This window comes from Camelus ferus, chromosome 33, assembly GCF_009834535.1.
Source record: "Camelus ferus isolate YT-003-E chromosome 33, BCGSAC_Cfer_1.0, whole genome shotgun sequence".
NCBI lineage: Eukaryota > Metazoa > Chordata > Mammalia > Artiodactyla > Camelidae > Camelus > Camelus ferus.
In genome coordinates this window covers 4,315,552-4,601,348 of record NC_045728.1, presented here as the reverse complement: position 1 = coordinate 4,601,348, position 285,797 = coordinate 4,315,552, and the positions used below count along the sequence as shown (strand labels likewise).

The window sequence follows — 285,797 nt, the reverse complement described above, 5'->3', positions numbered from 1 at the left end:
GCTGGGGCCCCAAATAATGGACCGCATGACCCCCAGACAGACTCTCCTTATCAGTTAGGTAAACACACTGGGCTTCTGTCCTTCTCTTTAACCAACGCCCTCAAAGTCACCAGCCAATAAGAAACCACTGTAAAGAGGGGGGGAAAGGAGCTGCCCAGAAAATCCCCAGTTCACCCTTCAGCAACCTGACTGGCCAAAGGCAAGCCAGCCTCCGATCGCAGCATCTCGATCCTGCTGCCCCGGGCCGAAGGCGCCAACTCAAAGGTAGATGCCTCTGCTCAGGGGGAAGCCGTGCCCCCAGACAAAAGAGATGACGCTCTGAGAGGCAAAGCAGGCTCCAAACAGCACCGGGAAGCCGGCCCCGGGCCCTGCAGCCGGGCCTGGGAAAGAACTCTATGGAGAGGACCGAGCACCCTGAACATCCGTAGGAAGTGACTTCAGTCCCCTCCCTTCTCCCCTTCCTCCAGCCCCCGCCCCATCCCCCAAGAGGAGTTTTAACACATTATTACCACTGGAGTCCTGAGGATCTGGTGACTCACCAGGCTCACACATGGTTCCAATGAGCCCTTGACCATGACATGGTAGGGGAGCAGGGGAAACAAATGAAAGCAGTTGTAATTCGGCAGTGCGGAGCTCAGACCTGCCAGACAAAAAGGGCTGCGGGCGTGCTCCCAAATTCGTTCAGGCACCTGACATCCAAAAGCTATTTTTAATCACTGGATTTATTTCTTTCCTCCCCCCTCCACCATCCTCCCCCTCAGCAAATGTTTCGAAGTCAGAGCAAAACCCAAATCAACTCCAGGTGTTCAGGGAAGCCCAGAGAGGCTCTTCCGTTCCAGGATCTGAGCCAGAAAGCAGAACTGCCCCCTGGGTCCTGCTGCTACACTTTCTGGCTCTTTCCTTAGAACAGTTCAAATCTCCCACCCTCTACATCAGGCACATGGCCTGAAAGCAGAGATACCTGAATGAACAGGCCCTGCTGGAGTGACTCCTAATTCTGTGTTTCCTCCAGCAGCCCTGGCAAGTGAGGGTGCTTGGGACCGGCCACAGGGACCCCTGAGAGCTCAGGAGTATCTTTTAAAGCATCTTTTACTCGCTAGGATTCTCGACCTGCCCGGCAGCGAGGATGACATTAAACATGTGTGAAAATACCAAAGCCTCATGCTAATAGGTGCTCAATAAATTCCCAGCGACTTGAACTGAACTGAGAAGTGTCTCGTAAACTATAAAGATTAAAATATATATATATATATATATGATTGTATTTCCCAAAGCTTAGAGAGACAGCAAGGAGAAGGAACCTGGCAATTTCCCCAGGTACGGCTGAGCAACTGAGAAGGTGAGAAAATGAATGCAAAAATCGGATTCAGAGATATAAATGGAAATCCCCTGAATCAGGCTCATTTTTTTTAACAGAACATACTAATTTCTTACCTATTCTGTATCCCCAGTCCGCTCAGGAGGAAATCTTTTTTGTAGCAATGATCAGCTAAAAGCTGTGTTTTCATGACAACACTTCACAGCTCTAGGACCTAGTGGACCTAACACGCCTTTTGGTTTTAAAAGCGTCCTAAGAGTGCCAACTTAGAGTCAATATGGCACAAAACAAAACTGTGATTTTGTGCCCAAAACTCTTTTCCCACATGTTTGGAATGTGCTAGAATCCAAGCTGCATTCTTACCCTAGTCATTTCTGTGCCCTTAAATGAATGACATGCCCACAGTTTAAAAGAATGTTTTAATTACTGAAATTAGGATTCCTGCACATAAGGCTGCCTCAGTAGAGTACTTCAAAGAATAAAGTTCTTAAAAGATCATCCCAAGTCGTTTGCAGAGTGGATCACACGTTTCAAATCATTTCCTTCATAGATAACAACACTTGACTCCCTCAGCACCACGCATTTCGCAAGTCCTGGATGTCCCAGATCAGTAGCACTTGTTTTGTGATGGAAAACACGGGGCCAAGGTCTCCCTGCTACTCAGGAGGAAAGCATGAATTGGGCCATTTCAACCCCAAGGTCTGCAGATAAGCCAGAGTGCATTCTCCCGGCTCCTCCCCTATCTGAGCCTTCTGAGTGAGGGCCAGCCCCTGCCCTGACTTCATCCAAAGTACTGGTGACAGGGTACTTTTTGGCAACAACGTGGCAAAGGCTCACCCCTCTCGAGGAGAACATGGAAAACATCTGACCCCCTAGACCTCGTCATCACCCCAGCTTGCACTGCTTCCCTTTATGTATTACCCTTTGTTAAACTTTTTCTGGAGGGGTGGGGGAGGTAACTAGGTTATCTGCTTGTTTATTTATTTATTTATTTGATGGAGGTACCGGGGATCGAACCCAAGATCCCCCCGCGTGCTAAGCATGTGCTTTAACGCCGAGCTGCACCCACCCCCGACGTGTCACTCTTCGGCGCCTCACCCTCTGGGATCCGGGAGACGCTGGCTGATAGGGCTAATCAATTTATTTTCATTTCTCTTGACTCCCACCTACAATTTTCAGGGCTGCTCTCCGAGTAGCATTTTACATTTTCAAAAATGTTTTCTCCCACAGCCAACTATGCTCCTGAAAACGCCAAGGTTCGGTCTGGGATTACCTCCATCACACCGGTGAGAATATCGAGGCTCACAAAGGGGGCTGCAGTGACCTCACCAAGGCCATCAGGCCAGGCGAGTGTCCCGGCCAGCGCCCAGGCCCAGATCGCCAGACACTAATGCTGGGTGTCGTCCACCCGTTCCTGCTAAGAGTTACAAGCAGGGGAGGCAGAAGTGATGGACCCAGGAACGTTTCCTTTCATTTTCCCCATCATCTTCATCACAGAGAAAGTCCTGTCTGGACAAAGGAAGCGCCTCGGTCCCTGGGCCCTTCTGCCGGCAGCAGCTGCGCCACCAGAGCTCGGGGCTCCAGGGCCCGTCCCGCCCAGCACCGCCGGGTCAGGGGCTCACCGCGGGGGCCCCCTGCACCAGGCCTGGGGACAAGACATGCATGGAGGGGACGCCTGAGGATCACCGGGGAGACCGGGCTGGCCAAGGTGGAGGGTGAGAAGTTTTCTCCGCGGGCAAAGGAAAAATCTGGGCAAACAAACGGAGTGGAGCCCATTTATTTAGGCTGGAAGAGGTAAAGTTTTTCTGCACTTTTGAACTGTTTTCTCAAGGCCTGCCTCTCCCTCCCACGCAGGAAACAAACACAGAGACAGGCCTCTTCCAGCGAGGGCTCCAGTGGCTGAGGGCTGCCCGGCGAAGGCAGAGGAAGAGGGGCTGGGGAGCAAGGAAGGAGTCGTGGGTGAGAGGGGAGGGTCCGGGGCAGTGGGCAGACAAGGCCGGGAGGAGCTGGGAGAGGAGGGGGGAGGCAGAGCTGGCCGTGGGGACAGGGGAGGAAGGATGGCACAGAAGGGGACAGAGGGAAATAAAGGAGGAAGTGAATACTGGAAAATTTTAAACCAGAATAAAGGGGCAGATGGCAGACTGGAAGTGGGCTGGGAAGAGAGTCCCAATTAACAACGTTCAGAAAGCAGCATTTTTCCATCAATTCTGAAAGGAAATGCTCTCTTGTCTTTCTTATTTATTTATACGTTATATAAATACATTTTTAAACCAAAAAAAAAAGGGGGGGCTGTTTTTTCCAATGGGAAAAAGCCTTGTTGGAGATGAAAGCCAGTCTTCAAAAACCCCTCGGAGGAAGCTGAAACCCCACGTGTCTCGGTGCTGCAGAAAGAAAAACAAAGTGGACATTCTTCCTGTGTTCTAAGGCTTTTTTATGCAGATGTGTTTTTCTTTTAATAAATAAATCTGGACAGAGAAGGAAAAAGCAGACTCATGGACACTCACACAGTGCGACTGTCTGTTTTCAACCCAGGGAGGCCACAATGAAACAGAAGAATGTGTAAGTCTATGTTCCCAGTACGGGCACACGCATTCTCCACGTGCCAGCCGCTGGCACTGAAAACAGCTCTGCCTGCGTGACCCGCCCAAGCTTCCCAGACCCACAAAGGTCCACCTGCTAATGAGTAACGACCACCAGAGGCCGGGCGGGGCCTGGGACGGGATGGCCACACTCCCCAGAAAGGCCCGCAGGGGTCCTTTAGTGTCACTCCTCACTTGAGACATCCGGTCACTCTACTTTTTGAGCCACTCGATTTCACTTAAGGACTGCAAACAGTATTTGAAAACAACTGCACACATTGGTCTTAAAATCTGCCTTCGTATGAGCTCTGTCCACCGACTCTGGTTCTGTTGGGTGAAGCCACTGCAGTACTAAAGTCATCTTTGCTTCATCGACCAGTTTTTCAATTGCTTTACTCATCTCTTCAACATCACTTCAGCCCAGGTTTTAAAATTCCTTGGTTCCTTCAACCACGCAGGATGGCATGGTTTGGCCGGACCGCCACCCAGAAGCATGCCCGCAGGCCCGTGTTCCAAAAGAGCATCACCAACACTCACAGGGGAGCCGACTTCTCGGGAGTAAAACGAGCGCACAGAGATGGCCAGCCTGCTCCCTGCAGGTCCGCGGGGGGCCGACCGACGCCCGTCCTTCCAGCGCCACACTCACAGCGCTCACAGCGCCCTGCCAGACCCTCTGCACAGGATCTGACGGAGAGTCCGTTCTGCACCTGCTGACTAAGAGTCATGAACTTCATCCAGAGGTTACATGCACGCATATTAAACTTCCCCTTGCCTGGACCCAGGCTTCCAGGTGCAGAGACCTTTTCTCTATCATGGATCTGTCCTCACTGCTTCGTGCCGTTCGAGATGTACTAAGGGTACTTCCCGCATCCTTCTCTAACCCGAGCCCCTGATAAAGTCAGCGACCAAGTACCACCAGAGACGATGCGCCATTCTGACACTGACGCATCAGTCAAGACCCTTTGGGTCCAGTTGCTCAACCAGTTACAAATCCTCCTGACGTGCTGTCACTGGACCCTCAGAGCCTCATCTTGGCCACAAATAGATCACGGAAAAGATTCAGAGGAAAGCTTCAGCGGAGTCCACTGATCTACCCGCCGGGGGGCTCCAGACAAGTGCAAAGGCGGCAGAGGGAAATGGGGGAGCTGGGATTCAGATCCCTGCACAAGGAGAAAAAGACTGAAAAAGAGAGCCCGCCAGGGGGGAGAGGGGAGGGGGCGGGGGGGGAGGGGGACAGAGAGCCTACTGCTCCACAGCCACTCAGCTTCCAGAAACAATGGGCAGTTAGAGAACAATGGCTGCAGACAAAGTCTTGGGCTATTTTTATCTGCCACAGTGAGTCCCAGACAGGAGGAACTGGAATTCTGCCCTGGACGTACAGCTCCAACTGGATCTGGCCTGGGAGGAAGATGAGGTCACCCGGAACGCCTCCGGCTTAAGAACAGGCTCCTTTTTGGCTCGCGGAGTTTCTCCTTAGCCTAAAGGACCTCTCTCCCCAAGGGAAGGGTTTGCGTGCTTACTGCTCAAGCACAGCCACCACTGACGAGGGGCAGGTCAGCTCGGGACCTGCTGCTCGGCCCGCCCAGGGCACCCCCCGGACTCCCTCTAAAGGGGTCCCAGGAAGGCAGGGAAGCCTGACCAGGAGACAGACGTCACCTCTACGGTTCCTGAAACCACAGTCTTGTCAGGTCTGTTAATTACTCAGGGTTAGAGATCCTCTAAAAGAGCTTTTCCAAAGGAAGGTCCCCTCCTGCCTTCCTTGGAGCTAGCACAAAGGGGCCGAGGGCCAGGCTTCACAGAGACATGAAGGCCTCTGACTCTTCCTTATTTCAGCCTCTTTGGACGGTTCCTCTTTTTTTCTGGAAAGGCCGTCTTCTGCTCTGACAACTTGAGCCCTTCCCAACTGGGTTACTTACACCCTTACTCCTCCTGGAGGCTCACACACAAGGTCGCGGGGGCCAGGGATGGTCCCGTAAGCCTGTGATGGACACCAAACGGACAACGAACAGGGCCTGGGCCAGGGAAGGAGGTGTGGGCACCCAGGGGTGGGCCCTGCAGGCCGCCATCCGGCTGCACGCCTGCAAGTAAGTCTCCACCCACAGCCTCAGCATTAACGAACACCCAGGAGTCGGTACCTTGGACCCAGTCCAACCTTCCAGCCTTCAGAATCCTAAGTGCAAAGCTGGATTCTCCCCAAGGCAAGAAATCCAGGGCTTCATTCAGACACCCAGCTCCCCAGTCCTGCCTATGACTCTCCGCCTCTACAACACTAAGTAGGTAGAAAGAAACCCAAATAATCTCACCTTCCACTTTTCCATTGAAATAGCTTAGGGTGTCTCATGGAGCACATCCCAGGTAATGTCACCGCACTGGGTGGGAGGGAATGAGAGGCAAGAACTTAAGTGTCTTATCATTTAAAAGCTTAAGCACAGAGCAGGCATCTACTGGATGCAGCTGAGGTCAATGTAACCAATGAATGGTTCAAAGAGATGCCCTGCATTCCTTCCCCACTCCGCCCTCCCTCCACTGCCTTCAGAAGTGCGTGGGCCAAGACATTCAGGGCTCAGACCACCTGTAGGCTGATCCAGTGAACTTGAGTTACCCAGGTTAGCTGAGATACCACGTACAAGGCCACGACAAGCAAACACCTTACACACCTTTTGTTCTAAGCAGGTGGTAGACACTGAGACCCAGGTGAGTCATTTGGCCACCTAACTAACTATGAAAATCTAAGTGGGTGCATGGGCCACCGAACCTGGTCCAGGACCTCATTCAAACACTGCTCCCTTGACTTCCCCCCAACCCCTGCTCCCGTAACAGGCATCCCCTTCTCCTCCAAGGGCCCTGCTGAATCATCCTGGCATAATTCAAGAGAGCCACACGGGAGCCACATGGCAGGAGTAGGGAGAAGGCGGAGAGACACAGGTTCCCACCCTGAAGCGAGGCTGACATCAGAGAAGATGTGAAACTTCCCACCCGGGCTGTATTTGGCAAACACATGAGACGGCCTGCCTCTGGCCCTATCAGAGTCTTCAACAGTGCCTGCTAAATGCACCCAAATGCACACGAGCTAAATGCACCCAGAAAACCAACGGCATTGCCCTAACGTGGAACATCTGGAGTTTACAGTACCAGGCTTTACATGTTCAACAACTCATGAAATAAAGGCCCCACTCAGCTCAGTAAATCCAAATGTACGTCCCTAATGAGGAGTCAGAAATCCTGTTGCTTTAAGGGATTTAGGGAATAATTTCAGAGCCCCAGCTCAGGTTTCCTGAGCTGCTAGGGAGGTACTTCGGGCCCCGAGAGACAGCTTCAAGGGACTAGGGTCCTGTCCCTGAACCACCAGGCTCCCTGCTAACTCTGTCATCCGAGGCTGCTTCCGGCTCTGTCTAGACCTACCTGAGCTCTAATTTTGGTCCCCATATCTCTTCAGCTTTGGCATTCCTCATGGCCGTGGCGGGAACCATCACCCCGTGGGCATCCTACTTGCGTGTTCACGCGTTTCCTGGCTTCTGCTCCTCTGTGCTGCCCTCACTGCGGTTATCTGGTGCATACGGCTTATCCAGGGCCAAAACAGGGAAAAAGGAATTCGCAGAATTTGCTATAAAGCTTTAACAACTCCTCGGAGGGATGTTCTCCTTCCTGGCAACTCAACATAATTATAAGATGAATGAAAGTAAGCTGCCGTGGAGGGGAGGGGTGGCCGAGCGCTTATTTCTAGACCTCTTGGCTCCCTGTCCAGAATTTTTTGTCCTCTGCACCACTGCTGTTTACTTACAGCAGCAGACTGGGAGGGAGACAGTCTCCCTTCTATCTTTGCTGCTATCAAGCCCTGCTCATCACTCTGGACAAACTCTACTTCTCCCCAAGTTTGGAAGAACCACAGAGAACAACCCATCCGAAGATCTAATAAACATGACTTGGGCTGTGACGGGTCCGTGATGGCGTCTGCTCCCACTCCAGACTATATACGTTTTCCATCACCATGGTCAGGCTCTCGCGTAGCGGAGTTCCCTTCCATCCAGCAGAGATCCCAGTTGACCACCAGGGATTATAAAGCAAGAATCTCCAATACCCAACTTCAATGGCACAAACCATGACATGTAACAGTTCTCGGATCTGAGGGTGCTAGTCACACGGAGTGAGGGCAGCAGTTAATTTCAGATCTGGTGACCTTTATCTCAAAGGCACAGAAAGGAGAACAGATCACCCTGGTGTCACTCACAGGGTCTATGACACGACCATTCCAGTCCTGCTGGGAGTTGGTAAGAGAGACATGGAGACATGGTGACCACCTTGAGGGGATACAACCAAGCCCACTGACAAAGGCAGAGCACAAAATCAGGCGCCTGGGCCTGCAAGCTGAACCTGATGCCTCGAACTAATGAAGCCAGGGGTCTGACTCAGAAAGGCCACGTCCTGTTCTGTCCACGCAGCGCCAGTGCTAACTGCAGATGCACTGAGTGCAGAGCCCAGGGATGTGCTGGGACCTCTGGCAGCCTCCACAGGGTTTTGCTCTCCTTTCAGCCTATCAGCCAGCCTGGGGCCCTCTGACAGCCCCAGCGTCTCACCCACACTGGCCCAGAGCAGACAGCATCGGATGCCTCCCCCAGGGGCAAACCCAAGCAGCTGAGAATGCCAAGCTGACCGGATCGCCAGATCAATGGGCAAGACAGGCCAATGGGTGGAGAGCAGAGAAAGGGATCAATGCAGAAGCCACTCTCCATCCACCTGGCCGGGTGGGAAAGGGAGCGCCAGGCTGTACAGCCCTCATCCGCTGCTGGTAAGTGGCTCTCCCTCCTCAGGAAGCCACCAGGAAATTGCAGCCACCACAGCCCCAAGCTCCCGGACGAACATCCCTGCAGCTAGTGAAAGCGCTCATTATCTTCGCCCAGACGGACACGGAGCTGACCGGGCACGCGGGTGTGTGCTAGGAGCATCGGGGAGCACGGCGGGGCTCTCCTCGGGGTCCACGTCTGCACATCCCCTGCTGGACAACCTGAGCGGCATGCCTTGATCCGAAAAGGGCCGCTGGCTGCTGATGGGTTTGGGGCTGCTTTTGTGGGCAATGAGAAGGTACTGCAGTGAGGTATCAGTGAGAGCTGCACAACTCTGTGAAAGTACTAAGACCTACCGAACCGCACACTTTAAAATGGGCCATATTAGGTGAATGGTATCTCAATTTAAAAAGCAATTTAAAAAAAAAAAAAGAGCTAAGGAGCCACCTGCTAGGGGCCGAGCAGTGGGAATAACTAGAGGACTGGGAGACGTGGCTCCCTCGCTTGGAGTTTCCCTTCTAATGGGGCAAACACACCCCGTATAAGCGCACAGACGGCGGCTCCATGCTCACAACTCATGCTGAGCGCTATGATGATGATGACTCAGATGACAGGTTTTGCAACGGAGGCTGAGTGAGGTGGCTGGGTTCCAGAAGCATTGGGGCAGGAGGTGGGAAAGAGCCTGCGGGTGTCCGAGTGCAGGGGGCGAGGGAGCAGAGGGGGCCCAGGCATCAAGAACAGCTCCAATGACAGTTGGAAGGCGTTTGCGAGAGGGATGAGACATCGATGTGACCTTAGCCACAGGGAAGCCTCAGGAGATGCAGATAGGCCCCGCTCCCCGGGAGACCGTGGGAGAGGCTGGCCAAGGTCATTTCCAGAGGTGGACACCTGGTGTCTGCAACTTCTGGGGCCATTTACATGAGGATTGAGAGGGAGGGCCACAGACTCCAGGAGACAAGCAGAGGACCTCAAGTTCCCCTAAACCAAACCGGTCCCCAGAAGAGGCCGCCCCTAAACTCCCTTCAAGTGGCATTAGCATCTATATATTTCTATGTTTAAGGCTTGCAGGAGAAAGACGTCTCCATCAGACCGGGCTCTTTCTGGAGGCTTCTCCCCCAGCCCCTGGAGGGAGAAAAGGAAGGGCAGACAGAAAAGGGCTTTGGGCAAAAAACACCAGACCAGGCTCCCTGGCCATGAACCCAGAAAGGTGCAGTCACCACACCATGACCAAAGGGGATCTTTTGGAAAATTCTTTTCCAAGAGGGATCATGAGTTTGGGCCCCTGGAATGCCCCAGAGCAGTGCTGATTGGTTCCCCAGCCCTGACTCAGACTGAGCACCGGCTCCACCCTCAGATGAGTAAATAAACTGACCCCAGGACCAGAGGGGGGGCAGGGGCAGGCGGGAGCAGGACCGGAACCCAGAGAAGTTGACTCCATGCAGGGAACAGACAGATGAGATGCTGAGTCCATTCCAGAGACGAGTGGTGCGGCAGAATTCTAGAAATAATTCTCTGAGCCTTACACACTTCTCCAGTTGGGACACAGCCCTGCCCTGGCAGCCTGCTCGTTGCTGCCTTATGATAGACTGAATTAGTCACTGGATTAGCAAGCGCATTTACACACAGCTGTTTAAAGACACAGGATCTCCTTTTCCAGGTGCCAGACTCTGGCTGTAAATCAACCACTGCAGTTGGCAAGGGGCAGACTGCAGAGCTCACGGTGCCCGAAGGCATCTTCAGTTGCAAAGTGCTTTAGCGGAAGTCAGCTAGAACTAGGAGGGTCTCCTGGGCATTTGCTTGGGGACCGAAGGGACAGGGGGTGTGGAGGAGAAAGCAAGGCCAGTGGGGTTTTTCAGCCCTCAGGCTTGTCCTCAGGAAGCTGCCGAGTGGATCCACGGGGAGGGGACCGTCGGGAGGAGGCGGCCCCGCCCCGGGCTGGCTGCACAGACAGGTGGCAGTGGCTTCCTCCTACATCTCAGGTGCCTAGGTCACTCCCCGAGAAGAAAGGACTCAGGCAAAGAGCAGAGTATTCAGCAATTAAAGTCATTCTACCTCCTGATAAGGATCATGCCAAGAGCCAGCCCTGCTGACCTGAAGATGATGCTGTAGTCAGAACTGGGTCCCGAGGCCTAACTCCAGTTTGCTAAGCACGTGTGAGAGGAAGAAAACACTGCCGCTGGCCACAGGGACAGCTCTGGCCCACTTGGTTACGGGGGTGTTGAGTGGAAAATTTTCTGTAACCAGGTTAACAGTAACCACAGTCCTAAGAAGCACCGAGGTAGCAACAGCACCGTCAGCAAAGAGCGCTGGTACAGAAACAGCGGCCCACAAGACGCAAGGCTGACACCCCATCGGTGAGAGCCTGCGTCACTGAGAAAGCACTTCAGGGGACTCATCACGAAGCCTTCCCATAGCCCTGAAGGCTCTTTCTGATGACCCCTATTATAAGGATGAGACAGGGAAGGCTTAGGGAAGTTGAATTCTTTGCCTAAAGACAAACCAGCAAGCAGAAAATTCAGAGGCGGGGTGGGTGGCTCACCTCTAAACCCTGTCTTTGCAAGACATCACGGCTGGCATCACAGCCAACATAAGGAACGAGGGGCTGCGGGATTTGGGGACAAACAGGACTTTCTTGGAGTGACTCAAATGTAGATCCCATCCCTGTGACCATGAAGTCTCAGCCACCAAATGGGAAGAGAATTTACCTGTATCTTAAGGCCATGCTAAGAAACCTGCGGCAGAAACAGACCACCTGACGAATATAAGGACCAAACACCAATTACAATAAAGGTGTCCAGCACCTAGGCTCCATGCCGACAGGAATTTGGAGCAGATTCTCAAATAGATTCGTGGCTGGTATGCGTGGGAGCAGCTTCCTGCGTGTCTCGCACCGGCTTTGGGAAATTCAAATACTAATTCCTTGGCACTGATTTGCCCACGAAAACCCAGAGAAGGTTCTCTTCCTACAAAGAAGGCAGCTGGGACCTCTGAGACCAGACTCGCCCTTGGTCCCCGTGCGCTGTCTGCAGCAGGCCTGTGGCAGTTCAAGCTGAACAGAACCCGTGAATCCAGCAAGTCCCCAGGGCCCTAAAAAAACAAAGTCACTGTTTTGTCATCAGCACCCAAAACGCTTTGGAGACACTGCAGCCAGGCTGGGAGTTCATGTTGCTCCCATCAGCCCATCCATCACAGGTGAGGGCATTAAAGCCACAAGGCTCCCCAAAGAGAGGCCTTCAGAAAGCCAGAAATAAAGAGATACTTTATTTAAAAAAAAAAAAAACTCCAGCTGAATCAGAGGTTAACTCCAGGTCCATCATGTAGACATTGATTCATTCCATGTGTGTGTTTATTTTTCTACAAACATTCCTGTTGCATCAAGAGGCCTCCAGGCCTAGCCGTGTGCCTCGGAACAGCCCCTCCCTGGAAGATCTCCAAGCACAAGTGGAACCTTTACTTCATTCCTCAATTTCCCAATCTGGAAAATGGGGGCGAAAGCACCAATTCTCTGTGCAAGATTAATAAACTTAGGTACCCTTTTTCATTTGTCCACTCTGAATTTGAAAATGCACAGTGGAAATTATGTGAGTGGCTTTTTCGGCTTTCTCTCTGTGTGCCCATCCCAGTGGTCTACACTTAGAGACACACTGGACATTTTCTTCCTCAGCCTGGTAATGATGGGGGCCTAAAAGAGCACGCTGCACAGGAGGGTGCGCCCAGAACCAAAGCCTCTGACGGGGACATAAGCAAACTTTCTCTCCAAACTGACTCTAAGTTGGTGGGCTTTGTGATTAGAAAGATCTAAGCTTAAATCGGTGACTTGAAAGTTCTAGGGGCTTGGGAAAATTATTTGAAACTCTCTGAGACTCAGTTTCTTCTCGTCATAATGGGGATTAAAACACCAATCTTGGTACAAACCATTCTGTATAAAATAAGCTACAAGGAGATGCTGTACCACACAGGGGTTACAGTCAATGTTCTATATTCACTATAAATGGAGAATAACCTTTAAAACTTGTGAGTCACCATGGTGTACACCTGTCAGACTTACATAATATGGAATATCAACTATACTTTGATGAAAAAAAAATTTTTAATAAAAATTAAAAAAAAAAACCACCCGCATCATAGGGTTGTTTAAAGAAGGTGGTCACTTGTGTGAAGCACTGTGCAAAGTGCCCCGCACCCAGTGGGCACTCTAGAGTGACTAGTTTCACTTCTCTCATGCCTCCAAACTGAAGCACAGAGATGTCCAGGGACGAAAAACCAGCCCCCAGCAATTACAAGAACATTTGGTGTCCATGAGGAGGCAAGGAGGGTGTGAGATTGAACTCTTGATCTCCTGTGAAATCAAGGATGCACTTCCTGCGCACACGCACGTGACTCACCCGCGGAGCACAGCCGCTCTGTACCACATCTCCCACTAACTGAATAGCACCACCTTGCAGCACAGGCGCCTCCAGAGTATTCGGTAAACGTGAGCTCCTTAACGCTTCCACCGTCTTCCAGAGAAGGCAGCTCACTCACGAGGAACAGCCTGCCTCCAGAAGAATCCAGAGATGTGGCTAAAAGCTGGCAGCTCACACTCAAAACAGCCGCAGGCAGGGTGATTCTCACACCAGGCAATAAAAGGTAAAAGGATGGCCACCTCTCTAGGTGGACCCTTCCAGCCGTCTGCATAGAAAGTGCTCAGAGCAGGCAAAGGGGGAACCAAAAACTCCACAGGCCTGACAGAAAGGACTCACCAAGCCACAGCCTGAACCCTAGTTTGAGGAGGAGACACACTTTGCAGCCACACTAAGATTTCCTTTACAAGCCTACGTTTTCCTAACAAAATTTAAATTAGTGCCCAGATCCAAAAAGTCTAAACTTAAAACTACCGTCTCCAATTTTTGCTGCCATCAGGGGTACTTCTCTCTATGCCCATTCCCATCGCCTCTTCCCCCAAAATCCAGAGGCCCCAGAGGGCACGGCTGGCTCTTTAGGCCTGAAGTCACCCCCAAGGAAGCAGCGACATGCCAAGGGAATACGTCTGCCTGTAACAAGCTGTCCTTTGGCCCTGGAACGCTCTGGCTTCCAGAAGGACCGAAACAAGGAGGGGGAGGAGATTATTTTATTTGGGAAGGAACAACACATCGAGCTGGGGAACAATCTAGTTCATCTTTGCTAAACCCAGAGTGTGTAAACCCAGGGCCCCAGAGAAAGCCCCGCCCCTAACGGAAACCAACAGGGGCAACAAATCACTCATCTGAAATGTAATCCTTGTTCACCTTTTGGGCACCACTCTTTCCCATAACACGCAGTACAAGGTGCAGAGCTTTCTGGGGGTTATTTTAGTTTTTATCCTGAAGTGCTCCGCCAGCTCCCTGAAGTTCCTGCTCATCATTAAAATGGGCCTCATTTGCTAAAAAGGGTAAACTGAGGCTCAGCAGACCACAGCAATGTGCATATATCTCAACTAAGGAAAACAGAGGTTGGACAGGAATTCTGTTCAAAACTCTTTAGATGAAAAAAAAAATTATTTCTCAAAAGTCCAAGATGAACCTACCCTCAAGAGAAATTGCATATTTATCTAGTAGCCTGTGGGGTCAACTTAGCTTTTTTTTTTTTTTAAACTTCTTGAGAAGGGACTAGCCTGACATCCTACTTAAGGTTTGGCCAGTGGTTTGGCATCATGGAAAGCTGTGCAAACTTTCCAGATACTATATCACAGTGATCTGCACAACACACTCAAAGCTGAATAATTAACCAACTGTGTACAAAGGCCCCACTAACTACATAAAACACGCAGGGAAATCTAACGTCGGCAAAGGAGCCGAAGGTGCCTCGTTAACACCTCCACCTCGAGCGAAGGTTTAGTAGTGGCAGTAATAGTAGTAACGTGAGGGCCCCACGTACTCATCACATCAAAGAAATAAATGTTTTATATGTGTGTCACTGAACAGAAATGTCAGGCGATTTGGAGAATTCCAGCTCTGTGCTCTAACTCTGCCACTCACTTATCTACCAGGTAACCTTGGGAAAGAAACTCGGAGTCACACCTGGGCCTCGACTTCCCCGCGTGCAGCACATCCATAGTGCAGAGGACGACCAGGAGCTTCGGATGTGGCCACGTCACCTGTCAGACTGCAAATGCTACCAGATGATAACCAAGCAATAAATGAACTGGTAAATAATCTGCACAAACAGGCCTTAATATTTCCCCAACTTCAACAAACAGCCAAATATTTCTGAGAAGGGTGAAGGCAGCAGACAGGGCACTCTAGAGTCAGCCACGGCTGGCTTTGAATCTAAACTCCACTCACCTGCTACGTGGCCTCGGGCACACTGTTTAACCTCTGTTTCTTCATCTGAGAGATGGGAATAGTACTTAGGGATTAGGGTAAAATAATGAGGTTCTCAGTGAGTTAATAAGGCACCGCGTTCGTAAGCTGGCGCCCAGTAACTTACAGGAAAGAAAAAACAAAACAAAAAGTAAAGATGAGATGAGAGATGTCGACACAGTTTCAAGCGGATCAACTCTACCCTGTTCTCCGGGGCAGCTTTCCTTGTCTTTCCCCTAAACTGGCATGCCGATCGCAGGTCCCTGCTGTGCCGGACCTGTCTCAAAACGCAGATAGCACGCCAAGAACCCGATCTTCAGATAAGGTGTGCAGGCCGCGCACCCCTACAGCTCTGAGCGTGGCCTCTGAAAGGCAAGCGGCCTGCGCCCACCACACCCGGCGCACACTCGCAGCTTTCTGGACTCCGGGGAATCCAGAGCAGGTGGGGTCTTGTCTGCCCCCGGGGCCGCCAGCGCCTGTGGACCCGAGGGCCCAGCAAGCCAGCGGCCAGGCCCTGCCCTCCCTGCAAACAGGAGGCGGCGGGGGAGGGGGGGGCTCCACTCACGGGCTGGGGCAGGAAGAGGCTCCGGGGGGCTTTGAGCAAAAGGCATTTGCGCTGCAGGAGGCAAAGTGGGTGCCCGGGGCAGCGCGCGGGGAAGGGCTGGCGGAGGGAAGCAGCTGGGGCTCAGACCACACGGCCGGCCCTGAAGATGCGATGCGGCTGGGACCCATCGCCTGACCTCCCGGACCCCCGGCCCACACGGCCTGCCCCGCCGCCCACCCCGCGCTGGAGCTGCTTCCCGCTGCAAGTTAGCGGAGGCGGCTGGAAGAACGAAGCTGGCTCACGGAGGGAGACCCAGAGGGAGGTATGACTCCTGGTCCAGCGTCACCCCCGGGGGCGACGTGGCTCTCCCACTGTCAGCAGGGCCTGTAACAGTGCCTAACGCCCTTCTCAATTAATTGTGAAAATTAACCTTCACAAACCGACACAAAATCCTCCCAGCGACAGAACTGTGCGGAACAGCAGGTGGAGGGCAGGGGAAGCACACCTCCACTCTGTCTGCCTCAGTGCCATACGGCGCTCTCCCCAGGCCTTCAGTTACACAAGATCAGTGATGAGGGAAGACTTACAAGTCATCTTCTCCAGTTAATTTATTTGACTCATGAGGACCATGAGGTCCAGAAAAATGACTTGTTCAAGGCCTCACAGATGAACTGAATCCAGGCCTCCTGAGCCTCCGGGTGGTGACGGGTCCCCCAGACGGGACGCTCAACTTCTTTTGTGCACAAAACGGTTTCCTAGTGTGCTACCAAGTGTCCCCTTACCATCCGCGAGCCCCCACTGGCTCCCTAGCACTGAATCGCTACTTCAGTGACAAGAGACAACCCACGCATGGCACACAGAATGAGCTCGAGCCCTCGGCAGGGAATAGCCATCAGACAGGAAAAAGAATAAATAACCACTGCACGGGGAGGCTCTTCCCCTGAAAACTCCCTGTGGTGCGTCTTCTGAGGGGGGTTTTAAAACCAGACTCAAGAACACACTCCCATGAGCGATAAGTCATGACAGTAACTATCCTGGCACAAAACTAACTGCACAAAAAAATGTCACTAATTGAGAGCAGCTATAGGACCCAGCACATAGGAGAGGTCCCTGAAGACACACTCCAAAAACCAGGTATCTACAAGCACGCACCAGCGTTAGGAGATCCCCAGCCTGACCTAGATTCTTTATTTTCCATTTGTACCTTGAAAATATGTACCTGATTGATTTTGTCATCTTCTCTGAGGTTTAACGCTTATTCTGATGAACTGATATAGAGGTTTTAACAACTAACAGTATGAGTGGGAGGTAAAGTGATGCAACCAAAAAAAAAAAAATCGCCTCTCTCAGAAGCCTTTTCAATAACACGGCTCTGTCCTTAAAATCTCCCTACTTTCAAAGGCAAAATTCATCCTGAGATTCAAAATGCTCTCACACAGACCCTGGCTTCACACTCCCTCTCTCTCTCTTCCTTTTCCACAATCAAGGTAGTTTTCTTCATATTTATGTAAGCCTTTCTTTCACGCCACACTTTCAGCATCCTTCTCAGGCTGTCCTCTCTATCTCAAATAATCCTCCCTTGTTTTTATGCCTCCTTCAAATGCTTCTGAAATGCCCACAGTCTCCCTGAAGCCGCCCCATGAAATTATTCTAGCCTGGGACCGTTGGAAGAAAGGGACCAACAGGCACAGAAAATATAAATAATCACTGACCCACACATACTTGTATGAGTTCAGACGGCGGGCCTCCTGCACTCTCAGCCACAAAAGCACCTGGAGCACAGGGAATACTTCATCCAGGTTGCGCGGGCCCACTGTACAGCCCCGCAGGGTATAAAGGGCTCAGAGGTGGTTACAGAGACGCAGACCCAAGACCACCCGCCTGGCCACCACGGACCAAAACGCCTACCCGAGGGCAGCGCTTGGTCCGTATGAGGATTTTGCTAAAAGTCTAATGAATGGCACTTAAACTCTTTGATTGCTTTTTTCACCATTTCCTTTCATTCTTTCATTAGTTCTTTCATAGTTTCGTCCTCTTTTCCTGTCATTTCTCTTCTCTTTTAGCCCAAACAGGTGTTGCAATGGAAGCCACCATTCCCCTCCTCCTCACCTGGAGAACTGAGGGCTTGCTTTTTGATTTAATGATACCAAAAAAAATTATTTCTGCCCCTGTTGATTCTCACAGAAACCCTCTCATCTTGGATAAACATCGAAACACAGCAAAAAAAAAAAAAAAAAAATTTAAATTGTCTTCACTTGTGTAATGATGCCATTTCCCCTGACTCAAAAGTTCCTTTTCTCACACACACACACACAGACACACGCACACTCACACACACACCCTACATGCATAGTTTACAGTTTCTCCGCAGAACCTTGCAAAGCAAAAATCAACAGCTTAGCAGAGCTACCCAGAGCTACCAAGAGGTTTCAAATGCTTGCAGTGAACTCACTTGAGGTTGATTTTTAGTTGTTTCTCAGGCGTTGAGAAATATTACATTATGTGTCAAAAACACATTTAAAAATATAACTTATGGTTGGGGGAAACCACACTGAACTTGAATTTCTTCTAACTCTTTATCTGGTCCTTTGAGCTTACTTTGGATGGCCAGAACCCTAAGGTTAGCAATTGAGTAGACAACATAAAGATTATTTAATTCATTAGCTACATACTGGGCACTTCATCTCTGGGGAGAGTCCTAGTTTAGGCCTATTCGTCATTCTGGTGTAATTATTAAAGCACCCATCACACCCTCAAAAGGGTCCCAGTTTGGATGGTAAATTCTATGCTCTCCCTATGTACACACCACCAAGATCTGAAATCCAAGAGCCTAAAACCTTCCAATGCTACGTGGGGTCTTAAAGCACCATCTGGGTCAATACCTTACAATTCTGAGACAGAATCAAATACTACAGAAAAGAGCCATGGGACCAAAGCTGATGGGGCAGTAAGAAGCCCCCTTTCCAGTGTCCAGTGACAGGCTTGGCCCCAAGCAGCAGAAACTGGAAAGCACCTGGGAAATATGACAAAGTTGACCAAAGAATCAATAAACACTTACAGCTTGAACAGCAGTATTTGCATTATGTCTGTAAGCACGGCGCCCTGACAGTGAAACTGGATCATCTACTGAACCTACACTGCCGATCAGTTTCTTTCTGTGTCTGCATGGAGACGGTCAACTACACAAGGGAAAGAAAAGGTGGCACAGACAGGCACAGAGCTTCAGGAAAGTAGCCAAGGAGAAACAGCCCGTGTAGGCAATTTGAAAAACATCTTCCGACCATCTGAAAAATAAAGACCTCTTCAAACTAACCGAGAAAAGGCAAAATGTAGCCACAGACACATGACGTGTAAAAACGATCGATGGGGGAATTGTCTTGACATTCCTCACCCTAGTGAAGAAGAACTCAACAGCTGGAGGCAAAGGGTGGCCCTGCAGTGCTGTGAACAGGGAGGCCAGTTCCGTCTGGGCAGGGAAAATGGGCCAGCACGTCACTGTGGAGCAGCCAGATAAAAAACGTGGGGCCTGTGTTGGGAACGGACAAATTCCTCTCTCTGATGCCTGTGTGGGCCCACGGGGATTCATTGTTTGGAGAAAATGCTCCCCATGAGGCAGTGAAAGAGGAACTGAGACCCATGGACAAGTCGCCAGGGAGTCTGCTGGCTTCTCTCTCAGCGGTGAGCGTGGAGGGCGGGCAGGTCTGCAGGTAGGGTCCCGGGCTCAACTCTCCTCCTCGTGCCAGAACAGCTACAAACAAGGTGCCCCGGCCCATGAGATGGACGTAAAAACTCTACACTTCAAGGCAGGAAAAATAAGACTTGTTTGCTGTGCAGACCACAAGTGTAGGTACCTATGGCCTCCTTGCAAGAAGGAAAATTAAATTACATCTGTGCTAAGAAAATGAGCCAGCTGCTGATCAGGGTCTCTGGTCACCCAGATCATGGGTGACATTAAGTGCAGAGCTGTGCTGGTGATGAAAGAAGTAAAACGGGGAAACATCAGGAGGCTCTGGGAAGGATGTGAACTTGGAAGTGAACATAATCGCATCCTCACCTGTAAGAGAACTGACTCCATCTGGAAGACATCAGAAAACCAAGGAGCCTGGTTCTCTGCTTGGGGATCTCAGGCAAGCATTGCTCAAACCTTCAAGCATCTTCTTAAATCAACATTACCTGGACTGCCAGGCCCGGAGAGAGAGCGTGTGGGAAAGGCCCTTTCCCCAGGCTCAGAGGAGTCGTGCAGGATAGCAGGGGCCCCCTGAACCCCCAAAGCACTGACCACTAGTGCCATCTCCTTCCCCCTCCTTAAATTCCCCAAGTTTCTGTGAGTAACACGATGCTTTATTTTAGGCAGAAAATGCTTGCAAGAGCTCCTCAGTTTTCAAGTTTCTAACAGTGTGGCCTTGAACAAATCAGACGTTTCTCTGGATCTCACCATCCTCATCTGAAAACGGACAGACTAGTAGGTCCCCACCCCCCAGAGCTGTTGTGAAGTGTGAAAGAGCCTGGCACACAACGCAGGCTCTATATGTGTTTCAGAAATATCCTGGAGGATGGGTACAGTTCAGCGGCAGAGCGTGTGCTTAGCGTGCACGAGGTCCTGGGTTCAAGCCCCAGCGCCTCCGTTAAAGTAAATAAATAAAGAAAGAAACATGCCTGCCACTTGTGAATGGCAAGACTCTACCGTCATTGCAAGCTCAGGGGGTGCCAACACAGCCTTGGGTCCCTCACCCCGCAAAGCAGAGATAGCTGTCACTACACTGTCGCTGTGGCCAGTGTTGACTTATCTGTGCTCTTTGCAACAGGGAGCCTCCTTTTCTCAAAACTCCCTGACCTATGCTAACCAGCTCTTGGTTTTACAGGGATTTTGATGGAGCCCAGAGCAAACGGGGCTCTGGGAGGCTGACCGCGGGCTGGTTTGTCTCCTAGAGGGAGGTGATCCCACTACAGGGTGGTCTGGTCTCTTTAAGAAAGAAAAAAGTTACATAGACAACAAAAAAAAAAAAAAAAACAGCAACACAAACCAACCAAAAATGCCAGGAATGCAAGTTTTGCCAACCAAATAAATAAGATGTGAGGTACTTTATAATAACTGGACACGATGCATTTCTCAAGCCTGCGTAACTGAAAAACTCTACTTTTCCATCAACCGTACAAAGTCCCCGACCCCCACCCCTAGTCTTGGTGGCCTTCTTGCCCAGAGGTGGCCCTGACAACCTCCACCACCCAGAGTAGCTGACTGATCCCTGCATCGGTAAGCGACAGCCAGGCCCTGGAGATGCTCCGACACTGAGAGTTACCTGGCTCGCTGTGTTTGCTGCTGGAGCACAGAATGGAGCTTCAGGGCCGTGAGATCTCAGCAAGGCAGGTGAAAAATTTCTCTTTAACTTTAATCTTACTTCGCTCTCAAATAAGAGATTAGGGGAGGTGCACAAGGCAGCTGTAGCCCCTACAACACATATCAAGGGCCCCTGGAAATTCTGCAGCCATCAGGGTCATTTTTTGGTTGTTATGACGGGTCAGCACTGTGATGGGCACACGGCAATAGACCTAATTCTCACCTCAACCCTGCGACGTACGACAATTATTGCACTCATTTTACAGATGCAGGAGCTGGAGCACAGAGAGATTAATTTGTCCAAAGGCACACAGCGAGAAGTGGCAGAACTGAGATTCAAAGCCACTAGGGTCCCTGCTCTGCAGCCCTGGGCTCATGGTCACTACTGGCAGATGGTCTGGGTGGGGGAATCCTGGCAGCTCTGCCCCCTCTTCCTTGTCTGCGCTGATGAAGATACAAAGACTGGCCCAAAGGCGCTGGGAGAGGGACAGAGCTCCTTCCTGTCTCGGAGGACAGAACAGGTCCCCGAGGGGCAGACGGGGGTGGGGGCGGGGGTGCTGATCCTCTCAGTCTTGTAAAAGAGCCAGAACGAGCACCTCTTCTCCGAGCATTATGCTCACCTCACCAAGAAGGCAGAGTGAGGACGGAGAGGGAAAATTAAGCGGCTGTGGAATGTGTTTGCTTTGGCACCCAGCCTCCACCCCTCCTCAGCAACTCCACACCAGGAGGGAACTCCATGGACATTCAGTGGCTTTGTTTGTTTTAACCCATTTAAGATCTGAGAACCTGGCTATCCTGTACTACAGTCAGCGTGATATATCCAACTTTGCACTTGCAAGGAAAATTCAATTCCCACATTATTTCCAAGCCTATGTTAATTTGGTACTTAAAGCTGTCAAACTCCGGTGAGGTCTCAATCTAGAATAAAAGTGAATAAAGGTTCTTGATCAGGTCCTAGCCACTTGGGGCAGGGGGTGCAGAATCCCGGTTTAATTATTTAAGCCAGATCAGTTCCCAAACTAGTTGTCTCCACACATAAGCAACTAAACAACCCGAAGAATCATTCTGACAAATATTTAAGTCACAGCTGTGGACACAAAGCCACACTGTGAGGAGTTAAACTTTAAACACATCCTATATGGTCTGACGGGCAGAGCAAATCCCCACTCAGCCAGTATCTTTTCCCACCAAGAAAAGCAGGCAGCCCGGGGCCAAGGCTTCCTCCATCCCTGCACCTGCAAGTAGAAGTCTCAACTGAAGTTTCTCTGCTAAGCTTTGCAGAGGTGCCTTGCAGTATTACTCAAGGCAGTGTGCACTGAGAAGGCAGAAACGGGGCTATATTTCACTTGAGCTGCTGGCTCACTCGATATTCTTAGGGAAGTAACTGACCTTCTCTGTGCCTCTGTTTCCCTTTCTGGGGTATGGGTATAATATTCAAGTATATCCTACTAAACAGCCAGAAAATAATCAACTCACACTTGGCTATTATATTCTATATATATTTTCAAGTTTCTCTCTTTATTTTCCCCAAGATAGCACCAGAAATCAAATCTCATTACAATGAATGGCAGAAGACTGCCCAATTCAATCGGTTGAAATTTTCTTGTATTGAAGGTTGCTGACAAAAATTTAATCAGTGGCTTGGAAACCTTGTTTGCAAAAGAGAGGCACTGTAAAAGCACTTATTATAATGGGTGATGACTGCAGCATTAGGCCTCACTGTCCCCATTTTACAGATGGGAAAGCCAAGAAAAGTTACTTGCTTGGGGTTTATTTTTATCAATAACCAACAGAACAGCACCATATACGTAAAGTCTCTAATATTTACTATTACATTACTACCCCCAAAAAAACCCTTCTGCTGCTTACTGTGATCTAAAACGTGTACTGTTAGGGGCCCTTTTCCCTCCCAGCACACCAAATCCATCGCAGGTTCTTGGACTGACAAATCTGCACGATACTTCCCAGACGACCAAATCTGTCTCTTCCCCGTAAACACACATATAAACAAGCCCTACTTAAGGGAAGGATCTATTCGTTGAGACGATCCTTTCACTTCTTTAAATGGTTTGACTCAGTCGTGACTGACAGAATTTATGCCGGCTGCTCTGAACCCCTAAACCCAACATCACTGCATCATCATTTCAGAAGTGTAGCTCTAAGCGCCTGAAATGTCTCCACGGTTCATCTCAGCATCCCTGTGAGTCTTCCTGCACCTCCCAGTGAGCAGCCCTAAGCGTGAACACTGGGAGGGCTAAGAGGGGAGGATGGGGTCTCTCTTAACATTTCTGAAGGATCTCCAAATGACAAAATGTCAGCCTGGCTTGTGTTGAAAGTTGAAGCAGATTAAGAAAGGGTTAAAATAAGCAACTAATTATGGCGGAGGCAGAGAAGTGTTAACCACGGGAGCAACAGCTAAACTTATGGATAATCGGATACAACAGAGCCTGCATGTTACTGCAATTCATTATTTTCCGGAAAGCATCGCCTTCTCCCTGCATCTTTCTATATACCTTTACCTCCAAAAATCACTAACCTCTAAGCATACCTCGAAGTTCCCTATCCTAAAGGAAAGCATCTTTTCTTCTCCAATCGCACTGATTCCAGGAATTTGGGAGAGCCTAAGTCCATCAAACTGCTTAGCACCAAAAGCCATGTCCGAGACAAAATGAAATTTCTTTCTTATCCCCTTCTTCCTCAAATCCTTCAAACCCAAGAGTTGGATAACACAATGACCAAAGACCTAAAGTCACGTTTGGTGCTGGAATCTCTTCCCTCTTCTAACAGATCTTTGGTACCAGGGGACAAATTTACAGCAGATTAGAAAGATGGATAAAGTGAGGAATCTGCCTGTACAGACTCGGGATGTTTCCAGGAGTTAAGATGGTCATTTCAGCTTGCCTCCCAGCTCCTCGTCCTGAACCCAGAAAACAGGAGCTAGACAGCAGAGACATGTGACAGGGGAGCACGGGAAGGCAAGATACTGAAAATGCGCTTGAAGGCCAGCCAGTTAGACACGTTTGGGCTCTCACTACCCAGGGCCCTCCAACCAGTTCCAGTACTGGGGGACGCGAGGTCAGTGGGTGATGTCCTCGGTGGCAGTGTCCACCGACCTAACGTTAAGGAATCAGGCCAGAGGGTTCTGGCTCATTTGGAAAAATAAAAAAGCAGGAATGGGGGTACTAGACATTCTGTAAGCTTTTTCTCACTACTCACAAAAACACAGCTGTGAAAATAAATACCACCCCCCAAACGCGGGTCTCAGGCCACCAACAGCCCTCCTCCTCAGCCTCTGTATCTCTCCAGCTGCCACCGGCATCGCCCCGCTCGCTGGGGCAGAAGCTCAGGCAGACGCGCACCTCCTGGAAAGGAAGGGCGAAGGAGGAGAAGTGGAGGCGACCACGGCCTCTGGCCAAGAGCTGGGGTGGGGGCTCGGCGGTCACCACTCACCCGGGGAGGGGAAAAGCTCCAGATCCACTTTTTCCGTCTTGATGATTGTGAGAGTCGGTTTGAGATCGACGGCCGCCTTCATGGTGCGAGGAGTGGGAGACAGACAGGACTAGAGCAAGTTTGCTGTTATTCTTGTTGCTTTTCTTTTTAATGGGGATCAGTAACAGGGGAAAGGGGACGGGGGGAATCGGACCTTCTTCCCTAAAATCTCAAATTCCCGCTGACTTTCCCCCGCGCCCAGAAGGTGAGCGCCCGGAACTCTCTCCCGGGTAGTTGGCACTTTGCGGGAAAGTGCGCGCGCCCCGGTCCCCGCCTCGCCTGCGCCTGGCCGGCTCCCTCCTGGTCCTCGCCCGGCTCCCTCCTCTCCGCGGGCAGCCGCCTGCGCTCGCCCTCGCCCTCGCTCTCCCGAGCGCTCTCCCTCCCTCGCCCGCCCGCTCTCCCCTCCTCTTTGGGGCGTTCCTCGCGGCGCCGAGCCGGGTCCCTGGGTCTGCGCGCCGGGCCCCCCCTCCCCCCAGGATCTCCGCGGGGGGGCGGGGGCGGGGGCGGGGGGGGAGCGCTGGGCGGGCGCGGCCGGGGGCGGAGCCCGGGGCCCGCGGCCAATCGCCGGCGGCGGCCCAAACCGAAAGGAAGACCGGGCGGAGCTCCGCGCCCGCCGCGCCCCGCGCCCCCGGGGCCCGGCCGCCCGGGCGCTGCGCTCAGAGCCGGCGGGCCGGGGAGCCCACCGCCCCGGCGGGAAGGGCCCGGAGCGGGCGGGCGGGCGGGCGGGCGGGCGGGCTGGGGTGCCCCGACTGCCTCGACCCTTCGGGGAAGTCCTTCCGATTCTCCACGCATTCTTGACGACTTGGTCACCCGCTCCCGCCCCCTCCCAGGAGCGGCATAGTTTTCCCAGTGCGTGTCCATCATTCATTCACAAAGACTGACACACAGGACGTGAGGCATGCGGCGGAGGGGCGTGCGTGCGAGCCGGCACAGGGGGCTCCGAGCCAGTGTCCTCAAAGGCTCTGGGAATATTGGAGTCGGGCCGGTTAGTGAGTCAGGAATCGGGACCGTATCGCCGGAGGAGCCTTCAGTTTTTCAGAGCCCACCCCCCTCCCCACCCGTGGAGTCGTTAAGAAATCAGTTAAGAGATGACGGGGGCGGCACTCAAGAGCAGCCCTTGATAAGGATCAAGCCCAAGGCAGCCTCCTGGAGACCCCGAAACAAAGACCCGGCGTCTTACTGGAAGAGTCAAGAACAGGGCCCCCGAACTAGAATCCAGTCACGGGCATCCTTGGGCTTCCTATGGCAGTGGACGGGCGCGAGGCAGAACTATTTTTCTCCTCTTCTATGTCACCGTTGACCAAATTTTTGTCTTTCGTTTCAGGTTCTCCTCTGCTAGATAAAACTGACAAGCTACCTAACACCAGCATCAAAAATGTGCCGTCAAGGCTATGTGGTTTTGAATTTCTGGAGCTCACCATCTGCAGACGCCATTGTGCATGACAAACGCACAATACACAGCCCCTTTTCCCATTTGGGAAGTCCAGACAGTTTGGATACTGCTGCACGATCCTGCATAATTAGTGATTTGCCACTGGTTCGGTGCTTATCGTAAATGGAGGTCGTTGGCCTAATTAACAAAACAACATGTAGACACAGAGGTGCAAATGTAGACACATCCATGTACAGCTGGAGCCAGGCTCTGATATCTATCTTCGATTAACTAGATTAAGCAACAATCTTTCTGAACAACCTCAGAGAAAGCTATTTTCAGTACTGATTTCTAAGCATAGGTTGAACTCCCACCACTTGCCCATAACTGTAATCTCTGCCTCTAATAAGTATTAACACACCCATTTACCTTCATCTAATCCCAGTTTTGCCCCCTTGAAGTATCAGTAACTTGCAGGTTTCCCACAACAAAGAAGGGAAGGAGCCAGGAATAGGAGAGAAATCCCAGGCTGCTGGTTCAAACCCCAGATTATGCCCCTCCTCCAGCGACCAGAGGAAAGTAACTTGAATAGGATCATCCTAACTTTTGAAGGATTGTGGTAATTCAGCTGTGTTTCCGAAAGAAAACACTGCTGGCCCTCAGACAACAAGAACAGACCCGTCTGATCCTGAGGAAAGCTGAGGGGAGTGAATTGTGCATTTACGCATCCAAGTGAGCAGCAAAGAAAAGACCCTTGAGCCAATCCTGCCTTATCCGCTGTGAATACATCAGAACTGTGCAAATGGAGTTGCTCTGGGGAATTTTATTATATTGATTTTGTGTCAGTTTCAGTGCTGGTGTTTTTTCAGTCCAGGTGTGAGGACTCTGTTTCAAACATAGCTTCCTCAGAGCAAGTCCTGTCTCTCTCCTGCCAGTCTGTTCTTTAGCTTTCTTCCCCAGGCTAGCCTAAACACAGTTGCTAAAACCCACAAAAGTTAGACACTAAAAGAGTCCACCACGATTAATCCGTAAACACTGTCCATTCCAGCAATGAGGAATGTATTCCTTCAATTCTTCAAAGATGACAGTTCAACTTGTCAATCATCCTTTCTAACCCAGACCTGAAGCACAGAAGCTGTAAATGTTTGAATGTGCAAATCAAGAAATGGGGTTTGGGAGATGGCCAGGGGCCACCACAGACCTCCAGGGAATTTAGTGCTACAGGAGGCCAATTGCAAATACTGATGTTATCAGAAGTTATGCATCTGACCTCGGATCTGGTGAAAATTTCACTTTGGACAAGGAGCACTACTGTGGACGAGTTAAAATATTTCGACATATTTGAGATATTAATAATCCAATCAGGCCCTCAATGATCACACTTGATTAATCTGATCAATTATGATAAATGAAATTTTTTATTCTCTTTGGGACCCAAGTAGGTTTTTCTAAACGTTCTTATGGACTTCAGATGCTATCTTTCTTACCTGCATCCTAAAAAACAGGGCCTAGCCCAGTGCCTGGCACATTGCAGATACTCAATAAACACGCGTTGAATAATGAACTACCAACTTCCTGGTCACTAGGGACCTTTACTTTGTGACCAAGTCTTTCTAATTCAAAGGTTAAGTGAGTTTGATACCCAATGGCTTCTGAAAATGAGCTTAAAAATATCAGCAACTCTGCCTCCAGGTCTGCCCTTTGCCAACAATAAGCTTTACCTTCCCAGCAGCCCACGTCCACCAAATTTCACTTGTGTGTCCGTTTCCCCACCAGCAAAAGAAGATCAGCTGAACTTTGCCTTCCATCCACTTGGGCAAGTTGTTTCAAGACTATATATGATTTTTGAGGCACTCAAGAAAAATCAACCAGGGAACTACTTTGCTTTTGCCTGTAACACAGCAGTCTGCTCCTCCTGCACTTGGGAGAAAACAGAACTGTATTTTCAAACGTTCCCAAGACTGAGGGCATTACATCCAGCAAGTGCTGAAATGCCTTAAACTAGAAACATCACGTCAAAGGGGTTTTAAAAAAAAGACTACAGGAGTGGAGGGCAGGGGTGTGGAGTTAGATGTTCATGACATCAAGAAAACAGTCACAGTTTTACAAGAATTCTCCTCAAAAACATGGAGTATGTTTTTAAAAAACATAAACTCTCTCTGTTACACTCCTCCCTCAACTCCACCCCAACCTCAATAAAAAAGAAATAGAAAAATACACCAATTTCAAATAATTCTGGAAAACAGGCGTTCCCTCTCCAGAGCCTGCTGGAATAAGTTATTTGTCTACTTCCTGAATCTTGAACGTCAACAAAATGCAGAATCTCTGTGTTTTGCGCTAAAATGCGCTTTATTAGAGGTAGGTGCAAAAACATTCAGACCACTAACGGCTCCTCCAGAGCAAGTTTATGACTCACAGATGTTGATTTACTGGTTAAAATGTAAGATTGGAAAAAAAAAAAAAAAGTCCTCCATTAGCAACCTGCCTGCGTTGCGTCTGTGGTTGTCTTTCTCTGAGAAAAAGGCAGCAGCCCCCGTCACACGCAGAAGCAGGCTTCTGAAGCTCAGCGCTGAAGCCAGTGGTTGCTGAGCGATAGGTTGAGTCACTGAAACGCCCAGTGAGGGAAGAGAGATGCCCGGGGCTCCGATAGCTACCATTACGGAGCTGCAGTAAAATGGAAAATTGGAGAAAATGAAAAGAACTCTCTTAATTAAACTCTGATGCCAAAAGGCCTTAGGGTCAGTTCAGGAACCCAAGTCGGGTGGTGGGGAGGGGGCCTCGGAGCGGTGCTGTCGCTGGCTGCACGCTGGCTCTGTGACCTCACCAAAGCCACTTAACCTTTTTGTGTCACAACCTCATCTCTGTTTCAGGGAATAAAATCACCCCTGGCTCTCCCAACCGTGCAATACAGACTCATTAACTATTGTTCCGAAGGTACAATAAACAATGAGCGGTAAGTTAGCAGGGAAGCCGGGAGGGGGTGGGGGGCCTGGGGGCCGGTTGGCCCTGAGAAATCTCTCCGTGATAAAACCGAGATGAGAGGGAGTGGTGTGGACTCTGGAATAAGACTCAGATTCAAATTCCAGCTCTCCCAACCGAGCAGCTGAGCGACTACATGTAAGTCACTTAAACAATCCTAGGGCCTCGGTGCCTCCCTGTTTAAAGCAGGGTGGTTTGGAGGATGAAATGAGATAAGGCATGCATATCATTAGCACCGTGTCTAGGTCAGAAAAAAGAGCTCAATTAAAGTTAAGTCATTGTTACTGTTCCTGAGATCCAGCGGAAGGTAGGAAATAGGAGAAATCACATAAAAATCTTCTCCGCAGAGTAGCCTGGACCCTCTATTTACCGGAACTGTCTCCATGGCGAGATAAGGAGACTGATCATGCCTAATTTAAAAATCTCCTGATTGGGTGACCTGCCCAGTTTCAGCCCCACTTGAGAAATTCCAGTACTGCCTGATCAGGAGAGAAAACCGCAGACCTGTATTCGTTTTAAGAGTCACGGAAAAGCTGTAGTTCAAATTCAGGAGGAAGATCAAGTTGGTGGTACCTCTTTGGAGACAAACACCTTAGGTCTTGGCTTCGTCACATGTTAGAGTTGGGTGGGGTCTCTTAGAGATAGTCAAGTCCAGCCCTCCTTTTTTCAGAGGGAAAAAATGACTCTGAATGAGTAAGTCATTCTGCCCAAAGCCACACAGCCCTAAAAAGGCAGTGTCAGTCCTAGACCCGCGGCAGTCCCGGAGAGCTGACCACAGCTCTCTCTGGCGTCTCCTTTGGGTGTACAGATACCACACTGCAAGGGAAGTCATTGCCATCCAGCTCCATCTGTTCCCAGACACTCTTGAAAAATGCAGCAGGAGACAGGGTGCAGTGGGAACAGATAGATGATCAGACACCATTTCTAGAGATTAACAATCTCCCCTGCACTGAATGTGTTGTCTTTGAGCGAGTACAGGATAACCAGGCGAGCATTCCCTGTGGGAGACAGCTTGGCGTGGGCTGTCAGGAGAGAAAGGGTCTGGGTTGGCTCTATTGCCGTCTGCAGTTTCTTTAGACTGTAATTATGAACCATTCAGCTGCATCTGCAGACCCAACAATGCAGGATGGATGGGCCTAATCCACGGGCCAAGCGACATTTTAAATCCACCAGCTTAGACATCACGTACTCCTCCAGCAGCAGGGCAGGCTCTGCTCACACAGAAAGAGGCGAGGAGCTGCTGGTCACAGCTGCAGGGTCCCAAGGCTTCCTCCACACCAAGGTGACCTCACTTCCTGCAGGTGAACCAAACACCTTCCCGGGATTTCTGCTCCCTCCTGGTCTTGGATTGTGCAGAATGCAGGCTACCCTGTGAACCTCTGGGGGTCACGTAATGTGGATTCCAATTTAAGTTGTCCTAAATTGGCCTCTTGAGGAGGCAGAGGGATGATGGCATTAGCACAAATGGTGGAAGAACCAATGTTCTTTACTGACATGGCAGAAGCAGAGAACCCAGCTCCTAGCAGGGAACTCCAGACCCTGGGAGACCAGGATCCTGGCCCCCTCCGCAGCGCTGCAGGTGGTTTCAGCTGGTGGAAGGCTAAGGCCTTCCTCTGATCTTACCCTGCTTTTTCTCTTCGGTTACAAAGACAACACCAGACTTCAAAACAGATGTTCTCTGCAGTTGTGGTCTGAATCCTAAATGAAGATAATTTGATTGTGGAATCTTCCTCTTTCTTTTCCCCCTTTCATTTTGAAATGCCAAATTGATTGCCCCAAAGGACTAGCATTTCCCACCCTAGAGATGAAGGCGCGGAGATGGAGTGGAGAACATCTCCATCTTGGTCTCAATGCTGGAAGTTAGGCAGAGAAGTCAGATCGCACTAGAAGGAGACACAGCTCTAAGAGGGACGGGGAAAGCGGTACAGGAGGGGGCAGTAGCGGGGACCTTTCCTGAGAACAGTGGAAGGATGGAGGAGCGGGACTCTTCCAGGAGGTAGAGTCACAGCGATTCTGTGTCCTTGTCCTTCTGGGACTTAAATCTCCAAGATTCCAAAATGAAATGGCCATGTATGCAGTAACTCCCCAGAGGCGATGTCATTGACCTGCATGGCCAGCAATCAACGAACAACAGTAAAACAATAGGAGATCCTCAAGTTAGAAGAATTGCAAAGCATTCAGAGCTGAATGGAGGTGAAAGGACCCAAGAGGTGGTCACAGGAGACGTAAGGGAAGGTCCAGGTGAACATCTATACCACACACAGAGGGGATTTCTCAGTCTATCCCTGACAGGGACATTTCCTGCAGGCAAAGAATTCTCCTCCCCAACCCCATAAGGCGCCCCTCTTTGCCCAGGAGCACCAGCGCACCCCAAGTGAATGTCTGAATGTCACATCTACTCCTACGCTCCCTAAAGGCAGCCACTAGTTTTTGTCATCTCCAGTGCTCAGCTCAAGACAGTAAGAGATCAATAAACTATGCTGATTATTTAATCAATGAACAGATAACTCCCTAACATTCCAAATACGGATCTTGAACCCAAATATCAGTCTTTTTTTTTTTAATTTTTAGATCTAATGTGAGACTCAGAGTTGCCCAAAGTTTAAGACAAAAGAGCTAACCATGTGACTTTCCCAACTGAAAAGGTCTTTTTATCAAGTGTTACTCTGCCCTTCTCACCACCTGCCTCCCATGCCCTTAAGGAAAATGTTGTTCAAGGTCACCACATTCATTTTATTTTTCATCTGAGTACACATGGGTTGTAGAGTTGGTGAAAAATGGCATTTGGCTTACCACAAAGCATGGAGGTTTATTGTCTGTCATCAGTGCGGACTTTTAGACAGCTTACTGCTCATGTTGTTGGCAGCAGTGTGCAAGAATTTCTGAACTTTAAGTTGAATCTCTTATTTCACTGATTATCACGAAGGTAAGGTATACAATCGTTAGATCCGTTATTCGAAAGATAAGAGAATACATGAAATGATCCCAATTTTCTCCATCTTTGTAAGGAAGAATAGTTAGACACTTTACAGGGAATCCAGTGCCTGTTACAAATCCCGTCCACCTTCTCAGATTTACAGTAACTTGTCAGGTCCCCAGAAACAATGCATTTTTTAATATTGTTTGGCCATGCTGTGGACACCCCTCCTAGTGAGGAAGGGGCTGGGAGTGGGGAGGGAAGGGAAGGTCAGCTGAGCCACTGGCACCTCGCAGGTGACACCAAGACACATAAAGAAGGCCTACAGCTCTTGCTGGCTGGACGGCGGCAGATGGCTACTCTCTGCACTTAATTACTTATATCCGCTGATGGGTAATAGAAATGTTGCAACGGAAAAGTAGGCTTTTTTTAAACCATAGATTTTAAGCCATAGAAACCAGGGAAATAATGGGTTTGGTTAGGATCCACCATTGCAGCTAAACTGCGATGAGGGTCAGAAACACACACTGTTGGACATCACTTCCTCCAGAACTAGTTCGGCATAATCGGCCCAAGAGAAGATGGAATGTGTCACACTGAGAACGTCGTACTAGCCAGGAAATACAACATTCTCTGAAGCCGTCATCCACAAATGTCTCACTCAGGCATCTATTCCTACCTTAACTTCAGCATCCTTCACCACACAACATTTTACAGCATCATAATGAATTAATACAATTCCTCCCTTTGCCAGTCACTTTGGACTAGAGGGAGTGGAATGCAGAGCACTTTCTAAGTCCCCTGCTGTTTCAAATCTCTTTTTGTCTGTGTGCTGTCCCCCTAAAATGTGCACAGAATCTGACTTTCACAAATGTGCAGGAAAATAAATCTGTAACAACACTAGAGCATTTAGGGTAATGATTCCAATTTAGCAGGTACTGAGCACCAGACATGCCACTGCTCGAAGGTTGACAGTTTGAGAAACAGCCTCAAGAAGGGATATGTCAACTTCTCCGGGACTGCAGCTCACATTTAACTCTCTGTTCTTCAGGGCCAAAGACACGAAGTCCTCTTTCATTTACGAGAAGCCAGCTGGGCTGACTCCAAGGGGTGCATCACCCCTGGCGAAGGAGTAGGAATGTAGGGGATGGTCCCGGCGATGACGCGTGAGGTGGAACAGACCCCAGCTCACATCTCATCTATCTGGATTGGCTCCCGTACAATGAAAACCTTTCTTCCTGCGCGTTGGTGAAGCGGAGAGAAGCAAATCCAACACGTGTGACGTGCGAGAAGGCGCCATTTAATCAGTCAGGCCGGGAAGCATTTTCAAGTGTCCAGGGCTCGAAATGACAGGTAATGATAGGTAACGTGGGGAAGGAGGAAAGTGGAAGACATAGAAGTTCTTTCTTAATGGAAATGCGTTTCATCAGATTGATCAGAAACATGTGTTTTCCCCAGACGGGGAGACCATCTTGAAAGACTTCATCACACAAAGGCCTTGGGTGGAAGCCCCACCAGGGACCCGCTGGGGCGGGGGGGGGGGGGAGCCCAGCTGGACGGGGAGCTGGCAACAGACTGTGGGAGGAAAGTGCAGACGGCAGTCGGTTCTCTCGTGGTGGGTCCCCAGGAGAAATCCCTTTCCAGGAATTAAAAATTCTAAATAATAGTCAGAATTTTAAAGAAATCGGAAAGATTATAGACTTTTCTTTCAGGGGATTCCACAGCATCGAAAGAGACCAGATGGCTGGCCACAGCCATTCCAGCTCAGGGAAGGGCCCAGCGTCCACATATGTATATACCCCTCATTTCTCGTGAGCTAATATTTTCTCTCTCGGAGAGTATTTCTTTTTAATTGAATGGAACTGAACTGAGGCGTGGAGGTAAGGAGACAATTCCAAATAAATGCTCCTGCTTCCCAGTAACCCACACAAAGAGCTACAGGTTTTTGCCAAATCAACTCTCAGGCTTTGGTTTCCCACTACAAGGAATGCACTGAAACTCTGACATACTGGAGAGGAGGCCGTGTGGTAGGCTGGGTGAGGGGACAAGCCCTGGCAGCAGGTAGACAAGACTCTGAGTCAGCTTGGCCACTTTCCAGCTGTCAGTCCCTTGGCCTCAGAAAGCCTCAGTTTCCCCATCTGTAGAATGGGGCAGAATGGGGCTAACCACAGTGCCTAGTCCACAGAATCGATCCGACGGTGGAATGACCGTGGGCCAAGCCCTCTGCGCTGAGTCTGACACAGAGCGAGCACTCAGCAACACGCCGCTGCTATTACTAATTTAAAACATCAGACTCTTGACTTTGGGTTTGGTGAGCATAAAGTGTTCACGGAAGTTAATCCAAGCTGTGGTATAGAGTGTTCTCACAAAGAGATTAGGACATGGTGGGCCCATTAACATCATGACATAATCATAAAGATCATTTTAAGTCTGAGTGCCAATTACACCGATCTGGACAGCAGCCTCCTTGGATGAAAGGAGGTTGATTTCCATTACACAGACGTGAAACATTGTCGTGGACGTTCTAAATACGGTCACAGCCACGTCACACACTAGTTACACAGAGAGGAATGTTCATCCTCTGGGACTCCTTCCCATCCTGGGTTCTCCCCACTCTGGGTTGTAGGTTTGATACTCAATCAGTGATTTCCTACCAACTAAGCAAAAGAAGATCTCAAGCAAATGGTCTCACTGTGTGGCTTTTGAGTTGGCCACTAACGTAGCAGAATCTTACACCGTCTCCAGCACATACCCTGGGTCTTGCTGCTTAAGGCGTTCCCCAGACACCCCACCTTTAGACAGGACCCCACTGCATTCACTTCACACAAGTCTTTTCCTGTGTTATCCCCCCTACATTTTCCCTGGCCGTCTCTTTTTCTGACAACCAGAAGTTTTCCAACAACTTAACTTGTGCCAGTCAACCTGAACCTCTAACCATCTCTGAAGGTGCTGTCCACATGTGTTTGAGTTACAGGACCCACGGGGCACCCCCTCCGAGCTTGGATTTGCCTCCTGGAATTCAGACCAAGTGTTTCACTTGCTTGCGTCAACTCGGCGTGCTGACCAGTTGAACCCTGAGGAAGGTATCCCACGGTGCCCCTCCCACCGCCAGTCAGCAACACAGATTTTGCTATTTCGGGGTATCCGCTACCTAATTTGTATTCTGGCACTACCAATTGCCTGGCATCTGGCCACGAAGGCTGGCAGCGGGGAACACACAGAGCCTCCTCACTAGCTGCCTGCTCCATTTGGCAAGATTAATGCCAGATCATCGGGAAAGTGGACTTAATTGGATTTCGGATAGTGTTTAGTTAAGTCACCCCACCTCAGCTCCAAGTTGATTAAAGTGTAGCTTTGCCCTTTCCGACAACCATAGCAAATAAATGATGGGGAAATGCACTGAAATGCACATGGCTGGGTCCTCTCGCACTCGCTCTCTCTCTTTTTTTTTCCTGGTGACTCTGAGGAGGTTTGGGCACGGATCCTGCATTCACAATACAGTTCTTGTTCTTCTTTTCTCTGCAGAGCAGCCTTGAATAGCTCTGTCTAAAATTATAAGCAGGGGCAGCCCTAGGCTCCAAGAGATCAGAGCCCTCATGCTGGGCCTGAACAAAGACACTGCTTTTTCCCAACAATTAGCCCTGCAGAAAAGGACATCTATCTCCCTCTATTAAAACCACCACGTGCCTTCAAGTCAGCCCATTGTAAGGCTAATTAAATAACACGCCTCTCTCCCATGCAGGTCTCCTGATTAGTGTTGCCCCTGTCCGGGGCCCCTGCAAAGCGCCTGAGAGATAGACAAGCTAATGTTCCACTCCTGCGTTCCCCTGTCACCAACGGGCGGCCTTTGAAAAGCCACCTTGTCGGTACCGTCGGGCTGGTTCTTACTCTGTATTCATTCATGGCCCAGACTTGAGTCATCTCCAGCTTAAAGGAATCGACAAAGGTTATATCATTTTAAAAATTAAATGATTTGGGAAGGCTAACTTTCTGTCACCACAGGAAATTTCGATGGGAATCCACCCACATCACAGTCTGAAAATGATGCTGCGACCCCAGGAGTGGAGCGTTTCTGAGGGACTCTCCAGGAAAGTCAAGGAGCCTGGGGGAGACGCAGCCAAGACGGTGCGGGCTGCCCTCCCTCAAGACCTGCGTGAAGCGGAAGCACAAACTTCTCGGACAGGTACTACACGGGAAAGCAGAGATACCAGAGAACATTTCAACCCATTTTTTTCCCAACATGATGCAGAGATAAGAAATGCCTTGAAAGAGTCTTGATGGCAGATGGAATCCAAGCATAGCCAAATAACCCATCTATCTGCCCTGTTTTACCCTCTTCCCCCAGAGGGTGCCCGCTTTCCAACAGTCCTGGACTTGCTGGAATCCTTTGAATAAGCCTTGGTGCCTCATCACTTTGTGCACTTTTACAGGACTTGCCCTTTCTGGAAACCCTGGTTCACCTGTCCCACTCATCCGTCAGGAAACAGCAACAAACATCACACCCACCCCCGTGAGGGCTTCCTGGATCTTCTGGATAAAACTGAGCACTTCCTCCTTTGCACCCTCACAACAAGCTGCCTTCATGTCAGCACATGCAGGCTTCTGACTGGACACTTACTGCCTTGCTTCAGATCATCTCAGCCCTTCCAGGGCAGGAAGCATATTCTATTCAAATTTTAATTTCCAGCTTACAACGTGGTCACAGAGTAAATGCTTAATAAATGTTGAAAGAACAGCTAAGAGAATCAGTGAATGAAATAATGAATAAATGGAGAATGAATAAAAAAAAAACATTTGATATTAAAAGTGACCTGAGATGGTAACATCAGGCCTGCTTCCAGCTTCACTGCACACGGCCCTGTGTGCTTGGAAAAGGGCATTATTATTTTAAGACATGCTTCTCTCCATCTGAAATCGTCCAATCCTGTATACATGCATGCACCTATGCACGCCTTTCAGATACAAAAATCTTGCACTAATCAAATGGAAGGAGACCAGGCCAGCCATTTTTGAAGGCTCTTCGATAGTTCTAGAGCTTAATTCTTCACACCAGCTTCAGTTTTTGAGGCCTGTAGCTCATTTAATCATTGGCCCATACAATCCTTTCCTTCCAAGTGTTTTTAAGAACTCACCAATCTCCCTAGGTGTCCTGCACAGACGAGTGGATGACTACATTATAAAGTCATCTGACATACAATTTAAGTTTCCCATGAAATACTCATGGGCCTCAAAATTAGCAGTTAAAAAAAAAAATAAAGCACTTGGCAAAACAGATTCTGAACTCTGCCAAACCCCCAAACATTAAAAAAAAAACAAAACAGCCAAAGTCATTGAATGATTCCCATCCCTAAGCCATAAAGCCTGGTAACAAAAGTCGCTCCCTGATGGTTCTTGTATAAGTTCACTTCCACACAGGATGACATTCGGGTCAGTTCTTCCTTTGTTTTTTTACCATCACAATCTCAACTTCTAGAAGGACGTGTCTTGCTAACGTTTGAGGGTGCCTTTTATGTAGAGAGAGAGCAAGGTTTGAGAAAGACACAGAGGAGGATTCCATGATCTTGCAGCCGTAAGTAATCATATCAGAAAAAGAATGCATAACCTCCAGCCTAAGACGAAGGGAGGAAATACTGCCAGTCATTTGGCAGTCACTTTGTTCTGGCAAACCTCCCACTTGCAAAAGTGGAATGCCCACTTTATAATGATCATAATGGATTGAAAGCTGTAAAATTAGATTCTGGCTAGCAATAACCTCTTTATTACTTGCCTTTACCACAGAATGCCTCCATTCTCAGACCTGGCCTTAAGGAAGACTCATCCAAGACCTCTAAGATCTGTAGAAAGTGAGATCATAAATGAAGATGAACAGATCTATTTTTATGTAGCCCTTTCTCCTGAAGGTACCACCTGGCGTGAAGCCGTTGAGCCTTGAGCATGTAAAAATCACACCGGTTAATTTATCAGGGACAGGTCAAATGAACGATGTGGCAGAAAATAAACTGTTCACAACAGAGATAAATAGAAAACATGGTGGAAAGAGAAGAATGGAAATGAATGTAGATGTGAATGCATAGCATTAACCACATAGAAATAGCAGATATACGCAATCAGTGCTCTTTAACCAAAGAGTAGGAACGTAAGAGGAGCAACATGCACGGTAACGATGAGCACTGTCCTGAGGACAGTGGGTGCAAGAATGAAGTGCCATGGGCAAACGCAATATTATTAACTTCTTAGAAAATAGCATACATCGTATGTGATAGAAATAGCTGCCTTCTAAATCCAATTGCGGTTTTGAGCAATATTAAAAAGCATAATATAGACAACTCAAGACCCACAAGTAGCCTCTCACTAGGAGCGGGAAGGGCTTGGACCTGACTGTAAGGAGCAGTGGTGCTGACAGTTCACATCAGTACCTTCCAGTTAGCAGATCGTTTGAGCAGCGGCTTCAGGGTAAGCTGGCCATGTAATTCTACAAATGGGATCCCTTCGAAGAGCAATTAGGAGAGCTGGGGTCACTTTGAATCCTTTTTGTGCCAAACCTCGGAATAGAACGTGAGCAAGCATGCTTCCTTTCCTCTGATTGACAGAACAGAAATGTTTTACCTCGTAGAGCCTGGAAGGTCACCTCCATCAGTATTATCTGACATCATCTCTGAGAAAGGGAGGAGGACAAGCCCCTCCAGCCCTCAGCACGCCGCATCTGGCCAGGGCACAGAGACCCTCCAAGCAGGCGTGACTCCGGTCCAAGTCAGCTGGACCAAACACTGAAGACACACATTTGCACAACGCTTGCAGATTATTCCTATGTCCCAAAGCATGCTCACCTACCACTCAGAGATGTGCAAATGTGGTTTTCTCCTGCCAAGCCTCTTGTCATCATTGGTCGGGTTTCTTATTAGACCTTTTATCACTTATGTATCACAAACCATCTGTGTCATTATTTTCCTACCAAGAAAGTGTGTCTAGAGGGAAAGGAGGGGAGGCGTGGTGTGGCGGGGAGAAGAGAATTAATGCATTCGTTCCTACACAGCTCCACCCAAAAGAAGAATAAGTGAAGCTGTCACTGGGAGGTGAGCACAGGAGGACCCCAAGGGATGCATCTGCCTGAGCTCAAGGATGAACCCGAGGAGGAATGAAATCAGGATTAAGGGAGAGGGGAGGAAGGCGGCAGCTCCCGTCCCAGGGGAGCCAAGGGGCGAGGGAAACTGACATGAAGTAGACTCCTGCGCTCAGAGCCTCAACCTCTGCTTCCCACATCCCTGCAGCTGCAGCAGGAAAATGTGGGGAAACAGAAATAAGAGCAGCTGGTCACTAAACACATATTTCTAATAGCGTTTTCCCCCCATTTATATATGCATGTTGGGATGTTATAATAACAGGTTCCAGTGGAGACTCCAAGACAAGTAGAACTTGGCATTTTAGATACACAAACAGTGCATTCTGGGAAATGTGCCATTGCTGTAAAGTCACGGACCCCAGATTCTTCACCAAAGTTCAAGTGAGCATCTGAAAGAAGAGAGAGAGAGAGAGAGCAGGGATGGGGGAGAGGACGTGGAGGACTGATTTCAGGTACTGCTGTGTATTGACATCTCCAGCGTGAGAGGCATTTCCACTTCTCTTGGAGTCAAAGTGGTTATTCCTTCAAGATACCCAAATTGAACACGTTGTTTTTAGAAGTCTTGTGTGTGGTTAAACTCTGTCAATTCGGGATGTTTTCCCAGACAACTGTTTGTGACCTTTTCTGAAACTGATCAAAGATAAGACAAAAAGGGTGAAAAGGAAATAGTATTAATGCCTTGGCAAACACACTTGTGTTAAGTCGAGATTTACAGAATTAATTCATAAAATGATGATGCATTATTCCTTAAAAAGTCTGTTGAATTTTTTTCTTCTTGAAATTAAAATACACTGATGTAACTTTAAAATAAAATGTTTGTCTTGGTTTAATTGTAATACAGGCAGTAAGGGGAAGGTGTTTGGAGACGAGGAAATTGATAAGCTGTTTAGCACAACTAGGTTTTCAGATTTTGCATTCTTCACAAACTGCACACATAATGGCTGCTTTCTGTTGCCTATTTCTGTTTACTGTCATTTCACACAATTGCTCGAGGCCCAGCACGGTGTTTAATACTAGGCTACAGAGTCAGGCTGATCTGAGCTGAAATTCGGGGTCTATAACTTACTACTGGTGTAACTTCTGGCAAGTTTCTTGAGCTATGTAAAGCTCAGCTTCCTCATCTATGACATGGGGCTAATAATAGCTCGCAGGATGCTTTGGTAAGATTCAAATAAGATAATAAATGTAAAATATTTGACAGTAACTGGCTCAAAAGAAATAACAAATGGCAATTTGGGGGTATTTTTCAGGCTAAAAAAAAAAATCACATTCCAAAGTAGACTTAGAACTCAGATATTCTCAACCCACTAAGATCACTGTAAATAAAAAAAATACTCATTTATCATAGTGAGCAATGTTAAAGAACCACTTAGTACAAATTATTATTTATGCCGTAGATTAGGAAGACAGTTCATAAATGTAGGTGGTTTGTATTTTTAAAATATCTGTTTATGAGATGCCAAGACAGTGAGAAAAAAAAAGTCTTCCAGCAAACGGTGCTGGGACAATTAGGTATACATATGCAAAAGGGAAAAATGGACCCCTTTTCATACTATGCACATAAATTAACTCAAAGTGATCCTAGATCTGAATCTAAAAGCTAACAGAATAAAACTCTTACAAGAAAGCTTAAGAGTAAATCTTCATAACCTTGGCTTAAGCAATGATTTCTTAGATATGACGCCAAGATCACAGACACCACCACCACAAAACAAAAAAATAGATAAATTAGGCTAATCATAACTAAAAAGTTTGGCGCTGAAAATATAACATCAAGAAAGTAAAAAGACAGCTCATATTAGTGGAGAAAATATTTGCAAATCATATATACACATGCAAATCATATATATATATATATCTGATAAAGAACTTATGTCCAGACTATATAAAGAACTCTTAGAATTTAATAGGAAAAAGACAATCCAATTTAAAAATGGGCAAAGATTTGGATAGACATTTCTCCAAAGATATACCAATGGCTAATAAGCATATGTAAAAATGCTCAAGATCATTTATCATTAAGGAAACAAACGCAAATCAAAACTACAATGAGATACTCCTTCACATCCGCAATGAGAGCTTTCAAAAAGACAGACAATAATAAGCAGAGGTGAGGCTATGTAGTTATTGGAGCACGTGTACATCGCTGGTGGGAATGTAAAATGGTGCAACCAGTTTGCAAAACAGTTGGTCAGCTCCACAAACAGTGAAACACATAGTTTCCATATGACCGAGCAATTCCACCTCTAGGTATAAACCCAAGAGAAATGGAACCATGTTCACACAAAAACTTACACATGCAAGTTCGTAGCAGGATTATTTATAGCAGCTACAAAATGAAAACAACCCAAAGGTCCATCAAATGGTGGATAAATAAGTCATGGCATGTCCATAGAATAGTATTCAGCGACTAAAAAAAAAAAAATGAAGCACTGATACATGCTACGTGCATGGACCTTGAAAATAGTCGAAGATGTCAGTCGCAAAAGCTTGCACGTTATATGGCTCCTTTTATAGGAGGAGTCCAGAATGGGCATGTTTACAAAGACAAAATTAGACCAGTGGCTACTGGGGTGTGGGAGCGGGAGGGATGAGGTAGAGTGGGACCAACTACTGATGACTATGAGATTTCTTTCAGGAGGGACAAAAATGTTCTAGAATTAAATTGTGGTGATGATTGTGCAATACTGTAAATATATTTAAAAACCTTACATTGTACATTTTAAATGAGTTAAATGGTATAGTATATGGATCATATCTCAATAGATCTTATTTCAATAAAGTTTTTTTTAAAAAAAAAAAGCAATTCTACTTTTCCAGAGGTGAAACAAGACAAATAAAAGAGAGAAAGAATTTCCAATCATCCAGCAAAGTCTGCCCAGTGGAGTCTGTGAACATCATCCCAAGACCATGTGCTTATCCGAAGTTCAGTGGGAAAACATCTCACATTTCCGTGACCTTCTTTTCTAAACTTCCTAAGTGGCTTAAAGAGCGGCTGCCCGGGAAACTCCAAATGGAACCTAAAAATATTATCTCCAGGCTTTATAAACAGCAGCAACACTAATGAAGTGAGCAGCGACGGACCAGGGAATGGAACGTTTCACTCAGGTTGTGGGGCATGAGCTGGGGGTAAACTCATCTCTGGAGGCAGAAACTCAGGGCTGGGGGAGGTGAAAACCAGCACGGGGGAAAGCAAGAAAGACAAACAAGAACCAGGATACATAAAGCAGAACAAGAGGGGCCACTATTCTAAACATCAGTAAAACAGCCCCTTTGCAAATCAAACGCTCGGTCCTCGTTCTGCTGACCAAGTTTGGACAAAGGGATGATCTTCAAGGCGAACTCCCCCCACCTTCACTTTCACGCAACTTGGAAAGAGGCCTTAGGGAACCCCGGCTGTGTCGGTCTCCCCTTAAGGGGAATCTGCAGCAGAAATATTGTCCTTGTCATCCCCGCTCCCCTGGGGCTCACCCGGCTGCCCCGAGTCGCTACGTCTGCCTCAGCTCCCCATCACCGTCATGCTGGTGCTCCTTCAGGACAAGTGTGCCACCCTACATCTCACGCTCCATAAATCTGCTGATTGATGAGGGACAGAACAAAAGGGCTCTAACCAAGGTCACCAAGACCCTAAGCCAAAAACCTTGAATTATCTCTGATCCAGCTGAGGACCAAGCCACCAGCCACCCCATCACTAGCTGTGATGGCTTTGGGCGACCAGGACACAGATGCTGATCACATCCTCTGTTCCACGGCAAGTACTGGGCTAGGTGAAGGGGACACAGAGCAAATGGGGAAACGTCCCTTGGTCTTAGCAGGAGAGGAGCCAGAACACAAAGAGCCTTCTGGAACAATCTTTGGATCTTGTTTTGAAGGAAAGGTTTTGGGGGTTTTGCTGTTTTTTTAATTTAGAGACTTAATTGATTTTAAAATCCTGGGTAGTTTTCACAATCAGACTGAGAGATGAATTTCACAGCCCTGGGCTATTGAACAGGGTGCCTTTGAGAGTTCCGGCACCCTGCCAGGTGCTGAGACATGGTCCTACCCTCAAGGTGCGCATTGACTAACAGGGAAGACACAAATCAGTGACTGCAACGCAGTGCGATAACCTCTACAATACAGGTGCGCACCCACACCGACACCGACACCGGGGCCTGGACCAAGGAACTGGCAATAGTGATAGAGAAGACGGGATGAATTCAGGAGCTACTTAGAAGATAAAGTTGCAGACTTGTGAGCACCTAAATATGAGGACATAGAGGACTTCTGCTACTTTTATCTCCCTAGAGTTTCTCCCCTTCTTCCAGTACAGGACCCCTCCCACCTTCCTTCTGCTAAAGCAAAGAGCTGAGCTACAGAGAGGAGAAGGAAGGGGAGGGGGAGGGGGAGGGGCAGTGAGGGAGGGGGAGGGGACAAGAAAAGAAGGAATTGATAAGATTATTTGATTTCCTAAAGATCCCCAGGCTGGCTCTTCTACTGGACTTCTCAGTTCTGTAAGTCAATAAATCCCCTCTTAAAATGAAGTTAGTTGTTTAATTAGCAGGTTTCTGCCACTTGCAAACAAAAAAAGACTTGACCAGTGCAAGAATTCCAGCACAAAGGAGAGACAATACTGCCGATTTTCCAGCCTGGTGGCTGGTGGAGGCTGGGACATTAGGGCAGAGGGTAAAGACAGCTTTCCTGCAGAGGCCGGACAGTGAGAGATGGGTGCGGGGGTAACTCTGAGACATCTGTGTGACATATGGGTGAAACAGTCATAGAAAAGTACCCAGAGGAGAGACGTCCACGTGCCAACTATGAGTGAAGAAACCAAACTGCCTTTCTCCCCTAACTATTCCTTAACTGACAAATTTTCTTTAAAGAGATATATTATCTTGATAGTCATTATTACCCCAAAAATAAACAAAACATGGCATACACACATGTGGAGAAGGACTAGTACTCAGCCAGGAAGAGGGAAAAGATTATGTGTTTTAAAGCCACCAAAATAACATACTCTCTTGTCTTTCCAGCAGATCTTTCTCTTCTGTTAGAGGGCAGGAAAAATGACAAATTTCCACCTCGCCACCCTGCCATAGACACTGGGAAATAAAGGAAGTAAAAAGACTAAATGATTGCAAAGGGAGAAATTCAGAATTACATTTCAAACTTTCTGTCCTTTGCCCCAAATCTTGCTGGCTGAGTTCTGGTACCCGCGTGCCTAGCCTGAGTCCCCTCTGTGCCTCAGTCACTGAAGCAGAAATGAAGATTAATCTTGAAGTCAACAGCTTTCTTTCCTACCCGACCTGCCCTTTCCCACTTGGCAGCATCCTGAAACATCCCCTTGAAGTTCTCTTAAAAGGGTTGGACATTTTTGTCTTATGTGATAGAAGCAGAAAGATAATTTTTAAAATGACTAAAGACTACTTCTGAAATATCCCGAAAGATATTTGAGGGGAGAGCCAGTTCGCAAACTCCTTTAATAACGGATTTCAGAGTTAAATTTCACCATGGCTAATCTAAATCCCTCATTGCCCCATATTTTTCCTGTTTTTTTTCCCCCTTGGTAGTCAATGGATCTAAAGAATAGCCGGTAACTCCCCAATGATACTTTAAAAAGAGTTAAGGCTACACTATTTAATCGTAATTGATTTTATACTTAGTTCCAGCTCACTGCTTACCTGAAGCTCAATTTCTATGGAAGGCAATGAAACACTTGAAGAGGAGAGGAACCTCAGGCGAGGGAAGATGCGGTGGACGCCCAGCAGGGCACTTACTGCTCTAGCACCAGCAAGGTCAGATGTGCCCTGATTGTGGAAACCGACCTCAGTGTTATCAGAAAGCTGTTTGCCTTGTGTCTTCTACAATTTACGTTTCTTAAATGCTCTTTGATATAAAAATAGGTTGTGAGCAAAACAAGCGTCCCTTCAGTGCCATTAAAAACTTGTGAGACCAGGAAGGAATTTTGAAAGGGCAGATGGAAAAGTGATTAATTGTTACTAAAAAAAATCGACGGAATTTCCCTCCTCCAGAGCCCAGTCCGTAGGGCTGGGAGATGCAGGAGGCCCTGGGGAGATGCAGATGAATGTCCCTGCCTTTCCCAGTTCGGCTCAGAGACCTTGCAGTCCCTTCGTTCTCCGAGGCTCGCCCTCGCCAGTGACCTGAGCAGCAGCCCTGCATCGCACTGAGTTTCAAATAAAGAAATGCGTTTCCTAAAGAATTCGAACACAAATAATCTCACTCCCCCAGTGCTTAGGTCTATACAGCAGATGTCTTCTGCCAGGAAAAAAAAAAGAAAGAAAGAAAAGCACTCTCCACTCCCTCACATGGAACAGCTGTGAGGAGAGAAATGGTATTTAATTCATTGTGAAATATTCAACAATGGCTACACTGCACTTTTAAAAGCCTTTTGATAGTAGAACCCACAGAGAGCAGCCCGTCCTGCGTGCTGAAAAGCCGCTTCCCCACAATTAGTCCCTCTATTCAGAGGTCTGAGGAGTCTGTGTAAACTTCAGCACGTGCTGTCTACACTGCGGAGCGTTTCAAGGGTATAACCTTTCAGAAACTTCCTAGGGTTTAGTCTTGCTCAGCGACTCTGGCTGCTCACAGAGCAGGCTGGTGGAGGAGGATTAAGGGGGCTAGGGAGGGCGACTGATGCTTAGGACGGTGAGGATACGAGAGACCCTGAGTGGACGGCAGCCAGCGAAGGAGACTGTTCTCCACCGCAGCTTCACAAATGGCCCGGCTCCTTCATGCCCCTAAGTCAGCAGTGTTGGACCGAAAGAAACCAGGGAGAAGGTCCCAAAGGTAGACCTCAGAGGCTCGTTTTCCCTATTTCACCTCCGCAAAGTGTGTAAGGGTCTCTAGTCTGTGGGAAGACTAGGAAAGCTTGTATTTTATCCTACAGGGTGGACATCAACCACCAGGGTTGAGGCGACTTAAAAAAAGGGAGACTCAAAAAAATGTTTGGGCAGTGAAGTCTGTTTAAGGGTTAAGAGCATGCACTTGGAGGAAGATCCCAGGGTAACAACTCCCCACCTCCCAGAATTGTAGGCTCATTGGGGGAAGTAACTTCACCTCTCTGAGCCTCATTCATCTCATCTGTAAAATGGGATTAAGATCACCCTCCTAGGAACATTGTAAAAGTCAAGAGACCACACGTGTACTGAATGGATAGCAATCTCTCTACCCCTCAAGTTGTTCTAGAAAGAAGGCGGGGCTTCTCCTGGGCTTTCCCTAATAAGATTACTCAGAATTGAAGAAGAATGGGATATGAACTATTTGTACTCTATATTCTAATTTTTTAATTGATCTGTAGAGAAGCAACGAGAAAGAGAGATCCGCACAGATACCTAAGTGAAAATCCGGAGGGATCTGAACCATGTTGAAAACAAAAAAAGCGGTGCCACTAGACAGCAGCCAAACTCTGCGCAGGTGGTGGGCTGCTTTTGTTGTCCAGGAAATCTAAACTAAAATTTTTCAAAGCACAAAGTGCTGGTGAAATGCCTGAAACCTTCGGGTCTGGTTGAAGGGAGCACAACCCCCTTCTGCTGCTTGCAGTCTTTACAGTCCAGGAACAGGCCACAGGCATTTCAGCCCCCTTCATTATACAGTTCAATATTCAGCCTATGAACGGATGCAGGCCATCAGCCCTGCGCAGTTAAGAATGTCCATCTGTACCGACCCAAGGAGGAAACGCTGAGATGTCACAGGGCAGCTCCGAGTAGCTGACCCAGGGTGGGGTCATCCCACATGCCCGTTTGAGACTTCTGAAAATGGTCTCCACTTGTCTGAGTTAAGTCTATGGCAGCGGATACAACAGCCAATAGTTCCAAGAAAAGCCAAAGAACAGAAATGAGGGCTATGAATTCACAGGATGGCAAGTGTCAGAGGCAGTGGCCGGGGGAGTAAAGCATCTCTGTGTGCTGTGGTGGTTTCTGCAGATGCTGTGGGAAGGGACATTGGCTCTGGATCTCTGCTCCTTTCAGAGGCACTGTTCTTGCCATTCAGTTTTCTCCGCTACAGGAGATAGTGATGCTGGGAAAATCTGTCACTCACTGGAGAGTCCCTGAGAAGCAGATCACAGTGTGATGTTCCCAGGATGCTCTGCAATGGCCCCAAGTGCTCTGCCCCATCCGACCTCCAGCTCCCAGTAGAGACCAAGGTCCCTACCCTTCACGGGCCTTTGGAGAGATCATTCTGAGGAGCATGAAATAAAAGGAGACGTTGAAAGGGAAACAGGAGTGATGTGGCTGGATTTCAGGCAAGGCGTCAATGCCCAGTGCCTCAGAGGCAATGGGATAGAAAGTTTCCAGATTTAAATGATCTCTTGGGACTGACCAGAGTGGTGAGAAGGGACTGGTAAGAAGGAAGTTTACGGATGAACTCAATCCAGCTCAACAAAACGCGCTCGGTGTCCTCGCTACTACAACACGCCAGGTGCTGCGGGGGGGCACAGGCACCTTTCCCTTGGGCAGTAGTTCCTAACCTCCTGGGGGTCTCAGACCACTCCAAGAACCAGAGGAAAGCTACAGACCCTGAGAAGAATCCTTGCACACCATTTCAGAGGGGCCCCACATTGCTGAAACTCATCCACCCTAAGCGCCCCTGTTCTGTGAGACTCTGCAGGCCTCGGACCCGGCGGAAAGTTGTCAGCGTTGATAAAAAGCATGTACAAAGCAGGTAGGAAATCAAGCGACAATTGCAAAGGCAACTGGAGCCCTGGTTCTACCAGTCTGAGGAGGGACAGGAAGGACGGTGCGACAGCTTCAGGAGTGGTTCGCTTTGTTTTGGGGGTTTGTCAATGCCAACTGTGAGGATGCACAGAGGTTCCAAAGGTCTGTTTTCTTAAACCAGTGGAGTGGAATGGGGGAGGGGGTGGGCCACTGGCCAGCACGGGATATAGGGACAGGAGTCTGAACCAAAGCCCCCGGGCCTCTCACGCTGGTAGCCTCCGAGAGAGCCAAAGAATGCCCTCTAGCCAGCGGGAAGGTCATTCCTCTCAGAGTGCGATTAGGTCTCATGTTTGACCCATGACCTCTGGCCCGTGAGATATTTATGATCTCCAGACAGGCAGCAGGGGGCAAGTGAGGGAAGATGGAAGGTGAAGGCATTTAATAGGGAAAGGAAGGGAGGAAGGGAGGGAGGAAGGGAGGAAGGATGGATGGAAAGGAGGAAGGCAGGAGGGAGAGAGGAGCCTGATCGGTTTAAAGTATGTGTGAAATCAGGGACTGAGAGCCATGCTTTGGCGTTTTCCATTTGTGCACTCAGCATGGCGCTCTGTCCCTCACCACGGTTCTGTGACGTAGGCACTGTTCTATTACACATGAGGAAACGGAGGCTCCGATGGGGTCAGCGATGTGGCCACCGTCCCAGAGCTGGCAGGCGGCAGGGCTACAACTCTGGCCCAGATCTCATCACCACCCGTGGTCTCATCAACTCCCTGGCTCGTTTCTGACCAGTCCCAACGCCCACGTGAGCGCCGCGCAGAGCGGTAGCCCCTTCCCACCTCTATCTCCCACCCCATCTAGAACTCCCGCGGCCTCTTGCAAAACTGAATCTAAGCCCAGAATCTCTTCTGTTCCAACCGCCTCTTTCTCAAGCCCAGCCCAGGGCAGATGTGCCACCCACGACAGAACCCGACGGCATGGAAGGCAGTCAGGCCAGGCGTCCGCTCCCCTCCGCCCCCCTCCCCTCCCCTCCCCTCCCCTCCCCTCCCAGCCTGAACCAGGATCTTCCAGCTGGTCCTCCAGGACGCCCGCCCTCCCTCCCTCCGGGCGGGCTGGGCCTCCGCCCGCCTCGCTGGCAGCGCCGGGGTTAACCCGCCGGCCTGCGGAGCAATGATTTCTGTTTTATTTCAGCAGGGGAAGTGTGTGCCGGCCTGATTAGCCTGATGGTTTCCTCTTTTCCCATAACCTCCAGACCCCCACGGCCCAAGTGTTTACTCTCTGAAATAAAAAATCTGCTGGTGTTTTTCTTTTTGTGTGCTCGTGTATTTTGGGAGGATTGCAGAGGAGGAAGGCGGGGTGGGGGTTAGGGACGCGGAGGCGGGGGGGGGGGGTGCAGACGCCTCCCTCCCCTCGTCCCTCCCCCACCGCGCCTTTCCCAGCTGCAGGCTCGGGCTGGGACCCCTGGCCGCAGCGCAGGAAAGAAACTTATTAATGAGGGAGCTGGGTCTCCTGCTTCGGCAGCTATAAACACAGCGAACATCTGGAGAGAGTAAGAGTCTCTCCGCGCACAGACGCTGAGAACAACAGGCTGGCCCCGCGCATCCCCCCCCCCACCCCGCCCCCGCCCCGGACTCCAGCCCCGCACCGTCACCTACCCGGGGGCTCCATCCCCCCGGGCGGCACAGCCCGGGCCGACGCCAGGCGGCCGGCACGGCCCCCAGCCCCCCGCTCCCCGCGCCAAGTTCCCGAAGAGGGGGTCAGACTGCTTGAATCAAATCAGAGCTGTGCCCCAGGGACCTTTTCCCAACTCGGACCAAATATTTGTGGTTTGAAAAAGTTAAGAGAACTTTTTTCTCCCCAGGCCCCTGGGACTCCCAGCGCGATGGCGTTACTTCCTAGGATTTCTGAGAGGCAGCAGGCGGAGCACGGCCGACAAGAGGACTTGCATCCCCCTCGTCCCTCGCTCCTGCGCGGCCTCATGCCTCCCACGAGGCTGCCTTCCCTCCCGAGGAGCTGCGGGAGCGACTTACGTTTGGGAAGGCCTGCACCACCCTGCCTGCCCGGGGCTGCCAGTCACTCGGGACAGAGGCGCGGGTCTCTAACCCGCAGCTTCTCTTTCTGGTCCCCACCGGGCTCCCTTCTCCTGTCACTGGCAGAGTGGGGCACAAGGCAGGGAGAGGCTGGCAGGCAGGCAGAAAGTTAGCCTGGGGCGGGATGAGCCTGGGCGAGACTCAAGAGATAAGGGTGGGACACCAGCTTTCTTTGGGTCCCTTAAATTCACAGCTCAAATCCCACTGAAAGGAAAAAGTAGCATCACCTGCTATCAGGACTGTTGAAGTATGTCACCCCCTTCAAAAGCACAAGAACTCTGAAATAAGTGTAACTGTCCCTCCTGTTAAAGGTGGCAGGACAAGACCCGGGGTGAGTTCTTCCTCTTCCAGCCACACCCCCTAAACCCTCCGCTTGTACCCAGTACTTTCCAGCTTGTACTCAGAAACATATACTGCAAGTTACTGCCATCTGAAAGATGTAGCTCGGGCTGGAAAGCTACCAAGCTGGTGGGGGGGGGGGGGGGGAGTGGGGAACAGGATGGATGGGGCGATGTCACATTGGCCGATAGGAGCGAATTCAGTCCATAGCCAGAGAGGTGTCCTTTACTTATGGAGAAGAGGGGCAGGCAGGCATTTGTAGAAATCTCATTATCAGAAGAACAGAATGATAGAGCAAGGCTGTCGGAGAGCTTTTGCACATGGATCTCTTCGTAAGGCACTACCAGACCTGCTGCTGTCTCCCCTAGCCTTTCATCCTTGCAATCTTTCGGTCCTCTCGGGGATGGGATGCAGGCGGAGAGAGGGTTTCTTGCATAGAGCTTCCATCAGTGCTGTCCCCTGGAAGCAGCTTGTCCTGGCAGCCGGGATCCAACTGTAGCTTCCAGTGAAAGGCTAAAATCTGAGACAGGGTGACAGCGTCGCCTTCCAAGCACCACATCTACCGAGTCAGATTCTGAGAGGGTCGAAATTTTCCCTGAGAGGAGTAGTCCACATACCATCACAGAAACACACACGCGCGCGTGCACACACACACACACACACACACACACAGGATCAGAACTGTTTTCAAGAACAAAGAACCTGGAACAGGTCCTTTAGAAAAGAAAAACATACCCTGGATGTGGAAAGAACAGATCGGTGCAGGAGATAGAGTTAAAAAGACCATTTGCTTTAAAAACAAAACAAAACAAAACAAAACCCACCACTTTTTAAAAAGGGGCCATCTGAAATGGTCAGCTGAGAGAACAGGGCTGTTAGAATAAACATCTCCGAGCAAGGTGAATCTCCATGTAACAAGTCTCTCTGGCATTCCCTCCACGTTCTCTGCACTTAAAAGCCAAGTTGGAGGCGTCTGTTTTTCCTGCTGAAACTTCCCACCTGGTTGTAGATCGCAGTTTCCAAACAATGGCCCAGGTTTGATGTCTCCCAGCCGCCTGGCAGTCTGAGAAAGCCCCAGGAGAGACCGTGAACTCGGACCCTCTGTACGCCTCCCATCTGAACTCCCCAAGTTTCTGTGGGCAGGACATTCTTTCATTCAACCACTAGTAAATTTATTTTAGACATTTTAAATCCTGTCACGAGATCCAAAGTCACATACTTCGTGGGCAACCTTTAGCTCATAAAGAAGTGTGATATTTCATCTAGGAGCCATTTCTTCTTATCACGTAAAGGTGCTTTCTCACTACACACCTGAATAGAAGCTGCCTGGAGACAAGGAACAAGTCTTCCCCTTTCTCTACACATCTTGCGGCTTCTCAGGTTCCAGTACGTGGCCGGGGCCACCAAAGGTGTTCAACCAATCAATGGGTTGCTTTCTGACTCAATGATACCCAGACATTTTTGGAACTCTCAGGCACTTCAGGACCATGAGTTAGCAACAGTCCACATTATCCTTGCTAAGTAACAGCACCGCTCTACGCTTTACAGACATTAACTTAGTGGTTCTCAAAGTGTGGTCTTCAGGCCGGCAGCAGCACCACCTGAGAACCTGGTGAGAAATGCAAATACTGAGCTTAACTCTAGACTCACTGAATCAGAAAACCTGGGGCTAGAATGCCCCCAACCTGCCTTTTAACAAGCCCTCCAGGGGATTCTGAAATACTTTGAAAACACTGGTTTAGCTAAGGAAACTGAAGTCCAGAGATAAAGTCAATTGCCTAAGGGAATACAGTTAGGAAGAGCTGATGGTGCCAGAGTCTGGATTTTCCACCACTAGACTCCCCGCTCGCCCAAAGGGTGAGAAGCGAAGGGGAAGCTGTGAATGTGGGCAGATGAGGGTTTTACTCTGATCCATGACCAAGAACGTTCCAAATTACATTGCACAAGACAAAAAGAAAAGTATCAGTCTTGCTTCTCAAATCAAGGACCACAGTAAGTCGGCGAGCCGGGTTTCCTGCGTTCTGTAGCCGCAGACTGCTTTCCAGCTCTAAGCAGCTATTTTGCAAAAGTGAACTTTGGTCAAAACACCACCTCTGTAAGTTCAGCTGATTCAAGACAAATCCATCCATGAAATAAAAAATAGTGATAGTAAATCACCCTGTAAGGGTGCCAACTAAGTGTCATGTTTTCTGATATACACGGTTGTCATTCATGATCATCATATGAGACAAACATCAAATATGGACAACTCTCAGTTGATGGGACGGACGGCAGTCACGAGGCCTGCATGCTCAGTTGGGTCTCTGATGTCACTTTTCTAGTTCCCAGTGGAAAACAGGCATTGCATGACTCCAGTGGGGTCTGGGCACCACTCCGAGCTCACTGCCTTTGTCTGAAAATAGTGTGCCATCTACTCCATCCCCCCAACGGAGCGGTGGGTGGGAACTGGTCATGATGGTTAATGGCTGTGAAACGCTGGTGAGTTCTTAGAGACAAGGTGCAGGAGATTGACTTTTTTTTAAGCGCTTCTTGCTATGATGATTGAGAGAAAGGGCTGAGGTTTGGGGGCAGAATAGAAGAAGGGAACAGAGGGGAGGCAGGGCCAGTGGGCTCCACTCCAGCCAGACTATAAACAGCAGCAGACATTTTAGCCTTGTCTTGTGTAAGGGCCTCCATTGATTCACAAGTCTCCCCTACAGAGGGATGCTGTGGAGAGACTAAGACAGAAAGTCCCATTCATTCATGCGGAACGCCACTCCCCATCCCCATTGGCTCTCGCTAATGGCTCCAGGCTGATGGGGGGGTGGGGCGAACGAGAGGAGGAGGTAGAAATGAAAGAAAATGATGACTGCAAGATTGTCACGGAGAGATGTACAGCTGCGCGGGCAATTGCATGCAAATGCGGCTTCCCTTTTTAGCTGGCTAGTTAATGTCCTCAGATTCATCTCTTTTTCTCTTTCATATCATCTTCCCCTCCCCTTCTTTTCCCTTCCATTCATCTCTAGTTCTCTCTTCCCAGTGTTCTCCATCTCTCTACTAAGACCCATTTTTATTTTCTGTCCATTTCCACACACGTCTTCTTTCTTCCTCAGAACCCCTTTGACCAGCTAGCCCATCCAATTAATTCTCGTTGGTTCCTGAGGACTGAGTATTCTGTCCCCCTCGCCTGGTAAGTCTCTGCCCCATTCACATTTTCTCTCCCCTCAATTTTCTCTTCCCCCTCCCTCCAGCCCCTCCTCCTTCCAGCCTCTGCCTCTTCATGAATAGGAACAACATTCAGATGAAGGGACCGAATCTGTCCTCAGTGGCCCCTCCTGCTGGGTGTTTCAGTCACTGACAGATGTGTGATCCTTGGAAAAGAGTGCCTTTATCCCTTCTGAGAACAAGAACGTGAGATGGAAGCAGGGGTGGGGAGTGGCTGGGAGACTGAGGTCGGGGAGGAAACTGAAGTTATAAATAGAGTAAAAGATGAAAAAAAAGTGGAGAGTCTTTTTTTTTTCTCTCTTTCTTCTTACTCAACACATCTCCAAGGAAATGCACAGCAGCTGGAGAAATCATTGATTGGTTCATGTCTTCATCTTCCTTCCCTGTAACCCCAAGATCTCCTGCCAAAGGATACCCATCACTGAGGAGGGCTGGACCACAGCCCAGAAATAATCGTTGCAGCCCCTTCATCTGGACAGCTCAAAAGGCAAAGGAAGGGCTGGGAAAGCTCAGGGTTCTTGCCAAATATTTCCATCAGAAGAAGCCTGGGATGGAGGGGACTATGTACATCATGTCTGCCACCAAAGTACCACTCCTGCGTGGAAGTTTTCTAGCATTTCTGAGCCGTAGTTGGTGACAATCCAGGTCATCTGAGGACTGGTTATCATGTGTCCTTAGCTTCCCTTTCTACCCAAAAGCCACCAGCCTGGGTGACCTCAACCCCCTTCTTTTTGAGCAAGGGGACTGTGGAAAGAGGACTCTAACACACGACGGTAAGTCCTTGCGTTTTAAAATGGTTTTATCCTGCAGTTTTTCAGATTCTGTCTCATTGGCCCTGAAATAAAAACTCATTTACCTCTGAGACCCTTGACAAGGAGGACAATGAAAAATCATCCTCACTTGGGAATTTATGGACTTCTTAGCTAAGAAAGAGCAGGACCATGTCCTTTTGCCATGAGAATGAGACATTCTGATCTTGAGGCTCTGGGCGAGCATGGAGATGACCTTGGCACTGAGACGTGTCAATAAGATGTAATACGATGTCAGCTGGTAGCAAGCAGGCCCGCCTTCCAGAGCCGAACGTGTCAATGCAAGGTGGCTCTAATCCCAGTCACACTCGGAGGATCTAAGACTTAAAAGCCCAGTGGCATCAGAAGGATTCAAGAATTATACAGATGGAGGCGAAACCACTGTGATCTTTTGCTTGTACAAATAAACTCTTTTTTTTTTTTTTTTTGGTTTGGAATTTTAAAAGATCACCTTTTCAACTCTTACAATCTTAAGTCCTTAAGTCTAACCTCTGAACAGGTACAAAACCCTCCCTGCCACCTGGTGAAATGGGCAGACAGCCGAGACATTGGTGAGTGTGCTCGAGGGAACTGAGACACCAAGCAGAAAATGACAGGACGAGTGTCATCACATCTAAACCCAGGGCAGAGCCCCAGGAATACCCCCAAGATCAAGGGCTGCTGAGTCAAGACAATGCGGGACTTGGGAGTTGACCCCGGAGAAGAACGGACAGCCACAAAGCAGCCCCTCTGCCTTCCCAGCCCCACCAAGAGCTGCAGCGCCCGGCTCCGTGTGTCCGGGGAAAGATACAGCATGGGCGAGAAAGGAAACGTCTGTTTTATTTCTGCACTATTATAAAACTAGTTTACCGTATAGCTTTGTATGGTAAAGAGATACTGAACCAAAAACCTGCATTTAAGTGAGTTTCCAGTGGCTTTCCTCCATGAACTTCCTCCGAAGTACGCGTTTTCAGTATGTTAAGAATAATGAAATGTCTTATGCTGAAAATCCATCCTGGGATAAAACACAGACTTTAACTGGCTGATTAGCACTTGGATATGGTATCATAACCTGGTCTCTTGAAAAATTGAACTTAATGTCTGAATCAATCATTTCAGCATCTCTAAACTCAGGTTTTCCGTTTTGTATTAGAAATAAACTGAAACAGGTGAGCAGGTATGCAAAGACTAGTGGAATCTGTGAGGAACACAGTGGCTCTGGCGAAACAGAATGGGGGTGAGGTGGGACTTTGAGGTTCCAAGGTCCTCGGGAGAGAGGACGCTCCTTTCCAGAGAATGACTCCCGTTCAGCAGAGGGCAGCACTGGACCCGCAAGTCAGGAGGGAAGGGAATCCTGAGAGGAGAGAAGCTCCTGGGAAGAGGAGTTGAGGAGATGAAGGGGACGAGGAAAAAGAGGCCTGAAGCAGGTGGGCCTGGGCAGACAGGAAGAGGATGATGGAAACAGAAGGTGAAGAAAGGAAAGTTATGTTCTGAAAGAAGGCCACATGCCTTCTGTCCATCTGGTTCACACCTCATGACTGCACAACTTCCAGGCCCTTTGTGCACAGCCGGGCTGAAATGGTTAAAAGGCTCAGGACACGCACGGTGACCAGAACTCTTTACAAAATGAAGACCTAAAGCAACCTCGCTTGGGCCCTTTCCTAGAGCTTGGTCTGCCCATCACTGGAGAAGAAAGTCACTCAGAATGATTGGGTGGAGAAGGCCCAGGACTTTCCATCCCAGAACAATAGCAACTGGTACCCACACGAGCCAGAGGAGGCAGCCCCCAGCCAGCTTCCACTGCCCTTCGCCCCCATCCTCCATCGCAGCCTCTGCGTGTGTTCCTACCTGAGCCGCAGTGTTCGAGACCGGTGGGCACTTCTTGAGTGGCCGTCTCGTCCCAGAAGGGGTAACACGCCCTCGGCAGGTGGTAAGCGGCCTGGAAACCACAGGCCATTCGAGGATCTTCATAAGAGTTGATGGGCCCCTGCCTCTGTGACCAGGAAAGGAAGGGAAATATATTAAAATTCCCTAATGGAACCGGAACTTTATATCATCCATCCGCGTATAAATAGGAATTATCCACAGAGGACACAGCATAGGACCAACTACTAGTCACTCCATCCATCAAAAAAAAAAAAAAAAAGATGCAGGGAGTGAGAAGGGTTTCTGATTTAGACTACATATACATTCTTTTTATCCATTTCTTCAAGCATCTGAAGATTTTTTTTTTTTAAGTTTCAAATAAGGACCCATAGTTAATAGCAAAGTAAAATCTTGGTCACCTTTATCCAATCTGGCTTTTGCTTTTTTTATGTAATCTTACTCTGTAAAAACCTCATGAAAGGATTATTCTTTGGGGGTAGTGGTAATTAGGTTTGTTTTTTTTTTTAATGGAGGTACTGAGGATAGAACCCAGGACCTTATGCATGCTTAAGCACACACTCTACCTCTGAGCTCTACCCTCCCCCTGAAAAGGATATTCTTAAAAGACATTATAATATCAGAACCAAGAGGTGACAAATGCCAAAGGAAAAACAAAAAATGGGATGACCTAATAAAAATCACTCATTTGTCAGTTCATCAGTGTGCATAGATTTTAATGATACTGATTGCTAGATTGGAAGTTTTAGTTTTTCCCAACATCTGGGTACTTGGGCAACTCTCTTGTCAGTTTTATAAAATCCATAAAATACACTTTCCACCCAGTACTCTCTAAGGAAGACAGATATGCCACGCGGGAAGGCATGGTTTGCAGGGTTTAAGAACAAATTCTGTGAAGCCAGGTATACATGGATTCACATCTTGGCTCCCTCACTTACTGATGGGGACCTGGGCCTGTACCTTTAAGTAAACCTCACTTTACTCAATTGTAAAATGGGAATAATGTTTCCTATAAGGTGGGAGGATTGAATGAAATAAAATGTGTAAGAAAATTACATATAAAGCAAAATAAAATATGATATGCATGTAATAAAATTATGTATTATATGAAATGCATGTCATAAGTAGTGTATGTGCAGCCTAATCTAAGGTAGGTATTAATATAAGAGAGCATTAACATTCCTGGGATTGGGCAAGAGGGTTGACCATTAAGACACAAAAGGAGAAGAAGCAAATTCATGGGAAGAAGATTTCCTGAGAATAGCAATCTGATGCACACTGGCCCATCCTCAGCTTTCTTTTTTAATTCTTTCTCTCTTCTGTTATGGCCCCTTCACCTCCATAAAAACCCCCAACTGAGAAAACGGAACTTTGCTAGAATCTAATGTGACTAGAGCTTTTGATGTTAAGGGGTTAATTAATAAATGTAACTGCTCAGGCGAAATTCTCACTCCTAAAAAGTAGCTTGCCAACCCCAGTAAGAGCCTCTAAATGGGGAACCTCCAACCTTCTCTCTCCCCGGGAGCTGCAGGGCAAGAACACAGCAATGTTACGTTAGAGTCCGTCACTCGCTGTCAGCACTTGTCTCCATTTTGCAATTGTCCATTTGCTTAAGCTCAGTAAAAGTAACAGAAGAGAGTACATTGGCACGGAGAAAAATGCCAATCAAATCCAAAATATAAAAAGAGGTTTATATATTATTATATGTTATAACATATAAAATGGGAAAGAATCTGAAAAGAAAAAATATGTATGTGTGTATATGTATAACTGAATCTCTTTGCTCTACACCTGAAACTCACATTGTAAATCAACTGCACTTCAATAAAAAAAAAAGTTGTTTTTAAAAACGAGGTTTTGTGCATACTCATTGGAATGGCATTTTTCATAGTATTCATAAAATCATCCAAACCAGGGCTGGATGACGTTTACTCAGGGGCTGATCCTCTGTCAAGTGAGTTAAAGGTACTCAGAAAGGAATTACATCCTTGGGACTGAACAGAGTCACATCGAGTTGTTGTGTATCAAAGGCTAATGTCCTTGGCTTCTGCAACTGGACGGCCCTGGTGAGAGCCACAGGAATATAAATGGAGCGATGGCACTTCTGCCACTTGTGTTTGGGACCAGGATTTAGGGAATCCGCCAGCAAGAACACCACTGCGCTTCCGTCAGAAAGCATGTCCTTAATTCTGACTTTAAACCTTTTTGCTAACATTGTGTTTTAATATTGTGAGCTCCTGAGGCAACTACATTAAGGTTTTCCTTCAAATCCCCAAGGATAAGCAGGTCTTCAACAGTCCCTTGCAACAGAATCAACTGGAAGCACATTTCCCAGACTAGCTGTGGGCTCTCTGTGTTGACCCCCATCTTTTTATATTTCTCTGGAGTCTTTCTCAAAATTCAGTGCCAAGTAGCAGAGTTGTATGAATAGGGTCTTGAGCCAGGAAATTTTGTATCTGAACATCATAAAGGAGAACTCTGAGTGACCAAACGCTGTCTTCTTTTGGGGTACCATGTGCATGGTTTGCCTAAACCAGGAGGTTCAGACTGGGGATGACCACGCAGTGGTACAATGAGTCAGCTCACAGCTTTGACCAACAACCACACATAGAATCTCCCTGAGTTTCATGAGTGGCTTTTTTCGCCGAGTCTCTCCTGCCCCCAAAGCAGGCTCCTTGTTGTCAGGGAGGGTCTATTTATTATTTTATACAGGGAAGTCTATTTTTTAAGACACATTTCCTCTTTAGTGGTCCTTAGTGGTGCCAGGGGACCATATTTTTAAGACTGAGAAGGAGATGATGCACCAAACCTACCAGGAACCACAAACATCTTTGCCAACAGACACTCTCGGGAGCATCGGGACCCTTGTTACCTAGACACCTGCCTGTTTATTAGACATTTCACAAACTGACCTAATACCTATTTCAAAGCGCACGAAAATGACATTTTTACTCAAGAGAACCACAGAGCCAGTTCCAATTCATTATGAAACCTTCTCCGTTAAGGAGGAAGAAGCAGGTTATTAACAGATCAGAGAGCTGGGCAGCAAAGCCCCCACCTCCGTGCTTCAAAAGGGCGCCACCCAAAACAAGTTCAAGTCAACATCTTCCTTTTCTGGCCGCTGGTGAACTGGAGGTGAGCTCAGGAGATGCAAGCAACCCTCCCAGCCCCAGTCACAGTTTAAGGAAACCACCTGATGGGGCATCGCTTATTCCCCCCCAGGTGATTATTGAGATGAGGTGCCCCACACACCACCCCGTGCCGGCTGGTGAGCTAAGCACGGTGGAGAGCGGGCCACGTTTAATCCTCACCATAGCTGCGCAGGATTAGTGTTTCTATCTCCGCTTCAGAGAAAAACCACCTGAGCCATTAAGAGGGACAGTAACTTTCCCAAGTCCACACAGCTAATAAATAATGGAGAGAGAATTCTAACCGAGGTCTCCTCGATTTCAGACTGTCTTTTCCTCGACCTGTGCAACAGGGATCTTGTGTGTCTCTAATCCCAACCGCTCAGGAAGGAGGTGCTAGATGAATTATGACAAGGGACATTCATGGAGCAAATCTATATCATGCAACGAGTCTCTGCCAAGTATGATGTTCGACGCTAAGAATACAATATGAGCAAGAAATGAACTTTACCCTGAGGAGCACACAGACTAGTAAACAGGATATTACAGCCGGGGGATGTGACAGGGCTAAGTGCTGGTGTGCACGGGGGAGGAGGGCGGCAGCAGGTAAGACTTCCTGGAGGAAGCAGATTAATTAAGGTGAGAACTGAAAAGGCAAGGGAGATTCAGCCTAGAACATCTGAAGGCTCTAGAGAGCAAAAGGAGACCCACCAAAACGGGGAAAGGAGCTTGCACGACTGTGTAAGGGAAACTAAGACAGGCTGAGCCGGGTGGTCTAGAGACAGAATCTGCTGCTTGGTGGTGACGAGCAGGAGGGAAAGGCGTGCTCTTCGGCAGTGAGAAAGCTGGCAGTGGAGGCCATTAGTAAGAATCAAAGCTGGAGGAACAGAGTAAGTTCACAGCGTGGAGGGCCATGAATACCAGGCCAGAACTTGCCTTCAGAAGAAAGGCATTAGCAGTTGTACTAGAGGCAGTGGCGTGGAGAATCAAGGTGTTCTAGAAAGAGTCATTGGGAAGCGCTAAGGAGGCCAGGATGGGTGGGAGCAGATGGCGGGGAGGCCGGCACAGGCAGGAGCAGTGCCCTGGGGCCATACTGGAGCCTGAGGCAGAAGGGCAAAAAGTCGGTACTCCTGATCCAGTCTTTAAGATTTTTATTTCTTAGAAGAATTTTTGCATTAATTTTGATTTTCAAAAATATTGCATTTAAGATGTGTTTAGCTTGAGTCCTGAGTTGGGGAACAGCCCTTAGACTTTGCCCCCAGATGGGCCCTTCACCTCAGTTACGGGGCTGAGCTGTGGTCCAGTTAGGAAGAAAGAGCTGATTTGGGTTATGAGTGTAGAGGTGAAGAGGAAACAAGAAATATAAGATGCGTGTCAAAGGAAGAATCAACATGATTTTATGACTGATGGGAGATGAAAGAAAGTAGGGGGGGGATCCAAGTAATGCTGAGATGGCTGGCTTTAATAATGGTAAAAATGGTGAATTTAAGTCCATAAATAAGGAGGGTGGAAGAAAATTTCACTTTTGGTTGTGTTCTGTTAGAGTGATGGCAGAGCAACTCAGTGGAGGGGTCCCTAAGGTGGCTGTAGGATGGGAGAAGACCGGAAAGGATAAAGTTAGATATAGAAGCATAAAGGTCTAGTTAAAGTATAGAGTCTGGAAAAATGGCAGTAAAAATGAAAAGAGAGGATCAGAAACAGCTCTGCTACACCATCCAGCAATTCCATTTCTGGGTACTTACCGAAAAAAAAAGGAAAACACTAATTCAAAAAGATAGATGCACCCCAGTGTTCCCTTCAGCATTCTTTACAATGATCTTGATATAAAAGCAGCCTAAGTGTCCACTGATGGATGAATGGATAAAGATGAGGAACACACACATAGGAATATTACTCAGCCATAAAAAAAGAACAGAATCCTGCCATTTGCAACAACATGGATGGGCCTAGAGAGTATTATGCCAAGTGAAATAAGGCAGACAAAGACAAATGCTGTGTGATTCCACTTCTATGTGAAGTCTAAGAAACAAAACAAAGCAACAAGCATAACAAAACAGAAACAGACTCACAAATAAAACGGAGAACAAACTGGTGTTTACCAGAGGGGAGGGGAGCAGGGGGCAGGAGTGAAACCAATGAAGAGGATTAAGAGCAGTTATAAAGTAAGCGAGTCACGCAGATGTGATGCGCAGCATGGGGACGTGGTCGGTTACACCGTGGTAACTTTGTATGGGGACAGAAGGGTCCAAGACTTACTGTGGGAATCTTCTTATAATGGCTGAAAATATCGAACCACTATGTTCATTTGAAAGTAACATGATATTGGAAGTCACTTATACTTGAATTTTGGGGAAAAAAAAAAAAAAAAAAAAAAAAAAAAAACGGGTCTGTAAAGTTGCCCGGAGCTGGAAGGAGACCTGAGGGGAAAAAAGACAGACTGGCTGGTTGAAGACACAGGAGGGAACACACGAGCCTGTCGGGTGCCCTGCACGCCAAGGGCAGAGTTCACAAGCGGGCTGGGTAGCAAGTGGCCGCCGAGGAAAGGGCGGTGTCTGGGCGGCCTTGGAGGGCCTGGGTCCCTGGGCACCTCGGGAGAGCAGGCCCCCTTGCCCGGCTCTGCCACCCCCGTCCGCTGGGAGGCTGTCTGCGGACACGAGCCCACTGCCTAAAGGCTTTGTCTTTCTCATCCTTAGAAGGAAGCAGCTTGATGCGCTGAAGCCTGGAAACCACCAGGGAGACGGACACACGCTTGTCCCTGCCCCATGGGGAGCCAGCTCTGCTTTGAGGCCACTGCCACCCTCCTCCAGTCAGAGCCCCATCTCCTGTGTTATGTCTACCGGACTTCGCTTCTGGAAGCTTCTGTCGGGGACCTGTCTTCCCTCCCCACCCCTGCCACGCGGCTCTCTCCCTGTGCTCTCTCACCTGCCCCCAGCCCTGCTGAACCTCGGAGCCCTCCTCCCCGTGCCCCCAGAGACCCCCACCATCGGCAAAGCGGGGACAGGGGAGTACTTTTTCAACACGAACAGATGGCATCTGCGTGTCTGCGAGGACATGAACACTACACTTCTGTCTGGAGCCAAGCAGCCGTCAGTGTCCAGGTGTTTGCTTCTCAGCCCCCATCCTTACCCTCCTCGGGTACGAGTTCCTCAGAGCACAGACTCTGGGGGAGCCAATCTACCTTTTCTTGAACCCACCTCAGAATCCCCGGGTGTAGCCCCAGCGCAGGGCTGTAAACAGACAAGACACAATATGTATTTCTAGATCTTGCTGTTCAGTGTTCACCCAGAGGCAGAGCTGAGCTAGCACCGGCCAGATGGGCACAGGGGCTCGCCGCCCGCAGGGAGAACATTCCAGGAGCGGCCTAGATGTCCCGAGGCCCCAGGGGGAGGGCGGGAGGCTGGAAGCCAGGAAGCCTGTTCAGGCCCTGCTCTGGCCCTCAGGAGCCGCGCGGCCTCCGGCCTGTCTCTTAACCTCCTCAAGCCTCTGCTTCCTGAGGAGGTCGGCCCCAGCGATCTCCAAGTTCCTTTCCAACTGCAAGTCTCCTTTTTGCTGAGCCGTCCACATTCTTTCTCCTGACCTTGTGACTGACAACTTTCATTTGGTAAATAACCCCCCAGTGTGGAGAGGCCCGGAGAGACAAGAGGCTGTCGTGGTCATGACTTAGACTCACGCTGGGGAGGGTCCCTGGAAATGTATTCAAGCCGTCACACTGTTTGTCTTCATTCTTCTCTAACACCCTGGTCACCCATCGTTCTGCCACTGCATTGTCCCTCTTTCAGTCAAGAACAGCGGAGTTTGGAAGTGCCAGGGTGCCGCACTGGCCGGGGATCGCACACAGCCCGTGCTCAAGGTAAGTGTGTGCAGTGAACGAGGAATTTCTCATCGTCAAACCTTGCACCTCGTTGAGTGCAGTTGATCTTCCGCGCTGCCTGACCAGCTCCGCAGACCTCCAGTCAAGTCTGGGCTTCCTCCTCCTGAGAAAACGCTAGACCGGCCAGCAGCCCCGCACTCACAGTCCGACGCATCACCAAGAGGTGCTTTAGGCAACGCTGGGGACAAGTTTGTGGGCAATCGGTTCTAGAACCCTCAGAAGGACATGGGGTGCACCCGCTTCAAGGGCACGTGCATCCTGTCCCCTTGAGGGGCAGAACCCCCTCCACTGTCCCCAGTGCTCCCACCCCAAGAGATGGGGAGGGGGGTGCAGCCACCGGAGAGGCAGGAACAGACAAAATAGGAAGCTCTCAGAGGGCAGTTTAATTTTAGACTCAAGGCCAGGAAATTCTTTCTAAAACAATAAGACTGATGGGCTTGGGCCTTGGCGAAAGGGCAGGCCTGACCACTGCAGGTTTCAGAGAGAGAGAAAAAAGTCTGAAGTACAGAGAGCAGAGGCGGGAAGATCGGATTCTGCTCCCCATGAAAAGCGGTGCTTGGTCTCCAGCCCGGCCACGCGGACCACAGCAGAGGCCGCCCAGGGACGCCCTGGCCCTCGGGCAGCAGACCAGGTTGGGGAAGGAGGGTGACAGACGCTGCAGATCCTCACACCAGCCTGAGACCACAGCCCCCTCCACTCAAGAGCTTACTCAGTGGACCTGCCCCAGTCCTGGGCGCCTGGCCCTGACACTCCTGCTGAGAGATTCCAGGTGAGATACGTGTTATCCATCAGCTGCAGGAAGCCTGCGGACTCCCAGCCACCCCATGGGCGCCGGCTTCAGGCATCCATCCCGGGGTGTGGAGATGGGGCGTGAGGCTGACTCAGGGCCTCCTGACAGGAGGTTGGGAGGACCTCCCGTGGTGAAAACACTGGGCAAGAGTTCCGATCTGCTCAGCAGTCTACAAAATGGAGCTCTGGTTTTTTTCCTCTAAGCCAGAGAAGGTCAATTCACCATGAATAAAACACATGGATGCATGAATTGTCATAAAGTTCTGTCTATCATGACATTTCTTAAAAATGATCAGGATGCCTTAAAAAACCAAAAATAGATTTACCATATGATCCAGTAATCCCTCTCCTGGGCATATATCCAAAGAGAACTCTAATTTTAAAAGACACATGCACCCCAATATTCATAGCAGTACTATTCACAATAACCAAGACATGGAAACAGCCTAAATGTCTATTGACAGATAACTGGATAAAGAAGCTGAGGTATATTTATACAATGGAATACTATTCAGCCATAAAAAAGAATGAAATAATGCCACTTGCAGCAACATGGATGCACCTGGAGATCATCATTCTAAGTGAAGTAAGCCAAAAAGAGAAAGAAAAATACCATATGATTTCACTCATATGTATAATCTAAAAAAAAAAAAAGACACAAATGAACTTATTTATAAAACAGAAAAAGACTCACAGACATAGAAAACAAACTTATGGTTTCCAGAGAGGGAAGAGGGTGGGAAAGGATAAATTGGGAGTTTGAGATTTGCAGATTCTAACTACTGTATATAAAACAGATAAACAACAAGTTTATGCTGTATAGCACAGGGAACTATATTCAATATCTTGTAGTAACTGATAATGAAAAAGAGTAAGAAAACAAATATATGTATGTATGTGTATGATTGAAACATTATGCTGTACACCAGACTGGTACAACATTGTAAACTGACCATACTTCAACTGAAATAAATAAATAAATTTTAAAAATAATGATCAAGACGCATTTGATGGCAAGGCATGTCCTAAGCCAGGAGCCAGGAGATCTGGACCACTCTTCACCCCTTGCCAGCTTGTAAACTTGGGCAACTCATTTAACCTCTTAGCACCTGAATTTCCTGATGCTGGGAGATGGTCTCTAGGTTATGGTCTGGCTCTGAAATCCTCTAGTTCGTGCTGACTGGAGCCAGTATTTTAGAAAATCCCCACTTTCTAAGATGCTAGAAAATAGACGTTATCTCTCTTTTTTCCTTCACTTTTTCTGACTACCACTAAGAATTTTGGCTGTAAATCATTTCTTAAGCCTTATGTTCCAGCAATCTCTCCAGGAGCAAAGCCATCACCACCGCAAGCAACAAGAAAAAACCATTTCTTTTCCAGTTTCCATTTACATTCTAAATTTCTTTGGGGATATTCTTACTTCTCTAGCACTGAGGACCTTACCCATCGCTTCCCAGGATTCCCAGACAGAAGGAAGAGGCACGTGTGCTGAGCTTCCTAGAAACAAGCACAAGCCTTTCCTGACTTCCCAAGTGCAGGGACAGAGCAGACGCCCCAGCGACCACATCCTAAGGCATGCTGGGTGGAGGTGGAGAGCGCGAACAGCACTGGGTAAGCAGGGGATTGCCTCCCAAGGAAGCCCAATTAAACTGCAATTACTCAAGATAAGAGAACCAGGTCTGTTTGCACAATGGGGTTGTAAACCACCCACAGGAGAACTTTGATCGGGTGGTAGGGGCGCTATTTCTAGTGCAGGGTGGTAATGAAGCAATGAGGTTTGTCAGTAAGAATGTCATTCCATCTTTCCCCCAGTAGCGCCATCTTGTTCTGGCCACACCCTTGTGTGGACAATCAGTGGAATCCTCTCCACGCCTTCCTCCATGTGTGCATCCCACACAACTGAAACGTCCAGAAAAAAAACAGAGCTGAGATGGTAAACACGGGGGAAAGGGGGTTAACTGAGGTTTGTGGCTGGCCTCACAGTGACCTTATACAGTAAGTTACACTCTGCCCATTTTACAGATGAGGACACTGAGGGTCAGAGGATGGAGTTTGCCCAAGCTCACGTGGCAGAGGAGTAACAGACCAGAATTTAACTCAGGTCTTTCTGATTCCAAAGCCTCAGTGCTGTCCATGGTGATTGACAGGACTCTGTCCCACAGCCACCAGGCCCAGGACCAAAGACTGGGCGCCTTCCACATGGACCGGCAGTCTGGGCAGGCACTCTTGCCTGGCTTATCGCTGCATCCCCACAGGCCTGAGCTCTGAGAGGAGGCGAGTGGGCAGTCATGCTGTTCCTTCCCACCGTTCAGGGTGCTTTCCAAGCCTGGCCCAGGGTCCCTCCATCCCCAAGGACCTCCTCCACATCTTCCTTGTCTGCGAGGTAGCCAAGGACCAGGACATGTTTGGTCAAAACTAGGAGTGGCGCATCCGCCCCATTCCTGCCCTCCCCCAGCCCAGCGGGCCGGGGACATGCAGCAGAGGATGACGTAGGAGAGGGTCAGGGCCGCCAGGAACTTCCAGGGCTCAGAGTGGGCTTGCTGAGGTGGCACAACAGGAAGGAGCACTTCCTCCCCTTGGATGAAAAGGTCCCTGACACACAACCCACACAAGCACCTGCAGACGCTGCCCCCTCCCACGCAGCACCGGACAGCTCCCGGGAGCGCCGCTCCCGCACCTCCCCAGCTGCCGTGACATCACTTTGCTCGCGGTGGTCCCCTGAGAGGCTGGCCTTCCAACGGGGATAGCACATGTTGTTTTTGACAAAGGGACCCTGGGGCAGATAATGTGAGTTCTGTGGAAAATGGTCAGCCCCCTCCCCGACTCCCATGGGTGGGAGGAATTTTACAACTGTCACCGTGAGTATTGTCAGCCTTCCCCTGGTACAGCCAACGATCGGATCACGCCGACACCACCTCTAACTCACAAATAAGGAATCTGAGACTCAGCAGTCTTCAGGGCCTAGAAAACATTCGTCTCCTGATTTAGAAGATTATTTCCTGGACAACGAAAGCAGCCTGCTCAGCAGAACCCCTCATAACAGGAATATGGCCTCACTTTGTTTTCCTTTTTTTAAGACTTCCTAAAAGAGGTCATTTACACGTAACAAAGAACAGCTTAGACCAGTCTGTACACATAGTACCTCTCCGCCTTCAGATCTGATCTGGCGGCTGATCCAGGGCAGGGCTTCTCAGCCTGGGCGCTGCTGACATCTGAGGCTGGACAATCCTTGTGTCGTACAGGGTGCTTAGCTGCATCCCTGGTTCCTACCTTCTGGGTGTAGCATCCCCACTCCCCACGTTTTGGCAACCAAAAATACCACCAGATGTCCCCCTGGGGGCGAGATCACCCTGGGATTAAAAAACCCACTGTTCTTACTGTTTTCCCTCTCACCCTCAAACTTCCCATCCCTGGGGTAGTGTCACTTAGCTGGTGGCCCAGGCTGCGTAACTCTGAGACCAGGGCACCAGGCAGGAGGACTTGGATTGCTGCGTGAAGCACCACTGGCTGAGCCCTAGGCTAGCAGGCTCCAAGGGAGCCGAGAAGATCCAGGTGCCTGGGTTAGTTAAGGAAGCTGTGCTCGCTCCTCCGTGAAATCTTAGATCGGGATGGAGTGTGAGATTTGCTAGTTTCTCGCGCACCAATATCCCCAAGGTTATCGTCTGTAGACAATTTACAAATTCTTTGACCGTTTATTGCAGCCCAGCTTCAAGCTGGAGATTGTCTCTAGGGGCTGTTTCATTGAACTTGAGTTTGTACTCATCAATCTTATATATCTATCTACTTTTATTAAAGAAGAAGAAGCAGTCAAAAGACGTTTCTGCTTGCTCTGTGGTTCTGAAAGTTTATCTGACTAGTTCCAGGGACAGAGAAACTGAGGCCCAGAGAGAAGTTATTAACGAAAGTGCTGGAACAGTAACTTAGCAGTGCTCCTGTGCAACCTTCTGCTTTTATCCAAGCAGCTCTGAAACATCACAGTGATAAGGACCCAAAATGTTGATAATGTTTTTCAGCTCTGGCTGCTGTGGGTGGGGTGAACAGGTTCTTTGTTTTGAAACCAGGGGAAACCATTCAAAATGCATTAAAAATATCCAGTGCGTTCAGTTGAGGGTGGGGTCTTTAAGTTGAAAACACATACTTAGAGCTGTTCTTTAGTTTTCTTAATCTCATACAATTTCCAGATGCCTCATCTAGAACAACTTAATATTATACTTGCAACTTGTATACTTGTAATAAAATTTATTTCTGTGCCTAAAATAAAATAAAATATAAATTTTTACAGCATTGCTTTTTTAGACAAGTTATTAATTTTATTTAATTTGATTACAATACTGGCAAAGAGAATTAACATGGGCTGGCTTTGAAATCTACTTTGCCAAGTCAATGACACGTTTTGCCCTGAAATCACAATATCCTTATTTATTTTAAGAAATCGTTACAATATGACTTTTAAGAAAAATGTACTATAATTTACGCTGACCTTAGAGGCTAACCCCTATGCGAGAAGCAGAAGGACCCTTTCCCTGGCAACGTTTCTGGCCCAGTGGACCTTAAAGTGAAGTCTCTTGGCAGTTCCTACAAAGGAGAAACGGAGTGACTCTTTATCTGGGCTTGTGTGTGTGTGTGTGTGTGTGACAGAGATAAACATATTTTGATGTAAATTGTAATCTAAATATTTTCTAATTTTTTTAAATGCAGTGAATAGTGTTTATATGAAAACAGAAGCCACTTAAAAAAGAAGAAACATGTGTCACAGGACAGCCAGTGAAGAGCAGTGTGTTCATCAGCCCTGGAACGTAAGGTGTCTTTTTAAATAATTATTTTTTCAATACTACAGAAAATAATTTTCAAACACAGCAGATCTTCTGATACACAATTACAGTGTGAGGTCACGGCAGACTGAAGGGTACCCGTGTTAAGAATTCTGTAGAACCACAGACTGGACAAACCCTGCGTCAGAAAAGAGCTCTGGTCGACTGGTGTCTATTTGGACACATAAATGCACTTGGAGGGGTTAACAATAATCTTATCTGCCCATTTCCAGGGTGAGTAAAAAGAGCCCAACGTGTATGATGGCTGCCTTTATAGAAAAACATACAGAATGTAGAATCAGTAGTCAGTGATTCATCAGCTAATATTAAAAGATTGATCAGTAATAGCATTATGGGATGTTTCACACAGTAAATTTATAAGATATTCGGCTAAATATTTCTACTGATCAGCACAGAGCTTGGCTGAGAGCCTTCTCCTCTAGGAGCAAGAAAATTTATCTAGCCCTATTTTCAAGTCATTTTGCCTCTCTTATTCTAAGATTCAGGAACTTTTCCAATCAACTTGTCACATTTTATTTCCAGTTTCAGATTCTGTGATGAGAAAGCTTGTGTTTTTTAGCTTTTGTGTATGAGAAAGTTAAATTATGCTGAGAATAGACCCGAGGTACCTCAGCATGTGAAAACTCTTCACCAAATGAACTGAACTGTGAAAAATCACCTGGCTTTAACCGTTACTCATGTTTGAGTCATAGTCTCTACAGCACAAAGGTACTAAAAAATCTTTCTCAGCAAATCCATCAGTCCTGGATTTTTTTTTTTTTTACTTTATATAGTGATAAAAAGACAGATAATCTCACAGCGTAGCCCCTCCAAAAGATTCAAAGCTGACTCCGGCGGTGGGTTGGGTCCCTGGCTTCCTCTGCCTAGGAGAGATCAGAAGCAGGCACAGGGCGGAGGAGGGGTGAGGAGGAGGGTGGGGAAGGGGGCGTCCCACTTACCAGCACGGCAGGTCTCCCCGCTGAGCCAGGGGCAGGGCCGCTCACAGCAGAATCCACAAAGTAGCTCATCGCGCCCTCAGCACCTGCGCGGGAGACAACGTTCGCTGAGCCACTGGGCGCCCCCGTGCTTGGACTGGGAACCAAAGGCGGGCTCAGATCGGGCCTCCTTAGGGACATGGAGCTCACCTCTTTGTGTTAAAGAGAAGGAAATTAAAACTTAGAAAAACCAAGTGGCCAGCCTCCGGCACACAGAGAGGAAGGCAGCCCCCAGGCCAAGCCAGTCCCTTGAGTTCGAAGTAGCATGTGCTGTGACAATCAGCAGTCAGAGTCCACAAAAGGACCCTTTATGGGCTTCTGGGCAGGAACGGGTCTCATGTGTCTTTTAGTGACTTTCCCATCCATCCATATATCACCCTCCCTGTGTCCCAACCAGGCCTGGCAGGGAGCAGGCCCTCACAGCGCAGTGTGGCAGGCGTTAACTGATGAAGCAACAAGCAAAGAAAGGACTGGAGAGAAGAGGGTGGAAAGCCTCTCCCAAGGAGGCATGTCCACCAGGACCCCGAGACACAGAGACACAGACAGAAGCCCTGGAGAGGCAGGGCGGCGGGGAGCTGGGGGAGGAAGGGAACATTTTTTTTATCTTGAAAAAAGGAGATGAGCTCTTAAATGACTTGCTGAGAGCTAGTATTTCCATTCAAAGTCTGAGTGACCACAACACTTAAAGAATATTCTGGCTGAAGGGATTTTCCAGGGAGCTGCCGGTCATCAGGAAAATCATTTCTATATCAAACACGCCTGTTGATCCAAATGCTCGCTAAGGTACAAGAGTTCACACATTTTCATAAATTCAATATTGTGCAGTTACACACTGAAAAAAGTCTTCCTTGAAGGATGCAGAGGGTTGAATTCCTACGTGTATCTCTCACTCAGAGGCCAAGCGTCTACTGTTAGGGAGTGACATTTTCATTTCAATTTAACCACTTTCCAGTTTGTATCTGTCTGTCCTTTCCCTATATTTTTGCCAACAATTAAGGCCCCCAACCCCAATTCAAGAACTATAAAGAATATTATTTGCCTTACGTTCAATCTGTAACTTCGTTCACCTTCTTGGCACAGCCTGACAGCCAATGAGCGTGCCTTCTTTCATATGAAAGGTATTTAAACGACATAGTTAAACAAATTCCACAATATGAAATGATACTGAGTGAGGGCTACCGTCACAGAGCGATTAAGATCATACAGGTGAGAGAAGCAAGTTAAAGATCTCCTGAAGACTTAACCTCGCCCAGAAACGAGCTTATGGTTTTTAACTAAGTTACCTTTTTATGATGTCTTTTCTCCCCAAAGTAAAACGCAGCCAAAATAACGTGAATTTTAAAAGCGTAAAGTAACTAGGCTCTGTTAATGAAGATTTTCTTCTCTAGTTTTTCAGGAAATTGCTCCCCATCGTTGGAAAAGGACCCCAGGAAGACCTCCCCGGGGGCAGAGCTGAAGAGTGGGAAGAGGCCAGAGGACCCTAGTCCAAGGACACCATCCACGCCTGTAGCCGTGGTCACCTGTTCAGCGTTTGCTTCTGAAGAACGCATCAGACTGTGCGCTGGGCGCCGGGCACTGAGCAAGAAAAGGGCGCCCACAGCAGGCCAGCCTGGACACGGCCCGGACGCCGTGCAGGTCACGGCCGTGGGCGCCAGGCTCCCTCCTACCGAAGCCTTTCTGATTTTTAAAGTTTTAAAGTCCTCAAGAATCATCACCGACCCACACACCCCTGCTTCAGAGATGAGATCTACAACACTGATGGCATCGATTGTGTCACAGTGAGAATGGCCCGACCAGGAGCAGATTCCTCAGGGAAAAGTTGCTCACCCCCTCCAGGGCCCCGCAGGGCCACCCAGCCCTTTGGGAATTGTCCAGGTGTGGGAAGCACAGCTTTGTGAGAATCAGCCAGCCCCCTGATTTCCTCCAAAAAGCCCCCAGGACCCCTGAGTCATCACAGACCTCAATCATTTATTCAACAAGCACACTGATGGCTTCCTTTGCCAGGACTTTGTTACTCGTTCAGTCACTAATTACTGGGTGCCTGCTCTGGTTCAGGCACTGTTCTGCGGGCTGGAGACACACAGCTTAACCGAGACCCTGGACCACGTGGACTTCACATCCTGTCAGACTCAGGACAAAGCGGAGAGAGACAGTCTGCATCTTCAGGCAGTGGGAGAAGACAGGCTCCCGTGTAACTATAATATCATGTGATGAGGAGTTTGCCAACAACATGGGGGGAAATCAGCAGTCAGTTCTGCCGAGGTTTGGGGAATAGAACACTGTGGAAAGTTGCCCAGGACGAGGTGTGACCACCTGTCCCCATGGACGTCCCTAGCCTCCCACCAGCAGCAGAAGACCTGGACCCCTTCTGAATTCCTGTTTGACTTGTATATCTGTGAAAGAAAGCACTTTTGGAATGGGCAGCCTGGTCCTGGAGTTCAGCTCAAAGGCACCGCAGCTGGGGAACGGGTTCAGGGAAAATGTGTTTTCTCTCTGGACAGAGTGAGCGAGGAAATCTGCGGCCCCACAGGGGCATCCTGAGCTGGGCTAGATTCAAGAAGCTTTGTGAGCTGCGACTGACGCTTCCCTTGGGGAAAAGCCCTTTGCCCAGGGAGGAAGCTGGAAAGAGGGAGTCACCAGAGCTCTCCAGGGCGCTCATCTCAGGAAATAACTCTGGGGCAGAAATGGATGACTGCTTCATTACTTTTTGGAGAAAGAAAAAAAGAACCCGCCCTGTTTCCACTTGTAGATCGTGACACAGAACAGCTGCTGTAGACGTAAACCCTTTCAGAAAAAGCAAAAGGGTAAAAAATTTTTTTGACTTGTTGGCCAAGGAGAATTCCCTCCCACATGACAGCTATTTGGACAATCGGGGGGAGCAGCTTTTTTGTCCTGGCATTAAAAATGTTTATTGCCTAAACACAAAACAACTGTGTGATTTAAGATTTACTCCCCCGCCTAGAAGCATCCACAGGCTTGTCTGAATGCAGAAATGACTTGAACACTCAGTAACAGAGTCAGCGAAGAGCAGAGTTCCTCCCCTTGCATGGGACCAGCAACGCCGGGGCATCGGCGGAATTGTGTCTAAAGTGACTTTGTGCTCAGGAGGCCGCTGGGCTGCGGGCCGTGGTCTGCCCTGGCCTCCATGGCCCTCCCCACGGCCACAGTCCTCTCCACTCCTCTAGCAGGCAGCTCTGTTGTTTTCTCAAGCATCTGGTGCTATTTCTCACATCCCTGCTCCCGCCCGGTGATCCCCCCTGATGGAAATGCCCGGTCACCCTCCTGCTCCTCAGAACTGACTAACCCCTCCTCCTCAAGCTTTGAGGCACATCTCAGAAGTTTTAGCCACCAGGAATCCTTCCTGAAGTGCCCTTCACGCCAGCCTGGGCTGGCTGTCCCCTCCCTGGCTCCCCCCGTGGGCTTCCATCACTGTGCATAACACGCTGTTGTGTAAATACCTGCTTCTCTCCTCCTGTCCTGCTGACCTCTGAGCTATCTGCCGGTCAGCACTGTGTCTTTTTCGTCTTCATATCTCCAGACTGTAAGACAAACTACGGGGTGTCATAGGACTCTTTTTTTTTTTTTTTTCATTAGTGAATGAATGAATGAATGAACAAGTAAATTGGTCTCACAAGACTGAAAGTGTGAGAGAGCGGCTGTAACACATAGAATCCAAATAGATTGCACATCTGGATGAAGAACCACTTGAAATAATAGGTTCGTTCACGACCCATTTCTCCGTGAGAACCCTTCCCCTTTATTCACCAGCCCTTTAATGTCCCTCATCAAGAAAGTTTCCACCACCCTCTGTAAACAGCAGCGTCCCCCTCCCAGCTCAGACACTTAGCTGCTGCTTCCTTGTGTCCCCGACCCCACCGCCACACACACACTGGAATTTAACTCCCTCAAGGGCAAGGGTTAGTCTGTTTCTTCAGTCTGAATCCCTAGCTCCGAGCGCAGAGTTGCTGGGTGGCTGGCACTGAATCATTGCTGAATGCGGGCGTGTAAGTTAGAAAGCTTATGCAAGCACTAACATACAGCTTTAAAATTTTAGTTTTTTAAATAAAAGGTTTTAAATAAAATATATTTTAAATAAATCTTTTAAGTAAAATAAATGTTTAATAAAAAATAAAATTAAAACTTTAAAAATTAAAACTCTCTTCAGTCCCTTTTTTGAACAGAAGCAGAGAAAGACTCAGGCCAAGCTGAGACCCGACTCCAGCTCACCAGCCACTTCTGCTGGCAGTCCTCTCCATCCTGGACTTTGGGGATAAAAATGGGCAACCTGTGCGGAGGACCAATGGGTGGCAATCTGGCTGACGTGGGTGTCTCGCATCCAATAACACGCTTTGGAACTGGTTTTCTGTGGGGCTCTGGGACGAGCTCTGTGCTTCATAAAGCAGGGAGATTTGGAGATTCCCACCGTCCAAAAACCCAGTACCCGGCCAGGATCTGCAGGCTGTCCCTCCGGCCCACCCTTCCTCAGGGGCAGGCTGGGTGACACACAGGAGGAGGGGAGGCTGGGGCCTCGGAGAGGTGTTTCAGGCCAAGGCCGCAGAAGAGCAGGGAACCTCAGAGAGACGACACTCAGCGAGCACTGAATCAGTTCCCATCAGCTCTGCACCCCTTGGCTGCACTTCTAGGTGACAACAGTGACGTCACCGAAGGGTTTTTCTTCAGGGTTATGTGCTCGTCAAAGAAAGACTATGCCTTTGGGTAAGTAGCTCATAAACTACATTTCAAGACATTTTTCTTTTGAAAATAATTGTTCTTGCAAAAAAATACAAATTTATTGAAAGAATTCCCATAAAAACCCAGAGAAGTCTAAAATGAATGTCAAAACCACCCGACATTCTACCGTCTGGAGACACCTGCTCTAATACTTTGCTGAACACTCTGCTGAGTACTTTTTAACATGTCTGTAGAAATACAGATGTAACGTATACACGTGACCAAAATTTTACCTTCACGTGTTTCTCTACATGCTGTTTTGCGATCTGCTTTTTTCATTGACATTTGGCATAAAGCTGTGGAGATTTTTCTATGTCAAATCAGTGCAGCTCTGCATCCCAGACTATAACAGCTACGGAGAGCTCTACTGTATGTATTCGTCACACTTTTTCATCATGAGCCTCTTGTTATGGTAAAATTAATTTGTCCCCAATTCCTTGTCATTATCAAAAAGTTCCTAAAAATATTTTCAAGCCTTAAAGTGGTATTTGGGGGACAAAGAATGAGTACTGTGTATATTCTGTGTGTGAATACATATTTGACAAACTGCATTCCATAACAGAGAAGCCAAAATTATAGCGCCACCAACAAAGCCATTGTGATTTAAATTTGACCTTGCCCTCCAGTCTTCATGTTAGCCTCATAGAGCAGGAATTATGGCCATAACACATCCTGGGTATGAAGACTGCACATGGGGAATCCAAAAGTGCAATAAAGCTGTCACAGAAAATACAGATGATGCAGTGTTTGCCTATTTTTTTCTCTTTGAAAGCTATGTATAATTTAAATAGATTTGCAATTAACATTACTAGCAACAATTTAGGATTCCCATAAATTTATATTCAAAGGATACCCTTTTGGCCTGGACCACAGGAGAAAAAGAATTTGGCTTCCAATAGGCCATTTAAAGGACACTTGCCCCAAATGACAGCGCCTTTGCCAAACCAAAGACAATACTGTCCCCCACATCACCGAGGCAACATCTTTCATGTGCAAGGGAAAGAGTCTGAATTTCTTCCTTCTGAACGCTGTGTCAGTCGGTTTTTAAAGACTCAGACTGAATGTTGCCTTTCTCAGGGAGATTTCCCGAAAGCTTCTCAACAGTGAGACGGACATCCTCGACCTTCCATGGGATTCCCTCTCACAAGGTACCTACGGAAGCTCACGGCGCCCCCTGCGTCTGCGTCTGTTTCAGCTGGTACGTGGTAGGTGTGCAGCACTCTTGTTGACTAAAGGAAGCAAGGACCTGCACGTGGACAGAGTTAGTCTGTGCAGGAGTTACGTCTCAGTGCCTGAGTATATCCAGCCAAGAGAGTGAAGATCTCTCTGCGACAAAAAAAAAAAAAAAAAAAAAAAAAAAAAGAACCCTCCCTTGTGATGCCATGTGTCCACATGCAACACTCAGGTGAGACTTCTCTCATCTTAACTGCAAGCCGGATATTTTCCTCTGAACTAATGGCCATACCCGACGGATGAATCTATTGTCTCCCGTTATTTTCTCCCCGCTTCTCATGAGTGGTCCATTTGCATTTTCCAAGTCATTTGAGTGGCTCTCCCCCCTGATCATGCAAAGTAGCAAAAGCCACTGAGTCCAGTTCTCCAACAACGCCAGCTAAAGCCCATTTTGTTAGCTGAACAATCCTCAGTCCCCTGTGGAAACTTTGTGGTTACCATAAGCAGAAAAGAAATCGATAAGAATAATTGAAGATGGTTTCTCTCACTCCTAACTCTGTAAGAACCTCATTTTCTTGACTGAAGATTCCCACATTGCAGGAGCAAACATTCCTTCTTATTCTAAAGAGTCAGCCCTGACCCAAAACCGTGTTCTGATTCCTGTGCTGTCGGCTTCTGCATCTTACACTGAATCTACCGACTCACACACTAAGCTCACAAAGAGTTGACTCGCAGCTGAGTGGACACGTTAGTCTGGTTTCTCCTCACCTTCACTGCTAACTAGTCCCCCAACTCTGACTTGAATAGAAGCTTGAGAATGACTCATATCCATCTCCTATTTCTCTAAACAGCTTCATCTCCTAGTGACGGGTAACACTTTCAGGTTCTGTATGAATTGGTAAAGCTCAGCTAGTTTTTCTTGGAACACTAAAAATGGACTCTTGGTATTGTAACGCCGCCAGAGTATAGTGTTTCGCCTTTCCTCAAGGACTCGCTCGCTAACGTCTCCCTGAAGAGAGAGAGAATACAAGATGATTTTGGCCTCCTGAATCAGAACAGTCAAGGGCTACGGCGTGCCTCATAGCCTGTTTCATGTCTCCACCTCACAGAACCAAAGCCCTCGTCATCACACTGCTGGAGTCACGCACTGTCAGCGGTGGGCCAAATGGTGTTGCCTCTTTTTACCCTTTAAACCTGCCTGTGCTCATACGTCCAGTTTATATTTCACAAGCACAATGCCGATCCTAGTCTCTGAAAATGTTTAGAAACTAACGCTCTGCTTTCTCAAGTGTGGGAACATTCCCTGGGCGACTAAAGGTAACATCCAAGCAATAAGCTGTTTTACAGTAAAAAGTGATCACAGCCTTGTCTTTAAATGTTGTTCCTCAGACCCTCTGTTTAATCATGAAATTCAGCAAATAACCACAGGTGTCCTTCAGATGTACTGCAAGGCTGTGAACATAGTAGGCGCCTGAATCAAAAACTGGGGTGGTTTTTTTTACCAAGAAACTAGAAACAAACAAACAAACAAAAGAGTGAGCTAGAAGAATGATGTTAAGCATCCTGGCTTCACAAGGACAACCATAGCAGAGGTCATGGTACATGAGACCAAGTCAGACCCAAAGAAGATCTAGCTGCAAGCTGGAACTGTCAACCCTAACCCAGTGGTGGCTGCCAAAGAAATCCCAAAGGAGCCTACAAGTTTAAATAATTCCTTTTCAACTCACAGCTTGTGGAGTCATGTCAGATCTAATCTAGAATTTAGATACGGTTCTGGCTTTTAAGAAGCTCTCAGCAAAATTGAGAGATGCCATAAATACAGAGACAGATCTTGAGAGAACCGTGAATGGGGACAGGGGAGTTTTCATAATGCCCCTTTAAAACTGATCTAAAGGACGGCGGCTGCCTTAAGTCTCCCAAATCCAGCGAAGCAATTTCTTGGACTATGTCTGATTGTGATTCCTCTCGGTGGAGTTTCATTCAGTGCATTGCCCACTTTCTAGGGTTCACATTTCTCAGCATAATGCCAAACAGCTTCCTGGCATTCTTATAGAGAGAGGGAGTTTATAAATTCCATGAATGTTGGAGTTGGAAAAAAAATCTCATCCAATCTGCCCATTTTTTAATTTGAATGAACTGAGCCCAGAGAGGGTAAGTGTTTAGCCGGGTGATAAGCAGCTCGGACTGACAGACGATGGGTGCCCGGAAGCTCCTCACTGAACGTGTGGGTGGGTCATGGGCAGATTTCTTAACCTCACCGTTTCCTCAGCCATAAAATGGAGACAACAATGCCGACACTTTCAGGATGATTGAGGAAGGGTATATAAAATGAAAGTGCCTAGCAGATTGCTTTCACACATGACACAATGGTCAATAAATAATGGCTATTATTTGTGCTGTTTTATCACAGTGTTGGCATTAGTAAGCATTTACTAATAAACAGTAATAGTGAGTTTTATTAATTATTATTTTTATTGCCCTAGGTGGCAGACTTTATTTATTCAGCTATTAGAGTCAGAACCCAGATGGCCTATAACCTTCTCTCTTTTGCTAAAAGACTTGCATTTAAATAGTCAAAAAAGGATTCCCTTCCATAATTGTACATAGGTTGAGTAGCCTTAGCCAAGAACTTCACAGGCAAAAAGAGCCACACTTTCTGTTGAATGGTGGTCTGCTTGTACCATTGTTATGCATCAAACCAAGCAGTAAGCAGTTTTCTTACAGTGGCAAAGCAACTGACTGAGAGACTGCATGGCAGAGATGCGAAAATACCACAGCTTCCTGAGTTAAACCAGTTATCTTTCTGATATAAATGTGACCCTGGTGTGGAATAATACTTTGGCAACCAGATATAAATATAAGGAAGTAGTAAGCAGCTACGGAAAATATTGTGAGTTTTGGGTTGTCTGTTTAAAAAAAAAAATTCTCTCTTGCTTTTGCTTTTGCTTTAGAACCGTGCTTCCCAGACTGGTTTGCACAGGGATTACCTGGAAGCCACGTTACAGCAGAGCCTGACCCAGCAGGGCTGGGGCTCTGCCTGCATTTCTACCAGAATCTCAGTGTTGCTGATGGTGCTGGACCCCATTCCAGTCGCAAGGCAGTGTCTGGGCTCACTTGGTTAAATTCTGCAGTGTTGAGAAGGCAGAGCCCACCAAGGAACAGACAAGAAGATGTCTTCTGATGAGCAGAAATATGATTTTTCTCTTAGCTGCAGTACCAGTCAGGCCAGGGAGGAAGCCCTCCCTCTCAAGCCACATGCCGGCTGATGGCTGCGTCTGACTGGCTTCTTGCCTTTCCTAGGAAGCCAGGGTTTGAGGTATTTCACCTCTAATGTCAAGAAACTGGCATCGCTGCTCTTCCCCCACCGACAGGAATCCTTCTGGCCTGAGGATCTCCGGAGTCACCAAAAGATGCTTAAGGAGAGTAATTTGCATTCTATTTCTCACAATTTAAAACTATTTCAATCTTTTGGGAACTCTTCATACGATGTTTTGCAATTTTTTAAGCACCTAGGATTATTTCAAAATGAAAAGCTAATACATTTATAAAATGCTGAAAAGATTAAAATCCTGGAGGGGTTTCTACTTTAGCACAGCTCTTGAGAACTGATACATGGTGTTTCCCCATTGAGAATAATTTCTTGACATCGTCGCTAAAAGTTACTGCTTGACTTTCTTCTAGTAAGTACTGTCCCAAATGTCCCCTCCAAGTTCTGGATGCAGCCAGCACTTGGTCAAGCAGGCGCATCAAGTCTACCCTCTCCTCTGAGAAACAAAACTGATCGCAACCATCCTTCCCTCACTGCTCTAGAAGCCACTTTCCCCCCATCTGAACTCCCAAGCCGGTCATACACTGTGTCACATCACGTCACAATTAAGTTACCTTTTATTTTAATCTCTTTTCAGGTAAAATCATGCTTCCTAAAATAAATGACGTTGACTTTTTTTAAATGAAACTTGTATATTGCTCCTTCTGGATCTGTCACCCAACACAAGGCTGGTCACAGAGGAAAAGTTCAATCAACATTTGTCACCAGAGGGGACTGAGAGATAGACTTACTGCTCTTGTCAACTAGACCTTGTCGTCTTCCTTCAGAGTCAGTATCTTCCTAACAATAAGTAATTAATCTGCAAATTCCCCTTTGGAAAATAGACCTAAGCCACAGTGTTCTCCCAGATAAGCAAACCACTGGTCTACGATGAAAAATGTAGCCTCAATTTGTGGAAGTGCCTCCACGCTGCTAAGGTTCCTATGAGATGCTACTCCAGCCACAAGCTCTGGACTCACATTCCGTGCGTTATCCTCAGGTCCCACCACCAACCAGGTCAGTCATAGCACCAACCCTCGAGTCCTCATCTGTTCCATGGGGTTAACAAGAGCGCCCACCGCAAGGGCTTCGTTGCAGGTTAAAGAAGTGGCCCTTGCAAGGCACCTGCCAAGGGTCCCAGAACAGCCAGGGGCTCGATAAACGTGAGGGATTATTATCCGTCCTTGGCTGACGTGGAGGGGACCAGGTGTTATATCCAGAGACTCATCTAGATAGAAGGCTGAGTTCCCTAAAGCTACATTGTCAGTAGAGCAGGAACCAACGGGATGAAAGGGGAGGAAATAAGTTGCCTTCATATCTAACTTGGCCCAGGATGGAAGGAGCTCACAGGATTCGCCTCAAATGCCGCTAAACTGCTGCCCACCACATTTATTTTGGGGAACTACTAAATACATTTGATTTCCATAAAGGGGAGAGACAGAAGGAGGGGAAAGAAGAAGAGGAGGAGGGAGGGAGGGCGGCAGAAAGGACCCCCCAGCTCCCTTCTGAGTGGTCATTAGGGAAGGAGTTGCTGTGGAAAATGGATCTGTTCACCAATCAATGAAACCCTGAGGTTCAGCAGAATTTGAATTCTCAGTAAGAAATCAGGCAGCACGTTGAGGAATCAACTAGGGAGACGGCGGTGCCGACTCTTGGTCTCCCCAGCGTTTGCTTTCCTTCGGACTCGCCCTCCCGGGGCACCTGCACCCACACACCCGATTTGTTACAACATGACTCCAGACTGTCCCGCAAGCTTACGGGCACCATTCTTAGTCTCCAAAGCTCTATGCTCTTTACTTCCATTCTCTCACTTGGGGAAGTGGGTGGGGCACAAATCATCATGTGCATTTTAGGGATGAAGACTGGAAGGCACAGTCGTGTCGGATAACTTGTTCTCAGTTACAAAGCCGTGCCTGGTAGCCCCAGGCACACGTCCGCTCCGGAGCCAGTGTTGGTGCCAGCTGTGACCGTACTCGCCTTTGAACTCCACTATCATCAGGCAGTTGGCCCAGATCCATGCCCTCAACTGGTTTTCCAAGGTCACAGACGACTAGATGTGGAGGGGTTCCACCCTGTTCCCCACCCTCCCCCAGGCTCTCCTCTCGGACCTCCCGGTACCTGGCTAAATAGCACCTCGGGGCGAGGAGCCGCTAAGGCGAAGGTGCCCTCTCTGTAATCAGACTCGGCTTCCCACATCCTCAGCGGCGGAACCAGGACGGAAGAGGCTGCGTGGCTGCCGCCACTGTTTGTTTTTTTACTACTGAGTTGGCAAGGATGGAAGTTGTTGATTTACAATTAGAAGCAGCATGCTTCTTCAAATATTAATATTAATAACTACAATGCTGAACACATGAAAAGGTCTTTTCATCTTCAAAGCACTTTGCAGACATGAACTCATTAGCTCTCCCTCCCCTCCATTCAGAAACAACAGGTAAGGAGGAAACTCTGCATTGATAGCGGCAGCCCAGGGACCCTCCCTGCACAGCCCACGCCTGCAGAGGCAAAGGGGCTTCTCTTTAAGAGGAAAAGAAGGCGGTACCATCCACAACTACAACTGAGGAAGGTGCCAGGCATTTTACAAATCAAATGGAGCTGCCACAGTTACCATTTGAGAACCTCGATGTCCTGTTGTTTAACAAATCTCTCTCCTTTCAGTTGCACAGTAATGGTATGAAGTCGGAGGGAAAATGGCCTTGTGATTTAAAAAAAAAACTTACCCAAAAGGTAATAAGGAAGGCTGACAATCGAATGCCTCAATCTCAGTAATCAAACATTTTTGGAACAGTTCACCTCCATAAAATGCAACTTTAAAAGAGGGTAACAGAGACATTTCAATAGTAGATGAGAAGCCACAAGCAAAGTGAGATTGGTAGATATAAAATCCCTGAGTGGAGGGGAGCGGCCATCCACACCCCTTGCTTGTCCACCGCGCTGCCCAGGGAGCCAGCCCTGTGCTGGAGGGAAGCTGTGCCCACCTGGACCTTCAGACTCCCTCTGTCTCAAGCACAGTCCCAGGGCTGGAGGACCCGGGGGAACTGTGAGTCACAAGACAAGGGGGAAAAAACCCAAAAAGTCTAGTTTGACTTGCAAGACTCAAACCTGTAGCAATTTCCTTTCAGTAAAAGCAATTCATAAAGCTGCTAAGCTTAAAAGAAATTTTAAAAAGGTAAAACAATGGCTCGCTAAGAGTGAAAGAGAAAAAAAAAAAAAAAGGAAAGAAATTTCTGTGTTGAACTGCAGCTTTATTCCTTTGGAAGTGCTCCAGTATGGGAAGAAAATTCCGTTTCTGACAAGTAATCTGTGAGGGTCTAAAACGTGCCTGATTTTGCTCTTATAAAGCAGGGGAGAGAGTGAAACGGTCTTGATCTCAGACTATTCCAACAAGGTTAGGAAGTGTTATTGAAAACTGTTATTAAACAATTGAATGGAAAATACAGAAAAACGTGGAAAGAGAAAGAGAAAGTTGCTTGTATCCTGAAAAGACCCCATCAATTTACCAGTTAATTCCACTGAATTTAAAAAAAAAAAAAAAAGGAAAGGAAAGGAAAATGGACTGCAAAGATTTAGGCAAACTCACACCCCACTTACTACTTTTCTGCAGAGACTGGGTGAAGAACAGGTCCTGAGTGAGCGCCCCTCAGTGTCTGTGGTCTCCTTTCAACTACCTGCGGGAATCCTCTGCTCGGGACTAAAGAGGATGCAAAGACCATAATGTTTCTAATAGAGCTGCCTTCTTAAATTAGGGGGTGTGGTCAAGTCCAGGAAAGCTGGGGAAAAAAGGCAGTGTCCCACTGGCCCCTGACTCCACGGAGGCAGCGACTAGGACAGGGTCTACAGTGGAAATGGACGAGCAAATAATGTTACAGGTTGAGCTAACACCAGATTCCACCTTAATTTACAGCATTCCAATTACCATCCTGCTAACTGTAACTCAGGCAGGGGAAGTAGTGGGGAGGGAGGCGAGCAGAGGAGAACTCCCTCGGTGGGATAATGTGGGTCTCAGCCTTTGCTGAAGCGGTAGATTTACTCTCTGCTGAATATGTGAATATTCATGATCCACACTTCTTGACTTTCCCAAAGGAGCCCCCCTTAACCTACACAAGGGGTCAGGAGAGGGTTACAGAGTCAGATCAGGAAAGGCTGTCAGAGAGCAGACTGTCTACCACCGGGTCACCTGCTCAGGCTAGTAATCTGATGGGACATGTCATTATTTCCTAAGGAAAAGGAAAGAATGATATGGAAGAGAGCTTTCCAGATCAAGAGTAGAGAATTCTGAAAATTGAGCTCAGTTACCCTCCTGATGTGCGTCTGGTTTTAGGTGAGCTCTCAGATAGGGTAGGTGCAGTGACCCTGATGCCCTGTCCCTCGTGCAGGGAAACTTATATGATCCCCACTTAGAGAAAATGTAAAGAGTGTGGAAATCCTGTTTTCGGTGAAACTATACGGCTCCTTACAGTCACATGTTCAGGACCATGGCAAGGGTGTTACGGCAACGTCATTTCTATGCACAGGGTTATTTCATTACAGAATTTTTTTAAGTCCATATTTGGCTGCATCATTTAAGGCTTTTATCCTGCAAGTTTCCGTTTACTTTGAAAGATGGAAAGGAGTTAAAATTTGCCATGGCTGACTCCTTTCCCTCTCTAATGAAGACACCAATGCTCAACTTTGGAAAACCATGACGATCTAATCAGTGTCCTTCAGAGCAGCAGCATCTTTATGCTTCATTGTGTAAAGCTAGCGATGCAGTTAAGACGGTGTTGTCATTCAAACAAGACCTTCCCACCCATCTTTGCCTTTGCAGATGAACGTGACTTAGAGGAAAGGACGAGGTACTGCTTCTGGTTCAGCTTTGTTTGGTAAATGTCTGTCGCAGGCACGGGGATAGGCACTGGGGGAAACAGCAAGTTCACACTGCAGTGGGGAGACGGGCCCGTAAATCAGCCGTCTCAGTGGACTGTGATGCCTGCCAGGAGGGGATCCACGCCGGGAGCTTCAGCCTGTCCTGGAGAGCCTGGTCACTTCCAGCACGTGGCCCCATTTAGAAAAGTCCATGGCCAATTAAACCAATCAAAACTAATTACAACTCTATTCATTAATGTTTGCAAGAGAGTTAAAAGGAAAAAAAAACAGTAGAGAAGACCTGGATTCTTGGAGTCTTGCCCGACATGTACAGGGTGTCCAGGGTGGTGACTGAAGCGCTCTGGAGTCCGGCGCAGTCTACATGGAGTTCACGTAGACAGCGACCCTTTAGAACCTTAGCCCCATCCTCTGCCACTGCTTATTGTGGGGGTCAAGAGCATGAGCTAGACATGGGAACAATGCCAAATGAGCCACACCCCCACTGTGCATTGCTAGAGAATGCCCAAGGAAACAGCAAGTTTTGTTTTCAACCATGTCTTTAAAAATATAGCACTAGATGAGAATCCACATGCAAAAGAATGAAGTGGGACCCTTACCTTACCTTCTCTACAGAAAAGAGCCCAAAATGGATCAATGACCTAAATATAAGAGCTAAAACTATACAACTCTGAAGAGAAAACATGGAAACATCGTGACGTTGGCTTTGGCAATTATTTATTGGAATCACACCAAAAGGCAAAAAAAAAGCTAAGTTGGACTTTATCAAAATTTAGAACTTTTATACATCAGAGAATACTATTTAAAAAGTGAAATGCACTCCACAGAATGATAAAAAATATTTCCAAATCCCTTATGATGGATTAATATTCAGAGTATATACAGAACTCTTAAACAACTCAACAACAAAAACAACTCCATTAAAAAATGGGTGAAGAACTTGACCAGATATTTCTCCAAAGACATACACATGGCCAATAAGCACACGAAGTAGTCAGTGTGACTATCTATCAGGGAAACGCAAATCAAAACCACAATGAGATACCATTTCACACCTATGAGGATAGTGGATATCAAAAAATAAATAAGTAAATAACAAGGTTGGCGATGATGTGGAGATCGGAACCCTTGTTGACTGCTGATGAGAATGGAAAATAGTGCAGCAACTATGGAAACCAGTATGACGGTTCCTTATACAATTAAACACAGAATTACCATGGATCCAGAATTCCACTTCCAGGTACATACCCAAAGGAGTTGACAGCAGGGACTCAAATGGATATGTGTACACCGATATTTATAGCAGGATTATTCACAATGGCCAAAATGTAAAGACAATCCAAATGGCCATTGACAGATGAATGGATAAACAAAATGTGGCCCCTACAAACAATGGAATATTATTCAACCTTGAAAAGGAATCAGGTTCTGATGCCTGCCACAACATGGATGAACCTTGAGGATAACATATGAAATGAAATAAGCAGACACAAAAGGACAAATATTGGGTGATTCCAGTGTGGAAAAGAATCAAAGTCATAAAGACAGAAAGTAGAATAGAGGTTACCAGGGTCTGCAGGGGAAAAGGGATCAGAGAGTTCGAGTTTAACCAGGATAGAGTTTCAGTTCAGGATGATCAAAAAGTTCTGGAACAGGATGGTGGTGACAGTTCCTTAATGCCGCTGAACTGTACACTTAAAATGGTTAAAATAGTAAATTTTAAGTTACAAGTATTTTACCAAAGAGTATATACTGTCCTGAAGAAAAACTATATAGCATTAGGGTTAAGTGGACATCCATGGAGAAAGCACTTTGTCATCCACGTGGATGGTGCGGGGCCAAGTGAAATGATCCTTCAAGAGGAAGGGACACGAACTCACAGGAGGGGGCAGGCTCTGTCTTCACGGCACAGGGCCCTCAGCCATGTCATCGGTCAGAGAGGGGCTCACGACACCAGCCCAGCCTCACAGGGTTGTTGAGATGACCATATAATTAGATGATTATCTAAGCAGTAACCTGAAAAGGCAGTGTGGGCTGTTCTTTTCCACTCTCTGCAATATTAAATTCTGTGGAGAAGGACCTCACTTGAGATGATTGTATCGCTTAAGATCCTTAAGTTAAAAAAAAAACAGTAAAGCCCAGTGACCCAAGGAATATACTTTTTGGCTCCCTTGGGGAAGATCTATGTTAAAAGAGTTATTTGCTTCCCTGAAGAGTTTCTTCACAGCCCAGCCTAAAGGATGGTGGTTTCAGTATCACTGAGACACAGTGGGAACAGGGTCTGAATGACTTGGGAGGAATGACCACCAAGCCATCGGCTGTTTTTACTGGGAAGAAATCCTCAGTATAACCAGTTACATTGCAAGTTGGTCTCTCCTAAGAGAAAAAAATGCAGAAGGTGAATTCTCAGAGTCTCAGCCTTGCCGGGATGCTCAACCCTTCCCCATAAACCTTCCCTCCCTCCCACTCCAACCCCCAAGAGTCAGGATGCCCTCACAGCAATCTATAAAGATTCTTTATACCACAGTCAGCACACAAAAAGAGGTAGGTTTGCCCTGAACGACGGCATCCAACTTGGTGAGAAACAAAGCGAAATGGTCACTTCTTGCATTTCATGTGTTATCTCTTCTTTCCTTCCATCTCCCCTGGAAAAACATCAGATGCTTCCAAAGATTCCATAGGTGCAGGGAAGCGGCATCTAGACACATGAGCAAAACTGAGTAGGGGTGAAGCCAGACACCTTTCCCACCGCAGCCTCCGCCCAGCGGGAAGGGGCCGCCGACTGGAAGATGAAAAGGAAGCCAAGAGCAGAGAACATTTGTCTCTTCATGCTCCAGCTCTGGACCTTCTTATCCTGTACTGTGTAATGAATCTATCTCCTTTCCATGATCAAAAGCCAAGCCTTGGTCTCGCACCACAGACAGATCAGCAGTGGCACACCCGTGAGGGTGCACATCTGGCCCCCAGGTGTGGGGCCTCCGGGGGCCAGAGAGCCCGTGCAGAAGCCAGAGTCCTTGGCAGGGTCCTCCCAGGCCCCCATGGCGAGCTCCTCCAGCAGTGCTCACAGCAACTTCCCTCCCTGTGGATTCCTCCCCTCTACGAGGCATTTTCCATTTGGGGCGAGGGTCGGGGGGAGTGTAGAGGCCCAGATGGACACTCGAGTAGCTTAGATAAAACTTGTGGAAAGTGTTATCCATCCTTTAGATTCCAAAATTCACACAGTTCCAACCGAGCCAGGACAGATCACAGCCCACTGCAGACCTGTCTCTCACCACCTCCTTTTTGAAGTCAAGTCCTTTCTTTGTATTTTTGTCACTCTGCCCCTGTCCCCTCCTCCTTCAGAATACCTTTACTCTTTCTCCCTGCCAATCTAACTCCTACAAAGTTATTTTTAAATCTCAGTTTTTAATTATGCAATTAATACGTGGTTGTCGCTTACTCAAGCAATACACAAGAGGGGGAATTAAAAACTGAAAATCACCATCCCTGAAGCCTTTCGCCCAAACTCACACTGAAAAGTTAACTGCTGTTTCCTGTGTGATACGCAGTCCTCTAGACATTTTTTCTTTAGCTTTTCCACGGAATTATGTTACAGATATTTTTCTGTGACTTGCTATCAGGCAGTTGGCGGAAAGATGACATTTACTGGGTATCATCTCGATGTCCACCCCGTCAGAGTGACCTCGTGCCTTACAGCAGCCATGCCGGAACCTGCATGGCGTCCGAGAAGTTCCAGCTCAAGTGCTTTTCCTTCTGAGTGTCCCCAACACCCCAGCCTTCTCTCCCTGCAATTTCCACGCAGACATCTCCCGGCTCATTTGTTGCCACCATGTGCTATTGAAGTGCTCGTGTCTCCCTCCCATGTCTTTCCTGCCTTCTCTCCCCAACTGGAGTGTGATGCTGGGAGGGCAGAGTCTGTGCCCACGACATTCCCACGTCACATAAAGAGCCCCTTCAGCAAACCCCTGGCATAACGCACGCTAACACGGAGGGTGGGTTTGCAGAGTCGTGGCGTGCCAGGTCAGAGGACGGTACCCACGACACGACGTCAGTTCTGGAAATCTGAAAGTGCGGATTCCCTAAGTATTAAGTCATCACCTCTGGTGGTATGGGAGACATTTTTTGTTTTATTCTTGTTATGTCGTCTGTGTTTTCTGATTTGTATAGAAAGTCCCATCCCATTCAGATGAAGAAGAAAAACACATTTTATTTTTAAATCTGTGGCTTTCTTGGCCTGCCTAAGATGACAGGAGACACAGTGTGACAGCACAGGCTCTGATATTAAATTGCCCCAATTCAAACTCCAGACCTGCTTCTTTCTATGTTACCCATGGGCATTTCCTTCAAGGTTTCTGGGTTTTATTTTCCTCCTATGAAGAATGAGGACAATGATAGACACACCTCAGGGTGCTGAGTGCTGACATTCAACTCATCGAGTCTGTACTCAATAAATATGGACCACTGCTGTCAATGGCGGGGCCAGGGTCAGTCCCCAGCCCAGTGGCATCCTCACTGCTCCACGAATCTTCAGAGGAGACCCCAGGGGCTGATGGCCCCTCCCGGCTGCAGTGCCGGCTTGCTGATCAGGAGGAAAGAGTCTGGTGCAGCGTCCAGTGACGCCGTGAAGACGAGTTTGCTGGGAGAAGGCGTCCCGCTGAGAGTGTGCAAGGACAGCGGCACTGCGTCTTTGTGGTGCTTCACACCGAGCAGTGTTGGCCGCTGTGTTAATTTTTCCCTTTAAAACTGCCCACTGATCCCGCATCGAGCCCAGTCTTAGAGTCAGGCTCACCTCCCCATGCCAACAACAAGGCAACCCTTCGAAGCTCCCAATCATATTTACCAGCCCTGATTTAGGAAGGCAAACCATTTTCATGGGAGGGGCGCTGAGACCTCTAATACGGTCCCGGACCTGCACTGGGTGAAGTGGCCCTCGCCTGCCCCCTCTGTGGGAGGCTGTAAGGGCTTCTGGGAGGCAGCCTGAGCTCTGCCGCCTCCAAGATGTTCAAGAAATCGCCAACTGCACACTATCCTTGGACCTTGGGCATCCCTCCGCCCACGCCCTACAGCTGGCCTCAGTGTCATCTGCTCAGACAAGATATGCTTCCCCAAACAGGACCATCACGACCACCAATTCCAGAAGCCACAAGTTCATGAGCTGGGAAGAATCTTCAGAGATTCTACAACCCCATCACCTTTGAGATAAGCCAACGGAATCAGACAGGGTCATCTCTTGGTGAAGAGAATGCTAACAAGTAAACTCACTGTACGTCTTCAAAGCTAAATGCTCAGCCGATCATTTAGGAACCGTTGTCAGCTGCATATTGAACATCTTGGAGTGAGTCGAAGTCTCTGCGTGCAGCTACAGGGGAGCCAGTACTAAAGAAGCAAAATTCAGAGTCATCGAACGGTTGATGGAGTAATTCTGTTTTCACACCGAATGCCTGGAGAGTCAGTCTATAGCTCAGTCCCCAGTAAACCAGGGACAGGAGAGAGCAATCCACATACCACAAAAGACCATCATGGGTTTTGAAGTTTCAAAATATGCTAGGACCAAAAGTCCAGCAACCACAGTCAGCCACAACCATAAGGACGTTGAGAGATTTATAAAAAACCACATTCGTCTGTCGTTAAGGCACTCATTATTTTGGCCCGGTGCTGATGAAAGATTAGCAGCAGACTGGTTTGGTTTTTGAGCCTTTTTCAAACACCATTTCCACCCAATGCCACATTTGCCACTGACGTTTTTATGCTGGATACTTCCCTCTCTTCCTCAACATCGCCAGGACAGTCCCCAAACTCGTGGACCAAGGAGAGAAACTAAGAAGATTCAAATGTCTCAGACCTTCATCTACATCTGGTTTCGACCTGAATTCTACCTCTGCAGCAAGGCTTCTCTGACCGCCCCCTGGATTATGTCATCTCTTGATGCAGTTTAATAGGGCACCACTTTCTCTTTTGGAGCAAAAATTCTATTGTAATTATTTGTGTCATGTTCATCTCCTTTGTTAATTGTAAAACCCGGGGGCAAGAAATGGATCAACCTCATCCGCCATTGTTCTTGCAGCTCTTACCACTGTGTCTAAAGCCTAAAGTAAAGGCTGTATAAATATCTGAAGGGGGGATGAATGAGTAGATGGATGGGTGGATGGATGGATGGATGGATGGATAGATGGCTATTTCAATGTGGGCTACATACATACCCGTAATCTCTCAACTTTGGTTCTTTGACATTTCATCTTTCTCCCATTGCTCCTGCTGTTTGCATACAACACGATTCCCAAATCTGGCACCCAGTTCTGTCCCTAGAGTACACATCACAACCACTGATTCAACACGAACTTTTTCCCAATCAGCACAAAAATAAACATGTCAGAAGAACAATTTATCTTCGACAGAGCACAAAGTGAAGTGAAGACCTGACAATTGACCAGAAGATTCAGGCTGTGTGAACAGACAGGATGAGGCACCACATTACACCAGATTTCTTTCTGTCTGTTATCTGGGTAATTCAGTCTACACCTGGTGTGTTTTTCCTTTACCATTTGAGTAGCTGCCTTCATCTTCATTCCCCCTACATCCTTCATCGTATTTTTCCTTAAGGATAAGTTAAATCGAAGCAATTGACTTCTGATTGCTGGGCTGAATCTAGACTTTTAGGTTTTATTTCCCTCCTAGTTTGTTTCCTAAGAGTCTCAGGTCTGAACAACCCCTGAAATAAGTCACTCGTTCTTATCAATGGCTATTGGCCGCAGAAAAGTCTTCCAGCTTACGGGTGTGTAGAAATGAGATCCCAGAACTGATTTAGAATGGGATGAGTGTGAAGAATGGAAAGCAACACTTTGGTTGTGCGGTCCAGTATTTTAACTCCTCAGTAAGCATACGGATCAGTTACTTACAGCACTATTTTTTTTTTAAAGAGCCAGCTAAGGAAATCACAAAAGCCTGAACTCGCATCCGGAATAGCAAAGATGCTGGTCTTGCTCGCAGAGAGAGACATGACCAGGGAGAATCTGGCTCATGACCTAATGAACGTGAACTCCTGATGAGGGCTGTCTCTTGCAGCTTGCATCACAGCCCATCCTTGGCCAAAGCACAACCTGATACAGCCCAGCACTTTTTATCTTACTTTGGTGGCATTTTAAAAGTGAGTTTTCAGAAATTCTGGGTGTTTGGATAATAGACTTCCCAAGAAGGCCAAAAGAAACAAAAAAAGTAAAAATGGGAAATAAAGCATTGTTGCTTCTTGCTGAGAGTAGGGCAAAATCTTCTGACAGGCTGGTACTTGTCTAGGTGGTAGAGAGCAGGCCTATAGGTGATCAAAAGTCAAGGAAGCTTAGAGTAAAGAACTTACATTGTAATTATGCTCTTACTTTTACATCACTCTCCAAGATTGAAATTCTAGTACTTTAACATTGACGCCAAGAACCATTCTTCCATCTATTCCCTTTTCCAAGTAATTAGTATCTCTTTTTAATCCCAAAGTAATACATGTTTATTGTTTAAAACTAAATAAATATGGGAAAAGAAAAAACAGAAGATTAAATTTACCTATAACCACCCCCCCATCCAGAGATAGTCAGTAATAACATTTCCATGGGTAATTTCTTTCCAGTCTATGTGGGTAGGTACTTTTATTTCATATAAAATAAATCATATTGCACATGTTATTTTGGCCTATTTTTTCTTATTGATAAATCTTAACCTACTTTTAATTAATTAATCATTAAATGGTTGCCTTACAGCATTTTGTTAATGCTGCCAGGCATGCTCACATGTATTCCTAAAAAGTCTAGACATTCAGAGTTGGGGCTGAGCTTTCATTTTTTATCAACTCTTCTGGCAGTGAAAAGGATCCCAGGGATTCAAATCCTAGTTCTCCTAACTGGTCCTAAGTTTGGGGCAAAGGTCTCCGGGCATTGGCTTTCTCATCTCTGAAGTAAGAGATCACAGAGTTGATTTCTAGAAAGTCCAAGAGGAGGCCTTCTGATGCTTAAATCGTACAATGCACAGTTTAACTCCTCCTCATTGCCTATTATGCAGCCTCCATATGAGAAGGATTTCCCCTTTCCCTTCATCATTTGGTTGGCTTTCCTTTCAGTTTTCCATTTCCTTTCCCTTGAAACAATGAAATGCAATGCCTTTGATCTGCTCATCAGAAGATGGGCTGTTGGCTTCTTCCCCGCTTCTGCACACTCGGCAGGCACCAGTCTCCGGCTGTGATGTGCAAGGTCTGTCCTGAGCCCCAAGCACAAGGCAGGTACTTCTATAAGTGCTCCTGCCACGGGGCTCATCCAGCTCCATGCCCTGAGGTAGAAATCGACTCCCAGGGCTTAAAGTAAGCCTCTGGCTTCTCCAAGTCTCCAGCCAGAGAGAGACTATGGGAAAATGTAAAAGGCACATTCATTTTCTTTGGACCAGAAACAGAAACATAAATCTCTTCTTTTAAAGGGGCCAGTAAGGATTTTGTGTTCCGCATCAAAGAAAAGTTAGGAAGAGACAATGTTTTTCCACTGTAGCCCATGAAGTTGGAAGAGGGACTCCATTCGGCCATGATTCAGGATCTAAAGGCATTCCCGAGGTCTGATACAGTAGTTCATAGAAAGGTGCTCCAGGTTTCCTGAATTCCACATACAGGCCTGCACAACTGCGTTCTTAAGGTGTTCCTGAAAGGACGCCCCCCTCCCACTCCCTGCTTTCTCGGGTCTCACCAAGCTACTCGTGTAACTGGCCCAGGACCGAAAAATATCAAGAGGTTGAGTACAGTTTTGAATTTTGTCTCTGCATGTTTCTGGAGTCTGTCAATGTGGGTATCTCAAGAAAAACCAACATCTCACCACTGTCTTCTGTTAGCACCTCCATGGAGAAGATCTGATGAAGCATCTGATTTTCTGCTTTTATTGTGAATTCCATTGAGCCTTGTGATTCTGGTGTGAAATAGGAGCAGAGTGAGGAATAGTCCTGGGACATTGCATCATCTCAGGAGGTGCTGATGTTCCCACGCATCAGCAAGCAGGGTTCCAAAGAATGGCAGCGTCAGATTCTGAGTGTCTTCTGAGACGTCTCCATCCTTGTCCGTGTTACTAAACACAGCGATAACACTCATTGAACTGGGCACCACCTCTCATGTCTCTGATGTTCCTAGTGGGTCTTTTCTCATTGAGATGCTGAAAAATAAAATGAGATAACAGAGCGAGAAAATGCTTTGAACGTGAAATGCTTTGCATATGAAAGGGGCTGGAGATTTTGTTTAGGATAGCTCAGATGAATCCTGCCTTGTCTCACTGCAGCAGACCGTTACAGTATTTCATTGTTGGAACTGAAATTGCCTCATAGTAGACGAGTGTCACCGAACTTGGATCGGTAGATAAACATTACGGGGAGGCATATTTCAGATCAAAATGATGAAGTGTTTTTGAGCATTTAGAGAGCTTTTGAACATGTGGAGCCTTTCAAAAAAGAAACGAGTGCCTGGAAAAGCACTGGATCTGTTGAAATAGAGCTGTAGGACCAACCGGCAGGGGTGCTGGAGTGACGTTTCTTTCCCTGGATCAGACGACAGACGCCTGGGGTTCCATCCAGCTCTAAGAACCTGTGATTCCACTCTTACAATGGTCTCTGCTGCTACTTTTAAATATGTAAAGGGCTGTCATGTACAAGAGGAGGTGTTTTATTTCAAAAGCATCCAACTAGACTTAGTTGATAGAAGTTACAGAAAGGTGAGCCTCAGCATGACAGAGGAACCACATCCAAACATTTGCAACTGCTATACAATTAATTGTTTCTAAGTCAAGTAGATACAACTACGGAAGGAAGAGCAATCTGACCAAAGCTAACCCACCAGCGTTGGACTACAAACTCCTGGTGTTTAATCCAGTGCTGGGTTCTCTGTCTCATATGCCTCCCCCAATCCAAGGCCACACATACTGGGCAAATCTATATCTTAAAAATCAAAGGAAAGCCATGTATTAGTGACCATGTGCTGAGAGTCCTCCTCTGGTCCTGCTACCATGTGACTCCTCTTTTTCTCAGGCTCCGTTTTTCAGGGGGAATAATTAAGTTAATATGTCTGTGCTACTCTGAGACCTACAGAAACTAGAATGAATTGAATAAAAACTCTTTTTTATTCTTTTATGACTGAAATACATATTTTATTGTTAATTAAACATACATCAATTTTATTCTCAATCCCTAGCTTCAAAATAAATTAGAAACTTTGATATACACAGCTGATATTAAGTATTAGGCATCTAAAACCCTTTTTTTCAGTTTTAGTGGGTAGAGTTATTACAGTGTGACTGCACATACATATTATATTGCATGTAAATACACATATGCAGTATACTACACATTTTTAAAATTTACATATGTGTACGGATCATTGTTTCTAAGGACAGATTAGAGCTTCAGCTTTTTAAACTTACACAGTTATTAAAGGAATAAAGCCAACTACAACATAAGAATCAACAGAATGTGGTAATCCAATCATAGAGGATGAAGGACTTAACTATGATAAAAAAACGAATGCAAACATTGTAACTTTGATGATACTTGGAGGTGAAGAGTATGTGAAAAGGTGGAGAGAAACATGGGAGCGCTCATTTCCTCATTTCACAGGGATGAGAGCAGAGGTGTCTGCAGATGACAAATCAAGAAATAAAAAATTAAGGTGTATTATTCAAAGATACAATGACAGCTAAGAGAAAACTAAAAACTAAACTGTCACTTAAAGATTGGGAAGCCGATGAGATTGGTTGTAGAGTACGTGAGATACGTGTTTTATGGCTTATATGGTCATTGGCATGGTTTAAGGTAATTAAATCAAGAAATAGCAGTAGAAGTGTATTACATATAATACGGAATTAACTACCAAAAAACTGAAAATATAAGTAGTAGTTACCTCTTGGGACTGTGACCGGCTATGGGATGAGAAGGTGGCCTTTCACAATTTATTTCTTAATAATCTGTTCAGTCGGACTTTTCATTATCACATGAATATATTATTTTTACACTTAAAAACCTCTGCCTTTTAAAAGAGGAGACCATTTGTATTGGAAGGTGCTGGCTCATGACCATTTCCCCTATGAGGTTTGGTGTGTCAGGATGAGAAAGATCTGACCAAGCAAATTCCAAAAATAAAAATTTGGCTTTATTTTTTTCTGATGTGGTGTACAAGGAAGCTACCTTTGGAATGCCTGTAGAATTTGGAATCAAAAGAAATAGTAATCTTAGAAAAAAAGTATATATATATTTTAATTGAAGTGGTTAGTTATAATGTGTCAGTTTCCGGTATGCAGCATCATGTCCCTGTCATGGCCTAGAAGAATCTTTTAATAAACTTCTATGCCTCCATCTTCCCACCCTTCAGTGGGGTCCTAGCCCATCCTATTTCACTCCTTTATTCAGGATCCCAAGGAGATGAGCCTGTAACTCCTAAGCTATAGGAAACCCTGCCAGTGTTTTTCTCAGACGACATGAGTCAGGTGTGGTGGAGAAGAGCAGGGAAGTTCTTAGGAACTTAAGGCATGCAAATGAACATCTCAATCCTTTCAATTACTAGTCTTGATTTCTACGTCAACAGCTCCAAGCCCCCTGTGGCAGAATCAAAGTTCTGCATGAAGATCTTCTGAGGAAGCTTCTGACTTACTGACCACCTTGCAGCCATCCACCCACACGGCTCATGGCACACCTGGGAAAAACATGCCAGTGATGGGTGGAGAGCTTCCTTCACAGGAACCTGCAGCCGGTCGCATCCTGCTTTCTCAAAACCCTGAATTGCAAGCATCTGTCAGCAGACACTGGGTAACAACAGCACCCATCCCACTGCCCTGGGCTCTGAGACGACTCCCCCCCCCCCCGCCCCACTCACAGGCACGGCTCTCCTCTCTCCTAAACAAAGGGCTCTCCAGTTCCTCTCCCCAGAGCTGTGGCATTTCCACGGGGTGCACTGGGTTAGGGATGGGGGCAGACAGGAAATACACAGAAAGTAGGAAACAGAAATGATTTGTGCAAGCCCTCATCTGGGAGGCCTGCGTTCCTGGTGGCCTGCATTTATGATATTAAGGGGAAATGACAATCAGGCGGTCCATGAGTTAGGATGAATCAGATCTCTGTTTCTTGGCAAACCCCGCCTGCAAAGCTGAGTTCAAGGTTCCCACTGACTTGCAGCATCAATTTTCTAGAAATGACTTTAAACTGCGCCCGATGCCCATTCTCCTCCCTCCAGACCAGAAAGAGTAAGACAAGGTGACTACACAGCTGGATCTCCTGTGGCTTATGAAAGGAGCCACCTCCACGCAGTGCCTATGTGCTCCCCCCAAAGCTGGGAACAAGGTAAGAAATGGGTCCCCCCGAGGGACTAGGGAGCAGGGAAAGAGACCCAGCAGGAGCGGTTATTCTCCTGGCTCCGCCAGACACTACCCACATCCCTGGGCTGGATGCTGCCTCTGAAGCCAAACCTGCCCTTCCCAATCACCCTGCAGCCAAAAGTAGCTCAAGGAGGCAGCCAGAAAATTCTCCAGTCCAGGCAAAAGGAAGAGACAAGACCATGGGGTTGAAAGAGGGAGGGCGAATCGCTTCATTCATGTGTTGATTCCTTTCCAAGTTCAAAAAGCTTGGACTGTTCATTCATTTATCGTTTTCACTCATTTGGGAGGCAAGTTGTATCTTCTCCAGCTGATAAACAATGACATCACAGCTCAGACCCGATTCAGACCGTAGTCAGTTTGCACAGATAGGACTGAACTCCGTTCCTTGACCTTCCTGTTTTAGGGTCCTTTTTCTCCAGGTCACATTACCAACAGATGTCATCATCCAACCAGCAAACAAATACTTGGCAACAGAAATTTTAGCCACTTGACCAGAAGCTAGGGTTTGAGGGGATGTTTGCTAGAGAGAGAGAGAGAGGGAGAGAGAGGAGGCTTGTCTTCCCCACACAGAGCTGGGGAACTGGGTCTCACATCGAGCCCCAGCTCTATGGCGATTTTCATTTTTACAGTCAGTGATGCCCAGGTTCCATTCAGATCTTCTGCTTCGCTGAAACCCTGCCACCAAAAAAAAAAAAAAAAAAAAAAAAAAAAAAAAAAAGGAGGTGTTCTTTAAACTATGTGTTTTCCTGCAGACCTGAAATAGAGTTCCAAGGGGTGTATTTTTATAGTATTATTATGTTTTATTTGTTTTTGTTACTTATCCCCACTGGCTGTTGAGTCAGCTACACATCCTAGAACAGGTGGGCTCAAATCGCTCCCGTTTTAATGTTAATTTCTACGTGAACAGAATAAACATGGATGCCTTGATATCTCGTTTTCCTGCGCTGATGGAAATGAAAGTCCCACCTTTCTCACACCGGACAGCTCGCTGTTTTGATGATCCTGCGCTATTAACATGGCAGTAGTCACAGCAGGTCGCCGTGGAAAGACCCATTAGCTCATCCAACCCCATCTCTCTGCCAGGACAGGATACAGGCCCTAAAAATGCTTCCTGGTCTAATGGCTGCTTAAGGGTTTATTTATCCGAGGTTACAGCAAACACGGCTTCAAAAAACAGGAAATAGAGTCTCACCTCAGTTAATTATGATTCTGGTTATAACAATGCAGCGGGCAAAGCTCACACTCCCACACGAGGCCGTTGGGACCTCATCCCCGATCAGGGAGCCGAAGCCACAGATCTGACCACCCTCATCAGACCTTGGGAGTGCTGCAGATTTTCGCCTCCCATGAGATGGTAGCCCGATCAGAAATAAAGAAAATTATGTCAGCTTGTGAAGTTCTGAAATTGGTCCTCATTCACTGAGCTCCATAAGGGGTAAATCAGTTGTCCCGTTTGCCTCTGATTGTGGCCAACACATGAATGCTCAACAAAATTTTAATTAATGAAGACTGAGTGAAAGGAGTGACAGTTTCTCAGAAGGAAGCAGTGCAGGAGGGCTCCGGGTTCGTGAGTGTAGGGGAGCCTGGGTGAGTAATGTCTCAGCTCCAACTCAGGAAGCATCTTCCCTGCTGATAACCGTACGGGTGACGGTAACAGCTGGCACTCGGCACATACTCATTCCTTACCAGCATCATCTCCGAGCTGAACATTGGACATGTGTTACCTCACTTAATAATCTTTCAGGGAGGCTGTTTTATTATTCCTGTTTTGTTGAAAGAAAAACAAATGAGGATGAATAATTTGTCTAAGGTCACATTACAAATAAATATGAATTCAAATTCAAGTTAGTCAGATTCTTCAGCCCATATTATGGACCACAATACTCTCCTGCCTTTCCGCTGTTGGTCTATTTTTGGAGAAGCAGTGGTTTCAGAGAAGAGAGGTGAGGGTCAAGGTCATCACTGTTATTCATCAGGTAGTTCTAACTCTGCCCTCACTTCTGAGGGGTACTAGTCCTCTAGCCAATATAAAGTTTATCAAAAGTCTAACCAGATGTACGCACCTATAAATACAGAGTACGAAGAACAGTAAAATGTGATTCCAAAGCCCTGGATTCTAGCCCAGATCTCCCAGTGAGTCCTAGGAAGCCTGGGGCAGGAGGTGTCTTACGCTCTCCAGGCCTCAGTTTCTGCAAAGGAAACAAGAGTGGTGCGCTGGGGGGTCCCTCCAGAGCCCTCCCAGCATTAAAACCTCAGTGTTTTTAGGGCCCTTGGCCAAGCTGTAGTGGGGACTCTGAGCTGGGGAAGGATGCTTGTTCTGAGTCATCACTGTTGCAGAAGCAACAGAAGGAAGTGTCTCCTTCCCGGACAGCCAAGGCGAACGGTGTAAGCAAGAAGATGCCCAAAGAACAGAAGGTGTGCGGAGGGGCTGAGTGAGAGCCAGCCGGCCTGCTGCGGGGAGGTCAGAACTGCGGAGGCCCTTAGCTGAAGAAAGAGTCCTTGGAGCCCAGCTGATGACGCAAGTGATGGTGACTCTCCACGCGTGGTCCTCATGCTCTTGTGAGAAACCTGCTACCAAGTGGGCTTAGCGGGATCAGCTCATCCAGACCACAATGGTGTGCTTGGTATTTTCTATGAACATAAAAGATAAAGTCAGATCTGTTCTTAAAGCTTGTCATTTATCAGGGGCTCAAGGAAGAAGAGGGCCTAAGTTTGTAGTGGAGGCCAGCACAGGGTGAGATGAGGGAAGAGCTGGGTACCAAATCCGATCTTCTCCGAGAAGCCCCTCACCTCCAAAGTGTGTATGGCTGCTCTTCCTGTTTGAACGTCCCATCATCCAGGGCATTTTTTGCAGTTCGGAGCCTTCTCCTTTGCTTCCTTGGGTCCTGAAACACTGTGTCTGAATCCTCCTGCTCCGTCCCTGTGGTTTGGCAGGATACACTGTTTTATACCAAAGCATCACGGTCTTTGACGATCTGATCTGTGGTCCAGGTTCCCCAACTACATGCAAAGCTCCGAGGGCAGAATCAGAGCTTTGTTCAGCAGTCCCTAACCTAAAGTTAAGCATGTTTAATTCATTCACCAAATACAGATCACAGTCCTTCCCCAATCTGGGTGCACGGTAGACTCTCACTTCCCTGCACCCTTGACATTGGGAGTGGCCTTTTGGACTTGCTTCCACGAATGAAATTCGAAGCCCTTCTGGCAGAAACTTGGAGAACCCGGGAAGAGTTTCAACCATTCTGTTTTTCTCTCGGGCACATGTCAAGTGACAGCTGCCACGCAGCCTGGGGCCCAGAGTGACTTGGATGCCATTGAACAAAGCACTTACTGACCTGCAAGGAGGAGGGCTTGAAGCACTGAGGTTCGGCACCTGTCACCACCGTGTAACCTAGCATAGCCGGACTGGTACAGACGTGCTCGACAAATAGTCTCTGAGTTCTGCACCAATGGTTCAATCGCAGCAGGTATGGAGGAGGTGACCAGAGAAGGCTGGCCATGTCCTGGGGAAAAGCTGCCTCCACGGGAAAACACTTGGCCAGCTCGCTCTAATAAGCTGTTTTCTCCTTTCTAGAAAAGCGCCACTCAGAGCCACTGACGTCTCATGTCTTTCTGTTGTGTCTTCCACTTGAGGCCACTTTACCTTAGGAGGGAAGGTCTCTGTCCCTCCCAGCAGAATTTAAAAGTCAGAATAAGAAATGTCAGAAGGTGTCCTAGAAAATGGCAGAGAACTTTGGGGAGAGTTAGAAATCGCGAGATGGTCAGAGACTGTGCACAGAGGTTGGAATGGGCAGGTTCCACGGAGAGAAGGCTGCCCGGGGACCTCAGTGGGAAACCAGATCTGAGATCCACAGGGAAGCCTTTCGGAGTGTGGCCTCTGGTGGCAGCCAAACTGACCCTGAATTCCTGCATTGCATTCGCCCACTGGGCGACTCTGGGCGAGTTTTCGTCCACCTCTCTCCCCACTCAGGTCTCCTCATTTGGAAAACGGGGGTCAGACTAGAATTCAGTTCTGAGGGGTATGAAGACATGGAAGATAAAGTTCTTCAGTAATAAGGAAAAATTTTTATATTATGTGCTTTTTAAAAGTCTTTTAAAAAGATCAGTGAGATCACTTTCTAGTGCCCTTAGCACAGTAACTACAACACGCTAAGTGTTCAGGGGGAAAAAAGATAGCTCTAAGGAAATGAAAGGATATGGAAACATTCACCAAGGGTCCTGGAACATGAACGGGAGCTCTGCCCGGGTCCAGCTTCCAGGAAACTAGAACACTCCTGCCCAGAGCCCAGTGACGTGGCCGCTGGCCCTCATACCAACAATGGTGATGCTTTTTCCAGATATAGCAGAACTTACTGAAATCTCTGCCAGTGAAAAGTGCTCTCTGGAAAGTGCTCGATAAAGTCTTGAGACACCAGAGAAACCGTGATGTACGTGGGGTCAGATGAAGGGAGAACCTCATTTCCCGCCCCCCGGGCTGAGTTTTAGGACTTTCCAGAAAGTGAGAGGCCATTGGCCTTTGTTCTGCTCACCTGACTTTGAGACTCTGGCCAGAGGCCTCAGGACAAGTGAGAACATGGCAGGTCATTTGTTCATCTTCATCTGGGGAGGCCACACTTGTCCTCTTGTTCCAGCTGGAAGTGGCCCCAGAAAAAGTAGAAAAGAGAAGTTTGCTTTTAGTTTCCCCATCTCCCTCTTCTGTGCTCTGTCCCTCACAGGGGGCCTCCCCTGGGCCCAGGCATCCGAAGCTTTTACACCCTCCCCTGTAGAGTTGGAAAAGACAAAAATTTGGAATTGAATGTCCGAAGCGCAGTGCTCCGCATCATCCCTTCTACTCTTTGTCCCAAAGCCTCAGTTTCCTGGAAATCGTAATAACCCCCTCAAGGCATAACAATTAATCGATTACATTATAGTAGGAACAGATTTTAGTGTGAACAGCAGAGACCCAAAATGATTCATTTCTGCTCCTGAAGGTGAAGTCAAACCTTGTCAACTGGATACAATTCCCTAACCTGTTCACGCCCTGTATCCTCCATCAGTCCTTTCACTCGAGAAACGTTTATTCCACGCCTCCTGAATGAAACAGCGCTGGATGCTGAGGACAAAAAGATAATTAAGACAGAGTCCCCAGCCTCATCGAGCTTGCAGCCTAAGAAAGGAGCCAGATACGGAAATAGATTGTAAAGCAAGGAAGTAAACTCAGTGCCTGAAATACAGCCAGCGTATCACAGAGGAGGCAGAGCAACCCACCCCGGAGAGTTCAGGGAAGGCTTCCTGGGGGAGGAAGCACCTGCCTGAGTGTGGATGATAGCTTAATGCAAAATAGAGAAAAGAGGCAGAAAGGAAAGGAAAGCAGGGGTGGGATGAGAGGAGGAAAGGTTAATTCAGGCAAAGGGAGGCAAGAAAGCAAAGCCAGCAAAGAAAAAAGCATTTCCGTGTTGCTGTCAAGTAGGAGGTGGGGGATCATGAAAAGAAGAGATTTGCCTTGTACCCAGTAAACCTTCATTTTAGAAAGGAAACTCTAAAATGCACCCCTCCTTCCTGGAGCCACCTCTGCATCGCATCCTCCATCGGCTCCCAGGTACATGTACTTCATGGTGAAAACAGAAGAAAAAATAAAATGTGATCCTCTAAATGTTCCAAGCTTCCTCCACCTCTCTCTCCCCTCCCCTCTGTCTCCCGTTTTTGTTCCTTTTGTGAGACCCAAACCCCAATGGTAGGAAGCATTAGTTTAAAAATAGCCCCTCAAAGACCCAGTTTTTTTCTGAGTTTCATAAAACATCTGCTGAACAGTTTCCTATAACTGTTTTTGGCCATTAAATCAAAGCCGGGAGAAACAATGTTCTGTTTCTGCCTTTAAAGAAAAGAACCGCCGTCAGGCCTTCCTCTCAGACCCCGACGACAATGGGGCCAGAAATAGCCGTGGGAGGCTTTGAAACACCTTAAGGCCCGCGTCCAAGCAGAGACTTACTGGGGTCTTGTTTTTCTTTCTTTTTAAAGTGGCTGTTCGGCTCCCAGGAGCAGAAAAGAAACTCAGATAAGAAAAGCCTCATGGGAGAGTTAGAGCGCCCATGCAAATCGCCACCTGCGGCGGCGGGCCGGCGAGGTGTGTGCAGAGGCCCGCAAGGGTCTGGCCCGGGCTGGCAGGCGCAGGCCTGCGGGGAGCAGAGGCGGGGCGGCCGGCGTCTGACGCGGGGTGGGCTCGCCTCTGTGTTCTGTCTGAGGACCTGGGGGGCTCCCACTCGGGGGAGCGCAGACGTGGAAGTTGCCTGGTCCAGACACAAGGTCTAAAGACCCAGTGGGTGCTGTCAGGACTGGCGCAGGGTCCCGGGCAAGACCTCTCACCTCCCTGACCCCGGGCCCCTGGGAGGGGCAGCCACCCTCTCGTGAACAAGCGCCGGTGCAAAAGCCGCTGGGCCTGGCAGCCACGGCCGACGGAGGGGAAGAGGAGGCCTGGGGCGGGGCCGCCGGGGAGGCCGCCAGTGTGGGCGCTGCTGGCGGGCTGCTGGGGCACCTCTGGGTCTGGCCGTGGGCCCGGCGCGAGGGGCTCGTCTTCCCGGTCTGTCAGGGTCAGGGGTCAGGACACCCTGCCTTGGCCAGGCAGGGGCCCCACGTTCTCCCCACCGGCTTCTAAATAGCCCCCTATGTGCTCCCTCCTCACCTGCGCCCCTCCTGTAGGAAAGAGTGGCGCATCCTTGTGGGACGCAGATGTGAGCGAGACACCTGCTGTGGCGGGAAGGAAGGGGGACCGTTGGGCCCCCTCAGCTGTGCCCACGGTGGGCTCGCACGCGGGCCGAGGGCAGCTGCTCGTGCTGGGCCACGGGACCTGCAGGGTGGATCCTACAGTTGGAGGTGGCTCAGGTGGCCACGTGTCCCCGCAACACTCCCAGACTCCCAAGGCCATGCACCCTGTGTCCAAAGGGACTTTTAGCCCTTTGTCCCCTGGGAAGCCATGGGCTTGGCAGGGCTGAGAGGGCAGCAGGCAGTAGTGGCAGTCCAGGGCGTCGGGGCCTCCAGAAGGAGGTTTCTTGAGAAAGAAACTTGAAGGATGGAGAAGGACTGGTCTCTTCTGGAAGCGTTTACTGTCACCGGGGAACCAGAGCACCAGCCGCAGATGGCCTCCACACAGGGGGTGCTGCTGCCTGTGCAGTGCGGCCGGGAGAAAGCACACAGATCCCCACACACACACACAAATATACACACACACACAACACACACAACACACGCAGACACACACCACACGCACACATGCACACACCACACATAACATACACAAAATACACATACATACACACATACAACATGCACACACAAAACACACACACCCCACACACAGACACACACCACACACGACATACACAACACACACAACACACATACATACACACAACATTCACACACTTACACATATACACACAAATATACACACCACATACATACACACCACACACACACCCAACATTCACAGTTACACATATACACACAAATATACACACCACACACATACACACACACATATACACACATACACCACAAACATACAACACACAACATACACAATACACACAACACACACACAACACACATACACATACCACACACACAACATACACACACTTACACACATACACACACATACAAACAACACACACACATATACATACACACACATACCACAAACATACACACAACACACATATATGCACAACACACATATACACACAACACACACACAACATTCACACACTTACACATATACACACACATACACACAACACACACATACACACAACACACACAACATACATAAACACACACCACACTCATACACACAACACACACATACACACACATACTTGCAAATACACACAAACACGCAACACACACGTCAGACAGACCTAACTTCAAGGTTGGCTCCTCCATCTAGTTCTGTGTCTGCAGGCCAAACACTCAACTTCTCTGAGCCTCACATCAAATAAGGTAACACATAAAATGTGTTTTACGTTCATTCAACCAAAATCTAGCAAGCATCCAGTCTCCGCAGGCCGCTGCCGCGGACCGCAAACACCGCGCAGAATGCAGCCAGCACCAGGCCATGGGCTCAGGGCTGGGGGAGGCAGACAGGCAACCAGGGAGCAGATTCTGAGGCGTGAGAGCCGAGACGGCGGCTCTGAAGGAGAGGCCTGACCGCCAGCAGTGAGGGGGTGGGGACCCTCATCTATCTGGGACGGTCCCTGAGGACCTGCTGTTCAGGCCACCACCTGCAGGTGTGAGGGGCCAGCCTTCAAAAGCAGCAAAGCTCCGTCCGCGGCAGAGCACCTGGGCTGCTCACCAGGCCGTCAGGCCTTGAACACGAGGACCCCACCCCTCCCCTCCTGGGGGAGGGCGCCCCCGGTGTGGGAGGGGCGCGGGGGCGGGGCGCTGCGTCTCCCGTGCGATGGTCCGAGCAGCGGCACCGCGGAGGTGACATTTGGGCCAAGCCCGCAGGGGGGTGAGCGAAGGGAGCGCCGTGTCCGTCCCCTCTGGCTTCTCCTGCGAGGCCAACAGCAGAGGCAGAGCACGGAGGCGGCGAGGACGCAGCGGTGAGCCGAGCCGTGGCCTAGCCCGGGCGGCAGTGCAGGGGACACCAAGCGGCAGGACACTGGACTGAGCTTCAGAGCAGAGCCAGCAGGACTCGCTGGTGAGCCAGGTATGGGTTGGGAGAAGCAGATGTGAAGCACGACCCCGAGGGTATTGGCCTCGGCCCTGGAGGCGGGGAGAAACCGTCGGGGAGACTGAGAGCCCGGTTGCGGTTGCGGCCACAGGAACTCCGAGATGTCGACTTGGGGAGTTTCCCGTGTGTCTGGAGTCAGAGGGACTTTGGGCTGGAGCTCTGGACGTGAGGTGGCCAGCCCTAGGTGCTTCTAAAGCCACGAGACCGGCTGGGTTCGCCAAGGAGGAGGAGAGAGTTAAAAGGAGAGCCGGCACCCTCCCAAGTCAGGAGGCGGGGGAGACGTGGACGCTCCGAAGGGGCTGCGTGGAGACCAGGGAGGCGGGGGAGCACCCCGAGCGCGATGCCTGGGGAGGGAGGAGGGATGATGTCCGCGGAGCTGGGGTGGAAAACAAAAATGAGGACTGAGAGCTAACGGTCTTTGTTCAGAGTCACCTGGAGGGATGTGCAAATCCTCATCCCCCAGACGGTTCCCTGTTCTTGGTGGTACAGTCCCCGCCCCCGCCTGACACTCCTGCCTAGAAGGCCCCCCAGACACAGAACAACTGAGGTGAGGCGTCCTCTCGAGGGCACCGCTGATGGAAGATCTGTTCCCAAAGCTGCAACCAGGCTTCGGCCGCAGACTCAGGAATTCGTGAACGTAAAGGGACAGGTGTGGAACGCGGAACCTCAGCCCGAGGGAAGGGGCGGACGGTGGCGAGTCTGGATGGAAAGGGCGTGGCGAGCAGAGTCTAAAGACAGCCCTCCACGCTGGCTCTTCCAGAACAATTTTGAAATTTCCATCCAACGCCTAAGCACCTCTCAGCTAAGGGCGGGGGGCACCGTCGGAAACTCCGCGTTAGCACCGGGAGGGCCGCAGCTGAGGTCGGGGAGGAGCCGAGGGAGCCAGCAGGGCAGCAGCATCTGCCTTCCTGCCCTGCTCCGCGCTGTTTACCGATAGGAAGGAGGCGGGCTGGGCCACGGAGAAGAAAGCCAAAGCCCCGGTCTGCGCGCCGCTGAAAAGTGATTCTACAAGACAAGCAGAAGGAGTCCAGACCGAGATCTGAGAAGATCCAGATGCTGGCGCAGGGGCCCGTCCCTGGGGTGTGACAGCTCCCGGGGAGAGGGGCCTGGCTGCACACCCCCCACCCCCAGCTCAGACCCAGGGAAGAGGAGGGGATGTGTCTAACCTGATCTCCCCAATCCCGGCTGCTTCTTCCCTGCCCCCCCCAGAGGCATGGTCCAGACTCTGTACAATGTGCAGAATCAGACAGGAGGGCTTCGGTGCAGGACTAGTAATTGACATGAGGAATGCGCCTCCGGCCCCAGACCAGGTGCTTTCAATATCTTAACAGATTCCATCCTCACACACGTTCTATGAAGTAATTTCTATTCTGTCTTCATTTGACAAATGAGAAAACGAGGCTCAGAAAGATGAAGTAACTTTTCCAAGGTTGCCCAGCTAAGAAACGGCCACTCTGCAGTTCGCATCCAGCCCCTGATATTTCCAGATACCCCCAGGCTTGCTAACAGGCCACGGAGCCCAGCTTCCCTGATAATCAGGGGAGAAAGATCACTTAAACTTTACACACAATTTTCCTACTCAAAATATTTTGCACCAAGTAAGAAAGGGGTTTAACAAGCTAGGTAGCACCTACCAAAAAGCACAGTCCAGATGTTTCTGGGTCCGCTCAACTCTGCATCCTCCCTTCTCCCGAAAAAGAAAAGTAAATTGCCTAGTTCCATCTCCCATGAGTTCGACAAACAAAGACAAGAGGACAAAAGCTGGAAGAGAGAGAGTGACAGGCACAGAACTGCGGCAAATCAGCTTGACCCGTATCAGAAAGGTGATAATTGAAACAAGATCTTTCCACGTGCCTGGAAAAGATGCACTGCCCTAGGAGAGAGGGTCTGTTTCCTCTCTTGTGACCATTTGTCATCCCACAGGACAGATGGGACAGAAACACCAGGAGGTGAGGAAAGAGCAGAGAAGAGAAGGGAAAGGAGCGCTGGTGAATGAGGAGAGAGAGAGATAAAGGACTGGGCACGCTTACTTCTATGGTCTCTTCTGACCTTCCAAGTCCATGAGACCTAGTGATCTGGGGGGATGACCCAGAACCTCGGCTTTCATTGGGAAAAGCCAAGTGAAAGAGAAAAGGAAAGTGTCAAGGTTTTCAAACCTCTTGATAATCAGGAACCAAAGACTGACAAAGACCAGCAGAGAGAGAACTTGGAAAGCAGAAAATTGGGACGGGAATACATGACAGTGGGTCAAAGAGGAGCTAAGAAAGAAAAGTCACTGAAAGACAGAACAATTGGTGGGCTGGAGGTGGGAAAGCAAGATGAATCTGATCACCTTACTCTTATCCCTCCTTGATCTTCAGGTCAAAAGCAGGGGCCACACGGTTCCCTACCCTGAGCCCTGTCGTTCCTTCCTGGCCCTAAGATCCACCTGAAATCCATAGCTTGGTGGCCTCTTTGGGGGGGTCTGTGTCCCCCGATAGATTGTGAACTTGGTGAGGATAGGACGGGTGGTGGGCGCTCAGTTAGCACTAGTTGGATGGATGCACAGATGGATGGATGGATAGACAGATAAACGAATGCACGGTGGAGCTTTTTTGCCCGACGTGACGGTCCTCGGCAGTTACGTCTCAGATACCAACCCCATGCCCTGGGCGCCGAGTTGCCTTTCCCAGGGCTGTGATCCTGCTGGGGTGACTGCTTCTTTCTCCTTCATGATCTCTGGCTCTGCCTCTCCCCATGCTGACTGTGGGGACCCTCCCGCAGAGCAGGAGACAGAAAGGAAGCTGGCCCGGAGATGCAACTGGAGGATTGGCAGAGGTGTTGTCTTTTGTGTTCGTTCATCTGCCAGCCTCCCATCTGTGCCAGGGCTGGGGGAGGTGGGGGGAGTGAGGAGCTTTGTCATGGATTTAGAGGAGTGGAGAATTGGAGCCAGAGACTGACTTTCTGTTGCAAGGAATGAGAGAAAATGCAGGAAGGCAAGGATGTCTTCCCCAAGCTGACTTTTGGACAACACAAAGCAAAAGGCAAGCAACCAGCAGAGTGTTTGGAAGGCAGAATCCCTGGGTCCTGCACCAACCAGCCCCTCATTCCCAAGTCAAATCCAAAGCCCATCTCCTGTAGTTTTTCAAGCAGTAACTTCTGTTCTGAGCCAGATGCTAGGTGTTCTCAGTGCCAGGAACAGAGCAGAGAATAGATCAGCTAGGATCCTGTCCAAATGGTGCGAACGGCCACTGGGGAAAGTGGGTAAACAGGACTAACCACATGATCGCACGCATGCTGAGTGCTGTGGAAAAAAAGTGTAGGACGCTCTGAGAGTGGATGAGGGAGATCGGACCCCCAGGAAGTGACTTCTAGCGCTCCCCGGGAAGGGGAGGATGAGTCGAGGTGACCCAGGCAAAGACAGAGGGCGGGGAGGCAGGGTGGGAAGGCCCCGGAGGGAGGCAGCCTGGCCAGCTGGAGAGAAGCTGGGATGGTTCCAGCAACGTGAGTAAGAATGTGCCCTGGGAGGCTCCACTGAGGATGGGAAATAGAAAGTCTGGGGACTTGGAGACACTCCTGCTTGTAGCGTCAAGGCCCTGGATGTTGAAATTAGTCCAAATCAATAGACCTGCAGATATGTTAAGTCGAGGCCTGAAGCCCTCCCTGAGACTGGGACTCAGGGACAATGTGGGTCACCCCTAGTGGACAGACACTGTGCCTTAGAGGAGAGGCAGGCCTGGACAGGGAGTTGAGCTCCACAGAGCCAGGGCCTAGGGCCTCCCAGCCAGCGGCCAGGGAGCAGCCTGTGTGGCACCAGGGCCTGGGCCAGGCATCAGGATAATCTGTATATAAACAGCACTAAGCTGTGCGTTGCAGGCTGGAGAGACTGCAAGGACTCGGAAGGGTCCTTAGGCTCAAATAACTAGTAGATCTCGGAGAAGGAAGTGGAGAAGGTTGGACTTGACAACTAAAGGCCGGGCAAGGCTGGGAAAGTCCAAAAGAGTGGGGAGCATTTCCAGGGGAGGGGGGCCTGAAGGAGGTCTGCACCCCAACAGGGGAGGGAGGCCTGACCAGGAGGGATGGGTTAGACCTGGCAGGATACCCAGCCAGGAGGCCTTTTGGCTTCTGGTCAGAGGATTTCCATGAGGGTCCACGGGAGCACGGAGGATTTTGAAAGGTGGGCATTAGACTAACGCAGGTGGAGATGGGTAGGAGAGAGAAGCCACTTAGATGCCATCTAGGCCCTAGCAGGACGGGACCAAGGGGGCTGCAGCAGGTGCGATCTGGCGCAGGTGTGCATCGTGCTCCGACCTGTACTCCTAGATGTGGAGTCTCAGTGACCATGACCAAAGGAAGAGGGGGATGGGGGACAGGTGGGGGAGGGGCACTTTAACTGGCGACATTTTAAATTTTATCAAAGACAGTTTCAACCTAAAAGTCAATGGTTGCCAAACTTTTTTTTTAAACAGCCCACAAAATCTTAGGAGGGGAACCTAATACATAAACTAGAGGAAAGGGAGATGCACTGATAGAAACTGGGGAGGGGGGCCGTGAGCCCTAGCCCCCCAGAACCCCACCTCCTACCCCTCAGATCCTGAGGACACCCCAGAGGAACGTGGGTACCCACTACAGTAAGCTGCTGAAGATACTGACCAAACTCGGGTGAGAGATTGGGAGTCAGAGACGATGACCTGGGTCCCCAGCACGGAACTGTAACTAAGACATTCAGGACGTCGCTGAGGAAGCTGGAGCCGGGTGCTGAGTGATGGGATGCCCTCACTTAGAGCCAAGAGAGCAGAGGGAACCCGAGCCAAGCTTCCAGCCTGTGTCTCCGTTACAAAGGTAGCCTCAGGTCGGTGCAGTGGACACGTCTTCCCTCCAGGACTCCTCTTTCTCCACTCTTCTCTCAGATTGAAGGCTCTGACTCCATCCCTCCATCTCCTTGCGAGGTCTCCTGTAAAACTCACACCTCCTACCCTTTCTCCTCTTTCTCGCCTCCCCCACCACCCTGGCTCCACTGGTACCCCTCCCTCTCCCGTCCCCACTACCCCCACCCTTTACTGGGGTCTTTTTGGTCATGGTTTATTTTTAGCCCCTCTGCCATCCTGAGGATGTGAATATTCCTGAGTCATGGTTTTGCAAGGAAATAGGGACAGACAGCTCCCTCCCCATCTCTGAAGATCGCTTATCAACCTCTAGCCAGACCCACAGAGGCGAGAGCTTAATCTGCCAGTTCCTCTTCTGGCTGGAGCCCCCACTCAGCCTCTTAGTCAGAGAAGCAGCTGCTTCTGCTAGTCCCAGGGAAGCAACTTGAGCTAAACTCATTAGACCCACGTCGCATCCTCTGCAGAGCCAATTTCAGGAAAAGGGACGGTGCGGGAGCCTCTGCTGCCTGTGGGACTGAAAGCGGAGAAGAAGCCTGTTTGGAGAAGGAACAAGGTGAAATTGATTCTAACCAGGCCTGAATTAGACTCCAGAGACGTGGGTTTTAGGGCCCTGAGTAGCCTGTCAATTCTACTCAACAAGTGTCTGCAGAGTCCCTCCTCTGTGAGAAGTACGTTCGAGGCTCTAGGCTTACCTGGGTAACGAGACAGTTACACATGCTAGGTGCTAAGAAGGGCCTGTCTATGACTGATCAATTTCCATAGGCAATGCAATATACAAGACCCTCCCCCTACAGCCAACAAGTCAGGATTTAAAATCTTCATCATGTCACCCCAATCCCAGCCATCTCCACTTCCCCACTCTGCCTCCCTGGACCTCTTCCAGCCCCAAGCATTACCTGTCCTCATGCAGAAAAACCACAATCAGGTCATAAACGTATCCACTTGCCAGGGTCTCAGGCAGTGTGACAGTTCAGGCAGCAGGAGCTCACAGCAATTAGGGACTTCACCCTCTGGACAGTGACCAAGCAGATGCCATGTGTGACTGGCAATGGAGGCAACTGGTTAAACATCTTTTTTTTTTTTTTTTTTTTTTGGTGGGGAGAGGGAATTCAGTTTGTTTATTTGTTTTTAATGGTGGTACTGGGCATTGCCCCCAGGACCTCGTGCATGCACCACTGAGATGTTACCCTCCACCCCGGTTACACATCTAAACACAGAACATCCCCAGCTGGCCAAACTCCCCAAGTCGGGGAGAAAGAAATTGTGTTTCTGTGACACTGTTCCACCAAATTCTGCAACCCAAACATCTATGATGGCGCCATACGGGGTCACATGTGAACGGATTATTAATTATAACATTATTGGATTGAGCCTCAGAGACCCAACTTCTCCCCAGCCATTTACTCCCCCCACCTCCTTTTCTCAGCCCCACTCCTTCCCTTTCAACCCAACACACATATACCTTTGGCTGCAGCTTGAGAACCTCTGCTTGCCTTTTAGATGCTTTGGGATTTCCCAACAGAAAATGTAAAGTGGTGTGTAAATCACATGGCCGGGTGAGAGGTGGGAAAGAGAAACAAGCCCTGAATCCACTCCATGGCTAGTTTCTTCCAGATGGACACGGGCCTTCCCAGGGGTGTTGCTCTAAGAGGGGCTGATCTGCTGACCCTGGTGCAAGTCCTAGGGCCCAGCGGATCCCTGTAGGATATTAGTCACTCTATAAAACCTCCAGGCCAGTTTCCCAGGCTGTGGGGCCCTATAGGCAATTTCCCACCGGGTCTCAGAGCCTGAGAACCTATGTATCGCACGGCTTGGCGGTGGGTCCGAATTGCATCAGATGTGATTTGTTTCTTAAAACATGACTTAGCAAATGTCCCCAGACAAATTGTCAACTTTCTCAACTTCTCTCACAGAGGGAGCTGGGGGACCCACCCGGTCACCCTTCTCCAGGCCACAAAGCACAAGGGAGCCTGGAGGAGTCCGGAGTCCTCACCATGGGCTTGTTTCCAAGACGGCTCACCCCGGGGAGCCCCAGAGGTGGCCTTGGGGCAGAGAAGGTGGCAGCAAAGAGCTGGGCAGAAAATCTGCTCCCAGGTGCCTCTGAGAGGACCCCAAGGGCAGGGAGCAGTCCTCAAAGATGACCCAGCATGAATCCCTCCCAGAGCCTCCCTTTCTTGGGTTTCTTGGGTCTTGGCTCAAACTCCTCCCTTTCCTCCCCAGCAACCAGTTTCATCTTTGGAGTCCTTTCCACATTCTAACATGACTCTGCAGCTGATAATCAGACAGAGAGAAGGTGCCAGGGACATTTCATCAATAATCAGCCAGGGAACACAGTGATTTGTTCTTCATTCATCTCTCAGCCCTCTGGGTTGCTTATTCTACAGAAAGGAATTCTGATGGAGAAGAGGGAGAGAGGTCAGAAAGAAGAGAGGAAGGAGCAGAGCATGCAGACCTCCAGCAGATGAGGAGGGGAATGCTCTGCAGCTAGGGGTCCGGTGAACGCGTCGTGACCTGACCCACTCCGACGTACCTCAGATGCAGCCCTCATGTCTTACACAGCATTCCTGTCTTGCAGTGAACACGGTCAGACGTGCTGCGGGGACGACTCCCCAGGCTCCTTCCTTTCTTCTGCCCCGGTCACCAGCAGCCTGGGTCCTTGTGTCTGTGTCTTCAGCTAACCCCAAAATAACATGAACAGCTTGAGATGAAGTTAAAAGCACTGCTCCTAAAAAAGCAATACTGGTATTTTTCCAGTATCTTCCCTCCTGATAATGAAATGTATGAATGTATCACTTTGCTCTGAGGCTGCAGGGTCACCAGATAACACACAGGCGTGGATGGAGTCCAGAACCTGGGGCCTGACTCTGTTGCACCTGCAGAGCCAGCGTGTCTTCAAATCCCTGGGAGGGTCTCGCTTCCTGCCATCACCCGAGAAGCCCAGGTGTGACTCAGAACGGAGGGTGAGGGCAGGAAGAGAAATCTAGACATCTGGAAGGGGACAAAAACAGACCCGACTTGCCAAGTTTTGCACCCACTTTCTGAGAGCTAATGAGGTCTGCACCTCTGGGCTCGGGGCTGACTTACACTGGCCTCGGTGGCTTCCTGTTTTTGAAGAGAAGAGGTGGGTAGAAGTTGAGAGAAATGTTCTGGGCACCAGAACAGTCCCTGCCTGACTTCAGCATAACCAGGGCTGGTGCGGTGAGACAGAATTACCCCCGACAAGGCATTTTTAAAACCAGACGTTTTTAGATCCAGAAGGGATAAACTGGGAGTTTGGGATTTGCAGATGCACACTACTATATATAAAATAGATAAACCACACGGTTACACTGTATAGCACAGGGAGCTCTATATTCAATATCTTGTAGTACCCTAGAATGAAAAAGAATATGAGAACAATAAATAAATAAGTGAATAATAATAAAAAAATAAAAACCAGGCAGACGGTGTGCTTCCGGAGGGGAGGATGCCAAGGCAAGGCCAGGCTCTGGGGCCTCAGGGAGGTCACAGCTGACCTGCTTCTGTCCCATCTTCTCAGCACAAGGAAGCCGAGCTAAAAGAGGGTGACAGAGTCAGAGACACCCACATGCTGCTGGGAGCTGGCTTTCTCACTGCAAGTTCTGCAGTTGATCACAGGAGAGGACAGAAGGGCGGGGGGGAGGGGGGCTCCTGAGCAGAAGCCAGGGGACTGAAGTGCACCACTGGGTCGGCAGAACCTCAGTCCTATTGGGTGTCATTTGTTTAGATCCCATATATAAGTGATACCATATGATATTTGTCTTGATCATACATACTTTGTATGATCATCTCTAGGCCCATCCATGTTGCTGCAAATGGCATTATTTCATTCTTTTTTATGGCTGAGTAGTAGTCCATTGTATAAATATACTGTAACTTCTTTATCCAGTCATCTGTTGATGGACATTTAGGTTGCTTCCATGTCTTCGCTACTGTAAATAGTGCTGCTGGGAACACTAGGGTGTGTGTATCTTTTCAAATTAGAGTTCCCTCCAAATGTATGCCCAGGAGTGGGATTGCTGGATCATATGGTAAGTCTAGTTTTAGTTTTTTGAGGGTTCTCCAGACTGTTTTCCATAAGGGCTGCACCGAACAGCGTAACTAAGCTTCTTAAGAACATGCCCTGCCTCTTATAATTCTGTTCTTCCTAGTGCCTTGTATACAGTAGGCGGCTGTCTGTTCCCTCCCTCACCGACTGCTATTTCCCCCCAACTCCATTTTCATAATTGTTTCCACCTTACACTCGGCGTTCCCTGGTCTCCACGTAGTTCCCTGGTCACCACAGTTTCCAAACCCACCCTTGCCAGCCCCCAGTTTACAGATACGAAACCCTGGTTTTAACTCAGCCATCTAGACTAACCGCGGCCGACTCCCCCCAGGGGTGAATTTCTTTGACTGGGAAAGAGCAATAAATTCGGGGAGGGGTAGGAAGTAAGGGTGGGAAGGCTGCCACCGTCCCCTGATCTCACTTTCTCGCCATGCCGAGCAAGGCAGGTGTTTTCTGAAGAACTTGATCTGCACGTAGCAACCATGCTGAAGACCTCACGCTAGCGTTTGCATCTCCATCTCACCCTCGGGGATGGAGATGCAAAGTCAAGGGCTCACAAAGAGCTGCCGGGAGGCCCGCCTGGGGCCAGGTCCCCTCAGCCCGGGAGCTGCTGTGCGGGCTCCCAGGTGGGGCACCAACAAAAACCCAGGCTTTGGGCTTGGAGAGACCTGAGTATGAATTACCCCTCTGCTGACTGTGCGACCTTGGAAAAGCCATTGAAACTCACCGAGCCTATCTCATGTGAAAATCACATCTAACTCACGGGGTGGGGGTGATACTGAAGTGAGATAACAGACAGAAGGTCGGTGTGTCGGTGACTCGGTGGGGAAGATATTTGATAACTCAAAAATCAACACCTAAGTCTTCTACTTTTTCAGTAGACTGCCAGGTACCCTAGGAGGCCCAGCAGAGATTTCAGACATCATTTTAGTAGCTACCAAGAAACGGGAGAAAGAAATGAAGAGGAAGAGGAAGACCAAGATGGGGGAAGAAAAGAAAAAGAAGAATTAAGAGCAGTTACAGCCTGTCTGGGCTGAAGTGATAACCAAGTACGACCGCCACTAGGTGGAAGGTGGAGCCTGGAAGCCCCCGGGGAAAGCCGTTGAGTGTCAGCACAGAAACGAGCACCTGCAGGAGGAGGGGAGACCCTGTCTGCGGAGGCGGCCTCGCACAGTGAACACTGACGCGGGGCTTTATGGACAAGGAAGAGTCCAACGAGGGAAGGGAAAGGCATTTCAGGCAGAAGGAATCCCACAGGCCAAGCGCCGAGGCGAGATCCTGGAGCCAGGAGACCAGCAGTCCCGAGTGCAAGTGGGAAGCCACAAGAAGCAGGACGGAGAGGCTGGCAGGGCCACACTGTGACCGGCTCAGCTTGTCTGAGCAGTGGGACTGCCATCCTCATCCCCAGATGTTTCCAGGGGGGAACACGGGAGACAGGACCACATCTGCTTCAGAAAGATGGCTCAGGTGGCCGTGTGGGGTCACAGGGGAGGGGAAGTGGGAGTAGAGAGAATTAGTGGCATCTCCAAATAGGAAAAGCATGCAGCTCGATGACCCCGCGGTTGAGGGCTGTACCCCGCCCAGCCAAGGCTGCGCTCCGACTCGCTCAAAAGCCCGGCGCGACCCGAGTTTCCCAGTGTGGTCTCTGCCTCCTGCTCGCCTATCTCTGCTTCCCAGCAGCTCTCTAATCCCAGAGATAAAGGTGAGTAATCCAAAGGAAAGGGCCCCCAAAACCAAAGGGAATATTTATTTTAAGTAGATTGACGTCTGTAGGAAGGGGAAAAAAAAAAAATCTACCCAGGCCTGAATGGGGAACTGTGACATTCACACAGCCCGGGCCATTGTGTAAAGGGAAAAATTCCTCAAGATTGTGTTTGTCCAAGAAATCAGACAGTTTACGGTCCCTGAGTCAAAACACTCCAGGATTGGAAGCCAGAATTTCCTGGGCTGGACCCAGTTACTAAATAAAATAAAAAGGAAAGAGCAGTTAGATGCCATGGATTGTTGTGAGGCGGGTGGGGTTGCTTGCCAAGGCTGGAATCCAGCAGATGCGACAGAAGAAATGCAGGGAGGAGGCCCTTGGGTTTGCCAGCCCCACTTCCCCACCCCAAGGGCAAGGCCTTCTGGGGTCTGGAGTTGCCCTGGGACCCAGTGGAGGCTGAGAGCCTGGCCAAGTCTTGCAAGTCAGCCTGATTAGCACCAGGCTTATGGCAGAGATCAAAAGAACCCAGCTCTCTTCTTGCTAATTTGAGTAACAGTCTTTTCTGGTGTCCTACAAAGAATGACCCCCGCAAGGAGTCTGGTGGTCCTCCATCCTTCCTGAAAGGTTGCAAGAGGCGGGGGTGGGAGACTTTATCACCTGTGGGGAAGGGGATTAACTAGGAAAGCCACCCAGGAGGGAACAGTGGAAACAAACGAGGGAACGGGGTGGTGGGGGGTGGCGGGGAGGCTGCGCCATCACATCCCAGGCTATTCCCCGCCTCCCGAGTCCCCTGGCCCTGCGACCCCCCCAGGCGCGGGGGCCACCAGTGCACACCGGCTGCAAGGAGAGAACCCTCTGTGGAAGCAAAGCTCTTATCAGGACCGCCCTGGACGAACATTAAGGGAAGAAATAGGGACCGTGGCGAGGACAGACTGCTGCTTGACACCAGAACGCCCCATCCTGCGATCCAAGTCGCTGAGCGTGCCCTGTGAGCAGCAAGTTAGCACTCAGCTGCCTCCTGCCTGGGAGGAACAGCCACCAGCCACTTCTGGCCTGGCTGTGTGTGTTTGGGGTTGCCCAGTGCCCCTGGACTTGGCTCAGATGGCTTTCGCGTGGTCGCGCTTCAGTGGCCTCCAGAGGGACGCAGCGGTGAGGCATTCTTCAGGACTGAAGTCCTGTAGGTAACACTTGATGAGAGATCCTGGAAGAGTTTTCTCAAGCCGAACTGAACAGAAGGTGAAGCTCAGCATCCAAAGTCATGACAACTGCAGAGGGATGTGTGACATTTCTCCCTAAAGATGAGGAGCAAAGCATTTCATAAACAAATGAAAGAGGACAAACCCCAGTCCAAGTCTGTGAACTATTAACTCTACCTCTGTTTATTTCAAAAAAGCAGATGGACATGACTTTTATATATATATATATATATACACACACACACACACACACATACATACATACACACACACATATATATGTAAATTAAAGGGCTAGATTTTTTTTTCTCTGAAGTCCTTTGTAAGGAAAACTCCATTTCCCTGACTGACCTTTCCAAGAACAGAATTAGGTGTTTTCTGGAGTCGAATCTGGTTCTCTGTGTCCCCGAGGAGTGTATCGTGGTCACCCACACCGCGCAGCATGGCGGGAAGCAGAAAGTACGGTCAGACCTCATGGATGCCGTCAAAGGGCTTGTGGGCCGTGGCACTCACATTCAGCTCCGGCGTCCACCTTACTCTATGGGGCCCTGCAGACGCGGAGGAGCAGAAGGCAGGGTGGTTTTGGAACAGTGTAGACCTCCTGGATCCGAGCACAGCCCGGAACCCGTACGCGCAGGACCAGTCACTGCCCCAAAGGCAGCACCCGTCCCTTGTGGGCCTCGGTCCCTGATTCTCCCTCCACCTCCCACTTTGCAGTCCCCATTTTTTCAGCAGAGGAGCTGTAAACCGGAATCACAGGGAGACATTAGGGACGAAGCTGTCCAGTCCCTCTGGAGCTGTCTGCATTTCACAGAGTGAAGGAATTCAGGCCCGGGCTGCCGGAGATGGATGGTGCACGTGAAGCTGGGCAGGCTGAGACCAGAACGGGAGCCGGTGGGGAGACAGCAGAGGCCTTCTGAGCGCACCCAGACTCCACCAGACTGGCCCTAATGGTTCTGCTGGAAGGGAGACCCTTTTGATAAAGGTGAACTTTGGAGGCTGAGACGAGGCATGAGGTCGGGGCTGGGCAGGGGGAGACGGAGCAAAGAGATCTTATCAGCACACCCCTTGGAAGTCTTGCAAAAAGGGAGAGGTGACAGGCAATGGAGCTGAGTAAATTCCACCCTCAGTTACAGTTTGGTCACTGAAAGATCCCTGGACTTAAATCAAAGGAGCTACAACCCCCACAAAGGCCCTCTAGTGCCTGGGTAGCCCTCTGTCCCCTGTAAAACTCCGATGTGCGATGATCACCAGAGATTGGTGAAGTGGACTCCGCGGTACCTCCATTTGGAGATGCTCAGAAAATGTTTGCCCAGTGACTTCCAGAAGCTGTGGGATTGGAAGCATTTTATTTAGAGCAGGGTCACTCAGCTTACGTCCAGGAGGAGAGAGATATAGCAAACGCTGGACTGGACTCTGTTTATGGGACAAAAGACAATTCTCCAAGCAGCTGACAGCAGAGGCCGGCATCGGGGTCAGAAGCGGGAGAGTGGACGTGGCAGTGCCCCGTGCGCATAGCTGGTGCTCCAAGGCTTCTAGACACTTGGCCTTCCCTGTTGAAAGCTTCAAGGGAAGCCCCCCAATGTGGAACCTTAGATCTGGCAAATAAGCAAAGAGAAAAGTGGTCCCAGTTATTTTCTCGGACTCCCACTCTCTCTGACGTGTGGATCCCTGCTAGCATTAACCAAAAGCAAACATCTGTCTTACTCTCTCGGTGGTCAGCCGGGCTGAGACGTCGTCCCTGACTGCAGACACCTCTCATGTGGATACTGTCTCCAGAGGGCTGTGTGTGTGTGTGTGTGTGTGTGTGTGTGTGTGTGTGTGTTTTAAGGTAGCTTTATCACTTTCTTTCTAAAGTACTTGGAGCAAAGAAAAGAAACAACACACATTCCAATAACCTTGACCTCTGAAAAGTCCTCTCCTTCCTTCAGGGGACCAATTTCGTTTTCAAAGAGCTGTTTGTCATAAAGACAGAACAGCTGAAACCTCAGCAGTTGGGATTTCAGCTTCGAATTTTTCTTTTCTTTTAGTCATGAGTGGTTTCAAATCGTGCTGAGGTCCTTTGGCCAAAACTTGGTGATTGCAGCTCAATGGCGCCCCCTGAAGGCCAACAGGGAGGAGTGCAGCAAAAGAAGACAAGGTGGGAAATCTGGAGGGGCCCGTCTCAGGCGGAGTCAGTAAAACCAAGGGGCTGCAACCCTCCCCAGCTCTGACGCCACCCAGCCGGCTATGCGTGTGCCCACGCAGTCCTTGGATTGAATTCCGGCAAAGACGAGTTAACCTCTCTGACTCCGTTTCCCTTTCATGGATGGAAAGTAATTTTTTTTTTTTTGCAAAGTAATATTTTTGGATTGCTTACTATGCGGCAGGCTCTGCTCGAAGTGCTTGGCGTGTGTTAACCCATTTAATCCTCACAAAAGCCTATGATTTCTGGGCTGTTATTATCCACTTTATACAAATGAGGAAACTGGGACACAGAGTGAGTTAGAAACCCTCACAACTGGTAACTGGTAGAACCAGGTTTGAACCTTGGTCGCATGGTCGGGATCCTGCCCTCAGTCACACATCCCACTGCCTCCGAAACTTCCCGGTGGGGCCCCCGGAAGGTCTCCTGGATCACTCTGAGCCTGGCACGGAGTAAGTGCTTAGGGAACAGCAGATACCTTTTATTAGGGTCGCTCTCTTGGTCAACCACTTCCATAGGCAAAAACGTTGTGACTTCTCTGGGCCTACATGTCTTCATCTGGAGGATGGGTCCATGGAAATGTCCTCCCAGGCATCTTCAAGTGCATGGTTTTTTTTTTTTTTTTCTTTTTTTTTCGTGGGGGTTGGGGGAGGGTGGTAATTAGGTTTATTTATTTATTTTTAAGAAGAGGTCCTGGGGATTGAGCCCAGGACCTCATGCATGCTAAACATGCACTCTACCACTGAGCTATACCCTCCCCCTCAAGTATGTATTCTATGCTAAGCTAAGAATCTCATAGAATCTACTAGATAAACCAGTCACTTCACCTCTTAGGACATCTGATCAATGGCGGCTGGTGACCCTTAAGAACATCTCTGGCTTGGTGATATTTAGGTCACTTCCAGTTGACCCTTGAGACATAGAATACCGTGGACCGCAGGCATGAAAGCCAGGACCCTCGGGTTCTCCCCACAGCTCCGCCCTTGCTGAGGGGCCTTGGAGCCTGTGTAACGGGAAGGCTGGCTGGGAGTCCTCACGATGTGATGGGGAAGCAGGCCTGGAGGCAGAGAGGTGGTCTAGTGTTCTGTGCCTCCGGGCTCACTTGCCCACCCAGTGACACAGCTGGCCATCTCCACCCCACACAGCTAGACACAGCAGCAGAGGGAGAACGCATGCGGGGTCCAGTCAGCTGGGCCGAGCTCCTCTTCCCGCCTTTAGGCGGAAGAGAGAGCCCAAAACAGGTTAGCACCCAGCGACACACACACACGTCCTACCATGCACACAGGGGACCGGGAAAGGGAAATAACCGAGAGAATGCTCACTGCATTTTAAAACTTGATGAACTGTGTGACTGGCTTATTTGATTTAGCACAATGCCCTCCAGGTTGGTCCAAGGTGTCATACGGCAGAATTTCCTTCTTTTTCAGGCTGAATAGTATTCCACCATATGTGTGTACGTCCACATCACTTTTTCTTTATCCGCTCATCTGTCAGTGGGCATTTGGGCTGCTGCCGTATCTCGGCTACTGTGAAAAGGGCTGCAGTGAGCACGGGATGCAGATATTTCAAGACCCTGAATTTCAGTTCTTTTGGATGCATGCCCAGAAGTAGAATTGTTGGATCATAGGGTGGTTCTATTTTTAATTTTTGAGGCCCTTCCATACTGTTTTCCACAGCAGCTGCACCATTTTGCATTCCCACCAACAACGTACAAGGGTTCCAAGTTCTCCACATCCTCGCCAACACTTGCTGTCTTTTTGGTTTTTGCTGATAACAGACAAAACAGATGTGATGGGCTATCTCACTGTAGGGAAATAGATGAAAATGAAGTGCCAAATGAACGGATAAAGAAACAAGTAAACAGTACTTGGGCCATCGGAGCGCCACATCTAAATACGTTGTGTATGAATCCGGCGGGGGGAGGGTACAGCTCAGTGGTGGAGCACTTGCTTAGCATGCACGAGGTCCTGGGTTCAATCCCCAGTACCTCCGTTAAAATAAATAAGTATAAATAAATAAACTAATTACCTCCCCCTAAAAGGATTTTTTAAAAAATTAAAAATTAAAAAAAGTTTTAATTGTGTATGAAACCAAAACAGTAAAGCGTACACATTCTTGGTATTCTTATTGTTGACATTAACTTGTGACAACGGGAGAAAAATTCATTCCAGAGGAGAACTTCTGTTATCCTGTGTCTCACACACACACACATGCACACATGCACACATACCTTGTTATAAAGAGAAACTCCTTCTCTGCATACTTTATTTTAATGAAAAGGACAGGTGAGTTTAAGGCGGGGAGGAAAATGAGACCTCGTCTTCTCTGGGGAAGGGTCTCGAAGCATGCCTTCTGGTGGGAAGCCAAAATTAGCAGCCTTCCTTTGGAGAAAGGAGAGGTGCCGTTTCCCTCAGTGCAGCAGTCGGTGAGCACAGGCAGAGTTTTCAAGAAAGCCCAGCTCAAGTCCCTCGCCAGACGGTGCCCCTTCTGGCAGCTTCCCTGACTGCAGAGCTGGGAATCTGTGTTCTGCGCCTGGAGAGACCCCTTCTGCTCAAATGCTGATGGTGCAGCGCAGCCCATGCCACGTTCTCACAGGAGATGCTGGGGAAACAGGCGAAGGCCAGAATCCAGCCACCAGGCAGAGCCTGGTCTCAGGTGCTCACCCGGGCAGACACCTGGGGGCTGCTCCTCCCTGCAGCCCTGGGCTCTGGGCCACCTCCTGCTGTCTGGGCACCTTGAGTACAGAGAAGAAGGAAAAAGTCCATTTGGCAAAAAGGACCAAATGGATGGATTGCGCTGCTCGTCTGGAAAGCAGCATCATTGTCCTAAAACCGCCGGAACTGCTGAGCTGAGCCGAGCCCAGGGAATCCCCCAGAGCTGGGGGTCCCACCCGCTCCCACACGCCCCACAGAGGAAAGGGACAGCCTCTCAAGCTCCTGATACCAAGCGGGGCTCCAAGCCAGGTAATGTGATCCTTCCCGGGTCCCCACCCCACAGCTTTCTCATAACCCTGGATGCCCGCAGCACATAGACTCAGAAGCTGCCAACAGTCCTCTTTCTGTGAAGGAGCAGGAAATGGGGGTCCCTGAGATCCTGGAGGGCCCCTCTTCAAATGCTCTTGCCAGACTAGGGGCGTCCAGTCATTAGGAAAGACCACAGCTGTGGAATCTGGGGGCCGTCACAGTGAGCCCCAGGTCTCCTCCACCTCCAGCATCTAGTTCATCCCTCCTGCCTGGCCCCGTTCCCAGCATGCACTAGGCACACAAGCACCGTTTCCCGAGTGCACTGGGTTGACAGCAGGATTCCATCCTTCCCATCGCCGCCGTAGTCATCATCGTCATCATCATCGAAACAGCAGCAGCACCTAAGCTCCCACAGCCCCCAGTGCCCCAGGTGCTGTGCTGCAGGTGGTCACCTCCCCTCTTCCAGGGCGGAGGTGGCTGGATGACAGCAGTGCCCAGGAGAGCTGCGCTGCGCCCCAGGCCAGACCCACCTGCCGCCTGCGCACAGGTGCGCTGCCTCTCAGAGACACGTCCTCCTCATCCAGCCCCTCTGGGGTCTCCACCATCTCTGGAGTGGCCTCCAGAATGGCCTCCTTCTTGGCCAGGGTGGATGATAGGCCAGGAACTTCCTCACCACTCACAAGCCAAGACCAAATACTGGTGGCATTTGGCAGAGTCTTTAGGCGTTTATGAGGCGTTCTGCTCAGCAGAGGTGAGCAGTGAAGGTGACACGTGTGGGTCTTGGTAGGCGTGTGGCCATGTGTTTGACTGAGCGGAGTGGGAGGCAGAGTCGGAGAGGGGTGAGCAGGAATTACAATAACCAGGAAACCGTCCTGACTAGGCTCCTCGCCTCTCTCTTCTAAACTGCCTCACAGCCGCCACCTCCCCCCACCACACCTGCCTTTCTGGACGACATCCAGAGAGGCCTCCCGCAGTCAGCTCCTCCCCGTCCGCGTCAAGGCCTGGGAAAGCTCGGAAATCGTAAGCAGCTCATACAACTTAATAATAAAAAAGACAAACAACCCAATCCAAAAATGGGCAGAAGACCTAAACAAGCAATTCTCCAGTGAAGACATACAAATGATCAATAGGCATATGAAAAAATGCTCGATATCACTAATTGTCAGAGAAATGCAAATCAAAACTACAATGAGGTATCACCTCATACCAGCCAGAATGGTCCATCATTCAAAAGTCCATGAATGATAAATGCTGGAGAGGCTGTGAAGAAAAGGGAAGCCTCCTACACTGCTGGTGGGAACGTAGCTCGGTGCAGTCACTGTGGAGAACAGCATGGAGATTCCTCAAAAAACTGAAAACAGACTTACCATGTGATCCAGCAATCCTACTCCTGGGCATATATCCAGAGGGAACTTTAATTCAAAAAGACACCTGCACCCCAATGTTCACAGCAGCACTATTTACAATAGCCAAGACATGGAAGCAACCTAAATGTCCATATCAACAAATGATTGGATAAAGAAGTTATGGTATATTTATACAAAGGACTACTACACAGCCATAAAAAAGAATAAAATAGTGCCTTTTGCAGCAACATAGACAGACCTTGAGATCATCATTCTAAGCGAAGTAAGCCAGAAAGATAAAGAAAAATACCATATGGTATCACTTATATGTGGAATCTTAAAAAACGACAAATGAACTTATTTACAAAACAGAAACAGACTCAGACGTAGAAAACAAACTAATGGTTACCAGTGGGGAAAGCAGGTGGGAAGTGATAAATTGGGAGTTGGAGATTTGCAGATACTCATTACCGTATATAAAATAGATAAACAACAGGTTTCTACTGTACAGCACAGGGAACTATATTCAATGTCTTGTAGAAACCTATAATGAAAAAGGATATGGAAACAAAGATACGTATGTATCTCTATGACTGAATTGTTACGCTGGACACTAGAAATGGACATAACATTGTAAACTGACTATACTTCAATAAATTTTTTTTCAATTTTTAAAAATTAAAAAAAACAGAAAAACCTACATCTGAATTCCAGCTTCACCCTAATGGCTGACCTTCCTGAGCCTCAGTTCACACCTATAAAGAAGTCTCTGTTCGGTGCTCTCAGATAGGCTAATATCTGTCGGGACAAGACACGGTTTGGACTGGATCAAGGCGTGCACGTCAGGTGAAGGGCTGGAGAGACGGTGTGGGTAAAAGAGCAAGAGAACTTTGACAGTGCGGGAGAGGGGGTGTAGGTAAGAGCGGGGGTGATGGGTGGACAGGGATTTTGCACGTTTACAAGCCGAGGGGAGCAAGCAACGGAGAGGGAGCTGCTAAGACACAGGAAAAGAAAGTCATGCCTCCTGGAAGATCCAGGAAGAGCCAGGTGGACGTGGAGCCAGGCGGAGTCGGAGGAACTGGCCCTGCCCTGCGGAAGTCTAACCCTCTTCTGCTCGGAGCTGGGAAGGGGGCAAGTGTCGGTGCAGAAAGGTGCAGAGGTGCAGTGGGTAAGCAGCCGGTGCTACGTGGGAAGGATCATTTCTGGTCGGTTCCCCTCTTTTCTGTGAGCACCAGGGTCTAGAATATTCAAAGGGAGCTTGTAGGGGAGGGAACAGCTCAGTGGTCCTGGGATTCCGCATGAGGTCCTCGGTTCAGTCCCCAGAGCTTCCATTAAAATACATGAATAAACCTAATTACCCCCAAAAAATAAAATAAAGGGAGCTTACAGTGAGGGTGGAGAAGGCTTGAAGCAGCAGTGAGGGTCCTGGAAGAGAGAGGACCCCAGACCAGTGAAGGAGCTGACTGGAAGCTCTGAGTCCAGCTGAGCAACTTTGAGATATAAAATTGGAGTCTTCTTTTTCAAATGTCCTAAAAAAAAAGAAGGGGCTTTAGAGGATGAAAAGTTAGACTGTGGATCCCTGAGGCTGCCCCGGCAAGCGTGGGGAGGGGACATGAGACGGGGAGGCTGCGAGGAGACAGAGAAAGGACATTGGCCGAGCGGTGAGGAGAGGCCTTCATGCAATAAATGAGTCGTGGGGATGAGCAGCTGGGCGAATGCAGCTGACCCCAAACACCTGAGGTCTGGTCCCAAATTATTTTGGATCCCAAACTGACCTAGGACTCGAGACAGAATTCGGCCCAGCGTCAGGCAAGCACGGAGACCATCATCACAACGGCCTCACAGGCAATGTCCTCCCATCTGCTGCTGCTCTGTCCCCTAGAATCTGTCCTGGAGGAGCGAGCTCCTTGTTGGGAGCAGCGGGGAGGGACCAGGGCCACAACCCGGCCAGCCAGGTGCCCAGGGTGCCAGGCGGGAGCACTCGCTCTCGTGACAGGCGGTCCGGTCCTCACGCCGGCTTCCCTGCAAGACGAGCGTCCACGGCCCATCGGGGCTCCGCGGTGCAGAAAGAATAAAGCAAACACGCCGCCCGGCTTGGGACTCGCAGGCTAACACTAGCAATCGGGTAGGAACGGGCATAAAAGACAAATAAACTCTAAAATGAGACACAGAATCAGCAAGGTACACACACGCCCCTCTCCGGCCAGCGGAAAGTGCGGTGAACCCAGACCACCCGTGTGGTTTCCAGCATCCGCAAACAAGGGGCCTGGCGAGGGCCGCCCCATCGGCACGGGCTCTAGGGTTTGCTCCCAGCACCGATCACGAGCATCTGACCACCTCCCACGTGCCAGGCGCCACAACACATCCTGGTCCTTCCTTTCTGGAAGTTTGCAGGTTGGTAGCTCGGCCCCGGGGCAGCCCAGGAGCTGGGGGTGGCAGGACGGACTGGGAAGAGCGGACCAGGTCCCGCTGCCTGGTGGCCACGTCCTTTGCCTGCACGTCCGAGGCCACCGCCAACCAGGAGGAGGGGGCCTGCAGAGACCTCGAAGCCCTGCCTGCCCTCCTCCCCACCTGTCTCCGTGAATTAGAAGCCTCTGAAAGGCCAAAGTAAACAAAGAACAGCGCTGAGCTGTCCCTGACCTGAGAACCCAGGGTGCTTCCGAGGGTCCCCTGGCCTCCCCGCCACTGGGAGGCCCACGGGCAGCCAGGAATCTCGCCCCCCAGGGACCAGAAGCAACAGGCTCCCCAGCCAGAAATTCCTTTCCTTCTCCCCTCCCTGCCTGCTGGTTACTCCTCCCTTGTCTCCCTCCCTCCCTCCATGGGGCCTGGCAGGGGACCCTCTGGGAAACGGGGCCTGCTGGCAACCTCAGGAGGATGACATGATGACACGTGGGCCACGAAAGTCCACAAGGTTCTCTCGTAGAAGTCACTGGTGTCTAAGGGGAACGGACCAGAGGTGGACGCCACCCGCAGTCGCGCCTCTGCTTGCTGTGGGTACCTCTGGGCCTTGAATCTGTCTGCTCCCCGGGCCCCTCTCTCCCACCAAAGGAGGAAGCCCAGGGAGGCCAAGGTGGGCACGGGCCTCCCAGAGAGAAGGGGGACTTAGGCAAATTACACTTTATTCAACTATTGTCCAGAGCCAAACAGAAAAACCCGAGAAAAAATAAAACGTGACTTACTGGGTTTTGGTTTCAATTAGCACGTTGACACTCTGTTCTCTGCTTGTCATGTTTTCACTGTGTTTGGTGAGTGTGTTGACACAGCCTTGGGCTGGGAGGAGAGGTCCTCGGCCAGCTTTCTGTTCCCTCCAAACACCCAGCTTGAAGGGAAATCCACAGCTCCCTGCAGACCTGTCCTCCCTCCTGGGGGCTGTGGGTTTAGCATCCCCCTTTGTGACCCTTGCATTTGTAAGAAAACACTGAGCACCACTGAGCTGATTTCCACACAATGGAGATGCTTGCAAAGAGGTCATCCCGTGCTTTCTGATTTAACCCCCTCCCCCCAGATGACGGGGCTGGTGTGGCCCACAGAGCCCTACCCCAGCCTCGCCCATCTCCCCGCCCCACCGCACTCCCGCACGCACGGAGCACCCCCGCACACAGGAGCTGCTCTCCTCCCCGGACCACACCAGACTCTCCTACAGCTTCATCCAGAGTCCTTCCCCCACCAAGTCCACGTGGAAAAGTCTTTGTTCATCTTCAAGTTCCCACTCAGATGCCCCGGGAAAAGGTCTCCGACCCCGCCAGACAGGGTACGGTGTGCCTCCCACGGTCTTGACACTCTTACTGGGCAGGGTGATTACAGGCTTGCTCTGTCCGTCCCACTGCGCTCGGCTCCTCAGGGGAAGGGCTCAGCCTCGCATCCCCAGGAGGGAGGCAGCGTTGCCTGCCTGTGGGAGGTGCTCACAACTCCTCTTGTTCAACGTCGGGGTGAAGGAGGGCAGAGTCACAGAGACAGGGAGACGAAGGAAGAGAGAGACTTGTCTTTCTCTTTCTGACTCACTCTTATGCGGAATCTGAAAACAAAAAGATAAAAATGAACTTATTTACAAAACAGAAAGAGACTCACAGACACAGAAAACAAACTTATGGTCACCAAAAGGGAAGAGGGGAGGGATAAATTAGGAATTCTGGATTAACAAATATAAATTACCATACATAAAATAGATAAACAACAAGGTCCTACTGTACAGCACAGGGAACTACATTCAATATCTTATAATAACCTATAATGAAAAAGAATCTGAAAAAGAATAAACTAAATCACTTAATCATACACCAGAAACTAACACAGCATTGTAAATCGACTAAACTTCCATAAAAATCAAAATCAAAAATTAAAAGACGGGAAGAAAGAAAAGAAAGAAGGAAGGCAAGAAGGAAGGGGAGGAAGGAGAGGGGGAGACTGGGCGCCCTATTCCCAGAGTCTCAAAGCTGGTGCCAACCAAACCTCTGCTGGGACAAACACCTGTGTCCCTCGGTAATGTCCCCTACCCTCCAGATTCCTTAGCTGCTGTAAGAATCACAAGTTCTGGGTCTCCTGCCTTCAGGGGCGGGGACAACAGAGAAGCGAATTCACACTGTGGTATCAGTGACTAATATTTATCTCTTCTTATTTAATATTTGAAATGTCAATAGTCTCTATTGCCTTGACCTCGGTGAGCAAGGGTGATGGAATGTCAACTCCTCCGCCGGGGGCGTTGTTTGTGGGGCAGAAGGGAGACGCTGAGCTTTGGAATTAACCTGCAAATTTTATTCAGCTCGAATGCTGGCACCCAAATAACTACCCGTCCAATGCTGAAGTCACCCAAGAGGGTCCCTGCCCTGAAGAGACGCCCATGAACTCAAGGTCTCTGAAATCCTCCTCTGGAATCTACAGAGGAAGTCTGAGCATTTGGGGCGAGTGGGGAGTGGAGCAGAGAGATTAGGGGAAAGAAGGAAGGAAGCAAGAAAAGAAAGGGAGGGAAAAAGTAGGGCTTTGGGGAGCGTTCGGCACAGTTGGACTCTTGGTGCACACGCCTCGTCCACGAGCCGAGAGCCTTTACAGGACGTGTTGGTCCTGATGGAAACAGGAAACTTATGGGGAAGTGCCCGGAAGAGGAAAAAGTGTTTCAGAAGATAAATCAACACTCTGCAGACCCAGAGATGGTGCTGGGCTGGGCACGAGCTAAGACAAACAGGACACCAACTGATCTTCAGAACGGGGCGTACCCCCAGGGGGTGCGGTCTTTGTTGCAGCCAGTGGCTTACATGCATTTTCTTCCATAAGAAATACTTCAGAAAGCAACTTTATTCTTGATTTTGGATAACTGAAGACATGCAGATTTTTTGGTTTTAATTTTTATGTCAAGGTAGCCAACAGTGCAGTTAAAAGCAGAATGCATTTCTTCTAAACCACTGCAGCTCAGAATTCCGCACAATCACTACTTCTCTCCCCCCCCCCCACCAGACCCTTCCCATCAACAATGAAGCACGTTCAAGTCTCTGTAGTCCTTGAAATATATTTGTATATGTTTTCAACCCCACATCTCCTTCTACCCTGGTGATTGTCAGTCTTGGGTGTGTGTTAGGATCACCTGGGAGCTATAAAATTTCTCAGTGCTTGGGGCTAACTCCCGGAGATTCTGTCTTAATTGGTCTGGAGAGTGGCCTTGGCTTTGGGATTCTTTAAAGCACGTCACATAATTCTAGTGTACAGACAGGGCTGAGAACCGTGTGAGCCCTAACCCTCCACTCCCCTTCTCAGCAAAATTCCTGGAAGTTTTTCACAAAACCTGTTCCATTCCCTTTTCTCCTAACCTCTCCCCAAACCACAACAACCCATCACTTCTCTGAAATAACTCTTGCTAAGGTCACCAGAAGCCCCAGTGCCATTAAATCCCACAGGTGCTTTCCAGCCCTTGTCTCCACTGCTCCAGGTATCAGCTCTGCCCCTGCGTTTTGATGCCCTCTCTTCCTTTAAATACTGAGACTCCACACTCCTCAGCTTTTCCTCTGACTTCTCTGCTGCTCCTTTCAGTAGCCTTTGAATGTCCATCCTCTCTGCCCAGCTCCCGAAGCCCTACGCTGGGCCGTTTGTGAGTAGGAATCCCACTCATTTCCTCCTTCATGGGGAATGGTCTTCTTCATGCCCATGACTGCAGTTTCCATCTGTCTTTGAGGATTTACCAATTTGCTTCTCCAGTCTGGACCTTTCCAGAGTGCCCTCTTCTACGTGACATCTCTCATGGCCTCAGGTTGTCCCGGACGGAGGCCATACTTGTGACTGTCTCTCTGTGCCCCAAGCTCCATCCCTGGGCACAAAGCCAGAGGCCAAGATTCCTCCTGACAGCTCCCTCCCTCACTCCCCACATCCAGCCTATCACCAAGTGCCAGTCCTTGCACTTCCTCAGATCTCTCCACCCACTTCTCCTCCACCTCCATGACCACCACCCCAAACCAGCTGCCCATCTCCCTCGGCAACTGTAGGACCCACCCAGGCCCTACCCTGCCATCCATAGTCACCTCAAGTGAGCTTTGCAGGCCACAGATCTGTGTGATCAGCTCCCCACCAAAATGCGGTGATGGTGTCCCTTTTATCTTAAGAGAAAAGAGGGGAAAAGAAAAATAATCAGGAGAAAAAAGAAGGTTCTTCCCGGTCTGGTCACTGCCCTCCCCTTCACTCCCTGCGTTCCAATCATGGTGCCCCTCCAGCTCCTCAGGTGTGCTGGGCTGCCTCTTGACGCGCGGCCTTTGTGCATTCCTTTCCCTCTGCAGAGAAGGGTCTCCCTTACCCCACACCTTCCCCCGCGCTCAGCTAACGTCTTCTCATTTTTGCTTACCCCACTCAAACATGATTTCTGAGTGGAACCCTTCCCTTCCCTCTACACCCCTCCCTCCCTGTGCGCCCGCGGGTCTTGAGGTATTCCACACCATCCTAACATCATACACCTTTCCTTTCCTTTAATGCAAGCATCACTGTGTAATCGTGAGTTCATTTTTGTGGGCTTCTGACTGATGTGGGCCTTCTGTGACTCTGCCCCTGAGGGCAGAGACTGGCATTGATTCTAACTCATCTTCCTCGGAACCCATCACTGGCATGTAGGAAGTGCTCAGGAAATGTTTGTTTAATCAAAACTAAATCTAAAAACTATTTTGTGTAACACAAGTGATAAAAAATGAAATTGTCAGAAATTACAAAGGAAGTACACAAAACATAAGCCTAAACAATGTTACGTTCAATCATAGTAGCTTTGAAAAGAAGTATAAAGGATTTAAACATGCTGCCACTTCAAATTTTTTTTTTCAGTGATTACACAGGGACTTGTAAACTTTCATATAATATAATGTTTAGGAAAAAATCAGGATGTAAAGTTTTGTATAATAAAATCCTAATTTCGACCTCCTCTTCAATAAAAACTAAAAAGGAGTCTTCAAAGTGTTAAAAGCAGATATTTTGGGTAGTAGAATTTTATCTGATTTTTATTTTCTTCTTTATATTTCTCAGGTTTTTCTAAGTTACTTGTAAGAAAAACATATTAATCAGAAAAAAATTCTCTTAGTTGATTATGCTTTCTGTTACAAGTTAAAGAAAATCAAACTCAGAGTAGCTTAAACAAGGACAGGAATTTATGGCTAACATAACTGAGAATGTTTGGTTATGGTTTAATCATGGCTCTGGCTTCATTTCCTGCAAATAGGTTTTTTGGTTTTTTTGTTTTGTTTTGTTTTGTTTTGTTTTGTTTGGTCTGTTTCTCTGTTTAGCTTCATCCCCCTTCATAACAGCAAAATGGCTGCAGCGGCTCCAGGCTTTCCATCTTTATAACACATCGGACAGAAGGAGAGAAGGCATCTGTGCCGCCCTGGACCAGCCTAGGATGCAGGCTTTCTTCTACCAACCACTGTGGCTGGAGGACGCTGCTAGGTCATTTGTTCACAGCCAAACCAGAGATGCAGTCAGATTCCCTAGAACCACATGGAGCACCAAGCAGAAATTCAGGGCTGTGTGAAATAGGTGAGGAGGGAAAGGAGGCTTGACAGACATATCTGCTATAAACATTTTAAAATAAAATACTTGCTTACCTAATTTAGAAGATTAAAAGCCACTATAATGCAGTGGAAAGGCAGTGGTACAAAACAAAGACGTCTCCTCTCTCCACTCCCTTTCAGCATCATGCTGGAAGTCCCTGCTAATGCAATGAGGAAAGAAAAGGCATTACAGATTGAGCAGAAGACATAAAACATGAAACTATCTCTTCACAGGTGACACAGGTGTAGAAAATCCAGAAAAATAAAAAAAATGACTTCCCCAAAAAAAAGAAAAGACATTATAGCAAGACTGTAAGGTTAATACACAAAAGTCAATTGCTTTCCTATACACCAACAATGAACAAGTCGAATTTAAAAGTAAAAACACAATCCTATTTCTGTTAGCATCCAAAAACCTGAAATACTTATGTAAAAATCTAACAAAATAGATACAAGATCCGTGTGAGGAATATTCTAAAACTCTAATGAACAAACTCAGAGAAGAACCATATAAGTGGAGAGATATTCTTGGATAGAAAGACTCAATATTGTCAAGATGTCAGTCCTGACCAACTTGATCTATAGATTCAATGTGATGCCAATCAAAATCTCAGCAAGCGTTTGTATGGATATCAACAAACTGATTCGAAGGTTTACGGGGAAAGGCCAGAGACCCAGCATAGCCAAGACGATATTGGAGAGGAACAAAACTGGAGGACTGGCACCGCCTGACTTCAAGACTTACTATGAAGTTACAGTAATCAAGACAGTGTGATATCAGCTAAAGAAAGACAAATACATCAAAAGAACAGAATAGAGAGCTTAGAAGTAGACCCACGTAAGTGTAATCAACTGATCTTTGAGAAAGGAGTGATGGCAATTCAATGGTGAAGAGACAATCTTTTCAACAAATGGTGCTGGAACAGCTAAACATCCACGTGCAAAAAAAAAAAAAAAAGAATCTAGACACAGACCCTACGCCCTTCACAAAACTAACTCAGGATGGCTCGTAGACCAACATGTAAAATCCAGAAGGTGACACAGGGGAAAACCTAGCTGACCTTGGGTCTGGGGATGCCTTCAGCTACAACGCCTGAAAGGCACAACGCCTGAAAGAGATAACTGATGAGCCAGGCTTCATTAAAATCAAAACCTTATGTTCAGGGAAGGACATAGCAAGATAATTAGAAGACAAACCACAAACTGGGGGGGAAAAATACTTGCAGAAGTCACATCTGATAAAGGACTGTTATCCAAAATACACAAGGAACTCTTAAAACTCAGCAACAAGAAAGCAACCTGATTTAAAAATGAGCCAAAACCTTAAAACGGTCAGACCAAAAGTGGGACAGGAGCCTCGTAAGATCACCCTCACAAACTAGTAACTGAGATCGGTTCTAAATACATAAAGAACTAGCTTTAACGCCGCTGAAGCTACGTCACACCGTTTTATGGTTAGACCAGAAACAAGCTAACGGTGTGACACGCACGACACAGATGTGAAATAATCATCACGCTAGAAGTCGGTGGTGAGTCAAAGCCTTCACTTGCTTACCAGACGTTTACTCCGGATTTTCTAAAACTCAGGTGTCCGATGTCGACACGGCCACTGTGCAGGACCATCAGTGCACATTTTCACAAGGATCGCCACCCTCCTCCACGATTCGGACAAAGAGCTGGGCAGCGCGGTAATTTACTCACCTCCTGAGCATCGTCAGAGCTAGGCAATTGTTAAAGTTAGCTCAACCCGGAAAAGAGAAGAACAATGAACAAAAGTGGCCTTCTCTTGGGATCAACATAAGGGGTGGGGGGTGGGAGAACGACAGAGCAAAGGAATATACATTTAGGGAAAGGCTCCGTCCGTGGCCAGGAGAAGGGCGTCCCCTGTGGAGGACACAGGCGAGATTACCACTGAAGTCTCCTTTTCTCCTCAGCCCCAGGCAGCGTGGGGCCCTAGGATGTGCCATTAAGCTTTTCCTCAAAAGCTCCACAAACTTGCTGTCTCCAACCCCAACTTTCATCCCAGTGAAAACTTTGCCTGGCATCGCAGCATCAGGGAAATTAACTTCAGAGGGGAAAATAAATTCTTACGTCTCGCCCCAACCCTCAATAAGAATACCGTAGCTGTTTCTTGTGAGCACTGCAGTCTTGTTTGACAATATAATGAGATCTGGTTAAACAGATGAAAAATGCCTTAACCTGCATGTTTATCTCAACCCTGGCCACAGCTTTCAGCCCCCCTCCCAGGCGCTCCCCTCTCTGCGGAGAGGGTCAAGAACCTTTCCTTGCAGCCCGTGGCTCTGAGCTGGCATCTTGCTGCACCAAGCCCCTTCTGTAATAGCAGAAGGCAGGAGTTTCTGTCAGCGTGAATTTCCTGAAGTGTACCGGCCTGGGTCATGATCTCAGTGGTGCCTGGGGGCAGTTTCTTCTGTCAAATGCCTGGAAACGAATGGGAAGAGAAAGGGGAGAGTGACTGCAAGAAACCAGCAGGAGGGCAGGTTGGCGAGTGACGCTCAGCAGTGCTCGTCTGGAGCTGGGCTGGATTGGGGGGGGGGGGGTGGCTGGGACCCCTACCAACAAACAAACCCCAGGAGGCAGCCTCTCAAGGGTCTGGAGAACCAAACTCACAATCGAGGCAATTCCTTTCACGTGTAATTCACGTGACTAGCTGGCCATTCCTTTCAAGCCAAGTCTACAGAGAACACAGTGACAGGGGTTTGGGAAGCTATCCCATTACTGCAAACAAGGTATGTACCCAGTCGGGATAACTTTGAATGAGAAGTGCCATTTGACACATGAATATATAGTGTGAGAAAGACTCTGACCCACCCGATGATTTCCAACCCGTCCTCCCCAGTGTTTCGCCTTCTAGCCAGATGTGTCTTTATCTCTCCCTCGCACAGATCCCTAACACTCAGCACATAGTATCATACTTATCCATTTATGTGGCTTTTCCCCACCTGACCGAGCTCTTGAAAGCAAGGAATTATCTCCCACAGACCTTCACTCCCAGAAGATGCTCCACAGAAACACATTAGTTGCAGTAAACCACTTATTTAATGAATAGAAAATGGCCATTTGAGAAAGAACAGGAAAAAAAAAACATAGCATAAGGGTAGCACTTTGGGGTCTCCAGGAACCACTGCAAAACCAGGTGGTCGTGCACGTGTAAGAGCTGTACTTCCTGCCAAGTAAAGGGATTCCTTCCACCGTAATGCAGTGTCCCCGGTGCTTCACCGCTGCTGCCTGCCCCGGTGCTGGGCAGCATTGCCGCCCAGATAAACCGCCTGTGCTTCCTCAGCTTGGACTTGATTTTAACAAAGGATCAAGTGATTTCCAAAAGGACCCTAGGAGGTATAGAAAGATACCAATGTAACTAGATTTTTCAAAACTTTGGTAGAAGAGAGTTAAGCAAATGTCTTTACCTGGTATTTTACTGTCTTTCAATGAGTCCCTTTACTTTAGAATACACCGTGCTGGACCCAGCTGGACTGGACTGGGTTGGATTGGATCGGATTGAAACTGATAGCTTCCAAGTGTTGCCTAGCCCAGCAGACGGTAAGCTCCTAGAAGGCAAGGGAGGACCTTGAGTTTTTCCCTACCCCAGGGCTTGGCACGCGGTAGTTACTCAATATTTGCAGAATATAAAAGTAAGAGAGTTCTTTGGGAAGGAGCCCAAAAGAATCTAAGATCTACCTGTCACTTCTGTCTGGCTTTGCCCTCCTGGCAAGGTGGACGTATGGCTGTTTTTATTCTTAATTATGCTGAACATCGTCATTTAGAGGAAAACCATAAGCCTTAAGCTCCTCGTGTGAAGGTTTTGTGTCTGTTTTGAGGGGTTTACTTTCTTTTTTAAGTAGGTGTAACGAAACGAACTCCAAAGGGTTGAGACTGTACAAACCGCCTCCCGCAGACAGCAGCGCGCCCCGCTCCCTGGGAAGCCAGCCCTCAGCGGAGGCCAAGGCGCGGCGCAGAGCAGAGGGAGACCAACAGGGTGCGATGCAACACTGACGAGAATAAAGGAGACCCGTGCCACCATCTTTCCCTCTCGACGTGGTTTCCACAAGGTTTGGACCGACAGAAGGCTGCAATTTCCCCCGAAAATTGAGATGTCCCTTTTAAAATGATCTCTCTGGTTATCACTGGGGCAGCTTGTGTCTCAAGGGTCATTAACCTTCCACCCTGCACCCCTCATCCTGGGCTCTGGGGGTGTCTGCCTAAGAGAGTAGCTTCCAGAGGGGGTCAGTGTTCCCTCTTAGGAGCCCCCAGAGCAAATGACTGAACAGATTAGGACGGATTAGACAGATAACAATTCAGACCCTTTTACAAGCACATTTTTCACTCGACACTCAAATTCCCTTCTGTGCCCCGTAGTCTCACACAACCCAACGACTGGATAGTATTACTGAAATATCTTTGCGCCAGCCGAGTGCGTGGAACTGTGCAAAGCCAGATGTTCTTGTAACCCTGTTTTACTGAGTTATTTATATCCATATAATATTTGACATTTCCTGTGTTGTTAAAGAGTTGGGGGCCCTTGACGTATTTTTAAGAGAACAGTGCCGACTTTTCATTTTTTTTTCTTTGATGCCCTGGACCAGAAATAAGTAATATAAAGAGAGGCTGTATTAAACAGATGTTTAGATATCTCAAGTCAACCTTATTTTAATGCCTTTCTTCTTAAATGATCTTCATGAACAGAAAGATGTGAGAGTCAATGAACATACGAAGTACACGCCTATGGGCCTGAAATAAGTCAGCCAACAGAGAAAGAAAAAATGTTAATAAACATATAAAATATATAAAAATAAAAAATACAATCCATATTTCTAAGACTAAACTCTATGGAGTATTGATGTATGAAGTATATCGTCTCTGAACAGATACAGAAAGGGCTAATTAAAAATTTTCCAAGCATAGGAAAGTGTTAGCTGGAAGACTTCTCTAGCTAAATGAAATAATGGAAACTTTATAGAGTTAAAAGTATTTGGTTGATGCTAAGTGGTAAGAATACTTAAACTGTACATGAAATTTGATATCAGAGAAGGTAATCATTCTTTTTCTTTGTTTATTGTAAGGATCCACTCACAAACTCTCCTTTTTTTATTTCTAAGATCTCCAAATTTTTAAAAAGCTTTCTCCTTTACAGGATGTGACAGGGAGGGGTCCTAGTTTATCATTCTTGATAACTTTGACTGTTCCACCCTGAAAGCAAAAGTCATAGAAAAACAGAGAAAAAATAAGTGAATTATTTGAGGTCTCTGGTCTTCAGAGCTGCTTTATAAACTTTTTCAAAACTCCCCACACTCACTTTTTTGTTTGTTTTCGTGTGTGTTTAAGATCCGCTTCCTTTCCTGAAGGCAGAGGAGATGTGCATATAACCTTGTGCAGAGAAACTTCCAAAACACCTTCTGCCTTCCACTGTGTCTTGTTCACCCCACCCTGTACCCTCCTTCACTCTCCAAAGCTGAGGACTTTCCTGACAAACCCAATCCTTCCCACCAATTTAAGGAAACAAGATGCCACGGCCGGCTGGTGCCTATCTGACCACACTAAGCCTGCCCGCTCCAGTGCAGTGGGCAAATCCCTTGCAAATCCTCTAAGCTGTGATAAGTCTCTAGTCTTCAAATAGTGGACAGATCCTCTTGAAACACACAGGTCAGGACGGCCCTCAGGGTACCGGCTGGCTCATCTGTGTCATCAATTTCCCGGCCCTTTACCACTGATTCTAACAAATTCTGCACTGAACTGTATCAGGGCAGTCCCACTGCTCCCTTAGGATTGGGAGTCCAGCTCGGGACCCGTGACCAGGGTTCTCACTAGCTGCATCTCCCAGACTCTTCTAGACCCTAGTTAGCCTACTAGTCCCTGGCTCCCAAGTCAAGATCTTCTTTGCCCACCTCCTGAATTCTTGACATTTTTCCTTCTCCTCATAGTCAACACACTGCTCTTTTCCTTAAAAAATTCTCTGGATGTTTTGTCTCATTCAACATATGTTGTCTGTTTTTGCTTCTTTACTATTTATGCCAGAACCTTCTCCCCATGACTATTGACAACCTCTGTCCAACTCTAGAAAATCTCCCACCAGGAGGCAACTCAGTTCAACAATGGGACAACAATGACAAGCTGCTGGCCTAGGCATTTAGGAAGGGGTGGAATTCTGTTCACAGTCTCCTCCTACTGGCCTTCGAATTCACTCACCCGGTATATTCCTATGGAAGCCTTTCCTTCTCTGAAGTAGAATCTGAGCACCACACACAACCTTCTGTTTCACTAGGCTGCCTCTTATGGAACAAAAACTCAAGCCCAAGAGATTTCCCTCCAAAAAACTCAAATCCGAGAGATATTCCTCCAGAAAGTCTAGCCCTTTCTTCAAAGACATCAGTTGATTCACCCAGTTGCAGCCTGGAGTTTATGAAACGAAGGTCCAAGGGTTGACTCTGGGGTGGGGAAGTTCATTTTGCATAAAGACTTTCACAGTCACAAGTAATACCAGTAACCTAGCAGCTTCTCCAAGAAAATTGGACTACTGGACGTGGATGACTTAAGGCAATCCATCAGCACCACATGGAAAACAGCAAACAAAAATATGATACTAAGGTTGGTAGTACAAATGTGAGAACCATATGTTTAAGTCTAAAGAAAGATATTTATCCAGACAATGGAGAGAAAGAATGATGTAAATTCTGGGAGCATTAGAAGACATCTCTGCACAGCATCACAGATTCTAACATATTAGAAATAAATGTAAATGAGAAAACAGAGGCAACGGATCTAGCACCGCATCTGTCTTATAATAAGCACTCTGTAACTCATAGCTAGAATCATTATGGTTGTTATATGAGGTAGAGTCTCATCGTCAAATAAAGAAATGGAGGTGCCCTCTGCCAAGCCAGAAGCACCTTTCCTTCCTCCTGCCCCTAATCTGTACTCTCAGAGCAAAGATGGTTTATTAGACTGGTCAGAACAGCCACCATTCAGCCCCCAGTTCTGAGCATAACATTCAGAAAAGTTTAAAAAACAAACACCCAGTCACCAGATGTCTTTAACATCTGGCTAAACCCATAAAACTATCCTCTACCACCACCACCTCCTTCCTCACACCAAAGCGTAGGGGGGCAGAAAGACGTATGAAATCTCTGATGTCGTGAAATAAGATCTCGACGTATTCGTCTTTGTCATTTTTTTTTCTCTCTTTGTGGTGTGTCCTGACTCTCTCCTTGTTATTCAGAGGAATCCGCATGGCTGTAAGGAAAATTTCGACTTCTATAGCAAGAAAATTAAAAGAGAAGAAATTCTAATATGCTCTTCTTTCTACAGTTCTAACCTGAGCTCCTACAAATCAAAAGGGAAGGTCCTAAGAGTAACGGGAAATAATGTGTATTACCGTAATGTATAAACCAGAAGGAGAAGAAAGTGATCAGAGCCTTTACCATAAAGAGACTTGGTGATGGTCACCTGGGTTGGCATTAGAGACAAAAAGGTGCCGAGGTCAGGACCTGGGAACGGGTCAGGGGTCAAGACGACAGAATTAAACCTGAGAGCGTAAGGAGGACAGGGAGACAGTCAAGCATCAGTAGAAACAACCTACACGAGGGCCCCCAGTAGAGCTGAAGAAAACCTGAAGACTATCCCTCTTTGTTCAGAAAGTCATGTCAGTTGACCTCAACTCTTTGGGGCAAATGCCTTCCACCATCAGTTTCTTGCAGAAGACCTGTGTCTCCTCCAGTAGGACACTTGACCAGGCTCCAGGTCTCTGCTGAGCCTGAGAGTGGGTATCAAATTGTGAGCATTCCGGGACACTCACACAGATCCACAGAGTAGGAAGGGTGGCCTGACCCCTAACCAAGCAGGAATGGTTTGGAAAGATCTCAGCATGGGACCGCAGGTACGTCTAGACCGGGTCTCCCCACCTCGGCACTATCCCATGTGGAGCTGGATGGCACTCTGTTATGGGGGCTGCCCGGGCTTTTCAGGGTGCTGAGCAGCCTCCCTGGGGTCTCCCCACTAGATGCCAGCAGCACATCACCACCGTGACAATTTGATCATTGTCATTGTGACAATCAAATGTCTCCAGACATTGCCAAGTCCCCTGTGGGAGTGAAGGGGGCAGAACTGTCCCCATGTGAGAACTGCTGGTCTTGACAGCAAGGAGGCCCTCCTTACGCTGTCCCATGCCCACCTTCAGCATTTCAGGGCAAGGGGCTAAATTACTTACAGCTGTGATGCGTGACCCGCAAGCCACTATCTCAGCCATCTCCATCAGAGCTTGTAACAGTCTCAAAATATTTCAAGCACCAACTACTTCCATTAATACTCCAACACACACACACACTTACAGAGGGGTGGTGAAAACAACTCGAGCACAAACTATTTTACAAGAGCAGTGAGTCAGTCCAGTGGTTGTTGTGAAGGCGAGATCTGCATTGGCTTAAGGACTTAGGGAACAGAAACAGGAAGCCAGATCATGACCAAATAAATGGTAAGACAGTGACCACGGGAACAAGCCTAGCGCAGGGCTGGGGACTGGCGGCAATTTTTGTGGAATTGACAAGTTCTCGAACACGTGCTTGAGCAACTGGCATTATCCTCAGATACTCCCTAGAAAGCGCCCCCACTTTCCAGATGTATAATATTGAAAGGTTAATTTTTCTAATGCTTTTTCATCATCTGCAAAACAGGGACGTGATAACGTCCTGTACGGGACTGCAATGCAGATTAAAGGAGCAAAGTCGTTGAAGCAGTTAGCCCCAGGAGCTGACACAGACTCATCTCTCAGTACCGTTAGCCGCTGTCTTTTCATTAGGATGGAATAATAGAGCTGAACTGACAGAGGATGCCAATAACACGTTACATATCACGCTGTGGAGCTCTGACTTAACTGACCCACACTCAGCCTGGCGACACAGATGCAGAGATGGTCACACCCCTTTGACACGGGAGTCAAGCATCTTGCTTCGGGCACATGGCCAGTACATGGTTGCTGAGGCGCCAGTTTGACCCCTGAGCCCCTCCCTGGGCCCTCTTTCAGCAGGCCGCTCTGCACCACGCTTAGAGTCTACACCTCTACATCACTTAGGACGGCGTCAACTGACTTGAATGGCTTAAACAATAAGGCATTTTATTTGCTCATATAACTGGGTGTCCAGAGGTTGGGCAGTTGCCAAGAACCAGGAGACAGGAATCTGGCTACATTTCCCTGAGATTCTCTCAAGCTGCCTTCCTCTGGGCATCAGCCTTGTTCTCAGGGCCACTTCCCTCATGGTCTTAAAAAGGCCACCAGCAGAAAATGAGGCGGAAAGAGAGGACATGACTATGTACTGCTCTTCTTAAAAGTGAGAAAGAATGTTCCCAGGAGTCTCTGCTATCTTTGCCCCAAACGGAATAAGGTCACGTGACCACTCCTGAGCCAGTCAGGAGTTCAAGGATGGAATCGCCCTGTAGTCAAATCACGGCCCATCCCTGGAGCAGAGGGTGGCTCGACAGCCCCTGAAAAACTCAAACAGTGCCGGAAAGAGCATGCACCGTGGCAAGATTCACTCGGGAAGGAAGGAGGAGGAACAGGAAGGCAGGTAGGCAGTCATCCAACCCTTTATGATCCAAGACTTAAAGCTTCCTACTAGGAGCATCATTCAGCTTCTACTTTCCCTGGGGTGACCACCCCCTCCCCTCCAAAAGAAAGAAAAAGAGTTTTTAATAATTCTAATAAATCCCTCAACAAGGAAGTGAGCTTGGAGGAGAGTTCTGTGCGACTTGCAGGAATCACATACCCCCGAGCATCTCCTAGAGACATTTATCAAAAACAGGAGAAGCAACGAGTCTGGAGGAAGAACAGCTAAATGCGTGAAATCTTCAAAAAGATGGCAATTCCATGGAGTCAAATTCCAAACACGCAACCAACCCCCCAACTGCTTCATGGTCCTTCTTGTCGTTTAATTTGCTCCAAGTAACCAAAAAGCGGCTCTCCAGCCTCAGTTTGTTATTTAACACGTTGCAGAGAAGTTGGCTGGCCAGCTTTTTACAAATGGTTCCTCTTCTGAAACGTCATAAATCCTTAGCGTCTTCAAGTGTTGGGTTTACTCTTTGTTTCCACGTTTTAGCAGCAGCTGATCCACAGAGAGCGCCTTGTAATGGTCTGAAGATGTCCCTTGAGAACAGGGATGAGGAGCTGAGAAACCCTTCCCGGCGTGCCGAGGACAAATGGCTACTAGGAAATGCTTTCCTCGTGGGTTTGGGGCTTAGGTTGAATCCAGTGCTGAAAGCTGCTAGTGGAAGACAGAGAGAGGCAGTCCTGTGGAAGCAGAGAGGAGAGAGCATTTTTACAGGTTGAAGAAGAAAAGAGACTAGAGAAGCAGGGAACTGATGAATCTGCACTGGGGTGGGAGGTGCCGCTCCAGGAGCAGCGGGAACCCTCCAGGTGCCTGCAGACCACCAGCTCCCCTGGCCCGTGCCCCACCCACGCCCCATCCGAGCACAGGGTCCCAAGCCCTCACCCACTCCCAGGTGAGCCCTAAGAAATTGCATCACCTAGAGGAAAGATCGGCAGCCTGAGAAGGCTGATCTTATAGTTTCGATAAGTCAGCTGCCCATTAAGCTCTCCCCAAATCCCCGCAAATGACACCTCTACTGTCACCTCCACTCTTTCAGGCACTAACCATTCAACCAGCACGTCTAGAGCCACAACCTCCAGAAACTCAGCCACCAACTTAAATGTCCACGAGCCAAGGAACCAACACTGAAGGGCAAAGGGGGTGGCCACAGAGCAGAAAGAAGCAGCTGCTCACTGGGGAGATTCTTCCAGCCCACGTTTCGCTCGCTGGGGGACCTGCGTGCCGACGTTGGGTGCAGGGCTGGGGTGCGAGGTTCCGGGGGAGACTTCACAGCCTGCCCATCCAGGCAGAGCGGCTCCTTTGGCTCCACACATGTACTCGCTAAGTTATGCGAGCTCGAGCCTTCTGTTTCTGTTTATTTGTCTTGCATTGTGTTGTTTTATTAACCAGAAACTTGAAAAGGAGGATTTCTTTGTTGTGTTGCCATTTGGCAGAAGACTAGAGGTTACAGTAGCAAACAGAGCCTAAACAATTTTTTTTTTTTAAATCTCGATGAAAGTTCCTTCCAGAGAGGAAACCTCTGTCCGCTTCCCTGTCTCCCGTTGAACCTCTGAAGGACTTCCCGCACCTTACCTTCAAATAACAGAACCCTAGCCAACGAAAATGGAAAAACGTAAATTTTTGCACGTAAAATAAAAAATCAGAGGGTGTAGACAGGCCTGTGTCAACAGGGTATTTTTAGCTATCAGTGAATTTTTAGAATCAAATTTTAAAGCATGGTTCTCTACACATGGACCTGGGATGTGCTTTTTAGGAACTCTGCTACCCATGATGATCTGCACCTCATTTTCAGCAGTGTATAATATCCCCACTTAAAAGACTGGGAAAACAGAGGCCCAGGTGGAGGGAGAGTGATCAGCACTAGTTTCCAGGGATTGAACGACAGAGCTGACTGTCCAGACAGGATAATTTCTTGATAACCCCAGCTTCCATCATTCCTGATCTCCATTTCTCAGTATTAGCTCCTTGGCTCCCTCCCTAGAATTAAATACTGCCCCTTTGTGGTGCATTACTTTTTGTCTTCCTCCATCACAGACTGACTTCCTCATCCTTAAGCTCAAAAAAGAAAAAGGAAAAAAAAAGTGCAGAAGGATATCTTCCGCAAGGTTCTCAGAATCTCTCTCCCGGATCCTAACAGAATGGTTTTAAAACCGAGGGTGACAGTGAGTGACGGGCTCTGGCCCTGCCCCTTGGCCAGCAGAGGAGATGAATGCAGCAGCTCAGTGTTCCCTCTGTTTCCCTCAGCAGTCACGGGTGGCTAAGTCTCAACGATCAAGCCGTGGCCGTTAGAGGCAGGAAATGGACTCAGAGAAGAGAGACGGAGACTTACCCACCATGGAGAGCCCAGGGTGCTTCACACTCTTCCAGGTCCCGAAGCGCCACCAGGTTTGCAGCTGAGCAAGTCTCCAGGGCTCACGGTGTCCCACTGCATCTCCTGGACTCTGTGGACCTGTGTCTGGATCCCTGCATGCGGATGCTACCCAGTCACTGCTGACGGGCTGTCCTCAGCTTCCTGAAAACCTGACTCCATCAGGGCAAGGAAATGCCCCAGACTGAGCTGAGAATCAGGGGTGTGGGGTTCCAGACTTGCTCCTAATTAAGTGAAAAAATCTTAATGCAGATCGCTTCACCTTTGTCCCCAGGGCTCACCAGCTACGACGTGGTGTGGATCTGAAGGTGGAAGGACAGAGCCCTGTGCAGGCGGTGATGGAGATAACTTTTACCGACACCGTTCATTCAGAGGTTCTTTTCTGCGGCTGGTGCTGCCTTTGATCGAATATTAGCACCTGTAGGATGGCGCTCACCCAGCTAAATGGTGAGAATTCAGGGCTCCAGAACAGCAGCTCCTCCTGCAATCGTGCAACAGTGGTGAGAGAGTAAAAAAGCAACTAAACAAGATCGTTTATCGACTAAACTAGATAAACTTCTAAAGCCAAACACAGCTCACTGCTCAACCCACCACAATGTGTGTGTGTGTGTGTGTGCTTATAAACTGGACAGGGCTTGCTTACGTTAGTAATCAGTTGAAGAATGCTATTAGATTATCATGCTGTCTATCTCTGTTTAAAAATGAGTCAGCATTCAGTCCCTCCTACCTTTGGTTTTTCTGATAAATGACAATTTATGAATAATGCATTCCTTGCATGTAGACTGATTTCAATGGAAATAATTTAGTAAATTTTTTATTACAAGTTTTTTCCAGGCATGTTACTACATTTCAGAATAGATACGCTTTGGTAACTTCAGCTACTGAATTCTTTAGAACCAAACTTCATTAATTATAAGAAAAAGTATTATAGTTTTGAAGATAAGAAGTTCTTTATTCATATAGCTAATGATTATCGAGGATTAAGTTCCAGGTACTATGCTAAGTATGTTAACACAAACATTAATTTAATTTTTACTAGAACCTTTGGAGAAACTTGCTACTACTGTCCTTACTTCAATGATGGAAAAGCCTCAGCTTAGGAAATTTCAGTAACTGTCAAGGTCATGCAGTCAGGGTCCAGCAGACCCATTACCCAAGCCTAGACCTGCCTGACCCAAAGCTGGGATCTTAATCACCACTGGATGTTGCCTCGCTGTAGTGTTGGCAATGGTAGCTTAATTACAATTGCTAAATCATTCCTGACAGCCCTATTAGTCAATCCAACTTTTTCAAGCCCCTCACAGATGCTCAAATTTCAGCACATCTTTCTTTTTCAAGGAATTTTCCAGCGAGGGAAGAAAAGGAGATCCTTTTTAAAAAGAAAAGATCCTTCTTTTTAATTGAAAATGTAATAAAGACATAAGCATAAATAAGTCTTCTGTATGTACAGTATTTCGTGATTGTTCACATCTCACTTTGGAGACCTGTTACCCTCAATCCCTTAATAATCCAGGGGAAATTTATCTTCACATTTTGAGTCTCAGGACTGACCCATTTATGTGATGTTGAATATTGATATTTGTGGCTCATCTCAGCCACTAGTGACACAGTTGAAAAAGTAGGAGTATGCGGTCAAATGCAGCAATAAAGAGCAGTATTGTGCGTACAAATTCTTTATAAGCTGCAGCTCAAGTTTTCACATTTCTCAATAGTGTTGAGATGTCAGTTCCCTCGGCGGCATTGGCAAGAGGTTAGGTATATTGACCAATGGAACGGAATAAAGAACTCACAAACAGACCCACACAAATATGGTCAACAGATTTCTGACATAGATACGAAGGTAATTCAATGAAGAAAAGACAGCCTTTTTAACAAATGAAGCTGGAACATTTAGATGTCTATATGCAAAATAAATTAAGTAATTAAATAATGAACCACTACATGTATCCCACTCCTAGGTATTTCCCCAAGCACATAGAAAACTTACATACTAACAAAAACCTGTATATGAATATTTATAGCTTTATTCATAGTCACCAAAAATTGGAGCAGCCTCGACACCCTTCAGCAGGTGAACGGATGAGTAAATTGTGGCACATTCATAAAATGAGTACCACTCAACAGTGGACCAGTACTCAGCAACAGAAAGGAACAAGGTATTAATTCACAACAACATGGGTGGATCTTCAGTGCATCTTGCTAAGTGAAACAAGCTAGACCCAAAGGAGACATGTTGCATTAGTCCATTTATATGACATTGTGAAACAGGCAAAACCCTGCGGGTGGAAAGCAAATCCCAGTAACTGTCAGGGGTTGAGGGTGGAAGGAAGGGCAGCTCCAGGGAATTTTAGGGGTGATGGGACTGATGGAGAAAGATGGGGTGATGGTGCTGTGCTCTGGAGATGTTAGGTATTTGTCAAAAACGCAGAAGTGTACACTACAAGGCATGAATGTCGCCGGATGTGAATTTTAAAACTCAACCCCAATTTCAGGGGAACCCAAGATGGAAGGCAGACTTTGACAAGTGAAATTAACTGTGTTACAAAGGAGCGATGTAACCGCACCAAAGGGCTGAGGAAGAAGCACGACCCAAGTAACTTTGGGAGACAGTGTGTCGACCAGATACCATAAGGATAAAAACAAAAAGAATCATGAACTCCGTCTTTTAGCTGGGTGAATGGTTTCTCCCAAGGGCACGAATTAGCAATTCTGAAATGAGTTCACAGGTGTACTATGGTTGAACAAATAAATTAAGGTACTGTAAGCCTAAGTGCCAGATTTCTCACTGCTGGAGAAAGAAATTACAAATAAGCCAAGAGGAGATGTTAGAAGGAATAAAATAGATACCCACAAGTCCATACTGAAGGAAAAGAAGGAAGGAAGGATGAAACAGAGGGAGAGAAAAAAAGAAAAAGATATAGGGGAGGGAGGGAGGGAGGGAAGAGAAAGGACAACTCTAAAGAGATTTTTCTTACAAACAATTTCAATTAATAAATGTAGATGAAGTGAGTGGAATCACCATTAGAGCACCACAGAAATTATTGCTCAAGGTGAAATCTGACTATGAATGCTAAAATTACTGAGCCAAAGAGTAAGGTCTCATGGTATTTCCCCTGCAAATACTTGCTAATTGCAAAGTATCTCCCCCATCCCCTGCAGATTCTTGTTAACTGCAAAAGGAAGGAAAAAGTGACTGTGTAGGGAAGTATCCTGGCCAACAGCACCTGGACCAAGTGCTCAAGGTCAACATCACTGGTCATAAGACAGGTCATTGTCATGGGTCCTCCAAAATGATGTGCTGCAGGGGGCACCTCACATCTGTGTGTCCGTCCCCAAAATATACAAACCCTAGCTAATCATGAGAAAGCTTCAGACCACCCCACACCGGGACATCCCGCATAGTAAATACCGCACCAGTGCTCTTCCAAAAAGTCAAGATCGTGAAACAGAAGGAAGGATTGAGTGGCTGCTACAGACGGAGGAGGCTAAGGAGCCCTGACACTTAAGTGCTATGTGGGTCCTGGACTGGACCCAGGAGCAGAACAAGGACGCTGTAGGAAAACCGATGACATCAGAGTAGTCGTAGTTTAGTTAATGGCGTTGTACTAACACTGCATTTTTATACTCACGCATGGCTGTGTAACGTGGGGACATTAAGGGACAGGTATGCACGAACTCTCCCTACCATCTGTGTGACTCCTCCTCGGGCTCAAGGGGAGGGAAATAGAAGGCAACGCTGGGCGATTTACACATGGAAGGAGAGAAGAGAGCTACGAAATCAGAGAACTGGCATCAGTAGTGATCAACCCCACCCCACGTAAGGACGTGGAAAATTAATCTATTTCACGGGAGACGTTGATAGAAACTCAACAAGGAAATATGAGATTAGAAGTTAAAAGACCTGGGTTCTGGCCAGGCCCTGTGGCTTACCCTGCAAAGTTTGACAAATTGCTTATATAATTACCTAGATAGTGTCTAAAACACATTACATAGATAATGTATAAAAGATGATTCTAAGAGACTTAGGTTTCTGACATGTGATTCGGTTTTCACCAAGTAAAAGATGCTGATAATGATAATCATATCACTTACTGAAATAACGTATTTAAATATTGCCTTGAAAAAAAGATAATTTCTGTTTCAGATTCTGTTTCTTCATTTGAAAATTGAGTATGAATTTCTCTAGGGTCCCTTCCCATCACATATGACCCTAAGTGCTACATAAAATATATCATGTAAATGTTAAAACAGTAGAATAAGATCCAGTTTTCTACATACTTCCTTGACAGAAGTAATATGTGAAAGCTTTATTAGCACCGATGACCATTACAATAGCACATGTATTGAGGCTGGAATAAAGTTTACCCCAAAGCCCAATGTGAGAGGTGGGGAGAGGCAATTCTCTTTACAGAAGCAAGATTTGTTTACAAAATTTGCAAAATGCAAAACCGTGGAATTTATATAACCATTTTCCCAGAGCATTAAAATGTGACCTCATTTTAACACAACAATCTAATGGTCCGGAGTTGGTCAGAAGCACCTCAGTTTCATTAGCTGATCTCAGCTGAGTATCCACACAGCATGTATGTGTGTGTGTGTGCGTGTGTGTGCACGTGTGTGTGTGTATTCAAGCAAGTAACTCTGGATTCTCTTCTGTGTATTCCACGTGTCAGGAAGCTGTATGGAGAGCGTGTCTGGAAAGGGACGACCTCCGTAGCTCAGGCGCACCCCAGCACTGGGCGGTCTTGGTGGGTGCCCGCTTTTCCTGCCCCTGCAGTTGTACAGGAGCTTGTGAGCAGTCAGCATCAGTGTGTCCCTTCCGTCCCCGTCCCTGGTGGGGCAGGCAGGAAATGCCAGCCTCCTCACAGGAAAGCCTGTTGCGGTGAGATTTCCCGATTTACTTTATAAAAGCAAGAAGGCCAGACACAGGGGGAGATAAGCGCTCAAGATTGCGCGTGCTTATCATCTCCGGGGCCTGGGCCCACAGCCCTGACCAGTTTCTCTGCTCGAGACGCTGGCCAAAATTCAGTTTGGTTCCAAATCGAAAGGACTGCCCAACTGAAAAATGTGCTCCGCCTCCACCCTTGTCAGTCCTTGCAAGGAAACCAGGCCAAACAACTCGCAGCCTTTTCACCAGATGTGGTCCTCTGGCCTGGGGAATTCCTAAGAGAATCAAGAGACTGGCCCTTGGCATGGCTGCAAATTGCAGCCACCTGGGGCGCTGCCATAAGATCGGGGTATCTGGTCCCCAAGCTAGTGGCCAAAGCGATGGTGTCCCTTGACTTATCCAGCTGACCTGCAAAATGTTTGGTGGATACACTGCTCCCTGGTTCTGACTTTTTTGCTGCTGGTGCTGCTAATATTAAAGGTTAGTAGAATGAAAAGGGTAGGGACTTCCAAAGGACAGGACAGCCAGCAGAGGTGGCGAGCTGGGTTAGGAAGGGACAGGCGAACGAGCTCAATGAAGATCAAGCAGGCCCCAGTCGCCACCCAGGCGAGCTCACTCTCCAGTCAGATCTGGGGGAAGGGGGTGATGGGGGCAGGAGGGGAGCACCACCCATGTGAAGGAGAGCCCTATTTCTTTGGGGTCCATGCCACTCCACCCCTTCTCTTCCAGTCAATTTTTGTAAAACAGAACCAAAGCCATCGCCCCAAGAAGCAGCGCGCAGGCTACACAGAGAGTGATGCGCACTCCCCACTGCTCCCAGCTGCACACCCCCGTCACTGTGAAGCAAGGAGGATTCCAGGGCCCAATACTCAGTTCAGCTACGTGCCACTCCTAAGCCTGATCTTTTAAAAACAGAAAAGAGGATTTGGAATAAATCTATGTGCCTCTTGCCCTTCAGCCAAAAAATCTACGAGACACCTTATTTCCCAAAGTCCAATTTAAAAACACACACCAAGAAACTGAAAACATACCCTCCACTTTTGATGTCTTATCTAGGAAAGCCAGGTTCCCTCAGAGGGACTCACAGGGCGGGCAGAGCGTCCCCAGTGTTTATTGTGCTAAGTGGGGTACATTGTTTTGTGTTCAACCGTAAAGTGCACTGAAGTGACACTGAGCGACCGTGCTCTCTCCAGGACCCCGCTGTCCCCGTCTGTCAAAGCTGAAGATCACCAAAATAATAACAGTGACACATCGGACCAGCATTTGATCAGGCGAGTGTTTACATAGCATCTTTTTCCTCTAGCAGTTGGAAGCGCTTGGCGAAAAGCCCTTGAGTTCTCAAAAGACTCTCCTCCGACATTAAGGTGAGGACTGTTTACCCCCTTCCCACTCCCCCACTGCCCACACCTCCCTCCACGCCCGCCATCCTCATGAGGAAACACGGAGACCATGGCAGCTCTCACTGGCATTGCCCAGCTCGACTTCCGTCTGCAGTCTTCTCTTCTTTTTTAATTGGGGTCATCAAGGAAGGAAGGGGCAAAGGCTACGGCATCTATGCTCTGGCCCACACTGTTCCTGTCCTCCGCAGCCGGAGGGAGTCCACTTTTATTTCCGCGGCATTTTTCTCAGCAGCGTCCCAAAAGGCGGTTGCTTTGTTTTCACCAAGTACCATTATCTTCTCCATCAAAATCACAATGTGGAGGGGCCAGCTGTCCCACTCTCTGCAACTCGGTTTTGCATCCTTTCATTCCTGGTTCATCTCCCTTCAAACTCTGATGGCAACTTCTTCCACAAGATGTCCTGAACTTGACACTTGCTTGGAGTTCCAGTCTCTTTCCTCTTTTTTAGGATTGAGGAAGGCCAGACATAGCAAAGTTAACACAGTCTTTGCAAACTTTGCCTTCTCAGAGATAGCAAAGTGGTATCACTCAGGTCCTTTTTATGACCCATCCTCCCAGCCTTGGCAGAGGAATGAAGGAAGGAAGGAAGGAAAAAGTTCTTTCATTCAATCAGAAAAAAAAGTACCTGTCAGGGATCATACTGGATTTATGACAAAATTGTACTGTAGTTTTTAAACAGGAACAGGGACGGAGATAACCATAGATGAGACTAGTAATACACTCCTTAGAAGTCTAAAAATATACACAGGATTACTTAATAAAATAAAAATAGTTAATTAACATCCATGAAGAGATAACTTAAGGGGGAGAGAAACTTGCTCAGGGAGTTGGAAGAATGGATCTAAAGTATATAAATATCTCGGGTCTTAAGAGCTCCTCTTTGCCTGAATTCGTCGTCCCATTCACTCTCCAGGGACCTCACCTCTTCAGCCCCCACCCTGGGAAACTGTATATAATTTTGATTTACAGGTGGAGGGAGGGGTGAATCTGTTAGCTGGGGGAGGCCTCTTCTCTTACACCTGTCTGCATGGTCCATTTCTTGCCCCGGGCAACTCTCCATCCTGGCTCTGAATGTTCCCTATTTTGCATCTCACGCTACCATCCTCAGATCCTCTTTGACACGTGGATGATATGTATAAATGTTCCTCTGTGTGTTTGTGTTTCTGTTTGTGTGTGTGCGCATGTGCGTGCATGTTGGTATGTGATGGAATCAAAGGACTGACCAGGTCCCACGCATCATGGAATCCAAAGAGCCTCTGTCTGACTTCTCCTGGATTCTGTTCTGCTCACTGCCTCTATTTCCTGGACTTATCTCCCGGAGCACAGTTCCTGCCCCATCTCTCTCCTTGTAATTTCCAGGAGGTCAATCTAGGTTTGCAGCCTGTCAAAGGCCACAAAAGGACACAGATAATGAGAGATAAGGAGACTGACACCTTGCTGGCTATGCTTTAAAATCTGAAATTGCTTGTTGGAAGAGCAGGAAGCAACTTCCTTCCTTCCTTCCTTCCCTCCTTCCTTCCTTCCCCAAAATTACGAGTGAAAGCAACAGAAAATCCACAGTGGACACTGAAACTCAGCAAGGTTTTGGACTTTTATGTGGGGCAGAGGGAACCCCAAAGACAGGAATACTGCTTTCTACTTAAGACCACATGTGGCCGAAAACATTCTGGATGCACAATAAATAGACACTGATCCTCACAGGAGGTTATAGAAGCATTGAGTCAACAGTCAATTCCCTTTTACTCGCTTGCAGAAACCAAATTATGGCAAAAGACTCTTCCCCAGTTGCTGTCGTCTGCTAGGGCTGCCCTAATAAAATACCAACGTCAACAACCTATTTTCTCACAGTTCTGGACACTAGACATCCAAGATCAAGGTGTTGGCAGGTTTGGTTTCTCCTGAGGTCTCCCTCCTTGGCCTGCACTGTGTCCTCACGTGGTCTGTCTTCTGGGCTCCTCCGCTTGTAAAGACACCAGTCCCTTTGGATCAGGGCCCATCCATTTTATCTCATTCACTGCTTTCAAGGCCCTGTCTCCAAATCCATTCGCATTCTGAGTGGTAGCCAGGGCTTTCCCAGGAGAACGTTAGGGGGGCACCACTCAGCTCCTAACACTGGTCATCAGGAACAGAACCAAGACTGTTGGCAACCAAAGTCTCTAGCCCTAGACTGTGAATTTGCTTTTGACTCACATCCTTTCCCAGGTTAAATACTCTCATAGATTATTGATAGCACGCTCTGGTTGGAAGGTATCGCATGATGATCGGACTGTAGTCCTCTCATTTGCCGAATGAAGAAGCTGGTCTTAAGTGTCTTGCTTAGAATCATAGACTCAGGGGTGGCCCGACGTGGGCGAGGATGCAGACACGCCCCCTGCTCCCCCGCTGGGTGCCTTTCTTAGATTTTGATCTCCTGATCACTTGCTACTCAGACTCTGGATTTGCAACTCTTCAGCCCAAGGAAGCAACTGGGTACCTGGAGCAAGAAAAGCCCCACCCCTTCTCCCTTTGGAAATAGCTGAGGGGTAAGCTGGCTTTCACGAGTCTTCCTACTCCTTCCCCCAGCCTCCTCTCTTTTGCGCCTTCTTAGGGCAACTATTACCAATTTCAGCAATTTTCTTCTGGCAAATTGAAGGCTCCAGGTGACAAAGGGACTCAGTCATATCCTCCTGGAGGATAAGATAGGCTGGGCCCCACTCCCACCCTACCCCTGGTCCCAGACTGGATGCTTAGGGCAGCAGGCATTCCCCCCATGAGCATCCATTACCCTCCCCATCCCCAAAACATACACAAACTAGGCTGGCTTCTGGGTCTCTGGGATCTGTCTGCAGCTCCAAAACCCTATCAGAAAGGGAATCCAGATTATTTTTCCTTTATTCTCAGCTCAGCTCTTTTCCCCCAGACCACCATGCGTTTATCATTGGCATGATCCTTGGAGTGAACACCCATTCTGTCTTTTAAGATTATCAGAAGAATAGGAAATAGGACACGTGGTTGAGCATGCCCATCCACTTGTGCGTGCGCGCGCACACACGCACACACACAACCCTGAGGAACTTGGAGACAAAACACCTCCACCCGCTGACCACCCCCAGGGTGCTTGGGAAGAGGGATGATCGCCTGCTCCCTGGTTAAACCATTTCTGTAAAAATGAAGCCAACGCACCAGCACTGATCTCATGTACCCCTGCAAGTCAGAAAATGAATCAATCTCCCTCACTCGGGCGAAACTGTCCTGGCAGTTCTTCCTTAATAACAATGTGATGGTGTCGTTTTTTTCTTGTGTATTCCCTTCTTTAGTTATTGGTCAGAAAGGAGGGCTTTTGCTAAATAATTGTTCCGCTTCTCTGCTTCTCAGTTTCAGTGTGGACACTGGGCAGCCAAACAAACCCAGCTCCTGCCTCCAGGGAGCCTGCAATCTAAGGACAGGAGCAAACCTCAGACAGATGTGTCTACAAAGAAGGAAGCAATAACAACTTGGAAAACAGAGCGAAGAAAGAATCTAGAGAAAGGCTCTCAAGTGATCTCTTAGGAACCACCTTCAAGAAAAGGAAGAAAGAAGGAGCGAGAGTGGCAGGGAGGGAAGAAGAGAAGAAAGGAAGGCAGAGAGTGGAAACAATCTGGACGGTGAGGTATTAACTGGACAATTTGTTTAGTTTTCGTCTCCCCTAATACAGCTGAAGAGTTAATTTTCAAATCTCTAGCTTTCCTAAAAGAAATTTGTCTTTAAAATGCCTGACATCCGTGGAGGACTATTTATTATCTGATGTAGGAGCACCTTGTTTTATTCATGGCTGTGTGTTTATTCCCTTGGGGAGGGAAGGCATTCTCTGTAAGAATCCCAGGAACAGGAGCGCGGGGCCGTGGCTGGACCTCCAGCCCCTGCCCCTCCCCGAGGCCTGTCTTGTTTTCCTAAGCACTGGTCAGGAATGCGCTGGGCGGGGGCGCCTGGCCGTCAGCGCCGAGCCCCGCAGCCCCAGTCACGGTCCCAGGCTGGCCTTTCACCTTCCCGCTCTCCGGGCTGCTCTTATTAAGCGGCAAAATGTTTCAATATGTTGAGCTTTGGGGGAGGGACGGAGAGAAAAATCGGGATATTGTTGAGAAGGAAATAATGAATAACCCGGCCGCCAGTCCTCATACCCCCCACGTGGGGAGATCTGGGCGATAAGTGTGCTTTCTCCAGAAATGGAATCCCAGCCATTGCCTTCTGGTCAGAAATTTCCAGAGCCAGTGGGGGGAAGGGGGGAAGTGGAGAAGAGGGAGCAGGTACTAAACAAATTTTCCTGGTGTCCAGAACCAGAGCAGTCAGAGATCTGGGGGCCCGAGAAAGAGGAGGAAAAAGTTTGAGAAAGTGAGGCTCATTCTCAGAGGTGCACAGAGCTGTCAGTTTTGTCCTTACAAACCACCACACTCTCCACTCTTGCCTGTCAGCTCTGCTCCCCTCTCCCCAGCACCCAACCCCACCCCAGCCAAGTTCAGCTGTTCTGGTCAGAAGCTGAGCCCCATTCAAGGCCAAGTCTAAGAAATGAGCAACGCTCCAAATTGCCAGAAGACACAAATTGGCAGACCCAGAAACAGCTCCTTAGCAAGAATGCTTTTAAATGTGTGTGCATTTCTAGGTGAGGGAGGGTAATATCTCAGTGGCTGAGTACACACTTAGCAAGCATGAGGGCCTGGGTTCGATCCCCAGTACCTCCGTTAAAAAATAAATAAGCCTAATTACCTTCCGTCCCCCAAAAAATGTGTGTGCATTTTTAAATGAACACCCCTTAATATCACTGGTTCTCTGACACTTGCAATCCACTTTGCTCTTATAGACGCTGCCTAGAAAACGTGAGTGAGAAGGAGGTATACATCTGGGGAGGACCAAATAAGATAAAGGAGTAATCTTAAAGGAGGAAAAATCTAAGGGCTTGAGAAATCAAAGTAGACGTCACGCGTATTAAGTGTAAATAATTATTTGCATTGCAACTGTTTGAAACTATATATTCAGCTTAAAGAAGGCCCTGGTTTCCATGACTCCTCCTGGCCTGACAGGGCCGTGTGCCTTCGCATTTATGGTGGTTTCTAGTGATCCTTGACATTTCCTAGTAACGTGGAGAGGTTTCTGGAAAAGCAGTGGAGGGCAGATGGGTGGCTGTCTATTAAAACAATTCATCAGACAGCAGTTGAAATATTGATAAGAAAACGGAAATCAAATTAAAAGACGGGAAAAGAGAGAGGAAGAGGGAGTGGGACGGACGGATGGAGCTGGAGGGAGGCAGCGGAGAGGGAAGCTGCAGGAGGCACAGACTTGAGTGGCTCCCAAAGCCCTAGGATGTGCAGGGGCTGAGGCTGTGTGTCTGGATACGCTGGAAAGAAAGGCAAACTTTGACTCTGGGCAGCCAGCAGGTTCAACTCCGCTCTGTCAAGGATCGGGAATCTGGGCACAGAGGATCTGCACCAAGAGCTCGAACATCGTGGAGTTGCCAGAGTCCAGCTCCTGCTGGTGGCGCAGAAAAGGGTGTCTGAGGTGGGTGTTCACGTTCCTGTGGGGTCTCTGGGACGATGCAGGGTCGCTTCTCTCAGTCCAGCTGCCTGCTCTAGTTTGCAGCCGGGAAAAGCAAGGCTTTCTGGGGCTCTTTCTTTCTCTCGTTCTCTCCCAGGCTTTCTCTCCTGCCCTTTTGATTTTTCCTCCTGCTTACTCTTCTTGCAAATTTCACTCCAAGTCTCAAAAAAAAAAAAAAGGGTGGCTGGGGCGGGGGGGACTCTGGAGCAAGGGCGCCAGGGGAGAACAGTGATCGAGAATCTAGGAGACTGGAGAAACGGAGAAACATACCTGGTCCCTGAACTCGTGTGTCTGTTGTGGCTCCAGGAGCCAAAAAGCTGGAATTTGTTAGTGGAGAGAAAAGTGTTTTATCAGAAACACATTGGCTGCCGTAGAAGCTGCGCCCTGCCACGTTAGAGATGGTCTAAGGGAAGAAGTAAAGGAAGAGGAGAGAGACAGTCGCCAGACTTGGCGAGGCAGGGAGAGACTCTCGCAGAGGCACCTGGCATCCTAGGGCAGTTTCTGTGCCTTCCAGCCTAAATAGTCAAATCTCAGACCTCGCCTCCCTGCCATTAAAAATGAGGCTGCCTCATTCATTGTCTTTGTCTCTTCGGGGGGAAAACCTGTTTTCTTCCAGAAGTGGGTGGGGGGTGCTCTGGAGAAGGGGCCTGTGTAGACCTCCTGAAACTTGAGCCAGGTGTCCTTTCAAAGCGGTCCCCCAGCAGGGAAGAGGGAGGCAGCTGGACGCTGGTGGAGTCCTAGTGGTGGTGAGGAACTTAGGCAGAGGGTCTGTGCCCAGAGGGCCCCAGCATAGGCAACTCCGTAAATATCTGTTCCTTGGGCCCTTGGGCTGTGTGGGTGAGGAGACCTACCTCTATCTATCCTGGCCACGTCTGGCCAGGGTGGCCCTGGTGTCCCCAGGTATGAAACTACCCAGGCCCTGGGGGAGACGCGTGTCTCCGATTACCTGTAGGTTACAGGATTGTAGGAAAGAGATCCAACGGTGTGAGCTGGCTCTCCCCACTATCCTTTAGCCTGAACCCTGGGGGAGAGAAGTGCAGGAAGGGCAGGGGTCCAGGTGGGTGGGCGCCTCTCAACTCGCCTTCCTCTCCCTTTGCACTTCCGCCTCACCACCCGACACAGCCTCATCCTTCCTCCACTCGCGAGTGACTGAGGTTTCTCCCACCCAGGTTGGTTCCTGGGCCTTCCCGACCTTTTCTCGCCAACCCAGGATGTTTCAGACAGTCCCTGACACGTCGTCTTACGTCAAGGTAAGACAAGACAGCGTCTTTAAACAGGTAATGACCCTCAGCCTCTCCCACCCCCTCCCCGACCTAGGGTCCCTTCCGCCTTACCCCGGGGAAAGAGGTCGGGGGAGCGGGCCGCGCTCTCAGCAGGTGCGTCTGGAGCCAGGGGCACTGGCTGGACAAACTGAGCGGGGCGCAGACCCTTGGGGGATCCCTGGTTGAGGACCAAGGCTCTTGGCCCCTTTGGTTTGGGAGAATGGACGTGGACGACCCTGGTGAAGGCTGGAGAAGCCGAGACGCCAGCTCCAGGACCCACGCAGGCCAGCGTCCAGTCCCAGCCGGCTGCGCGTCCACGCCGCTGGCGCACAGCAGGTTCCCTGAGTCAGGGGTCCGCGTGCACCGGAGCGTGCGCGTGTGTGCGTTTGGGTGCGGGTGAGTGATCGAGACGCGCTTCTCCGACGAGTTCGACACGCCCCAGTCCTCAGGCCCACCTTCCTTGGCCCCATCAGCCCCTCGAAAGCGAAGAGTCCTATATTTGACAGCATATCGAAGGGGACAGGTTTTTTTCCCCCCTTTTCCATAGCAGTTCCTAAGAATGTAAACAAACCAAGGCCAGGACATCTGGGTTACACGTTTAATGAAATCCCCCAGCGGGGCGGGGCCGAGGGTGCGTACCCGCCCAGGATGGGGACCGCAGCGAGGTCCTCTCGCAGCCCAGGCGCGACCTCCCGCTCTCAGGGTAGCAGCCCAGAGCCTTCCGCTGCGCGGAGGAGGAAGGACCACCACCGCTCAGCAAACATACTCCCAACTCCTTCCCGAAACTCCGCCCCCGGGAGGCCCCCAGCTCTTCCGCCTACCCCCCCACTAGCCTTCCTGAGTCCGCGAAGCCCGGCAGTGTGGCCGTCGGAGGACACCGAGCACCTCAGTGAGGTGGGAACACTCGGGTCCTATGGGGCGCGCCAATTAAGCGTCCAACCCTCCTCCTGTTTCTCTCGAGGGAAATTTGTTGATCCCAGGTAGCATCTTCTGGCCCCCACCGGAGGTCTGAAGGACTCTATAGTCACTTTGGGGAAGCGGGGTTCTCCAGCTTGGCAAGGAAGAGTGTTTAATCAATCAGTGATGAAAGAATGAAAAAGGAGTGAATCAATGGATGGGTAATCAGTGAACGCTTGGGTGGACGGCTGGCTCCCAGGAGGTGGCAGAGTATACCCAGCCTACAGCGCGCTTGGATTCGCGGTGTCCAGCTTTCCCCAGAGGCTAAGGACGCCGTAAACCCCCTCACCCCACTGCTCCCAGAACGCAGGCACAGCTGACTGATTTCTTATTACAGGCTCTGCCCCGAGGGCTGCGAAGGGCCCCGGGGTGAGGAGTGGCCGTCTCTCTCCCATCCACAAGGATCCCCCGAGTCTGCCCCCCACCCCCACCGCCCAGGATCCACAACCTCAGAGATGACAAACCCAGAGGGGCAAAAGGGAGCCCAGGAGCCTGACCCTGACCAAGAGCCAGAGAGAAAGCAAACGGGCCGGGCAAGGGGAGGGGACTGGTGGGGGAGGGGGAGGGGCAGCAGTCTAAGAGCTGTAGCCGCCAGGGGAGCCTCTCACCGCAGGAGCTCTTTTGAAGGGGAAAAAATGGATTTTTTCAGCAGCCACAAAGTTTGTATTGTTGCACAAAGGGGTGCATTGATGACGGCGAAACGTCCGCGTGGCAGGGACAATCTGGGTCTGTTCCGCCGGCTCCCTACGCCTACCATTTGCCAGAGGGGCACAAACAGTCCGCGGCTGCCAAGCCTCTGCCATTCCGCCTCTGGCACTCGACTCGGAGCTTGTTGACAAACAGTGCGGGCCCAGGCGCCCAGCCCTGGGGAACCAAGGGTGCTCACTCCCACCGGGCAGCGATCTGGGTTCTAAGTGCTCGAAGAGGAACGAGCAGGAGAGCGCGTAGGGCGGGTACGAGGCTGTAAAGAGTAAGGGAAAGGTGAAAAGGGAGAGAGCATTGTATTTGTGCTAACTCATTTAATATTAATAACAACCGTAAGAGGTAGTCAGTTTTGCAGATGAGAAACTGAGGCATTAAGAGTGTAATGTAACACAGCTTACAAGTTACAAATAATAAGGGCAAAGTTGTGCTGATTGCAGGCAAGTTCTAAATCCTCACTTCATCTTCACAACAGCCCTTTGAGGTAGTTCCTATTATAACACCAATGTACAGATGAGGACACCGAGGCACAGAGAGGTTAAGGAACTCGTTCAAGGCCACAGAGCTGGTGAGTGCGGAGCTAGATACAAACCCAAGGGGCTGGGTTTCCCAGTGGAAACGTTCGACCAGGAGATTCCACTTGCAGATATGGGGAGGGGCAGGAGACCCAGTGGAGTAATCCTGACCACGTCCGTGCCAGATGTCAGCACTGGGCAATGCACTTGCCAGTCCTAGCGCCAGGAGCACATCCCTGAAGGTCCCTGGCCGCCCCACTCGAGATTGGCAGGATCCTCCACTTTCCCTCTTTGTGAGTCTTCCAGATTCCTTGTTCTCGCTCCCCCACCAGCCAGCCCGCTGGTTCAACCCACGCTGCATTCTGGGGGAGACAACCCCCACTAGAGGAAAGGAGGCTGGTCGCCCTAGAATGTTCACAGAGACGTGGCCCGGGGACAGCATCTGGCCGGCAGGTCCTGAACCAGCGTTTCAAGGACACAGGTCTGTACCTTGAATGCTGTTTGGGACGTCTGGGAGGCAGGGCGGCTGGAGATTTGGAGACGCTGAATTCTCCCTTCCCCCCAAAGCCCCCATCTAGGCGCCGCCACCGGGTGAGGGTCCTGGCACCTGGCTGGTCTCCACCTCTTGTCAGCCTGCACTCTCTGGTCAGCCTCGGACTCCCTTGGGATTTCCTCCTCGACGCCGCGTGGTCTGGGGACAGGGCCGGGAGCGCCACGGGCTCGGGGCGCAGAGACCCTCCCCCTCCCGGGCCCTCCCACCGCCGCGGCCTCCCACGTAGCGTTTTGAACCCTCTTGGCGCTAAAGCAAGAACGAGCGTGGGGAGCGGGCAGGGTGAGCAGAGGCTCTAAATCTTCCTTCAATCTGTGAGTAGATGAAGTCTGAGAAACAAATTCAAAGCAGGCGCGCCTGCAGAGCCCTCCTGCAGAAATATTCCCCGGCATTCAAGCGCATCCAGGGGCTGCTCGAGCTGCCTTGTTTGGCTAAGGTCAGACGAGACTCGAGTTCTCCAATAAAAATAAATCTCAAATTAATTATGGCCTCGAGCGAGGGGCCAGACACTTGAAGCTGCAGTTGTGCAGTCTGGAGTTTTGGCGCTCGCTCGCCCACCCTTCCCCCGCGCCCCCCTCCCCCACCCCCTTGCCAGCTCGAATCCCGCCTCGGCCGCTGGACAGGAGGGGCCGGGAGGGGGGAGGACGCAGGAGGAAGGATCCGCCCCAGACGCTCTGCCAAGCCTGGCATCTTTCGGGGTTTCAAGTGACCGGCCGTCTCGGGGTCCGGAGGCACCCCAGGGACCTGGCTCCGGCTGTCGCGTCCTCCCACCCACCCCCCGCCAAGACCGAAGAAGCCCCGGAGGCTGCGTCTGGAAAGTCTTGACCGGGTCAAAAGGGCTGACATTGAGCGAGCCAAGACACGTTTCACCCCGCCGCCGCACCCCTCCCCGGGGAAGCAAGACTTCCGCATCTTTGAAAATATTGTCAAGTGCGGATAGTGCGAGGCCAGTCATCCCACCACAGTTGCAATGAAAATGCTCCAAGTCCAAAGTTTTCCTGAATACTCGCCCCCCGTGGGCATGCTTTCTACAAGTGACCTTAGACTTAAAAACGTGTAGTGGACTGTTTTGTTGCCCACCCCCACCGCCCGCAGTTGGTAGCTTTTGTTTTAAATGCTGGTCCCGGTCTCTTGGCTGTCAGCTCCCCCTGACTTGAAAGCCAGCAGGCGCTGGTAGAGTGGGCAGGATGGTCACCACGGGCACCAGCTCCTGGGCACCAGTCCTGCCCAGTCTGGGAAAGGGAGAGGCAAGACAGCCCCTGGTGAGCCAGGAAAGAGGGTGTGAGCTAGCGTGTGGGCCGGGGCGGCCAGCCCCTAGCTGGGCCAGGAGAAGGGAGGGGAGGAGGAGAGAGGGCAGGAGAGGGGCGGGGACAGAGACGGGGGAGGGTTCCCCCCTCCCCAACTCCAAGCCAGTTTTCATCCCTAGCAGCCTCAGGCCTCACCATAGGCTCTCTATCGATTTGTCTTAATGCAAACATTCGAAATATTCTCTTTGGCTGCTCGTGAAAACAACGTGACCTGCCAGGATCAAACCATCTTTCCAGATGTCTGGTGGTAACCACATTAAACGGGGCAGACTTGTTTACTGTTGTGTTTGGTTAGGGCTTTTTCCCCCTTCGGGATTTAAAAAGGCAGCAGAAGCGAGTGGGGCATCAAATCCAGAGTTACATAAGTGGGCAGACTTGCCCACCGCTATGTCAGCATGGGCACAGGGGATCTCAGAGTCCCTCGGAGGACTGCCTAGAGCTGGTGTGTGCGTGGTTGGGGGTGGGGGGACTTGCGTCTTTCTGGGTGGAGGACCTGGTGAATGGACAGGAGCTCCTCATGGAAGAGCTGGTAAATACCAAAAGCCAGGGCACCAGTGCAGCCAGTGAGTCACTCAAGGGTGACAGCTCTGCCACTGCCAGCCTCTTCCCACTTCCCACCACCTTCAAAATTACGAAACTACCAAAGCTTTGGTTTTACAGGCAGAAACGGAAAGTGTTATTGAGTTCCACAGCTAAAACCAGAGGGCCAGTCCTCGTTTTAATCAAGTGCCACACTGAGTTCTCCCAAGGTAGGAGGCACCTCCTGCTAAAAGAAGTTGGGGTGCTAGGGATATTGGGGTGACTTACTGATCAGAGCAGTGAAGACTGGCTGTTATTTGCCAGGCTGAACAGGAGTTGGGAAGAGGAGCCTGGCCACCGTCTGCCACAGAGGCACCCTTCTCAAGCACTAGCGGGACTGTGTGTAGAAGGAGAGCTGCCGGCTGGTGTGGGGTGGCCATGAACGGCCTCAGTGTTTGCCCAGCACCAGGAAGGGGGCCTCCTGTGTAGACCGGAGTTCTTTCTGCCTGCAAGAGGGGGAATGTGGCTGAGGGTGCCTGGTTTCTGGTCAGGTCCGGGTGGGAAGTGGTCTCCCCGCTCTCTCCTGAAAGCCTTGTTGTTGTTTGAAGGTCGGCAGAGTCTGGGCTGAAAAGGAAACAATTTGGGGTTTGAAAGGATGTAATTCATTCTTCCTTTCCCTTTAACCTCTTTCCTCTCTGGAAAGCATGTGGAAATGCTGAAGGGAAGAGTGAGAGGGCCGGGGGCCAAGGGGAGGAAAGGGTTAAGCCTGATTTCTTTTAATTGAACTCCAGAACTGGTGGCCCCAGGCAAAGGGGGGGGGGACTGACCCCGCTAGCGGTAACCAGATGTGGCAGTCCCAGGGGAGCCCCCAAGCAGACCCCTGGATTGAGAAGCAGACAGGAGGGGGGGGGGCCTGCCCGGCCCGCATCCCACCCCCACCCCATCCCCCTACCCCACTCCCCCGTGCACACACCAAGTCTCAATTGCTGGCAGGCTGCACCCGCCACTCCAGGTCTGGTCACGTTCAGACCCGTGTCTGTGTTCGAACCCAAAATTGGAGCTGAATTGATGAGACTAATTTCGAGAGGGGGGTGGGGGGAGGGAGGGAGGGAGGCCAGCGAGCTCTTGGGCTCAACTGCTCCTGAAGAAATAAAGAATTAATGTCACCTTTTTTGCCGCTGTGGACACCCTTTTGAAATTTTTTTCTTTCCAATTGACTCGGATCTCCTCTGGATTTTTCTCCCTCCTTCCCCTGGTGGACTCTTAAATAAAAGTGAGAAAGTCCAAAGCGTGGTCTGGAGAGCGTGGACAAGGTAACCTGTTTCGGAGGTCGGGGAGAAGGGAGTCACGCCTAGAGCGCCCCGGGGTCCCCTCGCAGCCCCGGGACTCCCAAGGCTGCCCCAACTGGAGCGGGCGGCGGCACTGCAGAGGGACAGGGAGGTCTCCGAGGGGCGGGGGCCGACAAGGCGGGCCGAGGGGAGGATGGTCTCACCGCGGGGTGGGGATGACGGTCTGGAGCACCGTCCCGGAGGTCTCACCCGGGAGCGGTCTGAGTCTGTTCAGGGTTGTTGCATGCAGTGTTCTGGAGACCTGCCGGCCAGCCGGGAGGGATCGTCTCGCCGTAGTGTAAGTTTCTTGGGGCCCAAGGTGGCATTGCATTGGCGTCTCTGGCCCGTGCGCTGGGGCTTGGGCCATCGGGTCGGGGTCAGCGCGAGGGGTCTGACCCCAGAAGGCTCGGACAGGAGACCTGGGATGCCGCGGGAACCGGCCCTCGGCGGGCGCCGGGAGCTCTCCGGTAGCCCAGGTGCCGGGTGCCGAGGCGCGCCCCCCGATAGCGTCCGTCCGCTAACAGCGCGCTGGGAGCGGAGTCCACGCCCCCGACGGCAGGGGTCGGTCCGAAACCGCCCCGAGTCCGCGTCGCCGGGTGAGCCGCTCCGGGAGTCTGCCCGACTCTGCAGCCCAGGGCTCGAGTGGAAAAGTTCCCATTGGATGCACTTTATAGCGGTTAGTTTGCTTCTGTCTGCATCCGGATCTTCCTGGGCTGTAGGCTCCACGTTATCCCCAGCCCGAGTAAACTCTCCCATCCCACCCACCCCCCCAAAAAAAAGTTTGACTCCGGCTGGGAAAAGCATTAATGAATGTATCTGTGGGAAGAAACGGAAAGTGAATGAGTCAGGAGGGCCACCTTCGGCCAACGGCCCCGGGGAAAGGAAGGAGGCCGAAGGCGTTTGGTGTCGGACTTTGTGGGGAGGGGGGCGTGCAGACTGCGGGAATCAGGGCGCGGGCGCCGGGCGTGGACCCCGGCATTGTTCCCAGCTCGCTCTTATCTCCCGGGAGCAAGTATCCTGTGTGCGCAGCGCATGAATGTATCTGGGCATCTCCGCGTATATTTATATAGTGTGTGTGATGCGAAAAGCAGGACCAGCAGAGGGGAGGAAGAGAGTGTGGGGTGGGGGGAGGGAAGACGAGGGAGAGCAGAGGGGAGAGAAGAGAAGAGAGAGGAGAGCGGGAGACAGAGAGAGAGAGAGAGAGAGAGAGAGAGAGAGAGAGAGAGAGAGAGAGAGATAGGACTTCCTCCCCATTCGCAAAGTGAAGTCACTTCCCAAAATTAGCTGAAAAAAAAGTTTCATCCGGTTAACTGTCTCTTTTTCGCTCCGCTACAACAACAAACGTGCACAGGGGAGAGAGGGCAGGGCGCTCGCGGGGGGCACGCAGGGAGGGCCCAGGGCGCCAGAGAGGCCGCGCCGGGCTAATCCGAAGGGGCTGCGAGGTCAGGCTGTAACCGGGTCAATGTGTGGAATATTGGGGGGCTCGGCTGCAGACTTGGCCAAATGGACGGGACTATTAAGGTAAGCGACGGAGCAGTGGGCGCGCCGCGGCGGGGCCCTCCGTGGCGGCGAGGCGGCGGGCAGGCTGGGCTCGGGGCGCCGGGGTCCCGGAAGACGTGGCCACTCTCCCTTCCTTCCGCGCCCCGGCTTCGCGCCGTCTCCTCCTGCGTTCGGGTGGCGAGTCTGGCAGGCGGGGGCTCCCCGCCGAGGGCGATCTCCCCCTCACCCCTTGTCCCAAAGCGGAGCCCGGCCCCCTCCCACCGCGCTGCCGGCCAGGCTGCGGCGGGGGCGGCGGCGTGAAAGCCGGGGACCGGGGCGCAGATCGCAGCCAGGGGCCGGAGACCTCCGGGGCTACCACTCCCACCCGGCGAGCGGGACACCCCGGCCTGGGCGCCAGCACCCGCCCGGCCGCTGGCTTCCTCTTCCCCGAAGCCGAAGGCGGCGGGGGCGGGAGGACAGCTGCCAGCAGCCCGGGTCCCTGCCGGGTGGGCCCAGGGGCGGGTGAGCGGACTGGTTGCAGGCGGATCGGGGTACAAGTGAGTGTGTCTGGGGGTCTGTGTGAGCGGGCTCCTCCAGATGGAAGCCCTGTTTACATGTCAGCGCGGGCCGGTTTCCCTTCCTCTTGGTACTTCTGTTGCCGGGTTCTCGGCGCTCGGGAGTAGCCGGCGCCCTACGGCTAACGGGCCGGCCTCGCCGCTTCTCCGCCGGGGTGCCGGCCGGTGCGCGCCGCTCCCCGCGCCGGGCTCCCGCACTCTGCGCCCGGGCTGCGCCGGCTCCGGGACAGGGCTCCCACCGTCCTCGCAAAGGGGGTCCTGCGTGCCTTCAGAGCCGCTTCCAAACCGAGAGGCTCTGAGCCCACGGTCCCGGCCACTGCCCAACCAAATCCTACCCCTCAGTCCCTACCCTCACCCGACACCGTGCGACTGGGTCCATGTTGCAAAGTGCAGCCCGGAGGGCCGGGTGAGGGTCTGGGTTTTATGTCAGACTGCAAGACGGTTGACTGCCTGCTCCCTCTGGAAGGGGGAAGTGGGGCCAAAGGCAGAGATGAGGGACACCCCCTAATGTGACTGGCCTTAGAGGACGGAGAAGAATGAATGGGACCTGGGGTTGGCTGGAGGCTGTCCCAGGACACAGAGCCGGAGCTGATCTGGAAAACCTATTAGGCTGCTGAGGTGGGGACTGGCAAGCGTGCCATCGCCAGAACTTGGAGGAATCAAGTCCTAGCTCAGGGCTGAGTAAGAGGAGGCTAAGATGTGAGGCTTGGAGAATTCAAGAGATTTTTATCATTTGGGTGGGGTGGTGGTTTTTATTTTCTAAGGTTTTTTTTTTCTTCTTAAAGTTTGAAATATGCTGACTTAAGTAAAAGGCATCAACAGCAGGAACTTGAAAATCTGGAGAGGAGACAACTGATTGTCAAGGGAGCCGCTGAGAGCCTGGGTTCCTCAAGTTTAAAGTGTGTGCATGAGAGGGGACTCCTTTAGGGAGGGGGTCACTGATCATTTTATACCTGTTTCTCTTCATGTTGGTATGTGCATGCAAGTGTCTCATAGCCCTGGTTTTGTAATAAGATGCTCCCCTCTAGAAAGCTCCCCCTTGTCCGGAGGCTTACCACTTACCCAGAAGGCACCCTCTGACCCGGAAGGGTGCTAAGATGGCTCCAGGGTCCCGATGTGGACACCCTAAGGAGAAGTGAAGCAATATCTCCCCAATGCTCAGACCTCTTAGCACAGGCCCCGAGGGTAGGGAGGAAGCTGTGGTCTGTGTACCCAGGATGTGCTAACCTCTCTAGATACATACACAGGGATTGGCATGGCAGGCAACAAGAACAGGCTTAGGCTAGGACCCTGGCGCTCCGTGCTGGGATGGGAGTGATGGTCTTCTTTCTTGTGTGGGTGATGGGAGACTGTGAGTCCATCCAGACCCTCCCCCGGAGCACTTTTGACTCTGATCCAGGTTACCTGGCTAGGAGACCCACCATGAGAGCAAGGCTGTTCAGGCTGTCACCTTCAGTCCCCAGCGCTGTGAAGGACTGTGTCTCTAGTGTATAGTTCAGTATTTAGATTGTGTGAAAGCCAGTTTCCTGTTCATGTGTGACCTTCAGATCTTGGGGCTCCCAGACCCCACTCCCACAATGGTTCAAACACTGTGTTTGGAGAGAACAGTGGATGAGGAGAGGCCACTGGACTTCTGGTCTCCATGCACAGTCCATTAAACCAGTAGATGCTTCAAATTCTGTAAAAATGAAACAGCGGGGCCAAATTACCTCTACAGTCATATCTTTCCAATCCTTTCAGTTCCTAAATATCATGCTCATATGCTCTTGCAAGAACATACACCTGCATGCCCACAAAATCCAGTTATATAATGAGAGGGGGTCTGAAGACACTATGTACCATGTTGAATTTGTAGGCACAAACCCAGAATGTGTGTTCCCAGTTTGAATGGCCTTGACAAATCATCTTTGACTAATTCTGGGATGTGATTTTCCTGCACCTGCATATTTCTTCCTTGTATACAAAGCATGTTTGTATTTCAAAATACATCGGGGTCTCAGCACTGAGGAACTATTTGGTCCAGGTTGCCAGAGAAGTCTGTATTTCTTTGCAGAAGTCTTTTATTTTGTGCATAGTTTGCACAACTTCATGTGAGTACAAAATCTCAGCCTCATCGCCCTTGCTATAATAAGTCCTTCTGTATCACGCTGTCCACTCCTTTCCAAGAATGTCTCCTGGGAAGGCTCTGAGCATCACATTGGGAGGACCAGAATTTGCAGGAGCCGTCCCACTCTTCTTTTGCCACAGATAAGTTAACCTACAATATTAAACAACACCCTGCCCCACCCTGCTCTCCACGGCGATAGTATCAGTGTTGAAAAGCACGTGATGCTGGTTGCTGATTTAAGAATGACCTGGTTTCAAAAACTGCATCTTAGTTCTAGGCAGTCTTCAATTGAATCTACTCATTTCATCAATGGAAGTTTGATTTAATGTACGTGGTACTGTTAAAGGTGGGGAAGCAATCCGAGAAGATGCAGACGTGGTGAATGAAATATGGAAATGAACAGGGGACTTGGAGTCAGGAAACCTGGGCTCATCCTCAGCTCTGCTGCTCAGTTTCTGTGTGCCCTGTAGCAAGACACTGAGCTCCCCGAGTCTCAGTTTTCTCATCTATAAAATGGGGCCAAAGTACCTCCTTGCCATAAATCACAGTAAGGATTGAATAAAGTCTGATACCTTAGTTGAATGTACATTAGTTGAATTTCTTCTAAGGGAATTGGGCTTTTGGAGATCGATTGGTCAGAAAACTGCATCATAGGTCTGGATTTATTATAATATATATTTCATTAATTCCATAAATGATGTGTCCATTACATTCCAAGGCTCTGCTTGATGGCTTGAGGATAAAACAGGGATCAAAACCCTGCTGGATTTACACTCTAGTGGAGATGACAGACACATAAATCAATAATTGGATGTCCAGGACGATACATATTCTAAAGAACAGGTTAGAGGGTAGAAAGTGATGTAGCTGTATCAGCCAGGATGGTCAGGGTGCTTCCAACAAAGTCGCAGTGGAGCAGGACACGGCCCGCTTTCATCCCTTACCTCAGGAAAGCTCAGCCCCATGCAGCCAGTGCGTGATGGGAGAGCAAAATGGGAAAGGAGGGTGGCGGTGACAGCTGGGCTTTCAAAACCATTCTGAGCCAGAATGGCTCAGGCCGCAGGTAATCACCACCAGGGCAGCACTCGGCCGCTGGGGAGCTCTGGGGCTGGGCTCCCTGGGGACAGCAGCAGAGGGAGGGCTACCTGGGGGCAAAGACCTTCCTTCTGTCCTCAAAGGGGTTGTTGCCTTCACTTTGAAGAGTGGACTGCCTGCCCACTGGCACCTTTTCACCTTCCTGTCACCTAGACTGACGGGAACTCTGGGCAGGAGAGACTGTGTCCATTGATCTGTCCCCAAGACCACGCAGAATTGCCTCCCTCAGGGAGCTACCAAATGGTGAATCCTGTTTGGTTTGTGAGTAATTTCTACCAAAAAAGCTTCCATCCACTTCTGCTGCTGTTCAAATGCAAGCTTAGAGGTTTGCAACCTTAGAGCTTTAGAGATTATTCAGCTCCATATTCTTATTTTATGGGTCAGGAAACTGAGGCTCAGAGCAGTTTGATGAATTATCCAAGATCACATAGCTAACTGGTGACAGGGTCAGGGTGAGAACGCAGGGCTCCCAGCCCCCGGACTAGTGTTCTTTCCACTATACCAGGAACATTTCATTTGCTTTCTTTACATTATTATGAATTATGGTGTCCTGGAGACAGTGTGTGTGTGTGTGTGACAGAGACAGAGAAAGTAGCATTTAAAAGAACAAGCATGAAGAATCGGACACTTTGGACTAAAGACAGTTCTGTTAGTGAAAAAATGTATTGCTCCCATCTTGAATTATTTCTGTACTTCAGGAAAAAATTCCAAACTTTTGGATAGGATTTTTTTCATAACTCTTTTCCAAAATAAACCCTTCTCTTTCTGTAGACAAACAAGCTCTCCATTACCGGGAGACTACAAAAAATAGTCAAATAGCCAGTAGGCCCCTCTACAGAGCAGGGGCAGGTGAGCTGAATTCCTGTTTTAATTCTTTTAATAATGGAATACTTGATGATTTAAATAAAATATATTCATGCATTAGATGCATTACAGCATATCTTACAGACCCACCTTCCAGTCTGTGTAGTAAGTAGGTCTTGAATAGCAACCACATTATATAAGATTGAGGATTTCTATGTCTCTTTCTGTTTGGGGTCAACCAGTTAACTTGGCATTGGTTTCCAAAATTGGTTGATTTAAACCAAACCTGTTTTCTAGAAATGTAACATTAGACAAATGCTAGCACTGAATTGCCTCAGCAAAAAAAAAAAAAAAAGTTGGGAAAATTTTTATGACACTGAACCACCAGGCAGGATTTCTAATGGCCTGAGGCCTTTATCCTACCTCAGACTTCAGAAAATATCCTACAACTGTAAGTCCACACTCAGGCCACCAGCAAGGTCCTCGTCTTCTGTGGGAAAAGATTCATTCTACCCGAAGCATTATAGAGAGACTTCCAGATTAGGGACCAACTCTTTAGAGTTAGAATGAAAAAAAAAAAATCTACTATTTTCATTTATTTTAGACAAGCAGTTGCATTATGTAGGTATAGGATAATGTTTTTGTTTTGTTTTGAATAACGTGACTTTCTTTTCTGGGCCTGTACTTAAAACAGTCTTTCTAAGTCTATCTTTTGCTTATTGTTTTGGGACAGATTGAGAAGGCACATTGGCCACTATGTACACAAACACACACAATCTCACAAAATCTTCCACCAACCACAACAGCTTGTTCAGAAATCTCAGAGCTGTGCAGCTGTCTTGCCCTCCGCAGAAGACTACACCCTGTTTCATTTTCTGTTGCTTCAGTGATGTGTTACCTAGAGCGCTCATCCATTCGTGCATCAGTTCATCAGTGGGGTCGTCTTCCTGATGTCACTCCAGTTCTCCCAGCATCAGGAGCCCATGTATTCTGAGATGTTTCCCCCAGAGGCAGTGGATGAGGTCTGTCTGTCCCAGCGCTGTCACTTTTAGGGCTAATAGCGTGGACATTCGACAGAGTTGGACAGGCTGTGGAATAGCCCTTTTCTGTGCAAAGCTAGCTGGCCTTATGGGAATTTAACTGTAACTTTAGTCTCATTGGCATCATGAGGTGATACCAGCCGTATTAACGCAGGTCAGGAGGCCTGTGGTGTGGCTGTTATGCAGGAACTGGACCAGGTGACTAAGTGCTACGAGGACACCATGCTGGTGGCCAGAGGGCTGCTGCCCTGGAGACCAGGCAGGAGAAGCCGTGTGTGTGCGCGTGCACGTGTGTGTGCATGGGTGCACGCGCACACATGCGCGCACAGCAGAAGGAAAAGTCATTTCAACTGGATAGATGGAGAAAGACGGAATAACAATAGTTACGTGTAGGGTCCCTTCTGTTTACAAAGCACTTTCTTACACATCCTTGCATTTAATCCTCACAACAGCCCTGTGGGAGGTGATATCACATCTTTGTTTTATAGGAGAGAAATTAAAGGTCAGAGAGTTTAGGTAACTTGTCTAAGAAGACTGCTAATAGGTGACAAATTGGGTTTTCAAGCCGAGTGTTTCTCTTTCCAGAATGCCTGTTTTTCCTACGTACCAGCCACACTGCCTCTCGGCACAGGTGGATCTGGACCTTGGTTTCAAAGGACGGAGAGGACTTGGCAGGAAGATGTGGCTCAGGGGCTTTCTGGGAGCTTGGAATACTTTGGGTGGGGTACATTTGAAGGAGAAGGTGAGAGTGGGAATACTGGATGGAATTAGATTATGGATGACCTTATATACAGTAACAAAGAATTTGGGTCTTACAAAATATGTAGAAAGGAGGAATCGTAAGATTTTTAACAGAGGGGTGATCTGCATAACTGTACAAATCTCTTAGGAACCGCATCCCTCCTATTCTCATCCTGCTCCTTAAGAAACGGAGCTGGGAGGGGCCTCCATCACTTAGCAGAGGCCGCAAAAGTGAGCAGCAGGAAGGATTAGATAGAGTCAGGCCATCAGACCGTGCTGTCGGCTGTCTTTCAAGATGCTTGTTTATTATACATGCAGTCAGCGGAGGGAGGAGAAACTCCGCTTCACGAGGTCTCATAAAAATGTGACTATCCTTTTCCTCCCGTCACTGTGTCTTCTTGCAGTGTTCTAGAGACTTCACCACAAGCTGTCTTTTCATCTGGGCCATTTATCCTGAGCTGCAACTTTAGTTCCTTTTGAGAATGAGTCAGCAGATAGTCACGGAGAAGAGACAAAAGGAGAGGTGGTTTCCCTGAAACTCAAATCTAATTTCTATGGACATTTAGACAGGACGGACAGACGTCCACAGGCCGGTTGGGCCCATCACCTCACGTAGGATCAGAGATTACAGGTTCACATGCTCTTTCGGGTCCTTTAGATCACTTTTTTGGCAAATTCAGACTTGCTTGTACTGACTAAAATGAACCAGAATACTGAAATTTTTAAGATAGGTCCCATCTTTGGGGAACAACATGATGTTTAGATCATGATCAAAATCCCAGAGTCTGTAATTTTTCAAGCCACCTTCCAAGAGAATGTGGACTTGAAATGTGAAATGCGTTCCCCACAGCAGGACCCGTTTTCTCAGACAGCGTCACGTGTCCTGGGGAATGAGGGCCCTTATGTCACCTCCCCGGGCACGCACGCAGGAGGCCAGCACTGCAGGTGCCATGGGAGCTTTAACTCTGCACTTCTAGACGTGTGTGGGTTTCATGCATCGACTGGAACCTAACATTCCGGCAGCAGAGGTGTTAGGTCTGAATATATGGGTGTTCATTGATTTTATGTGGGACGGCATCTGAGAGTGAACAACTTTTCAATGTTGTTCATGTAGCAGGAATGTCAAAAAATAGGTTAGTATTATAAAATAACTCAGCTTATGAGTTGTCTTTAAGTCAACGCTGTTACAGTCTGTATAAATGCATATCTTTGGATTGAAATTCTAATGCTTGAAGAATCCTTTGTCATTAGGTATTTATCACTTAATTCATACTCATTCATTTACTCATTCAACTAAACGCTGAAAACCACTGCCAGGCACAGTGTTCCGTAAAATTCCATGCAAAGAAACAAGATGCCTTTACTGTTTCTCCCAGGCTTCCGGGCAGTAGAGGTTTCTCTGCTTAACTGATTTTTAGTTCTGACTATTGGAGATTCCAAAAGAAGCAGTATCCACTAGTGATATCTTTATCTGTGGCTTTGGATTATAAGGAAATAAAGACACACATTCCCAAGGGTAACACCCAGCTTATAACTTCCATTGCCCCTTTACCCTGGCGATATTTGTCCATTGTATGGACATTTTTGGAAAACCAGGACTACGGCCAAGGAAATTCCTTCTTTTCTTCTTCTTCTCTTTAGCTTTCTTAGCTTTAGTTCCATTTATACATTAACAGAGAGGAAAATATCATAAATAGAATGAAACGATAAATAAGAAACTGAGAAAAAAAATTTCCATACATTAAAAAAGGGTAAGTGTCCTAAGATATAAAGATTACTTATGAATCAATAAGCAAAAGACAGACCACTTAGAAAAATAGGCAAAAATGCTACAAATAGGCAGTGCTAGAAAAAGAAATACAAATAGCCAATGACCATATGAAAAGAATCTCAAGCATGTATATAAAGATATTCAAGTGAAATTCCAAAATTTGTCACATAGAAGGATAGCAAAGAGTAATGATGCTTTATGTTAGAAAGAATAAGGGGAAATGTCACTCTCTAACCCTGCTGGTGGGGCTCTAACTTGGCACACTTATTCTGGAAGGCAATTTAGAAACATTTACTGAGATGTTAACTTTTTATACAAATTTGATAATAATTTCAATTCTAAAAATTTGTCATACAGGCATGTTCACTTGGATACCAAAGATGTATGTACAAGATGTTTACTGTAGCGCTGTTTATAACGGCAAAAATTGGAAAGAATCTAAACATCCATCAATAGGGGACTAGACAAATAAATTTTATAAGACTCATATAAGAAAGTACCAGGCAACTATTGAATGGAACAAAGTCAACTGTGTATCTACACTGATTTAGAAAGTTCTCCAAAGTATATGATTACATGATAAAAGCAAGTACGAAATTGTGGTCCCATTTCTGTGAAAAAAAGGAAAACACTATACATATTTATATATATATATGTATATATATATATATTCTTCCAGAAATTGTCTATGCATGAATAATCATATATGTGTGTGTGTTTTCCATTCTTTTTTTTTTTTAACAGTGGCTGCTTCTAGGCAGGGAAAAGCAGACTGTTTTACTTTTCACACCATAAACATGTAGCATTTGATTTTTGCCATCACCAGTATATATTATGTTTATAATTTTAAAGAACTGATGCAAAAAATGAAGAGGGACCATTGGAAATGAATTTGTAAAAACTAAATTGGACAGCAGCATTCTAGCCCCAGCATGCTGATTTCAGAGACTTTCGGATCCCATTTTGCAGTAAACAAGGAGAAAAATGGGCCAGCCTAGGATCTGGGGAGTGGGATTCCAGCTCCAGCTCCATCCTAAATGAGCTGTGGGCTCTTAGACAAGTCATTTTACTCCATCAGTATTCGTGTAAATTTTCTCACGTTAAAGGTTTCCTTGTGTATAAAATGAAGGTGTGATTTCAAAAGTTCCTTTCAACTCCCATGTTTACAAGACTCTGATCCCAGGCAGGCTTTACAATCATGTCTTATTTGGGGGCGTGGATGACTGAGTGTCTCACAGAAGTTCTACCCGGGCCCATGTGGCTCTTCTCTGTGATCCTGAGACTGAGGCATGGAATGATCCTGGAGGCCGGTTGGAGGCTGAGGGTCTTAGGAGGAGGTGCTTTGCGAATTTCTGTGAGCTGCTGTTTTTATTACCAAGTGACACGGGGGCTGCGCTAATCCCTCCGCATTAATGTAAGCTAAGAATAGGCGCTGACGCTGCTTTGGGGTCTTACACTCTTTTCCAAAATTTGGTCTCATTTAAAACCCAAAACACATCTGGCCCCAAGTGCTTTCCCCTTGGACTTTTAAAAAATTCTGTTTAATTGAAGGGAAATTGAATTCGTCTGGTTTTGATTCATTTACACTTAACTCTTAAAAAAAAAATTGGGGGGACATATTTGATGTCCAGGAAGAATTTTGAGCCTCTTAATGAGTTTTCTGGGAGGCTTTTTTTTTTTCTTCTTCTTAAAACAGGAAGTGTGCTATGCTATGGGCAAACACAGTCAGCCCCGAAAGGCCCCAATTCAGTCTGAAACCGTATCACCCACCATTTTGCATGAGCCCCAGTGGTCTTTGCTAAGGCCTCTCTTTTCCTGCCCCTCATCTAAGAGTAAGAGACTCAGGCGCCTTCCATGTGAGGGGCCAACAGGGTGGCAGTCAAAGGCAGAAGAAGAAAAAGGAGCAGCTATGATCTAGCTCTGACCATGTGCCAGTATTTTTTAACCTCTATGGACACACTGACTTTTGATCCTTGTAACAGCCCTACGCTGCAGGTATCCATTTCATTTTGGAGAGGGGAGGAGCTTACCAAGGCCATCAAGAAAGCAAGTGGAAAAGCAATGATTTGAACCTAACCCTCTTTGCCTCTGAAGTTCATCGAGCTTAGCCACTGTGATACGTCACCAGTTTGACACATGTCCATCAAGCTGAGGCTCCAAACCTAACCGGTGTACTGAGGACCCGGCAGGTTGTGTTGCTGCTTGTCTAAGGGAGCCCCACCCGCAGTCCGCCCTGGGCGGGTTTGTGGCCCTGCTCTGTTCCCCACACTTTTTCCTTAAGAAGGCCTAGACCCGGGATTCCCCAGGTGAGGGTCCAGTCTGACTGTGCCAGCAGGTGTGCTAGGCAGCAGGAGGGCAAGCGGGGCTGAAACCAGCAGGTTCTGTTTTACTTTCATGAGCCATCGAGATGATTTTTTTAAAAAAAACTTTTGCAGCTCAACACAGAGTAGCGTTTTCTTTGACCTGGCAGTGCTTCCTCCTGCACCATTCTACCCTGTCTCCTCTCCTTTTCTCACTGTCTTTTTCATTCTCTTTTCACTCATATACACACACAAACTACACACACTTTATTTAAAAAAAAAACCCAATTTTGGAGGGGGTTACATAAAACACAAAGAAGGCAATGTTTTACAAAGTTAAAAGGAAATCATCGAGAAAGGCTAACTTCAGGCTCCAGTTTCTCCTGAATAGCATTTCTTGTTATTTCAAGGCTGATTGACTTATAACTGCATCCACAGGCCCCTCACATCAGTTCCTTTTATCAGCTCAAGTGAGACTTCCTGTGGACGGGCCCGGCTTCCTGATGTATTTCCTTTTTCCTTTGGCAGAACAAAGACAACCATAGCTCCAAGGATCCTTGGAACCAAACCTAATTTAGTGCTGAAGAACCTATTATTTTAAAATGTCATTCTCAGTGCGGAGAGCCGGGTGCCTGGCTCCACGTTTGTCCCTGACTTTGTATAGCATTAGGATGGACCCCAGCGCAACTGTCAGGGGGCAGTGGGCCACTCGGACTCATCGCAGCCGTAGTTTGAGTTCCTTCAAAGAAGGAAAATTAACCCATTCTCCTCGCTAGCACTGCGTGAGCGCCTCCCCCTCCCATCCCATACCCACACACACCCCTTCAAGAGTTACATGAGATACCTCTGTGTATGGGGTTTACCCTTTTGCAACCCCAGTTCAATGTAACCCATCAGCAAAGAGCTCTCTTATTTAGAGATTTCAGTCAGTCTAGCTCATCTGAAGCTCTAATTCTAGAAACATGCATATACGAAAGGAAGCTTCTAATGCTATCCAAGTGGTTACCAACGTTAACTGAAGAAGAAATTCCAGAAATTGGGATATAGATTGTTGCTCTTCTCCTTTGCCTGGAGTTTGCCGAGTCGCCCCTCACCGCTTGGCCTCACCACCTGCTCTACGCGTTCTTTGTGAAAGGCCTTCAGCATCTTCCTGGGTGAGAAGCGGGCCCTTCTACGGGAGCTGCTTGCATCTCTGTCCTGTTTCCCAAGGCAAATAGCACAGGTTGCCAACTTGCAGTCCCCCAAGACTGTTAGACACAAGAGGCCATTGCACAGAAGAGGTTCTGAGGCCCCGAGGTGTGATGTGTCTAAAGATGACGACCAGGCCAGAGGCCTTGGCAGCAGAACTCAGGTCGCCATTCCCCAGACAACACGCTCCACGATAAGGGCGTTTGTTTCCAGGAGCAGAGATATCAAGACTCATCATATCCACAGGCACTCCAGCTGTCTCTGCCCTTCGGTCCTGTTTCCTGACCATTGGATAACACTCCTGCGGAACTGAACCTGGCACTTTCCATAGGAACCACCCAGGCAGCTAAGCAAACATGCGGCCACCCAAATGGTACTGAAGTCACTTTTCTCTTTGCAAAGATCACCAATTTGAAATGGAAAACCATTGAAACTGAAATGTAGCTCTCCTGGCAAGAGGCATATTTCCAAAACAAGAGGAATTATCGTGGATAATTTATACTGACTTTTCCCAACCCAGTCCTTAACGTAGTCACCCCCAGATGTAGATGAAGAGGCGTTCTCCAAGAGGAAAGGGACTCAGAAACTGTACGGCAGGAGGGGAGTGGGCGAGCGTGGGTACCGGCATGACTGCGATGCTAAGCCTCACGTAACCTGCTCTGGTGATGCTGGGGGAAGGGGTGAGCATGACCTCATCGGTACGTGAGGGCGTGAGGGCTTTCCCTTCCTGGCTCTACTCTGTCGCCAGCCCTGTGCTAAGTCCGTGACCAGTCAGGAATCCTAGGACAAAGATCCACGCATTATCTCCCTCAGCTCCAGAAATGCTGTTTGTAGGGAACCATGTAAGCACAGTCGTCCTCCAGTGTCCCCAGGGGACTGGTTCCTGGACCAAAAATCCACAGATGCTCAGGTCCCTTCCATATCCACGACTTCCCTATCTACAGATTCAACCAATCACGGTTGAAAAATGCTACTAAGAGATCTGATGTTTGTTGACGTCAGGGATGAGGACCCGCAGAAACACAGGGTCGATTGTACTGACCTTGGTTTTCCCCACGATAGGCGCATACTGGGCCAAAAGGTATGAGTGACCTTGCTCAGACAGGGTCTTTGGTATAACACTGGACTTCCCTAGAGGTCAGGGACTTGAGGGCCACTGCACTATTTGCACTTTTCTAGAAAGGGGAGGGAGGAAGTGCAGACGACTTTTCTGGAAATGTGTTTCAGGAAATTGGCATGCGTGAACTTTTCCCAGGGTGCCTCAGGGAAGGCATCTAGTCATGTGGACTTGTCGTTCTGGACACTGGGACCTCTAAGCTCTTCCTTCTGGAGCTCTGTAGTTCTCCATCTACTTTCTGGGTCTGTAATGTGCTCAAGGGAGACCATGGTCCTTCCACCCTGCCTTCTCAGAGTTTGCCCCTGGAAGACCTTGTAAACAAGCCATGATCAGGCAGTGGGGCTGGGATTGGAGCTCCTCGGACATAATCATTTCTTCCCATTGGTTTGGACTTGGTATAACCCAGATTTCGTTCGGCCCAGAGCACCCTTTAAAAAAACTTTAAGCCCTGTGTGTATTTCATGGGAAATTTCACACGCCTGTTTCTGATTCACTTCCAATTAAAGGCTCAAAATGCTGGTTTTGTAAGAGCTCTTTGATGATTCAGATTCTTGTTGGTTCGTTTTTTCTTTTTTTTCCTCCTAAAAGTCCACAGAAGTTTAATAAGTGTGGCTCAGACATTTGCATGCTTAATTGTTAAAAATAATTGGAAACAGGAGAGAATTTTTACTGTGTGTGGACAAAACAACCCCATTTACAAGAGAAAAGAGGGAGACAGATGCCTTGGTGAAGGCAAACTCTCGTGAAAAAAATAAGGAATGTGACTGAAGGTGGGCAGCTTAGCGTGCCCAGCACTGGGAGACAGCGAGGGGTGGCCCCGAGCTCAGTGCCTCTGGAAGGGTCAGGGGAGTGTTACATGCAACACGGGCGTCCCCTCAATGCAGCCAGGAAGCATCGACCAGCTGTCGGTGGAGTGGTCGGTGTCACAGGAGATGGCCCGGTGGAGGGGCACTTGCCAGATACTAACACTAATTTCAGTTCCCTTCTCATCGGAGGGAGTCAGTGGTCTGCAGTACAGCAAGCGGTCTCCTCCACCTCCTTCCTACTCATATAGAAGCTTTGATGATGAACCGACCTGGGCACACCTCCGGACTAAATGCAGAAGAGACGGATGAAGCAGGTTCCCCCCGGACCCGGAGTAGATGGAGGTCCCATGTTCTGCGTTTCCACCCGTCCCTCTGACGTGCGCCCAGGGTGTAGGGTGATCTGAGTTCTGCTCCTGGCTTTGCCTTTGGCTGCCTGGGTGACATTGCACAAGTCACTCTCCCTTTCTTAACCTCAGCTTTTCCATCCACCCAAAAGGATTAAGATGCGTCATAGTATAATTCTCTTCTCCCACGGATTGGGTGAAAATGTGGACTGATGAGCTGCCTTGAATTCCTTGAAGAAGAGCATGAGTTAATTACCACCATTTGACTACCCATTGGGTGGCCCATTACCCGGCTGCTCTTGCTGCCAGCTGTCAGTTAGGCATCATTTCCATCTCCGAACCGATGTGGACATTTTACTAAAGAGAGCGCACCTTCTCTCCTCATGATTAGGGGCTGGTCAGCAGTGTTCAGCCAGCCAGAGTTACCAAATGAGACGTCGCGTGCACACCATGGAGCGTGGGGATGCGGTGTGCTGCGTGGCGCTTCTTGCCTAAAAGAGGTGGCACAGAACCTCTATTCAGGCGAGCGGTGAGATGCTGTTGTGTTTTGCAAATCAGAGTGATGGTGACAGAACGGCTCAGTGAAGGCCATGTGCAGTGTGAAGTGTGGAAATCTAGGTTTGAAAGCCAGTTATTCACTGTGCGATCTTGGGCCAGGTATCAGCGTCTCTAATCTTCTCCCCTCCTGTCTGTGAACTAAGAGTCATAAGGATAGTAACAATAAGTAACACTAAGTTTTTTACCCGCCTTACTGAGTAACTGTAAGAATCAAAATCAGCGTGGAAGTAAAAACACTTGGCCTTTGTAAAGTGTATGTAAATGCTGGTTAGTATTATCTTAATTACTATTCTCATCCAGGTCGGTATTTGAACATGACAGATAGTAAATGTTTCTTAAATTGAGTCCATTAGTTTGCTTTTATTTCTGGCTTTCATGGTTCCCAAGACTTCCTTGCATTTGGCTAAAGCTGTCAGCTCGCTATTTATTCATATCTCTTTGCCCATATAGACACTCTCCCTATGAACGCACCAGCTCAGACCCAGCGCCACATATTCCTCCTCTCCCCTCCCTCGCGTCCGGCCATTGTTCTGCTCCTGAAACTCCCATCCCAATCAATGGGCTTTTACGTAAAAACCGATGGCAGGATATGAGTGTGGCTTCAGGAATTCCAGGCTTGTGCCGCTGATAAAGAGAGTTGTGTCAAACTCAAAACACCAGAGGAACAAAATTCTCCTGTCCAACCTATGCCAGTCAGATTTTTTTTTTTTACTTCTGCCTCTGCCTTTAAAGACTCAAGAGCCTCCTAGAATATAAAGCATGTATCTTTATAACGTTCCTCTGGGGACGGTTTTTAGATGCCCATCTAACTAGCCGGATGCCCACTGTCCCCACTCACCCGCTTGCCCACTTCTGCCACCTCCTCTGCTATCTTCTCCGTGTCCTCACGCTAAGGGGTTACAGGATACAGGGCCACGCCTGAAGTCGGTTAATTCAGAGGGGAGCTAACACTTCAGTCCTTCTATATGCTCTGGCTTACCATCCCCTTCCAGAAAGAAGGGCTCTCCCACCAGGGAGGGACTGCAGACTGAACCCCCCGATCAAGGAACGTGAATTGGGGTGTGATGGTCTAAGTGTCGAAGGAACTAAAAGGCTTAACTGACCTAAGTGTGAGTAAAGGGACAACAGAATGAAAGAAGGAATTGGTCTTGAAGATGGTCCTCTTGGGGGTGGAGGTCGGGAGTGGTAGAGACCGGGCAGGGCAGGCTTTTCCTCATTCTCATCATCAGTGCTAATGTCTTAGGGGGGCCTGTACCTCTGTCTTCCACACAATCAATGTGAATGTATGAGCAGAGATGGTGAGAGGAGGAGGAACATCGGCCCCTATTCTGCCCACAGTGAAGTAGATAAGTAAGCATGAGATGAAAACAAAACAAAACAACACAACACAAAACAAAACACAGACACAAAGGAAAATGAAGTTGGCTCTTCATTTTAAAGTGCTCATCCAGACATTTAGGATTGAGATTCAGAGCGTCTTCTGAAATCTTTTCTCTGGACGTGTTGAATTAGATATTAGGGTTTTTTCCTTGACCCACAGAATAGGGATTTCAAAGTCTAGGGGGTGGGCATTGAGCTGCTCAGACACTCATCTGTTAGCTCTTAAGGAACCACGATCCAGCTAAGACCAGTCCTACTGTTTCTTTCTCCATGAAAACAAATGACCCCGAAAGTCTGTAGGATGGACTGAAGGAGCATTCTGGGTTTTTCTACACCAAAATCACAGAGTCAAGGTAAAGAGATCAGAGTGCATCTAAGATGTGTATCTCCCACATGGAAATACATTCAGCCTTGCAGAAAATGCATTTTGTTGACAGTGGTAACTACCTTTGGGAGGCTGGATTGTATGAAGGCTCTGGACAAACTCATCATCCTGCCATCTTAACTTCTTAACTACGTCTGATGTCTTGCCTAAACATACACAGATTTGGAAATAGCTAATGTAACGCTATCTCATTTTTCAAGGAACTCTAAATTTCTGTGTTTAAATTGATTTGGATAATAGGAAGTGATATTTTCTCGGGCTGCAGAAGGCCCAAACATCTCTCTTTTGAAGGTACTGGTGTATAGAAAGCATCGTGAGAGATGTGGCTCTTGTACACTTTTGGGTCAGAGATTTGGGAAACATCAGTCCTTCTCAACTTTCTTAACCTTATTTTAAAGGCCAGGGAAAGTGGAAGATTATAAAAACTATCTTTATCCAGGCTGTCCAAGGGAACTTTCTGCAAAGGTGGATATGTACTGTTTTGTGCTTTTCAAAATGGTAGTCACTAGTCTGGCTGTTCAAACAGCTGCTAACCCTTCAAATGTGGCTAATGCAAAGAGGAACTACATTTTAAATTTCGTTTTATTTCATCTTCATTCATCTACGTTTAAATACAGGTGGCTAGTGGCTCTTGTATTAGATAATGCAAGTCTGTATAGTTTTAGGTCAAAGACATCTTAAAATCTGAATTCAGTCCGAGGGTATATTTACATGGCTTATTTTTATCTGAGTCAGCAATGTGTGATCCACATGGCAACTGCCACTTCCATTGACTCTTATGACTGACATTAAAGCAGAACCAAATGACCTGGAGCTACCAATGCTGGCCTGGAGCTGGAACTAGGGTTACCATCTGGTCTCTCGGCTTCCTTGCCTGTTCCGCACTGACCTTGAAGAACATAATGCTTTCTTTCCCCGTGTATACGATGGGTGCATTTGGACTTTGTCACAGGGATATTCACAAATCATGATTCCATGTGCATTGCGCTCATCAGAGAAAGGTATGAGCTCTTCTGTGCTCTTCTTCCCTGAGAATGACCTCAGCCAGAGAGACTCCCTGCACAGGACGATGATTTCGTGTTTCCCCACTTGTAGAACACTGGCACTGGGCTAGATTATTTTTCAGGTGGTTTTCAGCTCTAATGCTTTGTGCTGCCATAAATATGTGATTCCTTGTTACAGAGGATGCCACCCTATTAACAGAGTCGGCTTTTCTAGTTCCAAGATTCCTATAATTTGTGGTAGGACTGTTTCTCCTCAAGTATCAGCAACTTATTCAGCAAACAACTAGCTAGACTGGGGGACTCTGAACCCCAGTTTCCCTCCAGTGAGTGTTCCCTGGGCTAGCGTTGTTTGATGGTGCAGTCAGTTACCAAGACCCACGTGGCTGAGCGCTCCCAGGCGTGAAACGATTTCTCTCTTTGCTTCGCGGTCCCCCCCCCGTGGACAACAGAACATACTACCTGCTGGACCTGCTGTAGCTTTGGAATTACCATGAGGAGTAAGCGCTCAGTCCTTCTCCAGGGAGATCTGACCTCCTTACTGAGGCCTCTCCAATGAGCAGAGCTATGCTGGCTTTGCCTTGGAAGTCTTCCAGTGGTGCCACAGAGAAGGCCAGCCCTGTGTCTACCCCGGATCGGTGGCGTGGATTTCTGAGCTGAAATGTTTAAAACCAAGATGAACAGACGCTACAGAGAAGACGGCAAAGTTCCCTGCAGTCCGTCTCTCCAGGATAGTTCCAGGGGTGCTGAACCTCCGTGGTCTTGCTTCTCAGGCGCACCTGGCCTCCAGAAAGGGTAGAATCCAGGTCACCCCCGAGGCCCCTGGGAACGCCCAGTTCGAGTCTCCGATCATCTCACTCTGATGACGTGCAGACTCCACCGTTGGTCGGATATTTCTACAGTGCATGCACTTTCAGAAAAGTCTCCCTGCAGCTCGAAGGCTTCTGCCTTCGCTCTTTCCAGATGGCCTCTGGGATGCGGGGAGGAAGTGTGCATGGAATCCGATTCTGTGACACGGTCCTTTAGCTGCTCCGGGACGTCGTGGCGAGCAGCGCGGCGTGGGCTTCCACTGTTCGCTGTGAGCTCCTTGCAGACAGACGCTGCCGGTTTGCCCCAGAGACCCCAGCACCCGGCACATGTTTGTGTTTGCTGAGCACCTTCTGTGGGCCAGGTGCTGGGACACGGTGGTTAAAAACAGACAGGCAAGGCTCCTGCACGGAAACTATAGTCAAGGACGGAAGACAGATACTGAACTGGTTGTTATAAACGCAAAGAGTTCTGTGAAAAGGGAAGTAAAAGGTGCTTCAGGAGAGGCTAATACGAGGACCTAACCTAGTCTCAGAGGTCAGAGGCTTCCCCGAGGAAGTGACATGAAGGCTGAACCCTGATTGATAAGCAGGAGTGAGCATGAAAGAGAAGAGGCCTACGGTAAGTGGTTGCTGACTGAGTGATGAATGAAATACCGCTTTGCCCACACGGCGGCTCTGCTAAATTCTTCCAAGTTCCCAGCACCGTCACTCCAGCCATGGTCCCTCTAGCCATCGTCTATGGGTCCCTAAGGCATTTTCTTGGCTGTTCTTTTCTTAAGTGAAGGCAAGTGAAGTGAAATCAAGAATGTCACAAGAGGACCATTCTCTTCTCGATTACCTTTGATGATCAGACCAGTGTCTTACTGATGCAGACAGTCCATATATATTGATATGCCTTTAACACGCAGTGCATCCAAAAGTCTCAAGGGCAAGAAGATTCTGGAAGGCTTACTTCCACCTTTGACAACCACAACCTATTGGATGGACTTGTTCTCGGCTTGGTCTAACTGCTCACCGGCAAATTCAGGCAGCTTTGTGACAAGCCGAGCTCTGGGAGCCCTGCCTGCCGGCTTTGGTGTGAACTGCTGTCTGCCCTCCAGGTCCTGGACCTCCCCAGCTTCGGTTTCCTCAGCTGCAGAACAGGGAGATTCTGCCAATGATAATTTTACCTCGAAGTGCTGTTGTAATAAAGATGGCCGTAAAAGCATTTTGCAAGATCAAAAACAGAAGACCAAAAAAAAAAAAAAAGAAAAAAAAAAAGAAAAAACACGCCGACTGAAGAGGCATGTTATCTGTATCTAGTGTTTGCTAGAATCTCAGAGAAAGCTCTCTGATCTGAGACTTTAGAGAGGTTAAGAATTGGGATTGGCTTTCAAGAGCTTTTCTGGAGATGCCGTGTTCCATCCCTCATTGTTATTTTCGAACAACTTTAGCGGGAGGTTATCAGTAATATCAATAGCATTAATGATAATATTTATTGAGTAGTTACCAGATGAGCCAGGCACTGCCCTGCATTTTAGGGGTTCATTTCCACCGCAGCCGGTGGAATGCATCTCTTACTGGAAATACTCCACCTACGGATAAGAGGAACCAAGGGCACAGAAAACTCAAGTTACTCGTCCCCAAGTTATGCAGCTCGGATGGTCTGTCTGATCCCAAAAGCTTTACTCACTTCATATGTGAAATATTTTGAACTTTTCAGAAGAAAAGCTCAGGGCTGCCAAATGACCAGACTTATACAATTAATTACTCCTGCCCCGGAATACAAGAGCATTAACATTCGCGGTTTATTTTTGCCATTTCTTTGGCCCTCTGCTGTCCCCGCACGCCTCCGCCCCTCTTGTTAACTGTGCAGGCAGACCTCGGGGAGGGAGGGTCGCGGGTCAGGTTCCAGACCACAGCAAGAAAGCGAGCATCTCTGCAAAGCGAGTCACAGGGAGTTGTTTGGCTTCCCCGTGCGTATACAATTCACATTTACACCACATTGTAGTCTGTTAAGTATGCAATAGCTTTGTGTCTGAAACCTTTCATTAAAAAATACTTTATTGCTTTAAAGGCTCACCATTATCTGAGCCTTCAGCGAGTTGTGGACGTCACATCAAAGATCGCTGAACACAGGTCACCACAACAAATATAATAATAATGAAACAGTCAGGGGAAAAAAATCTTTTTTCAAATGCGTCTAAATAAAAATGAATTGCATTAAAACTAGCGAAAGTCACCCCAAAGGAGCGACGCTGAGGCGTCAGTCGCGTGTGATGAGGACAGACTATGTAAGTGGAGAGAAAGGCAGGGGGCTCCGCTCTGTTTTGTCACCAAGATCTTAAACAATTTTTAAGAGTCTTTTTATTGCCTCCCCTCTCCCACATCCCGCCTCACTTGGTTGGATGCTACAAGAGAAAACAACACTTGCACCTCCTTGAAATGCAAACAATAGACTCTGCCTGCGCCACTTCTGTTTCCCCACTGGGGAATCTGAGCGATGACCTGATTGAATTCCACTCGCAAAGGTCATGCTTTGAATTCAAGGCAGAGGAAAAAGCGAAGAAAACACTTTGCAATGATACCCCCTGGGTCCCGAGCATGCCGGGGCCTCTCCTCACTGCACTGCAGTCTGCTGATAAGGATAACGTGGATGACAAGCGGAACGTTTCCAGGATAAAGGAAATTCCCCATTTCATTGTGTAAAGGAAGCCACCACCGTCCACGCGGGGGAGCGAGGCTGGGGGCCCGGGCACAGATTTCCCTGCCCCGGCAGGAGAGGTGGTGCAGTGCGAACGGAGGGCCGCCCAGCTCCTCGTGGGCCCACCTCTCCCTGAATTCATCCAGGGAGCACTGGCGGGGTTGGAAGTCAAGGAGGGGTCATGGCAGTTTATGGCCTTCATAGTAGTTAGCCAGACTCTTGGAGATGGAGGCACATGGGCTGGGGGCCTGAAAAGCCTGATGCGTACAATGTGGCCCATTGAGGAGTCACAGAAAAAGCTCCAGGAGATTTAGAGAAGTTGATCTGGTTTTAAGTTTAAATTCTGGACCTCCTTTTCTCCCCACCCCCTTCAAGCCAAAATGTCAGAAAAGGGCCTGGTTTCCCTTTATGGAGTGCAAAATAAACAGATCTTCAGCAGCAGGAGAGGGGCCCAGCTCCCCAGCCCATAATGCCAGAGCCGGGGGTGGGGGGCCGTGGGGAAAAGCAGTTAGTCTTCTGTCTGGTTAGTATTTGGCATTGACTTTCATTTTCTCCAACCTCTGTTTTCTCGAAGGCTGCCTGTACGGGAAATACAGGAATAAAAGAGAAGCTGATCTTCGGGGGGCGGGGGGGGGGGTGCGTGGGATTCTTGCCAGACTTCAAAGGAGGTGGCCTTTTGTTTTCTGATAGTTTGGGGAGGCATTTGCAAAATGAAAACCGCCTTGGGGAATTGAACCCAAAAACCTTCGCTGCTGGCTGGTCCCAGCGCGCTGCTCTGGTCCTGATGGAGCCCAGCTCTCCAGCCTCCTGGTCCTCCTGCCCAGCCCCGGGGAGCGCACCGAGCCCTGGGCACGGCGGGGTCAGCTGTGGTTAGCCTGGCCACAGGGCTCTGCATTCCTGCTGGGCTCTGCTTGGTTTGGGTGGGTGTGACCACGAGTTTACTCTGGAGAAAACTGAGACAAAGGTCTAAATTGGGCAGGATCTCGAATCTAATGACTTGTTTACAGATCCTGTACTTTTTTCAGGGCAGGGAGGAGGAGGAGGAGCAAAGGGCAAGCTGGTCACTGCGGGCACGTTGTTGTTTTTCATTCTAAGGAGGTGGGAGAGTTTCGGCAAGCAGCCGGGCATCTGCCGGCAGCCAGTGGGCCAGGCGGCACTCTGTGTAATTTTCCAAGGTGGGGAGGAAGCAGCCACGGCCGCGGCCCCTGTCCACTGGCCGGGCTTCCGGGGCATCTGCTGCTCTGGGGAGGGCACCCGCCCCACCACATGACAGGCCCCCGCGTCCTCCGACTGCAGCCTCGGGAGATGGGGGAGGTGATCCTCTTCACCCGGCCCCAAGTGCACCCCACGCTGGGTACCCTGCAAAGGATGTGCACCTGTGATGTGGCCAAGGAAACAGAGCAGGGCCTGTGGAAGGAGAGAGGTGCTGCCCGGGCGGGCCTCCCTAGTAGAACAGCAGACTCTTTAAGGTTTTGCTATCAGGTGGTGTTTACTGAATGATTGCTAAGTGTAAGAAATTCCTCCTCCCAAAAAGTGCACTGCAATTTGAGGCCTTGTGTTTCCAGATCCTGGCAGTTCCTCTGGCATTCAGAGGTGCTGCTTCCAAGACATTTAGGCCCCAGGGTTGACCGAAAGGGTGGGGTTGCACCACGGAGGGGGGCGGGGGCGGGAGGGTACTTTATAAACATCCCTGCTGAGCCCACAGCAACCCACGAGGTGGGTATTGCAATTAGCATTTTATGAGGAGGGAACTGAGGCCCAGAGAGGTTGGGTGATTCACTCCAGGCCGCTCAGTGGCTCCGTTCACCTCGCTGCCCCTCCTCGGCACCCAGTCTGCCAGGTTCATAGGCGAGGCGGGAACCGATGTGTGCCTGAGCTCCTCAGACTGAAAGGGTGGGGAAAGGGTGGCCGTGAGGTGTGGTCTGCCCCTCTCCTGGCCTGTCTCAGTTGGGTGTGGCTGATTCAAAATTGCACTTCAAGAGAACGTGCGCCCAGGCTGCGACCAGTGAGGCCCAGATGCCGCAGCACGGCCGGTTCTTGCTTTCCAGAAGGGCTCCCGCTGTGGCCGTGGGGACACCTCCGGGGCTGTGGGGCTGCTGGAGGTGGGGGCGGCATCCCCCGGACTCTGGAAGGGAAGGGGCTCCAGTTAGAGATGCATCAGCTGTCCTACCCACGTCCTATAAACACTACACCAGCTCACGTTCACTTTATGCTCTGTCACTTCAAAACTCTGCCATGTCTGTTAACTCATTTGAGAGGCAGGCAGGGCTGTTACAGCTGGAAAGAGAGGCAGCCTGAAGCCACAGACCCGGGTTCAAATCCCGGCTCCAGTTGTCAGCTAGAAGGGGCGGGCTGCCGTGGACCCTGAGCAACTCACCCAACTTCTCCCATCCTGTTTCCTCCTCTGCAAAGTGGAGGACTTGCTCCCCCAAGTCCCCCGCGTGGCGGGAGGTGGGGTACGGAAATGATTCTCCGCCACCTTCTGAGGGTCCCCAAAGCTGGCTGCTGACCCCTCCGCCTCCCGGGCCTCTCCCCGTGAGGAGGCGGGGTCCACGGGAAGGAGGAGGTGGCGAGACTCCTTTCCACTTGTTTCCTGCACCTGGAGACAAGCACAGAGGCCATTCTTCGGATGACTTATTGTTTAGAGCTTTTGTTTGTTTTGGTTTGGGTTTGTTTTTTTTAACTTTACAGAAAGAGGACTTGCATATTTTTGACATCTCCATTGTTCCTCTCTGCTGCCTGTCCCAGCTCCCCACCTTGCAACTGGCTGATCACTGGAGGACCTTAGTTAATAGTAACGGCCTGTGTGATGTGTCTGTGCCCCAGTGGGTGGAGAGTCGATGAAATGGGAGACTCTGCAGAGCAGCTGAGGTTGGACTCAGTGGAAAATCCAGAAGTGCAGATGTGGATCCAAATTGGGCTGCAAAATCTCATGAGATCAGGCTTTCTTGGACTTCCTGCTTTTAGCCTAAGCAGTATGTTCAACATAAACGAACTTTCGGTATTTTGAAACTTCCGTTTCTGATCTCAGAACCTGGAAGTAAAGAGCTGTTGTGAACGTTTCCACACATTTTGTCATGGTTATTCTGGAGGCCAAGTCCAACCCAGTAATTATGGAGCTTTGGGGCTCGCTGCGACCACAGCAGCCTGCCAGGACTGCGAGGGGGAGGGGGAGGGGGAGGCACCCTGCTGCAGAGCCCGGGACTGGGACACGCAGGACGGTGTTCAGATTCTAGCCTGCCACTTCCGGCCGTGCAGCTTAACCTCTTAGACTCTTAGTTTCCTCATCAGTTAGGTGAAGAAAATATAGCATTTCATAATGCTGCGAGGACCAAATGGTCCGTGTGTGTGTGTTGTGCACTCAAGCGCTTCCCTCTTTTCTTGTATATTTGTGTATGATGTGCAGACATCCGTCTGGATGGTACATGCATAGCTGTGCATACAGAAATTCAAAATATAGGTGTGTGTGGACGTGTGCATATATGTGATTGACTGATTGATGCCTTAAAGAAGTTTCCGTGGCAGTCTAAGGCAGCCCATTTCTGATAGATGGGCATTTGGAAGTCATCGAAATCTCCCTAATTAACTGTCAAATGGCCCTTCACACCCAGGCAGTGAGAGCTCTGGATGCAAAAAGGATGAGAGCTCTGTGGAGCCAGAGAGATCCCGGGTGGTCTGGAGTGACAAGTGAGACTTACTCTGGGCTTTGGAAGCTGAGCTTCCTTCATCGCGTCTGCCGGGACAAGCTAGCAGTGACGCCAGGCAGGCAGGTGCTGCAGGACAGCCAGGTGCTTTGGGAGCCCTGCACGGGCATCGGCTGGCAGAAGCAGAGCTGTGTAAGGCTGAGAAAGGAGGGGAGAGAGAGGGTCGGGACCAGGAAGGGGAGGTGCAGTCAATCCGCCCAATGCTGACCGCGTCAGCTCCCTTAGAAGGTCTACACTGCATAGACTTCTTTCCTTCTCTGTTTTTTGGCTTAAAATCTTTCTCTGCCCTTTAAATGTATTGTTTATTTTTAAGCATTTTTTAAAATAATAATTTCCAAAGTAATACATCATCTTTGTATAAAATTTGGAAAATTCAAGGAAAATAAATCACAAAAGAAAAATACACAAGCATCCACAGCCTAAGAACCCAGAAAACAACCTAGTAATATTTTGGCACATTTCCTTCTAGTCCTTTTAATGCAAATATACAGATGTATGTGTCTTGTTTTTATCTAACCAGAATCCTGTTGTTTTGCAAATTCCTTTTATTCTCTTCCTACTGGATAATGGATTTTTCCCCTGTATCATTTAGCTGCTACTGTAGATCACCCTCCTAGTGGACATACAGCTCAGCCACTGGGAGTGCGAACGGCTGGGCTTCTGGACAATCTATGTCATCTTGCTGCTCTTCAACTCCTGGACCTGGGATGGCTAGACTTCTTCCTTTTTTATTTTAATAAAATGTTCTTTCTGGGCTTTAGAATGAGCCCACATGAAATGCTGAAAACGGGATGCTGAAGCGGTCACAGGGTCCCCCTTGAGTCATAAAGCGGGAGATGCTGGGGAGGCGGGGGCCTGGGCCCCCCTCCTTGGGTCCTCAGATGGAAGCCAGGCTGAGACGGGGCTGCAGGCAAGCCCAGGGCTTGATCTGACCGCACCCACACCCCTGTGCCTCCTGCTTGCAGGAGGCCTCTCGTTGCACAGGCTGCTTGCCTTACACATACGTGGAAAGCAGCCACTAAGAATAGAAAAGCTGCCTCTTTTCTTCTTCCGTTGTCAGGCCCCGCATTTACTGCTCAGCTCCTCTGCGTCTGGGGCAGCTGTCTGCCCCTCCTCTGCCCTCCCAGCAGCAGGGTCAGCCCAGCTCCTCGTCAGAAAGAGGCCAGGCCCTCCCAGCCCGCTCCGTGTGTGGTGGAGGTTGGGAAGGTAGCTTTACTGAGGGCTCTTTGTCTGGTGAGGGAGCGGGCCCTCTGCACAGGAGCCCCTCTGGCCAGCCCCCCTGCATCTCCCCTCTGCCAGCCAGTGCTCTGCTGCCCCTCTAGCCCCCACTAACCTGAGCTCACTCCACCAGCCTTGAGAAGCTGGAACAGGCAGCTCTGGGAAAATCTGTCCTTCCCAACAGAGTGCTGGCAAGTTGGTGAGGGTGAATTTTCTGGGTGGACCGGCAGCTATGCAGATTCACCCCGGCATGATGCCTCACGGAGCTGGCACAGCCAGACCCTTCGTCAGGACTCGCATGGTGCCACTGCCAATCATTCATCATTCCACTAGAAGGTACTGAGTGCCTCCTGGTGCAGGCGCTGTGCTGAGGGTAGTGATGGGACAGAGGCTAAAACAGACAAGATCTCTGCTCTCATGGAAGATACAAAGAGTATAAAAGGAAGCAACTAGAACTGAAGAGTCTAGGGTAGAAATTTCAGGGGAGACACCTGCCAGATTACAGAAGACCCTTCTACTCTTCCGTCTCATGTTTGACGCTGGGATCCTGGCCTTGGCCCTTCCCCAAACTATCTCGAGCACACGGCTCTCCCAGCCACTGAGCTCCCGGGAGACCATCTCTTTGTGCAAGATCAGTTCTGGGCAGGAGAGTACGCTGGGCTCCAGCACACAGCCCCTCAGACCCTTGTGGTCAGGGAGTTCCTAAATGAACTCGAACTTTGGGGGCTGGGATCTGTTTACTCTTGGCACACTGGGATTTCCTGTTTCTAAGAAAATGGGCTTAGATGCTCAGCTGCATTAACCAAACAACATGTTGACGCAAATGAATCTGAAACTTGCCAGTCCCAGACTCTTTAGAAGGTCGGGTTTGGGAATGAGGTATTCGAGTGACTTTCCAGGCCCTGAGTTCCAAGCCGGATGGCTCAGGCCAAGCCCTTAGTGGGGGGACCTCCTCTCCTACCCTTCCAGGCTGAGCACCCCCCAACCCCATCCAACCAGGCTTAGATTCAGAGATTCTAGTCATCTTGGAGCAGGTTTGGGGTGGGGGTACCTCTCACTGGTCCACAACTGGCCTTCAATGTAGGCGTCCCACAGCTGTTCTGGGAGGCTCTGAAGGATCTGTCCTCCAAGAGACTCCATCACCAGTAGCCCATCCTCTTGAAGTGATCACCTTGAGCTGATTCCTTGGAGCTTCCAGGAAGCTCATGTCAAAATGCAAGTTACTCTTCCACACGGCCCAAATGACTACACTTGCATAGGAGCTTATCTCAGCAAGGTCCTGTGAATGCGGCAAACCTGGCGGGTTTTGGCAGGGCGTGGGGGAGGGGGAGGGGAGGAGACATTGTCGAGGGGTGCTTCTCAGAGAGGCCCAGCCCAGAGAGGGGAGGGCACCATGGTAGCAGTGCTTGAGGGGGATGTTCAGACAAGAAGCAGATCAGGCTGGAGACACCCATTTGGTGAGTGTAGACTCCAGAAAACCACCTGACCTACTTAGCTACAGTTGGCCCACACCTGGGGTATTTACTTTTTTAATCTGTGGCCCCAGGTGCGAATAAAGTCTGTGGGCTGTACCTGCTCCAACTCTGGGGAGAACGCCTCTCTCCGCTGGGGAGAAGTCTGCAATTTGTTATCAACATTTGAACCAAGGGACTAAGTTGTATGGCCTTCACATTAAAGGGCAACTGTGTGAGTCAAAAACATGCCAATTATTGGAGATTTATTCCATAGCAGGAATTCTAGTCATTCAGATGCTCATTACTACTGCCCGAGCAGGGGCTAATCTGACACGGTGCAGTTTCCCTGGGAGAACCCACAATCCGCAAGTGGTGCAGAAAGTCAGCATGGGAGCAGGTGATGCAGCATTCACTTTGTGTTCTGATCATGTATCAGGTATTCTGAACCATGATGGGAGAGTCTCTATAAAGAATCAGGAGAGACGTTTATCCATGACAACAGCATACAAGTTCAAAGCAACAGGGCAACAATTCAAGAGAACAGAGAGTGAGGCGGGGGATCAGACAGTGTAAGCGGATAAGCCAAAAAAATATTCAGAAGAAAAGGAACATCCCTGTAGGTTTGGATGGGTGTGGGAGGGCTTCCTGGAGGAGGTGCGTTGTGATCCAGAAAAAGTCAGCTTCCTGGGCGTCTCCGTCTTTAGGTCATTTAGGGCCAGAATCAGTGTCTTTACAGACGTTGGCGGCTCATGAGCCTTGGTGAGTAGCAACAGCTATGGGTAATTTTATGGAGCTTGTGCACAAGGATGGAGACATTTCAGAAATGGAAATAAAGGAAGTGTGTTCCTGGTGCCATGTGTGTGCTGAGCGCCAGGAGGTGGCCCCATGTGGGAAAGGGAAGGCAAGAAGGAAAACAGGTACAGGAGACTCTGCTTGCGATTCCAAGGAAGAGATGGATGGAACTCATTGATTCTTCCCTTGATTTAATCATGAAACATTCATTGAGCGCCTGTTATTTCCATGCAGTGCACACCATGGAGAATGCAATTATGCCTCAGACATGGTCCTTGTCTTTGATCAATTTAGTCTCCCAGTGGACACGGGCAGACATGAATTTCTTGCTGAAGGAGGGCAGGTGCTTTCACAAGACTATGCGTCAAGTGTCACAAGAGAGCAAGTGAAGAAATAACCAACTCTGCTGGAAAAAACTAGGAGAGTCGGGGAGGGCTTCACAGAGGGCAGGTCACGATGGAGTTGATATTTGAAGTGACTTGGAATTTACCTGACAGGGTATTCCAGGCAGAGGGAACTGCGCGGATGGGCACATGAACGGGGGAAAGAGAGTCAGTAAAAGAGCCACAGGTAGGGGGCAGCTGGTGGGGAAGCTGGAAAATAGGGCTTGACCCTAAAACCTGCAACGTTTATTATACCAGGCTGCAGAGAATTTGGAATTTATGTTATAGGCCCGAGAAAATCAGGACATGCTTTTGTGAGGGAATATGACCGCCAGTGTTCTCTTCAATTCCATGAAATAAGCATTTATAGAGCGCCTACTACATACAGAGTGCTCACTGTGCTGGGCAGCTCACGGGTCACGCAAAGAAAACATACTCTGAGCCCTCAAGGGTGGCCCCCACCCCAGCAATCCCGCGGAGGAGCAGTGGATGGAAAGAGTGAGAAGTGTGACCGCAAACAACTCTGATGTCAGACTGTCACAGGGGACGCCTGGAGGGCTATGGCGGCAGAGACTCCCCACAGCCTGCTGATTTGTCCCTGACCGCTCAGGCCTGATTTGGAGGCCCAACCATTTCTCATTTCCTTTCCTTGATGAGATCCCTGAGGTTCTCCCTCCTTTCTCCAGCAAAAGTGCTTTATTAACCCCACAGAGAACTGTGGGGTTCACATCGGCCTGTCTGCAAGTAGATGACACCCCAAAGCCACCCAGAACCAGCCTGACAGCTGGCCGTCCCAACAGGTCCCCACGCTCGGCCCGGGGCTATGACTCTAGGAGGCAACTCTAGGTGTTTGGTTTAGACGGAAACTATAATTAGCTGCCCCAGATGCGAGGGAGCGTGGGCGGGGGAAGGGGAGACCTGCATGTGAGTGGCTGTTTCTGGATTTGTTCATTTCTGGCTCCTCTTCTTGCCTGGAGTCCACGTTCAGCTGGCTCCTTCCGCTGGCAGATGCAGAGCAACCCCTGAGGTGGGCCTGAACGCCGGCCCCACACAATACTCGGAAACTCAATCAGGGTCTTCCTGTGTCTCCCTCCCCCTCCTTCCCAGCCCCGGCAGCACAGTCGCTGTGTCCACACATGCACGTGCCTTCAAGCTAGGAAGCTGGCAGGTCCCCTTCAGAGGGTAACTGAAAGTCTCGGTCCCTCACAGCTCACCTGTGACCACAGGCAGCCAGGGCGAGGGACCCGGAGCTCACTTCCTCAAATCCTGCCTGCCCGCAGACCCCCCAAGAGCCTTCTCCCCAACAGAAGCCCGCAGAACAGGCCAAACAAGGCCCAGACGGCCGCACAGACCTTTTGAATGTAGTACATGATTTATAGAAAGACATCTTGGCATCTCTTTCTGTTCTGCTCCCTCCTTTTCTTTTCTCTTCTTGCTGTCTTTTTGGCTGCGTTGCCTCAGGGCTGGTGGTTTCAAAACTAGCAGCTGCAAACTTATGAAGAGAAAAAAAAACCCAAACCACAAAAACCCGTCTTGTGAAAACCGTGTGGGCCAGTGTAAGAGCGGCAGGCCGTGCGGGAGGACAGCCTGCTCTTGTGTCAGGAGCACAGAAGCCGGAGTGTCAGGATCATGGCTGGGTCTTCACAGGGGCAGGAATCTTAGCGTGTGTGTCCAGGGCCCCGGGGAGACGGGGGCAAGGCAGGAGAGGACTCTGGAGGAGGGTGGGCTCTTCACCAGCCCGGGGGCTCTCAGGAATGGCTCCCTGCATCAGATGCGCTGTCTGAAACAGTCTGGCTTCCCAAATGCAAATCAGAGCGGCTGTCACCGCCACATGACCGGTGTCTTCCTCCAGGACCTAAGATCCAGGCTCTACTCCTAGTCTACTTGGGAGCTTTGGGAGCACCTGTCACTGCGTCCCAGCTCCTGTCTCAGTGCCATCGTCCCCAGCTAACACCCCCTCACATTCACCTGTGTCCTCATGCCTTTCGGAACACCACGAATGAAACAAAGGCACCTCCCCAAACCTGGCCCCCAGCTCCCGCTCCGCTGCTAGGAAGGGAGTAGGAAGGACCGGACGGGGAATCCTAAGACCCTCTCAGAGAGAGTCAAGCCCTTGTCTGGCCCAAGGTTGGAAAAAGAAGTCCTCAGCAGTTTCACTGAATGTTCAGGCTGGAAAGGAGAGTTCCCTGAGGGACATCAACTGCCCTGGGCTGTTTCTCCCGACCTCCGGCCCAAGCTCCACACCAGTATCATCTCCGACCAGAGCCAAGAGGGTGTTTGAGTCATTTGGCCAGATCCCTGGGCCATCTGCTGCGGATGCTAAGAACAGGCTACTCGTAGACCCCCAGACAAAGACCAACCCCAAGAGGCCCCGCGGACAGCACTCAAGGCCAGGCCCTGGGGGAAGAGACAAAAGAGAGAGTCAGGCCCAGTCGAATGAAGGGGACCCCAGTGGACTCCAATTGTGAATGCCAGGCGGGAGAAGTCGCGTGTGAGTGTGAGTCTGAGCATTTGAGGAGAAGCAGAGCTGGTGAAGAGATCAAAACTGGGTGGGGTTAATGAGAGGAGGCTTCAAGGAGGAAGTGAGTTCTGAGTAGAGGTTGAAGGAGGGGAGGGCCAACGGCTGTGGGAGGGGGAAGAGGAAGTGTGTCCTGTGGGGGAGGGTGGCTGGTCTTCGGGAAGAGTGAACGCGGGTTTACTCCTGGGAGCTGGGCCACCCTCCCGGACCCACCTAGGGTGTATTTTCAAGGAGGAAGAATAATACCGATCAACAACAGGCTTGCTGTGTAGTGGACAGAGTGCTTTGGAAAGAACCCGTTTTGGAATCAGGCAGATCTAAGTTGAGTTCCTAGCCCTGCCTCTGATAAGCTGGCAGGCCTCACCTTTTCAAACTACCAAGTGAGGAAAGTATTTCATAAGGCTATGGTGAGAATGAAATTAAACGGAATAACTTACACAGAGTGCTGGGTTCCGTACCTGTCAGAGCAGCTCCTCAGGTGACAGGGACTGGCGGGGTATGTTTTATGGCTTACAGGTTAGAAAGGCAGCCACACGAAGCTGCTCTAAGTCCCCAGGGGGTAAGAGTATAAGGAATCCGGGCTCTTGAACGCTAATCTCAGCAGGTCAGGCCCACTTCAGCCTTTCAGTGGGATGAAGTCAGCTGAGATCGAGTCAGTCCGGCGGCTAGGTCCATGGTGAGGCTGTGCACAGGGCTGACACCTGGCCTCCAGCCCTGGCCTGCAACAGCCAGAGGCCTCCGGGCATGGATTGGAGTCCCATCTGATGGAGAAGTAGGCACATTGAACCACGCGAGCTGATCAGTGTTTAACCACCAGCTCCCTGGGTCTGTGTAACCTGTTTCCGTGGTGCGAACACGCCCACTGTGGTCAGGGTCACTCCGCCAGTATGATGGCACTGAATGTGGGGCATGCAGTGAGCTCTTCCAGTGTGACCAGTGCCAACGCTCCACTGCCCCCAAAGCCGCTACCCAGGTGCTGGGAAGGGCACCTGTCCTTCGGCCCCGCCTGGTTTTGTTTCTTGTTTGTTTGTTCAGTAGAGGTGAGGAGCGGCCTCCCTGCCCTGTCCTCCGTCCTCCTCTGGGCAGAAGTAACGTTCCCCCCCAGGACCAACTTCCCCTCGGGCCAGTTCCAAACTGACTAGCAAGTTCATTTTACTCACAAGCTGAAACAAGATAAAACAGGGGGTATGTCCAGGGGGCCTTCAGCTCTGCTTTAAGAGGGACCAGCAGGTGCAGCTCCCAAGGCCCCACACTCATTCCAGGAGCTAAGGTCACCCCGTCCTCGTGCTCCCCGGGCTGCATGGCCACCAAGGGAGCCGATGAGGCTTTTTGTCCTTCAGGAAGTGGCCACAGCCTCTGGCTTCGTGGTTCGTGAATTACCCAGCAGTGGCCGGCGCAGGATCCGGGATGCCAGAGCCAAAGAGATCTTAGGGATGGGCTGTGCGCCCGCGCGCTGCCAGGTGAGGGGACAGGGTCAGCCCCTTGCTGGGGCAGGTCTAGACCCCGGCTTCTCTTTCTTGCCCGGCTGATGTGCACACATGTTCCTCAATCATTTCTTCCTTAACTCCTGTGGACCCTTGCGGGTACAAACTCCCTCAGGCAAGCCTTGTCTTTCTCACTTGTTCCCCATGGGTACCCAGCCCTGGGCACAGACTTGTGGACGAGCTGATGAACAGATCTTCTCCTGTTTGCAGTAAAGGAAGTGACAGGAGTGGTGGGAAAGGAGCAGCATCAGGGCAGCTCCCTCCCCGCAACCCCCACCCAGCAAATTCTGTCTTGGGATTCCTTCCTTCTGTTACAGGAACTTTCTCGTTTCCACTCCCCGTTTACCCCGTGGGCATCACCAGCCTGACCTGAGTGTTGGGTAAACCTGCATCACCTGCGCCTTGCTGAGAGATGCAGTAAACCAAGACTGACTAACCACGGTCAATTAGCCCCCTAGGGGGTGGGCTGGGGGGACCCGTGACTCTTTGGGCCTCTGCTCCAAGCGCCAGAGACCATGCCTGGGGTTCTCGTATTCCACGAGGTGACCCACGTTGGGCCTCCTGTGATGGCAGAGCTGCAGTATCCATCTCGGTTCAAGAAAGGCTCCCACGTGACTCCTAAATCACCAAAGACAGGGCAGCTTTGGAGTTTCATGCGGGGAGCATCTTTCTTCCGCCAGGCACCTCGCTCTGTGACCCGGCATGGATGCCCAGCCGGACTCTGCCAGGACCCTGTGTTATGTTCCATGTTTAAAAGAAAAGAGGCAGGGCGAGGGATTAATAGAGTGACAGGAAGTGAGCTTATTATATTTATAAACAATGAGCCCATGTTCGCATTTCAGGTGTCCTGATTCATCTTGCAGGTGGGAGGGAAGGACCGCTGGCAACCTTTCGCTCAGGGCTCTGGGTTTTGGAACAGGATTTCCTCTGCAAGTTGTCGAAGATCAGATAAAAGTCTTAATCTCAGGCACACACAGCCGCAGGCCTTGGCCCCTGCCACTGTGTGCTTGACTTTCAGTAATGAAACTGAACAATGGTTTGGGACTGAGGACAATTAAAGAGGTGGGAAAAGAAACACGTGAGGCTTGAGGGATGGGGGGCTTTCCAAGGGAGATGCAGCTCCGCTGAGTGGGAAAACCGCTGCCGTCCAGCCTGGGACTCCTTCACTCCCTTTGCTTCCTTGTGCCAAAGAGAAAGTCTACAGAGCAGACGCACACACCTACCACCTTTTTTTAAAGGATGGAAGCAAGAGGCATTCACTTCTGCTTCTCGAGCTGGATTCTTCTGACCCTGCCTGGGGAACACCACGTCCCAGCGTCAGCCGGTGGGACTGTGGGGTTGGGAACCCTTTTTAACTGTTCTCCACGATGCTTGCACTAAAGGGGTGCCTATTGTTTCAAAATGCACCTGTAACTTCAGCATCTTTTTAGAGCAGGAAGGACCAAGACTTTTAGGCGCTGCGTTTAGTAAGTGGCTCTGTTAGGGAGAGCTCCAAGGAGCAGTGAACCAACACACCTGACCTCCAGGAGTGCTCACCCACCGCACAGAGTTTATCCATGCTGGCTGAGCCCGCCGACTGAGTCAGCGCGAGAAGCTGTGGGTCGTGGAGGAGCTGAAGGTCTTGAAATCAGGGTCTGCACTCTGCAGGATTCCTCTTGCTCTAAAGTTCCACTTTGAGTTCATGTTCTCAGCACCTCAACTCCGCCTGCCATGTACGTGTTCAGGTTGCGAGGGTCTCGTGCTGGGCTTGTCACTCATATTCCCTCTTCTGTCCTCACAACCCATGATTCCCATTTTACAGACGAAAACCTGCATCTCAGAGAAGTTCCCAAACTGGCCCAAGGTCACCCAGTGTGCACGTTAGACCAAAGCATTTACACCCACGCTCCGTGGGACCGGGGCTTCCAGAGCCTCCCTGTCCTCACACTGCTCCCCGTGTGCTTTCAGTGGGGAGAGGAGCGCGGTCAGGGGCCAGCTACTGCTGCTAAAGCCACGGTCCAGCTCAGGAACATGCGTTTTTTAGTCTAGAACGTTGATAAATACTCTGGCATTCCCAGGAAGTCACTTCCAAAGCAGTGAAGAAGGGCTTCTGCTCTGGGGGAGGGCCTGGGGGAACCTTTCTCCTTCCCTTCGCTGTTCCCGTGTGAGGACAGAAGTGACCTGTGATCTGGGCTCCATGAGCCTTGACACCACGACTGTCCTGTTGGCTCCGCCTCTGGTACGATTCTGGGGACGAGACCCAGAATTATTTGTGCGACAAGTAAACGTGAAGGGATGCACTTATTTATTTGCCAGGAGGATGTAATGGGGGGAAGCAAAGCCTAATTAGTGAATTGCAGGGGAAACACAATCTATGGAATAAATGATTTTCCCAGCTGGGCTGTATTTAGAGGCTCCTGGAAATCTTGCATTTTTCCATCTCTGTTTCCCGGCCTTTCTGAGCCTTGGCTGAATGGATCCGGAAATCCTCTGGCAAAGAAAGTGCACTGGTCTGTTCACCTTGACAATGAAGAGAACGAAAAGGCTTGTAAATGTCCCTCTTCCTTCTCAGGTGGAGCGATACATTTTGCAAGCACCTCAGGAGGCCCCGAGGAAAAAGCCAGTGCCTTGTCCTCTCCCTGCTGAAAAGCTCGTAATAATCTGTGCAAAACAGCACCTCTGGATAAACACAATGTGGCTATATATATAGCCCTGGCCATTTCCTGTTGCTCTGCACTGCCGCTTGTGTGGCGAAGGTAGGGTGAGGCTGTGACCATAAGCTGCACAGTGACTCGTACATTAGCTGTGCCCTCTCTTTCCTGTGCTGCTGACAGCCCTGGTGGACCAGATGGCACTGCAGGACCCCCCGCCCCAAGACCTGTCCAGGGGGGTGTCTGCAAGGTGCGCTCCCATCCTCTCTGGGTACCAGTTGCCTTGCTGCAGAGATGTTGGTGCAAAAAAAGCACCGAAGAGCTTGCAGCCAGCGTGCTTGTCTAACGGTCCGCTTATGTAACTTTTGCACCACAAAGCAAGAGGTCAAGGAAGCAAGGGTGGTAACAGGAGGGCGCAGCCCTTGTTCTGTTTAAAGGGGCAGCGTCGGCACAAACTTCTGTAGTGAGGTTGTATTAAAAATTATTTGGCAAAACCCAAGGCTCCCAGCCACGTGCTAGAAACCCACCATGCCAGAAACAGTAACCATGATTGGATCTTCAGAATGGCCTCTCATCTGAGGATTTCAAAATGCTTGAGTAGACATCTCACGGTGCAATCTCGGAGCTGCACACGAGACTCCCACTTTACTAAGCAATGAAATGTAGGCACCAAGATGGCAGAGACTTGCCCCAAACCTATAGCGAGTCAGGAGAAGAGACCAGAGTAAAATTCACCAGGGCCCACCGCTCTCCATCCACCAAGCCAGTGACCCCTGTCTCATTCCTGGGCACCGCTGCCCTCCTTCTTATGTAGGAGAGAAGCCTGGGGTGGAATCTGGCATTTTTTAAAAAAGCTTTTTAGGAAATTTTGTGCACAGAAGGAATCACTGTGGGTCAAAATCACTTCAGCTGACATGTGCTTGCGTGAATTGCTGAATGAAATCTTGTCATTTACCAAGGCGACGAGTAAGGATAGAGTGCTTGCTGTCTGCCAGGCATGGTGCTGATTCTTAGGTGCACGAGTGAAACCTGACCAGAGACCCTGCCTTCAGAGAGTTTCGTCTGGTGGGGGAGAGGCATTCATCCCACTTTTCAAATATATAAATGAATATATAATTACCAATGTAGTCCTTGTGATGAAGAGAGGGCAGGTGGCTCCGAGAGAGAACTCAAGGCTGGGTGTAGTTTAGTCCAGCGGACTCGGAGCAAGGCCCTCGGAAGAAGTGATATTTACACACAAATGATGCAGGTGAAGGGAGAGCATGTGTCAGCGCTTGCAGCACAAAACCAAGGCGCGTTATGATTCTAAGAAGCAACTAGTTACCAAAAAAAAAAAAAAAAAGAAGGGATTGCTCTCCTGAGCTTAAGTGCATACATGCATTTGTCTTTGCCAAGGGAACCACGCCTCCTTCTCCCAAGAGTGCAGGTGGTTTATGGCAGGAAAAGAGGAGAAAAGTGAGGTCCAGGGAGGTAGGGTCTGACAATGACTTGTGATAAAGTTTCTATTAGGGCACGTCACTGCTTCCAGAGCGAGCCTGCAGGATGTCCCCGATGCTTTATTCAAACAGGATTCTGGGTTCAAATTAGCGTGGGAAGCACCGGCTTATTCAGAGCTACAGGGGCCTGTGTCTCGGGGTTTGTCAGGATGTCGCACGTGCTGACAGCGATCAGGCATCTGTAAGGGAAGGAGAGGAGTGATATCCAGTGTGCAGTGTTTTCCAAACAAACATGATGGTGGAAGAGTGCTTTTCCACTGGGCACCTAACAGAGGTGCTGAAACTTGATTCCGCCTAAGACCCACTTGGGGACAGTCAAGAGCGCTGATCCAAGGCTCCAGCTCCTGAGGGTCTAATTCACTTGATCCAGAATGGTCCCGGCAAGCTTCATTTTTAATCAATACCTCAAGTGATTTTGAGGCAGCAAATCCAGGAACCACACTTTGAGAAAAAGTAAGCGGGTTAGTATTCCAGGGCACATCTCAGCCGCTCACGCATTTCCGTGACCAGCCTTCCTGGCTTCCGCGCGTTCCTTTAAACCTGGTTTATGCTAAGTGACCACATCTAAGTTATTGGGCCAGGATAATTTTTTTAAAATAATAATAAGCAAAATATGTCACAGACGGCAAATCCGACCTTGATCTGGAATCCACTGGGTGTCACAGGTAGAGCTACAAAGGCCACCTCTGTCACCTGGGCTCAGTCGGCAGGAGCATCACGTGTGGTGTGCGGTACTGTGCATTGAGGATACCGGGAGCTGTGCAAACACTAGCGAGATCCGGCAGATCTTTTTCTGCGGGAGGTGCCCATCTTTGTCTTCGTCTAATTAGCCCTGTCTCTGAGGCCACCTCCCTTCTTTTCACGTGGAACAAAAGTGCTCAGAAAGACAGGTCTTGATGCATTCATATGCAAAGAAGCTGGTGTCTTTTATTTTCTCTCCCCTGATCCTGGCCTGCAGAATGAAGAAGTCTGGAGAAATGAAACGGGCTCTGTGCAGGGGGCGTGGGTTCCCACAGGCCCCTCCTGTCTGGGTTGCAATCAGCGCAGTGAGGAGGGGGACCACGGATGGGCTTGCTACTAAGATACAAGGTCCCCATGACCTGCCTGGGCCACAGCAGCCCCCACCTTTCCCAGTGCTCCTGACTGTGGACAGAAAACACATCTAGAGTCACACACCAACTTGCCAGAGGTTAGACTTGATTCAGAGAGAGACAGGAGGTGGGGAAGAGACACAGAAAGAAAAATGGGAGGGAAGATTGTGTTTCCCTGCCCATTCAGCAGCCCTGCCCTGTCTTTGTCAGACACGCAGCCCAAACATTTAGATAAGGCTATACACACGCAGGTGCCAGAGACCTGGTTCTAGGGGGACGCAGGTTTCAAGATGAGTTGTGTGTAAGAACACACATGCAGAACCCGGCTGAAAGCCGAGAGTACCTGTGACCCCAGCCACACTGAGGGCAGACGTGCGTTAGCTTCTGCAGGTGCTAGCTGCAGGTTGAACGCATTTGTCCCACTGACCCGCACAGTCGGCCTCTCGATGTGTTTTGCTGAGTCTGCACTAACCCTCTGGCTGGTGGTCATTTGCTCTTGGTGGCCAGTTTCGTTTCCTGGTTCTGAGAACATGGCAGTGGGGCCTGTGACTTGGGCATACTGTATCCCTGCAGGAAGTGTGCAGCTTTAACCTGTCAGAGCCAGCAGCCTCCTGTCTGGTGCATGCCGTCCATCAGCAAGTGTCTCTGGACCCCCAGGGAGCCCACTACCAGTTAAAACGGTAGCTCACAGATAAAGATCTCGCCTCAAAACTGCCTCCCATCCAACCAGGGGGGCAAGATCAAAAGGGAAAGAAAAATGGCTTCAACAGAAAAAATGAATGTCCTCAGTGCTATGGGGGTTGGGGGCAAAGAAAGCATCAGTGATAGGGGCCCCCCTGGGAAGGGCTGGTTATCGGGGGTCCAGAAGGTGGGGTCACGTGTGTGTGACCAGAAATGAGTTCTTGGCCCCTCTTGATCAGCAAAAGAGGGGAGGGGAGTAACACAACCTACGTCTTCAGTTTATTAAATAAGATTACGGGTATGGGAAGCCTCTGCTAAGATGTCTTAAACACCATAAAACAGCCCAAATAGCTCAGCTATTATTATTGCTATAATAACAGGATGGAGGGAAATCAGTCTCGAAGATGTATCTTCTGCCGTTTCCACTAGGAAGAGAGAGAGAGGCAGAGGCTGAGCTGAGTGTAGGAATTAACCCTGCCCAGGGCTCCAGCCCGGCTCCTCACCCTGCGCCCGAACTCCTCTGTAACTAGTTGAAGGTTATCATGCTTATCATTAGTCTTGAAAGACTGAAATTGGACTTATCATTTCTAAGATTTGGAAAAATCCAAGAAAATTTTGTACTTCCTAAGGTACCATTTGGTTTTCACTTTCAGGGAGCTGACCTTAATTTAGGAGAACTTGGTGACTGTGTAGTGGGTGTAATTCCTTGAGAGATCAGTTTGATGTTCAAGAAATAATCCTGGTGAATATCAGTATTACGAGGTGTCTGGACAACACAGGCGAGCCTAAGGTGGCCTTATAACGCCTGTGGGACGGTGACTTCCTAGGTAGTTCAATGAGCCAGGAGCCCGAATCCGGCTGTAGTTGGGGAATATATTGTGAAATGGTAATGAATTTCATAGGCCTTTCCGAGTTTTCCCCACCCTCACATACCAGGTCCCCTTGGAAATTCATATGATTCTCACAAACAGAAAATAGTATTCAGAATAAGATTTTTTAGTGGAGGGGAGGGTACAGCTCAAGTCGTGGAGCGCGTGCTTAGCATGCACGAGGTCCTGGGCTCGGTCCCCCGTACCTTCCCTAAAAATAAACAAATAAATAAGCCTAACCCTCCCCCCAAAAAATAAGATTTTTAAATACTTTTCCTTCAAGGGCCTTCATGCAGCAGTCTGAGAAACGGGTTCATCTCGCTTTAAGGGGAGGACCTTGGGTGGAAGAGGACAAAGGCCGACTGAAACAAGTAGCTAGAACTGGGGACTGGCTGACCCTGAAGGTTCCTCCACCCGGTGTCCAGGGGCCAGATCTCCATCCCTGGGCCATCAGCCAGGAGGCTTTCTATCTGCTTTGCCACTGAGACCTTCCTTCTTCCACCCTTCACCCAGCCCCACTAAACAGGAAATGCAACCTACTTGAGCTGAACAGGCAACCGCCCCCCAGGGCCCCAACCCCCACCCCGCCCAGCCTAAGTGCACTGTTCTTTACTGTCCATTCATCATGATGCTCTGTACACATTCATTTAATAGATGCAAGGCAACCAGAAATTGTGAGACAGAGAAGACCTGATAATAATTCTTACACTCAGGAAACTTCTAACCAAAGGGGTCATGTGTATTGATAAGCTTCAGCTTTTGATGGTGATATTAGCACCCTGGCTTCTGAAATTCTTAGGACTGTACTGGGAGCAGGCTTGTCACTTTTAAGATTCTAACGGCTGGCCTGATACCCTGAACTGGTTTGTCACTTGAGCAACTTTGGGGTTGTGGGAACCTAAAGAGATTTCTTAAGACACACCCATTTCAGACCCCTCCACTGCTAAACACGCAGGTACACATAAAAATCTCCACTCAAGCGACATCATCTAAACACAGAAGTCTACAGCTAATAGTGCACTGATAAATTGTGTTGTTTACTGGCTTTCCAGAGCAAATATTCAGCAAATACTGTATGATCAAAAGAAAACTAGAAAGAATGGTAATTTTTTTTTATTCTAGAAAAGAGATAGCTACCTCTTTGTGCATACTTTCTGCTGTAACACTATTTGCATAAGTTAAATATTTATAGCTCAATTTTTAGTAGATTTCAAAATGCATTGAATTTGTGGGTATCAGTGTGTGTGTGTGTGTTTATATGTGTGCAGGTGGGGGTGGGGTGAAAAAGGACTAAGGCCTCTTGTCATGGGATAGAGCCTGACTCAGAACCCCAGACCAGTCCAGCCCCAGTCTGAGTTCCACAGGATGATACTAACCAGAACTCTCTCTTCATGCCCTAGGCAAACGTGTTCTAAAGGATCTATACGTGTTTCAAAAAGAATACGGGTATCTGAGCTCTAGTGCCTTATTTCTGCAGTAGATTTAACTCTTAAATGGACAGGGACTTCTGAAAGCCTTTAACTGAATTTGTTGAATTCGGCCAGCTACTTAGTGATGACGTGGGCTTGGGGGGGAGGTGGGCAGCACAGCTCCACCCCCTCATCTGTAAGGAGAGGGTACCCTCTCCGACCCACCTCCCAGCGTTATCTTCAGGTCCACGTGAGCCGGGAGCTGAAAACTCAGAATACGAAGGGCAAAGTCAGGCATTCCTGAAGGAGACTCCTGGAGAGACACAAACGGGGCTCTCCTTGCATCCCTGCAGGTGGCTGCCTGCGCCTGCGCACTGGCCCTCTGCAACGTGGAGCTTCTCTCAGGCTCCTTTTCCCCCAGGAAACTTTCTTTCTGTCTGAGTTCCAATTACTTTCGCTGTGACACTACTCGTGAGGTTTTTGTGGAAGGCTTACTTTCTATCCGACTGCAGCTGGTCAGTACCGTAGGTGCAGTGCTGAGCGCCTGGCAGTCAGGTGCAGCATTGCTAATCAAACCTTGTGTGGAAATAACTCTTACCTTTATGGACATAAACAGCGACTGGTAATTCCTTGACATAAAGACCCCTAGAGCAGCACCAAGAACTTGGGAGCTGGGACTGACGGCCAGCTTCTTCCACTGTGCCTTCATCTGACTCTTAACGCGTCGTGTCAGCATTTCATTCTAGTACTGACGTGGTTTTGCATCTTTTAGGAGAATGTACTCATGGGGGAGCAAACACTCTCCACACTACCCTCACCTTCTCCCTCCCCTCTGCCTTAGGTACCACTTGCCTGGCTTCTTCATTTTATGGAAGGAGAGATGGAATATCAGAGAAGTAGCCTTTGGTTAAGACCCCCTAATGGTCAGGGGTAGAGCAGAGGCCAGAGTTCTGGATTCCCTGTTCCGTGGTCCTTCTTCTCTACTAGGTCAGGCGTCCTGCTAACCTCCCAGACTAAAACATCAATTCTAACCCATACACTGAAATATAGGACAGCCAAGGCTCTGCCTTTCTTGCGTTCTTCAAGGGCTGCAGAGCTCAGAGATTCCCCTCCACCCCAGTTTACCCATTGGCACCCCAGTTTTCCAAATGCATCCAGGTGGGATGCCCAGGTTCAAGACCATCCTGATTTCTGGGTGTCTTCTAGCTACTGAGCCGCTGCATGGGATAGAATGAATAGAATCCAGCTTCGTAGCCAGAAAAATCTGGGTTTTACTGCTGCCGCCCCACGTCGAGCTGTGTGGTATTGGACCAATCACATAATCATCGCTCAGGCTCATTTCTTCAGTCATAAACCATCTGCCTTAGAGGGTTGTCATGAGGGCCAGATAAGACAACGCCTGTAAAAGCACTTTGGAACAGAAAATGCTGTAGGCGGATTGTCATTGTTATCAACGTTTGACTCATCCTCTTATGTCCAAGACTGAAAATGTTTCTTCCATTGATGTCAGAACAAAAAAAGAGTTGAACAAAGCGAAGACCCAGAGCTGCATTTCTGCTCTGGAGTCCCCTGTGTTACAGGGCCTATGCTGGGCTTTCCAGTGTGTAGACGGAAACCAAACAAAACAAAACAAAAAAGAAGAAGAAAAAGCAAGCAGCAAATACTGCTTGGTTTTGCATTTTCCCTTCTGTTTTCTGATCAGAGTGTCTATGGCCTGTGAGTGCAGAGAACCTCAAAAGACTGTGTTCGCTGCGGATAAGCACCCAACCTGATGTTTATCAGCACTTATCTCCTGCAAACTCACTCTCTGGAGGCTTCAAAGACGGGGGAGATCGCTCAGCCTTGTTCTGAGGGGAGGCAAGCTCCTGCAGGGTTCCGGCAGCAGGTGTGGCCCCAGAGCCCTCCTTCCATCCGTCAGTCCACAGGAACAGGGCTCTCTGCTCCTCCCTACGCAGAAGAGGGAAGCAGCAGGATGGGTAGGGGTGGTGGGAGCAGCAGAAGAAAGGAGTATTTGGAAACAAGCTCAGAAAGGCTGAGAAAGTCGGTAAAGAGGGGCAGGAGGGGCGGATAGACCCCCTCCTTCCCTCCCTCACCCCCACCCCACCCCCCGCCCACCCCAGTCCTTAATCTGCCAAACAACCCATCGCACCTTGAAAAGGGGTTTTAATTCCCTTCATGGGCTCCCCGCTCACCGTCCCCTACCTCCTCGGGTGCGCCCACCACTCTCAACTCAGAGCAATTGTCAGCAGGGTGGGACCCGGGAAAGGAGGGAGGAGGGGGAGAGGGAGGGGAGCCAGCATTTTATTAGGCTGTTGAATTTGATTTATTAGTGGGGGAAAATCCTGCGCTTGCTTGCCACACAGGTTATTCTCAAAGTGAAAACTCTATTTTACTTTGAAAAAAAAATGGTGAAAGTACCTCCAGTTATGAATGGAGCTCTTTGTTACCTTCCAGATGGACAAGACAGACTGTTTGGTTCATGTCTGTGAACCAGCAAAGAAGTGCGGGGGCCTGGGAGACAGATGTGGCCTTAATTGCATGGAAATATTAGAAGATCGTTAAGCCATTTTGACAGAATTTTCCTCCTGCTGCAGGAGCAAAGGGCCACGTCTGAGCTGCGTCAGGTCTGGCCAGACCCTCTGGCTGCGCCTCTTGTCCCCACGTGTGAGGGACGGGTGGGTCTGGATTCACTTGCCCTGACGTTAGAGGGGCACAGTGGCCCCTGCCAGCCAGGTCTGCGCCTCTCTGGGCCCCTAAGTGCAGACAGCAGCCTCCCGAGAAACCCCCGGCCCAAGGTGGGGAGGGAAGCTGGAAGCTGAAGTAAACACTCGGGAATGTGCGCGGACACACAGGGAGGACGGTGGTCAGACGGCCTCTGTCGGAGAGGCGTGCTCCGTAGGGCGCTCGAGGGACCCATGCGGGGCCTGAAAGAGTAAATCTGTGATCGCAACGGAAAACGATATCCAAAGACATCTGCGCTTTGCTTTCTTTCTTTCTTTTTTCTATTATTTTTTTGTATTGACGTATAGTCGATTTACAATGTTGTGTTAGTTTCTGATGTAGAGCATGGTGATTCAGTTACATATGCACACACACACACACACATATATATATATATGCCTTTTCATATTCTTTTCCGTTACAGGCCATTATAAGACATTGTATGTGGTTCCCTGTGCTGTACAGTAGGACCTTGTCGCTTGTCTATTTTATACATAGTAGCTAATATCTGCAAATCCCAAACTCCCAATTTATCCCTCCCCACCCACCTCCCCCACTGGTAACCATACGTTTTCTATGTTGTGAATCAAGTCAACATGTTTTCTATCTGTTCCCTGTTCCCCTTGGAGATCACATTTGGTGTTTACAGAAGTAGTGCTCTATTGGGAGTCCTGAAATGAAGTCAGAGAAACCCTTGAACGATGTTGGGTTGTCAAAGATCAAGACCCCATAAATGTGGTCAACCTCGTTTCCCGTCGGCCCGCCTGACTGTGGCCCCACATGCTTTCACTCCCTCCTCTTCCTCTACTTCCAGTTAGTGGTCTGTATGCTTAAAGAATGCATTTTTTTCAAACATTCACCTAAATTAAAAGTGATGAAGAGGATTTATCTGCTCTGAGGGAAGGGGAAACCCCTTTAAAACTGTATGTAGTTCAAGAATCCCTTTGGGTTATAAGAGGAAATATTTTAGATCAAATCTCTCTCAGTGAGATCGGAGCATCCACTGTTGACCACTGGGACCTGAAGTGGGTCTGTACCCTTCAGAGGGTTAGGTAATCTGAGGCGTCCTGATGGTCCAGTCACCTCTTAGCGTTGGTGTGGCAGGTGGTTGCTTAGATGATGTTAGACCATGGCCAGGGAGGGATGGGGACCAGAAAGGAGGGGAGGTGGCGAGGAGGGAGAGAAGGTGCAGCAGCAGAGATTCTGTTTTCATGCAGATGTTGCTGTTGTGGGAAGAAGGGAAGGGCTCCCAGGCAGAGTTGGCACCCAGAGCCCCAGGCTGTGTCCATCAAGGTTGCTGCTCCCTAAGGGCTAAGCATTTGAGAAGCACCCGTGATGTGTCACAGGGCCAAGAGCACGTGGTCTACAGGTCTGCTTTCCAGCACAGTCACCTGCCCACTGGGACTTGGGCTCCGGGGCTGAGCAGCCTGCCAGGATTAGGGCATCCTACTGCAGGATCTGACCACCTTGCAGATCCCTCAAGATCGAGACGCTGTTTGAAGGTCCTGCAGTGAGAGCCACAGCCTTTTACTAAACGGAGACAGTGCCCTTCCAAATCCCTGACGAAGCAGCCCTGGACGGTGGCGGTGCCAGGTCTGCACCCCTTCTCCCCGCTGCATGCTCTCTAGACCTGGGACGAAATGTTTACCTGAGGTCCTCGCTGGCTGTTTGTGACCAGGAAAGTCCCTCGCAGTCCGTGTGCTGACAGTCAGTGGAGTGTTAACGCCCTCCCCTCGACACACGCCTGCTCAGTTCACTGCTCTCCCCTCCTCTGAAATCCCCCAGCCTCGGCAGCTGCTTCATGCCCCGCCACCTTCTCAGGGGGCGACAGGCAGCTGCTCAGCTCCTTTCGATGGGACACTGGGCTGTCTGGGGAAGCCATCACCTCAGACTGTTCCATTAAAATGCAGCGCCTTACACGTTCCAGACCTCTCCTTGGCAGACCTGGTTCTCCTCTCATTTGACCCTCACCACATGCCTTCATTCCCACCACCTTTAATTCAGGATCGTCCCCTGCTCCCTCTCCCACCATCACCTTCCTCCCCATGGGCACCGGCCCTGGTCACACAGCACATCCAGAGCAGCTGCTCCCTTGTCCAGGGGCCCCTCCTCGTCCCCAGATCACCCACACCCTTGCCAGGTGTTTACTCCACCACAGAGACACGGCCAGACCAGTGAGGGGGAAGTTCCTACAAATCTCCTAATTCCAGGGTCACCAACAAATGCTTATAAAACTCTCTGATGTCATTTTCCATTGACCCATTCTTGACTTTTCTCACAGTCCCTGGTCCATAGCACAAGTCCAATAAATATTTGTCAAATAAGTGAAATGCATCAATGAATGAATGCATGCTTTTTTGTGCCAAATATGTTTCATGATCCTCTAATGAGACAGGACGTGTTAAAGAAATATCCTGAGGGACCGTCACAGGTTTTGAGCAGCGCGTAGTCCAGCCACCAGGCACCAAGGGTCCAGAACCCGTGCTGATTAATGCAGTCACCACCAGTGGCACAGGGCTGTTATTTACATTAACTAAAAGTAACTAAAGCTTAAAAAGTCAGCACCTCCGTCACACGGGTCACACTTTAAATGCTGAGAGCCGCACAGGACTGGTGGCTTCTGTATTGCACGGTGCAGACTGGAGAACATCGCCATCGCAGGAAGTGCTGCTGGACAGCACTGGTCTAAAGGACCAAACGAAAGAGTCCAGTTTCTTTCCATGTAAAAGAATCACCGGTTTATGTGAATGTTTTTGCCTCTTCATTCTGAGTTTATCCTAAGACTGAGGTTGTAGAGTACACGTACCCTTGTTCCTTTCCACAATCCTCAACACTTTAAAAGACATTCAAGTTGGGAGACCCGAAACTTTTCTTGGTTCAGGCTTAGAAGGAGCTGGGCATTCACAGGTTCCCGAGAAGGGCAGGGTAGGGAGGGTTGGCATCGCTGGCTTTGACTGTCTCATGAAATCCACCAAGCCCTACTGATGGTGGGCGATCCCAGTGGGGCAGAAACCCAAGCAGAAGCAGCCGTGTAAGAATTTGACAGCCCGTGACAGTGGAGCCTGAAGTCAAGGGAACTGAGCAGGGCAAGCAGCTGACAGGCCTGGGTGAGGTTTTGGACACCTCCTCACAGCATCCTCGTCTAGTCGGCCAGTTGCCCATTTTCCGTAAGTTTCTGGAATGTCAAGGATTAAGGCTCACAGCCACCATGACCAGTGTCCTTGAGACAGACAAACAGGTGTGGCTCCTATGGAGCAAGGCCGGTACTTCCAGAATCTTCCAAGAGTCGAGCACTAAGTATCCTTTATAGAGAGGGCAACCAAATCGGTCCCAAGTCCCTAGGAACTGTCAGTGGGCTTCAGCTGGGTTTTCTGCTCAACCAGCTTTACTGGGAGTGACAAACAAAATACCTCCATGGAATCCCACTGAGACGTTGTCACCGGAAGGCCACGGCAGGACTCGTTCACAAAGCATCTGCTTTTCCTATAGATGGATGCAGAGAGACAGGAGGCCCAGTGCCAGAATGCCTAGGTTTGGCACTCACGTCCACGAGGATGAAGGCCAACCCAGGGGGCAACTGCTCCGAGGGTGGCAGCCAGCTGAAAGGCCAGCTGGGTCCCAGAGACGGAGTCTCGGCTCCAAGATGAGCGATGCTTGGCTTCTGGAGTGTAGACCAGGCTGTCCCCCATTCTCCTGACCGCGCCGCCCCAGAAGGAGGGCAGGGGTGACTAGCCGTGGCCCGTGGGGCTGAGGCACACTGGGAAATCCAGGTTCCTCATAGACAGGGTGGCCCCATAATGCACCATCCAAACCAGGATAATTTAGAGGGTGAAAGGAGGCATTATTAAGCACTTTCTAGAACAACAATCATCAACTGGGACCGTCCCAGGCAAACAGGGCTGTAGGCTCAATCTAACAATCAATTGTAGGACTGAAGCCCTGGCAGGGAGCTCATCGCTCTCACTGCTCACAGTCCTTTTGTGTTTTGGTAAAGAAACAGGCCCTGGGGAAACGAAGCGCTTTTCCTGGATTAGAACCTGTGAATTAGAACGAGAAGGTTAACCCTAAGGAGCGCTCACTCTGTGGCAGGGGTGAGGTAGAACCTTATCATCACCTGTTAGCTCGCCCTGTTCTCACATTAACCTGTGAAGTAGGTTCTGCCCTTGTGCCCACTGTCGGGATGAGGAAACCAAGGTATTAATGGGTAAAATAGAAATAAAAGCAAAGTGACAAGGTAGTCTGGAATACCGTGGTGAGTCAGCGGTGGATAGAAAGTACTGCCAGCTTCAGCAGAGTGAGGGCTCTAGCAGCGGGCCGCAGGGCGGTGAAACCTCCTGGCAGAGGTGCTGGGGGGTCCCCTGCCACGCATCTCAGGTGCTGCCTCCCCCAAGCCCCTCACTCACGCCCCCCGTGCCCCCAGCACGCATGCCTGTGTTTATGTCGGCCTCTCCCCAGACTTGAGCAACTGGGGGGCCAGCGTGTGATTTTCAAGTCTCATTTCTCTCAGCATCCCCTGTTCCCGGCCGAATGTCTGGCAAGTAGTAGGTCCTCCATGAAGGTCTGGTGGATGAATGAGATGTGATGAGGCAGAGGAGGGGCAAAGGAAGGCAGTTCTGTACAAGGATGGCTGGACTGAGCAAAGGGAGAAGGAAGCTGGTTTCACGTGGGTGTTTGCAGACACCCAATGCGTAATCAAGACATGTATTAAACAGATGTCTACTGGGTGAGAGTGCTGGTGAGAAAGGGCTGGCAGGTCTTATATAACGAGATCCTATTTAAAATAGGATGTTAAAATGCAGGAGAAGGAACGAGAGAGGGAGAAGGGATAGGGCAGAATGCAGGAATAAGTGGAGACGACAGAGGGGAAAATGAACAGAGGGTGGGCACGGAGTGGAGGAGCAGACTGCAGTAAACCCGGGAGGTGGGCAGGGACGGGCGGGGCTGAGGAGCCCGCCCAGAAACCTGAGCTCCGGAGGCACCCTCCTCCCAATCCTCCCACCCCACCACGCTGCAGCCATCTGTTGACCACCTCCCCCGGGGCCGCAAGAGAACGAAACCCCTTGGACAGCCTGGCCCATCCGGAGGTGACCGCTGGAGGTCCTGCACACTCAGGACTCACTGGGCATGCGGTCACCCAGCGGGGCCCCTCGGCATGAATCACGGAAGGAAACAGACGTAAAAACTGGGCATGTCCCCTTTTCCCAACAACCCGTGAGAAAATGAAACCAAGTGGAGTCTCCGGTGCCGGGCCCGTCTGTCCATCAAGGTGAAGTGGATTCGCCCTGACTGGGCCAGCCGAGGGTCACAGACACTTGGATCTCTGCACACAGGGGGTGGGACTCCCTGCATCTTGAGGCTGATCTGCTCTCATGCCCTGCGAGGGGCGCCCTGAGCGCAGCTGGAAGACCAGAGCCATGGCCCCTGTGTGCTTGTTTCCTCCCCGACTTCCTGTGATTATGAGAGTACTCGTTGCCATGGAAACTGTCACATGAGGACATCCTCCGATAAGATCACAGCTTCTAGGAAAAGGACCTCAAGTGCTTTTGGGGGGAGGGGATGATGGGGGGAGTGGTCAGTGGCTTCTTGATTAAATTTGAGCAAGAAAGGGTCACTGGGTGTGGCTGGTTAAAACAATAGACAAACTTGGGTGTCAGGCTTTAATGGCTCGTGGCCCAGAGTGACGGGAAGTCTGGCTCTGGCAGAGGTGCCAGTGGGGGAGGGAGGGCTCGGTGTTTCCCATCATGCTCTAGGGTTCTTATCCATTAAAGACTTGTTGCACAACTACTAGATGCTGGGATCTGTACAAGCCACTGGGTGCAGACAGTGAATAAGATGCATGTGGTCCCTCTCTTTGGGTGCCTCTAGCAGCAGAACTGGTCTTTGAAGAGAAAGGATGGGACAGTTCCCAGCACTCCAGGAGTTGAAGAAGCACCGAAGGGCACATGCCACCTACACTTCCTCTTCTCCCCAGTGCTTGCAAAAATGGCAGCAAATGCCATCGCCACTGCTGGTGGCCAAGTGTCTGCTTCCCCCTGGGGGAACCCACTGTTTCAGCTCTGAACTGCCTCCCACCCCCATCCCTTCATCACCACAGACCAGACTGAGATCCTCTGGGTCCAGCTGCAGGGCCAGACCCATGAAGACCAAGTCCCAGGGGGAACTCTGAGAGCCCCGCTCCCAGGAGCTAAATCCTGTCTCCGGGTGTCCCGTCCCCCCGCAGTGGGAGGATCTCAGGTTCTATGAGGAAACACTGCAGCCACTCCCCATGAGGATGCTTCTTCCAAGCGTCCAGCTCTCTGCGGTCAGAGCAGTGTGGCCATTCATCATTGTCAAAGAGAACAAAACATTCAGGAGAAGACAGGTTAAATTTTCCAGGAACCAAGAAGTTAGGTAATTTGCCCCGGGTCGCACAGCCAGTAAAGCCCCGCGTTGACCCAGCTGGTAGCCAGCGCCTTGTATTGGAGCAGATTTTACGACAGCACCCTGTGGAGTAAGGAGAGCAACGGAGTGGGTCGCTTCCTCTACCCTTCGCCTTTGACCCCCTCCAGCAGCAAACATGCTTAGGGATCCTCTGGAGAAAGAAGCTGCTCCTCGCCCATCCAGATCTTCAACCATCCTCTCGTGACACTGCCTCCACAATCAGAAAACCGCACTCTGCGGCAGGGAAACATTCTGATGCATAACCACCCACGTGTGCTGCGGGGGCACCTGGATGCCAACCCCTTGTCGTGGAGCAGAGTCTCAGGGGAACTGCTGTGCCAGCCATTGACCCTTCAGTTGTCCCGGGCAGAGGAGGAAGGAGGGGGCCCAGAGCAGCAGCACTCAGCCTCCGGTGTGGAAGTATCCCAGTATGTTTCCCGGCTGGTACAGGGAACCAGGCAGGACAAAATCCCAGGGCAAGGGATGAGCAGTGACATCGATTGGGATCTTCTGCTGCTGTGTCCAGGACTGCCGCTCCCCTGACTGCTCCTCCCCCCGGCGTCTGGGGCTGTGTCTTGATGGTTGACAGTTCTCTCTTCGGCATCACCCCTTTGCACCTGGCAGGGCTTTATTTAACCTTTGCAGCCGATCAGCATGGGCAGGAGAATACGGGCTCAGTCTCACAGAAGAGATCATCTGAGTTTCCCAGTCATGCTGAGTCTGGCTCCACGTCCCACCCTCGTGCTGCCCCGTCCTTGGGCACCGGGGAATCCGCCTCCATGGTCAGGTCACCACCCATCACTGGAGAGGAGCCTGGCCCTCCGATGGTCAGATGGAACAAGTTACACGCGACAGATCATGCTGGCCCTTTCTCTGTCCCCACTGTCATTGAGAAGCAGCAGCTTGCAGAGCGGTCAGGCCCACAGTAAAGAAACAAAGTACAGATACTATAAAGTGCTCCCTTCTTGGGGCTCAGACAAACCTTCTGTCCCCCTTCCTGTCAGCTTCCATATTCAGCACTTTTTCTTCTTTTCAGCAGTAAAAGCATTCTCCGTGGGAGGAGAATTTCACTTCGATCTTTAGAGATGCCCTTTAAATGTGGTTATGGTCAAAAAGTGACTGTGAAAACTCAGTGTCAACGGGCAAAGGTAGATACCCACGGGAGATGTGGAGGTGCATCTGAAGGGAGACTGTGAGCGACAGGGGACTCCGGCCCTGGGTCCTGCTATGCGGGCTGCCTTTATGGACCCTCAGATCCTCCCCTCTGAACTCACTGAGGCTCATTCCGTTACTTTATTAAACTCCATTAAATAAAGTACTTTCATCTACGAAGGATTTCAATTCCATCTTCTAGGAACGTGGCCAGCTGCCTTTCTGGGCTGGTCCCAGCAAAAGTGCCCTCCCCAGTTAGTGAAGATTTAAGTGACAGGGACGGGGGTGGAGGACAGGGGGGTGGGGTTGCGAGGGTTAGAAATTCCAAGAAGTTACTTCAGAAGTCAGCCGAGCACTCTGAGTTTCCAAGGCCGATTTGGCCACGGGGCACAGCCCAGGGTGGGACAAGAGCCCTCCAACCGGAGACGGTTCGGGGGAAAGAGTGGACGCTTTGCAGGAAGGCAAGAGGGCGGGCAGTCACTAGCTGAGGGACGGAAGCCCCACGCCTCTGGACACCTCGGTTTTCTTTTCAGTAAAATAAGGGTCCTAACTCACATCTTCAAAGGTTAAGTGAGGTAACGGTTGTCAAAGTTCCTTGTGTACTTCAGGTTATCAAATAACTCCTGTCTTACTTGTCCTTTCTAATCTGAAACAGTGGTCCTTGCCTGTTGTTCGCTGGTTTTCTCGTTGTTTGTCTGAAGCAGTTTCTCTGCGGGGCTGTCACGGGCGTTAGACCTCAGCGCTGAGCCTGAGCCGCCCTCGCTGCATGAACCCTAGACAGGGCAGGCTTTGTGCCTCGACTTCCCTCGTAGTCAGTCCTGGTGCCGACGCCTGCCAGCCTGCGCCAGTAACCGTAGCGAGAAGGCCCCTCACACGATCACCCCCTGCCTCCTTGGAACATGGGTTCTCTCGGTGCTGGTGAAGGTGACAGGACATGCACCAGGGGCCACGTGAGAAACTGCCCCCAAATCCAGCGGCGCCAAACAGCTTGTTGTGCTTGCGGCTTCTGTCAGCCTTCACTGACGGTTCCGCACTCCCAGGTCTGGAGGTTGATGCGGGCCGGTGGCTGGCGGCCTCAGCTGCTCTCTGTGTGGACCTCTCCATGTAGTTTCTCTGCTTGGGCTGGTTTGGGCTTCCGCGTGGGATGGTGGCCGCTGCCCAAGGGCCAGAGGCCCGAGAGAGATCAAGAAGCAGGTGGACGTTCTGACACCTCTGCAGCCTCACTGGAAGCCATGCGAGGTCACTTCTGCCCCCTTCCATTTGTTGAGGTGTCACAGTGTCCCCTCTGGGCTCAAGGGGAAGGACGGAGACACTGCCTCTTGGTGGGGAGTGGCAAAGACTGGAAAGACAGCTCTGGCTGTTCTGGGGAAAGAGCCTCCCCGACGTGAGCAGGGGCAGCGCCTGCCCTGTCCTGAGCAGAAGAGCTTTCAGTTAGGACTGGGCGACTGATGCGTGTTTGCCACCTTCTTCCTTCTCCAACCTTGCCAAAAATGTGCCCCCCCTTCCCTTTCACCCCTGCCCTCTGCGAGATGGAAATAATAAGCTGGAAAGGGCATGGGGCCGGCAGTCAGGGGACGGAGAAGCCGAAGGCCTGAACTCACTCACAGGAGCCATCTTCTCCCGACACTTAGGATGTGACTGTGGCGAGACATCCCCCCCACCCCCGCCACACACACACACACACACACACACACACACACACACACACACTGCTGCTTTCCAAAAACAGAAGACAGAGGACTGTGCTCCCAAGAATTCTGTCTGCATTTTGTATGCTCTCTGGCTGCCAAGAGAAGGGACTTCTGGTCATTATGCAAAGAATGTGGGCTCCCCATGGTGACCCAGGGACTCGCTCTCCAGAGAGGCCTGGTTTGGGAGCCCAGAGGGCCCTCAGAGCAGGGACAGTGGCAGGGAACTCGCTCTGGTTGCTTTGGACATCCTTTCACTTGCCTCCAGCAAAGCTCAGTCAGCCACAGAAAGCTGTCCTGACAAGGCAGGGGACAGAATCAGGGGAGAAGATGGGAAGGAAACTGGGACATGGGGTCAGGGCCTCTCGGGCCCTGTGTCTTGGGTCATTCCCTGTGCTAGAAATAAACACTCAGCCTAATAGTAAGAATTAGGAAAGGCTGGGGAAATTGGGCCTTTTCCAGTCTCTGACTCCACGTGGCCCGTAACTGTGGCTCGTGTGCGTCTGTCCTGGCCGTGGAGGACAGTGGCCGTTTCTTCCATGTGTTTCTGCAGAGAACGGGGAGGTCCTCAGGGCACACTCTTCTGCCTGTCCTTGCTGCTCTGGGGGCTTTTCCATCTCTGCCTCCATCTCTGCTAAGCTGCTTGGAGACGCAGTTCTCAGCTCATCACTAATACCACCCAGGCCACGACGTAGCAATGCTCTGACCACATCCCGCATCACTCAACCGATGTCCCCTTGGAAAATAACCTTTGACTTAATCTAAGGAAAACAAATGTTGGAAGAGACATCTGCGGGTACTTTGAAAAAAGGAAGAGAAAAGAAAACAACATATATGTGACAAATTCAAAATAAGGGAGGTTTTTTTATTAGTGAATTCACAGTTCTGCACGTGGCATTCTGCTGACATTTACCGCATGCACGGTGTCTGAAGGGCGGCGTGAGCAGGTGCTGGCCGCCTCCTGCCCTGATTATCTCAGCAATAGATGCCTCCTCCCCTCGTTTGCAGGGTTATTTAACAGAGCCTTGCCTGTGCCACGTCGAGGTCTGAATTCAGACGCCAGAAAGGGACAGAGAGGCCTGAGGCTGCAATGGAATTATGTGATAGTTTGAAGGGAGACGCAGAAACACAGATTAGCGAAGTAGGCTCTCTTTTCTAGAAGCCCATGGAATTCACATTTCAAATCTATTATCTTCAAACCCACTTATTTTGAACTGTAGGCAACCCTGGTTACTTTCAAGTAACCAACCCAGTTGAGAAAGACTTATCTCCCTGGCTTTATCAGTCTCCTTGCCCCTGCCCTCTGCCCCCAACTCCAACCCACAGGTTCTCGTTGGCATCTCGCAGCATTGTGCTTTTTTTTTTTTTTAATTGTTTTTAAAAAGTTGGTATATTCTACATTCTAAGAAATTTAGGCACCTAATTTAGGTACTTAATTTACATTAACTCATTTTATCTTTATTCAGAATCTAGCCGGTTAGATACTGGTATTGTCCCCAATCTACAGGTGAGGAAATGAAGTTTATAAAGTGTAAATAAATTGCACTAGGTGGTGTGTCAGTGAGTAATTGATGGAACTTGGACTGGAACCCAAATCTCTCTGACTCCAAAGACTGTGGCTCTGTGTTGCCGTGAACACAAGGAGTTACCCTCAAAGGGGTTATAGTCCAACTGGGAGGTGACAGGTAGTGGGTAAGTGCCCAGACAGCAGACCTGAGTTTGAAACCAGGTCACACTCACTTGCCGTGTGACGTGAACAACTTAGCTCATGTCTCTGAATATCCATTTTCTCATCAGAAAAGTAAGGATGCCAACAGTCTCTCCCTTGCAGAATTGCTGGGAGGAGTAAATTAGATCGTTCACGTAAATAGGATTTGCACGTAATAAATGCTATGATGATTGTCTGCTACTTTGATCTGTTTCTATCATGAGAACAGGGATGTGTTATCAGTGATGTGCTGAAGGCATCTTACCCAAACTGGTCTGCATCAGGACAAGTGCCCGTCAGCTGTGGCACCCTGGGCCAGCAGGGCACCCCGGGAAGGAAGGCAGGCATGTTTTGGTCAGCATTGCTAAGAGCAAACATGGCACCCACTTAGCCTGGGACTCCAGCTGCTGCTTCTCGTAGCTGCCCTTGCCTGGGAGCTCTGGTAAATGGGACAGGTGGAATACTGATGTTCTGGGCCACCTGCCTGCTCGGAGTCAAGGGACCAGGTGCCTCCCTCTGAGTCTAAGACACAGTGGCTGAGGGACCCGAGCATTCCTGGTTGACTGGCCTTGCCTTCCCAGTGCTCAGCAGAGCGGAGCAACGAGCTTCTCTGAATCCTGTTACTAAGCTGATTCAGGGCTGACTTCACAGGCACAGGTAGGGAGCAGGACCCTACAGACAGACCCCAGCGCTGAGCGCCACACGCCCTCTGCCCATCCCACTGCAGTCAGTTCCCACACAGCATCCTCAGCAGCAGCCTGCGCTCACGTCTGTGAAGAAGCCTTGCCTCCGTCTGAATGAAGGGCTCAGGGCCGCGTCCAGAGGCAGGAGGGAAGCAAAGGAACTCGGTCCCTCTGAGAACAGTCTGAACTTCCATGCTGTCCTTTCCACGTTCAGCCTGTCAGCCCGAAGTCAAGTCCCGGCAACAAATCACCAGTGAAAAGATCTCCAACACCAACCGTGCACTCACTCCTGTGCAGTGTCTTAAGCGCAAGGAAGAGGTTTGCAGTTAAACTCAGTGTTGAGAGTTTAAGCAAAAGTGACCGGCTTCTGAAGACAGCAGCGGCCACACACGTGCCACAAGCTCTAGGCGTGTCGTTGGTGTGTCTGCCAGCCCGACGGCTCCGCAGCTCCTCGGCACTGACACCCACATCAAATCACCCCCCGGGACCCCCGGGGTCCCCGGAGGGGACCAGATGCCCTCACACAGTCTGTCGGCCGCACTCACCCCGCAGGACGCTCCTGTTGGCTTCCTCCTGCTCCCTGCCCGTCTTCCCTCAATGTTCCTGCTGCCCCCAAGGCAGTTTGGAGACCACCCCCACTGCCCCTCAAGCACCAGCGGCACGTGGTCTCAGGGCAACCCCAAAGCTCTCAGCTGGGAACGGCAGAGGGCTGCTGTGCCCTTTCAGAGGCAGAGGGAACCCTCCCAACCCTGCCGTTTCTCCAGCACCCAGACCAGCACGTCTGGGGCCTCGGCTCCCCGAGGCTTCGATTCCCACCCAGTAGCCCCCGCCTCCCTCCTCTGCCTGTGGTAGGTTTCCTAATTCGGCCCAGCAGGCAGACAGGGGCCGCCCTCCTTAACTTCTCTCTCTCTCTCCACCTCCTCCCAACCACCAATTCTCTTCTCCACACTGTTATCAATTTTTTTAAGCCCTTTCCCTGTCAATGGTTGCAAACAGAAAAGTGTGTATGTGTGCGTGTGTGTGTGTCTACCCAAGCGGTACTCTCACTTAGCCCTTAAAAGCTCGAATGAGCCAGAGGGCATTACCATGAGGGAAGACTGCACACACCTACAAAATGGGAGGACTGGGACACGCAGGAGGCAAGAGGGCCAAGAAAGGCTACTCCGAGCACAAGGACTCACAGACTCTGAGACACACAAGTGCACGCAGGGCTCGTTTAGTGGGGCCGCGGGAAACGGCACGCCCAGGACAGGTGTGCAGCGTGGACCATGCCCGGTGGGGAGCTGGGGTGGCGCTGAGTTCTGGGGAAACAGGCAGAGGAGAGCAGATTTGCCATGACATGAAGGGAGTTCTCAGAGGCATCTGAGCCGAGGTTGTGGTCGATGGCAGTACTGACTGCTTTCAAGGGAGCCAGATGGGCAGGGGGCCGTGCAGGGTGGGCTGGGTGAGGGAAGGGTGTGGGAGTGTGTGGTCACGGAGCAAAGAGTCCGAGAGAGAAACCTGGGGAGCCCCAGGCAAGACTAGACAGACAGGAGAGGTGTGAGGTGGTTTGGGGTAAACCAGGGTCCTCTCCTCCTGTGACATGGCCTCTTGGCTGGAGTTTCTTTTGATGGTGAATTAAAGGGAACTTCTATTTCAAAATAAGTTCAGACTAGTTTTGTGCCCTGTACCAAACTACACTTTGTCTTGTAAAGTATTTTTTCTCCTCTCTGTAAGAGTGTCTCCACGGTCAGCCTCAGGAAGCCCCAGCTTGGTCTTTTCTGTCCTCTGTTACAGCCTCTCTGCTGTGAACCTGGGTTTTGCCACCTGCTTGGCCCCTCCGACTTGACAATCCTGTTTCTCTGCTTCTTGACCTGTGCTCTCTGGGGATAGTGATGTAAGGGGTCTTCCTCCCTTCACCAGAGCATCACTACCCCAAGTCGTGCCTCCCCGGCCTCCTAGCTGCCATAGTTCCATCATCTTCGCCCCTAACCTAGGGGAGACAAGATGGAAGAAGTTCTTTCATTGGAAACTGCAAGCTTTGTGCATGATCGAGCAATTAAGCCACTCTCCACCACAGAAGACGACACCCCGTTTCTTAGATGTGGTCCCTCTTTGTAGCAGAACTGAAGAACGGTCATCACCTTTATCGCCCAAAGGGCATTTATGGGTCCCAGGTGGCAATGCGTCTCTGCTTCTCGTGTAGAACCCCAGAAGTTCACGGGCTGAGGCTCAGCCCTCTGGAAGACGACAATGTCACACTTTTCTACTTGGGACCACTGTGTGCCCGGAGGACAGTTCCAAACTGCTTTGGGATGTAGAGCCCAGGCTGATCCCTCAGTGAAGGGGAGGATGGATATAATAACCAAAGACAAGTGGTTCTGAGAAGCACAGCTTTGCTCTGAGCCTGACACAGGCATCAGGTGGAAAGTGAAGGCTCGCAGCAGAGTTTCGGTCTGAATCCCGGGACCCCTTGTCCTCTCCATACGATGCAAGCAGCTCAGCTTTGAAAGTCCCGTCTCCGGCCATGTCTGTCCTTGGCAAAGCCTTCTGGTGCGGGAGCAGACTTCCCGGAGTGTGTTCCAGTAATTCTTCCCTGATCTCAGCCGGAAACAGACGCAGAAGAGCCTTTTCTTTTGAAGTATGGCTGTTCTCCTGCTAGGGTTGAGAATGGCCCTGGGCGAAGGGGTAGCAGTTAGCTGGTAGACAGATGGTAATTTTACAGGTGGGGGGCGGGGCAGGAAGGGGTGGGGCTAAGGTAAACAACTTAATCATCTCTTTAAAGGTCTTATCTCCACCTAGGGTCAGATGCTGAGGAACTGGGATTAGGGCTTCAACACGTGAATTTTAAGTGAACAACTCAGCCCAGAGCAGGTGGCCTCAGAGGATCGTTACTTGAAACTAATAGTCATTCAAAGGTCACTTTACTGGGCGTCACTATGTGCCGGAGACTGTTCTAAGCATTTTGCATGTGGTGACTGTCTCATCCCCACAATTACAGACTGCATGATTCTAGATTATGTAGATGATAATTAATTCTAGATTATAGATGACTACCTTCTTTTCTGAAACACGATCAACTTAACTTGGTGGAATCAGGTCATACGGTGACCCTCACACCCAGTCCCTGCTCTGGGTCCCTGTGATCTGACGGGCCTGGGAGGGATGGGAGACTCTCATTTCCGGGCTTCGGCTGGTAGGTCTCTGGAAAGTGCAGGACAGCCTTTCTCCATCCGTCACCTCCACCCGTTCCGGCAGGTGATGGGACAGCCTGAATGGGAGGACAGAACATCCTCTTTCAGCCCTGACTTCCCCACCCACAGAGCTGAGATGGTGCCCTCTTTCCTGGGCATGCTGAATCATTACATTTAAGACTGGAAACTGTCATCGCAAGGAGTCAGGCAAGGAAGGAGGAGGGAGCGCTCAGTCCTGGGGAGGCAGAGAGACTCCCGCCTGAATCGCGGGTGTGTAAGATGGAGCAGCATCCTGGAGCGCCCCTCAGCAAACAAACTAGACACCTGTCCCTACGTCTTCTCATTTGACCACCTATCAACGGTGAAAAAGCTATTCTTATTCCGGTTTACAGATAAGGAAACTGAAATTAGACAGGGCCACAGCCCTGGGCCCCACCCTTCCCTTGTGTGACCTTGAGCTACATACTTAACCTCTCTGGGTGGGTCTCACTGGCCTCACCTATAAAAGAAATGCTCCCTCTCATGTGCCCGTAGCTGGACGGCTCCCCCAGCTAGCGACCAGCATTTCTGCTCATCCGGAGAGCGCCTGGGCTCTGAGCACCACGACATCACACATGTGCGCCGTGTAGCCATTCTCCTTGGCTTCCTGCTCCCCGCCCTCCTTTCTGGGGGTCCCAGCCTCCATACCTACGTGAACACACTCCTGGTAATCCTCCTTGCGTCACTGCCCAGCCTCCCCCTCACCCGGGGTCACCCACAGAGATCCACCAAGTGGGCGTGAGTGTCACTGACCCCCTGGCAGCCCTGGGAGGCCCGCCAGTCCTGGAATTGGGGTGGAGAGTGATGCTGGGTCAAGGGTGACACGCGGCTCTATTCTCCTTCTCTGCCCTCCAGGAGGCTCTGTCGGTGGTGAGCGACGACCAGTCCCTCTTTGACTCCGCGTACGGAGCGGCGGCCCACCTCCCCAAGGCCGACATGACCGCCTCAGGGAGCCCCGACTACGGCCAGCCCCACAAAATCAACCCCCTCCCACCGCAGCAGGAGTGGATGAACCAGCCGGTGAGGGTCAGCGTCAAGCGGGAGTACGACCACATGAATGGATCCAGGTGAGCCCGCCGGGTGGGGGCTGCCCTGGGCAGGGCTGGGGGCTCGGGGCCGGCACCCCCATCCCAGTGTCTGGGTCAGGAGGGCCCGGCACGGGGGTGTCCGGGGCGGGCGAGGCGCTGGTGCCGGGCCAGGGAGCCCGGCCAGTCCCTAGAGAGCGGAGGTGAGAGCAGGGCCAGGGAGCCCCCTGCCTCTCGGGGCCTCGACTCCGAGGCCGGGTTAGAGTCAGACCCCTGCACCGACCGGCACGCGGCTCGCCTCCTTCACGGCAGCCCGGTGCAGCCCTGCTGGGGTCACTAAGCGAGAAGGTGCTTCTCCGTGTCTTGGTGAAGATGCTAAGCTTTCTGTGTGCGCCCCACCAGAGCAAAGATGACAGACCATTCCTGGAGTAAAAGTCCAGGAGCGCCAGCAAAGGGGGACACACCTGCGGGCTCACATGCGAGGGAGGGCACGTCACACTGGGAAAGTGTTGGGGATGGTGCTGCCCAGGGCCTGTGGAAATGGATGGGGTGGCCAAGAAGAGGAAAGCCCCAGGGTGAGGGGGCAGGTGGCCCGGGTATCAGTCCCCGCTCTGCACGTGGGTCAGTTACTCATCCCTCAGTACGCTGGCCGGAGCAGCCCTGGTCCACAGGCTCGTTGTGAGAGCTGACTCTGATGCTGTAGGGGACCCACCCAGGGCAGGGCTGAGGACTCGGAACGCACTGGACGTCATGACAGTGACCTTCACCAGCAAAGTTCGAAACAAAGAAAGCACTAGTCTCAGTCACGAAACCAAGCCAGTGGGCCCACAGCACAGGGAGACACAGATGGAAATGAGGAGGGCCCTGATTGCCAGGCTGAGAAAACAGGGCATTTGTTCCACATGCAGACACCACCTTGAAGCATTTGGACGTGGCATGTTAGCACCATCAGCACCGCGACTTAAGGTTCGAGAGCTGAGCGTGACTGTACACAGAGATGGGGAGGGGAGAGTCGGAAAGATGAGACGTTGGTGAAACAGCCCAGGTGGGAAATGGTGAAGTTCTGAACTAGGGTGATGGCACTGGCTGTGGAAGTAAAAAGGGAAAGTCACATGAGGGACATCGGGGGGACAGTGAGCAGGGCTTAGGTGGGTAAATACCGCGCATGTGGGGAGAGGGTGAATCAAAGGCGAGCAAAGCTGGGCTGTCTGCAGGAGGGAAGGTGCCAGCAGCCACCACAGGAGCGGGGAGAGGAAATGCTTTGAGAAGGGATGTCAGCGTTCCCCGTGAGATGTGTGCTGAGCAATCAGTAGAAATCCAGATAAAAACATAGACTCGGCTTTGGAAACCGAAGCTCAGACAACATTAGGGGGTTGGTATTTAGGCTTGGGCCTCATCTCAGAAGAGTTCTAGCTGAGAAAGTGGATGAGGTCACTAAGGAAGCAGGTCTACAGTGAGGGAGCCCTCCCCCCACCGACGGCCCTGGGCTCAGACCTTCCCGGGAAAACTCCAGCCCCACTAACCAAAACCAGCCCCTGGGATCCCAGCCGCCTTCCCCACGCTAGGACTGCAGGAAGGCTCGGCGGTTCGGAGCCAGGAGCCCCTCACATGAGGGTCCCTCCTCAGGCAGAGAGAGTAACACGCAGCTCACTGTGTAAGGACACAGTTTGTCAAACATTTCTCCACATTATCACTCGCTCCCCAGCACTGTCCCACGAGGTTGAGAATGTAATTCCACTCTGATATATGGAGACAAATCGGGCTTTGAGAGGGCGACTGACGTGCCCAAGGACTTAGAGGAGGCAGTGCTGCCCCAGAGCCCAGGCTCTCAGGTCCTGGCCTGCAGCCCACCTCCCCACCGCCTCCCCGAAGAGCATCCACTGTCTCATGTCTGCCGACACCCACCGGACAGTGAGGAGGGCCATTCAGCAATGCCTCCCAAACTGGCCTGACCACAGGAGCCCCTGCTGCTTGCTAGAAATCCAGATCCACCCCTGAAGAGGCTGTGGTCTGTGGGAGCCTGAATCCAACCACTGCTCACCTCTGCGGCCCCACCCCAGCCCAAGCCAGCAGTCCCTCTCCTCCGAGGTTCCCCTCTCCTCCAGGAGCATCCTCTCCTCCCACATCCTCTTGCCTTCCTGAAGTCTGCTCATCACACAGCAGCCAGTGTCCTCCTTTCAAAATATTTCACTTTCTTGCTCAAAATCCTTTCTTGGATGACAAAGTCCTTTGCATGGGCCACCAGCCCTCTGACACCCTCTTAACCCCCTCACCCATCTCACTCCTTCCACCCACACCAGCCATACGAGGCTCGAACTGTTCGTGGATCCCAAGCTGACTCCTGCCTCGGAGTCCAGGCCTACGTGTCCCTTCTCTCTGGAACACTCCTGCTCTGTCTAGTCTGCCAACTCTCTCCTGTACTTGTTTCAGGTCTCTGCCCGAATGTCCCCTCCTCAGAGGCCTTCCCTGATCACTAGACCTAAAATGGCACCATCAGTCTTTACCCTGCTTTGGTTCCTCCTGGCTGCTGTCACATCCTTCTCTGAAATCCGGGCAGGGCTCTGTTGTCCCTGAGCGGTGCCTGGCACGTGACAGTTGTTCAACACCCAGTTGCTACATGAATGTGGGAAGGAAGGTGTGGTCCACCCAAGTCAGAGGCAAAGATGCCCAGCCCTGTGGGCCATCGGTGTACAAGCAGGGCCACAGCCCCCAGTCAGCCGGCCTGGGTCTGGGCTCAGAAGGGGCTGTATTCGTGAGCTGACTGCTCCCTCCTGCTGCTGGCGAAGCCACAACACACCAAAGACTAATCCTGGGCAAAGAGGGTTCCCCCACCCCAAGGAAATCAGTTCTCAAACCTACCTGCCAGCTCATCCCTGGCTCCGGTCACCCCAGACGTCAGCAGGAGGACGGCTGTGTGAAGACCCCGGGGAGCAGATGTGGTATCTACCTGGCTCTGGTTACACAAAGCAGCCCCTGCTTTTGATCTGCTTCTCTTGACCAGGGCCCTGAGCCGGTGGCAGGAGAGGCTCAGAAACTGATGCGTTCTCACCCGTCCCGGGGAACAAAGAAGACCCAGAGGGCTCTCAGAGCCCAGCAGGCGAGGCACAGCCTTCACCAGCACCTCGTAAATATTCCCTAAGTGCTCACGTGGAAGCTGGACTGGTGGGCAGCAGGGAGCAAGGATTTTCAGAAAAATGTCTTTGCTTTGGATGGAACCATGTCAGAGCAAAAAGGAGCAAGATGATGGAATAGACGCCAGCCTATTTAAACTTCTCCCTCTCCGCCCCAGACTTCTCCTATCCCCCGGGTACCACTGATGATGGCACTTCTAATGCAAAAGATAATTCCTAACTTCAGATGAAAAAACCGAAGCAGTTGTAAAATTTGGGCTCTCCTGGCTCAGGAACTAAATTTGCACCTTGGATGCAATAGCCATTAGTCATGGGTTCTTCGGAACACTTGAAATACGGCCTATCCAAAATGGACACGCTGGATTTAGAAGATTTAGTGTGGGAGAAAAAGTAAAACACCCCATTAATTATTTTTCTATATTGATTATGCTAGAATGGTCATCTCTGGGCTGCATTGAACAGAATAATACATTTTAATATATGATTAAAATTCATTTTACCTGTTTTTTTATTCTTTGATATTATCATACTTTTTTGTTGTTATTTACCTGTTTTTATTTTTAATTTTAAAAACGTGGCTACTAGAAAATGTTCTGTTACGTATGTGGTTCCTTCGAATGGACAGTGCTGGGTGAGGTTTTGGACCATCCCGTGATTTGCAGTGAATTCTCTCTGCATTCTTTGATAACTTGGGATTCTGAGTTACTTGATGCTTATCAGACACCCCAAGGAAATGTGTGTCTCTGGAGGAGGTATTCGGTAGGCCTAAAGCTGCAATGCCCCTCTTGCTTCTGATCCCAGCAGCAAGTCATCTGCACCAGGGCACAGGGTGGGGAGAACCGAGGGCTGAGGAGCCCACGGAAAGTCGAGCTTGCACAGGTTGGGAGAGGTCCGCTCTGTGTCTCCGCACCTTCCCCCTGCGGTTGAATCTGTTAGCATGAGATGCTCTTGAAACAGCTGGGCCCCGGGGCTCTGTGCTGGGTATAGAATTCAGCAACTTGATCCCCGCTGTGGTCTGCAACCAACTCTCAGCTGCTTCCTGCCTCAACCACGGGGATTGGGGAAAACATCCCACAAAGGAAAGAATATCAACTTATGGAGGGAAACACAGGACTCGCTCCCCTTGTGTACCTGCCACTCTGGACCAGAGTTCAGTGTCGGTCTGCCCCGACGCTCCGGGACTGGCCAGCTGGATCTGGATGGCCTTGTGAGACATCACAGACCTCAGATCCACGTACAGGAAGACGAGCCTCCCAGACCCTGTCACTTCCACCTCTGACTGTGGGGGCCCCTTCCTAAGGCGCCTCCTAAAATTCTGCACCTTGCAGTCTGAAGCACGTCACACATAAGCTGGTGGGAGGTGTACCCAGGACTCTGGAGAAGCTACAGGCATCCAGTGTGCAGGGAGATGAAGACAGCTATTGGGTTAGGGTGATGGCTTTACTGGGGATGATTCCTGGAAACTTGCTTTCAGTGTACTGCATCTTCTTTTTAAAAACAAAAAAGCCCTATGCAGCATCTCAGCATGGATCCTACAGAAATGCTAAAGGCATCACAGATTTGCTTAATTTTCAAACAGTGTACACATGATATGAAGACACACATCGGATAGTCCCAATGAAGTGGCTTGGGGAGCCCTTGAGTTAGCTGTGCAAATATCGAATATTAGGTATCCATTGACTGTGAACCTGGGCTGCAGACCTGTGGATCTGGATGACAAACCCTGAGTTCAGCTGCTCTGAGCTGAGTGGGAAGGTAGGGAAGATATTTGCAGCATCTAAAGAAGTTATCTTTAGGCAAGGTCTTTGAAATCTCCTTTCATCCAAAGACTCAAGATCTCTCACCTTGTTTTAAATCACTTGACAGTTTGCACGGCACTTCTGGAAACCAGTAGCAATCTTTTTAAAGAATACTCACCGAGCACACAAAAACAGAACCAGAGGGGTAAAGAGCTTATGTCCAGTGGCGAAAATAAAGGACCAGGCTGCAGGGTCCACATCATCTTTGCTGTGGCCTCTGCTGCCCCGGCTTCTGAGCCACTGCCGAGAGGGAGATGCTCTGAGTTACACCCTCACAGGCACCACCTCCTCTCTACGCTATTGTGGCGGCCCCCGGCCAACTCGTCCCCTGTCCCAGTGCTACCAGCTGCCCGTGGGCCCCCACCCCGTGCGAGCTGTAAGTGCAGGGCTCAATACAAATCAGCAGCAGCCTGGGCAAGCTGAATGGCAAACTCTCTCCAGCTCCGTGCGTCCCCCCAACCCCCGCCTTGTTTTCAGGGGGCCTCTTCACAGGCGCCAGCTGCCTCATTCAAGAACAGCCTTTCTGCTGTGCTTCACCTGTCCGCGTGCTGTCCGCGGAGGCACAGCGCCTGGGGCTCCGGGACGGTGGGATGTGCGGGGGGCAAGCGGAAAAGGTACAGCTGCCCCACCCCAGCAGTCAGAGGGGGGCCGGCCGGCGCACGCGTGGAGGGTCGGGGCGGGTGCCAGGGCTTTCCCTTATGGCGCCGCTTTGCTGATGGTAGAGTCCGGGTCCAAGGACAGGACCTTGGTCCAGAGGAGACGTGCCCAGGCAGTGGGGCAGACAGGCAGATCCCCTGGCCCAGCTGGGGAGCAGGTGCACACACAAGAGTGAGGAAAGAGAGAGGACACCGAAATCTGGTAACGTCTTTGGGATAGGAAACCCGGAGGCTCCAAGCACTGGACAGCCCCAGTGGTCACCCCAGCAGGAGCACCCAGGGCCTGGCTGTATTCAGAGGTCCCCCCCCCCCGGGGGCGGGGCTGCCCCGGCCAAGCCGCACCCCACAGGTGCCTCTCTTGCGCTGTGCTCAGACTCCTCTTCTTACCAGGCGACCTACCAGGCCGCTTTCACCAAATGAACCCTCTAGGCAGTTGGAGCTTCCTCTCTTCCTGGCACCAGGGACTGGCCCTGCTACGGTGCCTTGGGCATAAGGGGTCACTTCATTGCGGTGCAATGAGAAGGGCTGACCTTCTCACCTGTGCATGGCACGGGGTCTGTTTGGGGCTCAGAAGTCCCCAGAAGCCCAGCTGATGTGGAAAGCAATTTTCCCAACTCCGTCTCCCTCAGAGTTCCGAAAGGCGGGGGTGCAGCCCACGAGAGGCACTCCCCTTCCGCCACGCCCGGCCGACGTCGCCCCCTCGCAGAAAGTCCTCCGGCCCCTGCCAGAGGCAGTGTGTGCTCTGGCAACCCCACCCGCGGCACGGCGCTCCCAGCCAATGAAAACGTTGCGCTCTCTCTTTTGGTTGAAGGCCAACTTAATCCTCCAGACTCCGGCCGCACTTGGGCTGTTTCACAACGGCCAAGTATGCCGGGAAGGGCTGCCGGGCTGTGGCAGCGTGTGGGGGGGTACGTGTGGCGTGTGTGTGTACGCATGCATGTGTGCGTGTGCGTACGCATGCATGTGTGCGTGTGCGCGCACGTGGAGTGTTCTGTGCCGGCGCACGGCGCATCTGTGCACGTGGAGCGCATGTGCGCATGCGCCCACTTGCGGTCAGCCGGGATGAGGGCGGGGGACCCCGCGAGCTCCGCCCCCGCTTAGCTCAGATCCAGGACCAGGGTCTTTCCGGGGCTGCTTCATCTCAGGCCAAGTCCTTCTCCAGCAGCAGCCAAAGGGCCAAACTCTGGTGAAAAGCCCTGATGTGCTACTGCCTCCCCTCAGACTGCCATGGGGACATTAAACCTTCAACAATCTGGGGCTCTGACGGCTGGTTCTTGGTTCTCTGCCTGGAAAAACAGTAGGCGAATAGTAAAACCTTAAATTCTAACATGTGTAAGTTATACATCTTATTTTCATTTTCAGCCCATGTTCCCCTCTGTAAGACATCAGGAAAAAATTACCGTCTGACTTCTAATATCTCAGTGGAGCATTTATCTCCCAGCTATGATAAGTGATCTTCAATATTTTTTTTCCTTTCAGATTAAGAAACAAATTCATTTAATTTTCTTTATTGAATGTGCTCTGGCCTCCCCCTCCCCCTGCCACCGCCGAGGCCCCCCGCCCCCGCACCCCAACCCTCCTGGCTGTTACTCCCTCGGGCTCCCTGACTGCTTTCCTGCCCACCGGCCTGCCGCCACCGCATTGCGGGCTGGGCGGGGGTTGGAGGGGAGGGGAATCTGGCAAAACCTGGCTCCTTAAGGCCTCGGGATGGTCTGTTCCTGCCCATAGCAGAGGGAGGGAGGGCAGCCGCCAGGCCTCTGGAAAGCCCTGAGAGGTTCTGCGGCCCAGAGTTGGACGTCTGTAATCTGAACCTTATCTGAACTCCTGGGTCTGAAGGCCTGGTCTGGACCTCTTGCGAGGACTGGCTGTCTCCCAGGGTGCCAGGGCTGACGTTTCCTGCTCCGGATGACCAGGGCTGCAGCCTCTCCCTGGCCTCTAGTCTCTCCTTCGTTCCACTGCTCTCGGAGTGGCTGAGCAGAAGCTGGGGCAGGACAGGATGGCGCTGCCCTGGGCAGCACTGGGCTCAGGGTAGGTGGGGTGTTCTGCCATCCTACTCCAAGTACCAGGTGGCCACAAGTGAGATGTCGGCTCCGTCTCCAGACAGATGCTCTTTGCTGAGCTGGAATGCCTTGGGCAGCCTCTCTGCTCCCATGTTGCCGAATACCAGGGGTTGACCTGGCCGTGTACTTGGAGACCAGCTCGGGGGGATTGCCCTGTCCCTTGTGTACTTCCAGGGGCTGGGTGGTCAGGCCTGCAAAATGCCACAAGGGCCACAACCTCTTGGGTTGAGGTTCTTGGATTCTCTTCCTCCTTCAGGCAGCAGCCAGCTCTTCTGCATGTGTGTTTTGCTAGAGAAGCTTAAGGCAGGAGACTTGAGTCAGTTCCATCTTCTCTAGCTGTGTGCCCCTGGGCCAGTCACCTCACTGCGTGGTTTCCTTAACCATAGAAAGGAGGTGTTAACCCTTGCCATCCCTGTCCTGGAGGGTGATTGGGAAGTTCAGATAGAACGCTGTATGAAAACTGTGTTAAAATAATATATGTGCAATGGAAAGAATTTGCTTAGGAAACACTGATGGCTCACTCCCTCTGTGAGGCACTATCTAAGATGCTTGAGGTGAAAACCTGAAAGTAACGGACGCAATCAGGAGCTTGTCAGTCCAGCAAGGGGAAGCGCACCTGCCAGGCTAACCATCGCATGGCGTGACAAGTCCTAGGACCACGTTAGAAACAGGGTGCCGTGGGGGCGAGGCAAGGGCAGCAACGCCGGACTCAGAGGTCCAGACTCCAGTCTGAGGGCAGCCAGGGGCTGCCAAAAAGTTTTTCAGTACCGTAATTACAGGATTGGGATGGGAATTGAAGAAAACCCTGGTGGCAGCGTGGACAGAAATCAGGCCGCGTCAGCAGCGTCTGCGTCATCGTTACACCGAGCGGGGCCGGGCGCTGGCTCCGCGGACGTGGCGCGATTGGCTGGGGCGAGCAGCCCCGTGCCGCGCCGCGGCCGTGGTGGCAGTGGCACTGATGACTTCCTCTGGACTTTGTCTTTTCTCGCTCCAGGGAGTCTCCGGTGGACTGCAGTGTTAGCAAATGCGGCAAGCTCGTGGGCGGAGGCGAGTCCAACACCATGAGCTACAACAGCTACATGGACGAGAAGAACGGCCCCCCTCCCCCCAATATGACCACCAACGAGAGGAGGGTCATCGTCCCCGCAGGTACTTTGGGAACCAGGCGGCTGCCTGCCTTCCACGTCCTCACTCTTCTGGGCTAGTAGCCCCAGTGGGCGTCTCCACCTCCACCCGGTACCCTGTGCTCAGTGGAAATGCTTACTTGGGAAAGCGACGCCTCCCTCCTCCTTCCCTGGTCCCCTTCCAAGACAGCCTCCCCCATGTCACCAGACCCCGACGTGCAGCGTCCAGTGGCCCCGCCCCCAAACAGTGTCACCTCAGAGAGTCTGTCCTGAGTGCCCAGCAGCACACACGGGGTGTGCCCAGCAAAGAGAGGAAAGGCCAGGCCCTCTGAACCCAAAAGGAATCCCGGGAACACCCAGGCGTGCCCACCCTTGCTTTTAAGGAGACGGGTGGCTCAGAGGCTGTCATGTCCACCTGGCAAGCACTGCCTGGCATCTGCAGGGTCCCACCTTTCCAAAATTACAGCCAGCGCTTATGGTTTCAAAATAGAAATAACTATATTTAACAAAAGGAGCGCCTTCACATGTGTGCAGCAAGTTATGTCATTCTGTAAAAATAACCTATTTTTCCTAGGAATCGGCACTGTTGGTTACAGAAAATAAAATCATTGTTCAGGCCTTCAGTGCGTTGGCCGGACATCCTGCCTCGGCCAGCGAGCTCAGCCGCCTGGTCCAAAAGGGAGTCAAATCTACAGCGTGTAGGGTCCGTGCCAGGTAGAAGGAGCGAGAATGTCCAAATCTCAGGCAAAGTAAATTCCAGGGCAGGAGTGAGACCTAATCTCACCAAAACAAGTTTCCCAAAAGGCCAAACCCCTTCCATTTGGAGACGTGCCGACGCAGTTGTGTCTGAGGGCAGAGGACTAGATGTGTCTTCGAGGTAGTCCAAAGGGGGTTGCGAGTCGGTCAGGAAGGCGTGGTTTTATAACGGTCTCTCCTCCTAGGCTCTGGGCATTTATTTTCCATGGGAAGTGGTGTGTCACCATCTCCTGGGACAGACAGCCCGGTGCATGCCTCCTGGGCCAGATTCTAGGTGGCGGGGGCGGGCACGCATGAGGCAGGAGAGGGCCGGGCTGACAGGAACTCCTGCACCCTCCGGGGCTTGAAAACTGCTCCTGAAGCGTTTTCAGTTTCCTTGTTTGGCAAGCATGTGACCTGACAGGCAGAGGAGGAATGGGTCCACGGGCTGAGGGCCTTCCTGGTGCCGGGCACCGGGTAAACGGCCTCGTCCCGAGACGCTGTTTCTGTGGTGTCACGTCCGACCCCCCTTCCTCAAGACCCCCACCACAAGTGTTTAGCTCAGGTGCATCAGCCAGGGCCAGGAAAAGCCCGCCCTCTCCCCTCTCGCGGAGAGAAGGTGGGCAGTGACGGCAGACCAGAGCTGGCCTGCAGGGATCCTTCTGCACCCCCGACAGCAGAGCCGAACCTCTCCAGGCCTCGGCTCACTCAGTATCAAACCCCCCGCTCCAGCCCTGCTTCTCCAAACAGTGGCAGCCTGGGAGGGAAATCTTGAGGACGGAAGAGTCAGGAGGCCAGAGGCGGTCTCTGAACCAACTGTGGACACCATCTGACTTCCTTAGTCCCTCCAGGGAGGGGATACAGAAGTGGGGAGAGTGACCAGACTGCTTGGTTGACCCTTCAACTCTGAAATGCTTTCAAAAGAAATAGCAAAATGGGGAAGCTTCCGTGGGCCACGGATGACCCCAGCCGTAGTGATGAGAAGAGCCTGATTTCCTACCAGAGGGGTTTCAAAGCACTTCATGTAATGAATTCACTAGCTGGGGATTCACTTCATTATTTTACCTCTGGCTAGATCTTTAGGCATCATCCTCACACATTTTGGCCTACTCCAGGTCAGCCTCCTGGACAAAAGAGAAAGTCTCATTTGGGCAAGTCCACAAATTAAGGCAGTGAAACGTTGGTGGAACAACCAATTGAATTTATGGTGGGATTTTAAGACAAGTATAAATGAAGGCCCTAGTTAATCCCCAGTTCCAAGTTCAGATGGGAAGACACCAGGACTAAATCATCCAGGAGCTGCATTTGGAAGAGTTTAGCGTGATCCAGAGAGGAAGATTTATCATTCATTGTGCTGTAAAGGGAGAGAAATAATATTGTGACAGAGCCCAAAGCAAGGGAGGAAATAATAAAATAAATAACATATACAGTATAAATTTGAATTTGAGGCTGCAGATACTCAAAGTGAGGAATTAGGAGAAACAAAGGAGAGCTGATGAAATAGTACGCCTCATAATCCAAGTTCCCCGAGGACATGTTTCTTTAGAATTCTGAGATGCTGCAAAATTACTTCCATCTACCAATGGTCCGTGCCTAACTGTTTCTGGAGAGTGAAAGAGTAAAACAAAGCAAGAAATTTATCTGAGAGAGAGAGATGCAGACTCGGACATTGACGCCCTAGGAGTAGCTGGGCCTTCTGGCGTGATGGCAGAGGACCTCTCCTGTGAGCTAAGGTGGGAAGGCGAGACTGGCAGCAAAGAGGAGGCTGGGGGGTCGGGGACCCTCAGCTAAGTGCAGTCCTGGGAGGACTGGAAGCCCAGCTCAGACTGGGACTGAAGTTTGAGTGGGGTCTTAACCTTTCCCAACTCCACTACCCATCTGCAAAATGAAGATAAAAGCCCTTTTGCCGGATTTTCTTGACGAGTGGAAAAGGGGACACGTGTAGGACACGTGCAATGCCTAGTAGGCATTCAAAATCCGGGCTGTTACGGGTTCCCGGGCCCTGGGTCACTGGTTGACGGTGGCAGCAGCCTGGGACCTGCGGCCCCAGGTCCTCCTCTTCTAACCCCAGCTCTCTGCCCGCTCCTCCTCCTCCAGCAGCAATTCAGCAACTGCCCCACGCGTGGGTGGTGCCCCAGCCCCACTCTAGGGTGGGGAGGAGACCACAGAACCTTGCTCTTTTGCCACGGCCACTCTGGACCATTCAAACCTCTCCCATTTTCGCTGAGAGCCTTCACAGCCCCTTAGAATGTGAGGGTGAGGTGACAGAGGTAGCACAGGTATTCCTCCCAAGAAAGCAGGCTAATAACGCCAGCCCAGTAGAAGCTGGGGGCTGTCAAGTCTCCTTCCTCCTCCCGGAAGCCTTCTGTGATTCCAGATTCACACTAACCCCTCCGCCTGGGAGTCCTCCATCTGCCACCACAAACACCTGTCGCTTAATTACACGCTTTCCTGCCTAAGCGCTTCGTGTGGACGGGATAGACCCGTGTAACTTTCTCCCATGATGCATGTATTTGACTGATTATTGGATCCACTAATTGGGTGCCAAGGAAAGAGATGGCTTCCAGGTTGTGACACGTGATAAGATTTAAGGGCTCCACCTACTGTGGCACCTACTAGACTCACCAGCAGCACTCCAGGTACACCAGCTCCCCTCACACACACACCCCCCTGGCTTGGGAGGAGTCTTGGGGGTCCTAAGGGGAGATGGCCTCAGCCCTTCCATTACTTACTTGGGACCTAAAACATTTCCTCCCTCTGACACCATTCTCATCTTTGGGATTTAAATATCCTGAAACCATTCGGGAGATGTTCTTAAAGAAATGTCAACACAGCCGTCCCCAAAGGGAGAAAACCCAGGTTGGGTTTAAGTTAAAGATTAACACCTCTGGATTTCCGACTGCACAGATGGAATTGTGGTCCAAGTGTCCACATGTGTGTTCTTTCCTGCAGCCATCTGAGAGGCAGGTGTTCTTTCATGCAGTCATTGATGTTCTGAAGATACAGATGGTTTCCCTTTCCAGAGACATTGTTTCCTGGGTCTAGGGGACCCAGAGCGCTAAGTTGTTCAGGCAGCTCCAGATGCGCTGGGGCCAGGTGGGAGCTCTGGGAGGACCATGTGGGAGGGGACCACTTTCCCACTGAAGGAGAGAGGAGGAGCAAGGGAAGGGGAAGGGAGGGGAGAAAGGTAGAGGTGGAGGGAGAGAAAGAGGGAGGAGACCCAGAGTCAGAGAGATGGAGAGGGACAGAGACAGAGACACACAGAGAGGCCACCCAGGCAGTCTGAAGGGGGAGGCCCTGCCTCCTGCAGCCCTGCTGACTAACATCTGTGTCCTCCGTAGACCCCACGCTGTGGACGCAGGAGCACGTGCGGCAGTGGCTGGAGTGGGCCATCAAGGAGTACGGCTTGATGGAGATCGACACGTCTTTCTTCCAGAACATGGACGGCAAGGAACTGTGTAAAATGAACAAGGAGGATTTCCTCCGAGCCACCTCCCTCTACAACACGGAAGTGCTATTGTCACACCTCAGCTACCTCAGGGAAAGTAAGTGCCTGGTCCCCTCCATTTCTGGGCAGCAGAACACTCCCAGGGGCTGCGGCCCAAGTCCCCGGGGCTGGGAACCGACTCTGCAAGGCCAGCCAGGATGAGGAACCACCCCAGGGCTGGGCGGACGCGGCAGGAGCCACAGGCACGTCTGGGTGTGAAGTTGCCGAGGTCACACTGGCTCCCAGACACCCAGTGAGGGGGCTGACCCAGTCCTGCCGGGTCAAGGGGAGGAAAACAAGGAATGGAGGAAAAGTCGGGCACTGTGGCCCCGCGGGGTCTGCCAGAGGCCAGTGACACTCTTCCCAAGAGAACCCCTTTCCAGAAACCACTCAGCTCTGAATTATAAATAGATGGACGCCCTGGCCAGTATTTTCTTGAGCAATGATTTATTCCCTGCAGTAAACGCTTGATTCATGGATTTAAGGTTTTAGAATTTTACACATTCACTACCTCTTATTCTTGGGGCCGCTCTAGCACCCTCTAACCCAGCCTTACCGCTGTTCCCTACACACCGTCCCTGGATAAGCAGGGACAGTAGCAGCAGGTGCTCCACGCAGGTTGGGGTCTGTTGGAAGCTTTCTCCGGGCACAGTCAGAAGGAAGGGAGTTTTAGGAAGGGAGAGTTTATGAAAGAAAGTGCACAGTTGTCCAAAGGATTTATCCAACACAAGGTTTCTCTAGCACCACGCCCCATCAATTTGATATGAATCTCACTTGATATGAAATGTACACAGAGATAGGAACAGAATTTGGATAAACTGCCAGTCACCTCAGCCTTAACCCTTCACCAGAAATTCAGGTGCTGGATCAACGATCCCAAGTTCTGAAGGATCGTTCTGCGGCCAGAAAAGATGGTACTAACACGGGGGAGGAGAAGGTGCAGAAAAACAGATGCGGACTCATTCTAGAAGGGGCTTTCTAACTGTCAGCTCTGTCCAGAGAGCAGCTGGCAGCTCCAGAGCACGGGGCTCGCTGTCAGTGGCCAAGGCTGCTCGGAATCTTGTCGGACTTCAGCTTTCAAGGGAAGGAGGGTGATGGCTGTTAATCCCCTTTAAAGCTGACATCCTTGGGCAGTGCCTACAGGCCGCTCTCCCGGGTCTCCTGGGCTGCGGGTTGGTTCGTTCATTAGTTCAGTGGGTCCTCGCTCAGCCTTTCTGTCATCGTCTTGCAACAGCTCGCTCTGGGGGGTGGGGGCAACACATACTGGCCGTAAAAATCAAAAATTTTTAAAAAATGCCTTCGGAAGTTTCCACTGGTGCCTCGGGGCTCCTCGGTCCCCTGTCCGAGGCATCTGGTGACCAGCAGGAGAGTGTGGGTGATGCAGTGTATGTTAACACCAGAGCAATTACCTCATGTCTGAGTCTTGCTGCAACATGAGGTCAGCCGAAGAAATGGCAGTTTCAAAAAAGGGGGCAATTTTCCACCCAGTTTTTCTGAACTTCAGAGAATTAGCATTTTTCTAACAATCTGTATTTCTCAGTCTTTAAGTATTTATAGAATTTTTTTAAAAGGATCTTTGCACGGAGTCCCTGCTGCGGCGCTAGCTGGGCAGGGCAGGGGGTGGAAGTGGGCGCACAGAAGCCGGACGTGAGGAGGAGAGACCAGCAGAGCCAACACCCCGGCCGGTCCTGCCTTCCCGCTCCTCCTGGTGTCCTGTGGCGGGAGGTCCAGGAACCGCCGGTGCCTTTTCTTCCTTTGTGGAAGGGGAGATGGACAGCAGTACAGACAGCGTGCTCGGAACACTTAAAGGGCCCAACTATCTTGGGCATCATGGCGACGCCCTTGATGGGGGAATGTTCGGGCACATTCCAGGTTGACGTGGGGGGAGCCCACTCCCTCCAGGTGACCCCAGACCCTGCTTTCTGTCTGGTCCATAAACGACCCAAGTCCACACTAAGACTTCCTTTCACAGGAGAGGACCCTTCACAGCCCCTGAAACAAGACCGACACCCGCTCAGAAGGCCCAGGAATTGCATAAGGAGGCCATGGGTAACCTTGGAGGAGGCTTTCCATTGGAGGAGAGCAGATAAAGAGCAAAGGAGGGAGCAGGCCGGGAAGAAGCGGGGGCCGGAGACTCTGGTTTGGGGGTCTAGGTAGCAGGGCAAGAGGAAGTGTGAGTTGCTGCTGCTTTCCTTCTTTCTTTTTAAGATTTGTAGACGTTAAGGAAGCTGCCCCAAAGCAGTAAAAATATGAAGTTTCCAGAAAGGAGCTTATTAGTAGTGGAGCAAATTTCCAGAATTGAGAGTAGAGGAACAAAGCACACGTCTAACACCATGTCGAGGAAACAGCGAACGATTGAGGGGTCTGTGTACTGATGTCAAACCATGTCTGCCTGCAAAGCAAAAATTAAAATACTTATATTAAGTTTAAAAAAAAAAAACCTGGCCCCAGCATAGTATGGTAATAGTCTAGAAGCCGTTTGAGAAACTTAGACTTAAAATGATCTGCTATCATGGAAAAAATTTTGATTCATGCTTCTTACTAACTGATGTCCACCTTCAGTTCCAGCACCTGGGACCCCTGGCGGTAGGTCCGGTGCCTGGGGGCCGACTGCTCTCAGGCCTGCCGGGAGCCCCCCTGGTGCCCACCAGCAGGCCCTCAAACAGTGTGTTGTTTGTCCAGACTCACTTCCAGCGGGTATTTGTGCTGAGGCAGAGAGGCCGGTGCTCTGGGGAGAGGCTGGGACAGCTGAGCTGAGACAGAGAGAAGGGTGCTCATTCCTCGTGCTTTGTCATCTGTCCTTTGGTGGAGGAGGGGGTGGGGTTCAAGCATTTCCACTCTGGCAAGCGGTGGAAGGGAAATAGCAGAGCTCCTGGACACAGACGGGGAAGCACAGTAGGGCTGGGAGAGTCAGCAGAAGAGAACTGGAGCCCTTCTAACTTGGCTGGAAGCCGGGAGACTCCAAGTCAGTTGCCCTCTCCGAAGTGTCTGAGCTTTCTGGACTCTAGCAGAAAAAAGGACCTGATAGGATTAAGAAGCTCTGGCATCAAATTTACACTTCCAGTTGTCTGGGAGGGGAGCCCTCCTTTTAAATTTTCAATACCAAATTTCAAATTAAAAATGTATTGTCCAGGGTGGAGAAGAAATAGCAATGTCCTGAGCCCCCTCTCTACCCTGTCTGGCTTCAGGGGTTTACCTGGCCTGCCTGGGGGCACTGGATGTCCATACCGTGGCTTGTCAGCTGGCCCAGACGGAGTGCTGTCCCTATACCGTCCCCCCGAAATGTCATCCACACTTGAAATGCCAGGGCAGTGAGGCCTAGGTCTGGGGAGATGCCCACAGTTCTTGGGATCATCCTGGAGTCTCCTGGGGCCACCAGGGCTCAGGTGTCATTCACTCTACAGGGACAGGATGCCCCCTTGTGGACACCAAGGACAACTGTTTATCAATCCCCATTTTAAAGCCAAAATAAACTGAGGCCTGGACTGTTTCAGAAATTGATCCAAAGGCACACAGACCGTGAAGAGCAGCCTGGTATCTAAGACTCAGGCCTCTTAGCACGGCCTCAGGCTCTGATCTCCAAAGGCCAGGCCGCACAGAGAGCACGAGCTAACCTGGGCCACACTTGTCTACCCTGCTTTGGAATTAGCCCCACTCCCCTTGGGGCTCCCACAGTGAGGTTTGGGCCACGTTCCCCACGGCATCTTCTGTTTTTGTTTGCACCAAGAGATAAATGCTTTCCAAAAACTTTCCTGGGGCTTCCTGGAATGAGGCCGATTAAGCCAAACCTATCACCGTGCCCACCCTGCCCCCTTCTCTTCCGCGGGGCGCCCCTCACTCGGGGCCCGATGGGCGGCCCCATCCGTATCTCTCGCGGCACACCCCGTTTGGCAGAGGTCATATTTACAGTCTCGGGGCTGCGGGAAATGAGATTGGGTGTCACAAGGCAAGATTGGGACGGACCTCAGAGGAAGTGGGAGAGCTGCCCCCCAGCCGGCAGTTCAGACTCAGGGCCGCTGGGGGGAGTTCGGGGTTTCTGGGAGCCCAGAAGTCCTGGGCTGGGCAGCCAGAGGCAGAAGGAACAGGGGTCTTTTTTTCACTTTATGGGATGTTGTGTTCTGTCTGTCTGTCTGGGTCTGACCTGTGAAAAATACTAAGAAACTGTTTTTAAATAGTGGCAGCCCTAGGGAATGAAATATACTGTGTGACAGGGGGACCACAGCGAAGGTATCTATCTTAATTCCCATTTTTAATTTAAACTTAATGGGAAACACATTTTGCGTTTTGTGGCATTCCCACCAGCCGCCTCAGATGTTCGGGCAGAGGTGATGGGTCCGGACGATTAAGCTGGTGAAGTATTACCCCTTCCAGGCCGGGTCTGAGCCACAAAGGAGAACAAAAGGCCAGATTTCCCTGGACTCCCCAGTCAGTCAGGCCTGTTGTTTAGAGCACGGAGCCCCTTCCCTCCTCCCTCCCGCCCGCACCCTCCAGCCAGGCCATTGACGGCAGCGGCAGCGCAGAGGGAAGGGAGTCTGGCTTCAATGGGCCGGCTGCGCAGGCGGGCAAATTCTCCACGAGGCGGGAGACAAAGGCCCAGGCGCTCAGTCGGCGTTGTCTCGGGCTGCAGGTGCCCCAGATGAGGACCAGGTCCGCCGAGGGGATGTGGAGCAGAAGAAAGCCCGATTGTTGGGCCCCTCCCCACACCTGCAAGGCTTCGCTCTGTTCATATCCATCCTCTTTCAGATCCCAAGTACCGTACCAGCGACGGGCAGACTCAACAATGGAAGATGATTTTGTCCTTTTGCTTTCGCTTTGGGAAGCCCACCCCATTCTTGGCGGCAGCTACTCTGTGCCGCTCAGGGTCCCCAGTACACGGACAGGCATAGGTGCCCACATGCACTCACACGTACGTAAACAGAAAAGGAGCCCCGTGTTTTAATTGCGGTATAGCGGAGAGAGAGATGCAGAAATCACAAGTGCACAGTCAAGGAATCATCACATGACTCATACCAGCACCCCCAGGTCAAGGGGGAGACCAGAAGCCCCCATGTACCCCCTCTCCATCACTACCCCTTCTTCCCCAAAGGTAGCCACTGTCCTGATTTCCAGCACCATAGGTAGGTGTTGTCTGTTCCTTCCATTTAGCCTGGAGCCACAGGGTGTGCTGGGCTGAGAGCAGGTTTCGTAGACAGACCAGAATGGGCAGCCTGCCTCCTGGGCTTTCTGGCTGTGTGATCTTAGGGAAATTACTTGACCTCTCTGAATGTCAATTTCCTCATCTGTGTAAGGAGTGAGAAGATAGATAGTAAGCACGTGGCACACAACGAGCATCCCCAGAGTGTTGGCGTCTCTCCTTCCGTCGCAGCCTGCTTCCCCTGACAAGGTGGCATTCACCCCACGGGGAAGGAGCCTCAAAGCGTGAGAGAGAAGTCCAAAGCCACCAGGCGAGAGGCCAGGATCCAGGGAGACCTGCCGGCATGGGAGCAGATTCCTTTAAGGAAAGAGCGTGCAGTGCCCCTCCCTGCAGCCTGAGGAACTGGTTAAATAAAAATGGGAGGAGAGAAGGGAATGCTGGTCCCTCGGGAGGGAGGTCAGACGCCCTGAACCAGCCCCTCCACAGGCAAGGCAGCCTCTCCTTCTAGGAGTGAAACTTGAACCAAGAACAGTCTTCAGGGCAAAATCCTTCTCCTAGGTTACCATGAAATATGTATTTCATGCGGGCTTTGCAGAGGTCAAACGACCCTTTCTCTTGCCTTTCTGGGAGTTTCCTGTGGGATTCACATGTGCCCAAAGAAGAACGTTCACCGAGGGAGAAATACAATAAATGCAGTTTATCTGAGCTCCGTGCTCTCCACTGCATCTGCGCTAATGACTCAGGCAGCTTGATCCTCTGAGACCACCATTTTTCTTTATTTGCTCCAGCCGTGAGGTTTCAGCCGGAGGGGACGGCGGGCACCGAGAGGCAGACGTTCTTGGTCTAACCCCTGAGACTGTTTTCCCTTCCCTTGGAACGTTTGGTTCCATTTCTTAACCTCCTTCCAGCCACGGAGGATTATTTCTTATTGCAGCGGAACCCATTCATAACTCTCATTCCAGAGGACAGACGAATGCCCAGCAAGCTCTTTATGAAGAGTTTATTGTGTGTCATTGTGGTGTCTGTGGGGGAAGCGATGTAAAAATAGCAATGATAATGCCTCGCACGTATTGAACACTCGTCACGAGCCGAGGTCTGTTCCGGGCAGCTGTATGTGTCACTGCATTCGGTCCTAACGACCGCCGTACTGGGCAGGTGCTGCTAGTAGCCCCTTTTGTACGTGAGGAGCCTCCAGCTTAGAGAGAGTGGGTAAACTGATGGCGGTCAGAAAGCCAGTCGATGGTAAGAGGCAGGTCTCCTTCTAAAGTCTCGTTTGCATAACAAGTTAGATTAAATGAGGTGGTCCCAGCCTTACTCTGTCCTCCATAGTTTTGCGTCTGCAATAACCAAACACATCTGGTTCTTGGCCCTTCCATGCACATGACTGTCTCATTTCTAAAAGCGTAGTTGCACTTCCACACTTTGGCACAGAGCTGTCTCAGTATCGCCACCACCCCTGCATTTTTTTTTTTGGTCTGGAACTGTTTCAGAGCTGGAAGGAATAGTCACCCAAGCCTGAAGTCAGAGGTTCTAGGCAGTTGGATGATGCTTCCAAAATTCTTTCTTCGTCGTCTGGCCTGGAAGGGCACACGGTTTCTCTGAGGCACACAACCAAACGCCCACAGCTGGGTGAGGCAGCCTCTCCGGTCCAGCGTCCCTTCCATGACTTGAGACTAAAAATAGGAGCATCTGACAGCCCGTTCCCTGCTCCAAGCCCTGGCACCCAAATCCCTAAGTCCGTCCATTCGGTCACAGGGAGCAGAGAAAGGATTGTTTAGAAAGACTTTTTAGCCTCCAACACCCATGTCAAGCTGACTGCATCCTTTGTAAAAGCAGATCGCAGCCTTCTTGATAGCACGTCCAAGTTTCCCCAGGAGAACCCCAAAAAGGATCACAAAAATGCCTACATTTTCCAAAATAAAACTCCCGAATTTGCTCAAAACAAAGGAATGTGTCTAGTTTTAGGAAAGAAGGGAGGATTTTTTACCTGCAGCAACAACCAAAAAAAAAAAAAAAATCCCCAGAAAACGCGTACTACCAGACGGGTCTTGCATTAACGTTCAGCTTTAGACGGTTGTGTATCAACCTCTGCGACGACAGAAAATTCAATGTTTTATGCCCCGTGTCGAGTTGTATTTTCTTGGATATGTGTAAAGGGATGCAAAAGTTACTCTGGGGAGGACTGTCACCCTCACGCCCTTCCCAGCTTCCAGTTCCTCCCCCCAGCCGTGAACATCCAAGCACCTCGCCCACCTGTAAACCCAAAGGACATCGCAGCAGGAAGGATCAGGGCTAGTTTTTCCTCCAGGGTGTGGCAGGCTACAAGATGCAGACCAAATCTGGCCACCGCTGGCCCCTGGACAACACAGAACAAAAACCAAAAGGAATGTACAACAGAGACCATATTTACCCACAAAGATATTTACTATCTGTTCTTTATAAAAAGTTTGCTAACTCCCCTTCTAGTTCAACTCCTTCATTTATCCGATGACAAAATCAAGGTCCAGACACATAAAGTCACTCACCCACGGTTACAGAGGGAGCCGGACGCAGGACCAGGGCGTGGTCCCCAGCCCCATGCACCTGCTGTGACGTTGTGTGGGCCCCGAAAACTCCAGAACCTCAAACATGGCTGCTGGGAGGGCATTCTGTCCGAACTTCCTTGCACCCTAACTCTAGGAAGTGACTATGGTCCTGCATGATTGGCCCCCAAAATGAGTGGCATTAGCTTTTTTTTTTTCTCTCCAGGAGTCAGCTGTCCCTGCAACCTTCTCCCCATCTCCTCCCCGCCCCACTCCCTTCTCATCCCACCTCGTCCTCTTGATCTCAGAAGAGTGGCTTGGTCATAACCTGATGCCTTTGCTTCATCTTTCAGGTTCACTGTTAGCCTATAACACAACCTCCCACACGGACCCGTCCTCGCGACTGAACGTCAAGGAAGGTGAGTCTCTTCTCTCCGGCACGTAGAACTGCCCTCCGGGCCAGCCCGGCACCGTCCCCGGTGCTGAGAGCGGGCGGGGGACCTCAGGAGTGTGCCTCCACTCTCCTGTTCCACTCAGCCTTCCTGGAAGCCTGCGTGGACAAGGGGACCCCCTCTTGTGCGTCTAGCTGCGAAAACACGACAGGGTTTTTAAATATCTTGTCATAATATTGTAAAGATATGACTTGAGGTTATTACTCTGGGAAAGAAAGCGTGTGGCTCCTGGAAGGAAATGGATACCGCCCACTTTCAAAGCTGAAAGGTGCAGGTTTTCTCTGTTGAAGGGAAGGAAATGAAGATTTCAGGGATTCTCGTGATGGCACATTTTCATTGGGTTTTGTTTCGTTTTGTTTTTGTAAGAAATTGTAGCGACTCCAGTTCCTTTTTAAAGTGGTGATTTGGGGATTTGGTCTAGTCGGTTTGGTTTGTTGGAGAGAGAAAGAAAACTGTCTCAGCAAACGGATTTTGCCGGTGAGGATTTTAGCGAACGTCACAGTAGCATTTCTCCGCATCTTTATTTATGAAACAACATTGTGGAGATTTCCTGCTCCGGACACTGTTAGAGTCTAGGCATTTAAACAAGTGAGTGACTCGTGGTACCTGGTTTAAGGGAGAAAAAAATGTGAGTGAAGGAAAATCTGCCCTAGGCAAAAGAAAAATTCCATGGAGCGGGGCATTTTGAGTGGGGGCTTGAAGAATGAATAGGAGTGTGGCAGGCACCCTCTCTTCCTCGGCTCTGCCTCCTTCGGTACCTTTTCTTTAATGCACACCTGCCATATAGAATGCAGGAAAGCAGAAGTTTTTCAGTATTGGGTGCGTGGAGTTAGCACAGCATAATATTTCAGAGAAACATGGAGCTCTTCTAAGAAAAGAACCTTAGAGGCCATTTGATTCAAAAATCGTCACGGATTCTAGAGGAAACACAGAGCCAGTGAGCCTGGGTGTCTTGGCCAAGGTCACACTATGATCATCAGATGATGACCAGACTATGCCATGGAAGAAATCTTTGACATAATGAATCTGCTTTTAGTTTCATGCTTTTCTGTGGCTTCCTTCCCCCTACCCGACTCTGGGCCAGTTCCTGTTTGTGTTACTGTTTTCCTTTCAAAATCAGAGTTATTGGCTTTTTCCATAAAAAACCCTGAAGTCGCATTGACTCATCCCACAATCCAAACCACATTTTATTAGGTGACCCGCTTACCATTATGTTGCAAACATGTGTAAGAGAGAAAAAGTGTTACAGTGACAGGCACGTTAGGCTGGAAGTTGGAGCACCTTTGGTTTACACTGGGGAAATCTCTTCAAGCCCTGAACCTCAGTTTCCTGTCAAATAAAGGGGCTGAACTAAACTGGTAAGTGTCACGCCTAAAAAAAAAAGTCACACCCTGACTGTTGAGCTCTTGGCTTCTAAAGAAGAGCTTCGAGCCCCTGTGCTCTAATCTGGTTACTCACTGAGCCTTGTTGCATTTGCAGTAAGAATCCATGTCTTGGAAGGAAGGAAGAGGGGTAGGGAGGAGGCAGAGAGGAAAGGAGGAAGGAGGCAGGTGGGCGGCCCCTGCAAGTCCCTCCAGCTCTGCAGGATGAGGCCTGCCAACGCCAGAGTGAACCAGTGAGGCTCTGGGGCAGAGCCAATGAGAGAGAATCTGATACTGGACTTAAAATACGATGTTCATTGTCTGGGTTGAGCTGTGCAGATAAAGGACTCATTCCTCCCCAGGGGGCCTCGCTTTCAGCCTCTCCCCTACCTGTGCTGCGGCTCTCGCTCCCCTCGGTCCTTCTGTCTGCGGGGCGCCTTTGTCACCACCGCCAGCTCTTTCGGGCCTTTGCAGGAGCTGCTCCCACGTGCTCTGGGCCGCAGCCCCTCTTCTGAAATGAATGAACAGCAGTAAGCAGGCCAACGCCCGTCCAGCCCTCAGTCAGACGGTGCAGGCCGTTTATCTCCCAGCATCAGCCCAGGCCTCAAAGAACCCTGAAGCCTGTGTTCTGCAGGTGCATCCTTTGTCCCCAGTAACGCTTGCCACTTGAGCTGCCTTGCTTCTTGGCCGCCTCCCCCGTGCTGAGGTGGTCTGGATCTGTCTAAAGGGCCCATCCATCCCACAAAGCAAAGTACATTAGCAAGACAAAGCTCTCCTTTTCCCCCTCCTCCCCACTCCTCTGTCTCTGCCTTTCTCTAATAGCCATCTTTAGTTCTTCAGATATTAAATGGAAAAATAAAGGGACGACGTCATGCAACCTTAGCTCCATCTTGTTTGAATAAGGCACACACACAGCCCCAAACAAACCCAGAGTCCATCGAGAGCACCGTGCAGGCGTGTGTGTGTGCGTGTGTGTGCGTGTGTGTGCGCGTGCCTGTGTTTCACAAAGGGCAGGTGCTCGCATCAAGCACAAAGGGGAGAAGTCGAGGTCTGTGTATGTTTCTTCATGCATTTATGAAATGAAAATACCTCTTTACTTTCAAATGGCATAATCACCCTTCCAGCTTGTCTCCTGAAAACGATTGCACTGTCTAAGGGTTATTTGCGCCCAGGAAGGAAGACTAGATTTTGAAAGTTCATTTATAACAGTCTTTAAGCTTCTTTAAATTAAATATTCTGTGGCCACAGATTGGACCCAACCAGAACCATTGTGCTCTCTCTACCTGTTAGCGAGGCCAATGCACTTAAGAAAATAAATTAGGGTGGACGCGATTGTTACCTGTTTGCGATTGCAGTGACAGCTGTCATCTGTATGGGATTCTGCAACATCTCAGACACTTTTCACCCGCTTTGCCTCTGTTTTTGAGCCTGGCAGCATCCGTGGGAGGTTGATTGAAGTACCTCCATTTTGCAGACAGAGAAAGTGAGATTCAGGACCATTCAGAGGTTCATTGGGGCAGAGCCAGGATTCAAACCCAGGTTGCAGGATTCAAAATCCCGTGCTTCAGATAGTTTCCCGACAAACACAGCCTTTCCCTTCTAACTGGCTTCTCATGAAAACAACCTTGCCTAAATATAGTGTGGGCAGAGATTTGAATTTTTCCCATTATTTTTCTCTGCCCCTGCAATTTTCTCATTGTCATCTCCATCCGCATCCCTGCACTATTCTCTCTCCAGAGATGAATTCATACATGACCCCTGCTTGGCAATACCCCCTAGTCCTCACTGCACAGAGAATGAGCTGGAGAACTTTTTAAAATACTGATGTCATATGAAAAGTATCATATGACTTCACTCACAGGAGGTGCTTGAAGTAGGCAGATTCATGGAGACACGAAAAGTGGAATGGGGATTGCCAGGGGCTGGAAGGAGGGAAGAATGGGAAGTTATTATTTAATGGACACAGAATTTCAATTTGGAAAGACGAAAGAGTTCTGATGGTGACAGTTGCACAATGTGAATATTGTTAATGCCACAGAAAGTTGGTCAAAATGGTAAATTCTACACAATGTATGTTTTACCACGGTGAAAAGGCAAAAGTACATGAAAAGATGCTCAATGCCGCTAGTTATTAGAGAAATGCAATCAAAACCCCAATGAGGTATCATCTCACACCAGTCAGAGTGGCCTTCATCAAAAAGTGTACAAACAATACATTCTGGAGAGGGTGCGGAGAAAAGGGAACCCCTTCCGTGCTGTCGCTGAGAATGTAAGTTGGCGCAGCCGTTGCGGAAAACAGTATGGAGGTTCCTTAAAAAACTAAAAATAGACTTACCCACAATCCCACTCCTGGGCATGTATCCAAGAAGACAAAAACACTAATTCTAAAAGATGCATGCACCCCAGTGTTTATAGCAGCACTATTTACAACAGCCAAGACGTGGAAACAGCCTAAGTTCCCATCAGTAGACAGTTGGGTTAAGAAGATGTGCCATGTATACACACACACAGGATGGAGTATTACTCAGCCAAAAGAAAGAATGAAATATTGCCGTTTCCAGCAACATGGATGGACCTAGAGATGATCATACTAAGTGAAATAAGTCAGACAGAGAAAGACAAATATTATATGATGTCACTTATATGTGGAATCTAAAAAAAACAATGCAAATGAATCTATATACAAAACAGAAACAGACTCACAGAGAAAACACACTTCTGGTTACCAAGGGGGAAAGGGGGAGTGGAGAGGGATAAATTAGAAGTTCAGGATTAACAGACAGAAACTACTATACATAAAACAGAGAAGCAACAAGGATTTACTGTATGGCGCAGGAACAATATCCAACATCTTGTAATAACCTACAACGGAAAATAATCTGAAAATTATATATACATATAACATGTAATTATCAATGTATATATAACTGAAACTGAAAGTTTTTTCAGTTATAGATACAACTGGAAAAAAAACTGCAAAAGTAAACACAAGAAAATGTTTTAAAATACTGCCAACACGAGCAGTTGATTCAGAATCTCTAGGCGTGACACGCGGTCTGGGGGATTTTTTTAAAGCTTTCCAGGTAACTCTTAAACCTGCAGCGCAGGCTGAGCAGTGCAGTCATACAATACAGACACAAACCAGAAGGGAACAGGGATGCCCATCTCAGAGACAGCTAGGTGTTCTCGGAGACACGCTGGGCCGTTTAACTTGACCTTTCCTGGCCCCAAATCGACCTAGAAAAGAAAGAGCAGGACCTCCGGGTGTACTAACGAAGGAGTCGGTTGAATTGAGCACGTGATTGTTCCTTCTTCTCCATCCTTGTATTGATAATGTTGTAACTATTACTGATTTTGACAGCTTTATGTTAGTACATCACTCCACCGCTCAGAAACCCCTTTCTTACACGTCCCCATGACGTGTGTCTAAAAAGTAGATGCAGAACTGGGACGGGGGCTGGGAACTTGATTTTATCGGGAGGACACTGAGGTTCTAGAAGTTACATGGCCAGTCCAAGAACAAAGGAGTCTTGGGGCCAGGACCGCGGATTCTCTCAACCTCGCGCTCCGACCGCCACACCCGGGGGCAAGAGTGTCCACACTGGACACGGGTCAGGCTCCGGCGCGCGTCCGGGCAGCCCTGCCCCGGCCCTCCCCGCGCGCCCAGGCGGGCGAGCAGCAGGCTCGCCTTCCGAGCTGCTCTGCGCCCTGAGCCCTCACTTCCTTAGCTCCTCGTGCTGGATCTGTGTGAATACCTCCGACTCTCCCCGAGTCAGAGGAGACTGAGCTCCTTGTTTATTAACTCCTGGAACTCATAAGCCAGCCGGGCCCTGCAGCCGGGAAGCCTTTCAGGACCCGCGGTGGAACGTCCTCCACGCGGCCGGCCGGCGGCCCGCGGAGCCCCCCGGCCTGCAGGTGCCCGGGCTGACGGATAAACAGCCTGTCCGCCTGCGCGCTAAGCGTGGGAGCGAGGGGTGGGGGGGAACCACCTGTCCGCGTCCTGCGTCGTGAAATGCCTAACGGGTGCTGAAGGGCACGCTAACGCGAACCCTGCTTCTCTCAAGGAGATTTCCAGATGGCGGGGCCCCTGCGCGGAGCAGCCGCCGTGTTTCAGCAGCCCCTCCGGGTCGGCATTTGACGCCGGTAATCTCATTTGCGCCTCTCCCCATCGCCAGGAGCCGGCGGGGCGGGCATCCTGCCTACCATTCTGTAGTTCATGGAAGCGAGGCACACAGAGGCAACGGGGCTCATCGGAAACCCCCCGGGCCTCGGGGTAGAGCAGGACCCAGACACAGGCCTGAGCTGTTCTTTCCTCCCTCCAAGCTGTTTCTCACCTCATTGTCTCAACATACTCAGTTCAAGCGTCTGACAGCATAAACATTCTTTAATTAATGCTCTCAGTTTACCCAAGGCAGGCGTTCGTCTCGTATTTCAGCATCGTTGCGTACTGATTCAAAACTCAGGCTCTGGACTCAAAGAGGCCGTGCGACCTTGGTCCGGTCACTTACTTTTTTCTGCTTCAGTTTTCTCACGTATAAAACGAGGATAATCTGAGTGTCCCTTTGGGGGTGACATCCTGCTCCTAAGCCATTTACCGTGGTGTCTGCCACACCGGGAAGGACTCAGTATGTTAGCCCCATGAATTACAGTGTAATTAGCAGTAATATCACAGAATTATTAGAATATTTTTGAGGGTTTGCCACATGCTGACCCTGTGCCAAGGGCTGTGAAGGATGCCATCCTGTATCCTGCGACCTGCTAACACCAGAGATGAGACAGCCAAGTTCTTACAATCTTATTAGGGAGATATACCTGTGGAGCTATCAAGGAATAGTATGAAACTGCATATAATCAAATAGAAAAATGTGTGCTACGTACAAGAAGTTCCCTGCAAGTAATGAAGAGATGACAAATCATTCAGTGCTGAAGTGGACCATCCTCCAAACCTTTCAGGGGACAGAGTCGAGATGGGAGGCAAGAGATGGCATGAGTCCCCCCGAGACCACACTGGGAGTCAAGAGCTTCACCCAGAACCGTAGGCAGGACTCAGGCCCTCCTCCACCCCGTTCATCCTTCTTTTTGTTTATTAAGAATCCACTCCATCAGGGAAACTAGGCTGAGCCTCAAAAAGATGGTGCCCAACCAGCTGCCCTGTAAGGGGGTGTAGAAATGCGGACCAGTCCGTGATTCAGCACCGTGTTGGGTGTAGCCGGTGTATCATCCCATCTCGCTACATCCCCCTGCATTCTCATCCTCTAGGGGGAGCCCTTTATGACTTAATGTTGGGTTCCTGGTGAGAGAGGGGACGCCCCTGGAAATGCCCAGCATGTCGGTGCTGGAAATGGACCCTGACCAAAGGGAAGGTGGGCACCAAAGACCCCCTCAGCACGTCTGGATGTGTCCTGCGTAGGGGCTGCTCGTGCTCAGGCTGGGTTTTGGGGAAGGGACTCAGTGAGCTCCTGCGGGTGTGCCCGAGTGTGCCCTGTGGGCCCCAGTGTGGGACGCAAGCATGAGCAGGGAGCCTTGGGTGGGACTCTTGGGGGCTTATAAGAAACCGAAGGAAAGGAGCCCAGAGCCAGGGATTTGCTTCGGGATTTGGGGAGAGGGGAGGGAGTAGGGGGAGGAGACCTGAAATGAGGCGGGCCCTGAGTTCATGCTCGGTAAAGCCTCAGGGCCCTCCGCGGGCAGTAGACTTTTCTCTCTGCTTTTCCACATCTCCAAAATTTTCTATGATTTAAAAGATGCCCAAGAAGTTTTGTTCTGGTGGAGAAAATGCAGACGAGGGCAGAATATTGATTCCTGTGCCCCGAGTGTGTCGCACCGAGCAAGGGTGGCGGATTTCAGGGCTCGGCACAGGAGGTGGGGGCGGGCTTCGGGCAGCATCCTGAGTGAGGGCCACTTTTGGGGAGCGCACGGCAGGGGAGCTGTGCCGGTCGGTCTGGAACACGTGTGCGTGAAGGAAAAGGCCTGTAATGCTGTGAGGTAATGCCTGTTATTTTTAGGGAGTAAATAACATCTCTCATATAGCAGGTTGCGCGGCTCCGCGGGCCCTGTCTGTGTTAGCGGACGTGCACTTAAAATGTGAGGGTATTGAGGCCTCACGGGGGGCCTGCTAAGAAGTTTGTCATTTTATGTTTTTCCTTTATGATGAAATGCCTCTAATCCATTTTTAGCAAAAGCAGGGATGATCTCTGAGTGTGTGTGTGTGTCTGTGTATGTGTGAGTGTGCACTGTTTCTGTGTCCAAAGGCAAGATTTATGATTATTGAACAGACAGTAGCTTGCTCTCTCCGTTTTTTTTTTTTTATTATTATTATTGTTTTCCTTTGAAATTCCAGAGTTAATGTTTTGTCTGCTTTCGAGCTGACCTTCTTTGGAGAGCTGAGTGTGCGTGTGTGTGTGTGTTCACCAGAGAGAGACTGAGAGAGAGAGGAAGAGAGAGAGAGAAAGAGAGAGAGAGAGAGAGAGAGAGGTCTGGAAACAAAGAATCTTTGTCTGTAAGCTGTAGCAGGCAGGAAACCCCAATCCCGAGGGAATTTAGCCAGCCAGCCCTGTCCTGGAGTCAGACTCCAGCTCTCTGAATTCAATTTGACAGCTTGTCTGGGACACTTTCTAAGTAACCATTATCCTTCCTTTCTCTGAGTAAAAGAACTGTTATTTTGTGCCGTGGGTGTGCTGTGTGCACCGTTATCACCTGTGTGGGTTCCACAGTGACTAGGACACGCTTTCTCTAAATTGTTGGAAATGCTTAGCCTGTTTCCTAAGACAAGTGTAAATTTGTTCCAGGATAACAGCTTTCAGCGTTGCCCCGTGGCCGCGTTAGAGGCGGGTAGAGAGGGGTCTCATTGGGGTAGTTCGTTTAGTTCCACTTAAGGCATAAACCCCCTTCTTTGAAAGAGCTCTTCTGTCTCAGGAATCATTCAAGTTGTGTTCATTCTATTCTTTTAAAGACTTTTTTTGGAAATGTGTGCAAAGATCTCTTCCCATGATCATTCCCCCTCAGTTTCTGTGTTTGATGGATGAATCGATGACTTGTAAAGAAGTACACCGCCACAGGCCTGTCCCACCTGGGGAGAGAATTCCGAGGTCGGTGCCTGTCACCTGCCAGACCCTGGGGTTGGGGGGGGGAGGGCAGCCAGGCACAACTGGGGTGACCACCCGGAGTACAGCAGGCATCTCTCTGTCCTGTCTCCTCTGCCACTGACATCAGTTGACTTTGCTACCACTGCCTGAGGGTTTGTGAGGCAAAGCCCACCCTCTCCTGAGTGTGCATATTTGCAGGCCGTCCGGGTCCAGCTGTGCAGAATGACCAGGAGCACTATCCAGCACGGCCCAGGTCACTTTGGGGTCTGGGGTCTGACAGCTTGGCCGACAGCACGGTGTTGCCCATTTAGGTTCTGACCAAAATAATGTGTCCTTCAGATGTGAATGGATTCCTCTCCAGACTCTTTCCAAACAGAATTTTGAATGTCTCCTCATTCTTTGCCTGGCATCCCTTCCCTGGCTGTCTCAGCCCCACCCCAACCGCATCCTAGGAGCCAACTCACTTCCCACAGCCCAGCTCAGTGGACGTCTCCTCCGCCACCCCTTACCCCGGTGCTTCGCTTGAACCCGCTGTTCCCAGGGTAGCATCTGACGGAGCCTATCCTAATGGCCGTTGGTCTTGCAAAACTTGAAGCATCTTGGAGGTGGGGATGGAGACTTAGAAAAGGCCACTGGATGGATGATGGATGCATGATGGATGGAGCATGGATGGAGGGTGGATGGAGGACTGATGGAGAAAAAGTATAGACAAAGTGCCTTAAGCTACTCCTCACAAGCTTACTGTGACACTCACCCTTCGTGATGTTTCTAAGTCTGAGGGTGACAATGTGGCCTCGTCCACTGCGGGGAAGGGAGCTGTACTCGCCTTTTCCTCTCTACTTGCCATCAAGTTCCCCTTCACCTGACCCCAAGGTGATTCCTCGGAGGCTGTGATCGGTCCCATCCAGGAGTAGAGGGAAGAGCTTGCCGAGGACAGATCTCAGGCACAAGACGAGGTCTCCACTGCACCCTTTTGCCCCATTTTTTTTATCAGCTTAGACTACCCTCGGGGCCCCTGCAGATCTGGGTCCTCTTGCTGTGTGTGCCCATGCATTTTGGGACAGTCATACTGCAGGGAAAAGTTAACTCCCGCTCACTTCCGCCCTCCTTCTCTTACCTTCCTTACCCCCCCCCCATAATGATAACAGCTCCCATTGACTGAGGGCTTACTCTGTGCCAAGAACGTTCCTGTTCACTTCACCTGTGCACTTCACTGACAACCTCATGTCGTTGGTACGACTGCGTTCCCATTTTGCCTATGAGAAGGCACAGATAGGTTAAGCCCAGATCACCAAGACAGTAGGAAGCAGAGCAGAGTCAGTCACCGCAGCCCCCGCCCCATTCCACCCGCCCCTCCACGGAGAAGCCCACTTCTCCCAGGGAGCTGAGGTCATCCAGTTGTTAACACGATACCAGGAGATTCACTGATTTCTGCTTGGTCCAAAAAACAAACTCAGGAGTCTCACTCGGTGTGCTCAGCACTCGCGTTTTGAGCAGCACGTTAGGCGGCTTCCCAGCTGTTCTTTCCACTGTCGTGCTGTGTGATTCAGGCGGCGCTACGCAGCTGTGTGCTTAACATTACATTTTTTAAAAATAAAGGAAAAAAAGAAGAGATTTAGGGAGGGAAATGCTATGTTGAGCAACACCCTGTTGATCAATAAGGACTGCGATAAACAATTACAAAAACAAGGTGGACATCAGTGTGATAAATCTAGTTGTGGTATTTCCTAAAATGACAACAGGTGAGCAATGCCTTGCCTCGAGAAGTTTCTCGAGAAGGAGAAGGAAGGGTATCAGTATCACCTGGACTATTTTAAAGGCACGTGCCAGGCGGCTGCGGCCCCCCGACCCCACACCCCTTCCCCGTTCATACGTGCCCTTGGCGGGCGGAGTTGGAGCAGGGTGCTCTGAGAGTAAGCACATCCCACCGCCTGTGAAATCCCCTTCCCCACGTCACCCCGCCGCCGAGAGCCAGGGCTTTACTCAAACACTCAGCGGAGAAGAAACGTGCCTTCGGTGCTCTGCCGCAGCCTCCTTTCTGCCGCCACATCATTGGTCTTTCCTCTTCCCCACGCCTGCGGGCACCCGGGCCCCTGGTACTGTCCCTGGTGCTTAGAAGTGCCCACGGTGTGACCTTCCTGCCCCTTGGGGCCTGTCCCGTGTCGTGACCTTCATCAGAGCTGCTCGCAGATGCTCCCTGGAGAAACCCAGATCTGGTCAGCACCAGCTCGCTCTGCGACATTCATGACAGTGACAAGGCAGGTGGGAGCCCTGCTGCATTTTAATAAAGGGGAATGGCTCTAAGTAACCCTCAGAGGGGGCCAGGGAGAGGCGCAGGGCTGCGGGGGCGGGGGCATTTGGGGGCGCCTTGACCTCCAGAGCACCCTTCCAACTGGACTCGGCCAGCCGACTGCTCCGCCCCCCCCGATGGTGAGCGCTCGGCACGGGTGGGGTGGAGCGCCACCGCCACCGCAGGGATGCCGGTTTCTCAGTGGCATTTCACACTTGCAGAGTGGGCCGTTTGGGTTTTGCATTTCCAATTCATCTCCAGACTCTTGACTGCTACTATTTTAGGCCTCCCACCTCTACCAAGTTTCGCTTTGACTCTGACATCTCATCCCGTCCCAGAGAGCAGAGCTGAGGCGCAAAGTGCAATTGGCCTTGGTTGGTGTACCTCCAGTTCCCTCACCACGTGGTCCTGGTTTGTAATAGAAACTACAAGTGACCGCTGTTAGCTGCGTTGGGGCGGGGAGGGCAGAGCACTTTGGAACGAAAAGGCTAGATCTGCAAGCTCTCCAGAGGACCCCCAGGTGGTCATCTCCGTGCAGAATATTCCAAATCCATTTGTTTGGCAGAATGCGATGATTTAGAAATTCTACAGGGAGACTGTTTGGGGGGCAGTAGTCGCTGAAACATATTTAAAAGATGCTTGTTTAGTCTCGTGCTCATAAACCAATTTTTTCTCCCTCTCTCTCTCTGTCTCAAGAGAGAGAAGCTTCTCTCATTCCAGGCAGAGCTGTAGGGTTCGCGGAATCTTCTAGTGAAAAGCCAAGGCAGAGACTGCATCGTTTGTTATTTTAATATAAAAACCTTTCCCAAGTTCTTTTTATAGATACAACAACTTACTCTCTTCAGAGAAGCCTAAGATAATACATAACTTATCTCTCACGAAATAGCCTATTGGGAGAAGATAAAGTCTTTGAGGATGAAATTCTGTGGTTAGAGACGCTAACCAGGACCTGCGTGGCTTCTCCTCCCCAGCCTCAGGGATCTGTAAGCTTTCACATGCGAGGGTAAATAAAAAGTTTAACATGCCTCTGATGAAGTTCAAAGTCTTGTGTTAGGCATATTCTCAAGAGAAAGGGTAAATTAAGTGGGATTATTATTTTTTCAAAATCTCACACACCCTTCAAAGCCCAATTCAAGCCCCGCCTTCTTCAAGATATTCTCTCCTTATTCCTGAAGACTGCAGTCTCTCCTGAGGCCCCACCACACCCACAAGCTGTCTGTGGGCCGGATTACAGGCCACCTGGTGGTCCTTCATTGCGAGTTTGGTCCTGTAGCCTTTTTCCCAGCCTTGTCGATATTCAGTAAATGCCATTGACGGTCGATGGAGTCACCGGGGAAGGAAAATCTAGTTTGTCAACTTAATTAAATGTTTACTCAATCCTTCTGGTTCACTAAAGAAAGAACCAGAAGAAATGAGCCTTGGTTGACACAAGAAAGATGAAGTTCTTATTTTCAAAGACTAAAACTCTGGAAAGGAAGAGCAGCCACAGCTGTAGCGGACGCTTTGGAGCACAGAAAGCATTTTCACACGCACGACCTCATTTACTCTCAAAAGAAGAGTGCAGGGATTAAATAGGCCGTTCGCTTTTCCAAATTCTTAAATTTTTGGAGCAGCATTTTCCCCCCAAGTATCTACCTGTTACGGATAGGTTGACTGAGATTCAGAGAAACTGTCGCTTGCCTAAGCTGGCACTGGCAGAGGTGGGAGGCCGACCCTAATATAGACTTCTTTCTATTGCATCGACCTGTTTCCCTGTTTGAGATGGACTGAAGAGAAATGATGGAATTCTTCCCCATGAAAATCTTCAAGCGCCCTTGGTAACACCACAAATGGCCTTGCACGTGGTGAGATGCAGGTATCCCTCTTCCAAAGACGTGGAAATCGTTCTCAGGATGATTCTGAAAGTTCTTTGAGCTTCCAGAGTCTTTGGGCTGCCTGTAAAACACTTATCAGTCCTGCCCAGTACCCTAGGGGAGTGAAAGGCAGCTTTTCTGCTATGAGTCATACTTTCAATTTCTGTTAAAATTCTTATATGGCCACATATGCTTTCTCTCAGGCTTTGGGCCTCCAGGCCTGTGCTAATTTGCATGTCTGGTTTAGATAATGTCTGAAGTCCCTTCCAGCCTGCAAAGAAGCCTTGGATTCTAACATATAAGTGAGACCACATTCCACCTGCCGAGAGTTGCTGGCCCTTTGTCTTTACTGTGCTTTGACGTGTGGACACTGGACTCGGAGGTGGGAGTGTTTCGTGCTCACCTACCGGGTCACAGAGATGAAGTGAAGTCACCTGTCCGCTTCTCCCGCACTGAGCCCAGAGCACCTTCCTGCAGACCACTTCAGATGCAGGCTAAAAAGCAAAGCACAGGAAGCACTGGGATTTTAAGTTTCTTAATTTGAACAGCAATCCTAAGTCAGTGCGAGGCTAAGACCGCAGATCGGGCAACTACCCTGATTCTAAAACTGTCAGAAATCGGCCAATTCTTTCATAGACTAAGCTCATCTCATTTTTCACTCTCGCTCAACCAAACATCAAAAAGATGCTGCCAAGATGTTAAGCTAAGTGTTTCATCTTCAAACATAACGTAATTCTCACCAGATAAAGAACTGATAACAAAGAGTTGACTTTCCAGAAGGGCTCTGAAAGCAACGCAGGAAGCCCCAGTCACTTTGCATAAGAGAATCATGGCGCCCTGGAGAGCTCAGGTTCATGACGCTGGACAGGTCAAGTCTTTGCTCAAATTATGTTATCGGTGAGGCCCTCCCCGTCCCGGCACTGCCTCCTCCCTTTCGCCTGTTTTCTTTTAATCAGTAGCACTCGCCACCTTCTAATATACGATGTGGTTTTACTGTTTGTTTGGAATGTCGGCTTCAAGAGCAAGGATGTTCCTCCAGTGGCCATTGTGTTCCCAGCACGTAAGACAGCGTCTGGTACCATAGTGGACATTCAAGAAAATGTTGTTGAGTAAATGAACACATGTGGGAGATGAACTATGAGTTAAGTCCAGTAAGCTCCTTCTGGGGAAGAGGAAGAGCCTGGGGCGGGAGAAGAAAACGAAGGTGATAAGAGACAGCCCGTCTCTCCCCAAAGATGATCACTAAGCCAGGGCACAGGTGCCCAAGGAATTACACCAGGAGCCTGGACAGGCGAGAGCACTGCACGTAAGACCCTCACCGGTGAGCCTTGACCTGCAGAACTTTGGAAGGAAAAGATGCAGGAGCTGAACTGGGCAGCAGACGCAAGACTGGATCCTGGGCCGCCAAAGAGCGCGAGGGAGACCCCGCTGAGGAACGCCGGTGGGAGGGGGTCAGATCGGGAGCAGAGGGGGCTGAACACAGACTACCTCTCATTTATCCTCAAGCCCTGTTACCTAAGTGAGCTGCTAGGTTTTCTTTTTCCGACCTGGAATCCTCTTAAACCTGAGGCATATTTGACCCAAGAAGTATGCAATTAAGTTGCGTCTGCAGGGCCCAATGAGGAGGGGAGTTTGGGACCAACACCTAATTAATCTAGTCCATATGAATTGCTTTTCCACATAAGGCTGGCCCCCAAATCCCACTTTGAGGCCTTATCAAAATAAAGAGGTCATTTAGACTTGTGTGTCATTTAGACGCAGAGCCCACAGGAGGAACCCAGTGGAGGAAGGGTCCGGGCCCGCGGGGGCCCCGGGGGACTGTGGCGAGGCCGCCTGTCACGTGCCACTGGCCTTTCCAGACCCTCATACTTGAAAGCCATCCATTTTTTTCAAGGATTTCTCTCACGTGTCCTTTCTTCCCTTCGCACACGGAATTTCTGAAACAGTGCCTCCATTATACCCCACGCAGCGGGGCTGGTTCTGGGGCTCAGGGGCTGTTTGGATTCCAGGACAAGATCCTCGAGCAAAGGAAATCTGATCCAGGATGTTTTTTTTTCTGTGAGTTCCAAGTTTGAGGAAAGCCTTCCCTAGGTATTTCCCTCCTCCCGAGGCCTCCATAGAAGCCAAGATCCTCTGTTACTCTTTAGAACATAAGACGCCCCTGAGGTGGAGGCCGAGCTGCCCCGACAGGATGGATTGAAATGAGGCGAGGACCCAGTTCTGAGCTCCGGGGCCGGCTGCGCAGGGAACTGGGGATGCTGACAGTCTAGGGAGCAGGGAGGACGCTCAGTCCAACCTCAGCCTGGTAATAGCCTGAGGCAGGTAATAGCAGGCAGCAGGAAGCACCACCCTACTATCTCCTGGAGCAGCCATTCTACACTGGGACCCAGGGTAACCCATTTCTCTTCCTAAAAGAGAGCCATGCTTGATTCAGATTTGGGCATCACTGGGCTGGGAGCACAGGAGTGGAGGACCCTTCCTCCTTCACATCTTCTCTTATCTCTTAGGGCCTTTCCTGTTGAGCTTTTTAACTGTAATTCACCAAGATAAACATCTTAGAGGTTCAAGCAAGACTGTATTAGACTCTGTGTATATTGTGTGTATTTTTAATTGCCATTTATCCAATGCTTATTTAATCCTCCTAGCCACCCTATAAAAGGTCTGTTATTAATCCTTCTTAGGGGCTCAAAAAGGCAGAGTAACCTTTGGACCAAGATGGTTCGGCAGAGTCAGTGGCAGAGCGGGGATCTCAGCCCAGGGCAAATGGATTCTAAATGCCGTGACATCACCCCTGGGCCGCCAGAGAGAACGGATGTCTTCACCAGGGCATCTGCCCTGCAGAACCTTCCACAGCTTAGGGGCTAGCTGCCTGTGCTCTGCTTTTGAAGTGGGAGGCCAGGCCAGCAGATCAGACATCTGGTGTGGTCTCTGACAGGGGTGATAGTGGCAGACAAGAGGCTGGTCCTGAGTTGGAAAGGCTCAGGAAGCAGGGCAGGCCGTCATGGGTGGGGCCCAGCAAGAAGGAGAGCCCGGAGTGAGGCAGAGTTCGGTTGGTGGTCAATAGGTTCTGGTCCTCCTCAAAGGCTGGTCCTCTTATGACCTGGGACCTCAGAAGGAGAGGGGGTCTTGGAGGATCATCTGGCCCAGCCCCCAAACAATAGTGAGGCTGCTGCCCCCAGGTACAGTGGATGTGGGATGGTCTGGGCAATGGTCTTCCTTCTAGGGGACTTCTTGGAAGTTCGGGGCTTTGGGTGCGGGGTCCCCTTTGTTCGAGCTTTTCTCCTTTGGTGTCCTCACACTCTTCCAAGAAAGGAGGTCTGGATCGGACTGAGAGGAGCCTCTGCTCTGAGCTGGAGCGGCCCTGCCCGTTCTTGGGCTGAAAGGTCTGCATTCAGAAGCCGGGCTTCCCAAGGATAAACAGGGCCAGGTGCTGCCAAGCAGAAATTCGAAGAGACGTTTCAGGGAAAATTCATCTTTTTCCATCAAGTAATCGAAAGCATGGTCTTATGTCGTCAGGGGTGAAGAGAGAGGCTTTTTGTGTGCTGCTGTCTCTCATCGCTGGCCTCCGGGTGAGGTCATGACAAAGCATGGGGCTGCATGTTGCCGGGGACATTGGGCCTTCAGACGGCGAACTGCCAGCATCAGAGCAGAAAATGTCTTTCCTGAGATGTTTGGCCAGATTTCTGGGACGCGTTTCACAGCTTCACACAGAAGCTGAGTTAACACTGGGATGTCTGTGAGAAGGTCACGTCCAGAGAAAGCTTTCGCCTTCCAACAAGGACTTTTCAGAAAAAAAATCTCCATGCTCGTATTTCTCCACCCCGGGAGGCTCTCCTGGAATCTAAGAGGGCATTTAGTGTCAAAGTCAACCACACCGAGCAGCCCATAAAGGAGATACTGTTCAGGCCATTATATACATGAGGCTGACTTATCCACAATGCCTCGCGCACGGTGCCCAGATGCCCCAGAACAAGGCTCTGGCCTCACTTTGCTTTGGCAAAAGTTGATCTCAGGACTGCCTTAAACTGTAAGCTCCACGCAAAACCCTCCTGGTAGGACTCCTCTGAAAAGGCGTTGTAGTTCAGATTCGTTGTTCTGGTACCCTCTCAAGCCAGGGGGCACCAGCCATCACTGGAGTGAACAGTGAGTGTCACAATCAGGGTGGTTTTCTTCCAATGAAGCATCTGCCACCACACGGAAGTTCTGAGACCAGCAGCTCTGCTGGTCCCTAACGGTCCCGTTTTTGCCCACTGTGCCCTTGGCTGCTACTTAAGCATGTGTTTTCAGAAGTCAGTTCTCAGCAGACAGCAGGCAGCATATTCGGGGTGGGGGGCCCTGCACACACTCAGGCTGCCCCTTGGTCCAGGCACACCTTGCAGGAGAGCTCCCCAAGCTGACCGGCATCCAGGGGTCAGAGAGCCCCGACCCAGCTAGGCGTCGGGCCAGGGCAAGGAGAGCGTTTGTGCAGAAATGTGAGTCTTGGGGTCACTTCCTGACCCAGGCTTTACCATTTTGGTTATAGATACATTTCTGCTTGTGTGTCTGCTGACCACACTGCTAAGTTCTCATTTGTATGACTTTTAGTGGGGAAAAAAAAGCCTTCATGTCAACAATGACATTGTTAAAATATATATAAACTAAAATGCAGGCCGTTTAAATGAGTGGCATCTCGTCCTGGACATCCCCCGGGGAAAAAGGTTTCAGCCTCTGCCCTGTAATGGGTGGATCATTGTCCAGCTCAAAGGGCACACAGGGTTTACAGTCTTCACTCCGCATCGCCCAGACTGAAATCGCACGGAGACTTCACTGAGTGGCGAGAAGTCGGGGTCAGGGCTGTGAATTCTCTTCAGCTAATAAAATAGGGAACAGCAAGAGAAAGTGTGTGTGTTTAGCAAGAAGGAGAAAATATTGGCCCCATTTTCGTACATTCAGCAGATACTTACCGTGTGCCTGCTCTGTGCTGTGCACTGTTGTAGGTGCTTGGTTCTATCAGAGAACAGAAGAAGGCTCCCTACCCTTGCGGACCTGAGAAAGGGGGTGGGTTGGGGAGGGGAGTTGACATGTATTCGGCAGGGCTGGAGAACGTGTTTCTGGGTCTGAACATTCTTTAGGTATATAACGATGCAAAGACAATCATACTAATTGCTAGTATCTTCCGAGGCTGACTCTACTGGAATGCCAGCTGTCCGCCTGGGCACCTCCTTGGGTACCCCTGGTTCTTCAGATCTCTAAGGCAGAACACCAGACCTCAGTCCCTGGCCTTGGCCTTCTCCATCTTCGGCTTTGTCTTTGCAGTAGGACTTACATCAAAACCATTGGTTTTCATTTAAATCGTACATTTAGTTGGTGTCCCCATGAACCCCAGTGCCCACAGAGAGCATTTGTTCATTTCCTCCGTAAATGGACACAGGTGTCCTTTGTGGACTCAGGCGCCAGGGGCAGGATTTTCCATGCAAATAGGTGGGGATGAAAGAACAAGTAGGAGGGAGTCCTGTGGTGCCTGCTGCTCCGATTCCACACTCTGCTCCCGGACCCTCAGCTAACGACGCCCACCTACGGCCCAGTCCACGGCTGTTTATTGCTCTCTTAACTCCACAGGAGGACACAGTTCAGGCTGATTGCTGGTGGCTTCTCTTGTTTCTGTCACATCATTTTTTTACCTACCAGAAGACTTTAGAGTTGGTTGGCACCTCAAAAGTCCTCTCAGCTAGGCTTCCCCGGCCCCCAGGCAGGCCTGTGGGAGAATTGGGTTCTCCAGCAAAACGATGGGGTTCCCAAACACTTCTCTGATAAGGCATGGACTTCAGCGTGGTTGGGCACTTGGGGAAAAACCCAGCCATCACCCGCCCTCTGTTGGTTAGAGGGAATTCATCCAGGCCCGCTGTGCCGTTAGCATGCTCGCTCTGCCCGTGGAGCGAGAATAAAAGAATAGGAGGGAAAGTTGATAAGTCAATTGTTTTACCTCTTCTCTTCCAATTTAGATTCTTTTTATTTCTTTTTCTTGCCTAATTGCTGTGGCTAGGACCTTCGGTATAGCACAGGGAACTATATTCAATATCTTATAATAACCTTCTTGGAACAGAATATGAAAATGAACATACGTATGTACATGCATGACTGGGACACTGTGCTGTACACCAGAGACTGACACATTGTAACTGACTATACTTCAATTAAAAAAAAAATCAATGGTAACTTTAGCCAAAGCCATAATTTAGGCTAAAAAAAAGGTTCTTCTTAATGAATATAACAGCTTTCAGAGAGGGTGGACGCCTCCAGCAGATGAATGATTGAGTAGAAAAACTGATTAGAAAACTTTGAGTCAGAGGTCTTATCAGCACAGTAAGCCAGAAGTCAAGTCAGAACTTCAGCTAACACACACCGATTCCTGGAACTTAGTGATTTGTTTTTTCTTTCTGCATGAATTTGTCACTTTCTATTCCACTTTCTGTTCTGTTCCTGCTAGATTCACCTGCTTCCCCTCCCCTCACCCCGTGCTCACTCCATCCATCCCACACGTCACCGCAAGCTTAGCGCCCCATCACACCCTGCTTTCATGGTACTGCTGCGTGTCCAAAACCTCTCCCGGTTTCCAGTGCCTGTAACCCAGGCGAGTAGCGGATGACATGACCTTGAACCTGGCCTCAGTCCCCTCTTCCAGCCTGCTCCCCCTCCGCTTCAGTCCCGCAGCCCCACCCACGGCCACCCCTGCACCACACTGATGTCTCATCACTCACCCCTGCCATGTGCCCACCGCACTGCCCACCCTCTTCTCTCCAAGGAGGCCTCGCTCATGTCCCCCCACCCCAATCCCACTTGCCACTCCCTCCTTAACCTCCCAGAACCTTAGTATTTCCCCAGCCCTCCTTTGGCCCATGAGCCGCATTTACTCACAATCTGTTATCTTCTATTTAAAGGCAAGGAAGGGGAACTTGTTTTACATTCTTTCACATCCACTCTATGGCCAAACACACAATAGACTGCAGAATGCAGGCCCACATAAATTACTGGAGGCCTAACCAGCATCCTCCCGCACCAAAAAAAAAAAATAAACTTTGAAGAAACCGGCCTTTCCTTCCCTTGAGGGCACCCCAGCCTCGCACACACTCTGCAGACCCCAGCAAGACAGACCAGACGATGCCCAAGAGAACCCTCAGCCGCATCCCAAGCTTGTAAACAAGTTGGGTTTGTTGTTTGTTTTTGTTTTCTTTTGCTTTTTAGCAAGCAGAAGAATCTACTTGCAGGAAAAAATCTCTTTGTGGAAAAAAAAAAAAAGCCAAATAAAAATCAAAACAGACGACTTAAATGAGTCCAGCTCTGCCTCTCTTTGGCCCCCTTTCCCGCCTTCCTCCTGTCTCCACCCCCTCACCCCCTGTTTGGCGTTTCATGCGAATTGCTAAAGACTGTAATTTTGAAGCAGCGCTGGCTCTTCCAGAGCCAGGAGGGAGGCGCGTCCGCACGTGGATTTCTCCACAAGAAAATCGTTTTTGTCTTTCGGTTCTTCTTGGCCAGAGACAGGAGAGCGGGCGGGCGACGAGCCGGGCGACGAGCCGGGCGACGAGCCGGGCCACCTCCGCGGGCCCCGTTCTGATTGGTGGGGAAGCGCGGGCTGGGGCGGGGCGGGTGTGTTTCGCCCTGTCTGACGTCTTCGGACGAGGTTTGCGCTCCGTTTGTTTGGATGGTTTTTATGGCTTCTTTGATGTCCACGGAAAGCCTTTGAGAGTCACCATTCTGCATCCTTAAGCTCCAGTGCTCATTCCTGCTCCGCGTCTCAGCGGGACTCACACCCTGAGAAAGGAAACCTTTCCAGCCAGTCGGTTAAGCAATTTCTGAACATGGTTATGGGAGCCTGTGGCTTCTTTCAAGAAAGGCGGTGGGATCACCAATGTTGAGGTTCAAGGGAGGACCCGTCGAGGCAATCTGGAAGCTTCTGTGCACTTGCAGGCAGGAAGCATCTCTCCAGCCCTCGTTTCTTGTTCCAGCCACACCTCTGGCCTTCCTTTCTCTGCGGTCATCGCCCAGGCCTTTCCACTATCAACAGAAAAGCGTGAGAGGCCGAGGAGAGCCCAGAATGTGCCCACAGCATCCGTGCACTGAAGTGGGGGGTAGGAGCCACTGCCCGGGACCTCCTGGCCTGGGCTGGGAGACGGCCCTCCCGGGGGCCTTTAATCCGGACGTCACCCACCTCCACAGAGCTGCATGGAGGGCTTTGGACATTTTTTTTTTATTTCTAAACTTAGATTATATTTGCAGAATGCTTTACAAGATGCCTCGCATATGTCATCTCACTTGATCATTACCCGACTTCACCCACTCAGGCTGCTGTAACACAGTACCTTAAGCCGCATGGTTATAACCAACAGAAACGTACCTGGCACAGTCCTGGAGCCTGGACGTCTGAGGTCGCGGTGCCAGCGTGGTCAGGTTCCGGGGAGGGCTCCCTTCTGGACTGCAGGCGCTGCCTTCTCGTCGTGCCCTCACGTGGCAGGAAGTGGGCAGGCTGCCTTTACGGCTTCTTCTTAAAAGGGCACTAATTCCATTCAGGGAGGCTCCACCCTTACGACTAAATCACCTCCCAAAGACCCCACCTCCTAAAACCATCACATTGAGGGTTAGGTATTAACACATGAATTTGGGGAGGACACAAACATTTAGTTGGTACCTTGAGCATAGCCCTGTAAGGTGGATAAAGCATGTGAATGTTTACTTCCTTTTAAAAAAAAATGAGGCCCAAGGATGTCTTGATTCATCCAAGGTCTCACAATAGATAGTGGCAGGGACAGAACTTGAACCAAGCCTCTGACTTCAAGTTCGGGTTCTTCCCATTACTTTGGGGCTCCCAACCCAGGTGCCAATGTCCCTTCTACTCATCCCCGCCTTGACCCCGGGGGAAGAGTATACTTCTGGAATTTAATGATGCTCAGAAACTTATTGCTGAACTAAATTTAATGTCTCCTAAGGGCTGAAAGATAATCTTCACACAGCCTTTCTGGAGAGCAGGAGATGCTAATGTACCTCTTTGTTGTTTCCATTAGACCCTTCCTATGACTCAGTCCGGAGAGGCGGGTGGGGCAACAGCATGAATTCTGGCCTCAACAAGAGTAAGTAAACATCACTCTGTTCTTTGGGAGGAAAACTTCTTTCTGAGTGCTGGCTGGAGAACAGGGTCACGAGATAAAGGAGGAGAGGAGTGAGCATTTTGTGTTCCTGCTTTGTGAGTGGACATCAAAATCCATTGCCAATGTCGGGCCTGTCAGTGACACCCAGTTCTTGAAAGCTGGTGTGGGATTTTCACTCAGCCCTTTGAGTTTCATTTCACTGCATTTGGTTTTAGAACTATTGGAGTAGGGAGGTTTCTCAGGACAAGATTCGAAATGATTGAAAAATCTTTGGATTTAGATTCTGTCATTTCTGTTATGATAATGACCTTCTTTACTTTGCTTCTCTGATTGTCAAGATGGGGTCATACCAACATCTCTACCCTGTTCCGGGAAAGGCTGAGAAGGAGGATAACCTGATAAGGAGAAGGTGGGGGTCTGACACATCAGTTTGTGTTGGAGTCTGACCCAAAAGTTCCCAATAAGGGAGAAGGAAGAGAGAATGACTCAAACTCCTGACCCCAAATGTGTCGCTCTTGCTATCTCTAGGAAGTAAAATGTCAAGGTCAGGAATGGATGGGGAATTTTTTCAAGAAAGAGGTTGGGGTTACAAATTAATGCCCAAGCAGTAACCAAGACCCTTTTTAATAAGATGTATTATTTGTTTACTCTGTAACCAGCCCTTGGCCCAGTGATGAATTAGACTCAGACCAACATCTCAGGCAGGAGAGAGGGACCATGCATACATGTAACTCTTCCATCTGGGTGGTACTGGGAAGGCCTTGTGGGCCAGGGGCCCTAGGAGTTGGCTCCGGAAGGAGAAGCAGGATTTGGACCTGCAGGGATGGGGAGGAAAAGCCCTCCTCCCAGGAGAGGTGGGGGCCAGGGAAAGACAGCAAGGTTGTCATGTCTGTGCGGCAGGGAGGACTCGGGTTCCTGGAGGTTAGGATGCACGAAGGGAAAGAAAGCTGGAAAGGAAAGAAGGGGGCGTGAAGATGCTATGAAGATAGACCTCAATTCTTTAGTCAACAGTGAGTCACTTAGAGTTTCGGATGGTGGAGTGAAATCGTTTAGGAAGATTAAACTGGCTAAATAGCACATGATGGGTCAGTGGGAAGAGAGAGGAGTGGTGAAGATGCCAGTCAGAACAAGCCATGGATGCTGCAAGAGTGACGCAGATCTAACGCGGAGACGTGATGACAGGTGTGGGAAGGGTGTACGTAAGAGACACCCTGGAGGGGAGCTCACAAAACATGGCAACATCAGGGCAGGTGACCTGCACTCAGAGGTCTCCCTCTCATTAAGGACCTTTCTAAATTTTCGATTTAAAAATTAAATCTGCAGCCCCAATACCATTAGACATGCTCTGCTACATGTTTATTGCTGTTTGTCATTGTCTCCCCATTAAAATGCAAAGTTCTACCAGGAACTGCTGGTTCGAGGCTGAATCTCCAGCACTGAGAACAGTGCCAGCACGTAGTAGCTTCTAGACAAATATTTATAAAATGAAATGAATAGATGAGCGAGTAGAGTGAGTGAGTGAAAGAACGGATGAGAAAGCACGTGTCCTCCTTTGACGAGGTGTTCCCCTCCCCTCGTGGAGAATGGCCCCACTTACGCCATTTCTTTTCTTCTTGCTGCAGGTCCCCCCCTTGCAGGAGCACAGACAATGAGTAAGAGTACTGAGCAGCGGCCCCAGCCAGGTACCTGTCTCTGATGTGTAAACCCTCCTCTGCGGCCACTGACTCCGCGTGGTCATGGGAGGCTGTAGACCAAATACTGCGTTTTTGCTCATTCGTAGAATCCTGTATTTGACTGTGACAGATCTGTGAATTGGGTAACTGGCACTGGAATCAGGTGGAGACTTGCTAGATACTAGATACTAGAGGGGAGAGGAACCTAGAAATTAAAATGCCTTCTTTTGTAAAATAAAGACACTGAGACCCAAAAAGGTGAAGTGGTTTGCCGAAGGCCACTTGGCTGGCTTATGGGAGAACTAGAGCTGTAACCCCAGCCTCCCAAGTTGCTGTCCAAGCCCTTTATGCTTCTCCAGACCTCACCGATGATGGATCTACTTAACAATTAAATCAGAGGAATTTTAAAACCATGGAATTGGAGACTCTTTGGCATTAGAGTGGAACCTGGAGACATCTAGGCCTATAACATCCTTCTGTAACATCTCAGTCTTATGAGTACCTCACCTCCACTTGAATACTTATAGCAACAGGGAGCTCACTACCTTGCAAGGCCAGAGTCCCCACTTCCTGGATCATCCACTCAAGCTTCCCAGTTTGCCCACCAGAGAAGTCTCCCTCCCATGCTCTCCGAAGGTCCCTCACATACCTGAAGACAGCGGCTGTGCCCTACTCAGGTCACAGCTGAGATTAAGCTCTGAACAAGCCATTGCTTCGGGACGGACAGACGTTGTGTCCCATCTCCACTGAAGATAAGCAAGAAAAGTCGGCCTGCATTTCATCAGGAAGGCTAAGCACTTTCTGACTGTGAATCACGAGTCAGACAGAGAGGATCTGACACAGAGGACTTAAAGAATCCCCAACAACAACCAAATTAGACGTTACCTGCCAGAAATATCTCAGCCGTCATGCCATGGGGATCGAAAGGGGCAGACTCAGTAGCCTTCAGGACTCTGCAAGTTAACTCGTGATTGTTAGCAAAAACCCCCAAATCACGTTGATTTTCTTAAATTACAATTATAGTTGCAAAAACAGCAAAATTGTACCAAACATATGGCAATGTGGCCAAGGTGGGAACCAGCTCTCCACCGTGATTTCCTCACCTGAAAAAAAAGACCAACCTCACAGAAGCCCGTATTGCCAAGATTTCCTTTACAGCTAAATAATCACATCAGTTTTAAGGAAACTGAGAAATTAGGAATAATCATTCTATAGGTAAAATACAAATTCTGGTTGGTGTTGACACTTCTGAGCTTAAAATCACAAAATGCTGTACTAGAAGGGAGTGGGGGAGTCCAGGTGCCCAATCCATTATTTTGTGGATGAGAAAATAGATACCCAGAGACCATCCAGGGAGTTAGTTCATTTACAACTTAGCTGAGCTTGAACTCAGGCTGCTTGATTTCCAGACTTTTTTTTTTTTTAATGTAACATCAGAAAAGGAGAGACGTGTGAGGTGGTTAGTGGGGGAGGCAGCGCTTTTAAAGACTAGTCAGCTTTGGACCTTCTTTAAGCCCCTTTAGTAAGCCATCCTTCACCTTATCCAGGATGAGTGCATATTAGCCAGCTCCTTTCCAAATGGTTTTATTATTCCGTTTTAGGTAATGACAGCATTATCTACAAATTTTAGACACCAAATCTGAAAAAAAATGATACTATTTTATGTTACTATTCCATGTTGTTTCTGTAATTACAGGGATAAAGACCGTAGCTCTGGTCAAGGTCTCCGAGGTCTGCAAATAAAAAACAGTGCAGTTTTCTGACATCAGGCTTTCCTATGCTATTGAAATAAAAGTATAAGCCCTTGGGGTATTCTTATTGTTAATGCTGTTGTTTTTCTATTTTTAGTAACAGTGAAGCCAATTTTCTTTTTTGTTTCCTTAGATCCATATCAGATCCTGGGCCCGACCAGCAGTCGCCTAGCCAATCCCGGTGAGTTTACTTGGGTTTACTTTGGCCTCCAGGGTTGTCTTCCAGAACATTCCATAGCTTTGTGAGGTCAGAGGCTTCTTAAGTGTCCTAAGTTCAGGCTCCTGACCGGGGAGTAGCATGTACTTCTTGAAATGTTCGACACCTGTTTCTTTAGTGGACAGGTGAGAGGACACGGCTTGTCATTAGGTGTCAATAATGTCCGTTGGCTGAAATTCCTTCTGGACAATGAAGATACTAGCACTGAATATCCGCACTGGGATCAGGTTAAATTTCAGTAAGGAAAGGGGGCCGGGACGGGGGACAAGGGAACAGTTCCAGCAGTCCCAGCCAGCCCTCAGTGACCTTCACCAAGGCACAAGTGAATGTGTATCCCAGAGGTGCGTCAGCCTTGATTTGAGAACGTGTTGCTGAGTTATCTGGCTTTATGAAAAAGGCTGCAGATAATATAAACTTGATGTATTTTCAGGGCTTATTATTAAAATAACTCTCAAATGAGTTTTAAACCAAGCTCACCTCCCGTTTGAGCTCAGAAGCCCTTTGCAATAGTGAGGCCGGCACCTTCCCTCACCTCAGCCCGCAGGGAAGTCATGCTGCCCGTGTCTCGAGGCCGTTCCTTAGTGTCGGCCCCTCCTGCTCAGAGGACAGAGAAGCCACCCAGCTCCTTCTCTTCTTTTTCTCCCTCCGCCCAAGTTCTTCTCTGTAGAACTTAGAGCAGAGAGCGAAACATGAGGGCTAAGGAACAGTCCGGGTCTCCTCAGCCTAACTGGCTATCCCATCCTCTCGCTGGGGCTCTGGCCTTGATGGGGAATATCTTGAGCAGGACCCATCTCTGAGTGGAGAGGACACAGTGATTCAGGCCTTTATAGATAATGAGATTCAAACATCCTTCCCAAAGCGGTGGGGAGTGGCTTGCCCGCAGTCACACAGCTGGGTCCAGCCTGGTTATCCGCTGCGAATCTCACCAAGTCTGGGGCAGATCATCTTACGATCTGACCATGCTGATCATGCCAGTCTCAGTGGCAAGCGGATTCTGAATGGAAAAGGAGACGAAGGGCTTCTTATCCACTGTGGGCGGGCCCTTGCACCTGGGAAACCGGGTTCTGACCTTCTGAGCTGAGACTCTGCTTCCTCCCGCCCACCCCGATGCCTGCAGGGAGCGGGCAGATCCAGCTCTGGCAGTTCCTCCTGGAGTTGCTCTCCGACAGCGCCAACGCCAGCTGCATCACCTGGGAGGGGACCAACGGGGAGTTCAAAATGACGGACCCCGATGAGGTGGCCCGGCGCTGGGGGGAGCGGAAGAGCAAACCCAACATGAATTACGACAAGCTGAGCCGGGCCCTCCGATACTACTACGATAAAAACATTATGACCAAAGTGCACGGCAAAAGGTATGCCTACAAATTTGACTTCCACGGCATCGCCCAGGCACTGCAGCCGCATCCCACCGAGCCGTCCATGTACAAGTACCCTTCCGACATCTCCTACGTGCCTTCCTACCATGCCCACCAGCAGAAGGTGAACTTTGTGCCCCCGCACCCGTCCTCCATGCCGGTCACATCCTCCAGCTTCTTCGGAGCCACGCCACAATACTGGACCTCCCCCACGGGTGGGATCTACCCCGGCCCCAACGTCCCCCGCCACCCCAACACCCATGTGCCCTCACACTTAGGCAGCTACTACTAGCAGCTCCACCATCCATCTGTGGCCTTCTCGCTGGAGCCCCACCTCTCACACTTCCTGGTGGCCTCGCAAGGACCGAGGCGGGCTGGAAGAGAAAACAGAACTGGACGTTCTTTCCTGTTGGAGAGAACCTTTGTATTTGCCCTTTAAAAACAACCCTCCTTTTTTCCCCCCCTTTTTTAACGTTGGTAACTCTTGCTTCCTTTACCTTGAACAGAGATGGATCATTCCACGGGCCAGTATGCCAGTTTTGAGTCTCAATCACCTGTCATCTTACAAGCTGAATATTTAGATTACTGGAATGGTTGTATCATGGTTCTGGGAAAGAAACTGTAGATTTTTTTTATATATTTTTTTTAGGACCAAAGCAGTTTCTGATCAGCACACGGGTCTCCTCTTGGACCTTGAAGGGTTCAGTGTGATTACAGAATCATGGACGTAACCAGCTATGCTCTGGTGTGAGACAGTGAAAACAGAGGCAGGAAGCTTATAACCTTCTTTTAGGAAGACCTAATTCAGTGGATGGCAACTGGAACACTGGTTGTAAGGCCAGTGAAGTTTTCACCCAACTGGAATTTAAGAGAGAGAACAAGTGCATGTATTTAAGAAGCTACGGGCATTGCAAAATTCTTCTCAGTTGTCAATAACTAGGCACTAGGCTGACCATTCTCTCTAGAAATAGTCAAGACATGAGCTAAGAAAAGTTAATGCACATGCAGACATTCCTGAAAGACAGAGAGTCAAATAGCTTTTTTTTTTTTTAAATAATGACAGTGGGTCCCAGAACTTTGAAAAGTCGTAGGGATTTCTAGACACAAGCAGATTCACAAGTGCTGTGCGCTTGTTAGAACATCAGTCCAGGGTCCACCAACCAGAAGGCAACTTACTGTATAAATTATGCAGAGTTATTTTCCTATATCCTGCAGTATTAAAAGTAAATAAGTAAAAAGTTAAAAAGAATAAAGAAACGAGTTGACCTCGGTCACAGATACAGTGTGACTATCAGTCGGTTGTTATTTTTTTAAATGTAATTTGTACATCTTTTGTCAATCTGTACATTTGGGCTGTTTGTATGTTTTTATACCTGGTTTTTAAGAACTAATGTGACTTATTGCTAGAAAGGAAATGGGACATTGGCGTCACTGACTTAACTAGAAAGAGAAGCACTGGTGTGGTTATTTAACGAGCAAGCTCAAGCAGGCAAAGGTGATCCCTTTAAACGGTTAACGCTTTTGAAATGTTTGTAAATGAACCAAACTGCAGTCGTCGCAGCTCTGAAGAGAACAACCAAATGCTCCCTTGTGGATACGAGGGCCTTTTCCTGCCCTATATATACAATATATTTTTTAGATATTAAAATATATATAATTTTGCAGGTAATCATTGACTTTTTTAAACTATATTAAGTCGTAAGCTGACAACTGTCAATGAAGACTATGTTGTAAAATAATTTGAGAAAATAAATTGTGCCTTCTTCTCTCAGAACTGAGGATACTGTTGTCTTGTTTGCAGCCACGTACTCCCCCGCCCCCCTCGCCCCCTCACCTTCAGGCCCAAGAGTTTCCCAAGGGACCTTTCCTACCGCCCTTTTCTCACGGGTACATACAGCAGAAAGGACAAAATCGATTGGTTTATTGTTGTCCTTGTATGTGGTTGTTGGTATCGCTAGTCAGGGGTCTCCAGAGAAACAGAACCAGGAGGATATCTACGGAGATTTATTATGTCCCATCGGCTGCAAGCTGGACACCTCAGGAAGCCGGAAGCCGGTGGTATGTGGGGTCGTATGTGGTTCCAGTTGGCATGCGAAGGCCTGAGGCCCAGGAGGGTGCAAATCCCAGCCTGAGGGCAGGAGAAAAGTCCCACCTCCAGCTGGCGGAGAGGGAGCCAAAGGGTGAATTCCTCCTTGCTCGCCTTTCGCTCCGTTCAGAGCCTGTTTGATTGGAAGAGGCCGTGGGTAATCTATCCCATTGAGCTCACACATTCACACGCTTGTCTCAGTGGGAAACACCCACACGCACCTACCTGGAAACACTGCTTAACTTTGGCCACAGTCAAATCGATACTTAAAATTAACCTTCAGGTTGTTGATGATGTTTGCAGAGGTGGTTTTTGTTTTAATGTTATTTAAATCGTCCTCCAGCCTAAAAAGGGTTTTACTGGATGACAGCCAAGACCACGGATAACCTGTGTCCAAGAACCAGAACAAAGCAAACAGGTCCACCAGGATAGACCTTGTCCGTTGGACTTCACTCTTGCATCCACTGAGCGCCTCCAACCCGACGGCCATCCCCCTGATGCCGCAGCAGAGAATAAGATGACCCCCTCCCGCTGGTCCTGTGCAGGAGTTTATAGCCCAGGCAGATTTTTAAGGTCTTTCTCCTTCCCAAAAAAGAAACTTGCCTCAAATCGTTTCACTGTTAAGTAGCTCATTTTCATTTCCTCTGTTTAATAATGAAAACAAATGAGGCCTGGAAAGTCCTTGATGTTGTGAGAAATTAGACTCATGGCATTGGTAGCCCTGTAATCTTCCCTGGGTCACACCGGGTACCTTCTAGACAACTTGCCTACCTGAACAAAATGAGAAGTGTTCCAAAACTTTGGTCTCCAATTTTTTTTTCTTTTAATTTGCAGCCTACCATTAAACAAAAAAAAAAGTGTTAAGCAAACAGTCTCAATGGATGCACATAGATTTATAAATCATATATACAAATGGTTACATTATTATTATTTATATTAGAAAACAAACACAAAATAGAACAGTTGAAAGAGTGATATAAAAATAAATTGAAACTGAAATTCTAAAAGTTTCTTCCTGTTTTCTTTGTATTGCACATCTCCCGCTGTCAGCACTCAGTAAGAAAGCTAGTCTTTAGAGACCCGAACATCTGTATGAGTTTACCAGTGGGCTTCTAAGAAAAGAGAAAATTTAAAAACTCGATAAAAGTGGCCTAAGCATAGAAAAATAAATGATAAAAGGCTGGGATGTTAGGACTGGTCTAGGTAGATTCTTTTGCAAATCTCCATCTCAGCCAAGTTTTTCCCATCAATTTTGAAATCTACAATGTAATCATTAGGGGAAATAGAGGCACCTACTTCCCACTGCTGTGAGAAGGATGGACTGCCCAGACCATTGGAAGGTCACCACTTTAAGAACTTTATTAATGTGCCTTATTCGAGCACTGGCTAAGGTTCATCACCTTCACAAAGTCTTAGAACTTTGGTGAAATCTTGCCCTTAGAATTTGTTCCCCAATGATTTATTCCATATTTGGGGAGCTGGTCCACTCGGGACCAGGACATCATTGCCTTCTTTTAGGCATTTATATGGAGCGAGGTCTGGCCATTGGTCCCTAGTAAAGCCCAAATTGGGGGTTTACTTGCTTACTCCAGGGCACCCTGCTGACTAGCTGCAGAGGACAAGTAGGACCTTCACCATCTTGGTTGCTAGTCCAGCCTTTTCCACACTCAACCATCCTGTCCCAAGGCTGCGAAGTGTATTCAGTCTAACACAGAGTACACGCCAAGCAGAGAGGAGCGTGGCAACCCCGTGAGCAGCTCTAAGGGAAATTGTTCTTCCCCACGGTTTAGGCTGGTCAACAGCCCTTTTGAGCAGGAAGTCACTTTTGTTTTCAGTGCAAAAGAAATATTGTTGATTCCCAGGCAAAGGAAGCTACATTTTCAATGTCTGTTGTTTCACATTTTTAATGGTGCATGACCAGTAGGCATGTAATGACACCTCACATGATTCTTTTATTTAATCCATGGTATTACAGTTAACTGAACCATCTGTGTGTACTGTGTTTATTTAGTCCAAGAGTAATCCGTGACGTGTGGGCCATCACACGAGCTGTCACTACTTGGGACCAAATGAGAACACGAGGTTCTGGAACACCAGGGCACAAAAGAACATCCAACTACCCGCCGCCAAGGAGCTGCCGGGCCAAGGCGGTGGTTAGTGAGGAAATTAGAAAAAAGCAAAACAAAACAAAATGCAGCTTTCTGTAAGTGGTCTGTTGGTTTAGTTTCACACTCCACTTCCTCTAAAATCTATTATTAACAGCCATCACGTAAACATGTTACCTTAGAAACTATTGAAAAGGTACCACTTTAGGAAGTAACCCTTGAGCGAGGGCCCAACCCTGCTGCACACCTGGTGGGGATTCGCCTCCCAGAGTTTCCTTCACCATCAACAGCAGCCCAGCCCTCCCTCAGGAGGCAGTCATGGTATCTAACATCACTGGGAGGAGAGGGGAGGTAATAAAGAACTGAAATGGGGGACAGGAGGCAGGGTTCCAGCTCTTATCCAGGAAGAACTTTGTGTTTTGCAAAAAAGTACACCGGCCACTTCATCATACAGAAAGCTACTGAAATCAACACCGTGCCCTTCACCCAGGGAGTCCCGCTGAAGGATAAAAAAAGGTCGGCGGGTTTTAAGACTACAAATCCCAGGCTCCCTTGGGAGACAGACACTTCGGAGAGGAAGTGGTTTAGCCAGCCAACCCTCTAGGGTTTCAGCCAATTGAGAAAGACTGCGGAGGGAAGCTTTCAAAAGGAATGTCGGCTCCCAGGCCTGGGGTCTGTCTCCCGCTCTCACTCTTACTTGGCCTCCTGTCTAATTGTTTCAGTCTGTCTGAGCTGGTAAATTCCTAAGCACACAGTCCATTTACACTTTGCTTAAAAGCTCTGGGGGGAAACAGAAAAAGTTTCCAGTGAGACCGCTCACCTACAATTGTTAACCGAACCCTCTGGATTTTAACTGAGTTACCTAATGTGTTTTCTTAGTGGAAGGAGAGAGTCAAGTTAGGGAGATAAATGAGCAGGGATGTAACGCCAGAGGCCCCGGCTTCAAATTCTGGCCCTTCCAACTTCTAGGCAAACATCTCCGCACCTACAAACTGGGGAGCTGAGTAATTTCTCCTGCAAGAGTGCCTGTGACACATGTGGAAAAGCCTTTACAAGATACTGTACAGGAGATATATATCTGCATATATATATATATATGTATATATGTGTGTGTGTGTGTGTGTGTGTGTGTGTGTGTGTGTGTGTGTGTATGCGTGTCTCCATATATATATATGAATTTTTTCTTCTTTTTTTAATGGAGATGCTTGGGACTGAACCCAGGACCTCATGCATGCTAAACACGTGCTCTACCACTGAGCTGTAGCCCCCCTTTATATATGTGTATATATATAATCACTGTTATTTGTTAGTATTTGCCAGGTTTTTCCTAGAACGTTTATTAAGTCCTTGGTAACCAGGGGCGCTCTGTTTGGACAGCTCAGTACAGTGTAGATTTTGGTTTACAGTCAGAAAGGCATTCTCCGAATGAGTGACAAGTGGGAGTTAAGTTGGACGTTTCCAGGGAGCCACTGCGTTTTCCCCCTTCCCGGCCCTCACCGCACCCCACCTCGGGCTGCCGTCTGTGCCTGGCTCTGTGCACACCTAGAGTCAGCAGACCATGCGTCCGAGCCACAGGATGCTGCAAATAAAATGAGATTGTTGTGAAGGAATGCTAAAAATGCACTTTGTCAGAAATGCTGGGTTGGGTTTTCAAATCAGCTAAGAAATAGAGGCTGGGTGCTGGGATTTTACGCCCAGTAAGCTGGGGTGCAGACTTTTTTTTGCAGACCTGAAGAGCCTGTAAGCTCCAGGAGAGAAGAGACTCTGTTTGCTGCGTTCGTTCGTGGCCGCACACGGCGACTGGTCAGTAGCTGTATGTTGAGTGAATGCATAAAGAACAGGGTCAGAGTCAGAGAGATCCGGGCAGAAGCCCAGCATTTCCCTGCCCGAATTGTTATGCCGTCTCTGAACTTTATTCCCTGTCTGTAAAATGAGGATTATAGTCACAACCATACAAGGTTATCACCAGAGTTAAGGAAGAGACTGTAAGTAAAACTGTTCTGTATGTTGAAAAGAACTACGAAAATGCAAGATACTGTCTTGGCTGATGAGCAGTTCCTCCTTATGATTCAAAACTCTGTCCAGGTCTCTTCTCTGTCACCCGAAGACAGAGGAGTAAACCACGCTGCTCTATTCCCCTGTGTATTACAAATACACCTTTTTTAAAAAAAATTTTTATTGAAGTATAGTCGGTTTACAATGTTGCATCAATTTCTAGTGTACAGCATAATGGTTCAGTCATATGTACGCATATATATATTCCTTTTCATATTCTTTTTTATTATAGGTTACTATAAGATATCGAATATAGCTCCCTGTGCTGCGCAGAAGAAACTTGCTGTTTATCTATTTTATATATAGTCATTGGTATCTGCAAATCTCGAACTCCCAGTTTATCCCTTTCCACCCCCTTTCCCCCTCTGGTAACCGTAAGTTTGTTTTCTATGTCCTTTTTCAACTCACAAAGTTGTAAAAGCTTGAAACAGTCACAAATTTAGAGAAAAGTTGGAACAGCACAGAGAACATTTTTATGGATCCATCTGAGAGTGGGTTGTTAACCTCATGCTCCATCATGGCCAAACACTTGAGTGTGTATTTCCTACAAACAACGACATTTTGCAGATACTAACTAATATATACAAAATAGGTAAATAACAAGTTCACACTGTGCAGCACAGGGAACTATGTTCAATATCTTGTAGTAACTTATGGTGAAAAAGAACATGAAAATGAATGTATGTATGTTCCTGTGTGACTGCAGCATTGTCCTGTCCACCAGAAACTGACCCAACATTGTAAACTGACAGTACTTCAATAAAAATACATTTTTAAAAATTCTCCCACGTGGTCTGGAACAAACTTGGCAATCAGAAGATTCGCATGGACAGATGACGACCGTGTAATCCTCAGGCCCTACTCACACTTCACTAGAAACTCCACCGTTTCTTGTCTTTTGCAAAAAAAAACCTCATCCAGAATCACTCATTGCATTCGGTTGTCATGTGCCCTTAGTCTGGGACACTCCCAACTTTCCCTGACTTCCAGGACTTTGACAACTTTGACTATCACAGGCCAGTTATTTTGCAGAATGGCCCTCAACCCAGGGCTGCCTCCACGATGAGATGTAGGTTAGGCACCTCCAACAGAAATATCACAGTGACCCTGCCACCTTCTCCTCGCCTCTGACAGCTTCAGTCTACCCCAGGAGTGACGATGTTCATTCTGATGATTGGGGTATGGTGCCTGCCAGCCTTCTCCACTGCAAAGGGGCCGCTCCCCTCCACTCGGGCACTAACACCGCCCTCCAGGATAAGCCACGTGGTACGCGGCTCAGACTCTGATACCACTGCACTCTGATACTTACCTTGCTCTGCTCCACTTACAGCTTCAGGAATAAGTACTTCAGGATGGGAAGGAAAAGGGAAGAAAGGAAAAGGAAAGAAAGCAGAGAAAGGGAAGGTCCATGAACACACACGGAAGACTGCACATCTCTCTCTACTGTGTGGATGTGTCGGCTGTGGGTGGGGACAGGGGACAACAAGACTCACTGATTTGTGGTTGTTGCCTGCCTCTGCATTCCCCATCCAAATGTGTGTGTGTGTGTGTACACATGTGCACAAGGGCTTACACACTGCACACCTGCACCTTTCAAGGTACAGAATCTGCAGCACAGTTAGAGGAAAGAGAGAGAGGGATGGAAGTTAACTAGAGAGACCACAAGTTAGGAGCTAGTTCAGAATGGGGGACAGATGGAGAAAATGAAATTTTAAAACCCTGTGCTGGGGATTCAGGGGGATGATTGGAAAGGGGAGGAGGGACGGGATATGGCTGTGAGTGTGGAAATGCAATGCTCTGGGATATATAATTAATCTTTTCTGGTAGGAACCGGGATAAAAATGGCATGACTTGGTATTAATTTTGGTTTGGGGGCGGTGCTGAGAGAGCAAGTTGAGACCCCAGGATGTATTTGTGTTTGAAGATCTGTGTCCTCCCTTAGACTACAGGGACCCGAAGGGCAGGAACTGGGTGTTATTTTTTTTTTTCTTCTTATTCCTAGCACCTAGCAAGTGCCTGGCTTTCTAGAAGGATCTGATATACGTCTGTTGTCTGTCAAAGCGCACCTGCCGGAGAAATTGTCCAGGCGCAGCTGCCCAGCAACTCTGAGAGGCAGGTGGGGCTTCTGCTCTGCTTCCTTAGGGTTAAATCCAGAGATACACAGAGAAAATAAAGAACTTGGAAGATACAGTTAGAGGGGAAGACCAGAGCACTGTTATAATTTGCTGGCAATTTCTACCGAGTCAGCGTTTGGTGTTAATTTGTTTCCCCAGAAGACGAAGTATTTCTCTTCCCCACTGATTATTATGTTGCCCAGAGGCCCTGGTTTTCAGAAATGTTTAATCAAGCATCACATATATTCTAGGAATACTTTCCAGACACCCCAGCGTTTCCTGAAAACTTCCCCTCTTTTGCTCTTTCTCTGTCTTTTTTAGGACCTTCTACTTAGCTAGCATTTTTCTGAGTACCTCAAAGTTTTGTCTTAAAAAAAAAGTCATATGACCACTAGGAAACGAATTTGCACCAAACCTCCAGCTGAGAGCTTTAAAATGTGGAGCATGCAGACTCTCTAACTACAGGGAGTTAGTGTGTAAGGAAGAAATATGAATTTACCTCTAGTTTCTGAAAAGCAAAGTTGATTGGATTGTAGCTTAAACGTGCCTTCCAAAGAGGATTTCTGACGATTCTCAGTCTTTTCCTTTCACACTGAATCTTTACAGACTTCAGTGATTACCTGATCAGAATCCGCACAAAACTCCAATGGATCCTATTTTACAAGTGGAGGACTGCCACTTGTGCTCAGAGCCAACCCGCCAAGGTTTTGGGCAAAGAGTAGAGCAGGGGGTCTCTGTACCATCTCCAGTCAGGAGCCTCACGGCCAAAGACACAGCCATCCCCTGTCCCGGCATGCTCAGGAGACCGTGTCCCCAAAGAATCAAGCCCCTCAGCTCTGGGAGGATTTGGCTAATTCCAAGAGGGAAACCCTGAGTATTTGTAGAGCTTCCAGAAAACTCTAAAAATGCCATAAACATCACATTTGCATCCAAGGCGCACTTAGGTTATATCTTGCTTTGCGAGAAATATTTGTTTTCGGGAGGTCCATTGTTCAGTTTATTGAGAGTTCATTACAAGTGGCCACACAGCTTTGCACTGGCAAATGGCCAAAATGCAATGCAAGGAAAACTAGAGTCAAACTCCGGCCTCATAGCTCACGTGCAGTAGGTCCCAAGAGGGAGCCCGTGCCATCGCCAGCATTTTGGGCAATCAGAGGGATGGACAGACATCCTTTGTGTATGAGTTCCTGCTGGATTTCCTGGGAGAAACTATGACAAAAAGACAGAGGAACTGATCCTTGGTTCCCAGGACATACGTTTAACAACCTTAATGCAAAAGTGGTAGTTTGCTCAGAGTCAGAGTATCTTCAGAAGGTGAAAACTGTCCCTCGCTAAATCTTCCTCCATCTTGGTCTCTTGAGAAAAGAATGGAAAAATTGGCCTAATCATGGAATTTCCTGGTCTTAGCGGATTTACAGCCCAAGATTCAGCGGATGACCCAGGTCATAAGTGCTGGCTGCACAGCAAATTCAATTACCCCAGATTCCAACACGCCACCCTCCTTCCTGTCCCTCACCCCTTTCTTATCGTAATCTTTCCTGGGCCACCACCCCCCACCGGGTCGTCGGAGCCCAAGTTTACTCTCTGCAAGCGCAGAGCTAAGAATCAGTGCTTGAGGTCGCCTCCCCAGCGGGAGGAGACCATGTTCCCGATGAGGAACAGTGGCATCAGTGCAGCCCAAGCTTGGCCCAGCCAGCGTGAAGACGGAGCAGCCCAGTGCTGTCCCCTCTGTCCAGCCATCTCCAAGGACGGGGAGGACGGCATCAGGAGATAGCAAGTCATTTCTCAGGATTTTACAGCCAATCCTCTGACAGCACGGAAGCCCTTGCTGACGGACCAAGAAGAAAAACTCCTGAAAATTTTATCTGCTGACGTTTTTTTGTTCGTTTGTTAATTGAAGTCTAGTTGATTTTCAATGTTGTGTTAGCTTCTGGTGTACAGCAAAGTGATTCAGTTATGCATATATATATTCTTTGCCAGATTCTTTTCCATTTTAGGTTATTACAAGCTATTGAATATGGTTTCCTGTGCTGTACAGTAGGACCTTGCTGATTATCTATTCTGTATATAGTAGTTTGTGTCTCCTTCTGAGGACTTAACATCCTTGTGCACACTACATCTGACCCTTTGTCTGCCCTTCCCCTCGCCACAGCCTGGCCACCTATAACAGGAAGGACATACCTGTCTTATTCAGACAGACTTTGTGGAAGGTGGGCTCTGTGGTTTCTAAGGGACAGACACTCACTCAGCCTTCCTAGAGAACTGGGAATTCACTGTAAACCCCCCATGGTGATGGAGGAGATGGGGACCTCATAAAATAGACAGACAGCCTCCTGGAGCCTGAGCAAGAAAACTTCTGGAGTCCCAGGGATGGAGGGACAGTGCTCCCACGTCCTCACGACTAAGACAGCCTCCCCACATCCTCTCACCCGTCCTCCCACTGCCCGGCGCCTCAGCCTCCCAGTTAAAATGTTTGAGAGAGAAGGTTTGCTGAGCAAATTACTTGCTAAGCAAATTACGATCACCTCACTCTGACACCTCGAGGTTCACCTGAAGTCTCCGGATTGGCTGTCCTGGGCTCAGGGCCCAGGGGTGGCAGCGGTAGGGGCGCCTGCTCCCAAGCAGCCCAGCTTCTCCCCGAGCAAGTGGGGCTTAGGGCCTGGCAGGCCCCTGAACTAGCCGGCCTAGGCCGTCCCTCTTGCCGGAGCGAGGATGCCCCCAAGTGTGGGACCACCCCACGCAGCGTCTCCTGTGGAACGAACCCCAAGGCTCAGCATCCAGGACTTATCCGGTCTGCAACCTGCACCCTCAAATCTTAAATTATGTCATGGAAACTCTAACACTGTCATACTACAAAAAGACACTGCACCTCCGCTGGGCCCAGACTGACACATGGCACTCATCTGGGCGCTTGGGGCGGGGAGAAACTGACACCAAGCAAAGTGGGTTATCAATTTTCATTTAACCCTTAGGGCAGCCCGCGAGGTGGGCCTTATCCAGCCCAATTCGTTCCTGAGGATTCCGAGGCTCTGAAATGAGTCGGCAGGTGGACTTGGGTGCAGGCCTGCTGCTCCGGCACCTGAGATGTCCGGAGCTGGCTGCGCCTGCTAAGTCTCCTGGGGGGTTTCCACCTGTGTGAGCTCACCCCCTGACACCTGCCACGGTGGGGACAGTCTGGCCCAGAGGGAGAGCTGTTTCCACCTCAGAGCTGGCACACGAAGTCCTTCACACGCTTCCTTTTCCCTGTAAGGGACATCACACCCTAAGCATGTTACCTATTGACCTGTCTGTCTCTCCCCATGGGGATGTCAGCTCCACCAAGGCAGGCTCTGTGTGTTTGTCCCCGCCTGCATCCCAGCGCCCGGGACCCCTGGGCGCTCCGCACACATCCTGGCACGAATAGCTGTCCTGTGATGCTCCCTTTACAAGTGAGGTGTGGGACTCCCCCAGCTGCCTCATCCCGGAATCCCAGTCTGACAAGTTAGGTGCTCTTTAGGGCGGAAGAGGAAGCTGCTCTGGGAGTTTCTAGAAGTTCCCCTCTGCAGCAACCCTTGGCCACTAAAGAAACGTTTTCAATCTGTTCTGTTTTGAGAAAGGTTCCTGCCAGCCCTCCCCGCCCCCACCAGGCAGCCCCACCCCCTCCCAGGGTAGAGAGCCAGGTCTGAGCGGAGCCGGCCACCTGGCAGCCTCGCCCAGCTCCGGCCTGACCACCCAGAGCCGCGGGCTCCCCCTCCCCTCCCCGCGGCCCCCACCCGGTGCCCCTCCAGCCCGCTGTGAATCCAGCCCATTTAAAATTCCCTTTGAAAAGGTCTCTGTTTGGGTGAGTTCCGTGGGCTCTGCCTAGAGAGCGGCAGATTATCTGAAAATAGGTGTTATTGATTACAACCAGGTGGTCTTTGTGGAAAGGGGTCCATTTGAACCAAAATAAATATTTGCCGGCACAAAGAACAAGCTGGTCCCTGTTGCGGGCGGGGCGCGCCCGGCCCCTCGGCCCGGCGGCCGCGGGCGCGTCGGGCGCAAACCCGGATTGTGTTTCTTCCGTCAGGCCGGGCGGCGCAGGGGGTGGCCGGGGGCGCACAGAGGGCCGCCGGTTCCCGCGCCAGAGGCTCGCGTCCCAGGGCCGGCGGCAGGCCCGGAGCCTGCCCGGGCCTGGGGATTGTATTTTCTTTGGCTTTCTGGCGCGCTCCCTGTTACTTATTTCTTTTCCTTCTGTTTTATTTGTGTTTTCAAGTTGCCGGCCGGGCTGGACGCTGTCCATTCTCCCCGCTGCCTTGGAGCCTGGGAGCGCGGCGCGCAGACAGCCGGAGCCGCTCAGGCCGGGCTCGTCCCGCGCCGCCGGCACCGCCCCGGGAGGCACGGCCAAGGGGCGCCGGGGGGCGCGGGGGCGCGGGCGCCGGTGCCAGGCTGCGCCCCTGCCGGGCGGGGGCCACGGGGAGCCGGCTCCGCCGTGAGTCCCTCAGAGTCCGGGCCTCGCGGAACCCTGTGGCTTTCTTGGAAAGATGATAGGGACTGGGGTGAGATCTGGGGGGCAAATCAGGAGGAAGCTGAAACCTTGTCTGACCCTTCCTTGGTCCCCCGTCGCCCATTCTCTGGGCAAACTCTTTCCCTGCCTCCTGCCCAGCGTCAGCACATCCATCCCCTCAGGGATGCTCCTGGGAGGTCCCCCTCCCTCCTCCCGGCTCTGAGAAGTCTTTACTTTCCTCTCTAGATCCCAAACTTTGCCTGCTTCTCAAGGCCAGTGGTGGCTAAGTGGGTGATGGGGACCTACTGCAAAAAAGGGGGGGGGGGTGTCTCACTTCTTAGTCAGTGTCGGGAGGCCATAGCCTGGGGCCATAACCAACAACATGAAGAGGCTTTGGGGAGCCCCCCCACTCCCCGACAGCCGAAGGGTGTGATCCAAAGCCAAGGGTGGAGGGCTGGAGGCTGAAAAAGGTATGGGTCGTAGGAAGCAGGAAAGGCCGAACACAGAGCGATTCTGAAAGACAGACAGAAGAGCTGGGGTCAGAAAGAGAGAGACAAGGAAATAACTAAGGATGTAGAAAGGAGAAACCACCCCTGTCCGGGTCAGAGCACAGAGGGTAGGGCGCTGGGCTGGCAGAGGCCGGGGAGGGGTCACGAAAGAGCTCCACAGCTGCGGAGACTGCATTACAGACCGGGACTGCCCTCCTGCTCCGCCACAAAGCCCCCGCCCGACCAGGCATCCCCACCCTCACTGAAGAAGACACTAGTGGTGGCTGCTGGTGGCTGCTGGTCTCTTTGCTGGTGACATTCTAGGTGCTGCCAAGTAGAATTTCAAGACAGTGATGTCTACTTCAAAACATCTCTGCCTGTCTCTCTTGGGCAGTGATTTCCCCTCCTCTGCAAATCGGAGAGAGCTACCATTAAGGCCGACGTGGCCTAAGCCACAGGCTGCAGGCCGGGCCCTGTAGAGCTAGGGCCACTTCCTGATCCAGAGGGGAACCCAAGGCCTAGGAGGACATCAGTAGGGCCCTCACTCTGCCTTGCTCCCTTCATCTTTCCCTTGGGAAGCCACTTCCGAAGGAAATCTCGGCTATCTTGCCTGCATTTCCTCCAAGCCCCAGCGTCCCTAGGGAGGACCGGCTAGTTGCAAGATCAGGCTGCCCTAAGGTCAGGGAGCAGGAGCTACCTCATCGTGGTAGGAACACCAGCTGGCCCAGCCCTGACCAAAGCAGTCCCCAGGCTCGCAAGGAAAAGATGGCTTAGTATGTAGTACATGATTGCAACTTGTAGCCATGGTCACTAACCCATGGACATGGCCCATGACACCCAGAAGCAGGTTTTCTTTTAGAGCTAAAAATGACCTTTGAGGACATGTAATTTGTTGATGTCATCACCCATTAGAAAACCAGTGTCGGGTGTAGAGGTCTATGGAATCCCCTGGAACACCTAAAGGTCCCGATCCTGGGGGTGTGCGGAGGGGCCCGGGGACTCTGCACTTCTAACAAGTGCCCCCCGTGATGTGGACACAGCTTGGCCTGGCAGACGCCGTCCATGGTGTGCTGGTAAATGTTTAACAACTGGTTCTTGAGATGCAGGGGAGCAGGGGGCCTGATTCACGGCGTTTGCTGGTTTCCAGGCTATGAAGACTTCCACCACGGCCGCTGTCAGGCTACCAGTGTGAAGACTCTGAACTCAGACCTGGAAAGAGATGCACCCCAGCAGCCCTTGCTCCCTGGGCCTCCCCGAGACCTACAGCAATGGAGTGACAGCTCCCCGGGGACGAAGCCAGGAAAGGAACGTGGAGTCAGGGCTCTGGCCACCGCAGAGCCTGGCTGTCCCCTTAGTTAGCAGAAATCATGACCGCAGAGCTGGGGGCTGAGCCCCACACCCTGGCGCCCTTGACCACAGCCAGAACGAAACCAGGAAGCAGAACTAAAAACAGACGGTATCTCCTGCCTTTCCTTCCTCTGCACCTTGCAATGATGGACGTTCTTAAGAACGTGGGGTGACTGGGGAAAAGCCCAAGTGCTCGACTCCTGGGGCTTGTGTTCTTTGGGGAGAAAGTGAAAGAGGCAAGAGAACGATTCTGGAAAATGTGGATAGAGTCTTGAAGAAGATCAGAAGCCGGAAAGAAGGCGCTTTGGCAGCCGGCCTTGGACGATTCTAACCAGGGTTTCAGAGGTCGTGGGGCCGTGTTGCAACGGGGCAGGTAGCAGGGTGAGGTCCTGCTGGGAAAAACGGGACAAAGAGAAGGACATGGTTCATCCTAGTGTGTCTGGTTCAGAGCCAATGTAAGAAAACAACAGAAATGAAGTCCACATGAAAATGACATAAAAAAAAAAGCGGCAGCTGATAAGAGTCCACACAGCTCTGGGAGTTTAGAGATGGCTGTTATTTGGAGACATGCCCTGGCACGAAGTCAGGTTTCTAATTGTTCAGGCGTGTCTGCTGGTTCTTCCTCATTCAGAGCTCCGTTCTGAGAGTCATGGAATTACAGAGCTCATTCTAGAGATGAGAAAAGCCTGAGGTCCCGAGTGGTAACAGAATCTGCCCGCGATTGCACTGCGATGTATTAGTTCAACAGCTGCTAGAATTCAGGCTTCCCAGGTTTAGTCCAGGCCTAGATCTTCATCTAGATCCCCTAGATGCTACAGCGTATCATCTCTAGGTTATGTTTTTTTAAATCGAAGTATAATTGATGTGCAATATTAGATGTTAACAGGTGTACGATATAGTGATTCATAATTTTTAAAAGTTATACCCCATCTATAGTTATTATAAAATATGGGCTTTAGTCCCCCTGCTGCACAATACAGCTTCATCGCTTACTTTATACCTAATAGTTTGTACCTCTTAATCCTTCTGTCCCTAGACTGTCCCTTCTCCCTTCCCTCTCCCCACTGATAACCACTGGTTTGTTCTCTACA

The 285,797-nt window shown here is 49.7% G+C and overlaps 2 protein-coding genes and 6 long non-coding RNA genes across 18 annotated transcripts in view; 3 read left to right on the top strand and 5 right to left on the bottom strand.

Annotated features, from left to right (window-relative positions):
• The window catches only part of ETS1 (ETS proto-oncogene 1, transcription factor), a 121,965-nt gene extending 39,767 nt beyond the window's left edge, over positions 1-82,198 (bottom strand). Inside the window, exons 1-3 of one of the 5 annotated variants that reach the window (XM_014556740.2) lie at positions 82,101-82,198; positions 69,266-69,348; positions 55,672-55,816 (exon numbers count right to left, since the gene is read on the bottom strand). In XM_014556740.2, coding sequence (XP_014412226.1) covers positions 55,672-55,816; positions 69,266-69,334 — 214 coding nt within the window. In that variant the 5' untranslated portion in view covers positions 69,335-69,348; positions 82,101-82,198. Of the gene's footprint in view, positions 1-24,330; positions 24,767-44,414; positions 44,548-55,671; positions 55,817-69,265; positions 69,349-82,100 lie in introns of those variants that run through there. The other 4 variants (XM_032472603.1, XM_032472605.1, XM_006181713.3 and 1 more) reach the window with 4 other exon arrangements.
• Positions 61,242-72,873, top strand: LOC116661184. The gene is made up of 4 exons (XR_004316980.1): positions 61,242-63,475; positions 64,924-65,106; positions 68,194-68,291; positions 70,690-72,873. It is a non-coding gene; the product is annotated as an uncharacterized LOC116661184 (long non-coding RNA).
• Positions 82,199-95,241: 13,043 nt separating the features above from the next.
• On the bottom strand, positions 95,242-112,654 carry LOC106729241. 5 transcript variants are annotated; one of them, XR_004316852.1, is made up of 6 exons: positions 111,843-112,654; positions 110,209-110,354; positions 99,073-100,829; positions 98,528-98,657; positions 96,930-98,368; positions 95,242-96,412 (listed from the first exon to the last, which is right to left on the bottom strand). It is a non-coding gene; the product is annotated as an uncharacterized LOC106729241 (long non-coding RNA). The 5 variants fall into 5 exon arrangements; XR_004316854.1 differs by having other exon boundaries at positions 95,242-97,500; positions 97,801-98,368; XR_004316853.1 differs by lacking the exon at positions 95,242-96,412 and having other exon boundaries at positions 97,800-98,368; positions 99,073-100,368; positions 100,747-100,829.
• A 16,619-nt stretch (positions 112,655-129,273) lies between these two features.
• On the bottom strand, positions 129,274-142,886 carry LOC116661155. The gene is made up of 6 exons (XR_004316926.1): positions 142,717-142,886; positions 140,547-141,067; positions 134,202-134,342; positions 132,332-134,123; positions 130,831-130,937; positions 129,274-129,348 (listed from the first exon to the last, which is right to left on the bottom strand). It is a non-coding gene; the product is annotated as an uncharacterized LOC116661155 (long non-coding RNA).
• An 11,420-nt stretch (positions 142,887-154,306) lies between these two features.
• On the top strand, positions 154,307-158,758 carry LOC116661174. The gene is made up of 4 exons (XR_004316957.1): positions 154,307-154,551; positions 155,757-155,837; positions 158,330-158,504; positions 158,591-158,758. It is a non-coding gene; the product is annotated as an uncharacterized LOC116661174 (long non-coding RNA).
• A 1,820-nt stretch (positions 158,759-160,578) lies between these two features.
• LOC116661173 lies at positions 160,579-162,866 on the bottom strand. The gene is made up of 3 exons (XR_004316956.1): positions 161,892-162,866; positions 161,567-161,717; positions 160,579-161,023 (listed from the first exon to the last, which is right to left on the bottom strand). It is a non-coding gene; the product is annotated as an uncharacterized LOC116661173 (long non-coding RNA).
• FLI1 (Fli-1 proto-oncogene, ETS transcription factor) lies at positions 161,904-271,823 on the top strand. 3 transcript variants are annotated; one of them, XM_032472544.1, is made up of 9 exons: positions 161,904-162,025; positions 222,079-222,290; positions 230,889-231,043; positions 235,095-235,298; positions 243,250-243,315; positions 264,970-265,035; positions 266,676-266,735; positions 268,611-268,658; positions 269,812-271,823. In XM_032472544.1, exons 1-9 carry the CDS (start codon positions 161,972-161,974, stop codon positions 270,339-270,341), a joined length of 1,395 nt encoding a protein of 464 aa, XP_032328435.1. In that variant the 5' UTR covers positions 161,904-161,971; the 3' UTR covers positions 270,342-271,823. The 3 variants fall into 3 exon arrangements, with proteins under 3 accessions (XP_032328435.1, XP_032328437.1, XP_032328436.1); XM_032472545.1 differs by lacking the exon at positions 161,904-162,025 and adding an exon at positions 163,069-163,248; XM_032472546.1 differs by lacking the exon at positions 264,970-265,035.
• On the bottom strand, positions 251,686-253,338 carry LOC116661175. Its single transcript, XR_004316958.1, has 4 exons — positions 253,205-253,338; positions 252,962-253,047; positions 252,301-252,479; positions 251,686-251,775 (listed from the first exon to the last, which is right to left on the bottom strand). It is a non-coding gene; the product is annotated as an uncharacterized LOC116661175 (long non-coding RNA).
• Positions 271,824-285,797: the final 13,974 nt, after the last annotated feature.

What these genes read in the sequence shown, in the direction of transcription:
- FLI1 (XM_032472544.1), top strand. Translation starts at nt 161,972, where the DNA reads ATGCAGTGTTCTGGAGACCTGCCGGCCAGCCGGGAGGGATCGTCTCGC. An exon ending in AGGGATCGTCTCGCCGTAGT is followed by an intron (nt 162,026 to 222,078) that starts GTAAGTTTCTTG and finishes TCTGCCCTCCAG; the next exon opens with GAGGCTCTGTCGGTGGTGAG. An exon ending in TGAGCAGCGGCCCCAGCCAG is followed by an intron (nt 266,736 to 268,610) that starts GTACCTGTCTCT and finishes TTGTTTCCTTAG; the next exon opens with ATCCATATCAGATCCTGGGC.